The sequence below is a fragment of the Ptychodera flava genome, chromosome 17 (assembly GCF_041260155.1).
Source record: "Ptychodera flava strain L36383 chromosome 17, AS_Pfla_20210202, whole genome shotgun sequence".
NCBI lineage: Eukaryota > Metazoa > Hemichordata > Enteropneusta > Ptychoderidae > Ptychodera > Ptychodera flava.
In genome coordinates, this window is record NC_091944.1 from 32,981,467 (window position 1) to 33,269,824 (window position 288,358).

The window sequence follows — 288,358 nt, forward strand, 5'->3', positions numbered from 1 at the left end:
AAACACTCACTGCACGATCTCATATTATTATAACTTCAACATTTCCTTTTTATTTATAAGGAATATGACTTCAATAGTACTTCAATGAAAATGATTTAGGTATTTTCCACATCTTGGCTTGATGCCTTCTGTTCAACGTCTCTCAGTCTCTCCAATCTTGCTTGGTATTTCTCAGGTTTCACCAAAAGACATGAAGACTACTAAAATCGAATTTGACTTCTTTCAGTTCTCTGCACCTCTTTTGCAAAAGTTGAGGGCTCCGAGTGAGCACGGCTGGTTTGCCGATGATGTCTTTGGCAGTGAAACCTTCACTGTACAGAAAGCTGATGTTCTTTTCAAGCTTTTCAGTGGAAAAGTACAGTAGTTGTGGGTAAAAGATGATCAAGTTGATTAACTCTTGTTGGCTGAGGTTGAGTTGTGCTTGATGAAATCCATTACTTTCAGTTTATAATCATTGCTGGTGCGCAGAGCGTTGGGACAGTTGCAAATGACCCGAATCTGGTCCTTGCCATGGATACCTAAACGGAGAGGAAATCCAACTTTTCCTGGATAACCTGCAGTGACTGAATAAATATCAAAGGATCCTGGACAAGCAGGTATTTGATTCTTTGTGGGAATTCCTCTTCGCATCCGTGTTTCTGGAAAAGGTCTCTAAAGTGCTGAACAATCCCCTGGATGTGTTTCACTCTATTCAGGAGCAATGGACTTCTCTGAATGATACGCATGATGTGCATGTTGGGAAGGCCCGCTTCTTGAAGGAACTCTATGAAATCTTGAAAGTGAGTACTTGTCTTGAATCTAGAAAAGACTGATGGTGCCCTTATGAAGAGCTTGTTCACATCGTCCGTGTGCATACCTACATCGTAAAGCATTTGAAATCTGTCCTGGAGCTCCAGTGGCCGGACAAAAGCAATGCGTGGATATTTTGAATGACAGCCGCAATGTCATGGTCAGGTATTTCATTGTCTTGCAAGAACTGAACCAGTTTTTTGACACTTGATAAAGCGCTCTCATTGACCGAAATAGACGGTACCTTGTGTAAATTGACGCCGATTGACTGGAGGAAATCACGGTCACTGGGGTTGAGAAGAAACTGTTGTTTAGTAAACAGGCAGTTTAGAGAGTTTGAAAAGTGACATTTATGATGGTAGACTGTCTTTGACTGAATGTTACCATGAAACACTGCAGCATGAATTGTAGACAAGTGTCTGACACTCATTACTGTCTGTTGTTTAGTCCTTAACCTTACTAATTCCCATGGACAGACAGCGATTGCCATTGATTGCAGCTTGTGTCCATGACTTTGAAACAGTAGTTGCTTCACAACTGTCTTCATCATTTTGGTTGACAAAAAATGGACTGCAACAAAAAAAAAAAGTGAAACTGCTGTCAGAAAGGAGATCATAGCAATTTTAAAAGCCAATATACAGGTTTCAGTTTAACTTCATTTCAATGCCAGGAGCTCAATATCAAATCAAGGGATTTTACAAGCAATTTTACAACAGCCTGTTGTGAAGGGTATTAGTCCATTGGCTTATCAGCATAGGTAGCTCACTAGTCTCTGGCAACGGTCTAAAAGTTTCTGTGGTAGCTTCTTTGTATAATAACATCCTGATTGAATAATATTACCTTTCTGAAAACAGATATAAAGTTTTATTGTCTTTCATTATTGTTGTTTCACAAGTCCCACTTTCTTATTTTCTCTGCACTGTTCACAATGTGTGCAATCATGTCCTACACTGAGATAGGACATCACATACACAGAGGCTGTGTTGATATGTGGAATACTAGGGTTGGCACTTTGATATGTTTTGGCGAATTTGAACAAGAAACTGTACTTTATACACCATGTATAAAGATACTGGAAAATCAGTTGGCTTACCAGTATAGTAGCAACTCATTAATTTGACAGTATCTACAAGTTAGTAAGTAGCTTACCAGGTTGGTGAAATATTACAGTTTTTTGGTTACCTAGATTCAGTGATACTTATGCTGTTCAGCTTACTATGCTCTTACCATTCCCTGTGGCTGTGTGTCCTATTCTGCAATACAACACAACCAAAGGGAGCGGTATGGCCATGGAGGTTGAAGCTCTCACAAATACACCTCCATGGTAGGCTAAACATGCAGCTAAGTTGATCAAGGTAAAAGAGAATTACAAAATTTATGACAAAGTAACAGTCTGGAAAAGAAAGTAAATTTGAGCATGTACAATTTGTACACACTGAACTTATATGCGGGCATGGAGTAGCTCCATAGTGTTATAATGGGTTGCTTTTGGTCCAATTTGACTCTGCTTGGTCCAGACACTGTGGACCTATACTACTATATTACTAGTAAAATGCCCAAGGTGTTCTAGAGGCCTATGATGATTTTTTGACCCTGTCGTGGTACATGGTCTTCTGATTTCGCTAAAAGTTGTACGAATAATTGTGATTTTTGATAGATCACTTACAGCAAAATTGAGATGAAGGAGCAAGCACTTTGAGATGAGAAGGCACAAGGATGAGGGGATTTTTGAACCATAGACAGTAGTAGCAAGACTTGCTTCTATGAATGTAAATTTAGTGTCATTCTCATCTTCAGAACTGGGATCACCTTTGCCTTTCAAGCAGACACTGAAAATTATGCCACTCAGTGTCACATCAGCATCAGATCTGAACGGTGCCAAAGTATGAAAGTGACTCAACCTGATGAGATATAAATGGTAAAAGTCGCCCTAAACTTTTAAAAATTAAAGTGCACACTATCGGAACTTTCTTTTGAATTGTAAAATTGGTCAGCAAGTAATTTTCATCAGTAGAATATCTCAAAAAGACGTCTTTTCCAGTAGTTCTTGTAATTTCTGATCCATAATCCAGTGGCAGTGTTTGTTGTCTTGGTATCTCATGCATTAGGAAGTGTTGAACGTCCGAAATGTGTTAAATTTGCCCTCATTCAATTGGATACAAAGGTGCTAATTATACAGAAGACGTAAGAAATCATATACTCTGATAAATGTGACCTACGACCTGCATACGCAATGTAATTGGATTGTTATGTTGTACCACATTGCCATAAATAGACATTAGATGTCAGAAGTTACCATATGTTGTAGAAGACAGAGGCCGCAGTGTTTCAGTCGGGAATAGTCGGATTTTACACCAATGAAACCATGGATGTACCAAATAGACCTATTTTTGTACAGCCATGATGAAACTGACACAGTAGTGTCGTACTCAGAGTCATTTCTGCCTGAGCCCTCTGAAGCTGAGGAGTAGGATAATGAAGCCAACTTTACGCTCGTCTAACTTCTACATACGATACTGTCTCAGATGAGATTTGCTGCAAAAAACGAGCCCTGCCACTCCTTGACATGTTCTAGCCACTCCAATGACCAAGCTACCCGAGTGGCAAAGGCTACGGATTCGCAGCAAAGATGCGATAACTGTAGACTGTAACGGTCTATCGGGCTAACATTATTGTAGCTACTACTGTTTATGTATGAACTATGACTTTGAAATAAAGGAAATGAAATAGCTGACAGAAGGATCTAGAGACCTGAAGTTCCTGTTTCACTTTATGATCACCCACAGTCCGTATTATCATGGAGGTAGGAAGAGTCTCTTCCTACCTCCATGGACTTATATAGGTCATTTCAGGTCACATTATTTCCCGAGAAATTGGAGATTTCTGCCTCGGGTTTGGATCTCCTTACGTGCAAGAACATCTTTGACCGCGACAACTTGCAACTATGGTTTCTCATTACACCGGTATATTCGGAGTACCACGAGTTCAACGCAAGGACATGGGCATGGATTACCACAGAGGTAGTAGTAGTAATACCTCGGTATTACATTTACAATTACAAAGCTTGTCGATTGCAGCATGATCTGCAACAATAGGATTGCAGAATACCTTCAATTAAAGCGACTTTCACGTGCATTGGTGCAGCCGTTTAGTAACTAAAGGGAGACTGTTATCACAAGTACCTCTCTGATTCACGGAATCGAACTCTGTGCGATAAAAACTATGATGTTTACCTGACACGCTCAGTTGCAAGGGCGCAGACATCTTGGATGTTTATCAGCTGTCAGTCACCGTAATTGTTGCCCGTTCCATTTTTATTAAGGTAAGGGTGGAAGTTCGACATCGTACACGCCCTGGGATTAACAATGCTGCCATGATATTCCCACACCACTGAACTTCACAGAGTTTCCTCACTGATTTGCTTTTTTGCTTGTGTATGTGAGCTTATTCACTGTGCTTGCAATGTGATTTGACTACGACTAGAACCTTTATTGCTAGTCCCTCAAAAAAAGCCACGCACCCGTATGACAGTAGCATGTCTCGGAGCGACGACCAGCAGACGCTGTACAACATGCAGTAATCACCATGAGAGCTGGCTGAGTAGAATAAGAAGAGAACCTATACAACACGCGTACGGAGAAAGCTAGCTTGTTATCCTTATCGCATATTTGCTGTAGTAAACCTGTGAGAAATATTCTTCAAGTTTTGACACTGCCGTGCGATCGGGTGGAAAAGATGATAACTATTTGACAGATAAGGATCCCGTTATCAGTTTCACGGTGTTGGAGATTTAACTGTGTTCAGGCCAGGGAGTGATTTACACCTTACGGACATCGGATCTGTCTTCCGTTTGGTGATATCCATCGAAGTTGAGGTACGTCTATTCGCAGGCAAGTATATATTGCAACAACTTTGCTCATCTTTGTAAATAAGTATATTCAAATGTTGAAATTTCCTTCATAAATATATTTCTACTAAGTTCCCAAATGTTTGTTCTGTATAAGTACATTTTCTGATAGACGGACCAAAGTCTTTTAATTTTTCCAATGAATTCGTAGAAATTCGAATCGTCGCTGCACCAGACTTGTCAGTTTGTTGGCGGGAGAAATGCAAGCAGGCTAGGCTGCTACTGGGTTCAGTTCAACGTGATCCATCTGTGGTCTAGCTCCTTATCTCTCGAAATATTTGAGAGAGAGAGAGAGAGAGAGAGAGAAGAGAGAGAGAGGAGAGAGAAGAGAGAGAGAGAGAGAGAGAGAAATTTCACCTTTACTTCACCCTCGCGGCCTCTAAAACACTGAGTGAAAGGGTCCATAGCAAGCACCGCTCCCATGAAGTCAGAAACCAATAATCCGCCGTCTTTCATTCAACCCACGTCTTGAGCCGCGTCTTTGATTTCTGACTGTTGATTGTCAGTCCGGGGTTACTCCTGAAGATCTCTGGGTCTCCTTAACGCCACCAGCAGAAACGATGTCTCTCTCAGTTGAGAGCATATTCTCCGAGTGGCTTTTGATAATGCCAAGGTTTCAGATAAGCTTGAGTGCTCACACCTAGTGAAAATTTAAGGCATATGGGATGTCCCTTGGATGTGGCCCTGCAAAGAAGCAGCAATGGTTCTGGCCTGTGAAGCTGTCTTCTAATCACTTAAATGTGTTTAGTGGCATTGACATTGTAAGAGCTGAGCTTTCTTGTGGCTTCACCAAGTACTTGAGCTTCCCATTTTTAATACGTTTTGTCATTTGCTACACAGACGGGGCAGGAATGTTGTTTTCAGTATAACGCTTCTCCAAATCAAACATGCATGAAATTACATCTTAAATTGCTAGACTATAAATTGCTGCTATCGGTTATTTTTTTCCAATGGTGATACTTTATCTGACTTATTGCTACACTTTGTAATCATAAAACTTAACAGACTGTGGAATAGATATCATATCACAGTTCGATTGAATGCCACAGCTTTCACCTCAAAGTGCTGGTTATTCCCAATTGTTTTATCGGGAAGCCAAATCAATATAGGCTGGATGGGAGCAAAAGACAACTCCAATATTCTTGAAAAGTTTTAAATCACAAGAATATTTGAAGGAATTTTTTTTTCCAAAACTCTTCGTAAAGTTGTTAATGAACCAACCTGTGATGGGGACAGTGCATAAATCCCACAATGATTTGGTTTGAATTTGATAATAACCCACCGTGTCTCCGCTTACTGACTTAGTCATTGTTTGGAAAGCATATTATGACGTTTGCCCTGACTGGTGTAAATATATTTGTATTTGCCAATCCATTAGGGTGCATTTTGCGGAAGAGTTCAGAATTAATTTCACTGAGTGCAATCATTCAGTGACCCCAAACACAGTCTGCACGAGATACATACATCATGAAGTTAATATAAGATTGTTTAAATAATTATACTGAGGCCCAGGTATGATGTAGCTAACTTTGAGAACAGCACATGCACTTTGAATCCCTTCACCACCTCTGGTAAAATGGAGTGGTCCACAGTCAGTGGAGCTCTTCTCTGTTCAGTTTATTTTGGTCTTCGACTGGCCATAGATAAATTAGCTACCTGTGAGTAGAATAGCCCTATCGTATTTCATGTGAAACTAGACCATTATTCCCTCTGGCCTTTGTGAACGCAGACCAGCTTCACTGAGCAGACACTGTTAGATTTAACAGAATTGTTGCTCGGAACGGTGGATCAGACGTTACAAGGTGTGATTGTGCTGTACAGGAACCTTCAAATATTGTCATCAGGTAACATTTTTACAGTTGAATAACTTGAAAGTTTATAGAAAATTTATCAACTGGTATATGTGTATACTTGTCATGGTGAAGTATATCTTGTGTTCGATGCTTGTTTTGCCCGCAGGCATTGTCACACTGCCCGCACTCATTGTTGATTCTTTTCACTATGGTGGATAACAGACATTGAAGCCAAACATTCCGCATGGCCAGATCATCTCAGTGACATTACACTGTGTCCGGATTGAAGCCGTGTTTTTGCCCTTCTGGGACAAATGACTTGAAGGGGACGGAGAGGCCTTGGAAACCTGAGGGAAGGACGTCTGCAGACAAAAACAGTTGATTGGATTTGTTGAAATTGTACCACCATAGTGAATTCTAAGAATTCTGTATGTCTGTCGAACCAATGAGAGGAAATGTCATCATGGTATGTGTATAATGTGTACAGTGGCGTTGCAGGTTTTATTTATGTATTTCATGCCTTGCAATGGAAAGTTTGAAACATCTGCTCAACTTGAAAACACTCTGTCATAATCCAGAAGAAAATCAGAGGTCACCGGAGACTAGGATTAATTAGCGAAACAAATATCTACAATTACAAATATTTAATGCAAAATGGCTCTTATACTCTATGTTTTACTCTGTGGGCAAAATCGAATTTTTAAATCTTTCACAAAAGCAAATTAAAAAAGTGAAAACTTCAGTTCACCTCAGGTTTCAAAATTGAGGACGGTCATGAGGTAGTACATTCTATCTGAAATTGAATAATTTTTGAACAATTTTAATAAAGCCGCCCAGGGCTGCTGAATGTATCAGATACATAGTGTTTGCGATGTTTGTAGGATTCTAAACATAGAAGCTGTACTATTGGTATTAGTTGTGTTGCAGACAGGTTGAGTGATGAAGCTGTACTATTGGTATTAGTTGTGTTGCAGACAGGTTGAGTGATGTACCATATTGACATTGATAGACTTTTCCCTTCGTGTTGTAAACACAAAACAAACAAAACACCCTGCAAACAGCCCCCCTCACCACCACCACCAAAAACCTCAAATGGATGTAATAGGCTAAGTACAATTCCTTTTTCGCAAATGTGCCGGACGAATATGGTGTTTCCTATCGTCATATTACACTATTAGCACTAGTGATTCCTAAATATATCATAGGTTTGTCATCTATTTGTGAAAACAAATATTGCTCGAAATTTTTACAAGGGTTTTGGAAACTATGAGTAAAAATAAAAGAAGAACGGTACTTATTAGTAGCAGTGTTTTGGGTACAAACTATTGAAAAAATCTGTTAATGTCAAGGGCTTGGAACATACATTGCTAGAAGTGAATGTAAACATATAAAATGGAAAAAATTTGTTGAACATACTGTCAGTAGAGCTAATGTCGTAAACGTGTTTCTATATTTAGTAACAAGCCTAGGGTTGCAATCAGCGCTATCATGCTTCAGTATTTTGTTTAAAAAAACACGTCACCATCCAAAGAAAAGTAATAAGAACCTACACGACATGAATATGAAATAGGGTGATGTCCAATCCCTGGCTATAAAAATAATGAACTAGACACAAAGAAACTAGCATTAGATATTACTGTTGTCAACTAGAATTGATTCACCGTAATCACAAGAACATATGAATTCCGTATATCACGTAATCTTGTCCCTAGCAACTCTGAAATGGCAGTTAATTATTTTCTTTCACAATTAAGTCTCTTGAAGTCGTCTGTTGACAGAATGCTTGCTGTATTTAGTGTTTTTTTTCCAGGGAAATTGGATTTATTGCATTTTATTGATCTCTTAGAAAATGAGAAGAATCTCATCACTTTTAACATTGCGAGCATTTATCTGTATAAGTCCTATGAGTTATGCCATACGAAAAGATGTCTGTAACTTTACATTCAAACACAATGATGAGACAGCACATGATATTGATTGAATTTTATTGAGAGTTAGTCTTGTAATCGTACATTTGTCAGGAGGACTTTGGTCGGTTGATTTTGCTTGCAATATACTACCGCATATTTACGTCTAAGTCTGTCTGAGTCGTTGTCGATCATATGATGAGACCAGTGTAATTTTGTGGGATAAAGCGAGCAGAATCTGTTTGCTGTCTTCAGCTTTTATTATCAAGTTTTTTTATGTGACTTTCAACAAGTTACAGGACTTCCGCCCCCGTATGACATCATGAGCTCATTGTGAGGAGAACCATTTCAGGTTTTTTTTATGGTCTGACTTTATGGTTGTATTGCATCATATTTGTGTGTAGAAAGTTTATTGAACAGTTTTACCTAAGATATGCTACAGAACTGGTAATGTATGATACATGGTATTAAATTGACCACAGCAAAAAAGTTTGTCTATAAATGATAATGACATTGGTGTACTGACAATTCAGTTTGTTGGCTGATCTTACATTTTTCGAAGAAGTAACCGTAGATAAGAAGTATTAAAGATATGATCATTAGAGCAATTTAAATTGTTATTAAAATTATTAAAACAGAAAATTACTCCAGATTTATAGACATAATCAGTATTCTGGTGAGTTGGCTTAGGTTTTATACAATGACCCCTGAATCAAAGGTCAGCCAGGGGTCAAAGGGTTAGATTGCTCTTGTCACAATACACAGGACAATAAACTACCACAATGTTTATAATATACTTCTACTTTAACCTGTTCACCCCCTATTCCCTGTGAACAAGTCCACAATTACCTTTGATAACAATGGTTTTGGGCCAAACCACGGTAGTGAAAGGGGTTAAAGTAGGTAATCAGACCATGTGTTATTTCCAGCAATTACTTTCAAGTTAATTAATGGAAAGCAGATTTGAATTATGAAATACTTGGAGTGCTGTTTATAATTCTCAATATCAGAGTTTTTCCAAAATTGTTTAATTATCATTCATATTAGTGAACATGAAAAATTAAAAAATGCTTGCAAACTTTTATAATTTACTATAATTGTGTAATTGAAAGAGATAGTCACAATATTTATACATTGGGTAAAAAATTTAAAGTATAATTCTGAGAAGACATACATATTATTTGGGAGCTTTAGAGTGACTCTGACAGTTAATTTCAATAGCAAGGCCTGTTACAAAATGAGGTTCACAATGACTGATGACAGTAAATACTTGAATTCTCATCACAGACTTTGTGTACAGTGTATTTTCATTACAGTAATTGTTGGGTAATTATTTTAAATGTAATTCAAGGAAAATAGATATGAAGCAAACTGTAAAAAGACAAAATCCCGTACATTTCTGTCAAAATGAGCAAAGTGACCAAAATGAACAAATCCCGTACATTCTGTCATGTTTTTTGAGGCTGAATTCTGTAGTGTATTTCAGCTGTTTACCGTCTGCACTGTGTCATGACACTCAAACGAAAGAGTAAAAGTTGCACACGCGGAACTCATGCTGTGTCTCCATTTAAAGAATACGCTTTCTATAAATAACTTCTAGTTGTCGAAAATAGAACGTTTCATCTTGCCGCGATACACTTTCAAGTGGCCTGATGTAGTTATGCTGAAAAAACACCTTAATTGAGAGGAAAAAGTCTGACAGTCTTACGTGCTGAGAATCCCGTCTGACCTTTCCACAAATTTAATCTTAAATTTAGGTGAAAAAAAATATGCAAGCTTCGTAGTTTCATATTTATTCAGCTAAAAACAAAATGCAAGGACAAATATCTTGTATGTGTATAATGAAATAGATAAAAATAGATCTTGTCCCATTCAGAATGATTGAATTATGCGTTGATTTTAACCAGATACATTAACTGAGTCAATATGTTGCAGTATCCTTGAATTTATTTTTGTATGTTTGTTGTATATATTACAAAACTTAATGAAACTTTGATATCCTTTTTGTGATTTCATTTAACTTTATTGCATGAGTCATGATGTTTACATAATACTTTTTTCTGTAATAGTCGCTGCACACCCTACATTGCGATTGATCAGCAATGCATTCATGGCAGATTTTTTATTGTTTCCTTGAAACCAATTTCTTTAGGCCATGAGTACTGACCAATCAACATTTAACAGTCATTTACTCAGTTCCATTGTTTGAGAATAAAATATAATGGTGCATTTATAACTATGATATTGATATGATTTGTAAATATTTTTTTAACAACAGCTGTTAAGCAACTAAAGTATACTTTGTCATCAAACTGGGATGTTTTATGCACATTTTTTTAGTTTTTGTACAAAATGGTATAATGCCAATCTTCTTAACCCCCCCAAAGAATTTAAAAAACTCTTTGTAAAGTCAATATTATCACATGCTGATTATTTATCTTGCTTGCTCTGTCAAACCTCAGGTACAAACATGACTTAGTGTTCTGCTGTTGACTGTACAATGGAGATCTTGCTTCTTAGTCATGTCACGTTATCATTGTATTGTTTCCGTAGACTGTGGACAAAACGTCATGCCAGACGAGTAAAGAACAGGAAGATAACAATGATAGGTACATTGAGAGTCTGGTTTTTTTGGAGTGCGTGCCTGATAATATAATTTATGGATACAACCTTCCGTGTGTCTGACCCTTCTCACATACCAGCAAAAATATCCGTCAATTTTACCTTTCACCTTTCATTCACATCGAGAGAGTAAATTTATCAACATATGTGAGCTGTGTTCTTATGTGTGTGTACACAAACAATGCCTTGGGGATAAAGAAAGCTAGATTGAACCTTGGAATGGCTGCGTTACTAACACTGTATTTTCGTTACGGGGGTCATGTTGTAATACTTGGGCTTGTAATAAGATTTCAGGTGATAGTTTATAATATTGATAATAAGTCAAATATTTGCTGTCCTACAAATGAATTGAGTTGCTTGTTATCAATGACTGCATGGGTACACCAGTCTAAATTCTTGATAAGTTTTATCATAAACACATAAACATGGTGTACACCTCACTTACAGTAAAAGCCTCAGAAAAGTCTTCTTTTAATTGCCTGGAAATATTTGGTGTAAAGAAATAGTTTAAAGCTCATCTTCAATTATATTTTGGTGAATTTTAACCTCTGTGAATGTCTTGAAAATTCATAAATAATACATTATTTGTTTACATCAAGGGACAAAGTCTCTGTCCTCGGTGTTGTTTTCGTATTCAAGAATCTGTTGTATTGTTTAAGAACCTTGAAAGATACTGAGAGAAAGACAGATTCAAGTACACCTTATCGTGTAGCCATCTCTCCTCTCCCCCATTGCACGTACAGATAGAACATGTATAAAAAGTGACAACTACCAGCATACTGTAAACTTAAGCATACTGTAAACGCAAATTTACTGTTCTTATGCATATAAGAACAAAAATATATTTTGTGTTCATCATAGCATGTATCAGGATGTAGGAAGACAACGTATTTGTTTCAGCTCATCTGGTGATTTGTATTTCCTCACAGCCCACATCACTGTATTCCAAACATATGGATGCTACTAATCCCCAATCTATAGCTGATTTAATGATAGTCATCTCTCTAAACTAAGATTTGATGCGTGGACCAGTGCTTAGGGGTGGACCATTTGATATCCTGGGGGGGGGGGGGGGGGCTTGGAAGATTGGTGGAGAGCCATTATTTTTTTTCCCACGTGCTTCACCATGAATTATTTTTTTTTCTACAGGGCATATGCTGGCAACTTTTTTTTTCACTTTCCTTCTTCGAGATATATTTTTTTTTTACCAAATTTCGGTGCAATGTTTGTTTGCTTGGTTTTTCACACCCAGTAACAAGATGCTGTTCTATCGCACACAGACTATATTCAAGAAACTAAATAAAGATATGTAAATACATGTACATTTTTGATTCACTTTACAAAAACATATTTGTAAAATCATGTACATTTATGGCATTTACTTGTCAGTGTTGTCCTTACATTGAAAGTAGCCGGTAATTTAAGAAAGTAGACGGGTGGACTGCGAGGGAGCGAGCGACTGAGTGGCGAGTGAGCATAGCGAACGGAGGGGGGAGAGCGCGAGAGGGGGGTGTCCCCCCTCTCGCAAGGCGAAAAATGAAATTTTGGAGTGGAAATGGTTTTCTCTGGTGGCATCTGAGGTGACATTTACAGACTGAAACAGTACTTTTGTTGTGTGTCTTAGACGTGGCTCACATACAACAAAACAAACAAACATGATTTTGTTTTGTTTGTATTATTTATGACACATTTATGGTTTTATTTGCAGTGAAGATGTAACATTTAATCTTAAATAACCTGCTGTCTGCTCATTTCATTGCCCATTTCCCATTCTTCATTACCACATAGTAGTTTCCCCAAAACCATCAAACTCATTCAATTCTAATCAAAACACATTCGCTTTTGTTAAGAAAAACATTGGTAAGATAATTCACTACAACAGTGTTCGCATTTACGAATAAAACATGCGTATATAGAAAACTCATAACAATGAAAAAATGTGTAGAGAGTCGATCCAATGCGTAATAACATTACGCATTGGATTGAGTCTCTACGCATTTTTTCATTGTTATGAGTTTTCTTTACGCAAACGATAATAGTAAAATGTTTGCAGGCTGTCTCTCTTCTTGTGGTATTTTGACAAAATCCATACATTCAGATTTACACATTTCTGGAAAACACTGGTGAGCAATTTCAATTTCAGCATACTTCCTCTAATCAGAAGGTCATGTATACTGTACAATTGTTCATATTCAGTTATTGTTCCTCAAGCTTGAAATGGTTTATGCTTTATAAAACTCCAGAGCTACTGCTTGATTTTTATTGATGCTGCAGTGTGCATCGAACAATTGCCAAGATTTTTTTTTTCCGAGTCGCAATGGTCCATAATTGTTTTTTCCATCAGCCACTTAAAGCCAGATTTTTTTGTTCGAGCAACTCCACCTGGCATCTTTCTTTTTCCCAAATCTTCCAAGCCCCCCCCCCAGGATATCAAATGGTCCACCCCTTAGTAACTACCATCAAATCACTATATGCCAAAGGAAAGAGAGAGTATCTTGGAGTCAGTGACCTTGCAAAAGAGAAAAATAAGGGTTTGGAAAATGGTGAGGAAAAGAAATAGAAACAAATTTACTTGGTACAACTATTTCTTCTGGTGAAGCTGCATGCCCTTGGTGTTGAAAGAGTACGTTGCATGGAGAGGAGAACCCATGAAATGACAAAGTGGATCTGACAACAGCCTTCAGGGATTCTTTCATCAGAGCCAGTGGGCCATCAGACGCTGACGGACAGACGGAACGTGCTTGCTCAAGTGGAGCACTTAGGCTACCCGCTGACTACTGCGTTATTATCTTACAAATTCAGACTTTTGGTTTGGAAACATGGGCAAACGTTTCATTATTGAGATTGTTGACTGCAGCAGAGGGACATACAGGCGCCACATTTTTTTGAATATGACAGCTTTGCTTTCTGCTCTCTGCATGTATGCAATTTCACCAGAAATAATAGTAATAATAATACAGAAATTACATCCCTGAATGTTTTCCTTTTGAAGATGTTTGACGGATTTCTTTCTGAATCATCAATATGACATGAACTGCTGATGTACATGTATTTGCTGCATTTCTTATTTATCGTCATAAATCTTTACTTCATTGTGACAAAATTCCAGATTTTAGAATCAGTGTTGCACTCAATAATGAGAACTTTGAGGTCAAAAAATTTGTAATAAAAATTTTGGAATTTTTCTGACAAGCAGCATATTTAATTCACCAATTTAGGTAGCTTTAAAGCAATAATTTTTGCAGTGTGATTTATTTCTGAAAAGCGAACCATCACTGGAAAAGGATTTGATTCAGTGTGGAGCTAGCTTTCCTGTATCGTTGCTGTTCATGCGGACGTGCAATTTGAGGCTTTTGTTAGCCGATGAGACGTTGCCATGACATGACATAATTGCTCTTATTATCTGCTGATATTTATAGTCTTTTTCAAGTGACTTTAGACTGTTAGTGATACCTGTCAACGATAATCAGTGTCGACCACAGAGATAGATTTGATAACAGAGAGAGGGGAGAGAGAGGAGAGATGGGGGAGTTAGAGAGGCTCATAAAAGGGACAGAACAGAGATGGATTTGATGACAGAGAGGTATAGGGAGAGAGAGAGAGAGAGAGAGAGAGAGAGAGAGAGAGAGAGAGAGAGAGAGAGAGAGAGAGAGAGAGAGAGAGAGAGAGAGAGGGGGGGGGTTACAGGGCCGGGAAGAGGGAGGGGGGAGAGGTTCAGATTGAGGGAACTGCTTAGAGAGAAGGGATTGAAGGAGGAGGTAGCTAGAAGAAAGTTTTGGGTTGGTGTATCTGAAGACTATCCACAGTGCATTTTATTTATACCATAAACCAAAACTAATTGTGGAAATAAAATGGTGTACCAGTGAATCCCTGTACAGAACAATTTTATTTTTTGAGAGATTGACAACTACTAAAGAGATCTTTCCACCAGGTTTGTAAGCTGTGGTCAATATTGACTTTCAATGAAATGTGCTTCTGGTGAAATTCTGTTGCTATGGTTAATGTGTGTTGGTGCTGTAAAATTTCAAGAGATGAGTGTACATGCTTACCGAACGTTGTGTTTACAGCTGCCAGGGCTGGATCTTTCAATCACTGACTATGAGAATTTGGATGAATTGCCCAATAATTAAAGTTAAATTTCACTGAATGGAAAAAATGGTAAACCTAGAAGAGTTTTGAAACTCTTCTTGGTTGGCCATTTCATTCTTTGGCTTCTTGCAGATTGACTTAATTCTTTCACAGGATGTGAACAGTTTCTGCTCTCAGAGGATCTGACAATTTCTGGGCTGTCGTGTAGAGAAACTTCAAGTTACCAGCAAAATTATCCAAGGATATGCTTGATTTTATTTGAGCTCAGATAGAGTCAATGAGAACCTGGGTGATGAAATAACGCTTGCTGTATGAAGGCATCAACTTCTATGCATGGCAGAACAATATCATTGGACTTAATCCTGGGAATAAAAGATTTTCATAATCAAGATAGATTTATATCCTGACGTGTCAGATGTATCAACTTAATGCTTTCTCTGTAAGATGACACGTATAGATACTTAATAAGATCCAAATTTATCCCTCAGTATGTCAGCAATTCTGATTGTGTCACTCTTTTCAGTCATAATTCATAACGGAATCTGCGAGGGTTGCCCACTGGGTCAGCCGTGTCAATCTCTGTGGCAAATTTAATAATTTACTCATCACAGAAACATGTTTGGTGAGACTTAAATTTATAATATCTCCCCTGCCACACTGACAGATGCTGTTTCAATTTGTGATCTGACAATAGCATGGTATGTGGATGTCAATTCTAGTGACATGTTGTCTGGTTTTCAATTAGATTATCATCAAATGAATTGAAAATTTTGGGTCATTGGAAAATCAACTGTATGACAAGTTCACAAAGTTACACGTTTCATTTGTTAAAATACCAACATCCATGAAACGAGACAGTTCTTACTCCCATAATCAACAAAAATTATATGATTTGTGTAAGGAATATTGGACAACTCTATTGTGTTAACAACTATTCCGGCGACTAGACCTCTTTACATTTTCAGCCCCAGATTGTCAGCAACACCTGGGGGGCAGCTTGACATAGGGCTGTTGTTCTCAGCAGTTGGATTTGACATGTAAGTGCAAAATTATTTATAAATGCAGTAATCAGATGAAAAGTCATTCAGTTTAAGGTAGAACGCACCTCGGGGACAGACATTCGGACTCTCAAACTTTTACAATTCTCTACTGATATACCACATGTAAGGGTTCATTTTAAAGCTCTTGGTGAAAGAAAGCTTTTCAGCTGATTATTTTTTCGAAATTCGAAAATTTTTATTTTTCTCCATAGAGTTAACACAAGGGATGGCGGCCATTTGAGTTTCTAATATCGGTAAATCTTGGGTAATTTGTTTCTCTAGTACCAAAATTTGCATGGTGACCCCCTGTTTTTATTCTTGATTTTGAAAGAGAATGATTGAAAGATTCCTTTAGGAAAGTTAGAGCAAAAGTTTAAGTCTTTCACTTTTGAGGTGCATACTACTTAATTTGTCCCTGTTGTGTAGTTTATCTTTTCCAATGATCGCAGTATCATATCAAAAAAATCATTAACAATTTTAGAATGCATTGTTTTCTCAAGTTTAAAGTGGATTACAAAAGTAAACCATGCAATTTTGGAAAAAAAATCTCCATGTCAGCAAATTTTTATCACTGAATGTTTATTGGATGTCCAAGTTTGAGTCAGTTGATCAAAGAAGGGCACTCAATGCAGCAGCTATCAAAGCTACTTGAACATGAAGAAAGGTCACTGTTGAGAACATATCTACTTTATTTTACCATTCAACCTATCACAAGAGATCACAAAAAGCAAAAAAAAAAGATGTCTGAGAAAAAGAGGACACTAAATAGGTTTGTTAAATCAATACTTAGCTGGGTTTGAAGTGGTACTTTTTAGTGCTTTTAAGACTGTGAAAGCCAGAGTTGTGCCAAGTATTGATTAAATCGATGGCAGCTGAGCCTTTGCGGATTCAGTGTGTGAATTCTTTGTCTGTTGGTGTTGTCAGCTCTTTTGTAAGGCTTGGTGTGGGCCAATAACCAGTCTACTTTTGTTCTTGTTAAAAACCCCCAAAACCAGACTTAAAAAATTTGAATGCACCGTCCTGTAATATCACAACAGGTAGGACATCATGCTTGAAATTGGCACACTGACTGTCAATGACCTTGAAGACATTAGTATGCAAATGAATTCACCTTTGGAAGGTCACCTTCTGGTCGTAACAGAAGGTGATCAGAAATTAAAATAGATAGGCTGGGAAAAAAGTCAACCCGCTTTCAAATGTCCTTGAATTCCCAGTGTTTTTATGAATGTTTATCGCAGCAATTTGGTCATTTTGGTGTTGGTACCCAGGACTACATGACCTTAACCCTTTCACCCCCAGTTCCCTGTATACAGGTCCAACTTTACCATAGAAAACAATGGATTTGGGACAAACCATGGTGGTGAAAGGGTTAAACTTTGAAGGGTGTCAACTGGCGTCATTGAAGACAGCCGTGAAATTGACTTTGAATGGGATGGATTTACCTTTGCTGTTGCTTTGTAACAATCCAGATATATTCTTGCGGGACAGAGATTCCGATTTTCTTGTGAGTACAAAAATGCTTGAAATAATGAAGAAAAACTTATATATTTTAAGTGTTTTTCTTCAAACCTTGTCAACCGTGAAGGTTCAAAGTGGCTTTTCTACAAAAATTACCTTGAGTTTTGCAACCAGTTCAGACAAAACCTTTAGGTGTACAGTAATATAGATTAAGACAACTGAGTTGTCTGTTTTCATTCAAACTTTCTTCAATTTATGAGAATCTACTGCATCGATTTCAAAGTGGATTTGCGTTGCTGATAATCTAATTGCTATTTTTTTTCGAATCTTTTTCTTCTACCATTTTGCTAATTTCATATGCTGATGATTAGTGCTGTGTCCTGATCAATTTTATTGGAGAATTTTTTGTGCTTTCGATTTTTTTCAATTATTGAGAGTGACTATATTTATGCATGCTTGACAGGAAATTGGAATGCTTGAATGCAATTTTGTGTGTTTATAAGAAAGTTTGAATGTACACGCATAATTCACGAAGTAATTCAATGAATTTGATTTACTCAGCGGATATTAATGGATGAAAATCTGAAACTCAAATTACAAATAGAGTAACTTTGTTCTGCAGTGTTGGTTGGTATTTGGCAGCATTCTGTTGGACCCTGGCTGAGTTAAGAGCCATATTATATTCCTGATAAGATTAAATAGAAAGCAAATTGTTTCAACTGATTTAAAATCTAATGGAAAACAAAGGTTTGCAAAATAAGATAGGTATACAGGCATAGAAGGATAAGTGAATTCTGTCAAGAAATATGTCCTGTATGTAGTTAGTACTGTTCTGTTAATCCTGTTCTATTTGACCTGATGACCTGATGATTGAATCATGATTGTTATATGATAGGTTTTTATTTTGAATATCTGCATTTACAGTTCAGCTATTAAGCCATCAATGTGTGATGTACTTGCCCCACTTACCGATGTATCTTAATTAAAGCGCAGTGGTCGTCGCGCTGCGCGTGCGTGATTTTTTTGTTGATAAACATAAATTTTTGTAAACATAAGTCTTCTCAACTTCAATAGGAGTGAGATGGGAGCAGTCCCCCACTTTGTTAAGGCCTTTGCAAGACTCAACATCATGCAATAGTAAAATATTAAGATCGGAAACGAACTTCAGTGGTGTATTTCTATCTATAAACTCGTGTAGAGCTACGAACATCGGGACACTACACTCAGTACATTATGTCGCTGGGTTTACTGCACGCAGACACAGTGAACTAAAAGGTTTGATCGCGCGCGATCACGTTGGTTGTACACAATGCTATGTACAGTACAGTGAAAATACATAACTAAAATGATCAACGTTGCCTATATATGTAGACCAGCAACAAGCACAATGCCTAACACAAAAATTACACTCAAGACCATGATCGGCAAGCCAGAGCAGCACACGAGAGATGTTGTTGGGAGACGGTCACCGCGTGCGGCGTGACGTACGCGGATATAGAGAATCCGGTCCCACAACGTACTGGCCCGCGACGACTTGGCCCACAACCAACTGTTGATCACCTAGTATTACGTGGTAAGAAATAGTAAAATGACAGGAAACAATAGACAAAACGAGCGGGTTTTCGCGGCATTTGGCAGGAAAATTGCACGGCTACACCGTGCATAGACGTATCGAGAGATCCTGTGCCCCGGTCCTGTGCACGGTCATGGCAGTGATCCAACCGCTAGCTGGTGTAGGCCTACCGGTGATGGGCAAACGTCGTTGTTGTACCTCCTGATTGCTGGGTAGGTCTGAATCCTCTTTCAAGTGAGATAACCCCCACATACCAAGAAGACCTATGAAAGGTCCTTCGCTTGACTTGATACCTGTACTCGGAATTTCTCGTTTGCACCCCCAAACGGGGTAAACAGTCTGAAAGGAGCCTATGAAATTTGCATAAAAGTTCGTGTTGTAGAGCCTCGTTTTCGTTACACTGACCGCCACTGCAGTGAGGGATAAAATACGGCGAAAGGGTGGTCTTTAAATATCGACGTGCAGCAAAACGTACAATAGCTAGAACTATAATTTTTGCTTTCAGTTGTAGCATACATACTAATGATCTGTTTTCCTAGGGTAAACTCACAAAAGTTGAGAAGATTTTATTTAAATCGCTACAAAGTGGGTGGCGAGGTCGACCCGCCAAATGCGGAAGTAAACTTCACCTTTTTCGTAAAACAGCTCGATAATGACCTTAGAGGTCTTAAGCCAAGCCGAAAATTTCAGAAAATATTCATTTAACTATTATCAACATTTGGTGAAATTTTCATGACCGTGCGACCATGGACATGTATTTGCGGCAGTGTTGAATGTTGGCATGCAGTTACCATATCGCTGTATACGTAGATCTCGAGGGTCTATGAGTATACGAACACCCGTTACGCTACGTACACTCCACGCTGTTTACTGCGACCAAACCACTTGTCGTTCACACGGCACGGGTGTTACACGATTAATCTTTCATTTTTTTCAAAGTTTACTCCAATAATCGGGTCACTGATGTTATATATAAATAAAGTATTTAATTAATGTCACATTATGACCATCAATACTTTACAAAAAAAACCAAAATTTTTGCTAGTTACATGAGTTATAAAATGTGCCAGTCTCAAGCACGCACGGTAATGCTAGCAGGTATTGCCGCAGCGCGCAGCTGTTTACCGGCTATCATTCTAGCCACATCTATATTGACGTACTCGTGTGCGGGATACAGGGTAGCCGTATTTATCCACGGATATTTTTTGCGGTCGATGTTTATTTCCTACAGTTTTTGTATGCTTGCTAGCTACTAGAATGCGAAAACGGAAAAAATCACTCATAAACGAAACAGCGCTGCTAGTCTGTACGACGAGTGTCTACCACTATACTACGTGTACGGCCGCAGACACAGTATAAACGTAGCCCTTCTGTCACCGTAGTGTTTTTTTTCCATTTGCGCTGTCCACGACTTTACCGAGAAGCCAGCCAGGCAGATTGTGTTGGCCAGTGAGGTAACACAAGCTTGCAGTCTTGCTTCCTCGTCACAATCATTGAAAACATAAATAGAACCGAAAAAATCTGCCAAGTTAGCCGGTGAGGACCGAGAAAGAGCCGAAAGAGTCTATACGTGTACACTCACGCTGCGCTGTAGGTCGCCATGTTAGATTTAACACATGACCGTCGCTGCATAGTCAACTTCAACGAGACTTTTCAAAACGGAGGCTTAAGCCACTGAGATTTTTTCAGATCGTATAGACCTACTCAAGATACGTCCCCTCCCTACTTCTCATGGAAATTTGACTTTGGATATGCTTTTGCGGCAGTGTTTAGTGAACGGCATTTTCGGTCGCTCGAAAACCATGAAAATAAGGCTAACGCAAAAAACGAATCGATAAAACCCCACAAAAAATCATCGGCGAACACTAACTAAGAGTACAATTCAGCCGCTAACTGGAAACTGGACGGATGCTAAACGAAGGTTGAGATATCTGCGGATAAAATTCTGGCGAAAAATGCCATAACCGTCACTCACTTGCTAGAGGGCGTTGTTCGAATTTGAACTAAATCCCTAATTATGCATGCAAATGAAGTACCCTCCTTTCAGACTGAAACTTTGTAGTTGAGTTGGATTCTCCACAGCCGAGTGAAGCGCGCCATATACCCGGTTTGACACGGACGTTCATACAGACCACGGAACGGAACAGATGCAGAGATGCTTCTTGCTGCAGCGGGCATTGCTCTGCGAGCTGTAGATTTCTGTAGTTTGGGTTGTTGTCTTTGTACTCCTGTCGGGCCTCTTGAAATGAAAGCTCTCGTCCTTGCTAGCTGTCGGGACGCAAAAATACCTCAGACTGAGTTGAGACAATGTTGCAAGTTGTTCAGGTTGATTGACAGGTTGAGGTGACTTTCGCGCCTCTTTTCACGCAATAAAGTTAGTTCGTTGTTATACATCAAAGGAGAGACAGTGTCGTTCTCATTCTCTGCACCGTAACTTTCTCATCACGCAATATAGAACCTGCTTCTAAATGTGCCCAGCCACACTAGCGATGTCGAAAACTAGAGCCCGGTCGTTGATAGTCTGTTGGCGTATACATGCGTACATGTGTACGTCTAGTTCTATGGCTCGAGCGATAACAGTAGCCGAGCCCCATTCAACTGATTCAAGAAAATCATGAGCAAATGTGATCTCAATCCAGCGTGCAATTATTGTTCAATATTCAGCAGATATTTAACTTAGATTAATTGACCTTTTATCGCGTGTTACATTTGGTTAGTTGGTATACTTGACACTGTGATCTGTCAGTAATCATTTTTGCAATGTCACAGTGAGCCTGTGTTTTGCACTGACACTGTGATCTGTCAGTAATCATTTTTGCAATGTCACAGTATCTGTACCCTGAAATCAGATGCAATAAAATATTCAGCAGATATTTAACTTAGATTAATTGACCTTTTATCGCGTGTTACATTTGGTTAGTTGGTATACTTGTGACAGATCAGCCGCCATTTTAACAAGCGGCAATATCGCAAACATTACAATCAACCCGTAACATGTGCGGCGTTCTTGGATTTGTTTACAACAGAGGGGGACCCCCTCAGGAGGATGCGCAGCGCGACGACCACTGCGCTTTAACACTGACTGACAACATGTTACACTGCATCACACACCTACAGGGAAGATTATCCACTCAACAGGAACTTAACTGTCACTTAATTCTCAGGCAAATGTAAATTTGCATTCTTGTTGTGCTTTTGTACTCATTGTTTATTTGACCAGTGATTGCTAATTAATTCAGACCATATTCAGTGCTTTTCAAACCTATGGTGACCTAGAAATATGAAATCACATCTAATGCAGATGTTAAAGATATACAGTCACCTGTAATCTAAATATGCCCATATATGGTAAAAAGGACATTCCTTGGTATTCAAAGTGCCCATGCGAGGTCGCTGTTATTAAAAAGTGGCCACCCGCTTAAAATCTGTGATTGGTTAATTTTCTCTTTGTGTGGCAAAATTGGAACAGGTGACACTATACCTTAGAACTGAATAATCTTATCGTTGGTACGTTGGGCAGAAATAAAACCGTCAATCAGAAATCAAAGAGAATATACAAGATAATTTGCAATGTATAGGATTTGTTATAAGTAGTTATTCCCACATAGTTGAATCTAAGATGAGCACAAAATGTGTAATGGCAGCATGTTTTCTAGTGAATAAATTTTATGATTTTTTCCTGCATGCCTCAAAACAGCAAGATATTAGCTTTTGCTCAAACATTTCCATGGACTTAAAATTTTACTGTAAACCATTTTCTTTCACAATCAAGAACAAGAGTCCAGGGTCATCATGCAAACGTTAAGAAACAAATCACCTAAATTACCATATTTGGAATTCAAAATGGCTGCTATATATAATTCTACTAGGAAAACTTTAATTTTTAATTTTGTGAAAGCATAATGATTAAAATTTCATTTGCTTCTATGGCTTCAAAATATATCTACATGAGCAAAAGACCTGCTGTACCGGTATACCTTGAAAAACTGAAAAACATATAGACAAGTTAATAAACTCAACGTGTCTTCTCATTTATTGATCGTGGCGGGACATATATTTTGCCGCTGATCCGTTTACCATAAATTTTGATGTACTATCCATTTATTTTGTTCTTTCCTTGGGTCTTCTGAGAAAGCATGTTGAAATGCTTATGGCATTCATCTTGTCAACACAATGCATGTACACGTATGTATATTGTCCAGTGTGGGCAAACGAGTGTTGGTCCAAACTAACAGTACAGTTCATTTGTCAATTAATTTCTTATTGTAGTCATTGGCAATAACTATAGCTGTTTTATTCCAATTTTACTTGAGGGAAATCCCGCAATATGAGAAAGTGTGTGTGTTTTATTGAACGAAACTAATGAAATATTGTTGAAAAATAACCCAGCTATTGTTTCTTTGAAGCAGCACTAGCAGATGACTGTTTGTCAAATTGCCCTCAGAAGAGGAGAAAGTGGTTTTAGGAGTCAGTTTTATGATTGCCTACTGTGTATTATGTAATTTCTCTGTAATGACACACAGCAGGCATTAACAAGTGTGCTGTAAACAACATTAATCTCTTTGTTGGTTGCTGTGTCCTTAGAGATAAAAGAAAACCAGCGTGATATTCTTGCAAGTGTAGCTTTAATATTGCTGCAGCGTTGTTCTAATGATTGACATCCTATTCTGAATGCAGCAAGTGCCCACCCACCATCTGTCCGTGTAGGAAATTTCTTAAAATATACTGGGCCCACTGTCAGCTGTAGTACAATTCAACATTGTCTCAGGGGTTTTATTACGTTCTTGTAGCCATAACACTGTAGAGCTGCATCAGATGCATATTAGCTTTCTGCCTATAATAAAGTGACTATGATTTCATTCAGTCTGATAGTGGACAAGTGGTATCACTGAAGGTTTGGACAGTGCTGTGGTTATAAATTTGTCAATGTCCTTCAGATTGAGAACTTTGTGCAGTATTGGAGATTCATGCTGATGACGTTCTATGCCTTTTAATGATAAATATCTGTCGTGTAGCAATTGTTGGAGATAACAGTTGTAAGTCATTGATAATGAACATCTGCCACTGTCATAGACTGAACAAGTGTCATTCAAGAAGAACACACATTGTGTCATTGGCAATCAATGTTGAACTACAAGCTGATTTAGAATATACTCAACTATTGCATTCCATGCCAGCCTCCTACATGAAAATGCAGATGTACATGTGTACTAGTATTTTTCTTGTCATTTTCTCACCCTTATGGGATGCAAGGAATGGACGACAGCTTGTGAGTGGGTGGTCTTACCGTGTTTGAAGGGATGGAAGGGGTAGCATTTTCCTCCCAGAGTTCCACACTTGTTCAACTTTCAGTTGACATGCACATTTTTCTTTATAAACAACAAGGCAGTGAACAATTTTGCAATATTTGTGCTGCATTGTTCCATCTTTGACTGCTCCCCTAAGATCTAATGGTTTGTCCTAATCACCTGATATCGGTTGCTCATAGTGATGCTTCCAGATTAATTCCTAGAGAATTCAAATTAGTATTACAATCAGAGTTATATATGAAAATATACTGTACAACTAATTTTGAACAAACCAACTTACTTAATTATTTATATATGATATTTTATGTCTTTTTACCATCCTTTACACTTAAGTTCCTGACAAAAGTGTCCATTATATGTGACCCTTAAATGCACCTGATCTTATTTGTGATCTTTCAATCACCGTCAAATATTTTTTGATGGTGAGGCCTTTTGACGCATTTGCAAGTTGACAGCAAAAGTCCATTCCTAATCTAATAAGGAAATCGCTTTAAGTCAAAATTTCACTTTGAATTTGAGAGATAAAGTGATGTAAGTTGGTTTTGACATTTTTCTATATTTTGAGATGTAATGCATTTCCTCCTGGGTGCATTATGACTTAACCTTCTGTTTCCATGACAGTTGTGCCTTTTTAGAAGTTGAATGGATGGCCATACTAATCAAAATTTATGTTTGAAGCATAAGGAATAAAGCAAAAGTTTATTCGGCCCTCAGAGCATTGCGTTTTGTAAAAAGATTAAAGTAATGATCTCATCATATTTTTATTGCTTGTACAGAAGTTTAATGGGGCTTGTTTTACCATTGTACATCTCAATTTGCTGTATACTTTTCTGTCACAGTATGTCTCTTTTTATGTACACGCATCAAGAGTTCTTCCTACTTTTAGCATTTAGGAGTATTTCTCCATTTTGATAAGCGCAAAGAATATACGTGACTGACTTGTTGCTTATTCTTGTTGAATCCATAAAAGCCAGCATTATTGCTAAACACATGTGTGAGTGGGAGACATTCTTTCAGAGCTTGTGTACTGTAAGGTAGTGAAACATTCATGTGCCCTTGGTCAGAGGTAGAGAGGCCCACGACTTTTGCACCAAAATTCAAGAGTTACTTCAAGATTTTGTGTGAAATTCTGTTCAATATCCAGTTTGCACTTACCTTGAAACCCGGCCATCCCATCAGCTTTCAGTCAAACTTTGAAGTGAGTGATGAGGCTTTGTATGGCGCCCTCTATGGTCACAATGTGTAGACCGCCAGTTTTGCTAAAAAGACTCATATATTCTACAGGCTTTACTTTATGGCATACAGAAATAGGACATTACCGTAGTAATCCTATGTAATCTGCATTTTTCAACCGGACAGAATTAATTCAGTATCATATGTATTTTTAGATTGTCTGTTATTAAGGCCATGTGAGAAATATTGACCTCTGGAATATATTTATCATTTTCATTTTGCAAATGAATTTGAATTTTGTGTTACATCCAACTTACCACATCCATTTATTACACTTGTAGTTAAATTATTTTAATCACTCAATGAAAGACAAAGATTTTGACATAAACCTCCACTGCAATGATTATATAACATATTTCAATCATTACTGCTGCCAAAAGTGTGATGGGAATCAAAAGTTACCATAAATACTCAATCAAATGTGATCAATATATATGCATTTTCTTCAGTTAGTTAAGTTAGGCTCTTTTAAGAGGAAAGATTAAGATCAGCTGTAGTAAAATATTGTATAATGTGTTTCATTTATTAGTTTTCCTGTGCACATTTACATACCGGTATATTAAAAAAAGCAGAATTGTCGTCTTTACACTGAGAAACACACTATGTATATTTGAAGCCTTTAAAACCCCCAAAGTAACAAAGTTATCACAATAAAATTCAAAATTTCATATTAGTCGAGTATACTTGCTGAAATGGTGTGCGGTAGAGCAGTATCACCCCCTTAAAAAATTTCCAGTGACCCAGATGTGCTTTTGTGTACTCTAGCTATACTGTTTATCCCCCCTGCAAAAATGGAATTATCTGATTGAACAACCTTTTCGCTCAGGGAATTTATTGTGTTGCTAAAAATAGCCACACGGTACGCGATGTCATGGTGTTATTGGCAGTATATCGTGTAGGGACCTGCTAGCTGTGTGCTCTTCTATCCAGTCTGGGTCTCTGACGCTCTCAGTCAGGTTATCGGGTTGCCAGGAGTATAAATGCTCGGTGATGCGAGTACAATTGGATATAAACAACGCTAAGGTAAAATAATAGCCTTCCACCCTTTATTTTTCTCATTCTTTTATATCTTTCAGTCGAGTAGATTCATAGCTAGGTAGTGCCCAATATGTGGAGGCATTCACGCTTTTCATTTCGTACATTGATGCATATGTGTATGTTTTAACCCACGATCGTACAAGCCATTTGAAAACGGCTGTTTGTAATCAGGTTTTTTTTTCCAGCGGCTGATCAAATCAGCAGGAAGTCGATTACTTTATTCCGTTCAACACTTTCTGTTTGACATTAGTGACAATGAATGCATTTTTTGAAAGGAATTAGGATAGCGTACACTCCAGTAGCGTCAATGAACTCATTCAAGAAAATATGTAGGAAAAAATTTTGACTCGTGACAGCTCGGAGTCAAAATGTGATGATTAATATGATTTGGATACAATTGTATCAAGTCTGTCAAATAATGATTTTCAATAGTGTTATATTTAGTAGCAGTATTAGCATTACGGCGCATTGGTTGGAAGTGGATACATAACATATGCTATATGTATTGCAATGGCATTCCCAGTGCAGAAATGATATTGAAATTTAAAGTTCCTAGACAATGCTGATATATTCATGGAGGCATTTTCTGAATTATTGTGTGGAAAGGTTATAATTTATACCATGATTTGAAAAATTCAATGTGAATATTGGTGAAGTCGTACATCTGGTTCAACAATGGACATGGCTTCCAGTTGTGTAGTAATTTTGACTGTCTTCACAATTTCTATCAGTTTCAATACAGTGTGTGTACACCGTGAGCGCAATGTGAAACCTTTTAACTAAAGTCAGCTAGCTCAGATATTGAACCGTAATATCAGCTCTGAAGGTGACATAGATGAATTCCAATGAGGCATGGACATACAACATGTACTCATTGTCTCGTTTATCAGAAATTAATATAAACTTATGATCAAATACAAAACTAAAGAAATTCTCTTTGATGTAAATTGTATCGGATGGGGCACTGAAAGGTCATCTAGGTTCACTGTGAGGGATTTCTTTTATATCAATAATGCAGATCATGATAGCCATAAATGCAATATTAAAATTTCATAATCTAATTCTGCAAATGGTCATATCAAAATTTGCTAAACAATGTGTTCAAGTGAATATCTTCATTTTAGCAATATATCATTCACCTATTGTGAACTTTTCCCTCCCCCATACCTAAAATAGACGCCAGACATTGAGCAGGGGCAAAGTCCTGTTAAAATTTACATCCACACAAATTCCAAATCTTGCCCGAGAATACAACTCCCCTGCAAGTCAGATTACATACTGCATTTGCGCTGGATCAGATGTTCATTTGGATTTGCCTGCAAGTTCTTTTTCTCTTTCCCCTGTACATGTAAGTGAGCTGAAGCTGTTCTTATCTGACAAAAATCCCCTCGATAAAGATTCTCAAGTATTCTTCAAATTTCCACATGAAACCGGCCCGACTCGCCATAAAAGGTGGATCTTTCTTCAAGCAGCCATTGTTGTGTTTACATACACTCACTTCCAGGAAAAATTTGTGCAGCCTTTTCAATGTAGTGTATTTTTTGGTGTCATGCGTAAAATGTGAAAGAATTACTTTAGTGCAGTTCTTCTCAAAAATCTGCAGCATTAATTCAGCAAATTCTATACATATATCAGTGAGATATATCGTATTGGGAGTTAGCTTTCGTAAAGGCAAGCGCAATTAATACCATACATGTGGCATATTGTATCAATTAGTGGAAGAGATATACACTGTACACGGCTTAAAGTACTTTTGATGGAGAAGATACATGATTATTATGCTATTTATAGACTCATTTCCTTCTTCCTGAAAATGTATTTTCTCATATGAGCTTTTTTCAGTAATATAGCGCTCACGATCAAATATGACATCGCTTTTCTGAAGCAAACTAAATGCCGTCTTAGTATTATGGCAATGGGAATACTGGTGATAAAAGGGAGAACAGCAATTACACAAATATTTCACATAATATCATTGACCCTTTGAGCACCGTAATTTTTGCCCCCAAAATATCATGGCAACATTTTACCAATTTTTATGAATTTTTCTGTAATTTTTTCCATGATTTTTGACCAAATGGACAAAAATTTTCACGGGCTACACTTTTTGACCAAAATTTTGGGAAAATCTTAAAAAATTGTCTAAACCTGAAAGAAATTGTCGCGTTATCATTGTATAAAATGCAACAAAAATCGCTTTGGCACTCAGAAGGCTTAAGCATCACAAAAATAATATCAGTAGAGCTGATTTTTACGTCTTGGACAAGGATTTGAAAACCAATACGCCCCTTACTTTCTACACACCTTAGTCTATCAACTGTCAAAGCAGCAATGTACAGTGCATTGTTCAAAATTCAAGGTATTAAGGTCATATCACGTAACAAAAAAAAGTTGAACAACCTGTAGGGATTATAGTCTGCGGTATGTCTGTTTCTTATAATTAGGTGCTGGAATTTTTTAAGGAGCCCCGTTTAAAATTTTCATATTTATCATCAGGGATTGTTGTAATTACATCATTTAAAATTGGTTGCAACACTAAAGAAGTTCATAATTGTCTGGACATTGTATTGCCTTAGAATAATAGCTAACAAAAACCTGTCTGTAGACATGTGCGCAAGCATGATGTCATTTATTTTATAGAAAGAATGTCAAAATAATTATGACGTGAAGATTAATAATTGGTTAATTTGGGTGAAAGTAAATTCTTGATAAAAATATTAATTAACTTGAATGATTGCCAACTTTTACTTTCAATGGCTGCCATCTTGCCAATGAAAAAATGAGAAAATCCTACTTATTACTCAGTTAATGAATTTTACTGCTCAAAAGAAAAATTAAACAAGTGTTCAGACTCCAAACCCTTGACACTGAGAAAGACAATCAAATAAACAAAAAATATCAGGACTGGCATTGCTGAAGAAAAGTGGGCCCCTTCCCTGAACAATTTTGCTTATGATCATAATACTAGGGGGATCAAGTTGGTTCAAAAAGCTAGGAAGGCCCTCTAAGAAACTTGTTTGTTTTCATAAAGCCAGAGTGATTAAATTCTTTGTTTTGCACCTGCTTAAAATTTTGAAAGTTAAGCAATTCAGCAGTCAGGAAACATACTCAGAAAATGTTACACACACAAGGTAAATATTCACTTGGATTTTTCCATTTAACCTGGTAATATGAGTACTCATTGAAGAATCAAAGCAGAAACATCATGTTTTAACTCCATAATTTACACGACAATGTGACCTTCTGCAGAATGAAGGGGTTTTAGGTACATTTACAAAACTTCTTATTTTAACAAAGATTTGTAGACAGAAAAGCTATGTATGAAGTCATATTCAAATACACTGGATACATGTTTTTTAATATTGAAAACTCCAAAAACCTACACACATTGGACGCAAAACAAAGAATTGAATTTCTTTGGCCTAATGAAAATGGGACCCTGTGTTCCCGGTATGCCAAATAAACAAATTTAAATGATTGTTATCACACTCTCCCAGCTGCTGTTGGTTTAGTGACAGTATAATACCCTGTCTGAGTGTCATACAGTGTTCTTATGATGGTGAATAATTGCTAACAAGTTAAACTGAAAGGGTTCAGTCCAGATATTTCTGTAAACAAAGATTGCCACTATGACAGCTTATGTAAATTTTATTTATTAATATGGCATTAAAATCAAGAATTTTGCTGCTGCAAAGGTACCTTTTATGATTATTGGTACATGCTTGCTTCACACATCTCCTTGACGGCTTTCAAGATAGAGGCATTTGTACATTTTACTTCCATGTATGTACTCTTTATCTGTACAGCTTTGCTCTTATATCTTGCACAAACAATACTTACGATATATCACATGTGTTCCATTGTGATGTCAGTCAGCTGAAATATATGAGGTATATATTTTATGTAACTTCCTGTAAATATCCCAATAAAATGTACTTTACCATGGCCTATGCACCAAAAGTTTTGCAATCTCAGGAAAAATAAAATCAAAATTGTTGGGCTAATGTGCAGTATCTCAGAAGCTGTTATCCAATTGGTTGGCTGAATCTGACTGTTATTAGTGAATAATACAAATAGACTCCCCAAGGTACTGTGATTAGTGACAATCAGATATTACCTTCTGAGCATGCTGCACACCTCAGCAGAAATGTTTTGGTGGTCAACTTGACCAGGGTTACCATAATCTGTTCACCCCCAATTTCCTGTAAATAGGTCCATATTTGCTATTGATAACAATAGATTTGGGCCAAACCATGATGATGAAAGGTAAAAATGTTAATGCAATTTCAAAAATAGCATGTTTAGTTCTCAAATCATCCTGCTCTATTTGTGGACACATTATATTACAGGAAGTATTTTCTATTTTGGTCTGATTGCAATGGATTGATAACGAGAGTATCATATAAACACTTTGACAATGCCATGGTGAAAATACATCAGTGTTTGGTGTAAATGTTAATGCAATTTCAAAAATAATATGTTCGGTTCTCAAATCATCCTGCTCTATTTGTGGACAAATGTACAGGAAATATTTTCTATTTTGGTCTTATTGCAATGGATTGATAACAAGAATATCATATAAACACTTTGACAATGCCATGGTGAAAATACATCAGTGTTTGGTATGTACTATGTGACGTGTGTGTGACATCAGTCTTGATAGTTTTAAGTTCAATACATAATAGTAATGCTAAATGTTTATTATCCACTTCTGAACAATCTGAATTTTCAAAGTTGATAAGCTCCTTTGTCCTGAGATGTGAAAAAAAGCCAAAGATAGGAAATATCATTGCTAGTAATGATGAAAGTGCTGTTCATGTTAACCTAATTAAGTGTTTCTGGAATTGAAGATTCTCTGTTCATCATTAAAATGATCAAATTAGTCTCTGTAGAAATATGGCTTATTTCATTACATCATTATAGTCATTTGTTTCGTTTTCTCAAATGCAGCCATTACTGTGTAGCATCAATTTTGTCATACTCAAACTGTCATGTACAGTGCATGCATATGTTTTGCAATCATTTTTTGATGTGATAACTAATTTTTTAAAATTTATGATTCAAATGCATCTTTTGACATGGCTGCTTTATCATTTGCAAATGCTGTCACAGTTCCATTTTCTGAGTCAATTGTTTGTTGGAAATTTTTGACAAGGCTTTCAGGAGTAAATGTAGTTAATTTGAAAACAGTGCTATTTCAATGCTAATATTACTATAAAAATTGTAAAAATCAGATCTCAATGACTTTGCCACAAGCTGCTGCAATATTAATACATAGGTGCACAGTTGATAATTATTTTCTCAAATCCATTGCTGTATAGCAGGCCAGTCAATGTCATGAATGAGATTCTATATTTAGTAACAAACCTGTAATTTGTGTCAGCATGATATTTTGGTGATATAACAAATGACGTATTTGATGATAATGTGACGATCACATGATCAAATGGATAGTTCAAAAAATATTCCTTTTAGGGTGTAGTTAAGTAGATGCTGAAAAATTTGAATTTATGACAACAGTATATGCCCAGTAATATGAAGACTTATCAGTCAATGTGGATATCGTATTTCTTTGGATGTTTTATTTTTAGATTTTGAAAGTAGTGGATATTGAAAGAGCTTCCTTTTATAAAATATAGCCATTACATGTCCTCAATAGTGAAAGGGTAGTCTGGCACAAAGGGATGTTTGAAGCATTCACATCCCTGATATGCTGACAGTACTCAATGGTTTCAATACAACAATCAAGCCAAATGAATATCACTTCCACATGGGGGAATCAATTTGACAATGTCTTAACATAAGCTGTAACTTGTGGCAAGTTTTTCAGTATGCTACTTCTGTATATCAACTACCGTGTCTGACCCTAATCCGATTTGTCATGCTGAAATTTCGAGTATTCTTTTTGTCAACACAGCTTGTTTGTGTGTAGTGATCATTGTTATTGTTTACAAATGAATTCTAGTCCGGACTTGAATACAATTATCAACAATAACAATGTAGATTACACTCATGTACCGTAGGTTGTGTTGATATGTTTGATACTTGGCATTAAATTACTGTTTAGGGATTCAGTGCAGAAAGTGTAGGGAACCACAAAACAAATGTTCTGAAAAAATAGCCAAAAGATACAGCTTATGGAGCTTTAAAAAAAAGTCAGGTGAATTAGATGAAATGTGTAAATTTTAGTAAAATTAATTTCTATTTTTTTTGCTAAAAAACAAAGGCATAGATAGACAAACCAATATGCATCGCAGTAAATAAAATTATCATGCAAACTTACCAACGTGCATCTGAATTTTCCTTCGTGAATTTTTATGATTATGGTAATATGATTAAACAGAAACAATATTGCAGTGAGAATCCTGATGGGATTGCGGTCATTGAATTCAATTAACACTTAATTATCAAAATTATGACCAATAATTGTCATTGTAATTCATGAATTCCACTTTTAACATGTTCATAATAATAATAATTTAATCATAATTACTCATTCTGCTTCTAGCATTTATGTGTCAAGATAATTTCTACATCATTTTAATGACAATAACTTGCTTTTGCTGTTACTGTTGCAAGTGAGAATGTATAATATTCATAACAATATGTATTCTTTGTTTAATATTTGTGAGGAAATACTGGGTATTTTACTTGTCATGGTAGGGACATACAGTACCAGGCACTGACAATGTGCTTATGTATAGTAGAAATGCTTTTGGAAGCAAGTTTATAGAAAACATGGTTCAGTAACTCTAAATTTTGTCAAATTTTAGGAGTTTATTCACAAGACGACTTTTCATGTCCTTGAGCACTGATAATCTTCAGCTGCCATGCACTCATGTAGCAAATCAATTTCTAAATGGCTTTTATTCGCACCAAAATAATTATGATAAATTTGCTCAATTCTAATTCATCTAAAGTTCTGCTGAGAATTATAAACAGTCGTCGTCAAATTTTGGCAAACATTTTTTATGTTCCACCATAAAACTGAGATGTGATGGGTGAAAGAATAATTTTCCAGTGCAGTGTTTATCCAGGGAACCAACAAAAGACAGCAGGAACATCAGTATTCTTTCTTGCCATCGGTGTCAGGATGAGGAGTGGGGAATAAGCACCACTGGACATATACGTATGCCACAGTGCAACTGTAGTGGCCAGATGGGTTGTCCAGGTGGAATTGTTGCTCTCACAGCATGCCCCACCACATGCAGGTACCCAAGCAGGCACGGATCACAGCCCAAAGACATGAGGACAACTGTTAGCCATTGTTTTTTATTGCAAACAAAGACGCAGCGTCTGAAATGACAATTATGAGCCCCCAAATTGAGGCTGGATTGTGCACTGTACTCACATTTTTGCAAGCAAGCCCCCGCAATATTTGATGGTAAGGTTGACTCACAGTTGTATTGTATATCCAGGGATGAGTACAGCATACTGTACATGTCCAGGGAATTGTGAGCAGGAAAATTATTTCTTTCTTATACTCTTGATAAGCCAAATAGCTAAAAATACTGCTTTCTTCATCACTTGGGTTGGCAGCTACCCAAGTTTTTCATGAATGAAAGGAGATACATTTTGAAAGACACAATTCTCCTCTTACAGAATGAAATACCATCAAATATATTAATAAGTGTCTTGCCACAATTTGAAGACGATATTTGATTTACAGTCGTTGGCGTTGATGTTTCCATGGTTACTAAGATCTAATAGCCAGAAAATCAAAATGCGGGCATGTTAAAAGTATTGGACACACACTCCTACAGAGAGCAACGGTGACGATAGAGAGCATTATTGAAAGGAAATCCATTTAGACAGAATTGTAACCCAGCCCTAGAGTTTTGATCACAATCGTTTTACAACTAAATATAGATTCATGCCCAGGGCCACCAAGACGCTCAGATAAATTTTTGTCTGTTTCTATAAATGTCTAAAAGTTTGTATAGATAGCTGCATCTCAACTCTCTGTTTCCAAGTTACCATGGTAACCACTTTAACTGATCTGATCATTTCTGTATCATATCGCACATAATACATTAATTTGCTTGACTGTCCGTTCTGTCAAACAGTAACTAGCTCCTGTCGCATTAAAAAAGAAGTTTTGGATATTGTTACAATTTTCTGTTGAAATTTCTCCTCCATGACTTCTATTTAGTTTGATATTTGACCTACCGAATCAAATTAGTTAATTGTGTTTGTTGTATTGTTTGCAAGAATTTCTGATGATGATGATGATAATGACAATGACCATTATGATATAGGAGGAAGACAATGATAATGATGATGATGATGATGATGACGACGACGATGACGACCATAACCATGACAACAATAAGAATGATGATAACACTGATTATGATAATGATACATTATTTAGCAGTTGCTCAAAGATAAATATAATGCCCATCACAGAAACTCATTAAAGTTATACTGCCTCTGGCTATTTTAACTATTGCTACTTTCTGAAGATATTATGCAAAGTAAGTGCCATACTCATGAATATTCATGTGAACAAAGCTATGCAGAAATGCAGATGCTTGTTTCCAGAAATACATGTACCATTCAGTTTCCACTAACCGTCTGCTACGGCAACTTCATCAAGTCATCTACCCACTGGACATGTAATAAAGTTTTACTTTCATGAAGTTCAGGCTTGTAATAATACACTTTGCAGTCCTTATGCAACATTTAGTGTGTCTGGCTTAATAGCAACCTGCTTATAGGTACATAGTGGTAGTTACTTTTGCGCCATCCAGGTACCATATAATATTTTGCCGTCGTAAAAAAATATTGAAAGAGAGGTGTAGACCTAGTTTCATTGAAACATGAATCATACTGATTTACAAAGATATTTACCACAATGGTTCAGTATTCCTTTCACTATTTCATCTCATTTTCCTTTGAATCGTCTTAAAGATAATGTAGGATGGAAAAAAGGGTGATCGTCAAATGTGTTGTGAAATGAATCTGATACTGCTTAGGTTTACTGTATGAATGTCGCATACAATGGAAATTAATGCGCTTACAGAGTATAAAAAATTCAAAGGTTCGAACATATCACGGCGGTGTAATGGAAAAGAATGTTGTTAAGCGTGCATGTATTTGGTGTGTTTATGACTGCTGATATGGCAAACCAGCGGAACAGAGAAATCTTGTCCCAATTATTGCGACAGATTATCTATCTTGAATGGATTAAAAACATAATCAAGAAATCTTACAAATCTCCAAGTGCATTTCACGTTAGATGAAACTTTCTCTTGATGGGTCAGAACACCTTTGATCTGTTTTGATTTTATCTACCATCATTTGTATTTTAAAATAACAAAAAAGTCTTTTCACTTAACAGAGTAGCAATGCATCTCCTTGACATCCATGTCCAAAATAATCAGCCAATTTGAATAGCCAACCATTGGATCTTAGGATGGGGATTACAATACTTGTTAAAAATCTGTGTTGCAAAATTTGCAGTCTCGGGATTTTGTGAAAAATTTTCACATTAACATAGGTTGAAAAATTGTGGAATTCTGGAAAAGACAATTTTCATACATTGCAAAATCCCCTCAAAATGTGAATGTTATAAAGAATAGGACAGTTTGCAAATGATGTCATTGTTCCCTCATTAATTTTCAAAAATAAATAAATACCACAAATTGAGATTATATTTTTGGGAAAAAGGCGCGCAAGAATGACAAAAACACAACTTAATAGGTGACTGCCAATATTACGATATACATTAGAAAAGACATATTGATGGCTCAGACAACAAACTGCAACAACAGCCATACACCAGTATGCAACACTGACAGAATTTGTCAGAATTTCTAGTGCCAGTGTCACATGCATGGAGCTATATCAAGTAACAAATCTACAATGGAAAGGAGACCTATTAGGCATTTTCAAATTCTGTTCAGCTCTTCTCAAGATTCACTGGTCCATGTCCATGAATTATAATGATTGAGTACTTACATGTACCGTAGTTGCAAGGCTGGTCTAGAGTAGCCGCATTTCAAAATGCTGTGTAAATCACTTTCCTGTTCCGATATCATGCCATTTACTGATTTGAAAAAACAGGGAAATGGATTACGAGTTGAATGTGACAGAACTCCAGCTGTTATAATGATCTCTGTTACCTGAATCTGTAATGATTTGTATGGTATATGTGGGTTAGCGGTACATTACTGGCAGTACATCATGGCTAACCAAGAATCAATAACACTGCAAGGGAGTTTACCTTCTGTTTTTAAAGCTTTTAACAGTCGATGTTTAAATATGGGTAGTGATCTACCCCTGCTTGAGTTCTCTGACATGCAAGCTTATTTCTTTTCCAGTACTATGAAATTGATAAAAAACTTCCTTGTCAGAAGCTCTGATGGCAGATTGTCGTCAGACATGATTTTAATAATGCCTCCGCAAAAACATTCCTGCTGCTTACTTGACACTGGTTTGTGAATTGGACATTCCTTTCAAAAAAGATTTAAATCTAAAGTGAGAGTGTAATTTTACAAGGTGAGTTTCACTTCTCTTTGCTTTAGAGGCAAAAACAGACTTTCCAGCTAAATATAGAATTGAAAAAATAGCAGAAGTCCCCCAAAGGTAACAAAAGCTGTAACAGTCAGCTAGGTGTTGACTTCAAATATTGTATTGTAGTGTTATTCTATGTGTCTGAATGGACACTATCAATACCATAGTACTAGTAGCAAGTTTCAACAAAAACGCAAACACTCTGAGCACCAAAGTCAATTTTGATCACCTTTATAAAATATACTCTTGTCAAATTTTTTCAAGTTTTTGCCAAAATTTTGATGAAAAACTGTACCCAGTGAAATGTAATGTTCACTTGGTCCAAAATTATCAAAAAAATTCACAAAAGTTCGTAAATATTGGCGAAATGTTGCATTTAAATTTTGGTGGGAAAAACTACAGCATTCAAAGGGTTAAAATCTAAAAGTAAACTGCATAAATTTATCGTGACCATTTTTAGCTCCGCTTTCAAATAAGAGCAGCTCCTCTACATCAAGGAATATTTATTGAAAAACTACCACCGTAGAATTATTTGATGATTGAATTGCCAGATAGGGGTAGCCTCACATAATAAATTTTGTTTTGTTATCTTTTATTGTGTAATGTTGGCACAGGTCCCTGGACTACCATTAAGTGATAACTTCCCATGATGCAGTTTGATATGTTTGAATTCATTTTCTAGGTGAATTACCAGTACACTTAAATAGCTGTTTTTACCCTTTTCACAATAAGAGGGAACATTGTGAGAGAAGAGGTTTAAAATATATGTTGTATTAGCATAAATCTTTAGTATTTATTCAATTTATCATGTGACTCTTTCTTTATAGTATGTCTAGTTTTTTTTGTGCAGCAGAATTAATGTTTTTTCACATAGCATCAAAAGTGGTAATACAAAAATTCTGTTTAGCAATTGCAAGAACTGATTAGTTTTTTGTGGGTGTGGCTTGCATAACTAATGCAACTTTGCATAATAAATTATCTAGAAGTGTGGTATTCTCACAATGAATTACTAATTTGCATATTTGATGATACTGTTATCTGAAGAAATATATCAATGTAGAGTGCGCCAAGTTTGATGAAACTTTGCCACAGATGGATTGCTCATCAGAACATATCAGTATGAGTGAATTGAAAGATTTATATCAAATGATCAGTAATTTGCATATGAATGAACTTTTTGAACTTTGAGAATGGCTGATCCAAATCATAAAGTATTGCCAGTCATGTTGATCATGATAAGATGTTAGCATATAGTCTGAAAAATGAAAGTGTCAATTTACAAACAACTTTGTGGACTACTAAATTTGTAAATACCTGGTACCAAAAACACAGAAACATTTTCAGTTCTCATCTTTTCTACAAAAACATTGTCTCACTAAAATTTACAGATTTGTGTTGCTTGTTTAGAAAAGCAATAAAAAAAATCCAGTGATTTGCTGCCGTAAAGCGTGTGTGCACTTTTTGTGTATGTTTAGTCTAGGGAGCATGGATCTCTTCCTACCTCCATGCGAGGATATACAATTATCCTTTCTGTCGGCAGTGTAAATTGTCTGTATATGTGTATACTATATACTGACAGATTTACAGAAGTGTCAAAAGTTATATCCCTGCTGCAGGGGTATACAGTATGAAAGGAATACGATAATAGCAGGGTGTAGATAATTTTGGCCTTTTCTAATGACAGCTCTATGTTCCATACCTTTAGGCATGGTGCCATGATTCAATGCCCGATATTACAGTACATTTACCTACATCAGCTACCCAACTGTGATGTAAGTGTTTGCAAAAGAATGAGATGTGGGTCTGGAGAGTCTTTTGGAGAGGTGTTTGTGGACACTGCATATATAAGAATGATGGAAAAATTGAATAATAATCATAGCAGCATCAAAATTTTTGCTAACTTGATTAATTATGCCTTTTCTCCATTAATATCGAAATGTTAGGGCGTTGACTTGACTGAATTTGTTGAGTAAGCTGCAGATGGATTAGCAATAATGTCATTTTTAGAAAGAGTGGAATAAAAACACATTCTGAAAGAGGTCCCTTTTAGAAACTTATGCTACAGACAGCAAATGAAATTTTCAACACCTGGCATGGAATGATAAGCCCACATGTTCATTTCCAGCTTGCAAAAACATAGCAATATTCAAACCTGTCAACCTTCGTTGTCACTGACTTTACACTTGGATTTTGAACATTACTTTATCTACATTTTGAGAAGGCTGTTAAACTGATGATAAATTTTAGGTCAAAATTCTGACTCTGTAAAGTATCGGTTGACCTTGTTATTTGCATCATATGCTGGTACAAAGCAAGAAAAAGTGCAAGTATTAATCTAATACTGTGCACCTGCTTGGGATCACACATGTGGTTGTATCTACAGTTATTATCCAACAATGCTCTTTCACATGTTTTGCTAGCTGCTTCAGATACAGAGACTGTTCGTCTCGCTGATTGGAAAGTACATCAGTGGAAGCTGTTACCTTGGGCTTGTCTCTCAGAAATCATTATGCTGTACATCACTTGCTGTCTTACTGTTTTAATGCACCTGGGTTAGTGCCATTACCTTGAAGTTCACTTATAACGGAGGCAACTTATTGATTTTATTAGACGTCTTTGCATCGCTCAGACACTCAGGTAGAAGGTTTTCTTGATGTAAATCGAACACAGTAAGTTTCCTGTCTCCTTTGTTTCAATCACTTTCATACACACAATAATTAGTGAAGATGACAGTACTGTTGGAGACCGGCCTGTAGAAAAATTACTGTCAGTTCTTTACTTTAAAATTTTGCTATGCTAACATCTTGTCCAACTCTATCCATAAAACTAAATTGGAAAAAAGAAAATATTTTTAATGGTATCTGTCGAGAAATGTAGGATGGAAAGCTAATTTTGCTACATTTGTAAGTAGATTGTTAAAATCATCCACTGAGCTGTACATTTACATTTTGGTTTATCTTACCAATTAAAAATAGGAAGGAGTTTGGCATTGACCCTTAGATATCAATGACCCTGAACTTATGTCATAACTTCATGCTTCAGTTTCCCTGAATAAAAATATGACTGTCACAGTTATGTACCACTGATTGTTAATGATCATTGTATTCCTGGTGTATATTTCTGTCGACGGGACAGTGTTTGTGAAAATTTACATGATAACTTTGTAATTTGCATTTGACAGCTGATGTTGGCCATGTAAACGATCAAATTACAACTTTCATGTGCAAATAATTTTCAATGATAACATCTTTCTCCTCATGACTGTGTTTCATAAAACTCATCACCTCGTAGAGAAACTGTGGGGATTTTGTCAAAGTCGCCTGCATTTCCATGTACGTTAGCCAGCTGTGATTCAAAGGTTTGTACAGCGACTTAATAGTGCCCATTGTGATGTGATGTTATGCCATTAATAGGCTTGTGACCAAGCATGTACTACAGACCGCTATATGCAAATGATGTCAGATGCCATCAATAACATTTGTGTGTGGGCACTTCCTTAAATAACTTAAACATGGAGGTACATCAGATGGCACAGGGGGAAGTGGGCAGGATGTGCTCACTCCTTTCATAACACCTGACAGCATATCTTTATTTAACTACTCAGGTGGGTGAAATTCTGTGTAAGTAATATTGGGTTTCACTAAACTTGTGTGGATAAATATGTTAATAGATGTTTATTTTGAATATCTTTGTCATAATCCATAGTATACAATGTAGCACTATACAGGGGCTCCAAGTAATAATCTTCTGCCTGTCCTTGGATACCTAATACCTTGGACAGGTAGTTTGTAAAGTGCTTGTCCATGTTGATAGATTGGTCACCATCTATAATCAGTATGAAAGTCTCATTCTGAAACCATACAATTTCAGAATATTTTCTTGCACATCAACCAATCCAAATATATTTTGAAAGAGAATATTTTAGAAATAATAGTATAGTGTTAACTGAATAAAATCACATCAAGTATGTTTGTAAGGACAGATAATTTCTGGTCTGTACAAAATTGATTGTGACTCGTCCAATGGACAGCTGAGCTCAGCTGTGATAGACAAACACGTTTTATTGGTATTTCAGTTTTGAATTTTTGACGAGTACATTGTTATCTAACCATTGTGATCATTACTACAGCCATGTTTTAATTTTTTGAAAAACGTCAGATTTCTAAAGTTTTTATGGCTACTTCCTTGTGTTGTCTGTTAATATTACACACATGCAGGTATCAACTAAGGATGGAGATAATACGGAAATTTGATGGTGTACGGATGAATTGTTTTCTCATCCATTTATTCAGTACTCAGGAACACTTGTATGTGAAAGCTGTATCCTGTTCAGCCCAATTTCCGTGACTCTGGGTTTGAACCAAACCATACTTAGTCTAGTGAAAGGTTTCAAACCAAGGCATATTGTAAACATAAACTATTATGTCTGGCTTAGCCACACAAAATTGTTTCCTGTCGACACTTACCAATAGCTGTATACCGGTAGTAACAGGAAAATAGGAAATGTATTGGAATCACCGGTATGTATTATGCTGTCACTATGTAACGAGGTGAACAGGACTAAAAACACTCACCATGCATCAATAAAATACAATTCAATCAGAGACTGCATTGTTGCTCTCTTTTTATCGCTGATGTATTGATTAATAAAGTTAAAGACAGTTGTTGAAGAAAACTAGGGCAGTTGGCTCTCGGTTATTGTATTCTGTGGGTATGTGTCTCTGACTATTGAGTCAAGGTTTTCTGATATTTATTGATTTTAATACCCAAGATACCGGTAATAGTGAATTCTGTCTGGGTACTGAACAGTTTGACTGCAACTGAGTTTTTAGCTCCTCTTTGACGATTGAGATGATTTAACTTGAAGTCTCCAAAGCGTTACCGGTAAATCAGGATCAAAAATTGGACCGAGAATTTCCAAGGTACTGAGCTGAGATAGTATCTAGATGAGAAAACAAAACAATTCAGCACCATTGAGAAATCTCCAAGGAAACATCTATAAATAGAATCACAGACGTAGGTTTCAAGATGCTTTTGCTTACTTCGATTCAAATCTCAAAAGCTGTTTTTTACACTTGTGTTTGAATTGACTCTCACATTGCACTCCAAGGATTTTGTTGTATTCTAATGATTGTTTTTAACACTTGCATCGGCATTAACATACTTGTTTCTTTCTGTTACAATTTCACAGATGATCATCGGTTGTTAGTGTTGTGTATCTACAACAGCGACATTTGCCTGCCTTTCTAGTCCCAGATAGATGGTTTCCATGGTGAAACCTTACTTAACAGATTCATTTTGTCTGCAAGGTAAAGGTATGTATCTAAATCAGTGTGTGTGGTTTCTCAACAAACAGAAAATATCACCGTGAATGAGATTTCACTCAGTCAATATAATTTAGCTTTACAATATATATTGTATTCTTGAATGCAATTAAACTGGTACTTAAGTCACAGGATTCATCGATTTCTGACTATTTAAAAAATCTATTTTTTTTTTTTGGAAAAGTGCATTTCTTTGATTATTTGTAGAGCTATTTTCACATGTGTGTCGTTATTCTAAATGTGTAAGAAATTTCTGGTTTTGAAAGTTGAATCTGATATGCATTGACTGATACCTTCAGCACACTTCAAATTCATCACTGATTAAATATGCTAAGGCACCGAAGTTGTGCAATGTTCTTTACCAGGGGGATGTCTGGCATCATAAGTAGGCAAACTGTTTAAATAAGGTTATTTTCTGTTTGTGCACTACATTTTTTTCTCTTTCAAAGTTTGTACAATGCCTTGATTTCCTGAGAAGGTGACCTGAATTGCTTAACACTCATGTACAGGTATAAATGGTGGCGACCTGATTTAATTCAACTCTTTCATACCGTACTGTATGTAGGTCTACTCAACCTTTTGAAAACTAAGGGAATTGTACCAGAGTCTGATGGTCCTAGTCTATCTATAACAATGGAAGGGCATGTTATTTGTGTCAAAACTTGATGGTGAATCTTACATATCCATGAAATATTTGCATATAACAGTTGTTGGACTATTGTTGATTTTGACATTGGGCAGCAGTTTATTTGATATTTTTCCTCTGTGTATCGGAATAGACTTCGGTAAATTTTGAATCCTGTTATATATACGTTTATTTCCTGTTATTTGTGTTGCTCAGTAACAATTAGCATCCTTCATAGCACTTTGAAATATTGTCTCAAAGAAGAAATAAAGTGAGACTTAAGGCATCTGGCAACTGAGAGTGGCCATTGCAAATTCCAGTTTTCTTGTGTTTGGTAGGTTATACATTGAAAAATGTCTCACTGATTAATCATTTTCAGCAGAATATATGGGTAGTGTTGGCCAATACAGGCATTAAGAATAAATCATATTTAAGATGATTCACTGGTAGTTTCATTACGCGTATCTTGTGTATCATGATTTTTTACCCATTTCTGTTCTGGCCTGTGCTGATGTGTTTACAGATACCAGCTCTTAAACATTTTTTCAAAAATAAGACTTTATATGGCACAATTTTTCTCGCCTGTAATGTTGCCTGGCTTTCTTCTGAGCAGTGCTGTGTTCAGTCTTCAGGGCAGTCATATACTGTAACAAGAGAATAATGGTAAACGGCATATTCCCAACAATTTGATTAGCTTGGAGTCCCTTAAGGTATTGAGATGATAAATTGTGCCAGTTTGATTCAGGACCAGCAGTATGGGCATATCGGAGAAGCAGATTTAATATTGATTATATGTCTGTAGTAAAGCTACTGAAGGTAATAGATTTTTATTAGGGCCTCTCACTGAAGGAATGCCAATTAAGGTACATACTGTACCAGTACATCAGTAATTCATGCTTCAGCCAAGCCACGTACGTTTGTGTATGCCAGGTATAATGTGCCAAGCTGACCTGAAGATATATCGTTTGTACTGAGCCTCAAATTCAGAGTTAGATCATTTACACGTTCACAAAGCGAGCACAGGATTCCAAGTTTTCGATTCCCATAGGATTCTAGGAATGATTCCATTTAACAGCTCTACTCAAAGGCATTTATAATAATTATAATATGTATGAGCACATGTCTACTGCCAAATGTTTCTTTGTCAAATGCTCTGGAATTTATCTTTAGAATTGTTTGCATCTAATCTATTCATCACAATGGTTTGGCCCAAACCTATTGTTATCAGTGGTGATTGCTAATTGTTTACTGGAAATTGGGGGTTATCAGGTTAAGGATTTCTAGAAGTTCAGACACATTTATTGTCTCAGCTCTGTTGTCCACCGGAGGTACATGTTTGTACACATATTATAATTATAGGTAGGCACTGTACATTGTGATACCAGTACATCCGTTTTCAAGCCCAGCCCACACATGATTTTGTGTACATAAATTATTATGAAGGTAAGGCTCAAAAAAATTGATTTGTTTCTGGTCACCGCCTGCATCATTTCAAAGTGAAGGCGTCAACTCTCTTTTTTCCTGTTTTTCATATGCCCTTATGGAAAAAAAGGGAAAAATGTATCAAATTCCACCAAAATTTTTAAAAAATTGAAAAAAGATTGTGTCGCCGCATCATTTTTGCCACACGTCAATGACCAGAAACAAAGTCCTATAATTTCTTGTTTGCCTACTTGCATTGTTACTTACAGTGTGTTTCAGCATGCCCATCACCGAAAATGGCTAAAATTGTAAAATAGGCATTTTAGAATATTGTAATCCCATTGAAGAAATGCATTTAACCAGCATATGTTGTTATTTTATTCAAATTATTCATGATTAACAGTAGGTATACTATGCGTCATTTTAAATCTAGCTAATTAATGTAATGCAGACAAATACGTCTAGACTGCAACGATCATGCCCAGACACGATTCACATAAAAAGACTCAGTTCTTTGGTACGTAATGGTTTAGGGCATATGCTTTTAAATTATTTAATTTTATTTCAGTAATTGCTCCCACCGTAGAGCAATGTAAACCCAAGTGGTACACACCCTTCACTCCAAAACACATATTGCATGGCTGTTAGTATGTAATACAGCACATCAGTACTGCATTAAATTTTTCACCTCCAAATACCGTATGCTGTGGGTCTCCTATGCGTACTTATGACTGAAAATGTATATAAGAAGTCAGACCCTGTGACTCCACTCAAATTCTACAATCTGTTAGTAATTGATTCAGAATTGCCTTGCCTCCGTGTATTTAGTAAGTTGGGCTCAAAACTGAAGATTTTTTATTTGTCAAATATACCAATGTATTGATCTTTGAAAAAAAGCAATTTTTGATAGCTTTATTGAATATAAAGCAATATTAATAATTCCAAAATCATAATGCTCACTCCTCACCATTTTTGCTGGTGAAGTATCTTTCACCTTTCACCCCTGACCCAGAATATCATGGCGCATCAATACACTTTTATCCAAGCATATGTTTACCCTGTGACCTTTGACACTATCCAAAGCATACGGTGTAAACATACTTGTGATTGACATGTCTGATCACCGACCTGCAGCAGTAGACTGATGAAAAAGATCTTCATTTCCTGTGAAGGAAACAATTTGCAACTTTTGATCTGTGACGAGGTTGATGAAATCACTTTGTGTTCCATAAAGGCAGTACTCCGGACATATCAGATTTTTCCAAAAAATACCTGCTACGATGTACCGTATCCCACCGCAATTATTGGCAACCTGACGCTATGCAATGATAGGTCAGCTGTGGCGGTATTTTTAGTATTATATCATCTTAGCTCATCTGATGTGGAGAGGTTCACAGATGAGCTGTCAGGTACACAGAATATTGCCTTGGTTGTCATACTTTATAGTGTTGTCACATCCAACAGAAGGCTAATATGCTGGCCATTAGGCTTCCAAAACCATCTTTAGCACCTGAGTGATCATCTCACAGTAATTGCTTTGTCTTCTCACTTTTGCATCACTGATACAACTTCTCAAAGGTTTTTTCCATTCTGATGGACTTAAAGGCTTATATTTTGTGGAAGTTATGGCGACACTAATATTTATTTGAAGCTTCGCTTGAACTAATTGACACATACAGTCCTATTCTTAGCATTTTTTGTTTGCATTGCCGATATCTCACCGGCCTGCAAAGTTGACATTTTCCGTAGCCAAGCGTGACATATTTGCAGACAGTGCCATGGGCCTAGACCTGGATGTCATTGAAGCCTGCTGGTGGCAGACAGTGGGCCTATAGACCTTTATGTCATTGAAAGACTGCTGATGGAGCTAATAATGAAGGACAAGTGAACTGAATGAGCAATGATTTAAATGAGGAGTGAAAAATACACGGTACTAGTGAAAGCAAAGTAAAGTAAAGATTCTCATGACGTTATCCCTTTCTGCCCAAAATGTTCAAAAATACTACAAAATTCCTGTCACTCACATGCCATCATTATACAAACTGTGTACAAACACCAGGTGTCTTGACTGTGACTCAGGTGCATTTTCAGTATTTTTGTTGCCCTGGTGGATGCACTCTTACAGTAGAACTTTGATCTTGGTCACATGAATTCCCTGACTTAATTTGTATGAAGGTCAGGGGTCACATGTACTGCTCCAGTGGTGTCCATGGTGACACTGCTTTGGGTGCAGAGGAATGAAAGAGGCTTGATTTCCAAAACATTATAGATAGATTATACCTAGTCAGCTAGGTATCTGAGCAAAATACTTATAAGAACATATAGTTTGCAACAGTAGGACTAATTACAGCGTTGGAATGGTTGAAATCATACGGTATTTACCCTGTGAGGACACATTTCGCGTCTTAATGTTACCAATCTATGAATGCACCGCTTAATTTTAAAGAAAATATGTGGTTATCAGTAACGTTTCTAAATGTTTTAATATTTGACAACATGGATTTTGCCTAACTTTCGTGAACAACACTGTAACCTACTGGTTGACAGAATAATCTGTCTACTTGAATTGTTAATTTAATTAATTAATTAATTAGTTAACTGATAAGTTATAAGTTAATTGATATTAAATCTAATTAAATTTAATTATTGTTAATGTGCAAACTTGAAGGTACACTGTATAGTCTTTTTGTCTGGTAAGCCAGCTGATATTTTTGTCTGATTTATATAATTTGTTTTGTAAATTTGTTATCAAACAGTATTTTACAAAGAAATTATTGCTCAAGGATTTTGTAGAAAGAAGATTTTGTACAAAAGTTGTTGGATTATCCCCATCCGTTACCAATTTATGTCATAAAAGCTAATCTAAGCAAGAATATGGGTCCCGGATGCATTTGTTAGAAATTACTTCTGATTGGCTAAAATGACTTTTAATAATTAAATTGTGTTATTACAAAAAACACACTAGACCACCCACTCCACCGTGATTTTCCATCATTCAGCCTGCATGCATGGATGCTGGAATGAGAACTGTACAGCAGATTAAATTCACCTCGTGCTGGTAACACTACAATTATGTCTATTAGTTTGTAAATGTCAATGAGGGTATGAGAATTCTGAAGTATCCCGTAGAAAACTGAACGACTTATCAAGTAGTTACTGTGTAGTGATTAGGTCTGTACCGACCCAAAACGACCTATTTTTGGGAAAATAAGTGGTTGGAACTTCATACATACTTATTTTGTGATCGTACATACCTAATTGTTTTACGTCCGGAGAGCATAACAACTTATTTTGTTATCTACTTGGTCAAAATAACAATTACGTTTAATTTCCTACAGACTTATGTTGTTTTGGGCCGGTGTCGGTCGCGTATTTTAAGTCTGCACAATAAATACGCTGCATATTCGGAAATGTGTGATAGTTGATTTTGATTTTGAAGTTCAACAAATTGTGTGAAAAAAACTACCATTTGACTTTGATCGGTACAGAAAATCAATCACTGACTTTTTATGTACGTTTTGCGAATGATCAGTTCTCATTGAAAGCGTAACTGTTTCTACAGAAAAAAGACAAAAAACGATCAGACAGTTCGTGTCCGTGTCGGCTACATGGACGATCTGCCAAAAAACGCTTTGCGAAAAATGAACGTTGAGCTCGACGTAAAATATGGTTGAACTTATTTCACGTGCATATCTCCCTTTAAAAGCCTAGTCTTTCAAAGAACTGCAACTCAAAAATAACGTATATCTGGTTCTTTTGTGTTTTCTTACTGGGCCCTTGTTTAACATGAACTACGAGTCCGACACAGAGTAGATTGAAGAAAGCTTACGACTACATATGATGCCAGGCAGCTATCCCAGCGTAATAAGCATAGTTTTCAACATCGACTCACACCGGACGTGCGCGATGAAAGTCGTCATCATCGAGCCAAGTTTGTAAGGGACGGACCATTAGATCTTGGGAGGGGGGGTGGTCAAAAACAGAAAAAAAAAATTTTCAGAGCAGAAAGTTAGGAAAAAAAAAATTTTCAAACTAGTTTGCAAATTAAAAAAAAAATTAATAAGAAGACAAAGGCGTAAAAAAAAAAAATCTGCAAAAGTCTTTAAAATTTTGAATTTTTTTTAGATTTTACCGACAGAAAGCAACTTTCTGTATTTTTAGTACTGTCATCCTCCAGGCACATTTTTAATTTTAATTTATACATTTAGAGTGACTGTATCCCTTATACTGGAAGTTGTACTTATCTTATCTTTTCAGGACTTTTGTATTCTGATCACTTGAAAATTATGAAATTATAGAGCCTGTTTTCTACTTGTTTCCTGCGTACAAACCAAGCAGGTACACTAGGTAAAACATTGAAACTATGGTATGGTTGTCAAGACAGAAAGTTGTATTTGCCTTTTAAGATCAAGGTAAACAGATGCAGGCCACATCAGTTTCATTTTTTTCACAGCATTTTATTGCAATGATGAATGCAAGAATGGGTGAACAAGAAACACGTCAATAATGATAAAACAACATATCAAGTCATTATGTATTATTTTGCTTTTAAAAAGGCTTTTTCAATTCTTTTTTCTCAAAAAACAGCCTCAAAAAACAACAGCAACACATGTTTTAACATTCAACAATACACTACGTAGAATGCCATCTATCCAACAAATCCCAACACAAAAACACACAAAAGGGTTGAACTTTGAAAGTTTCTCGATAGCAAATACTGAATAAATCTGCATGAATAATCGTTTTTGTGTAGCAAATTTCAAAGAAATTGGACAACCCCTTTCAGAGAATACAGATTTTTTGACCATGAATGGCATAAATTGCCCTAAAAAGACAAATATTGAAATTTCAACATATCTATACACATCCAATCAATTTGGACATGCTGCTACAGAGAAATAGATGTTTTGATCAAAAAAGGGCAACAATTGCTCTAAAAACACAAATATGCAAATTTAACTATATTATTTAGCTTATTTTAGCTTCTCAGCTTGTCAAAATCAATTGTAAATCATGAGATATGCATGATGTTTGGTGGGGTGAATGTAGGCATTTCACCATGCAGTAGAAAGGGAAGCCAGGAAACCAAAATAGTCAATTTTCAAAACTATAGGAAGCTACTGAGGAGCAAGAAGACCATGTTTCAGAGGAAGATGTGTAATCCAAAAAAAAAGCTCCCAAAGTGCCACCAAATAACACCATTTTTATCTCTATTTTTCAAAAGCTCTAACTGCAGGAGGGGGACACCCCCTCCTGACCTCCCCCCGCAAAAATACTCCCCAGGTGCCACCAAATAACACCATTTTAATCTCTATTTTTCAAAAGCTCCAACGGCAGGAGGGGGACACCCCCTCCTTACCTCCCCCCCTGCAAAAATACTCCCCAAGTGCCACCAATAACACCATTTTAATCTCTATATTTTCAAAAGCTCCAACAGCAGGAGGGGGACACTCCCTTCTTACCTCCCCCCCCAAAATACTCCCCACGTGCCACCAAATAACACCATTTTAATCTCTATTTTTCAAAAGCTCCAACGGCAGGAGGGGGACCCCCCCTCCTGACCTCCCCCCGCAAAAATACTCCCCAAGTGCCACCAAATAACACCATTTTAATCTCTATTTTTCAAAAGCTCCAACAGCAGCAGGGGGACACCCCTCTCCTGACCTCCCCCCCCCCCCCCCCCCCCCCCCCCCGTGATCGCTTGCGTGGCCACTTGTGGTGCTTGGCACCACATCTTTGCCCTCTTTATCTTCAGACAGCGACGAACTAAAAAAAAATTATAAATCTGAAAATTACTCTGAAAAAAAAATTTGCACAGCTAATCTCAATTGGAAAAAAAAAATTTCAGAAATTTACAATAGTAAAAAAACAATTTTCACAATTTCTTTGTGACCACCCCCCCTCCCAAGTTCTAATGGTCCATCCCTAAGTCACGAGACTTGTATGTCGGAGACGTTTTTGCAGAGCGTTGTGATGATCTGGTAAAGGTTTACATGTAATGGATTTTCTGTCGTTTTAGCTTTTCAAACGCGAGCTCGCATACAGCTGTGTTCGATCACATTGCTAGCTGGCTGAGTGCGTGGGTCACATGGGTCATCAGACTTTGAACCCAGGACTTTAGAATCACGCCTGATGATGCCATAGATCATGTGAAGACTTCTTTATGATTGGTCAGATTATTGTAGATCATGTGAAGATTTCTTTATGATTGGTCAAGTTGCCAAAAGGTCACGGGTCAAATCCTAAGCGGCAAATTAAATCTGATATGCACTGGTGGGACGTTAGGACGTTTTGAGTGAGAGAGAAAATCGTCACCTCTTTCCGCTCTGATTTTGACACAGTTTCGCGTAAAATTACCGTAGGACATAATCATTCAGGGTATGTACAGGTTAGCTATGAATTTAAAACCAACAAACAGCGTTTACGATGCGTTGATGGCCCTTGGATGACCGATTCTGAGATCGACCGCGATATCGTCCCGTAGAACACGAACACAACCCATATGCATGCATAGTTCGATCGAAGCATGGAGGCAGGAGAGACCGAAGAGATTGTTAAAAATTCGGTAAGTAATTTCCAATACGCCTTATCCACGAGTTGTCTCTGTAATTTTCGCAGTTTTCACTTCTTTAGTCACGCTATATTGATGTCATTCTTGGCGAACCCTGTTCAAGTATACGAAACGAACGGACGGTGTTGGCAAAATTAAACCATGATGGAGGGCTAGGTTGGTACCTCAATAGATGCTTTTCAATTGACGTCACGAGGTCAGGTCACGAGGTCATCCGCCATCTTGTGGGGCAACCCGCACCGCTCAGTGAATCAACAACGTGTACACGTGTGTGTGGGTCTTTTGTTTACCTTCTCGTAATCGATGCCGAACGCGAACATTTTGTGCAGTGGTAGGCAGCTATAATCGATCTGTCGGCCTGAGGCCCAACTATCCTATCATACAGTTTAAAATTATCGATTACCCAGATGAAAGAACAAAATTTTTGTCCATGAAAAGGCGGAAAAGTTGGATCTGTGCTATCGGTCGGAAGGACTGGACGCCATCGAAGTATTCCAAACAAAGTCGGCTCGGACCATTTTCTAACAGGTATTATTGCTGTTCCTATTTTATATCAACAATTAACCTGCACAATGTGAACATTTTTAATGGTGACTCGATTATTTGACCGATCGCTCAGCAAATAATACTGCTTTGCATCAGTGCATACATTCCCGCTAGCATGATACGAATGTTCAACTTTCCTGCCATTTTGTTTTGCATTTGCCGTTCAGCATTCTTTGATGTGACGTACTCCGTCGGGACACCAGCGACGTGCACACATTTCTCTCTGTCGTTTTGCTTTAATTCTACACGAAAGCTTGCTTGCAGCTTACCATTGACTCAGTTAATGATATAGGATAATACCAGTTGGCTTGGAATATCATACTCCGATAAACGTCCATGGCCTGGCTTTGAGAAGTATACTGCTTTGCAAAATAAATCGTCTTATCAATTCACTGATTCTCATATATGGCTAAAAGTCCTGAACTGTAACTTACAGAAGTTCCTATTGCATTTCATTAAGTTTTGTAATCTAAAAATTGGTCAGTACATAGAATTGAATGAAATGTTTTCATTTTCGTGACTGAACAGTGTACCAGGTGAACACTAAGTGTACCTTCCTTTCTTTCCTAATAAGAGAAACCATTTATGTTGTATGATGAAAGACACCCAAACTGGCCACCCTCTTTATACCTTTGGAAACCATCTGGACTTAAAACCATGTTTGGTCTATCATTTGGGCAAAAGAAAAAGCGAATCGATAGGAATGCTTTGCCATTTGATGAAGTACACAGTGATGGCATGATAAAATTGCATTCCCCCTTTGTTTATTCTTTCTACCTAAGGGGAGAACCATTTGATTTCTGGGGGGGGGGGTATGGAGGATTTTGAGAAAAAAAAATTTGTCACCAGGTGAGAGAGAAGAAAAAAAAATTGATCCTGTCATGGCCTGAGAAAAAAAAATTGTCATAACAGACAGAAGAGAAAAAAAATTGTCACAATGCACCAGAAATAAGCAAATTTGGAAACCTTATTGTCATGTATTCTTTGCCAGCGCGCCGCCATAGGCGGCGCAAATGTTTTACCACAAGCAATTCTTATGTTTCTTTTCCCAGCACTTATGATATAAGCATGCACTACATAGGTCTACTTTACACCTCAGTACACTCAATGTTTTCCTTCCATTTTCTGACCCAAGAAATCATATTTCAGGATTTCTGTTGCAATATCTCAATAGCATAGGCACTATCTAAAGGGGACTATTTGACTTCTGTAAATTGTGAAAATTTAAAACACAAGACAGGAGTCAATAAACTAGTGTTAAAACCAATATTATTTCTCAATATGAATTTGTTAGAAAGATGTACCTTGACAATGAAAAATTGAGGAACAACAAATATGATGAAATACAATGTGTGAGCCTTGTTTTTCTGACCACAAACACCAGATCGCAAACATACCATATTCAGGCTTTTCATTAGAAGCCGGCAGCTGGAGAAATGACACAAGAAGGTCACAGATTTTCCGTTCCTGTATATTCATTTGTCTTCAGTCTCTGGCAAACAGAACTGTTTTTCACAAATTGTATTGTCATTGTTTGGTTGTTGAATATTGTGACTCAAAAACTGATCATGCAAAAAATGTAAAAATATCAGTGTTCAATGTCATTTTCAAACAGTTTTACCGAGTGCAAAATAAACTGAAACTCCTCTCAGATTGCACCATTAAACACATCAATTTCTCAAAATTTCCAATACGAGAGGGGAACCCCCCTCTCGTGCTCTCCCCCCCTTTGGGTATTCTAATAGTTTCACTTAGTAAACAAATTAAAAAAACTCTCAGATTACACCAGACTGCACCATTGCACACATCAATATCTTAAAAAATTCCATGTAAGATAGGGGAAAGCCCCTGTGACACTTCCCCCTAAGCCTCTCTCATGTTCTCCCCCTGTACTTTCAAATTCTGCCCCGTCAGATATCCTAGTGAAAACCCTGTCATAATATCCATCCAAATTAAACAATATACTATATGGTTAGATACTGCGTGATCTTTTATATTTTTTTTTATTGTGACTTGAATTTCATTTTGATGTGTTCACCTTTTTTGAACCATCATGAGATAACTGATGATAGTCTAGCAGGGTACATCAAGATTTGAAAGGTCTTTACTGTTGCTGTAATTACATGTATTGGTATTTAACTTTTCTAAATGGGGAATGGTCAAAATTTCAGAGTTAGAGAGGGAGGTTACTTAAATTCATCATGGTTGGTGAAGGGGGGAGGGTCACTCGAAATTTCGGAGTTCTAGGCCGTCAATAATGACGGCTCCCTTATATACAACACATTACAAACTTGATGACCAATAAAAAAAATTCGCACTGCTACTCCATTTGGAAAAAAAAAATTGATGCAGGTCTGACAGTAGAAAAAAAAAATTGCTGTCACTCTGACAGGAAAAAAAAATTTGCTCCCATACCCTCTTCCTCCATACCCCTCCCCCCCGAAATCAAATGGTTCTCCCCTAATGTCTGTTTGTCATTGTCAAGATTGTAATATATTACATGTAGTATTATGTCCTGTTAAAGTTTATTGACTTATTATACTGCAAGAAAATGTCCAGAAGAGTGAATCTATTTAATTGCAGGTTGTGTTTTGAATACAGTAGTACTTCATATCAGAATGGATTTATATAAATTACCATGTAAAAGTCAAGTATGGGTGTGATGTTTGTTATCACATGCGATATGTCTGCCACAGCAATAGTATACTATTTCATGTTCTGTTAAAGAAAGTGTTCACTTTGTTTTCATCTTTTTGAATAGCTATCAGACCTATTCAACACCAATTTCCTCTAAACAAGTGTGAAATCACCATTGGTGATTTGGTTTTGATTTATTCATAAAGCATCTTCACCAGCAAAGGGTGTTCCTTAACCCTTTCACCCCAGTTCCCTGTATACAGGTCCAAGATCACCATTGATAACAATGGGTTTGGGTGGAACCATGGTGGTGAAAGGGTTAAGGCAGAGTCTCTCCCTCAAAACGGTCATTGGTGGAACATGTACAATAGTTTACATAATTGGTTTTGTGTTTTTCTGTTTCCTTTCAGATATGACAGAGCGATGAACAGACAAAATAAGAAGACTGAACTGGAAGAATGTTCATTTGAAATAGAAACCTCTCTCTGTTTTCTATTGCTAATCATACACCAGAATTGTTTGAGATAGAGGAAGCCTGTCTCTATTTTCTATTTCTAATCACATACCAGAATTGTTTGAGATAGAAAAAGCCTGTCTCTACTTCTTTTTCTAATCACATACCAGAATTGTTTGAGATAGAGGAAGCCTGTCTCTATTTTCAATTTCTAATCATACACCAGAATTGTTTGAGATAGAGGAAGCCTGTCTCTATTTTCAATTTCTAATCATACACCAGAATTGTTTGAGATAGAAAAAGCCTGTCTCTACTTCTTTTTCTAATCATACACCAGAATTGTTTGAGATAGAGGAAGCCTGTCTCTATTTTCAGTTTCAAATCACATACCAAATTTGAAGTGGTATATGTCCGACTCTGTGCGCCGACTCTGTGCTGCAGGTAAAATTTTAGTCATACAATGTTGGAGAAGACTGTCTCTGTTTTGCATTTCAAATCTCATAGTATACCTTAATTGTTGTGGTTCGGATTAGGCTGTCTGATTTACACTCTTATCAGAAGTAAGTGAAAGTTAGAATTAAGAGATTACCACTGGCTCAGGACACATGAAGACATAAATTCTGTATTACTTATCACATTCAATACAATTCTGAAAGGAAAAACACATCCAAATTTTACATTGTCAGAAACATTGGTAATTTATTTCACAGTGACATTCAAGTTTCAGACTGCCAAACAAGACTGTCAATTTTAAAGGTTACAACTTTTTTAATGTAGGCAGTGACTACAACAAATTGGAAGTTACTGTTCACTGACCATGAGAAATATTTACAAATTGACCTTAGTACTCTGAAATATTTATATTGACATAATTCAAGAAATAGTCTTCATAGAAAGAAAATCATAATGTTTCAGAAAAACAACATATTTTTCAGGGGTACATGTATGCATTGAACATTACCAAAATCAAACTGTATTGCACTTTGTTTTAAAGCTAAATCAGTGCAAAGTGTATGTCTTCCAAGCTTTCAAGCTGAAGTACAATAAAGAAAAGCTTTTACCAATTACATTATTACAGTTGCATTGTATGACATCTATATTGCAATATAAAGTTTGAATATGACATACAGTATTGCTCATCTTGTGAACTGTTGATGACGATAGAAAAGTGTACTATTCCATTGTTAACAAGAAAAAGATACTTGTGCTGACCCATACATGTGACAGAACTGAATGATTGTCACTGCTTGCAACAACAATATTGAAGCGTTCACATTGTAACCAAGACCCATATCAGCTGGACTCGGAGACATAGATTTTCCTGTGCAATGTGGCAATGATTTGACACACATATTGTTTCCAGCCATAATAATGTGGCTGAATTATGAAAGACCACCAAATGCAAAAAGTGTGATAATGATTTGACACCAAGCCATAAGAATATGGCTGAATATGAAAGACCACTTCATTGCAAAGCTGTGATAATGATTTGACACCAAGCCATAATAATATATGAAAGACCACTTCATTGCAAAGCTGTGATAATGATTTGACACCAAGCCATAATAATATGGCTGAATATGAGAGACCACTTCAATGCAAAGAATGTTGTAAAGATCTGACCTACGGAAGCAATTTTATTACACGGCTATATATGAAAGACCATCTCAATACAAAGAGTGTGGCAATTTATGTGACCTGCAGAAGTATATTTCATGAGAATGAATGTGAAAGACCATTGCAATGCAAGGAGTGTGAAATATTGTGAAAACATGAAGGAAAGTCATAAAAACACACAGGAAATGCAGTGTCAGAAACAATTTTTATGATAAGTTTCTGGTGTGATTAGAAAAGTCCATTCTAAGTATTATGGAGTCTACGTCATGTGATTGTACGTGAGGCAGTTTATATGCATAGAATGTGGAAGGTATATCTTCAGTCATGTTGAAGTATAAAATATGAAAGACCATCCACATGCAAGGAATATGAAAAAATTATGTTAATTTTAAGATCGGAGAGGAGAAGCAAGACATAGTGTCTATGTTTTGAAAGACTGTTGTATGCAAAAAGTATGGAAAGATGTTATGGAAAGTCATCACACCCATCCACAAGTATATGTACATGAACTAAAATTTGGTTTGATAAAAATCATGAAACTAACGCAAAATGGTAAAGCTAAAAATTAGACTATTTCTTTGACGGCTTGAACAAAGGAAGTTTTCGACAGTTTGGGCAAAAAAAGTTACCGTTTGATGCTCTCATATCTTTAACACATCTGAAGTGCAAACACTCGTACGGACAATTCTGGTTATCACAGCCTATCACAGCACCATCATCTGGTCTGTACGGAGTTTGACAATTCTATTTTCATCGTCATCATTACAGAATTAATGGATTATGATGTTCCCCCTCCATTACTGGGCCCACACTGAAATTCTGAATCAACCAATGTAACATTCTTAGATGGCTCAACAACTGAGAATCGCCGAGAATATAGTTTTCCCACTAATTCAGGTAAAATGGAATTTTGAAAGAAAATTGTGATGACTGAACTATATTCTGACAAAATTAATGATCTATACTGATTCTCTCAATATGAAAATCAACTTTTGTCCACACAATAAAATCACAAATTCTCTTTCACATACAAGTAGCTGACACTGTACTTGATAGTAATAATTATCGGTGACGCTTCTTGATCTCTGTAGTTTCACAGTGGCTTCGATGGCAAACATAAGGGCACCGACACGACTACAAGTCTCACCACGACAAGCCATACAAGTACAGTGTCCGGCGAGAATTTCTCCCCTCTTCTCAGCAATAATCCAGGCTGCAGCTGTGCTTCGTTCATACGTTGTGAGTGACGTACCTTGGATGTTGTTTCCGTTAACATTTGCAAACCTGATGTTGCTCACCCAGCCGCTAACAAAATAGCTATAGGACTGGAGAGATTTGTACGCCTTGAGGTCTTCCAAGGTGTAGGCACTCTGTGAGTAGACAAAATAGTTTACGATGTCGGGATATGTAATATCTGGCCGCTCACCAACGTCGTCTGACGACCAATAACTTTTCTGGAGCTGGTACGGGTCTGGTTACCAATTACTCTGATTTTCTCGAGATATCTTGCTCTTGAAACACTATCGAGACTATCTAGGTAGTCAGTGAAACACCGCTCGGCCTTATGTTAACTAATTATGGCTTCTGGGTTCACTCAAACGGGTAAATGATTGTTTTGAATGCAGCTCTCTCGAACGCAAATCTCCAGGTCAGCAGATTTGAATGCGCTATGAATATGCAAACAGTTGCCCTACAAGATGGCGCCGGGGTCAAATCTATGACGTCATTGCAAAGCATCTATATAGTATTCTCGACCGCGGAGTGACGTCACTAGGTGAAAAACATACGAGCGCGGTGAATGAGAGATCAGACGATACAGAAGAGCAATGATACAGAAATTGTGTGAAGGAAATCAGAACTAAAAGTTATGTCACTAATGTATATTGAAACTTTGAATATTGTTTGGTGGTTGAAAAATCCGAACCCCTTCACGGCGCTGTGACGCAAAAATTACGTAAAAAACCGCAAGTACCCGGATGACCCGCGGTCGAGAATAGACAGTGAAGTGTTACTCCACACTGTCACTGTCTATCTCTGTGCGTTAATTACAAGGAGAGTTGTAGTAACGAATAGAGCCAGGCTATTATCTGTTATTTTTACTCATTGATTAAAAATTTTGACCGGATTGATGATATACAACAGATACTCATATATTTTTATTATTTAAACTTTGACCTGGTTTTAATATTATAAAGGGATACTTTTTGATTTACATTTCTTCTGTTTGAGATTTGCTGAACCCCAATCACCACCGTCAGTAGTTGTAGTTTGGAATGGCGTGTCACTAATCAATGGGGAAAATGAGGCTGAAAAGCAAAGATTTGGTAATCACAACGAACATTATTTATAGATATGTCATGAGTGTTTTTATCAGAAGGTAAATTATTTTATATCAATTATAATTTCATTTAACCACGTGAATGCTCTTTCCATGAATTTTTATATTAAGGATAGTCGACGAAGTACAAGCAATTTCACTCTCCACATGATGTAATGACATCCTTGTCTGTTATTATCATATTTTATTCTCAGTGTATCTATGGGCAAAGGCCAAGAAGCTGAACAGACCAATGTGAAGTTTCAGAACAAGATCGGAAAGAATATGGATGGCATCAAAAACAACTTTTGATAATGTGAACAATCAAATGCAGACTTTAAGACTTGTTCTGTTGGGTTTTTCACATGAATCTCCCCTTCCACTATGAAATAAAGAGCTTGCAAACTTGACATCAGAGAACTGCTTCTTGTGTTGTCTTGTTGCTTCTTGTGCTGTCTTGTTCCCTATGTTGAGGTAAGACTAATTTTTAGCTACTATAGACTATAGTCTATAGAAGCTATTGGGATGGGTATCCGTCCGGCGTCCGTCGTCAGTCTGTATGTATGTATGTATGTATGTCCGTTTGTGAGGCGTCCGTCCACTCAAATATCTTGAGAACCGCTGTACTTACTGATTTGATATTTGTTGTGTAGATGAAAAATATGATTTTGAGAAACTATTTTTTTTAATTTTTTGATATTGTTGAAAATAGGCAAATTAATGCCAAAAAAGGTGTTTTTGGTAAAAAATCTTCTTCTTCATAACCGCTGGTCAGACAGCTTTGTTATTTGATATACAGGTCCCTAGGGGTACCCAACTTATTTGTTCAAATTGTGATGAAATATGCAAATGTGTATTTTTAAGGAATTTTTTTGTCATTTTTGGTCAAAATTTGACTTACATTGTATGTAATTCTTGTACTGTGTAAACCCTATCAATTCACCCAGAAAAAAATAATTAATATGATTTTAAATAATTGAATTTATTAGGAAATCATCAAAGCCAAAATAATTTTAGTGTAGAATTATCAGAAAGTTCAACTTTTTTTGACAGTTCATTGTGAAATGCTTACCATCTTGGAGGATTAAAACATGTAAAGGCAACTTTCCTGAATCCCAACTTTGACATATTCTGAACCGTCATTTATTGTACCCTGTATGTTATCTAAAAGAAAATGCTCAAAATAGTCAATAGAGATAGAGATAGAGAAAGTTCTAATTTCCATTTATGGTTGACTTGGTAAGGATAAAATAAAATTACTTTTTGAGGAAAAAAATAGAGTGGTCAATTAAAAGAGTGGTCAAAGTGATAGGGTTTTTATGGTAAAGCTGGGCTGTAAGATTCCTCATGTGCTATTTATAGCAATTATGCAATCTGTGTAAACAGTGCAATGAAAGTGTTACATGATGCTTTTGATGACCTTGAACTTCTTAAGTTTCAAACATTTGTCTCTTCAGTGTGCTTTCTCTGAGTATGTACAGTCTCAACTTATTCAACAGAACTCACTTACATAAGTTACAATGTTAATCAAAGATATCCACCTTCTTCATCAGTACATATGTCACAAAAGGTTCTTCTCTACATAACACAGCAGAGCTCTGTCAACTGTTGAGTTGCTTGTTCTTTCAAAACTGCTGGTCAGACAGCTTTAATATTTGGTTTACAAGTCCCTAGGATGACCTAAGTGAGATAATTTCATACAGTCAGGAAATACTTAATTTTGTATCCATGTCTATAGTAGCTTCAGGGACTTTGGCCCTATGTTTAGTTTCTTACATGGCAAGTCTATCCACTACAGTTCATTACAAAATGATTCTGAACCGAGTAAATTTGTAATGGATGGAAGTATTGGGAAGGCTACTATGTACACTGTCCCATGAACTCTGCTGGAAGCTGCCCTCTGTCCTGGGTATCACTGTCCATTTTTCAGTTGTTACCTGGTATATCAAGTGTAGAAGCATGATAATTATGATCATACATAAAATGTTGGATGTGGCTGCATCACTGTTGTCAATTCCTGGTTTTGCAATTTTTTCATGCATCGAGACTTGAATATATAGGCATCATGTATGCTAATTTTTAAGAACATACATACTTATTGTCAAGAAGTATGTATATATGCTAATATATGTAAATTTTACATACCAATTTTACCTGCTTATATATGCTAATTAATATATGTAAATTTTACATACCAATTTTACCTGCTCCAATTTTACCGCGCTTTAAGTATGTATTGTTAAGTGGTTATGCTAATTTTTAGGTCTGTATGGCCGATGCCTACCTAGCTAATTTACATTTTTCGGCCTATACACATACTTAGTAGTATGTACAGACCTAACTTTGGCCATAGACAAAAGGAACAAGTCTGTAACGAAACAAGTAGGTATCTGCCACAAAAACAACTTATATACAGACTTATTTACAGACTTATGGATAACTTAAATAAGTATGTGAGTTTTATAAGGGATGCCAACAAGTTGTCACCCTTAGCTGCTGCTCTGTGTGATGTACTAGCTATCATTCTACCACGGTATATTCATCCAGTAAATTGCCATTGCGTGTCTGGTGATGTATGTCAGATCTTTGCATACCAATACTCCACGGTTACTAAAAATTCCTGCACACATGCAGCTCATATTTTGCCGTCTTTCATCGTAGGCGTGAACACTCATCGTACAAAGGGAGATGAATATGAAATGACAATTTATGTATTACCAGTGTCTTTGATAAGAATGGCCACGGGGTGCTTCAGTTTGATGTAATTATAGTACTTATAGTACATTGAGTATTCTTCATTGAATCAAGTCTTTATCATCAAATTTGCATATTGAAGCTCTATGCAGTGATGAAGGCAACCGTACTCCACTTCAAGTGTTAAGATATCTTTCATATGTAGATCTACACACTGTGGTATACATGAACCTGGAGCTGCAGTGATTCATTATGTGCTTTTTGAACTGTCACCATGTCAACACATCTCAGATCAGGTCTACATTCTACTCCATCCACTGAGTACCTCATTCTGTGCAGTGTGATTACACCTACAATAGACCAATTTAGGCTATACATGAGGTAACTAGCGTGCATTGCCAGTATTCCACACTTACTGAATGCATGCTTTGTCAACCTGTTATTTCTGTACCCGAGTTGCATGAAGGTAACTGGATATTGAATCTCATGCAGGGAAGGGTACATGTAGTTTTGAAGCTTTTAAATCGATAAGACGGTATGGTGATTCCAGTAAGTGTTCATGATCAGACGGTGTGAGAAAGAATACAAATTTGTAAATTCGGACACAATTTCCTGAATCTGTTTTGATAATAAATACAGCCATGTGGCTTAATTAATAATGTGTGGACATCAAAAGTATAAATTAACCACACTGATGATTCCATTTTTCATCTGTTACATCGCATCACTTTAGCCACTTTTTAATGTGCTGGTAATTAATAAGTTGAAAAAGATATGGCAGTTACTATTACAAGACAAACTGCCCGTGGATGTTACAAGTAAATTAAGACTTGGACCGAATTTCACGCTGTTCAGCATATACTGTATTTGCTTAAAAATAAGCACATACGGTCAACATTTTGGTGCCTGGGCATTATGACTTTTACAGTCATCTCTGAGTTAGTTAAACCTTTGAGTGCCATACACCAGGTACGTGACAATAGTTTTATAGATACACAATGTACATACATCTCATACAAGCCATATTGCAAAGTTGAGACCTTGCTAAAAGGCAATTTTAAGAGCTATAGGTCATTGACTCAGACCTTGCTTCTGCTTATCAGTAAATTGATGCAGTGCACCACAGAACCTGAAGTGATTTCTCGGATGTCACAAAAGTTGCATTCTACTGTCCACAGAGGACTTTGTAGCAATTGTGATAATGAGTACTAGTATCTTCCAATTTCTAAACACCGATACAATTGCACCTGCAATGCGAACTATACCAAAGATTATCGGTCATTTTGTCATAGATATAACTCCTCTAGGATAACCCATGTCATGATTATCCATGGGATCATGGGTTAATCCCTAGGATAATCTTTATCTTCTGAAATTCTTTGTCAAGAAATTAAAAAAGGGTGATTAACAGCCATTTGCTAAAACAAACTCTAAATTGTTTCAGAGGATTTGTAAAGGTTTTGGTACATTAAATATTCATGATTTTAGATCAGGCAGTATGGTTTTATTCAATAAAGATAATTCACTGATTTTATTCAGATATATGGTATTTTGTTTGATGATTTCATGAACATGGTTTCACAGATACACTGGTATCCACAGGTAACAATTTTAGGTTCTTGTGAAGGGTCCTCTACAAGCTATTGCTGTTTCAACAACTTTTTTATTTGGATTATCACTGTAGTTTCACTGACTATGCTGTGCTTTAAAGGGCCAGCAGACACATTTTCATGATTAATTTCACTATTTTAGATTTGTATATTAATGGCAAGTTCTTGTTCTACTCCCAAAAGCATGTGAAGACACAAGTTCACTTTTCCACACAGTGCCTACACATGTAAAATGTGCTGTTATTGTTTAACGTTTGAATTCTAGTCTCCAGCCTCATCAACTATGACAATACTTTGTAGACGTGTATAGGCTGGGTTGACAAGCTTAATACTGTGTATCTCAACATGCTTTGGGGAATAGAACAAGAAACTAAACTTGACATTAAAACAAAAATGGGGAACAAATCTTCTAAAGTTATAGCTTCTGGCCCTTCAATTGGAATTTTCATTTCTTCTGGTAGTGTTTCTTCATATTTCATCACTTTGACTCTACTCAACTCATCCATTGCAAAAGTAATTTAGCCAACGTCGCTTTTGTTTGAGTGTTCCAGAATTTTGTAATAGTCATCATTTTGATCCGAGTTTTATTCAGTCAGACCCTACAGGACATTGACTGATAGCACTGATGGGGATCTTTCACATGTGACCGTGAAATGAAATGAAACAACCGGAAATAAAACAAAAAGGTTGTAGAGACAGTCTTCTGATTTTTTGCCCATTCTTGATGATTCTGATCTGGTGATAGCTAAATACATTCTCAGTGTGATATCCTGACGATTGATCACAAATGTAGCCTAACAGCTGTTATTTCCTGTTAAGATACATTGCCTAACACCTTGAATCAAAGTAGTTGTACTGTATACCATTATCTTGCTGTACAAATAACCCTTCTGATAGAATATACAATATTGAATGGTGACTTTCACTTTTTCACTTTCTATCAAATCCATAATTTCTGAGATACGGTACCTATAATTTGTCAAAATATTTTAAATTTGCAGTAATTGTTATTGTGACTGTAATTGTCATGTGCACTATTTCCAAAATAATTCCACTTTCTAACACGTACTGGTCGGTTTGATGATAGATGGGTTTAAGAATTCAACCAGACAACAATGTCTGCATGCACATGTGCATAATTCATGAATTGTCTTGGTTGATTTATAACCGGAAGTCTGACTGGGAAAAGTATTATTTATCATTTGTTGGTACACACATCTATCATGGGCTCATGAACGGTGAAAATTATTCAAACATCGGGGGATAATCGCAGTATGTGCGGACTGCGTAATTATTCATATTCTTTGGTTCATGCAGGTATCCGATGATGTGTTCAGGTGTGGGGTTATATTGAAATCCCCAAAATTAAGTTTACACTGTCTTTTGTCTGTAAAAATTGGAAATTAATGTACTTTTCCTCTGAGTCAATGGCAGCCATTTTGAATATGAATATTGGTAATTTGAAGGTTATTAGCTTTTCATATCTCAATTGTTCATCGTGACCTTTGATATTATTTCCTTGATCACAATATGAACAAAAATTTGAAACTTTCATGTTAACATGTTACTTTTTAAATGCGCTTCAGAAATGTCAGAGAGAAAATATCAAAAGTCACATGCAACTGTCGCTTTACCTTTGTTGTCTTCAGATAGATAATCAACATTTTGAAAATCATCTGTGCCCAGTTATAGAAATTCAATATCCAAAGTTCATTGATTAATGAAATGCAATAATGGCAAATACTGAACAGACAATAAGATGCTTGCTTTTCATGAAGAGAATGTAAATATTTGAATATCTGATACAATATCATATAAAATTTTACTCATTAGATGGATGAGATGAACTGTCATTGTTTTAATGCAATGCAGCAAATTAATGATTTTGACAATTTTTTGCTCTTCAGTAGCCTTACCACATTTTATCCAGATCTTTTTTTTTTTTAGAGGAAAGCCAGGAGTACGGTACACCATCTTATAAGTAAATTGTACAGGTTTATAAATAGAAACGAGATATGTATGTTTTATGACACTGTCTTAACATTTTTACCATCTGTCTTAATTTGTGTTAGGTTTGCCATTAGCCAATGATATTGTCAAAATGAATGTTTTGTCAAGATCAGGAAAAAGTGTGAAAAGTTGGCACAAAAATTTAAATTTATGTTGTAAAGTTAATAACGTAAGGGAGTCTTCATGTGGGCTTTATTCCTTATCTCTTACTTTGTCTTGATTTGCAGTTCTTGGCACACAAACACTGGGTTTATATAGTAGTCATTATTCACTGCATATCAGGGTTTATCAAATATTTATCATGTATTCCCAGTATTGCATTACATGATACTAACTCAGTAACTGCTTTCAAGGAGTGTGTTAGCATCTGGTCACTTAACTTCATTGTAGTGGACAGCAAAATTTACGCTTTTTAATCTGTTGAACCACGTTGACTAAGTTCCTATCCTACACTATAGATAGATTTTGTGTGATAGTTATGTCTATTTTTGTTGGTTTTTGAGCCATTATAAGAATGCACACACAAAATATTCTGATCACAGGATTCACAAAAGTGATATGTTACTGAAAGTATACTTTACTGTGTCACAAGGGAATGTCTTTCATTCATCCCTGTCATTTCCTATATATAGGACCATCCACACTATTTGAAATGATGGCATTTGTAATTAAGATGTATTGAATGTCTATATCTTTTATTGCTGTTCTTTGTCTGTCTGGTTTATGTCGACTCTATTACAGTCAGAAAAATTAACTTTCTAACATTCTGAGGTGTATTTGTTCCAGAAAGCAGAACTCAATTTTGAAAGCTGCATTCCATTACACTTCCTGAATTCCCTGTAGAGTAGTCCCTATGGATTTTATTGTTTACGTATATGCATCTTGAAATCTGACAATATGCCAGGGCACCGAATCAATATTCTCTCATTTGACAAATTTGATAATAATCTTTGGATTCTGATTTTGTCAGTAAAAAAAGGCAGGTCTTGTTGTAATTCTAAGCAAACATCTCTACATGAAATAAGCTCTTCATATGATGATAAAATTATCTGAATCAGTTTTCATCAAAGTTTGTCTGTGATATGTGAGTTAGGGTATCTGATTTTTCCCCTCAGTTACCGTATACTGAACACACTTCAGTCAGTTTAACTAGGAATTATAGCAAGCTATTTTATTGGAAACTTGAAGCATGGCCATGATATAGTATAATTCAAATGGATATGCATGCCAAGCTAAGTTTTAAAGATAATATTGAATACAAAATGATATGAAGCAGATTCTCACTACATTAAATAGCTTTTCTCTTGTGCTAGGGGGTCAAATTACATGTTATGATATTTTTGAAATGCGTTGTGGGTAAAAAGTTGACTTTTTACCACAACAAGAGTTTCGGATAGTGCTCTGATAAATACCTCTAACGTAAATGTAATAGCTGTCACAGTAAAAAATTCTGTTTGTTTTTCAAAGAAGATTAAGGTAGAACCAGCCTCAGAGACAGATATTCAGACTCTCAAATTTCTACAATTCTTTTCTGATCTGCCACTTGTGGGGTATCATTTTAAAGCTCTTGGTGAAAGAAAAACTTACACTGGCTTATTTTTTTTTAAATATCCAAAATTTAATTTTTCCCCATAGAGTTAACACAGGAATGGTGGCCATTTTGAATTTAAAATATCGCAAAATGTTGGGTAATTTGTTTTGCTTGTTCCAAACTTTGCAAAGTGACCCCTGATTGTAATTGTTGATTTTGTAAGAGAATGGTTGAAAGTTTCATTCAGGAAAGTTTGAGTAAAAGTTTAAGTCTTTCACTTTTGAGGTGCATACTACCTTAACTCATTCACCATTTCTGGCATGAAATTCCTGTATAACCAAAACTTTACTGTCACTCCTGTAATCTTATGTGTTTTACCTGTAGAAATCTGCCATGTTAAAAATATGGTTGCCCACCTGAGACTCTTTTAACTTAATTAGGTGGCAAAGTCGTATTTACGGTACCAAAAATTGGCAAGTAACCGATTGAAGCTGTTACTATCAAATATGGAAGGTATACTGCACTTTGTTTCTATAGCTGAATGCGCATGTGTGACATCACACTACATCTTGAAATGTAGACAAATTTTGTCAGTGTTGCATATGTGGCTGTTGTTGCAGTTTTCAGTCTGAGCTCTTACCATATCTTTTAGTGTTCATTGTAACACTGGCTGTCACCTATTAAGATGTACGGTACATTTGTTGTTCCTGTAGGCGTATTTTCCAAAAGTGCAATCTAAAATTGTGGATGAATGTTTATTTTTGCATATTAGTGAGAGAACAATAACGCTATTTATGGATAGCCATATTGCCTACGATAATCAGTGAAGTATTAAGTACCATTAGATTTTAGGGATTTTAGTCATTGTAGTGTGCAAATTAAATGCCAACTAACATCATTATCTTCATCCATTCATCTGTTTTTAAAGTCATAAAACTTTTCTATAGATGAGTTATATAATATTATGTCATCATAAATTTGCAAACATTTTATAATTTGTGATCTTTAATTTTTTCAAGAATTATTGTTCAAAAGGGACAGTTTTAATTTCCCTTCAATGATTGTGAATATTTTGAGATTCATGGTGTCAGTTAAATTCATACAACCTCTGTCCCTTCCATACACACCCAGTCCTTGCCTTTCCACTTTGACCAGTTTAAAATGAGACTCTCACTGAAATATTCTTAGAAATCCTTGACCGATTGAATTCCCCCAACCCAGCCAATGCTTTGTGAAGTACCACTGACATCACGCCTGGCTGATAAGTGCAGTGTCTGAATATTGAATTGAAAATTGAGATCTCAGCAGTTTTCAGATCTAAAAATAGATTGACATTGCTTTTTATGATATCAGCTGTCAAGGAAAGACATTAATATTTCATTCATGGAAATAGACTTAATAGTCTGAGTCTGCACATACCCTGAGTGTTTCATCTGGAGATATCTGGAGATAAATATTATCTCCAATTTTGCCTGCAAATTTATCCTCCCCTAGAGATTTGTTTTTTAAGAGTTTGGTCATTTTCATGATATGTTGTGATGTCAACTAATGTAAAAATTTTCATTCTGATATTAGTTACATAAATGTGAATTAGGTGAGGAGTCATTGTGCAATACTAAAGATACAGAAATATCAGCCATAAGTTGTGGGGTTGACAAATAAATATATAAATAAATAAATAAATAAATAAATAAATAAATAAATAAATAAATAATTGAATGAATGAATGAATGAATGAATGAATTGCTGTTCCATCAGCGATTTTACCATGTGAGGCCCACTATACAGGTTCCCATTTTCATGTTATTAGTTTCAGTTATGCAAAGCAAATGCTGCTTGATCAGAGATTGATTGGTCATGAATATTCATAATATGAATGTGTTAAAATGCATCCTTAGTTGACAGGATCTGATTTTCTTTTTATTCGGCTGCATGTGCAAAATAACCGCAACGCTAATACCGATACATGCATACCTCTTGAATCTTGGCTAAATGGTCCGTTTCATTTTCTCATTTATCTGGGTACTTCAAACTCGAGAAATATTAATTTGAGGTGCTATAACTACAACTGTTGATGAAATTTTAGTGCTTGAACTATGAAATGCCTAATCAGATTAGAAAATTTCTCTATGGATATAATTTTGTGTAAATCTCTTTCAGTTTTTTGGCTTGTCCGTTAATTAAACATAGATGGGAGACTTTTGTTCAGTGCTGTTATATCTGGCTTGATTGATGGAAAGGCTGAGGAAGTTCAGGTAATATTTTTGATAAAGGGGAGATAGATCTTGTCAAGTTTCATCAATTTCATATTAAGGTACTTCAAATTTTGTTAGATACCAAACATGGCAACATCTCATCAGGAATGTCAGCAGAGTGATTACCATAAAAGGAGACAGCTAATGGTTGACCTGAGTGAAAAATTAAAAGGAAGAAAATGTAACAAAGCTTAAATAGAACATATACGATACATACTTCCCTTCACTTTGAACAAATTTCCTTTCTAGACAATTTTTTCCTAGTAAAATTGCACTCAATTCAGTTTCAGATTTGTAAAGACTTGCTGTCAGCTGTGAGAGTTGGTTTGTTGATGCATATTCATGAATTTCATGAATTCCGACCAGCGAGTTTGTTATTTCTGTCCTGTATTCATAGTACCCTTTAGATTACGGAAAACATGTCAAACTCTGTGCTTTCTTCATGATCAACAGTGACGAATCCAGACAGGATTAACAAACCCAAATGAAAGGACCCCCTGGAAGGAGAAAATGAAGGGATTAGAAAGTTAGCAAGCTTTGCAATGCCTGAAATTGAATGTAGAATGATATGTGAATGAATTGGTATGTCTGCCAAAACGCCAATGAAACAAACACCCGTGTAGAAGCATTCGTTTTCAGTTTTTAGGCACACTGAGCTTGTAGCGGTACATCATCTGTAAGGATTCTTTTTCTGTTCTTTCCGCTTTGATGGTTTCGAGAAATCCAGTACGTGTCAGGTATATTTTGACCGAAAATATACGGAAACACTTCTCTTTTTGGCATACAGTGGTATACAGCAACGAACTGATGACATCACACCTGCAATTAACGGCCAACAACACGTGGCCCAGAATGGTGGTGCTCACTGCACACAGAGCGTGTTGCTGTACCACTTGAATGTTGCAGCCTTTCAACTTAATGTTTCGGCCAATGAGAGTAGAGATAATACAGAAGGAAATACTTTTAATGAATAGGTAAGATTATGGGTCAGTAAATGACAGTACAGAGGTAATTCTCTTCACATGAGCAAAGAGTTCCTCCTGGAGGTGGTTAGTGGTTTTGAACACAGTCACTTGATTGATACAAAGCAGTCCAGGTGACTACCACAAGGTATGTGTCTCAGCTTCCTTTTATCTTTTTCATAATGTAACGGTGAAAGTTATTTACTCTCTTGGTAAAAGTTTATACTGTGAATGCATACACAGCATATGCAACGACTAAAGATCTTGCTAAAAACTTTGATGGGAAGGTAAATCATCACAACAGATTATGAGTTCAGATATTGGCATTTAAAATCTCAATAGCTATTAGTGTGTAATAAGCCGATCTCACAATATCCTCGGTTTTCGAAGAGTTTTATTTGAATGAGACCCATTTAAAGCTGAAAAAGTATATAAAAATGTCACTAGTGTTGAAACGTTTCAACATCATTTTATATTTCCTGCCATTTTCAAAAACTAATCATATGACAGAGAAAATAATGATTACAACAACAAAATGCTGGCCATGTTGTGTGTTGTGCATTCATGTAAATGGCATCATGCTTGTTTCCATTATGATCACGATCTTTATGTGCAGGAAATACTGCATTTTTTGTATTTTCCGTCAGGGCGCCATTTTATGAGTGTGGCACCCGTTTATTATTTAACCTGTTAAAACGTGTAGGCATGGTCCAAATCAGCAAGCAGTGATACTTATATACATGTCCTTCAGTTAGCACATTTACACGAACCAACTTTGGTTTGAAAATAAAATCATGAAAATAATGTATAAAATTCGCAGCTATTGGGGCTTTAAATAACATGCCTATAGAACTGACTTTCATAACAAGTTGGGTTCTGTAATAGACAATGTCAACATATTGTGAAATTATTTTTACTCAAAAAGTCCCATATTCAGAGACATTTTTATGTAAATGTTCCACTGTCTGACATATTATTCAAATAATGATTCAATGGTTGAAACAAAGTAGATCTGGACAGGATACTGTCAGATTGAGTAAAGTTAGTTTAATTTCATTCATATTTCTGAAAAAGTTTGGTTTGTTTCTCAGACTTGAATGCTACAATTTAGGCTGAATTTGATGTGCTTGATGAAAAAAAGCGAGGGTAAAAGTGAATTTTAGTAATGTGAACCATGTATATAATTCATTTTAAGCTGGTGGAGTTGCATTCAAACAACCTAAAAAAACTAAACTTCAATCTTTAAAGTATAATGGTGATGGATTAGCAGAACAATTTTTTTTGATGTCAAGTTACAGATGAAGTAAGTTTGCTGATCCTAAAATTCCCGTAGAGAAGTATGTGGTAGTGTAATACTTCTGTTTTATCAACTCTTGCCTACACTCAATATTTTAATTAAATCACAGATTTTTATTAAAAAAGGAGGCCATAAAATCGCTGGATCCGGCAACGTCATTTTGTAATTTTATATCACTTCCTATAAACACCAGAGAGGTTTAAACTGCAATGCTATTAGTACGGTTTGTGTAATCCAAATAAGAAAAGGGGAAAAACAGGAAGTCCTAAGTACCTGGCTTGATAAACCGTGGGTTTGCTATTATTAGCTACAATTATATTGATGAATACCAGATAAATCAAGCACATTCATATTTACTTGGCTGCCAGTCGTGTTTATTTTATGGCTTAAATGACAAAATTGAGTATGGTACATATGTTTTCTCAGTTTAAGTACGGTACAGTTGAATAAATAACCGCTGCGTACATTGTACCTTTTATTCCAAATGGCAATTGACTGTCATTCAGTATTGTCCACAACGTTGTATTCACAGATTGAATATGCACTCACTAGCTAGGTTAGAACTAAAATTACTTTCAGTCAAACATCTAAAGATGATCAGTTGTTTATCAGATTTTACAAGTTTTTTCTCATTTCCCTCATTATCAGTGTGGCCCATCTTGCTTGAATTGAAAAGCTCTACTGTTATAATCATGTTGCCATGGGATTTCAGTGGTTACATCTTTATAATGCACTGCAATATTATAGGCAGATATTGACTTCTGTCAGCATGCATGTTCTGGTACAGTATAAAATTAAATTGTATTTAATTATCTTCAATGCTACTACAGTTGAATTTTACGACTACAACAAAATTAGCCTCACATCTGAATATCTTTGTATTACAAGTATTTACTTTTTGTCATCCCTTCACCGATGCATTGATCTTTTGCCACCAACCTTGCATGGCGAAAAAGCTTTGCATTTCAATCTTATTACTGACACGTAAGATAAGGCCTTTAGCTATCCTTAAGTCCATGTTAAATCTTTATTGTTTGCAGCCTTTACCTTGGAGAGCAGGGCATGATGGGAAAACTTGTGGCTGCTCTACTTGTATACTCTGTAGAATCTATAGCCTTCATTTTTTCAAACCGAAACTTAATGTACTTTTGAGTTCAAAATATACAAAGTCTACATCCCAGGAGTTGCTGCTGCAAAGCACAGACTACATGAAATGCTCTTATTGAAAAGCTATCCTTTCATATTTAAGTTTGTCTGTGAGGCATTTTACTGCACAGGTGTGAAATTGCATGATTTATCTCGAAACCTGCATCCTGCAACCTAGGGCGAAAAACAGCAGGTGTATCACTCCTGTCAAATGCCTGGTATCTTCTTTTAATGAATAATGTATTCTGTCTTCCATGTACCTTTAGTTCAACCACGGCTGATTCATTTCCTGGTTGCCGTAATGTATCAATTTGAAATCAGATTAAACTAAAAACACATTGAACTTTTAAATACACCTGGAAAAATGTCAGACAGCTCATTTGCATAAGAGGAGAGTATCTTTGAGGTACTTATCGTCGACACCAGATCTCTCCTTAAATGTAGACAATCCTACAGGGATGGGTTTCCAGACTTAATTCCCTGTATCGTTTTTGAGTTGAAATCTGTTGTCACTGTGTAAAGTGATGGAAATAACTCTTAAATGTGTTAATAACTGTCTACTTCCGATGAATGTGAGTCATTCCAGATATATGTCAGATATGGATTTCATAATCTTCTGTCACATTCTCCATTTTTTTGATGCTGTAGTCAATAAATCCAAAAGTGATACTTGAAGATTCTGACAATTTATTATCAGACATGCATAGGAAAAGCAGAGAAATATCTACAAGAGATTAGAAAATGGTTCCTCAAGGCAGCAGATATCAATCTTGTAAGCAGATTATAAATCTGTAATTTGATCAGTGTTTCATCTGATAGTATACATTAAGATTGTGCAACAAATGGATAATAATTTAAAATTTGAAATTGAGAAAAAAAGCTTGTTTGCTATACTGTTATCATTTTGTCAAAACAGTTTGAAGTTTATCCATGATATGATGTCAGCCAAGTTTTTCACCTCTTCAGTGGACAAAGCAGTGTTCTGTTAACATCTGTTAATTAATTTGTTTTTTTCTCAAAGACTACTCATCTGAAGTTTTAATATTTGTTTTCCAGACTCCTTTAACCCATTGAGCGGCAAAGTCAATTTATGTCACCTTCACAAAATGTAACATAGTCAATTTTTTTTCAGATTTTGCCAAAATTTTAATAAAAAACTGTAGCCATTGAATGTGATGTCCATTTGGTCCAAAATTATCAAAAGATTACAGAAAAATTCATAAAATTGGTAAAGTTTGGCACAAAAAATTTGATGGGGAAAAAATTACAGCACTCAAAGGGTTAATGACCTCATTCAGATTTCTTCAAATTGTTAAGAGATAACCTGATAACCATTTCTTATACTTCAAGAATGATTACTGGTAATGTGTCATTTTCGAATAATCTCGAAATATTTTAATAATCTAAACAGAAAAACATTTATCAGGATATCATTATAAAACCAAAATGACCACAATTATTGTTCTTACGGTCACAAATGTTACAAATACTGTTCAGTAACAATTTGTACTGATCATAAAACTAATAATGGATAATACTATACATCTACCAACGAAAACAATAGAATTCTAAGTGCACTAAAAAGCTGTACAGAGCACCCTCTCCAGAACATTTACTGTTTCCAGGTGCCCCCACCTCTGCAGCTGTATATACCGGTACGTGTTTACTGTTGAATGGTTTCAAAGGACCCATATGACAAGTGCTACGTCTGCCGCTCAGTACGTGTAGTACACAGGCTATACAGAAGCACGTTGACGTCCAAGACTAAGCATTCTACACTGCATGAACTTGCGCTGTAAATCAGAAGAAAAATTGTTGACATTATATACACGAAAATGCTCAATACTTGGCCCATTTGATGACCAAGTCATGAATTTAAAATGTATCATGAAAATACTGCAAAGGATGCAGCAGGACAAAATGGCACCGCACGACGCCCCTGTGAACCTGCGCCCAGTGTCCTTGTGCATGCTTTCCGGTATTTTCATGATAACTTCATAATATTATTTATCATATAATCTTCTCAGTTAGTTTAAAAATAGCCTGGCCATTTAATCTTCTCCATTACTTCAGTTATACAGAAAATATGTAACGATCGCAGAGGAAACACAAACTGTGGGCATTGATTCAGACTTCATTTGCCTTTTACGTTCTAAATTGGACATCCCAGTGTGCAGTTGAATAAATCCTATGGCGCTGTAGTGAGTTTTTATTTCCTTCATCCAAAATCAATGATCTCCTGATGTAGAAAGGAAATGTTTGATCATAACATACTATTGTTACTACATATGTGCTGCTTTATGGAACACCTTCAATAGCTGTTTATTTTACTTTATTAGACTTTTATCAATCTGTGGTGCGCTGTGAAGTGAAATTAACACAAAATACACAGACAACACTTGCTGTATTGTTCTTATTACTGTAAATAACTCATTTTTCAAATCTGTGGATAGACGGTCAATTGTAACGAACTTGACCTTGTTACATTCTAGTCTTAAGTACTGCAACAATGTATCTTTTCTGTTCATCAATGATGATATAAATGTTTATTTTCAAATGAGCAGTGTGTCCAATGAAGTTTGTCATTTGATGACAAAAGACACTCATAATAGTAGATACTATTGATATTCCATTTTGCAATGACTTTGTTTGTCCTATGGGGAAAAATAAATTTTCTATTGTCACAAAAATAAGCTGGTGAAAACTTTTGTCTACTTAGTTTTGAAATGAAGCCTCGAAGTGGTAGATTAAAAAATATTGTAAAAGTGAGAGTGTCTGAATATCTGTCCCTCGAGGCGCATTCTACCTTTTTACAAGCAATTTTTTTTTCACCCACATTGCCAAGTTTACATACTAGCTCACCAACGATTTATACACTCAGCAATAATCAATACCACCTCAGCATTGGGAACCATGGACAATACAATGCATTATGAGCTAATAACCATATCACAGAAAGTAACAATGCCAATGACTTATTGCAAGAAATCATTAATATTTGGCTTCATTTACCACTCAAAATTGATAGTCTTTCTGTGAGAATGGCATTAATGACTTTCACAGCCATTGATTTTGTCTCAAAGCATCGATTTGAAGGCAATAATTTACCCTTGTGTGAAAAAATACCAATAGTTGCCAGGAACTGTACTGCATGTGTAACTGTACAGACTCATTTACAACATACGTATGTCCATGATGGAAACAGGAAATTGGATGCAGGTGAATTTTATTCCAGTGTGAATTATGTTTGAATTTCTCCTGATGTGTGGCATCATTTTTGTGACCTTCTAAGAAATCAGTTATCATGTATACATGGTTAAGTGACCGCTCATTTAAAGGTATTCCCATAGTGCATTGTAATTGTTGGCATGGTTCCAAGGTAATTTACAGTCACTTTGTATGAATGGAGACTGATGAACTAGACAAATGCAAGATAATTATCTTCGTTATCCGTTGATGATATTTAAAAATAGACAATGCTGTTTCGTTATTGAGGAAAAGCTAATAAATGTAATTTACGTGGACTTTGTGGTGAGGTCGTCTAGCTTTAATGTAGAAAGGGCATTGGGTGACTGGTAGGTGAGACATTCTCCCAGTAACCAAGGGTAACACCGTCCATTACAGCAAAAAACAGGATGGTTGGACAGTCTCATATACATTACGTTTACTTTTTTGTACGTCTCACACAAGTTTGTAGATACATTGTAGATAAAAAGAACCGACTCATTTGAGTGAAATACTAATCATGTAACTCTCCACTCCACTGTTTATCTTTGTGTGTCTAGACAGATTGGCATCAGTACGTATACGCTGTATTATGGTTTGTTTACCAGAGTGCAGTCCTAATTAACTTCGGTCTCTACTATCAACTCGATAACTAATTTAGCTATTCCCTTGTGTGTTCTATCCAGACACTCAAATGAGTCAGTTCTTTTTATCTACAATGTTATCTACAAAACTTGTGTGCCACGTACAAAAAAGTAAACGTAATGTATATGAGACTGTTCAACCATCCTGTTTTTTGCTGTAAGTGCTCCCTGTGGATTTATATGTGTGTAAAATATGCACAAGGTGTGAAAGTCATTTTCATAGCTAAAGAGGCCCTTCATTTACAATCCACACGTATTCTCAATAGTTTAGATCGCAACAGATCACTGGCTGTAGCTGAACTGTAACCACACAGAGTGTCAGAAAAAATATTAAACACGTATTGTCAACTTTCCTATGACCATATGCTCTTTGATGTTTGATCCAGAACAGTAAAGTGGCCATGTGTAGGACAGATAGTTCATTAATGGAAGCTCCTGTCATCACCCGAACACAGTATACTGTCACACACTAGTGACTAACGGTAATCCTAGTGCCTGGATGTGAAATATCAGGTGAAGATAAAAGTGGCATTGTTGATGGGGACTTACCAACAAAGTTGAAGTGCTATAAAATGTTATTCTTCTTCGCCATAATCCATACATGCCTAATGATACTCGCACATAAATTTCTGTTTTAATAAAAATCAGCTAATTTTTGCACATGAATTAAATGCAATCTCGTCAGTGAGATTGACAAACTATGTACAGTTTATACTTTACTTGGTATTATTGAATGACCGAAGCTCTTTTCAAGCAGAGTACTGTGAAATCTGGCCTCCCAGGTACCTCTCTAATCAGGACACCTCTTTAGTATGGACAGATTTTCCTCAAGCTCCAAGTTAGAAGTCGAATACAATTTGCCTATTTATTAAGAACAATTTTGTAATTCCCAAGATTGTCGATAGATTTCACCGTATGGCGGAAATATTATTCAAAATATCAAATTATACGGCACAAAATTCATTAACTTTTTAAGCCTGACAAAGAAGCGTGTGACTTGTAAACTGTCCAAATCATGTAATCCCTTCCTCCCGCAAACTTTTATCGGCATGCAGTTGTTATGAAAGTTGCATCAAGAGGAGAAATCTGCCATTGACTGCTACGGATGTGGCAGATTTTCTAATCATTTGACTTTTTGTTTACTATTTGCTGTACAATAGTAGCTCTTCTTCCTGATTTTGAGAGATTTGTCAGTACAATATCCATATTTTCAGAGATTTGTCAGTACAATATCCATATTTTGAGAGATTTGTCAGTACAATATCCATATTTTCAGTTGGATACAGTTCAGAGACAGATAAATTTTAACAGTGTACTTCAAATTTTATGCAGGGATCAATGTAATCCCCTGGGTACCCCCCACCTGGTGGATTAGACCGTGTTTGCCATGAAACTGCCAAAGAGGTAAGGCAGTTGCCTCATATTGATCCCCCAGTTCCCTGTATACAGGTCCAACTTTACCATAGAAAACAATGGATTTGGGACAAACCATGGTGGTGAAAGGGTTAATGGACAAGTGCACAATTTACGAATAGCCCACCCATTGGGGTGTGGGAAATGTGGCGGATTTACTTGTTTTAGGGGGATTATCCAGATTGTCTTGCCCTAGGAGGTGGGGCATTTGACAAATTTCATAAGACTGATTTCCATATCTCCCACTTTGCGCCAAGGTGGGAGGTGGGGGCTGACAATGACAGGTGCATTATGGTCTACTGCATGGGTTGACTTGTTTTGAAGCTTGCAGAAAAATTCTCCTGATTTTTTTGAAAATCAATTAATTTAGTTTTTTTCCCATAGAGTCAGAATATAGGGATCATAGCAGACATTTGAATTTCAAATTATTGGCAAAATTTGTCATTAGTTTTCAAAAATGTATCGTAACCACTGATTTTCATTCTTGATTTCAAAAGAGGAAAGTTTTTAGCAATCATTTTAAATCTTTTGAGTGTTAAATTTACTTTGATGTGTAATACCTACCTCAAACGTGAAAGAGTAAACTTTTGCTAAGACTTTCCTCAATGAAACTTTCAACCATTCTTTCACCAAACCATGAATAAAAATCAGGGGTAACCATGCAAATTAGTTTTGTACTAGTAAATTGCCTAGTAACACAATATCAATATTTGAAATTCGAAATGACCACCATCTCTGTTATAACTCTGTAAAGAAAACTAAAACTTTCAAGTTTAAAAAAAACTAAGACTGAAAATTTGTCTGACAGTCTCTAAGAGCTTTAAAATGAGCCCCAGCAAGCAATCGACCATGAAAGTATTGACAAAATAAATAATCTGTTTCAATGGTGCACTCTACAGTATACTTGGTAAACTTGAATATCTTCTCCATCACATTTATTCATACCGGTGATGGTTTGCAGTAGGCGACTCAAATTTCATTTCCTGCGAAGTTGTTTATTTTTAACATTGTACAAGCATTATAAATGGCAGAACGCGATATCAAATCCAATGCGGAGATCAGAGACTGTGGTAGAATTTCTCTTTATTGGCAAGTTGAATGTAGCTGCACAGATTGTATTTCTATCCTGCAGATCAACATGTCAGTTAATTTGCAATGTGATATCAGAGTAATAGCCTCTGATCTACATTGTATCCTATCATACTGGAATATCCTTTACATATTTTGACATGAATGGTAACCAGCTTGCTTCAGTTTTCTGTGTACAAGTAGAATAATTCCATCCTGGGAGTGACTTAGACTTGAGATAAGTCAGCTAGAACATAGTTTTCTTTCTGCTGGCAAGGCAAAGAGTATAATCCAAATTGTGTAAGACAATGGCTGGAGATATCTTTGATTGGTAATTTTCTCATTCTTTTTATTTTTATATACCTTATTCTCCTGCCTTAAGTGTGTAGTAGTCGTTGACATTGATTTTCTATGTGATTTTACTCCTTTGTTTTCCTTGGAAAATTGTGCAAGGTGAGTCAATTTGCTCAGAGGTAAAGCTGTTAAAAAAACTTGCCCTTTTAAATTTGGGCTTCGATAGTAACATAACAGTGTGGCAACACATATACATTGTAACATTGTGTGTGTGTGTGTGTGTGTGTGTGTGTATTATACGGTATGTACAGTTGTGTGTGTGTGTGTATATATATATAATATTATATATATATATATATATATATATATATATATATATATATATATATATATATATATATATATATATATATATATATATATATATATATATATATATATACAGGGCTCCCCCTAAGTCACCAAAATGATTAGCCAACTGATTAGCCAAATCAAAAATCTTGTAGCCACTTTGAGCAACTTTTAGCCAGTTTATGATCTCAATTAAGCGTGGCAATTACAGCTTTCTCCGCATTCAGGAGTTCCTAATTTTACAAATCGAGATGTTTTGTATGATGTTCCTGATAGTTTTTACATTAATTAAAGAATATTTGTTCAGTTTGTATTGAACAATCTGTGTTTTTATGGCATTTCCAGGATAGAAATACTTTTTCATTTCAGATGGTAAACTTTTACCACCAGAAATAAAATAAGGTATCGATCGAATTCTAAAAATCTGGTAGCAAAGTGAAGTGTATATTACAACAGGTAGAGAATATTTGTGCGGCATTCATTTAGTGTTCACAGTATGATAGCTTGTCATAAGCTACAAGCCTCTCACATGCGGCAAATTTATGCAGTCTAGCTTCCATAACCAAAATGTTTTAGCCACAAGAATAAAAAAATGGTGCAGGAGAAAGCATTTAGTAGCACACTGGCAGTGTAGATACAATTGGCCCCGGTGTTACTTGTATGTCATAGTTGTGATCAAGCAGGCTGAATAGTATTTTGAGTATGAGTATTTTTCTTGAGACCAAAGGGTTTTGCCAAACACAACTCTTGTAAAACAAGACACAATGATATATGTTCATTTAAATTACTCACTGTTTGAGAGTATATTACATTGTTTTAATGATTATGATATCATTGTAACACAGATATATTTTCACTTGATATTTTGATATCATAAAGAAATGTCTGGTGATGTTTACTTCTACATCATTAAACTGGTCGAATCTGCAAAAATATTAAAATAATTCAGAATCACATAATTTCTTGTATAAGTTATAGCAGTTTGAAATAGACCGAATTAACAATTTTAATGAATTGTTGCTTTAATGTTTACATGCAAAATTGCAATTCACAAATGTGATGATTTGACAATGGATATGCTTACTGCAATTACTGTTGACAATATCCATTTCCAACGACTCTTAATAAATTTAATTTAAAACTGACAGTCAAGCTGAATGCCATTTAAATTGGACGACACCAAAATTACCTTTTACCTATTGGACCCTAGGTGGCTCTGTTGAACCATAATTGCATGACATCACATGATGAGATGACCTAGACTTGACCTTTCAGAAAACCTCAGTTTTTCTCCTCTTCCTTTGTATTATTGCTCCGTTTGTGAAATTTCCCTTTTAAAATACGGTTTTCAATATCAAACTGAGTAGTTGCAGGCCAAATTTTGATTCTAGCAAAGTAGGTAAAACTTCTAGACAGACGAACGGGACTCACGGAGGCAAAACAAGGCCTCTATGTACCCCAGACGGAACAGCAACAATGTCTGCTCCACGTACCAGGGAATTTGTAACTTTGTAGGAAGGAGAGTAAACTGTTTCAATACATTGCAACTTTGTAGGAAGGAGAGTAAACTGTTTCAATACATTGCAACTTTGTAGGAAGGAGAGTAAACTGTTTCAATACATTGCAACTTTGTAGGAAGGAGAGTAAACTGTTTCAATACATTGCAACTTTGTAGGAAGGAGAGTAAACTGTTTCAATACATTGCAACTTTGTAGGAAGGAGAGTAAACTGTTTCAACATCTCACAACTTTTTTATTGTTAGCTGTAGTTTTTGTTGAGGTGGCACCTGGGCAGGAAATATTCATTAGCCACTTTGTTCGCCAAACTGGAATTTTTGTAGCCATTTTTAACTTTCTTTCGCATTTGGCTAATTGGCGATCGGGTAGCGGGAGCCCTGTATATATATATATATATATATATATATATATATATATATATATATATATATATATATATATATATATATATATATATATATATATATATATATTGTGTGTGTGTGTGTGTGTGGTGTGTGTGTGTGTGTGCACATATAACATTGATATCGTGAACAACCAGTCACTGTTTTTTGTAGCCGGAACAAAAGTATTGAAAAATTCAAGCAGCGTACCTGAAAGTTTGTCAGTCACACAAACTGTATGTGTCCTAATGTTGTTTAAGTTTTTGAGCTTTAATTTGGTCACTAATTATAGCCATGAATACAGGGAAGTCAGAGTATTTACATGTAGCCACATAAAACTCATGATAATCACCATCATATTGTAATTACATGTGTTTGTGGGAGAGCAATGTCAATACCGGTATAAAGAGATCAGCTTCTCAAATAGTCATGGGAACTTGCCAATTAAAAAGGATATGAAAATGGTACTTTAGCCAAGTGGTATTAATAAGTGACATGGTGAGTAATTTAGAGTTATTGGCATGGCAGAAACTTGGCTTAGAGCAGTGAGTTGTGTATCGAGCAGTCGTCAGGCAGTATATAGGATGGTATAATGAAATCTGACATAGTTGAATATGATATTGATTGGATCAGTTTGTGACGATGTGATTTTAGTTAGCGTGTAGTTTTGGATTTCAATTAGTATATCTTGACATGTACTGTTGTAGAAAATCATATGATACGTTGAGTTTCATAAAAAATTCAAATAAGCGTGGCCCCCCTCAACTCCTACGCATGTTGTTGGAGATAATATGAATTCAGTTAGCTGGTTGGAGTAGTATAGTTTAGTATACATAGATGTTTAAAATGCTATCTGAGTGATATCATAAAATTATTAATACAGTATGAAAAGCAAAAAATACGTCTCCTTCAACTCCTATGCTTATGACACTTTGAAATTCATCATGAATGTGAAATTCAAATATGTCATGCAGACACATTCAAATAAGTAAAAACCAAAGGCTTTCAAACTGAATTTTGTTGTTATTTTATCAGCTTAACTCACTTAGACCTGCTAAGGGATCCAGTGTTATGTCTTTTGGGAATGGAAAGGGAATTTACAGTATAGCTTTTTAAGTAGTAAACACCTGGAACTGACTATTTTCAAGTTTTGCTCAAACTTTCTGTAAGGAAACTTTACACTTCAAGGATCACTGTACAATTTTGCTGTAGAGAAGGAAATGACGTAAATTTACTGATGGTTTGACTTCAAATAGCTGTGCTACCCTGTGATAACTTGGTATACGCAAAGGTACAGTCTTGCCAGAGCAAAGGTCATCTAGAATGTCAAGATTTTGCTGAATTTCCCCAAAAGGTTACTTTGTCGATGGATCAACAAAACACATTTCCTCTTCATTACAATTACTATCAAGGAATATCTCCCACACATCCTTCAATTAACTCTCCAAATATCCCCTCTCACGACAGCAATTTGTGAAAATGCACCGCTGCCCTTAGTCTAGTAAACGGGTTTGCCTTTTAATTGGCATGATTCTCTATTGTCAGACCATACTCTGATACTCCATGGAATGGCCTGCGCTATTTTTAAGCTCACGTACTGCATCTTGATCTTTAAGGATCCCTCCAAGGTATCAATCGAGTCTAGGCCTCGACGTCTCGCGTAAAGAATCCAGTGAGATTACACTCCCTGGAAGCATGCACTGCAAGTTCCCCCTCGGAAACATCGATGTCCTTGGCCCAGGGAAGATGATGCATGATCTTGCAGTTTATATGGATCAATTTATTGCTTTGCTAACATAAACACAGTAATTCGTCTAAAATGGATTAATCTTATACTATTGATTGTATCCCGCCTCATGAAACATACTGATATGAATTATGCATTACAAGTTTATAATGTGTTATCTATCATGATGTTGGATTATTTATAGTGAAAATAATGATGTACACAATATGCATCTGAAATACATTATCACATGCATAATCTCGTTTCCATTTTAAAGCAACATCAGCTGTATCTTTTTGCGATGCTTACCAAAAAATATCATCCAATCTCTGAAGATGTATCTTTTTGATTTTTGTTACCATTGTGCTCATCCTAGTACCCTGGTTCTGCAAGGGTTTTAATCAATTGATCAAAAGGCAGTATTCGGGTTACTGTGAATAGTATGTACAACACCTCTACCTGAGGATCAGCACCTCCTAATGTAGTCACCTTGTACTCAGGCGCATAAACCGTCGCTACGCGAAGTCGGGCCTAGCGATGGTTTATGCGCCTGTGACCTTGTACAACTTATGTCCATGTATAAACAGCATCTGAAAGTCACAAAGGTCTATAGCAATGAATTAAGTGACAGTTCATGTCAGTAGAAATACAGTGTATTTGCCCATACTATTCTAATCAGGAAGTCCTGCACGTTTAATTAGAATCAAAGTTTGCAGAGTATGTCAAAAGTTTTACAAATATTGATGTATCATAACATCAGAATAATCACGAGTTCTATGGTAGGGAGTGACAAGCCCATCTAAAATTCGTTCTGTCTACTGTAAAATGTGTATAATCTGGATGTTACCCAAACTCAACATGCTTTGTGTTTGGTGTTAATGGTCTGTGGCACTGTTTTAATATTGTTCGTCTCTCAAGAGTATCATATTTGCACCAGGGAGCATTAAGATCTCCAATGAGCTAATCACTAAGATGTGCTAGCATTGTTTTAACTCTTCTATTAACTCAAATTATCTCAAAACATGCATGAAGAGGTTTCAATAAGATCAGTGACCCATTCACAGATAAGATGCATGTTTCACAGTTTCACTAAAAACCATCATAATCTGTATTCCAGTGAGATTTGAAACTCATCCAATGGCAAGTCTCTTCTGAAGTTTCCGGGAAAATTATCATCATTATCTAGTTTTGTATACGTGAAAACATTTACCCTGGCTATGCACATATGTATCTCATCTCTTAAGATGAATTACTCAGAACTAGACTTTGCAATATGCAATGATGGATGTCTTCATCAGTGTTGCCTTGGAAACCATCCCAATTAGATGAAAGACATTGCTTGCCTGGATGCACAAATTCATTATTTTTGTAAATGCATGCAAGCCGTGGATGAAGTATGTAAACAAAACTGACTTAGTGGTGGATGATTGACGGAATCCTCTCTGTTTGATTAGTGACCTTTTGATATCCTTTGAAAGAGTAGATCTTGGAATTACCCATCTCAAGTATGCATGACCTTTTTAATGTCGCGTATAGGAAACAGATTACAGTAATTGAGTCTGGTTAATTTTACTATATATACAGTTGATACTCTGTTTGTTTGTATTTGTAGCCTGACAATTATTTCAGCAAGAGTGCAGCTTGTCAAACACACGATATCCTTTGTCCTTGCTATTATGCTACACCACAACTGAGGAAGTTCTACCCTCAGTGGTATCAACTACAGTAAAGAAGACACTTTGTAGATTGAAATTTAAACAGCCTAGACAATCTGATCACAGATTATTGGATACCATTATTGACCCTTATTCTCCTAGTAAGTGCTTATTTCCTTTCAAAATTACAAGTGAATGTAAAAGTTTAAAGGGACAAAGTCAGCCAGTTTTCATGAATTTTGTTTACTTTTATTGTTTGACATGTTGAAAGATACTGAATGAATGGGTGACCATGCATATATCCGACCCGGTTTTTGACACGATACATATGAAAACATCGCGAAAATGAATTAATGGTCATGGCGTCAAACAAAATTCATGAAAAATGGCCGACTTTGTCCCTTTAAGGTGATACAAACCAGAGAAGGGCACAGTCAATACAGTTTATTCATGTTTCTATGCTGTAGTTTTCAAATTTTGTATTGCTCAACCATGTAGTGGCAAAAAATTTCTTCCGTAATATGTATGGCCACACCTTTTTTCTAAGGATGAAAAATATTTTTTACATGTGGTGTATGGATGAGTTTACTGCATGATGATTATACTGGTACTCATTGTGGCAATCTGCAGATCTCAAACTTAATTTCATTGCCCTTTCAAAATTTCGCTGCTTTATTATAACCATAGGGTTTTTGTGCATCCAAGTTGTTTTTATTATGGCTTTAGACACCTTAAGGTAGAACGCACCTCGGGGACAGACATTGGGACTCTCAAACTTTTACAGTTCTCTTCTGATATACCACATGTGGGGGTTCATTTTAAAGCTCTTGGTGAAAGAAAACTTTTTACCGGCTTAGTTTTTTGAAATTCAAAAATTTTTATTTTTCTCCATAGAGTTAACACAGGGATGGCGGCCATTTTGAATTTCTAATATCAGTAAATCTTGGGTAATTTGTTTCTCTAGTACAAAAATTTGCACGGTGACCCCCTATTTTTATTCTTGATTTTGAAAGAGAATGATTGAAAGATTCCTTGAGGAAAGTTAGAGCAAAAGTTTAAGTCTTTCACTTTCGAGGTGCATATTACCTTAATATGGAATTAGAGGCAAAAAACAATTAAGGCTAATCTCTTCAAATTCCCTTACTCCCTCCAAATGCACATCAGAGTGGAATACCTAGAAGTCAAAAGATGCACAAGCCTACTGAAACCAAACTACAGACCTCTCATGTTGAAAAGAGCAGTAGTTCAGCCTCAGAAAGATATATATTTTGACTGAACCTGAAACTGTTTATACGCAGGAAAGAGATTTGGACCTACATGACTTAAAAATAAATATGTAAAGAGATGCACCATGGATGAGTTCTGTTAGGTTATTTGATATTCAATCAGTGGTGCAGAACGCCCTGTGATTTGACCCCAGGCATGACCTTAGGTGACCTTGTAACACTGCAACTGATTCTAACATGACTTGTGCTTGCCTACTGTGCAAAAGTTGAGAGCACCGCGGTGTGGAACTTTGCTGTTTGACTGTGAGTATCTGAACTTCTCTTTCTTTCTTCAATATTGGTTCATACTTGCCATGTTGTGATCCCCTGCTGTGGGTTTTTGTGTCTCCAACAGTTCGCAAGTGGGAAAAGTAAATGATTTCAACCGTACGCAGATGTCTGTGATGTTGTATGTATGTACAGACTTGTACCATTGTTTTGATAGTGAATTGAATGTTATATACAGATCCTGTCAGGATGAATCTTCCTCCATTCAATACAACAGTGCATGCTGTTTGATTTTGTACACATTCTCAAAAAATCATACAATTTTTCAAGACACCTTTAAGCCTGTGCGTGTGTTCAGTAATAATTGCAGTATTTATTGGTGAAGCACTGATGTTATCAGTCAAACATTCACCATGAATGTGTTTTCAAGAGTTTGGTATTAATTATCAGGAAGTTTATTGACATCAAGTGAATAAAGTCAGTGAAATCTATGTCAAACTTTGTTGCATAGTTTGACGTACACACAATTTTTAACTATATGGTCTTTGTATTCTTCATGTCAAAGTAATTTCACATTCACTGTGTAAGGGCAATGAATTCTGCACCAGGTGTAATAAAGCATAAATGCAGAGTTAATGGGTTACTTTCAGTATGCTGGTCCGTTTGATGTGCTGAGCATCATAGCAGGTTGGATTGTCTGGCACAGATTGCATCTCAGATGAATTTGCAAATCACAAGGCAGAGAAAAACAGAATTTTTTTCCTCATCATCACCTGTATCACCTGTGTATCATGCCATTTTTTTCCTTCTGTGGCATTTAAACACAAAAATCATCACTGCAATATTTCTAAACAAGAGGCTGACACACACCTAAATGATTTACGATACCATATCAGTAAAATTATAAGTTGCAAGTAGGTTTTATATAGAGTACTGCCTTATCTTCATATCCAGAAAATGCTAAACAAGATGACAAATTATTCAGCAGCCAGTGAAAAAAAAATATTAGTGGAAAGAAATCTCTTACCAAAGTGTTTAGATGGGAAAAAAAGGAGAAACCATGACATGCTTCACAAATGTAAGGGACCAGAAAGAATCTATTTTTTTATGCCTAAAGGTTATCATATTATGTTGTTACAATGCACAAATTGAAAGAATTACTGATATAAGAAGGAAGGAATTTGTAATGTTACTGGAATTTTCAACATGCAGTCAAATGTGTCCGCTAAACTATAAACAGTTTCCAATAAATTAATTTTAACTTCCCCATGATAACCAGAAGGATATCAATTTCCTCTCTTGGTGATCCATCACTTGACAAAACATATTGGTGACCTACGACACCAAGATAGAGCAAATACCGGTGTCAATGTTCATACGGCTGTAGGACATGCCATTGGAGTGACTGTCTGGAATACTATAAACTCTGCAGGAAGTCTTATCAGACAGGTCTGTGTGTCCATTATTCATATGCAGAAATACATCTACAGAATCTCTGACCCATTTATCATTGGGGTATGAGATTGTCTGATAGTATTATTTTGTCAAGTTAGATATTTGAGCTCAATATTTTATGATTTGAGAAGACAGTTAAGTAATATAATATATTTGAGAAGACGGTATATATTGGTCATAAGAAGCATAAGTGAAAGAGGGAAGATAGCAGCAGTGCAAATTTAGCAATGTCTGATTTGCATACGCAAACATTATGTTCATATACTGTTGTAATAGGTTTTCTATAAACAGACGCATTTATTTAGGAAATTGAGTATTATTAGATGTGAAAATGGAGCATTAGATGTGAAGATGTAAGTGAACAAAAAATACCATCAGTGTACCGGTACATCACTTGCAGACGGAAGAGAGAAATACATACCGTGATGGCAGATTTTGCTATCCATAAGAAATGTATGACAATGAATCAATGATTTCCTGTAGCACTCTAAGAAACTTAAAACTTATTAAGTGTACTTAAATACCAATATTTATAATTAGTTTTTTTACCCCAGATATGTACCCCTTTGTCCTTTTGGTAAACTATTTTATCATATCAAACTTAAGATTTTCTTCTTTTTGAAAAGATATAGTATGAAGAGGTTTCCATGTTATCTTTGATAAGAAATACTGGCAAGGCTGAAGATTAGTGGATGCAAAGAAATTTTGTTTGAATTGTTAGTAACCTAGGGAGTCCACACATAGCATCACTTGATGGTTTGCAACCAAAGGTGTGTCCGCTAATCTTCAATTGTGCTGAAATATTTGGTAAGTGCAATGCTTGATGATCAATATTATAATAGTTCAGAATAGTTTAGAAAAACGTCTGAAACAGTGACTTTTTCAAGTTCATAAAAGAAAAAAATGGTTTCAGGCTGAGGTTAGTCTATTTAGATCATTCCTGATAGGAAATCACTTATAGTACAATTAATTACCATGAGGATCAAACAGTGCTTATTTTTATAAGTGACTTGGGACATTGAGATTGACAATTAAACTTGCTGGAAATTTTTCATCCTACCGGTTTAATGGCGTAATCTGGGAAAATTCAAAGATCAGACAAGCTGACCATATGAAATAAAAGTACAGTATATTAAAATACAAAGTACAATTCACCCGGATTTTGCAGAGAGTCATTTATTCTGACTCGTATCTGTGATTTCATCCTTCCATAAATATTACAACCATTGGCAATGGATGGTCAGCCATCGGTGGATCTGTTATGGCAGGCTGGGCATGATATTGAATTTCTACCAGGTTACGCACCAATGGCATTTGATTAGGTTTCTGAGCTGTATGAGCTATTTGTTAGATTTTGTTGCCTGAAAGTTTTGTATGTGCATAAAAAATTGGTGCAGTATGTGATAAAGTCATTCTGTGTTGCAACAGCAATTAGAGATCTCACCAGAAACTGAATCCAATATTAATTCATCATCATCATCATCATCATCATCATCATCTTCATCATCATCATCATCATCATCATCATCATCATCATCATCATCTTCTTCATCACCTCAATCATCTGATTTGCATATTGCCACTATTATTACACGCCTCATATATCAAATATCACACACCCCATAGGATTCAATGGTAATTTGTTGATGACGTTTAGGGTCACATAGTCATCATTTGACTGCAAGTCAACCAGAACTATTTATATCTTGGCAGCTTTGGGATTTTAAAAAATAATCAAATTACATGATTCACATAGCCTTTTTATAGGCATTTGGGTTTTTTACAAAATTATGCAAACAAACCCCAATAAGCTGCTTAGCAGTTGTTTTAACGTATTCATGCATCCCAAAATTTGAAGTGAAAAACTATGTGAGACATGCATGTAATGAAAACATTATGTCCCAAACAACGGACTGTGTACCCTTGACGCTGGAGACCATTTGCTGTCTTGACAGCTGTCAAATGTTCACCTGACCTCTAGCACATCTTTCCTTTTCTGAGATATGTAATATCACACGTTTGAGTGCAAGCACTGAAATCAGGAAATTACTTATATTTTCTTAAGACATACGCATCATAGAAATTACCCACTAAATTTAATAATTTGACCAACATAAATTTTCACTACAGTATAAGTAAAATTAATTTTTTATAGGCTATGAAATTTTTGTTGATCAAGATCACATTGTAGGGATGTAATACTGTCTGTTTGAAATGCTGCAGCTGTGTGGTATGGCGCCGAGTGTTACGTTAGTGTAGAAATATATGGACCAATTTATCATGTCCAAGGTTAGAGTTCAAATTCTGTGCCAAGGTATGGCACCCAGCCATGTCTAATCAGCATATTGCATCTTGCCTTTATGGCCTTTGGCAACATCCAGCCCAGGCCGTAAAATTACTTCTGCTTGTTTGTTTTTGCAAGTGTATAGTAAAAATCAAGAGAGTTTAGTAGCCGCTAGGCATAAACAAGCTAGAAATAAACAAAATTCCCTGTTGCACAGAATATGTAAAGTTCTGACCTCTGTAGATTGGTATTGACTAAAAAAGAACCACTCCTTATATCAGAAAGTGATGTGCCATCATTGCTTGAACAGTTAATTTGATGAGACTGTTAGATCAGCCGCTGTAATAATCAACTTTATCCCGGCCCCTTCCTAGAATTAGACGTCAACGTAATGAAACAGCCTTGTATCAACAGAATTAGTCTAGCTTTTACAGCTATATATCATCGAAACCTTATAATAGGCAAGCTCTATACGGTACATGACTCCCCCAGACTTTAGAATTAAAATTTATAAAAGCCCCAAAACAGGAAGCCATTTGTGGCATATCGTACTTCTGTGCTTTCATCTGTTGGCTATGTAAATATATCAGTAGTCTCTGCTTTTGTGGAAAACTTGTCCATTGCCCACTCATTGTGGCATATAGGCTGCAATCGTCAGAGGGGAAGTTGCACAATAATTAGGATGTAATTTATGGGAAATGTAAGGTGGAAACCTAACCAATGCTTATCAATGGTAATGTACTTACAATTGCTTTCAGAATGATACAGGATACATAAAAATAAATCTAAATCTCTCAAAAAAAAGATTCTGGTATTTGGCACTTGTCTGAAAAGTTTTTTAATCAGCTTTTAATTTATATCTAAAAACATTGTTAATTACTAAACATAACTTTCAAAGGAAAGCAAATGGTGATGGGAGTCTGTTAATTCTGTGTAAAGCAAATTTGGATGAATTGGTGCAATGGCGACAGACTACCAGTAAAATTGCCAAGTCAGCATTCACTATCGGTGGCAGATGACTAAAAATGTAATATCTTAATACTGTTATTCAGCCTATGACAACTGGCAAGATACTTCTTTGCATAATTGTGTAAATCATAGAATTATGCAGCCTACTATTGATGACACACATTGATGATACTTAGCTTGTCTAAGCGTCCGATAAGGTATCAAGTTGCTGTTTTTTGACAACTTATTAATCCATTCACAAGTCTTCATTGTGTTTATGATGCATGCATCTCCAACAAAAGTGCCAAAGGATCTGTTACAATATTGGTTTGACATAGTGTGGATGATAGTTTCAATGATGACAGCATACAGACAATTGCCTCGTTCATAATGCCATTCATGTACAGATAGGGTTGGTAATTGTTCATTCTGTACTTGAACTTTGTTCAAATCAAGTATGAACATTTACACATTAACCCTTTGAGTGCTGTAATTTTTCCCATCAAAATTTTAGTGCAGCAACATTTTACCAATTTATATGAATTTTTCTGTAATTTATTTGATAATTTTGAACAAAATGGACATTGCATTTCATCAGCTACATTTTTTTATTAGCTCCGCTGTCAGCGACGCAGATCTTATCAAATAGGTTGATTTTCCGTCGTCCGTCGTCGTCGTCCGTCGTCGTCCGTCAACAATTGCCTTCTCCTCTGAAACCGCAAGTTGAATTGCTTTGAAATTTTATATGCAGTTCACTTGGGGTGACCTCACTTAAGTTTGTTCAAATCGTGGTGAAATTTGCATATTTGTATTTTTTGGCATTTTTTGCTGTTTTTGGTAAAAAAATCTTCTTCTCTGAAACTGCTTGTCCGATTGCTTTGAAATTTGATATGCAGTTTACTTAGGGTGACTTCAGTCAGATTTCTTCAAATTGTGGTGAAATTTGCATATTTGTATTTTTAAGGCAATTTTTGTCATTTTTGGTAAAAAATTTTTTAAAAATCTTCTTCTTCAAAACTACCAGTCAGATAGCTTTGATATTTGGTACATATGTCCCTAGGGATGATCCATTTCAGATTTGTTCAAATTGTGCAGAAATATGCAAATTTGCATTTTTAAGGCAATTTTTGCCATTTTTGGTCAAAAAATGTATTTCTCAAAAAGTACTGGTCTGATAGTTTTGAAATTTAGTTTACAGGTTTCTATAGATGAACTTAGTAATATATTCTGAATTCCTGATGAAATCTATAATTTTGTATTTTTGGGGCAATTTTTGCCATTTTTAGTCAAAAAATGTGTATTTCCAAAACTGCTCATCTGATAGCTTTGAAATTTGGTATACAGGTTTCTACAGATGAACTAAATGATATTTATTGAAATTATGATGAAATCTGCAATTTTGTATTTTTGGGCAATTTTTGCCATTTTTGGTCAAAAAATGTTTATTTCCAAAACTACTCATCTGATAGCTTTGAAATTTGGTATACAGGTTCCTACAGATCACCATAATGATATTTATTGAAATTATGATGAAATCTGCAATTTTGTAATTTTGGGGCAATTTTTGCCATTTTTGGTCAAAAAATGTTTTTCTCAAAAAGTACTGGTCTGATAGCTTTGAAATTTGGTATACAGGTTTCTACAGATGAGCTAAGTAATATATTGAATTTCTGATGAAATCTGTAATTTTGTATTTTTGGGGCAATTTTTGCCATTTTGGTCAAAAAATGTGTATTCCAAAACTACTCATCTGATAGCTTTAAATTTGGTATACAGGTTTCTATAGATGAACTAAATGATATTTATTGAAATTATGATGAAATCTGCAATTTTTATTTTTGGGGGCAATTGTTGCCATTTTTGGTCGGAAAATTTTATTCTCAAAAAACTACTCATCAGATAGCTTTCGTTGACATTTTCTTAGGGATGATCCCATGTGAACATTCAAAGTATGATGAAATCTTCAATTTTGTATTTTTGCAGCTTATTTTAGCCACTTTTTCCTGGCCACTGCATTGAGCTATCAAAGATTTCCACCTTCTTCATCAACATGTGTCAAAAATAGTTATTCTCTACATAAACACAGCGGAGCTATATCGGCCGCTAGGTCGCTTGTCAAAATTTTAGCAAAATTTGAAAGATTGAGAGAGGATGTTTTTAGAGGCAACAAAAATTGACTTTGGCACTCAAAGGGTTAATTATGCAGCCTGAAAACACAAGAATTAAAAGACATCTGAATTTTGATTTGTACTTCAACTTTTCTAGTAAAAAGTCTGCCATAATTCACAAAGTACTTCTCAAAATTTTCATTTTAAACAGAGAACATTTTGTGTGTATACATACCGTGTATTTAACTTCTCATAAATGCAAGATGGGTTTTGTGAAAGTGCATTACAGGGCATTATTTATGGTCTGGTTTTATAATTGAAGTAAGACCGCGAAGAGATAATACTGCATATGAACTTTTATGCAAACAAATGTTTCCTGGAACTCAGTTTAATGTGCAGCAATTACTTAATATAGATACATTAATTCAAAATTATCAGTAATACCAGCTGTGTAAAAAGAGCAGCTGTGTATTTCTGCCACAATTTGATTGATGCTGAAAAGGATAATTATGTAAGCCCTGGGGCTAAACCAATGATGAATTATGCAAGTCTTAATGCAACAGAACACTTTTAAACTGACAAATATCATACGTTTTCAACTTTGACACATCACCAGTAGTGCAAGCTTCAACTTCTAAAAGTTTGGTCTTTAATTTTAAACGATTTCAGGTCACAATATACGTACGGTACATGTAGTGTACCTATGGTATGGTACATGTATATTCAGTACCAGGTGGTATATGATTCAATGTGTTTTCTGCGAACACATTGTAGCGGTACAATGTGTTCAATGTTTTGGCATTGGGATCAATCATAAACAATTGGAGTACCCAAGTATGTAAACATAATCATACCTCAAAATTACCTTATTTGTAGCAATAACCCAATTGGATGGTTACGATTTGAGCAAAGTGAAGTAAGTAACATTTAGCTGCTTTCCATCTACCTCATTACCCAGTAACTTACTGTAATACAAATGAACAGAATTGAAAAACAACTGTGAATGTCCATGCCGAAAATGAGATTCTGTACAGGTGAATGTCCAGCACAGATACAGAAATCTTAGTTTCTTTAAAGACGGAGCATTTGTGATTTTGTGCCCTTTGAAATTGGCCAGTATTGAAACAACTGATATGAATGTATACCTTATGTAATATATTTACGTCATTATGTATGACATAAAAGTTCAAAAGATTAGTCTGTCAGAAGATTGTATATTCATATACTACATCTTCACATTACATAACGTAAGAAATATCCAGTTATATTTATTGTTAATTATTTTATCTTGTATGAGAAAATTTATCTTATTTCAATGTAAAAGTTTTATTGCTATAAATGTGAAGTAAACCTTTATTGTCAAGCAAGCAAGCAAGCAATGATAGCTATCATTATTATTATCCAAAACATGCAAACAAAATTATCCAATGATGCAAATTTTTTTCAGTTGTTTAAATTTTTGAGGGTATTGAGGGGGGGGGACTTGAAAATTTTTGAGGGTATTGAGGGGGGATCTGAAAAAAATAAGATTTCAATCGCGATTCCTCCAGCCCCCCCCCCCCCCCCCCCCCCCCCCCCCCCCCCCCCCCCCCCCCCCACCCCCCCCCCCCCCCCCCCCCCCCCCCCCTCACCATTTTTTTTTTGAACGCGGCCTTATTCAATCCCAGTGATCTCTAGTGCAATGAATGACAGTTGATTTACATTCTCCAGAGTCCAGGGTAGCCACAATTGAATGATGGAAAAATTGAATTTGGACATTTTACAGTGATATTCAGTTACTGAAGATATCGCTGCAAATCAAATTAAGCTAATGTTTTGGTTCCTGTGGATGCTTATGTCATGTGGCATTGGATGTGATCTTGTCAACGGAGCTATAGGTCATTACATGTAACTTCATGATATATATGTTATCAGTTCTTGCCGTTAGGCCTTTGTATGTTTGTGTGGCTCGATCATGTACGGTATTACTGACAGATTTGACTCACAAAATGCACATTGCCTAGGCTATCTCCTTCAGATGTGACAAGAGATACTTTCATTTTCAAATACTCCAATTCAAACAGCGATCTGTCCCCAAGGGTAATTCTTAATTGAAATTTGGCCGTATCATCATTTCTGATCTAATCAGGCTTCCATGGCAAATGTGTGAGTTGTTTACCATTGAGAGTGTTTGCCAGTAGACACTGTCGATTTCCCCAGGAGTATTTACTCCCTTAGTTATTCCGCATTGTTCCCATGTGGTCACCTGCAGGGCAAAGCTGTGACAGATTTTATCTCTATGACAGACTGCATCATTCCAACCCCGTTTTTTAGGTTTGTTTAAAAGCCACATTGCTTTTGATATGTGAAGAACTACAAGAACTAATTAACACAAGCTGGAAATATGGCAATTTGATATTGTTTCCAAAAAATTAGGCCCATAAATACTTTATAAAATATTAAAGAGAATTGAAAACGGCAAGAATAAAAATTAATCAAACAGCTCTGATACAAGTAATATTTAATTAGCTTTGTAGTATTTTTGTCGTGTTTACTGTTTTTCTCTTGTACGTTTTCTGGTATGTTGTTGTTTGTTTTGATAATTTAATTGTACTTTTTAACTTAAAAATTTTATCGTTGACCTTGTGGAAGATCGGTCTTATTGGCAGAACAAGTTATTGACAGTAAATAAAGTTTTAATGATAACAATGATAAATAACACTTTTCAAAAAATATTGTTGAAATTTGAACATTTTGAAAAATGAGTCTCACAATACTTAATTCCTCTCTTTTTCCTAAAATAGCTCACATATAATTGACACTTGCCTCAAGTCTTTGTGTGTGTATCAAATATCCAAGCACTATACTCTGGCAGACTAGCGTAAATCGTGGGATAAACGTGATACCAGCCAGTGACTGCTGCATACACCTGAGAAAAGCCAAGCCATCATGCAGTCAAAGTTAACACCAGCCTGGAACAGTTTTGAATAAAAGATAATACACTTTGTATGGCCATAGAGGATGCTATTTATATTTTCCTTTCCCTGCGAAGGTATAATCATAATAAGTCGTGAAATATGAGAAGCTCAAGAATTTGGTTCACTTTAAAAATGGTGAACCAAGGAGGGATAGGTCTCAAATGCTGTCAGCTGAAATTTCCATTTTAAGATCATTCCTATGACATCAACTCTGTACTCAAGCCTTAACCTACATGTACCGGTAGGTATCCTGGACTCCCTCTCTGAACAATCTTTGTCAATAAATACTGGTGCTTCCAGCTGGGTCCACTGTTCTACCGTATTTGTCTGCCTGAAATTCATGATGAAGTACCTGTGCCTATCTTCTCATGCAACACGTCTGATCTGTATTTTGTTTGGGTCAATGAAGCCTAGATAACATTGTGAGATTTCCCATCAGAGCCTCAGAGTCTGCAGAGATTTGAGAAAACTTTCAAGTGACATGATATTAACCTACAACGTTAGGTTCTGTGACTTTTGAGTCACCAATGATAATATTGAATCGTTTGTGTGTGTAAGGCGCACAGTCTATTTGTTTGATTTACTAGCTGCAATATATTAGAGTTACAGATTGTCATAATGTCAATGATGGCTCTGCTTAACCCTTCAAACCACCATGGTTTGGTCTAAAACCACTGTATTCAGGGTTATTTTGACCTGTTTACCTTGAATTGGGGGTGCACATGTGTCAATCAGATGGTGCTTCTTGATAATTGCAGATAATATTTTGTATTGACACTGTTAGCCATAGGCTCAACAGTTTATTTAGTTTAGATAAAGGCTTATAATAGTAATGATAATAATATAAAGTAATTCACAAAATTGGGTGATTATGGCTTTGCTATAATCATTGTTAACGTCTGGGAGGACACGGGGAAAAGGGTTTAGACCTTGACATATGTGGGTCACCATGTGCCACCTACTACCACTGGCTGGATGCACTTATGACGTAACCTTATCTACCACTGCCCCCTTTACCGTTATCTAAACAATTTGCGTCACCCTCTCCACGTCACTATCCATGCGCATATCAGTGTGAGCAAAGCTGTAGCTCGTCCATTTCAACTTCTGCCACGCTCAAGTTCACACCACAAAATCCCCGCCCACCCTCCGCAAAGAAAAAATAAATAAATAAATAAATAAAGCCTCGCTGCAGGCTAGCAGCTCACAATAAAAGATATTGTACGTCTCTATACTGCTTACTTTATACAATAAAGTCCCAGGGGGGTACTGTCATGGGTCTGCTGTGGGCGGCCGGTAAACACGTTGCCCGAATGCACGGTAGCCAGAGCCCGGTACCCGCGCCATCCAGGCCGCTATGACGCCTCGTCGCCCCTGCCATGGCAGTGCATGCATAACCCCGGATTTCGGCCAAACACTTGTCTCCGTGTCATTCCTTAGCGTTAAACCGGGATTTATGTCTTAGTACATCATGCAGCAGACGCAAAGCGTCAAGGACAATACTGAAGTGTACTATGAACGAGGACATAAATCTCGGTATTTTGTGAATGATCTTATTATTATACACCTTTTACGTCTAATATCCCACAAGAAAGTGGAAATTAAGGCATTTTCAAATGTCTGTCATGCAATGCACTGAGCGATTGTGAGCTGACTGGGAACGCGTTCAGCATGTCCGCTATTAAAGTCCCATAGAACGAAATTTCAACCCACGCAGCATAGTACACGAGGTAGAAATTGTAGGCCAGCCCTATAATTTCATTGTAATTCACAGGTTTCGGAATGACCGCCATTCGCTGCGTGAAGTACTGAATGTTTCGAAGTAGGCCTATACTTTTTGTAAAAAGAGTAAAATCTTCTCTTGTTTTCCCCGTGTTGACGTTAAGGTGTTATGAGGTCAAAGGTGAACTAGCATCCAATAATACCTAAAGTTATTGTACTCCGCATCAAAGTTATTGGACTTCACGTCCTCTGATACCGAAGTTAACTGTACGAAGAAACTCCATAGGTTAGAGACTCAGGTATATAATAATATATTAATTTAATAATAATTATAATACTAATTCATGCAGATTGAACCAACTTTGTGTGACTTCTGACAATTAATCTCATACTATCAAAATTTCTTCAGGCTTAAGAAAAACACATGACAAGTGCATTTGAAGTCCATACACCTAGGTTAGATGTATATACTGCCCCGGAAATAACAAAATTATGGTGTGAAAAGCACATACTGTAATGCTGCTGATGAAAGACCACACAAACACTTTCATTTCATCAAATCAGGTCACCCCAGTGTTCAAGGCCGGCCAGTTTTGATAACATACCCTAAACATTCTGTGATGACAAGTAAACTTGTTTTCCAATAATCTCATGGGGATATGCAATTATTGAAGTAGAAATATGGTGTGGAAATGCCGTGTACTGGTATGCAATATGACATTACACACTTGAGAGTTTATCCGCTCTTAGTTCAACATGGATGGGCAATATGTGACTTTCAGAAAATAAGTTATGACAGAGTGAGACTTGATATCCAGTTTGGACTGTGTGATATATACAATTATCCCATATCTATGTCATCCATTTCTACGTCTTTTGTTGCTTGATATTGTTACCGACTGACTTTCCTTTTTGATTTCTTCACTTTCTACTGATCAGTCCTTTAAGACTCAGCCATTTAGAATCTATGAAACAGAACTATAGTAGGCAGTGTACATTCTTGTTTTTAATTAAATATCCACATGTAATTTTTTACATAGGGATAAACCATTCAATGTAGGGGTTGAAGAGATTTAGCCCTTCAGTAAGTCATTTTGGAATTAACTTTTCAAGTACCGGTATGAATAGCAAATATTTGTCCCTTTGTCCTACTCAGAGACAATCACAGTATTTTTTTCCAAAATTCTGCTGGCACTATTGATTTGATTTTTAACAGTCCTCTGATCCCCTCATCCAAGTATCAAATAATTTTCCCCATTTGGAGTAAGTATGGTCACAGGGCAGCTGATTCAAAGCACATAATCCCCAGGAAAATCATGTACATGTAGGATAACCTACATACATGTATTAACACTGACTTTAGACAGCATGAAATATTGATAGATATGCCTCGGGGACGCATTGGATTATGAATGTAATTGGATTTTACATTCATCAGTGGTGTGCTTCTGTTAGCAGACACACACACTGCAGCTGAGTCCGTATCTTGCAGGTGTTCTTTATGGCATGAGGGCGCTGTTTATAGGTAGACCTGGGTTTTCATGCTCTCTGCATTTAGAAGTTCTATTTTTACTTCTACAATTCCAGCACAATGGTAATATTTAGCAAGTTTTCGTTGTACAGGTGTGCCACTGATCACCAATATGGTTTCAAAGCCCTGTAGCTGAATATGTAAGCCCTCAATAAAACTTCCATAATATTATCACTCCTTAATAAAATTATTGAATCACTTTATCATATAGTTCACTCATACATGTATACCGGTAGTTTGTCAATATAATAATAACAGTTTCGAAACAAAAGCAATAAATTGTAATGATGATAATAATTCTTCTTGCATTTGGAAAAACCATTCGTAATTGTTATACTGTGACATTGCACAAAATGACAAAAAATGTAGCAAAAATGTTGTGTATCATTAAATTAATTGTTATATTCATGCATTGGTAATATGTATTGTCATTATCATGATAGCAAAGTGACAAAACAGAGTGATTACTGGCCATACAGACTGGAATGTGTGCATGTATAACATTGTATAAGATTTACAATATCCTAGATGCATGTGTTTGATGAAGTTGAATAATTTGATATTTCAATATTTTTGCCTGGTCCAAATAATACAATTTTTACGTTACTTTCTTTACACATGCAGACTGTTTTCCCAGCATTGGTGTGGGATGCGTGCCAGGCTGGAAATGAGGGCCACCCAGGGACTAAGTCTTGTGGCACTGAGCATGCTTAATGTAGCCTTTCAACAGTCCCATTTGTATATCATTGCACACACAGGCATTCAATGGATATGTGACTGTTGCTTTGCAGCAGACTATAAAATAAAACCAGATTGCAACTTTCTGCTTGGAAATTACACACATGCATTACAACTGGTTCAAAACTCTCCTGACCAAAAAGCTTATAATCATAAACCTGGCCATGATCTGAGACTACTTAATATCTCCACCAGTGCAGAAAATACACGATATTTGACAATGTTCTGTGAAGAAAGGTTGTGTTCAGTTGGTGAGCCTGCAGACTGTAAATTCAACTGTCATCCAGCTGGCTTAATATCTCTTGGACGGTAATTATATTTCCGCTTCTATTTATTCTTCGGCTAATGTATGAAAGCTGTCATTCCCGTTAGAGCAGTGATTGATGTTATGCGACGCCTGGATCTGATAACAAGAATTCCATTAGGGGCGTGTATGCACAGGTGAAGGGATTGCTGGATATTCCATGCCCACAACGATGGATATGAAATGACAAGTGCTTGACAAACTAGTATGGCAGATTCAGCAAGAGACGAAGGTAAAAACTAGACGTGCAATTATTAAATACAGTTTGCTTTGTTGTGAAGGTTGTTTGACTGGCATGAAGTATTAACACTCACTTCAGGTTTGTTGTTATTGTTTTTTCTAATTGCAAAATCCAACTAGTATTTGTTTGGTCAGGAATAATTTCTACATGATGTAAAAGAGTCTTAGATATCGGCAGATAGTGAAATTATTCCAAATATGAGAGCTGTAGCATTAAGGGACTTCCTAAAGGAAATAATTGACTAACGCTGAATTCCCTGTGGTTAAGCTGGATGCATGGATGTCAAGGGGTAGGGACACCCAGCAGCTTTAAGCTGCTAGAAATTGTCAGGCGCAAGTAATTAAATTGCTTTTCCTCTGTAGTTCGAGCATTATCAAATCCACAATCATGGAAAATCCTCTTTACTAAGAGGAGATAGCTTTAATTCAGAAGTTCACTGAGGGATAAATTGAATTCACAATGTTAGCTTACAGGCAAACTTTGATAAAGGGCCAAGTGTTCTCTTCTGTGCGTTGTAGTCTACAAGATATCAAATGCATTGCCTTCATACACAGTCAGCCTGCCAGAGAAATTCCCAGCTGACATTTTCCATGTGTTTTTTTTGACCTGCACATTGCATAAAATTTTGTGTATAGCAGTTTCACTGAGTTTCCTGATTGTGCTTGCTGAGATTTCATAAATTTTATTTGTAGTCCTCTTGTGAAATTTAAATAATTTGTGCAAGTTTCTAAGCTCTATATTCTTCTAATGAAATCAGGGTAATCCTGTAGTAATTTTTATGGGTTTTAAACTAGTTGCCAGATTTTGTTTAATTTTGTTTTGTGTAAAATTGTTGAAGAAGGACAATGTTTTCTTTTAATTGTTAATTGTGAAGATATAGATGTGCATTGTACTGGCAAGTTGTTGACACTTGGAAGGATTCTGAATTCAGAAAGGCATACGAGGTACAGACAGGTTATCATTCTGTTCGTGAGCAATAATAAATCATTGCTATCAAATGCTACAGTACATTGCCGTTAATACCACCCGTTGGAGATGTATAAAAGCTGTTTTCCCTTTTAACAGACCATTGGAGAGTCGGTAATACAGGTAGTTCTCTTTAACAGCCACGGTGCATTTTGCCTAAAAGGGGTTTAGGTAATATATGTTTCCATTGAAGAGCACAATTACCATGCGTAACAGTTGTACCATGTAATGCTTGTAAAACTACTGCAGTATGGGGAATAATTTGTTCTACCTCGTAATTTTGTTTCCCAAGCTTAGTTTTTGTATGGTGTTATTGAAATCTTCTCCAACTTCCAAGTCTGGATAGTGGAGCCCAAGATGTACAGTTTATTTTGTCATTTCATTGAAGTGATGCTGGTACAGTTATTTCATAAACAATAAAATCAAGGTCTATATGTTCTATATTTAGCCATTGTTAACAAATTCTGTTGTAAGATTATTATAGAATGTATTGTTGGTTTGACTTAGTTTCAGAATAGTGTGACTCAGTCTTCATTAACTCCTTTCAAAAGACAAATACCCACAATTAATTTTCTTGTTAAATATACTTAATTCATGGCTCTATGTGCATCAGAACAGGATGTCACTGCTGGCATGCTATACTGTCATTGCTGCAATATTCTGCCATATTCATACCCATCCATGGCACCCAGTTGGGCATGCAACAATTTGTTGTGGGTGGAACAGGCCATCAGAATGGGGACATGCATTTTTTTCAAATCAAAGACTCAATTTAAGACACATATTTTTCAGGAGTGAGCAGGGTACCCATATTTTTTTAAAAGAATTCTGTCACTTTTTTGCAAAAGCAAGAAGGCTGTAGATGTATTTTTTAGAATAATTATTGATTTTTGTTTATAGCCCTCTGAACCAAAATCCCTGTAGAGATTTACTGGTTGATACCTAATACCTTGGGTCAATATGAATTACCTTGTACTTTTCTGGAAAGCACTACAATGGTTTATTAACAGCTGTATGACTTATTTGTCATTTTACATGCCCTAGAGATTTTCCCATTAGATATTTCTCATCCTTGAAGGTTGAATACAGCTTCTTTGAACTTATTTAGCCACTGTACCATCTATCAATGACAAAATGTTGTTCACTTAAAAAATTTTTAACAACCTGACTGGGCTCATGCCTTGGAGCTAGCATTTCCTTTAACATCATGTTATTTGGGTGTACTACTTTTGATTATGAAAGGCCTCTTACATATGGACCTGAAAGCTTTGCCTAACAACTGTGATGGAATGTGTGCACTTTGTGTATACATACATACTTATGGAACACTCTGTAAACGTGATGTGAATTATACGGCCTTGTAAATTCTGTACAAGCCCTAAAGTGATACTAGCTCTGATTTTAATTTTTTTTCTGAATATTTTACATATTGTGCATCGTATTTATTATTATATTATTCATATCAACCACAGCTACTCTAACCTTTGACCTCATGTGCTGGAAGGCATCATACAGTCATGGTGTTTGGTGATATAGTACGTTTCTCCATTAGATTCTGCACTGCCTAGAAAGGTACCATTGCCATGCTATAGTTACAGTGTAAACTCTAACATTGACCTCATTAATTCTTCGATAGAAATTCTTGCTACCTTATATAGCTTTACCTTGTGCTAAGGGGTCAAACTGCATGGTATTTAAAAGCATTGTGGGTAAAAGTCACCGCAGCAATAGTTTGAGATGGTGATCTCGTAAGTTCTTTCAATGCAAGTGCAATAGTTTTCATGACAAAAAGTTGGGGTTTTTTTTGTGAAACTATAAATAGTTTTAGTCTTGCACTTTGACTTTGAATGTTTGATGAGCATATCATGCTAGTTTAGGATGGAATTCTCTGGATTCAAAGTGAAACCATGCTAAAACAAACAAATGTATGAAGAAAAAGTTGTACTGATATGACTCAGATGCAAAGTTGTACGTTAATCATGTAATTTAAACGTGCGTACACTGCCTGCCAGTAAATTGTGAAAAGTTCACAGGAAGCGTGATCAGTCATGCATCAGCTGGGCAGTTCCAATTTTAGAATGGTGATATTGCAAGTGTTTGAATGTATTCCGGGCATTCAGGTCAAAGAATATCATAAATCATAAGTTCTAACACGCCATACAATGTACTGGCTGCAGGTGTTAAGTTAGCCGTACTTCAGGATTTTCATGTGGAGTTTTCTACCCTTCAAAGGATACGACTTCCGAACCCTGAGCATTAATCACAAATTGATTAAAAATTTAATAACTTTGCCTAGATACAGTGCCTGGATACCTTTCAAGACTGCATGTAGTTGTTTGAAGGGAAATTTATATCAGGTGCCATGGTTACCATATTCGGCTGTTGAGAAATTGTCATGGAAGCATACAGGTATAAATTGTGAATTTCTTTTCTTCGTCACTTGTAATCTCAGCTGGCGTGTACCTGTACTCATCACACTCCTTTAATGATGAACAAGATTTATTCACAAAAATGACAATAATTCAGGATTCTGTAAGTATGAATGCTGTTCAATATGCCAGCTCAGCTTTTCATTTCTGAAGTATTTTCTTTAAAATTTCCTGAGTTCACCTGAAATGAACTTTCCACCTGTTCATGTACATGTTGCAGCAAAGTTGTCGTATACTGCAGATATCTTAAATTGTATGATTACTTTCAAATTACTCACAATAATGATAATGGAACTACCAGCCATGGGAAGTTCGTACATTTTACCATATTAGGGATATGAGAAATAGTTAGGATTTCTTGGAGGTAAGTGAACTTGGTGGTTTAAAAAAATCAGCGCTCTTGTCACAGCACAGCAGATTACTTGTTGGTTGGTAAGGAAGGAAAATTGAGCAAGGAACACAAATTCTGAACGCAAAAGTTATTTTCTCAAATCTTCCGGTTCTGCTGCATATCGCTATTCTATTTCAGACCCTTCCAGAATCGGGCAGAGTAACTGTCCGATACTTTAATAGAAGTGACACTGTTGTACTGGAGTATAAAATCTGACAGAGAGAAGAATTCGCTGGGAAAAGAATATAAAGTGGCAGGCTGACCTGATACACAATATTGAGATTTTGAGGTAGATTCGTCGGCCATTTGTATGTATAAAGTTTGTATAAATATTATAGAACTGAACACGGTAGCGTAAATTGCTGTGAGTTGTTCAAAAAGTTGCAAATGTTTAATCTACATAATCTGGCTTTAACAAAGTCATAGAAAGGTCAAGGGATAAGTAGTTCTGTGCAGATGATCTGAGATCTTTATTTAGTCAGATAGATGTAGAGATTGTGTTATTGTCATCGGTAATTAAAAAAGCCTAAGCCAAACAGATGTCTTCAGAAAAGAAGATTTGACTTGTTCTCACTATTGGCTGACAGTGAGACATTAGCTCTGAACTCCCTATGTCACTAATATATTGAAAAAAACTCCCTAGCTAAGAAAACTGTGCACTACCTTGTAGAACTGCCAGCTTTACAGAAACTATGCATGAATATGTGCATGACATGTTGTAAAGGGAAGCATTTATTGGATCAGTGCAGTACTTGTCCATTCACAGCAATCAACTAATTGAATTCCCTGGCTTTTTTTGGTTTTAGTAGAATTGAACTTGCCAGCTATCATTTCACTAATCGATTGCAATTGAATTTGCTCGTCTGCGTACCAATTGAGTGAAGTTTAGACACCTGCTTCACTTGGTGCATTTCAATTGCTCTCTGTCTCCTGATGTGTATCGAATTGAATTGAACTTTGTAGCCGTCATGTGATCAAATTAACGTTATCAGCTGTGATTGTTTCAAGTGGATTGCTCTCACACACTTCAATTTCATGCTAACAAAACTAATTTACTTGTCTGAGCCATAACCTAAGTGTTATACGTCATCTTCTGGGTCATCGTAATGGCGAACTGAACTCTGCCACTCTTTCATATAATTGTTCAAGTATTTGCCTCACGCTTTACCAGTACTGACATGAAATGTGATAAATTTATTCCTCCAAATAATGTCCAGCATGATCAAAATGACCTGTACTAAATTTTTAATCATGTGTAATAGAATTCCATTACAATGTATTGGTGGAAAAATTTCATGAATACATTTAATTTTATGATCTGTTTTCAAAAACGCTGCCCACAAAAGAATACATACATTGACTTTACTCTTAAAACTCTATTTAGATGTAACTAAATACTGTAAAGAAGCATTTCCCTTTTACCCATAATGCAACTTCTCTTTTTTACCCACAATGCAACTACAGAAACAATACAAAGGTAATGCCAATGTGTGTGTCTCTGTACTGTCCTCATATTTCACTTCTACATGTCTTTCTTTAGGGGAAGACAATACTCTTGGTGCATAGGAATTTTACCTCTCATTGAATCCAGGCTAGTGTACATGTAACATCTTTACCATGAATTTACTACGTACGAGATTTACCCTAGAAAATCTGCCCTTCGAATTTAATAGAGCTCTGACAGTCACATCCTATTTCATTCACCAGGCTGCACGTCTTTATCAGTAATGTACGATTTGCATCATAGTGGTGAAGAAATACACATTTTTATGTAAAGTGAAGCAATCAACAATATATTGTCTATTTTCCTTTACTGGTTTATGCCTGCACTCACTGGAGATATATTATCTCTTCCTTCAGAGTTGCATGTATGTTTCTTGTGTGTTACAAGTAAATTTGTCAACAATATTTATTGTCTATTTCCCTTTACTGGTTATGCCTGCACTCACTGGAGATATATTATCTCTTCCTTCAGAGTTGCATGTATGTTTCTTGTGTGTTACAAGTAAATTTGTCAACTGGTACAGGTATAGGGGTAGCTGAGATACCCAAAGCTGGGTTTGATGTAAAATTATTATGTGGTGATCAATGCAGACCACCAGAAAAATACTTTCAAATTAGTACGTGGTCCAAATGGAAAAGATGAAGCCGTTACAACATGAATTGAAGTTCACATTAATCTGTTCATAAGTCTTCCTTTTTAAACTGGATGTTCTCTGTTGTTGTTCAGAGAACTTTATTTCACACAATGTTGGGTGTGTACAACCAGTTAGAGGGTTGGATGGCAATAATTGACCTTATAATGTTACAGACTGAACTGTTCTCTAAAATATTATAAAAATTTCTATTTACTTAGGCTAGTCACAGTTATTGATGCACTAGGTGGCCAAATCTATTTCAAAATTGATGTTTCCAAGGTCCAAAGGAGCCCCCTCCCACATTTTCGCTTGGATGTGCAAATTTAAGTGAAAAAAATAACTGGTGAAAAATTGGTGAAAATTCGTTTTGAACCCGGTAATATAAGAGGCTCTTTTCAGTTCTACCATACTGCATACTAAAATATTTAGGTGTTGGTTCAGCAGTCTAAAATGTCTCCAGGGCCAGTACTGTAACTTTTATGATTTTTTCACACTGTTTGTTTGATATGCCAATCCACAGTTCTTGTTCGACTCCCCAAAGCATGTCCAAACGCAAGATACTATTTAGCTTTCAACGCCACGTCTACAAGTGTAGAATGCATTACTGTTGTTGACATTTGAATTCTAGTCCAGACCAGAATTCGCTTTTCAACAATAACACGTACTGCACCGTCTACACATAATATAGGCTGAGTCGACAAGCTGAATACTGAGTGTTGCAAATTGGGGAGTAGAACAAGAAACTGTAGTTGACATACTCATTAAAGCAAAAATAGTGAAAAAAGGTACAGCTAATGGATCTTTAAGGAAGGAAATGAAAATATTTAAAATTTTGTTGAGGGTCGTTTTCTTCTTGATGGAAATATCTGTCAAGTACCAGATGACATGGTTTTCCATAGGGTTAATGGGACTTGAAGAAAATAGTGTAGACAATCAACATAAGTGTCATGTCTCAGGATAATTGATGACACTGTAATAGGGACCTATTCTTACAAGAAGCCACAGTACTTAGTGTAATTGTCCAAATTGATAGTCTGAGTGACAGCCAATTATCATAGGAAGCTCCTCATAATTTCTCAGTGTCTCATTAAAGGATGAAGTTACCATGGTGATGAAAGGAAGCTGCCAATTTAGCATCATATTCTGATGATAAAATCATCAGTGTTGGAAACTTTTACAAGCATTTCAGGTGTTACTAACATCTGTTTCTGTTGAGTATACTGCCAATCAATTCTATCTCACATGAAAATTTGAAAACACCACAATTAGAAAGTTAGAAGGTTGTTGCATTCATTTGGATCTTTCATACTGACTTTTTTAAAGATTGCACATTAGTTAACTCAATATTCAAACTGATTTAACATCGTGACCATTTCATCTCCGAGTAATCTTATACCGTACCTTTGCCTGTACATGCTGTTATGTTTTTTCTCTACTGTGCAATTTCCCCATTGATCAGAGATTGTATCAACCCTATTGAATGGTAAAAGGAGTGATAATGTACCAAATTCTAATATTGCATAGATAGTGATTAGGATTAGCTCATTTCTAGGATAAAAATGCTGCAATAGATCTCTGCAGGACAATAATAGCTATATAGTGCTCACTGAATGGCCACCCCTAAGGTAGGCATCTTTAAGATAAAGGTTTTCTTATACTTTCCTGATAGAGACATTCAATAACTCCTTTTAAAGTCAAGAAGAAAAATATGCCACCACTGGCTTATTTTTGAATTTAATAGAGAAGCAAATTATCCAAAATTTGGTTTCTGAAATTCAAAACGACAGGTATCCTCAATTTAAACTAATGAAGAAAATTGGAAACTCTTGACGTGTTTGAAAATAGAACAGGAAACAGCCAAATCCTCAAGCTTACGCTAGCAAAGATTGATGAGATTTTGAGAGATATCCCTGAGGAACATGCTCCCTTAGCCAGTTGTAGCTGTTCACGTAATGACTATCCAAACTTATCAGCAGAATGATTATCTGCTGCCAGAACTAGCTACTTTCCTCAGATAACTTGAAGAATGGTCAATAACAGTCAGCCATATACTAATTTTGGAAAAGTTCTGCAGGACAGGTATAACAGTAAGTTTAAGTGGTCTGCTTTAACTTGCAATGAAACCAAAAAGACTACTTCTGGTGCATCTCAGTGGAGTTGGAGATTTCACTTTTAATTTCCATGATAACAGGGTACATCTGTTTTTCAAAGTACATAAGACAATATGATACAGTCACTAGATCTGTATGAATATTAGCTGCTTGATCTCCTTCTCCATCAACCATTTGGACAACCTGACCACAGTGCAATCACAATGACTCTGTTTAGTTTATTGTTTGGACTCATGCAGGTATATTTACAGCTAATTTATTACTGTTACTGGGCAGGAGGCATGCAACAATCAGTGTGAGTCTCTGAATGCAGCCTCTGAATTTAATAACTTGTTTATTCCACCAAGGTCCATGCAACCCAGTCAAACTGTTCTCTCAGACAAAGCCATATTAACAGTGAATATGTTGACATCTCACCTTCTAGGTAATCTGTGATGATTTTGTCAACCTCTCATGCAATTGTGTAATATTTTGTGTTAGATTCAAGGTAGAGTAACAAAGTTTGTCTTTGCTTGGCAGCTTAAAGCAAAGAAATGACTAGTAGATGATTCAATGCCTTCCAGTCATATTATACAATGCGCCACATTTGAGAAAACTATGTCACTGCCTCAAGATGTATGGTAATCTTGTTATATTGTCTATACTGCTGTCTGGGATGTGCCTATAGATATTATGTTTGATATTATCAAGATTGATTTGTACAGTGGACTAGAAAGATGTTGGATTAGTTTTTAGTTGAGATGAAGATTCAACAGGCAGTACTGATGTATCTGTTGTGTTTTGTTGAAAAACAGCCGCATTTTGTCAAATCACTAATGAAATTTTCGGTCAGCAACCAATCAAGCAATTATCATGAAATTATTGTACCAATATTGGACACTGTTGCCTTGGGTACACAATTGTCATCAACAGCATGTCGTCACCGTAGCTTCTCATGTGTGCCATATTTAATGACTACCTAATCTGCCCATCCTAGACATTAGCAGACATAAATGGATATGTGATTGCAGAGGAACCCAATCCGATTAGACTAATCTGTCAGCTTTTGTCATCTCTCCAAAGTTGTGTAAAATTTGTGATTGCAATTCGTTGGTATATTTTGACAAGTGATAAGCAAGGACATGTATAATAACATGTGTTCCAAAATTGTAAAAATAGAAATATTTTTTGTAAGAATTTTTCATCCAATATAGTTATGTACACACCGTGTGTCATCTAAGCATCACTGATTTTGTAATTTCCCTTGAGTTGCCAGCATGAATAAATCATGAAGTTGGCAATTGATAAGTCAAGAAAGGACAATTTAAGTTTTCCAACAGGGACTTCCATAAATAGAGAAAATCTTCAGTGGAAGCAGTACATTCCATGTTCAGTAAGCAAATCCATAGCTACACTAGTTCCTTGTCAAACTGAGTTACAGGTAACTGATCTCCTATTCCATCTGGCAAAACAATTAATATTCCGAGTCCTTAGGTTGGCTTCAACTTTTTTGTAGGTGGATGTGGAAATATTGCAGGGAAATAATGAGTGACAGCATATCTAATTATGACTTGATTTAAAAGCAACTCTTGCAAATTTGCCGACTTTGGACCAATCTTTTTGGGTGTGTTTGGAACACCTAGTACTACCTCTTACCATTAGAGGTTAGTGGATGAATGTCTCATGGACATGATAAAGTTTTATCATGAATGGATATGATTGGACAAATTTTAAAGTCACATTATTCTGAAGGAGATGATTGCATCATGCATTACTTGTCTATTCCATCACGTACTGGTGTTTGCCATACTTGATTACTTCTGTAAGAGTCACGTATTTCATCAATCGCATCATTTCAAGTATTAAACTTGCTGTCAACTCATAATTAATATTTTGAAGGCTGCTTGTAAAATAATTGATCGATGAATTCTTGGTTTCTCGATGAAATTAAAATATTTCAAATGCTGGTAACAAAAAAAACAAGGTTGCATTTGCCACGAATTGTAAGCTTCTTTGGTCTAAATTGTGATGATATCATCAGCAGTGTGTTTCTAGTTCCTCTTGAACTCATGGTTTCATGGTTTAAGAAAATAATATACCACTGCATATTACACATGCTCAATAAAATACAATCTATGTACCAGTGCATTTCATTGGTGCACTCATAGTATCCATGTTCCTTTGAATTTGGGTCTTACATGAAATCCCTGGTGTCAAAGATGAGTGCAAATTCAAGTACAGCAAAACGTAATGATCATGCCAAGTTCCAGCTGGCATATCAGTGTTTGCTTTGTAATATGCAAAGCTGTCAAGCTTTAGAGGTACTATGTGCCTCGAAAGTGAAAGGCTGTTGCTTAAACTTTCCTCAATGAAACTTTCAACCATTCTCATACCAAATCGAGAATAAAATTCAGGGATTTATACTTTGCAAAATTTAGTACTCGAGAAATAAATTACCTAACATTTACCAAAAGTTGATAGTCAAAATGGCTGCCATATCCCTCTGTTAATTCCATGGGGAAAAACTGAAATGTTTGATTTTTGAAAAGCTAAGATGCTGAAAGTTTTTGTTACTCTGAGAGCTTTAAATGAACACTCACAAGTGGTAGATCAGAAAAGAATTGTAGAATTTTGAGAGTCAGAGTATCTGTCTTCAAAGCACATTTTTAGTCCAGTCAATCTACGAGACTTTGGTACCTAACCCACCACAAATTGCAACAGAATTTTTTCTTCAGAATGCATTTTAGAGAGGTACCCAGAACAACATATTAAAAGTTTACTCGAATCCACCTTGGGGAAATATACCTAATTTGCATAAATCAAATATGGCGGCCAACCATCGGACAAAATAACATAATTGGCCATATATCACATGTTGAACAAGCTATTTCAGTGATTTCAAAGTCTGAAACTAGTTATTTGGCTCAGGGAATCATTTTGGAGGTATAATGTTTTATATAGGCACTTCATTAATTTGCATAATTCCAATATGGCTGCCAACATTCCTACAAAAGACATTTTCGGTCATAAACAACGTATTAAACCAGCTATTTCATTGATTTTTAAGTCAAAAGTATGTTTCTTTGGCATGGACAAACGATTTTCGAGATGCAATGATTTGCATAGGTACTTCGTTAATTTGCATAAATCCAATATGGTGGCCAATAAACCTGCAAAAGACATTTTCTGTCATATACTACGTATTAACCCTTTGAGCGCCAAAGTCTATTTTTTATCAACTTTATAAAATGTAGCAGAGTCAATTTTTGTGCTATTTGCCAAAATTTTGACAAAAAACTGTAGCTGATGAAAAATGTATCCATTTTGTCCAAAATTATGAAAAAAGTACAGAAAAGTTGACAGAAATTGGTAAAATGTTGCATTATAATTTTGGTGTAAAAATTACTCAGTCAAAGGGTTAAATAAGCTATTTCTCTGATTTCAAAACTAAAAGTATATTTCTTTGGCATGAACAAACGATTTTCGAGATGCAATGATTTGCATTGTTACTTCGTTAATTTGCATAAATCCAATCTGGTGGCCAATATACCTACAAAGGACATTTTCTGTCATATACCACGTATTAATCGTTTGAGCGCCGAAGTCTATTTTTATCAACTTTGTAAAATGTTCCACAGTCAATTTTTCTGCTTTTTGCCAAAGTTTTGATAAAAAACTGTTGCTGATGGAATATGATATCAATTTTGTCCAAAATTATGAAAAAAAAGTACAGAAAAGTTCACAGAAATTGGTAAAATATTGCATTAAAATTTTGGTGTAAAAATTACAGCAGTCGAAGGGTTAAACAAGCTATTTCAATGATATTAAAGTTAAAAGTATATTACTTTTGCATGGACATACGATTTTGAGGTGCAATGATTTGCGGTGGCACTTTGTTTATTTGCATAAATCCAATAGGGCGGCCAATATACCTACATTTATTGTCCTATATCATGTATTAAACAATCTGTTTCAGCCATTTTGAAGTTTAAATATATTTCTTGAGCATGAAGAAACACCTTTGGCGGTTCAGTTTTTTTAAAAGACACTTTGATAATTTTCATAAATTAAATATGGCTGCCATATAATGTCCGAATAGCTTCTAATATAAATAAGGTTCTGGTAGAGTTTTAAGAGCTAGGAATATCAAGAAGAAACTTTTAAGATGACACTGCACCCAACACACCGTATTTTGACCAAAATAATTTTTTTTGCAAATATTTATCCAATTGTGATTAATTTGTTAAGCCAAGATTAAAAATTGGTTAAGTTCACTTTTAGCTTGGCAAGCAGTCGTAAGTTGCATGATATAGTGTTAATGTATGCAAATGTATGCTAATCACCCGATTTCCTGCTTCCTTTTTTTCCAATTTTAAGGTTTCCAAAGAATTTAACTCCAGTACAGTCTGGCTAGGTCAAATATTCTGAAATTTTCACATTATGTTCTTTAAATGCGATATAACAAAACAATTATTTTATTTGCAATAAAATGCCTACGTTTTGAATAAGGTTTATTTTGCTTGTCATGATTTTAAGCACAGTTTCGATTGTCATTCTTTAAGCCCATGGCATTTTAGAATGAAGATAGATAATGAAATAAATATATTGTATTTTGAAAAGAGTGTTAAAGTGAATATGAAGGACTTACATATGACTTCCGAATGGATTAAAATACATATATGTTTATGTGCGTTTACTAATGAGATGTAAGAAAGCCATGCAATTTTAATTATTTTGTTATTTTGTACATATGACAACCGTTAATGATTGTTAGTTGTCTAATAATAATCTCTTTCTGAATATAACATTGGATTCATATGTTTACGGCATTACTTATGCTTTTTATAAACACGATAAGAACTCATTCGGGATAATTGGATTTTCATATCTTTCAATTTCTCAAAATGTTAGGTGCCGTATAGCTGAATGTTGCAATATTGCAAATTACTCATAAAAACAAGTGTGTAACGTAAAACGAAAAGCAGATGAGATTAAATTTGTAGATGAAATTGCCATTACTTCGCCATCCAATTATCCAAAATTAGTTCCAATCGTCTTTATATGTGTTTTATACTGTAAAGTGTCAAAACATGTAATCATCAATGTTTACCTGTTTAAAAAATGTGGCGTACAAAATATTTAGTTTTTGCTTTAGACTGAATCCCCTTCTTAGTGACAGAGTGCATCTTAGAATTTGGTACATCCCCTATTTGGTAGGCAAAAAGTCATCACATATAACAGCAAAAATACAATAAACACAACAAAGATAATAACAACGCAGAAACAAAAATAATGCGACCAAAAATAACGAATGCCACAATACAGATAAATTTTGTCAGACTCTTAAAAACTTGATCAACACACAAACTCACAAAACTTGAAAACTGCATGCTTAGCAAAAGCTAAAAATTAATTCAAACAACTCATCAGCCTAACAGAATTCAACTGCTACACGATACAAACATGTACATCTGGAAAAATGACACTTGGAAAAATGACTCAAGATGTACTTGTTTGTATTGTGTAATAGTTGGATTCTGTGTTTGGATTAATTGTAAGACTTTGTTAAAGCATGCAGTATTCAGTTTTTTGTAAGTTTGTGTGTCCTAAAAGTTTTTATGAATCTGGCATTGTTTGCAATAGATCAAAATTTTATTAGTCCCCACGGACACCGTCCGGGGGGACTTATAGGTTTGGTCATGTCCGTGCGTGCGTGCGTGCGTCCGTCCGTGCGTGCGTGCGTGCGTCCGTCCGTCCGTTCACGCAGATATCTCTGAGATGCCTGGAGCGATTTCATTCAAACTTGATAGAAGGATTACTTCATATGGCATACAGATGCACGTCAATTTGTTTTGTGATACGATCCAATATGGCCGCCAGGCGGCCATTTTATTACGATTTTTTCATGTACAGAGCCATAACTCAGGCATGTTCCAACCGATTTTATTCAAAGTTGGTACAAGGACATTGACCAATGTCATACAGATGCACGTCAATTGTTTTGTGATACAATCCAATATGGCCGCCAGGCGGCCATTTTATTACGATTTTTTCATGTACAGAGCCATTACTCAGGAATGTTTCGACGGATTTTATTCAGAGTTGGTACAAGGACATTGACCAATGTCATAGATATGCACATCAATTTGTTTTGTGATACGATCCAATATGGCCGCCAGGCGGCCATTTTATTACGATTTTTTTCATGTACAGAGCCATTACTCAGGCATGTTTTGACCGATTTTATTCAGAGGTGGTACAAGGACATTGACCAATGTCATAGATATGCACATCAATTTGTTTTGTGATACAATTCAATATGGCCGCCAGGTGGCCATTTTATTACTATTTTTTCATGTACAGAGCCATAACTCAGGCACGTTTCAACCGATTTTATTCAAAGTTGGTACAAGCTTATTGACAAATGTCATAGCTGTGCACGGCAATTTGTTTTGTGATACGATCCAATATGGCCGCTGTGCGGCCATTTTATTACGATTTTTCATGTACAGAGCCATAACTCAGGCATATCTCAACCGATTTTATTCAAAGTTGGTACAAGGACATTGACCTATGTCATACATATGCACGTCAATCTGTTTTGTGATACGATCCAATATGGCCGCCAGGCGGCCATTTTATTACGATTTTTTCATGTACAGAGCCATTTCTCAGGCATATCCGCATGTTTTGACCAATTTTATTCAAAGTTGGTACAAGGACATCGACCAATGTCATAGCTATGCACATCAATTTGTTTTGTGATGCGATCCAATATGGCCGCTGTGCGACCATTTTGTTACGATTTTTTTCATGTCCTGAACCATAACTCAGACATGTATCAAGCGAATTCATTCAAAAGTATTTTTCTCACAGACCTAATGAAGAGGACTCTATCCTCTTTGAGGACCTGTAATCAAAGTACCGATTAACAAGTGGGGACTGTGTCATCAACGATGACTTGTTTTTTGTGTATTATGGCATTTTTTATTTCGGTCATATCATTTTTTCTGTTTTTTTAGCTTTGTTGTATTTATTGTATTTTGCTGATATGTGTGATGTCTTCTTGCCTATCATCTAGGGGATCTTATAAAGATGCAATCATAAATAAGGGGGTTCAGCCTAAATTAAAAACTGAAGATTCTGAACACGTCTGCTTTCGACATTAAACATTACAGATTACATGTTTTGACACTGTACAGTGTTAAACACTCACACAAATTACAAAAATGCCGTACACAGATGAATCTGATGTTATGTTCATAAAGAGAATATATTATTCAGAAGACTAAAAATCATTAACAGTCGTCATGTATAGAAAAATCAAAATTTTTAAATGTCCAAGGACTTTCTTCTTGATAGATTCCTTAAAACTATACTAAACCCGTATTTATATCAGAAGCTATTAAGCAACGGGCCATTTATATGGCAGCCATATTTAATTTATGCAAATTATCAAAGGGCCTTTGTACAAATTGACCACTAAAAGTGTTTCTTTATACCCAAGAAAAATATTAAATCTTTAAAATCACTGAAATTGCTTGTTCCATGCCTGGTATATGACCGGAAATGTCCTTTGTAAAAATGTTGGACACCATATTGGATTTATGCAAATTAAAAAAGTGCCAATGCAAATCATAGCATCTCGCCAAATATTTGTCCATGCCAAAGAAATATACCTTTAACTTATAAATCACTGAAATAACTTGTTTAATACGTGGTATATGACCGAAAATGTCTTTTATAGAAATGTTGGCAGCCATATTGGAATTATGCAAATTAATGAAGTGCCTATATAAAACATTATACCTCCAAAATGATTCCCTGAGCCAAATAATTAGTTTCAGACTTTGAAATCACTGAAATAGCTTGTTTAACATGTGATATATGACCAATTATGTTATTTTGTTGGATGGTTGGCCGCCATATTTGATTTATGCAAATTAGGCATATTTCCCCAAGGTGGATTCGAGTAAACTTTTAATATGTTGTTCTGGGTACCTCTCTAAAATGCATTCTGAAGAAAAAAATTCTGTTGCAATTTGTGGTGGGTCTAACCCTATTTTGACTGGACTATTTACCGTAAGATGGAGCATCTACAATCCCTACAGCTGAGAGGTGAACCAGTTGGGCAGACTAGGCATCTGGGCAGGATGATTGCATGGAGAAAGTGATGCTGAATTTCACTATTACCAGGCAACAACACTATGTGCATGATACCATCTTGTTAAAGGCTGGCAATGCCACAATGCAGACACAAGTACATATTTATTTGATACCTGTATATTTGTGTTACCATTTAGATATCTAGTAACTTTAAAAGTAAAAATATATATTTTTATAGCCGCTTTCAGTGTATCCCTCGAACAAGTATAATTTACTGGTTGCAGTAAATGGACCGATAAACTCACCTCTAAAAAGGGGAAATTAATTGTTTTGATTCTCACAGACTATCCAGTTGGATACGTACAATTGGATACATACCGGTTGGATATATACAGTTAGATACATACCGGTACCCCTTGGTACGTGTAGATGAGAAAAATTCGATCAAAAAACGTATACATGATGCAAATTAGTGAACTACTCAGGAAATGAACAGAGGAAATAAACTGAAAGCCTGATTATGGTAATTTATTTGCATTGAATGACATAATGCACTTGATTTGGAGTTTAGAAGGAACCTTGCTTTGCAGTATAACCAAAGTACACCTAATACGGTTTGTGTACGATTGTCCCTTGGTTGACATATTGTGTCTTGAGGTATGTGTAGCATTTTATGCATAGCCAAACAAAAATAATAAGTACCTAATACCAGACAGAAATCAAGAATTGTTCCTTTGTTCATGTAGAACTTTTGTTTGACAAGAAAAAAACATCTCCTGTACTATTTCAATAATATAATTTTTCTCATTGCACAATCAGTGGCTCTATTCTCCTTTTCTCAATATACAGTCATGGTAGTTAATAAATCACTGACAAAGTATTTTCATTGACAATTTAATGGAAGGGAAAGATAATGGTTCATATCGGAATAAAAGTGTGCTCCCTTCCTGTTGTTTCATGACAAAATCCGATATCTCTGTGGATCATTAAACTCCGTTCATTAGCTTCAAATCCCCAAACTCTGTAATGTTCAGTTGAAATTGACTTCGAACTTTTAAATTAACTTTCGGATGTTTATTTCAAAACTCTGTGCCAATATACTCAGTGATATATTTTGTGAATAATTAATGACTGTTCCGTGGTCTGGATCGCGATAAAAGAAATGAACACATTGAAATGTGTTATTCATCTACCAAATCATTAATGTATTGAGAATCATTTCAATTGGTCAAGTTGATGGAGACTTGCCAGTATTCAAATTTATTCCGCAGCTTTAAACAAGTGCATTTGCAATATGAAATATCACTCCACTGGGAGAGAAATTTGACGTAATTACAGCAGAATAGGATCAACATGGGAATGTGACTGATATATGTATGGTATGATTAGTGCCATATTAATGCCTACGGTAACTGCTGCAATATCATTGATATGCATGTTGATAGCCTCACATAATGTTACATTTACGCTACCTGTACATCTACCTTAGTAGAAGAAATTGACAGCATGACAATGTTTGGGGTCATTTCACATATCAGTACCAGGTAAATAACCAGCAGAAATTAGCGAATCATATTATAAAGGGATAGAAAAAACTTAAAATGGTTTCACTTTACCTGCGATTTACAATGGCATCATATTTAATAGTAATAATCAATGAAGAATTTTAAACAAGTTTTATTTCCTTACAAACTTTGCATGGAAATGCAAGTGATTTTTTTCCCAGTTTTTACCTTTATTTTTGCACTTCTACAGGGTTAATAAATATCCTGTTACACATCTATGCTGGTACAATTGTGCACAAAACGTATACAACTGAAAGAGATTTTTGATCATTACATCCTTCAACTATTAAGGCATGGCAAAACTTGAATTATCTGTCAAACTATTTGAAACACAACTTAACTAATTTCATGTTTTTCATGCTTTTATTTGTAACTCTCCGGTGGACGCATGTGTGTTGATACTTTTCATTATTTTGCATATGGAAGAAAATATGTTCCCATTGATGAACTATACTACCAATATTTTATCATTTAAAGAAAATTCTGACAGTCTCTTTTCATGTCAACTGTACAGCTTGTATCTCAGAATAACATTATCAACATGACTTAATTTAAAGCCGTAAGCATATTCAGGGCTGTTTGCTAATGTCATCAGTCCATGGCTGGATGCATCAGACTCAATGAAGTGACAATTGTTGTACAATTGTTGACTGAAGTGGAATGATTCTGTCAGTGTGAGTAATTTGGTCCTGACCACAGTAAATGGCATTAAACTGTACATAATTTTGATGTACATTTTCACTGCGCATTTAAAATTTCAATGTTAGGGTCTAAAAAACTAAATTTTGCTCAAAATTGTATATCTGTCATTATTTAGTATATAGTGCGATGGTTATTTTGAAAGCCACACCCTTTTTGATCACTGGAACTTGCTAGTCAAAGCATTTGCAACACATATTTTGGTAGTTGTACCAAAGCATTTCTTTCTTATTTATTACTTTTCCCTATCTCAGACAGTATGCCTTAGACTGGTAGCACAGGCAATTATGTATGCCAATGAAACTTTCACTTATTCATCACTTCATGTAACAATTTCAACGTAAACTGTGTGATGTCTTTGCCGTGTGAATAGATGCCATGCGTTGTTGGTTTGTATACAATGAAGAAGAGACTGAATTCACCACGGAGAAATCAGGATTACTACCATATTTGCATATGCATGTTTTTGTCATAGATTACATCATGAGACACTGCTCTGGAACATATCATTCCCGTTAGACAGAACTAACTATTTCAATCTGCTTCTCAGAGGAATTGCACAATACTCATATTGACTATCTGCTATAATGTCGTAGAGCATTAAAGAAAGTAGGGCATTCTGTAGACTGAACATGAATCATTTAACAGTAGTAAAAGTGTGGAGAAAGAAATTATTTGTATCAATATTATGACTTACCTTTAAGAGAGAAAGGGAGAAAACTGTAAGCTGTGACAGTGTTAATATCACAATTTAACATTTTTTACAAAAATTGATGTGGAGGAGGTACGGTAATACAGTTGTTTTAAGTGTGGATCAGACAATGTAAATAAGTGACAAAATTAAGTCACACCATAGAGTACCCTGGGACATGTGGGCAGAAGTTTAATGCATTATCATGTCCTTGTTATTAATAATAATTAATAGATTAGGTCTGCCTGAAACTTTATTATTTTGAGGAAGAGTTTTCGTATATGAGATAAAAATGCAATTTAACAAGTGCAAGCCATCCTGGCCCTCATTAAAATAGTATGCCATAAAAGGAAATGTATCATCAATGTTTATCTATTGTAGCCAAATATATCAGACTTATTCCCTATAGAATGGCTTCCCATGAAAATAGTACTTAAAGTTTGAAAAGTGGTTAATCTTTTGCACCATACGTAATATAATTCGAAAATTGATTAGTTTAGTGGTGCTATATGTCTTTTCAATAGTACATATGATGTTTTTCGCAAATGTCAAAAGAAAATATTGAAGACAAAAAGGAAGTGATTTTGAAGAATTTATGCACTAAACTTGAACAGAATAGTCATGCTTCATTCAGTGGATTGGTTATATTTGGATACCGGTACTGTATGATGTTATGTAAATGCCTATAAATCTGTTCAAATACATGACGAGTGAAAAGGCAAACCTGAGTGGCAAACACATGCACAAAATCAGGATGTGAGAGTGTACTCAAACAGAAATTAACATAGCTTGATCTGTGTGTTCATAGTGAATCAGAACAGGAGAAATTTACAAAATATTTACAAACTTTAATCAATAGTACTCCAATGTTGCTGTCCATGCAGAGTTATGCACACCTTTGTGAACCCCCGTCCCTGGTTGTCTACTGATGATAATTTGCCACCTACTTCAAAAAGATTGAACACCCACGGTAATTGAAATGGCCCCATCTCAAGCATTTCAAGTGTTGCTTGTCCCTGTGGCTAATCTCATTTCCTTGCTTAATTACTGACAATTTCACAGCTCCTTGATAAATTACCTCTACTGTTCGAAGAGCGTGTTCTCAAAGGATAGGAAGAGTGAGTGAAAGTACATTTTCCTTTTATTTTTTTCATATTTCATTTTTGAACTGAAAAGCAACTCTAAATGATGTTGAATATTTCACCATAAAAGTGATAAAAAACAGGAAATCAAGGAAATATATAGTAAATTTGATATACATTTTATACAGCAGAATATATGCTGCAGCAATATCATGTAAGAAAAAAAAAAGATTTTTTGCAAAGGTGTTTTATATCCTTATGTAAATGTTACCGCTTTGTGATTTAAAAATGTAAATTCAAAAGATTTGAAGTGCATCCAATACACTGGCACGGAAATGAATGCTGTAATTCAATAATAATCTACTTAAAAAGCTTACGCTATTACTAGCACCATTTCTACTGATTAGAGTAACTTGATAATGGCAACATTGTTCATAATTGATCAGCCGCCAGAGAATGAATATTTCAATACTGACTATAGCATTGTGAAAAATCAACAGTATCCCCACCACCAATCCCTGAAGAGGAAGTGTGTGTTTTACTTTAAAAATGCATGATTCCTGACCAGGAACAGTACTGTGGTAGTATACTGTATGTTCCTTATCTATCAGAGATACTACAGGTACAGGTAGTCTTGTCCATCAGACCACAATCCAACACAATGTACTGTACATGATATGTGCAGCAAGCAATGAAGCCACGGGAAGTGAGTAACTGCAGGTATGGCGAGGTCTAGCTTGAAACACCTGAAGAGCAATAAGTATAGGAAATTACCGGGTGTGTGCTGTTGAATTTAAAGATTGTCCCAATAGGCTGCCTATTGCTATTAACTATAAAATTGTCCATTTTCAGTGAAATCACTTGTATTCCTCACCATGTTCTATTTTTTTGTCACAGCATTGGAATTGTTCTCAAATGCATTAGCAGAGCGCTTGAGAGCAAAATACTTTGAGGTCTTGGCTACTTAAACTTTCAAGTTTACCTGATAACACTGTTGTTATTGATGTAAATGACTCTTAAAGTACTAGTCAAGTTTTTATTTTATTTTAATGACTGTGGCTTGGCATATAATAATCGACAGGGCTTATCTTCTTTGATTAGATAGTGAATTCAAGCATCCAATCGGACAGTGTATAAATCTTACCTTCCAAACTTGGTCACATGTAACTAGACAATCTATGCTGTGACTGTTCCTTCTAGCATGCTAAAGTTTATGGTAATGCCAAATGTGACTTTGGAAACAAGATGTTGATTTTCTTGTCAAATTGCAACTAACCCAGCTAGTATCTCATGGTGATACACTATTGAAATGAAAATCTTCATTTTTGGTAGATCCCTGATCGACCGGTACTTGTCTTTTTTAATACCTGCATCACAGAACCGTAAGGAGGCGTCTCTCAGGACACTCACAATCACATCATAGGTGTGCTGGCCATGTTGATAGGACCATCACTACAGCTTGCATACATGTAAACACGGTATCATGCATTCCAAAGTAATACCATTACCTAATAGTATACAATTGTTTTTCCTTCAGCTTGTTCTAATTTATGACAGCAGTAATGTGTCATTACCAATCATACTATATTTGAGAATGGATTTCCCCCACTATAAACAGCTTTGTTCTGTGTTTAATGATGAAATTTATTATCGTTGTGACATATAGAGGGCATGTGCTCATTCTTTTCAAAAAACGGCGTAGCATATGAAACATTTTCTTGTTCTATTGTCAGATGGCAATTCATCTTCCATTGTCATATTTCTCTTTATCTCATGTGTAATTTATATTACACATAATACAATTGTGACAAGGGCTAATTTTAGAATTTAGGATGGGTATGATTGATTCATCAGTGCAGCTATCATTAATAATGCTCAGAATAAGATTTTAACTGAAGCGATCTGGTATAATAATAACAGTCTGTGGCAGTATGTTTCAGTTACTGTACTTGATAAATAGTTGATCAATAATATATGATTATTGGACCAGTTTTATGAAATAGAAAGAAAAAGAAATATATTTTTAAATAATCATCAATGAACAGAAATCTAATAAAAATGGTTTAAGTTACAGTGTACCTCAGGGACAGATATTGGTCACTCAGGCTTGTTTTGTGAAAACAGAAAATTTTATTTTCCCCCAGGAGTAAACACAGGGATGGCGGCCATTTTGAATTTCAAACAGCAGTAAATGTTGTATAATTTGTTTCTCTAGTGCCAAAGTTTGGAAAGTGACCTCTGATCTTTATTTTTGATTGTGGAAGGGAATGGTTGAAAGTTTGCTTGAGGAAAGTTTCTGAAAGTTCTACCAAAGTTTAAATCTTTCACTTTCCAGGCATGAACTACCTCCTACAGAAGTGATCGTCAATCACACAACCCCCAGTGAAGCAATGAGGTGCAAAGTGCACTGCTAAAGGCACAACACAATCTTTGAGTCTCAAAATCTTCATCCTTTGACAGTGAGTCAATACGCTGTCCATACCAAAGTTCTGCAAGCCTATCAACTGTACCATGATGGCTTATCATAAGTATGATTTGAAGTTACTGTCTAAGTTTATAAACAAACTATATTCAGAAACTTACGAATTAACCGAATGTTTTGTTTTGGTAATGAGATACAAGCAGAAGTGTATATCTTTGAGAAAATGTTATGATTTGCGCAAACTTCTCTAGAAGCCGTAAGCAACAATACAGTATTATAATGAGTGTAGAAACTAAAGTTATCACTTCTTAAGGAAAAGACCTTTCTGTGAAATTTACAGAAAGTTTCACCATTTTGGTTTAAAGTTTATTACTTCAGTAGACTGTTCAAAAGTACAAAAACTTTGAAAAAATGAATAGCAAAAGAAATGTTTAAAGTAAGTACCAGTGCATGTGCAGATGGTGAACATCCTGAATAATATTGAAAAGCAAATCTGTGGGGGCGTTACTGCTACCCACGGACTGTGTGGACAATGTGAATGACAACTGCTGGTGTCCTTGTTTCAAAAAGGCAAAAGAGACACATGTCACTGAAAATCACATACTGAATATAGCTGGTGGATATATCTATTATTAATGTACTTTCTGACAACGGAGAATCCAAGTCAATGCTTCAGGGAAGGAATAGTTTCTCGTTCGTTAGTCAAATTTGATGAATAGATTCAGCCAAATGATCACCCAGCTCAAGAAAACAGGAAGCATATTCATGCATTTATAATCAACAGCATAATATGCAGAACTTGGTGTTTCTCGTAACATGCCTCTTAAAATTAGGGTAAGTAGGTCGCAGGGATTTTCTATATTTTCTGTGTGTTGGCTGAGATCAGTAAAGTTTGACAAAATTTAGATTATTTACTCAAAATATTTTTAAAATGTGAAAATGTTTAGGGTTGGCAGGTTGATCGGGTCATTGGAAACACACATATTTTTTATTTGGCCTTAGCAGCCATTAAACCAATCCATGTCCATGTCCGTACCTTTGATTATAAAAATTTGTGATTTATTAAATAACCAACTGCACCGAAACTGCTGATGATAGATCATCCAACTGTTTTTTTCACCGTTACATTTTCTTCCATATATTGTGTTGTCTTATGAAGAATTTCTAGTAACAGAATCAGTGAATTCAGTGTGGAAACTTTCATTCCATTTATTTAATTATCTTACCAAGAAGGAAGCTAAATTAAATATGATTAATCAACAGTTATCACGGTAACCTTTCTGTTACATAATCATAGAGCAAAAGGAAATTTCCAGCTCGTGTTAGGTGTATGGGGCGGAATACATAACCATCCATTATTAGCTCAGGCTTGTTCTATCACTTCACAAATATGAATTTATTCATAGATAATAAAGAGGAATGGCTGTTTTTACAATCCATGTGTTTAAAAGATTTGATTAAACACGTCAGTATGTGTCAATTTACATTCATTCCTAAACTGTTTGCCAATGCAGACATTACTGTAAGATGTGAGTTTTGACACCAACACGGAAAATGTTCTTAAAATTATAAGGCTTTCTTGTTTCATAGCTGTTTGTGAAAAGTGAAATCTTGTGCTCAGAATGACAACATGAGGTGTACGGCATGACATTGAACATGACAATAATTTCAGATGGCATTACTTCAAGTTGCAGTGTATTTTGGCAATGCTGTATGCCAACCCAATTTTTCCAATAATACATGGGAGAAAATCTGCCCGGCTACACATTTTGTTTCCACAAGCTTTGACATTCTATCATTATAGTGACACGTATTTCACAAATCAAATGTCAAACTTGCTGTCCAGTTTACACAGTAATGTTTACAATACATACATTTGAAGTGAAGTTGCTATTTTTTCAGTTGCATGGGAATAGACCAGCTGATAACATAAAGGGCTCTGGAATCAGGCCTTCCCATAGTCTCCGTTTCCCAACCTTGTCACTTGAATAACACATTAATGCAAAGTGCGCTTTCAGTAGGGATAGACATGGCAATGAGCAAAGCCAGTCTCTTTGCTCAGTGATGCTAAGTTCTCCAATTCATTTCCACTTTTACCGAAGCGAAGAGGTCTGGACAGCAAGACTCTCACACCCGGTCTGCCAGTTGAAGTGACAGTGACGATAACCAGATTTGTATATCCTCATTTTAGCGTTGTCTTTTATTTACATTTTAAGTGTACAGAAAACTTTTTACGCTGGTTTGCTGTGTGGTGTACATGGCAATGTATCAGGAATAGAATAGAATCCACTTACAAAATATTACGGTATCAGAATGAATGATGGATGTGCATTGGGTGCTGCAAATGAGTATAAAGTGTAAAATGTGGGTAGGTGATGAGAATTATATGTATATCATAGTGATGAAAATAACATCTAAGGTTCCATTTCAGATGTACAAGCAGGTATAATATCCAGCACCAACTGAAATTCATCTAGAGCAAAGACTTAGCTACTGGACACAATATAAAATATCAATCAAGCGTTGTACTGTAGTTGCATTGAGTGATAATCTTAAATAATGTCTATGTATAGTGTGTAAGCCATTAATGATCATACCAGAAGACAATTCTTTTTAATTGATAGCTTAAGAGATCATAATTACATACACTGGCCTTAATTCAACAAAATTAGGGATCGTTAATATCTCACCATGAAGTAAAACAGACAGTCAAATATTTCAGTCTTTTTCATATCTCAATAAATACATTTACATCCAGTGGGAAAGAATCAGTGTTCACTGACAAAGTGTTTTACAAACAATTGAACCACATTTGATTCTTTGACCTGTAAATTCAAATCATTATCTAGTCTCGCATGCCAGACCTCGAACCTGCATGCGACGCGAGCGGCGAAGCCGCGAGCAGCGAGTAACCGCAGGTTACGAGGTCTGGCAAGAACAACTGCTCAGGAATGTGATGACGTCAAAAGTGGGCTGTCTTTCCTATGCTAATAAGTATAACTTTGGACCACCGCGTACAGACGGCCATAACGCATTTTCACTGTACTTGTCCACCACGTTTCACATATCTGTGCCGAAAAAAACACTCAAGCAAAAATCTACGGCGAGAATTTATTTGTGAGGCCATTTACCACCAGCTCATCGGCAGTTGAATGGGGCCAAAATCTGAGCTTCGTTTGAACGGAGCAAAATGAAAAAGCAAACTCCATAGAGGATGTCGACGATCAACAAAATGCAATCGCAAGCATTGAAGCAAGGCCGGAGCAATCTTAAAATTAGAGATTGGCCATATTTTGTCGGCAAATTCACGGAAACGTCGTCTCCTTCCAGATAATCTGGCATGGCTACCTCCTGCTTCGGTTTCAGACTGTCCATCACCACTTTCTTCAACGGCATAGATCATTTTTGCAGATTTTTTTCATCATGGTCACTGGGTATAGCGTAACCGTGATTTCATGAAGCCGTACTGTCTGAGGTCAACGTACGGCAGTTTACTTCGAATGAAACATTTCTGGATGAATGACACGATCATTCAGTCAAATTCAAAAGGCTATTTTTAGACGCTCCACCTACATTTATGAATAAACAACAGATGTACTCTTTCATCCAGCCGATTTTCGAAGCATTCTATTGGACAGTATATATAGCACGTCGGTTCTAGCCAGACCTTGTAACCTGCGGATACTCGCTGCTCGCGGCTTCGCCGCTCGCGCCGCACGCCGGTTTCGAGGTCTGGCATGCGAGACTAATCATGATCCTGAGAGAAAGAGAAACTGATCTCAGAGCCCCCAAGCAGAGTGTTTAAACCCAGAACTGTACAGCTAAATGGATCCAACATTACTCATAATCCTGTTTTGTCAATGATTTAACTCAATTTGTAAAATTTACCCAGGTCTGATTTTTAGTATTATGTTGAAGGATGGTTTTGACACAATGTAATTACAGTTTTATGAGTAAATGTTGTAGAGTTTATGGGTATATTTGTTTTTTTTCATGCATTGGTCACCCTTTATCTGACCCTGAATGTCTTTCTAACTCAACAGTTTCATAATCAGAGTTGTTTAATTAATTGATAATATTATCAACAGAGGTATCACCACCTTAATTGAAAGTGATCACCTGACATTACAGACTAAAATCATCAGTATCTCACCATTTCCTTTAACCCTTTGAGTGCTGTATTTTCCCCGCCAAAATTTTAGTGCAACATTTTACCATTTTAATGAACTTTTCTGTCAGTTTTCTGATAACTTTGGACCAAATGAACACAATATTTTATCAGCCAAAGTTTTTTATCAAAGTTTTGGCAAAAATCTGAAAAAATTGACTGAGGTATATTTCATAAGGGTGACAAAAATTGACTTTGACGCCCAAAGGATTAAGTACATTTACAAGCGGCCAGTTGGTTGTACCAGCTAGTACGTAGAATTCTCAAAAAATCCTATAAATCTACAGAGTTTGAAAAGATGGTTGCTCTGCTATACTTTTCTGGTTAGAAATGCAATCAGGGAACTGAAATCAGGCAGTGGTATCCAACATTAATTTTTTGAAGGCAATATTTAGGACTCCGACTTGTGAAAGGTATTTAAAGGTATTGTGTACAGTGCATGTTGTCATATTGGTGAGTAGAAAGATAGAAAACCCCTACTAGCAGCAGAATTAAATGAGGTTCATACAATGTAAGTATATTAGGTACTATTTTTAGCGCTGATGTAGTGTAGAATAGGAAAATTTTGATTCTCTATGAAAGTTTCCCTGAGTTGGGCCTCACCTATATCCTTAGTGTTCTGATGTCTGTGCATATGTTATCAGCTAAATTGTAAATTACAGCTTAAATGAATAGATTTATCCATATAGATACAGGCGTGTCTCTTGCGCGTCTCAGAGATAATCTTTGAATAGGAATAGTCATTGACCATACAGTGCCTGTACAGTACATTGTTTCACTATTCTGAATGCAGAACAATCAACATAATAGACTATCAAAACACAGACATTCATTAGGATGCATTGCAGTAATGCTTTGATTGATGAGATATGTAAAAAAGTACCTGGTACATAAAGGCAGGAGTATTACAGTAAATTGCAGGCTGTAATGCCCACTTCACTGAACACCATAAAAATATGAATACAAACAAAATAATTCACTTACCGGTACTATTGTATAGCACAAAGATTGAGAAGCCACAGTTTTCTTCCACTTGTTCTTGTCTTGAATTTTATAGGATATTGTTTTGTTTTCTGATGTTTTAATTGATGGAGTACCTCATCGATATAGTGTACTGATAGGATATACCATTGATGGATAAACAGTTGGTGCAGAATGAATTCACTTGGGTTAGGTCACGACAGAATTTTACCCTGAGAAAATTTAACCATTGAAAAGTTCAAAGAGTCACGTAACATGTTTCATGTTGGCATCAGGTATTCAGGGAGTGCATAATGCTGATTTAAAATGCTTGATTTGAAATGACTAAATATGGAACTTCTTGAAAGAGTGTGTGGGCAGGACTGGACGCTTATCCCGCTCAGATTGCAGTGATTCACATCACTGATGCTGACCTTTGGATGAATTTCATCTTCAATTGTCATGATCCTGTGATGCCAAATGTTAGCGGTTTCTGTGTTCCAATATTTCACCATTCTTATCACCAGAAAACAGACACTCTGTTAACACTTGATATTGACACTGAGGTGATCAGCACAGGGTGTGTTCCTACGCAACACCTGGAGTCACTTTCGGCCCTTCTGTAAGGCTTAAATACTTAGCTGTGTTACCACTGTTCAGGATATAACAGTCAGCTCACATAGACAATAGATAAAAAAAAGCTTTTGTCCTTCAAGCTATTCAGGAATCACACAAGTACAGTACCTGGCACTTTGTGTCATGCACACTGTGCGGAGGTTGATTTCCAAGTGGGATAAAAAGACATCTAATTCAAAAAATTTGTCTCAGACTGATACCATTTTAAATTCTTGCCATCTGTCACACTTATTAGACTTTCTACAAAGGCTTTCCTCATGATTTTGATAAGTTGTACACTGAAAAATGAAATAAACAGTAACTACGAAAAAAACATTCATGTTTTTCTCAGGGCATATATATATTTGCGTGGGTTTGTAGACTTGATTAGCATTCAGAAGTGAAAAACATTAGATCACTGTAATGAATCATGCCCGATGAGAATTAAGTAATAAAACGCTTCTGTGAATATTAATGACAGGTAATATGTGAAATGAAAAATTGAACTGCAGTTTCATAATAGGCATTTTGTCTTGCCGCTGTTTGATTTGCAAAGAATTCTCATTCCATTCTGCATATTCAAGATTAACAGTATTGTTGTTTCCGTGTTCACAATGTGCATGACCATCAAACGAATATGCTACAGCGTGAATTTCTTGTTCTCCAGTACATGTAGGCATGACAGATGGTACCACTGAGGGCAGTAATTGCAATTTTACAGTTCAATTTTTCTTAATTCTCTCTATCACAACTCTAGAGGGCATGATCTCGTAACACTCTATCCTCTTCACCTCCAGAGAATGTGTGCGTTCTATTCTGACACTTTTAAGGTCAATCTTTGTATTATGTTTATGTCATTAAATCTAGGATTTAAAATGTAGGTGCAGTACCTTGCATATACCCATGCTGGTTCTGAAACTGCACACTCTAATATTATTTTGTACTGTACAAAAAATAACAAAAATAGTTTTATACTTTACCACAAAGTCTGTGCTCTGTTTTGACAATACTTGGTAACACTATTTGTAAGTCTTTTGTTACACAACAATAAACTTTCACTGCAAAAAGTTTAAACATATCCAATAACATTGCAATTTTTGCAAAACTCCAGTTTTGTTATCTGTTTCATGACTGGAGTTCTTGATGTTTTAATAACTGCATTTGTGTGTGTAAAGTGTATTGTTATGATTGATACCATCAACAGTGATGATGTAGTGTGCACATGTACTAACTGAGCTGACAACACTGTTCATCTGATCATGCTTTTGGGAGTAGAACGAGAAACTGTTGTTGACTTATAACACAAAGTACTGAAAAAAATGACCAAACATTAACCAGCTGTCGGCTCTTTAAAAGTTATACTGACGTCAAAAGGACAGTATGCTGGGTCTCTTCAGGTGGTATGCGCCTCGAAAATGAGACTTAAACTTTTGCCCAGACTTTCCTAAATGAAACTTTCAACCATTCTCTTACCAAATCAACAATAAAAATTTGGGGTCATCTTGCAAAGTTTGGAACTAGTGAAACAAATTACCCAACATTTTGCGATATTTTGAATTCAAAATGGCCGCTATCCCTGTGTTAAATCGATGGGGGAAATTAAATTTTGGATTGTGAAATACTTAGATGGTGAAAACCTTACTTTCTCCCAGAGCTTTAAAATGAGCCCCCAACAAGTGGTAGATCAGAAGAGCATTGTAGAATTTTCAGAGTCCAAGTATCTGTATTTGTGGGCAGTCTCGTGGTATAAAACTGTCTACCTTAAACTCACAAAAAAATTTACCAGTTAGTTACATGCACATGTAATTATAATGAGGTTTTTGTTATTTTCTCTTTTCAGATCAATTAATGGCTGAAGTTGCTCAAACACTAACAGACTTTGAAACGTCAGCCAGGGCCGGTCGTCGCAATGCACTTCCGGACATCCTTGACGTACCAGCCAATGAGGGTAAGGAACTCACACTGAAAATTGCAGCACTGTCAATAGGTAAGGCACTGTTTATATTTATGAAATAACAGTGCTGCAATGTTTGTGATATACATTTACTTTTGTCACGTGAATAATCGGCCATTTTTACAATCCCTGTATAATTATCATCCTGATATTATTGGTAGACTATATCGTACATTTCTGGTGAGAAAATGTGAATGTTTGCACAAAATATCAAAGTTACAGTAGTATGGAAATGAGCAATAACCAATCTATATCATTTATAATTCAATTAGAGACAAACAATATAGAAATAATGGGTGACGCGCTGACCATTAACGTTTATTTATGGGCAAAGCAAGAGGAAAGCCAAAAATTACGGGCGAGGCTTACCGAGCCCATTAATTTGGCTTAAAATTTCCTCCCGCCCGCGCCCATAAATAAACGTTAATGGTCAGCATGGAGTCTGTTATTTCAATTATATTATCAACAAACCCCCCAAAACTGTCAAAATTTACGAAAATTTCCCGTGCGAACGACAACGGGGCCCCAGAACCTGTCAGTGAGTAGTGCGCGCGGTGCAAAAATTTTGCAAATCCGGAGATTTGTTTGAAAAAAGCATCTAAACTTGGCCCACAAATGCTCCATTTTATTTTGTTTTGTAGTTGATCATGATCTTGGTACAAATCACAATTTTCGTTTTAGCTGTAAAGTTACTATGTTTACGATATTATTCATATTCACGGGCATGAAAACAAACCGTTACTGTGTATTTGTGGGCAGTCTCGTGGTTCAGCTCGACCAATTAAAACATAATGTATGCAGAGTTGGTTACCATACTTGGTAGACATTGAAAAAGGGTATCAAGTAATTTATGACATACAGGTGAAAATATAAGCAGCTATTGGTGACGTGTGCTTTGATTGTGAGGTTGACATAGCTAATTTGATTTTTACATCCACAGACGATGCAAGGAAATCTGATTCTGCCTGTGCAAGTCCCAACGAGGAAGAAGCGGGCGCTGCGGAGAACAAAGACTCAGATAAAAAACACAATCCCGACTCAGGATCATAGCACACAACAATTGCCATCCTCTGAAAATATCAGATTTTAACTTTATGATTTTAACTGTAATGATTGCTAGCCCAGAGTCATGGCAAAGAGCAGTTTGAGTTTGGTCAGAAGACTGTACGTGTGATCTTCAAGCAAACTAAGGAGTCTGTGCTAGCTACGGTGAACTAAGGAGTCTTTCTGCTCTACCAAAGTATGGAAATATGTGGAGTCAATCAGAGTATCTGTATGCATGCGTGATGATCACATCAGACAAGCAACTATGAACCAGGGATTCGTTTCTTGGAGAGTCTAGAGTCATGTTTCTTCCACACTGCTAAAATATACACTTCAAACCAAAAGTAACTGTGATTGGCTCAAATACTGTACATTTTGGTATTTTTGTCATCATTACAGTTACAGATACAATGAAATGCAGAATTTTGAATGAATTTTATTTTAAATGTTTTCAAGTTACATATTGTGTTCTCAGTTTCAATGTTCCAAGAACAGTGCTTTCCTCACTCAACCATTGCAATCTTCATCAGAGCATAGAAATCACACATCAAAATTGGAAGTCTATATGACTGCTACGCTTTTTGGTCTACAAGTTGTTAGGACCCATTTTTAAGCTCTTAGAGTAGAAAACATTTTAATTGCCTTTTTGTGAAAATCAAAAATTGTATGTTTCCCCATTGACTTAATACAGGGATGGCGGCCATTTTGAATTTTAATTGTAGGTAAGCATAGGCAGCAGTTTGTTTCTCAAGTACTAAATTTTGCACGGTGACCCCAGCTTTTTATCCTTGATTTCAAAGGGGAATGCAATGAAGTTTCCTTGTGGAAAGTTTCAGCAAAAGGGTAAGTTTTTCAGTTTCAAGGAGTATACTACCTTAAGGGATAGCTGATAAGCTCTGTTGGACAGGATCTCCAAAAATTCTGCACAAGGTGGTATAAATTCATTTTATCAAAATTCTGATAAAGTCAGTGCTTGGATAGTTTTTGTGTGGCAACCATTACTGTCTTGCCTGCATAGCTGATCATCAGCTTGCGTAAGATTTGGTCACTTTATTGTCTTATTCAAAGTTCTCCAGCATTAAACACTTCTGTTTAGAATTAAAAAGCACAAGGTCAGAGAAACATACACTCTCTATTCTCTAGGCACACTCAAGGTTAAGTGTTTAGTCTAATTGTCATGACAAGAAGAAGAAAGGCATTTCTGTAGAGTGTCCACAACTCTGAGTGCCTCTGTTTACAATTTCAAAGTCAAATGTTGTATATTTCACATACATTCACCCTTTTTCAGGAGTATAGTTCTGCACATCTTTTTGAATAAAATGAGTGAGATATTAAAAGGATATTGATTTCAAACTTGTTAAAGACAAAGACACAAAGTCTTGATTTTATTGAAATTATGTTTTTTTGCAAAGGAATCGTCATACAAGTGATTCCCATCATAGTTACAGACAGATGTCACACATATTCCAGATAGCTTAAAAAGTAGTTCCAGATTTCATCAATCTACCCCTTTCTTTGTAAATTTTGAATATGATTGTGTGAAACCATCCTTAAATGAAGCACTTTTTGTACGTACCAGACTTCCATAATTGACAATATTCTTTATTGAAATACTGCATTTGAAAACGAATTGTAATTCATCTTTTCCTCAATCGAGACATGAAACAAAAAAGATTGTTTTCTACATACCCAGTGATGATGTTGAAGTTTTATACATTTGCAATAGATGGGAAAAAATGCCAGAGTTCAATATTTCTCTCTTACAATCATCTTGATGCATTGCAGAGTGTTGTATTGTATGGCTTTACTGCAGTGAAAAGGTATTAGGTAGTGAGTTTTAATGTTGTATTTAAATTTGCATTTAAGTTGAAATTTTCACCAAAATGTTTAGTGCTCAGTATTGTTGAGCAGTCTATGCTGAGTGAGATAATATGGAATGAATTTTTAATACTGTTGCAAATGCTAGGACTCATGGAGATTTGTATGCACTTGTTATAAAATTTTGGCTGGAGCCCAGTTCTTGATACAGCGCCCTCTTGCAGATTGATGATGTAATCTTGTGTTTTCAGAAGTACCAGTCTTTGTGTACTTTACATTATCTTTCTGCTTTCTCCTGCATTTACGTCATGGCCCGTGAAGTGTTACTTTTTTTTCTTCTCAGATGTACATATGAATTTGAATTTGTATCCTGAGACAGACCAAATGAGGTAATATACAGTACGTCTGTATGTCTATCTCATTTCCACTGAGTTATTTTGGTCCAAATGACAGTGCCATATTACATTGTTGTCAATCTTCATCACTGCATCGGAAACTATCCTTGCAATGAAGTGTTCATGAGGTCCACAAAAATTGTCAACATCATGTATAGTTTATGTTTTCCATGTTGGTTCAGGTTATTTTTGTTAGTGATCTGAACTCTTGTCAGATTACAATTGTCACAAATTCCCACTTTAATAATACTCAGATGCCAATAAGTGTTATTAAATGCAAAATATATACGTAAGATCAGAGATGTTATTCTTCTTAAAGTAGATAGTGATGACTTTCCTAAAAGTTAAACCATTTCTGTAGGCTTAACTCACACTTTTATTTTGCATGTTTGATGTTGTACATACTGGTGGGTTTAAGTTGGATTACTGTCTGGTTTGTTGTAACTTCGATGTTGAAGCTACTGTCTTGTTAGGTGGTATGACTGCTACTTTGGCTGCAAAAGCAAATAATTTAACCACCAATGGGACAGCTGTCCGTAGATAAGAAATGAGGCCAAATATCACAATATTGTTTTTACTTTTTTAAACCTTCTTGTAACCGTGTAATGGAGAAATCCAGAGTTATTGAACGCTATACTGACCATCATCCACTGACTTCCATGCTGTCATTTGTACTTCAAATATCGCACAAATTTTTTTTCACTCTTCTGTATAAGATAAAATCAAAATTTTAAAAGCAGAAAGCTACAAAACAACAAAAAAGGAGGAGTTTTCTTTGGTTCTACTTTTATGAGCAACCCATTGATTGATGGTAAAATTACAGTGACAAAAAATGTTTGCATTAAAAACTGGAGTGTGAAGACCTTGCGTTTGAGAATATTTTGTTCATTGCTCTCATTTGTAACACAGCACATCAAATGCTGTGGATTTATTTTAAGTCTTTCTGATGTCATATTGCTTTTTAGAAAAACCACTGGCATTGTGCACTTGCACATCGCATAATCTGTTAAATCTAAGTGGATGGTATATCATCTAAACATCTTGATGAATAATTGTCCGAAAACATTGAAACATGAATAATATTGAAGAGATAGAATAAGCTAATAAATAGAATGATGAAAAAAGTCAGAAATAACAGGGATGCAGAAAATTTTGGTTACAGTTGACAAAAATAAAAGTACAGGTGGTTACAAGTAGTGTATGTGCACATTAAGTTTGTGCAAAATGTCCTAATTTTTTTACTAAAAGTAAATTTTCATAGCCAGCCAATTTTAGCTTACAGCCGGTTGTTTGTGCCAGCTGCCGGCTATTTTCTACTTCCCTGCAGTCAGACAGAAAAGATGGAAAGTTTTCCTTGTACATGAACATGGAACCTACAACCCTGATTGCTGAACTAGGAATTGCACCAGTACATTAGTCAAGCTTCATTAAGAAGATTTTGTGAGCTCACTTGAAAGCAAGCAATTTTACATAATAAGAATGATCTTTTTGTATGGTCTGCGAAATATCAAAATGATTCCGTTAGTGAACTTGATCGAGTAGATTTTTTCCCATGTAAGGTGAAAACAAGTACAGTATAGGTGTAATTGTCTAGGCTCTGCTTTCTCCCCAATTATCGTTTTTTTTCATGTGCAATCCAAATCACAAAAAAGTTTACCTAGGCTTTGTGCCATCAGCTATTTTGAACCAAAGTTTGGTTCAACAGCATTACTTTATGGCCTAAAACTGAGAAGTGTTTGTACTATTCTGCACATTCCATTTGCATCTAACACACTTTACAAGTTTGATTCCCCACCAAGCAAAGCTTCCCTGTACATGGTTGAATACTGCCCTCACAGTCTGGTAGGCAGGCAAGCGGTTATTATTAATCATTTGTTTACAGTTAAAGTAATCCAAAAATGGCAAGACCAAGAATGCAAAAGAAATGAAAACTAGATAACTTTTCATAACTGTTACTGCTCTTACAGGTACAAAAGCCTCGTTTTGGTTCGTGCAAGAGATGTGAATAAAAAAAATAAGTTCTGACTCGCAACTTTGATAGTTCACCTTAGTCTGTATATTTTGGTGATATTGTATAGGGCTGGTACTGTTAACAACATGCTAAATATAAAACATAGATGTATTTGATTTCTGGAATTTTATTGCCAGAAATATTTCATAAATTATCCAATGATGGAAAGCATTTCTTTTGTTTTTTGAATAAAGAGCACAAATTTTGTATAAAAAATTTTGAAATGTGGCATTATTTTTTTCAGTCATTGCACTAATTATCTGACAACTATATACTGTCTACCCTGCCCCCTTGATTGGTAGGAAAATTGTATTCATTATGATAAACAAAATGGTGTTCCTGCAAGTATCTGTACTGGACTGTGATGCACAAAGGGACAATGCTGTTGCCGCTGTTGTAAGTTGTAATGCCCGCACAATATAGCTGCTCAATAGAAAATAAAGTTCAACATATACTCAGTTCAAGATAAGCTTACTTGTTCACATCGGGACCCTAAGGAAGGGCACTATGAATGAAAATGACAATAATGAAAAAATACTACAAAGCCTAACAAATTAATATTAATCACGCTGGAAATTCTCCTCACATTTACAAGTCCATTGGTGAAAACCAGGACTTGAAATACCATTATGCACACAGCACTATGCATGTCCATATTACCTTGAGCAAATTAATGAAGGAGATTAGGGAGGGCAATTAACAGATATGGACTGTTTTCTTTGAAATACTATACTGAGATAGCTAGGGTAAAGTAATAGGCACACACCTGACACAATAAGGCTTGTATAATGAAAAAAGTTTAATATATGACATTTTATTGATCGTATTCATAACTACTAAATAAATAATGCCTGCAGTACCCTGTGGGTGAAGCTAGCTTACCAGACCCAGCTGCACTCTGTGTATGTCGAGAATAATATAGCATGTATTCTGATCTTAACCAGAAACTGTTCAATCATGTCGTAAATTTGGTCATTTTAGCAGGCAAAATTTAGTTTTACATGTAATATGTTTATTTCAAATCAGAATAGCTTGACTGAAGAACTATGAAATCTGAAAAAAGTCCCAAAGTATACAGGGTGAATAAACATGAAGCCACAGGTCAACCGGATGAAGAACTCTTGTGATACCCAATACTCTGTAAGCATACCTAGTCTACCTAGCCTCAGAGTAGTTTTACCCTATATTTCATCGGCTATACTCAGAGAATCCGAAAAAACACCATCCATAGGATGATGGAGAGGGTGACTTGGATTATCCCTTTGGATAAACTGCTGGTGGAACACTGCTATTGTACAGGTACTGAGAAGCTGATGCATACTGGTGTAAAACCTAACAAGCACAGTGCGCATGTTGGCTAAGAAATCTATTCGACTCCTTGACAGTAACTTTAATATGATTTCTTGACTTTCACTGCTTTGTAACCTGCAATATTTTCATCGATTTAACTATTTAATATTTTTCTTAATATTCACTTTTAAACTGTATTTTAGTCAGTCTAGCTTTTGCTTGAATTTTATTGATTTTGATACGTAAAACCCACTAAAACGTGCATGTGTTGTCAACTCTTTGAAGAATTAAATAAACCACTAAAAAATTTTGCATTTTCGAGGCGCATGCAACGTTAAATAGGGTTCGGCATTACCTTTGTTCGCAGGGGAATTGATACAAATATGGTTACTTTTGTTATGCCAGAAAATGTGATTTTACTACACCTTCGATAAGCATAACACAATTGGTATTCTCTAATACAAGTCAATCGTTCGTACATTCTGATGGGTATGCATGTAGGGAAAACAGTACACGGGTTAAGTATTTCAACAATAATGTTACCCCCTCCGGCCCATACTGGACGAAAGCAAACTTTGTTCGACATAATGTACGAGGCTAGGCGCAGCCTCGTACATTCGCCTCGTACATTATGGAGTGCAAAGTTTGCTTGAGTCCATTATGGGCCGTGAAGGGTACATGATTGCTATTATTTAGTTTTTCGACGCAAGTGTATTTGTAGATGTAGAAAACACCATGTGGCGACAATGCGGATAATTGTATACATTATTAATAATAGTCTGGGGGATGACGTCACAAAAATCACTGGTATTGACAAAGCTGTAACATTGTACAGCATAATAGGTTAGTTTGACGTATTGCGTGAAAGATAATTCCGTATTTCATGGGTACAATACTTTTTTGTTGATTGCTGTATCATACATTTGGTTTGCATTACATAGTCAGTTAAAATGTGTGTTTTTTCATATCTGCTCATGAAGCCTATCACATACTGATGACCGAGTCCATTGCTTGGAGGAATGTCCTTCTTAAGAAATAGGTCTTTGATGTCAAGAAAAAAGGTATATTTTCAAGAATGTGTCTGAAAACATTCAAATGCCTGACACATGACCTTTCATATATTGTTTTCGCTCCGTTTCTCCTAGAAACGATTCTTTTCCGAAACGACAACATCAGTGTATAAAACACTGCTATTGGTTTCAGGGTGTTAGAAAACAAATTAGAACCGTATTCGTTTCTAAATCCGCAAGTACAAGTACACCAACAAAAGTCCGTTAAACGGGAGAGAATATAAACAGATGTAGCACATATACTTTGTACATTTGTCTTGTACGACCAAGCGTACTATACTTACTCATCATTGTCGCAGTTATCCACTATACTGGTTTTTATTTACTGACCCTCCATTAAATTTAACAATTCGGAGGAAAAACCTACCAGCACATCTAGAACATATTACAACTGCTGTAGCTATAGTTTCGAAGCGGTAGAAAGCGCTAGCGACGTCAACTTCTACCATACAAAGAAACATGTTTACCGTCTACGCAGGCCCAAAAATTCTGAATAACGCAACAATTTGTTAACTTGGCCACTTATGGATATCGACGATAACAGCAATATATTCAGAACAGTGTAGGAAACTCATGAAAAATAACCATCAAATATTAGAACAGGTCACTTTTGAAAATTGCCAGCACCGATCTTGCAGAAATATTGTATTGATTTTGTCTTGCATCTCCCGAAAACCCGGAACAAGTATCTCTGATCACAATAAAGAAAAAATGGGCAGTGACTTAACTTGTCCATTGAACAGTAACTGTAGGACTAACCTGCACGGCAAACTTTAATAATAATAATAATGATAATAACAACAACAACAACAATAACAATAACAATAATAATAATAATAATAATAATAATAATAATAATAATAATAATAAATTCTTTAAAAAAACGCATTTAACAAACGTCTCAGTCCGCTGTACACAACATTTTAAAAAGATACAAAAAGGAAGCTAAAAACTGAAACACCACAATTACGAGTAAAATTTCGTAAAAAGGTTGGTCATTTCTGGCCCAACGAATTTCTGAAGACAGTGCATTCCACAGCAAAGGAAAACATACCGAAAAAGCTCTCTGAACGTAAGACTTATTAACATAACCGCAGGAGGAGTTACACTCAATTTCTCAGAAGATCCCAGATTGTCGGTACACACAGGTCAATTAAATCGGTCAGATAAAGAGTTGCATCACCTCTGATAATCTTAAAAGCAGTCAATAAAATTTTGAAATGAATACGAGCTTTCACAGGTAGCTAGTGTAGATTAATGAAAACAAAAATAATGTGGTCATATCTGCGTGTACCTGTGACTTGACGGACTGCGGTGTTTTACAATGTAAAAGACTGCAGACGATTTAGTTGGTCATTGTAATACCATCAGACTGTTACAATAATCAAGTCGGGAAGTAACGAATGCTTGGAAGAATTTCTCAGTAGTGGGCTGGTCGAGTTGTTTATGAATTTTACCTATTCTTGACAAAGAGAAATATGCATTCCTACATAGCTGACTTTACCTGCCCCTAGCAGGCGAGCAGGCTTTTTCTACCCTAGCCATAATGCTAACGGATTAAGGTTACCATAGATATGCATCAATATTTTATTATTTCAGTATCTTTCAAACAACATTACTTTTGACAGTTTGTCGTTAACCATAAATAACACTGTGTGCACAATTTGCCCTAAAAACGCCACAAAATATTAGTCAAAGTATGAAGACGACCACAAGATGCTATAAATCCTTAACTAAGATTGTTACAAAATACAACCACATTGTTGAATGTTTATCAAATCATCTTTAAAGTGGTAAGTAAAAATAATAGCACAAAGAGTCATTTAAATTGATTATGAGAAGAGCCATCTTTGTCAACTATAAAGTTTGATCAAAACTATTTACGTATTTGATGAAAGTTTGTACCAAAATAATTTTATTTACTAACCACGTTTAGAGTTGAGTTCTCAAGCTCATGGTAGCCAAGTATATTATTATTATTATTATTATTATTATTATTATTATTATTATTATTATTATTATTTTATTATAAAGCCTTCAAAAGAAGAGAAATACAAAAACTAATACAATGACAATTTAAAAATCAGGTATTAAATGAAAACACTCTGTACAAGACAAAAAAAATCCCAAGTTTAAAATGGTCTTAATAACATATTAAGAAGATGACGACTGTGTAAATCTTTTGCAAGTAACAACTGGCGAATGCTGTCAGTCAGCCCATCTGGCCTTGAACATGTCTTCATATTTTTAAGGATCGATTGAGAATATCGCTTGTCAAAAATATACCGCAAAAGTGAAATACCATTTCTGACACAAATTCTATTAACACGTGATACTAAATCAGTGTGACCCTGCAATCTACCACATAAATGCATATTCAAAAGATGCAGGTAAAAACAACGTGCACGAGATTTATTACTGAAGATGGATTTCATCAAATCAAGAGAACTGATTTCAAGTGACGTATCAATTTTCATAACATTAATTGCCTTCAGGAAAGAAGTACTTCTACAATATTTATGAATGCCAAACCCAGCTTTTAGTAATTTTGACTGGATTTTTTCGGCCTCACTAATGGATGATTTAGACATATGTACACAGTTAATACCATACAATAAAACTGGTCTTATGACACCATTCCATACATAAGCTAGTACATTACAGTCAATATGGCCATTACTGAATCCAGCGCCTTGAAGTCCATAAAAAGCTTTCCTACATGCATTTATTCTATTTCCGATGTGTTCATTAGGATTAGACGATAAAAGTGTAACACCTAAATAGTTCACACTTTAACATTCATCCAGTCTTATAACCAATATGGATGCGGTGTAAGTGTACACTTACCGAAAACGACACAGCTTGTCTTTTTAGGATTGAAACACAAGCCATGATTGCATCATCAAATTATAGTTAATAATAATATAGCTTTTCTCTTTTATATTTTTCTAATATTCTAGTTTGAATAAAACAAACTAAATAGCTTTATTTTATTTTCAAACTATTGAACAAATATCATCAAAGTGAAGTCCTTGGCATTGCATTTCATCTGAAGACGTTCACCAGTAACGCTCGAAGGCAGGGCATAGCAGTAACCAGACAAGGCTTGCTACAGACACGGCTAAATAGATGATGAACAGAATTCGGTCCAACGTCTTCACAAGTCTGTCCCATTCTTCTTGGTGATCTGTAGCCTGTTAAAGAGAACGTCTAATTATTGTACATAGCTGGAAATGATTTTCATGGCCTTTTCGTTTGACATCATACAAATACTTGACACAATCAATAATGATGTACAGATGAAGATGTATGGTGAATTCCTCAGCCGTCATCACCTGGTTGAGAGGAATACAAAACAAAATATATATATGTATATATATATATATATATATATATATATATATATATATATATATATATATATATATATATATATATATATTATATATCATATATAGAAGAATTATATATTGACGATTTCAGTAGATATCAATTTGTCCAATAATGATATACGTTTTGCTGTTGATACACCTTTCTAAACTCACCATGAACAGAGAGCACCGGAAATTTCTATTGAGATTTAAAATTCTAGGCTTTATAGTCAGCACGCAATACAGTGACAAAGACAGGTCTTCTTTAGGAAATGTTGGCATGAGGTTTCAGCTATGCATTGACAGAAGTTTTACATTTTTGACAAAGTAATTACGCCCAAATATCTTGTAACCTTTAGTTTTATTAGATCGTACTAGTAGTAAGAAAGCGCCGTTTCTGCAGAATTTTTCCGGAATTTTCCCAAGCAATTCTGTGATCCAAATCCAGCATACTTGCATTGCCTTGGACAGTCATCCATGACCAGTGCCTGATTCCTTCATATAGCCTACAATACTACGCAGAGGAAAACTCTGGTAAAATATGCCGAAACGATGTTTTATTTCTCTTGCACTTACCAATTCTGATATATGAATATTTAAAAGGACATTTTAGCGTGTCATCACCCATGCATACTGAGCTCAAAACTTCGTGGCCCTAAACAGGAAGCATAAAACATACCTTGTTTCCATACTCAGGACGCATGCTCAATTCATTTGATGTATTTCCTTGACGAGAAGCATCGCTTGTTGACCCTTCAACAATATCTGAATGCATCTGGGGTGTTGAGACTTGACCGTTTCCAGCGTTGAACAGTTCCTTCTTTCCCGTGTAATCCTTACCATCCATATCAACTACAACACAATTCTCATGACCTCGGCTACATGTGGTGACGTTTCCAAGTTCGATGTCCTTATTGTTGGAATTCCGTTTGTGCCGCCGCCAAGGTGCGCAGTCCTTGCTCAAGAATATTCTTCGAATCCATGGACTTGGGAAATTCTTCGCTGTCGCTCCCTTTCGTTGAACATTTATCAAAATGGTTGACATGACAACAGTAGACGCCACCATACCCATGTCAAACAACAACATTACTCCCAACAGAGAACCGTAGTTGGAGTTTGTTGGAAGGGCATCTCCCACAAGAAGCTGAAACACGCTCAGTGCCACCAGCAGTGTTACCGCAAAACTCAGCCGTTCGCCACAGTCGGGAGGAAGCCAGAACACACAGAACGACAGTAGAAACATCATGCTACTCGGAAAGACAATATTCATCAAATAATAAAGAGGGACTCTTTCCATTTCCAATCTATAAATAGCCAAAGATTCGAAAGCCAAATCGACTTTGTTTTTATGAACTTCAACCTCACTGGATATACCAGTTATTTTCCATTCGAAGTTTTCGTATTGTACCACCTCTTCCACAGTCAAGTTTTCCTGGACGTTCAGGCGCACTTCGTCACTATAGTACATGGTCGATGCAAATCGTAAATAACATGTTTGACGATCCCATGGAAAGTACTGCATGTCAAGATAGCAATGACTGTCAAACTGTGATATGGACATTAAAATGACGGTTCCATTCGAAAACAGGTGGCATATTGGAGCAGGTGGAGGGGCTACCTTGCCATCAAACCTGTTGAATAAATGGCTTTGTTACTTCAACAGATATGTGGGCATTTTCTGGTAAAATTTTGTTTGTTTTCGTCGAGCTAGCTTACAGCTTGTTTCGACCACTTCTTCATTTCAGGAGAAAATTAAGTGTCAGTATCTTATACATTGAATGTTGACAGTTTACTTTTCCTTACGATAGAATTACAGGTAAAAGTGAATGTTTGCAATTTCGCAGTTTGAAAGCTCGTCAAAAAATTATGCAACGTGCTTCGAAACTTCGCGAAATCGTCCAAAACGTTTGGCCCCCGTTTCACTTTTCCATGAGAATGACCAAATGCATAATACTACCTACGTGTTTCTGAGAAAGACCCTTGGAATCCATACCAAATCAGACGGTACCAATAGCTTTTTAATATCACTGTGACTAGACGGGTTCCAACTCAATCGTTTGTCAAGCCATGTCTGCAAAATTAAAACAGGTAAATCGCCACCGTTATACTGCCACATCATGACATCGGCAAGGTACACAAAGTGGCTCGTTGATTTTTAAAATGTCTCTGCCATTATTCATTTCGTTAATAAAGCTATGTTCTTTGAAGAACACCCAACGACTGGTTAAAATTCATTCCTTGGCGGTATCTCCTCCGAGACGTATATAGTACTAGAAGTATAACAAGGGTATGTAAAATCCTAACACCAGCTGTATAACTGTGTTCTTACCTACTTTATTTTGTTTGTACTTGTTTTGTTTCTACTTACATTGTATCCCTCTTCCTTCTGTATTCCCGATTGTAGATACATAACCCTCGTTATCTGTGTTAAATATTGAAATTTTGGGATACCTTTTCCCGTTTGTTTATTACTCCATTTTACATTCCAGATTTACATGGACTGCATGAATGTTTCGTCTTTCGTTTACTGGTGAACTCACCTGCTTTGTGATACCGTTTATTTTCACGTACTTGTTCTTTTCTTCCTGTAATGAACATGAACATATGACGATTAGGAAACATGACATGAACATGACGATTGGGAAACATGACATGAACACGACGATTGGGAAACATGATATGAACATGACGATTGGGAAATTAATCTTTGGACACTTTCAGCTCGCACTCTGGAGGAATGCAGTGAACATGATTTAAGTGAAGTCTTTTCGGTCTAAGTCGTGCAGACGACCGTCAACTATTTCAATAATCATTGACAATCCGTATTGATCATTAGCTGTGTGATCTGTTAAAGGAAACGCGATTGAAATTGAATCAAATGACTAATTTTTGTATAATATTAAATAAGATATATTTTAAAGATACAAGAAAAAAAACCAAAAATCAAAAACAGATGTACTTACAACGTCAGCAATTTTAATTATCGCAAACTCTAAATATACATCTACGATATCTGATCTGTTGTCAACGGGACGAGATAGGTGATTATAGTCTGTCAGTAGCCGATTCAAGAGTTCTTTCTCTTCATCTCCCTGTACCAAAGATAAAACTGAAAACAACGCACATTATCAGCCTCGTTGATGAAAAGGAGAAATTTGTACTTCTACAGATGCCTAATGTTTTGGTATTTTATTTGTGACGTGCATGTAAGCGAATCGGAGGTACTGTACTACGTATAATTTATATGTGATAATCCATTGTTGACGTTCGTTCTCGCTGTACAGTATTTCTTCTCCAAAAATAGCATTGAAACAAATGGATTAGTGACCAGCAGAATTTATCAATGTCCATGGCACGCTATACTCAGTTGTTAGTAGTGGGACAATTCCTGTCTGTGAGTTACCCAAAACGTTGGATAGTTATGTTTTTTCTTCGATACTGTAACAATCTGACAATAGTCAGAAGAAAACATGCATGAAAAACGTCACTTCTGTATAGTTTTTAAAAAGTATCGTTTTATGAATCAATGGTCATGACCAATATTTGAAATCACAAAGGAGATAATATCCTATGAGACATACTAAAACGAATAAAACGTAGCTGACAAAATCTGTGAATTAAACCGCGTTTCGCGGACGTGGACATGAACCCACCTGAGGTCAGCGCGATGACTAACGCTACTTCTCGTGTTCCGATCATGTCTGCACTCCAAAGACGTTTTAGTGCCAAGAACTCACTCCTATCTCGGCTAAAGCTAAGATGATCAGTGTGTCGTCTTTATGCTGTGCGATGACGTGCTGCATAACATACTGTCACCCTTACAACGGGCTGTTCACTTAAGATGTCACCTCCCACCTCGAGCTCTTCCTTCCAATTCGAAGAACTATCTTAAGAAAGTTTCGAAAAATAATTTTTAGTACAATAAAGGCGTCACAAAACCATCTGATCTGTCACAAAATGCGGCATGCAAGTAATCACGTTTTATTTTGCAAAATCACGAAAGTTAAGAGATAGAAATTGGGCGATAACTAAGCTTTCACTGTCGGTTTCCATGCCAACCAATAGCTTTAATCATATTTACGTTATATTTTGCGCAGGCTATTAGCAAACGTAAATCATTGAATCTTGGTTGGATACATATTAACAATACAGTCAAATATCCATCAATAAAGATTGAAACAGTTCTATTGCTTTCAACTTTGACAGGTTATTTTTTCAGTGAGCGACATAACTGTAAGTGGTTCAATAAGATATCTTTTAAAGTAAACCTCAATGTGTCCTTCTTGAGGAAAAATGCACGGTTTTAATGTGGTTACCCCTTTTGCCTCGAATGTTCGCCACCCATGTCGCTTTTTGAATCACCTGCCTCGTTACACCCCTGTTGACATTCTGAGAAAAATTTCTTTCAAGACTTCGCAATGCAACATCGTTAACAATAAATTCATAATAGTACTGTTGAGAAATACTTTATCAATATTTCAACTGTCTTATACATTTCATGTACAGTGACATTATTATTAACAATTTGACGAATGGCGAATTAAAATTTGGATAAAAGTACATGCGAAAATGACAATGTGTTTAATCCGTTGGGTATTTCGCCCGATATTAGGAAATCTAACTTCATTGTGTTGTAATCGATCTTCGTTCGTGTCATCAAGCTTTTTACATAGGTTCTTCCCGAGGGTATTTTTATTCCTAATTGAAATCTTAATAAACTATGATTATCTGTTGTTTGCTTCTGTGCCTTGCAGTACACTCAATTCACAGAGAGTCACCTTGGTGTAAAAGTACACTACTCTGAGCCATCGATTAGTCAGCCAAAGGTTGTTTTTCTCGGTTTCTATGGATCAGACAACGGAAGGTTGTCTCTGAAATACGAATCAAAGGCAATCAAAAATAAGCAAACATTTTTCTACACTTGAAATTCATAACGCTGAAATTCATAACGGCCGCCATCCCTGTGTTAATCGGGAAAAACTAAAAGTTGCGATTTCACCGTGACAAAATAAGACCGGTGAAAGCTTTGAGCTTGAGCTTTAAACTGAGGCGCCCCTACAAGTGGTAGAATAAAAAAGTATTTAAAAGTTGAGAGTTCGTATATCTATCCTTGAAGCGCATTATTATAAGTAACTGCAATGTAACTTTTGGCACAATGGACACAAAACCGCAAAAGCTATCGATCTGTGTATACCGATTGATTATTGATATTGCTTTGTAACCGCTTTTGATCTACAACAGTACAGTGCGCGACACAGTTTTAGGGTGAACCATTCATATCCGGGGCGGGGGGGGGGTTTGGAAGATTTTCTGGGAAAAAAGATTCCCAGCAAATATTAATTTAAAAAATCAGCCGAAGAAGGCTTGACAAAAAAGGTGGGAGAGTGGGAAAAAAAATAATGTACAATGTCTCAGGTAAAAAATGCTACCTCATCAACCTTCCAGTCCCCAAGGATACCAAATGGTTCACCCCTTACACAAAGGCAAGCCATTCAGTCGAATAAATAAAACGTTTTGATCAAACCTTTTGAAGTTTAAAAATTTAACCTAAAAAGTAATTCTTGAAGCAGTTGCTGATACAATTACATAAGTTTGTAAAAGTCCTTACCTCGGCGTCTTTAAGCTAGTTACAGAAATGGACTGAAACTCTCAATTAGTCATAACTATTTTGTAATTAGTGTAATTTTTCCCCCAAAATAGACTGGGTTGGTAAATAACTCTTTTTTTCTCTGTCACTGAAAGAACACATAGAAATAGGCGATACACATGTTGGTTCGCAAAATTTAACATATGTTGATGGCCTGGGAACAAAACAGGATTGGTTAGGTCACCGTAAACGCAAAAGCAGCTTTTCCTGACCTCAAACCATCTTTAGGGCTTCTGTACGGTTTCCTGAGAGTTATTACTTGACTCTATTCAAGACAAATCTACACTCATAATCGAATGCATCTTCATTCTGCACGTTTTTGGCTGACCAAGTGAGTAATTGTATCAAGTCCACACCAAGTAAAGGTAAAGGTAAATCTGTCTGTACAGCGAGATTTCCTCTGTTCTTAAAGTTCTTAAGACTATTAAAGGCAATGCTTGATCAAACTGCAAGTTGATTTCCACTGACCTATTTCACAAAACCCAGTCTCTACTGTGGTGTTCCCGCTGACCTCCGTACAGATTGAGTACCAAGCATGACTGCAGCAGTATGTTTCTGATGCTACTGGTCCGACGTCACCTAAAGGTTCGATCGAATCGCCGTACTACACAAAGTGCATAGAGTCTACACGCTTACGGGAGTAACCTCAGCTGTAATGGTATGGGAAGAACTTGCTAGCCAGTCAACCATTTTCGACACTTACTTCGGTAAAAACGAGTGTCAGTCGGCCAAAGGAGGTGAACTCACGATGGAGTCGGTCTACTTGTTGCGGTTAGACGTTCGAAGGTTGACTAAAATTACTTCACTGATCCAGGGCACGAAACGATTTTTTATTGATGTAAAATGGTTAAAGATGCTCTCCCAATGCTAAGCAACCATGTCAAGAAGCTTAAAATACTGCAATGTTATTTCATGTATAATCAGTGTACACAAAACTACAGGCTATACTCCTTCCTTTAGTGAGCGGCATGATATATTAGCTCGTCCTAATTCTAACTCGTCGATCGTCCTGCATGGATGGAGTCCATGGGGACGAATACCTGTCTCTCCAATGCAAGTAACATCAGCTTGATATTAAGAGATGTTTTAAGATTGTAAAAGAATGAATGTTATAATCTTGCTGTCGTAAATTTTCTGTTACTGCCGTATGGAAATGCCTCATCCTTCCAACTATCATTTTATTAGCTCACGTGTTCACACACGTGGGACTATGTCGCAGCGATCTGTGTCTGCTGTGTGTCTGTCTGTGTGTGTGTCTGTCTGTCTGTAGGCCCGATATCTCAAAAACGGCTATTCATATCAGAGTCAAATCTGGTACATAGATTAAGTTTGCAAATGGCAAGAACTGATTAGTTTTGGTGGGTGTGGCTTGCTTACTTTTGCTTATTTGCACAATTAATGATTTTAGAAAAAATGGAGATACATTGAGAACGACTGCACACAATTTGATTAGATTTTTACAAATATTGATCACACCAAGATATGTCAGCCATAAAAGGTATCAGGGGTGACATGAAGGATAATTGCTAATTTGCATATTTAATATACTTTCCTAATTAGGGATATATCTGAATGGACTTGATCAACATCGACGATGACACAACATTATTAAAAGTCATCAAACATTTTCTTCAGCAAAATCCTAATTTGCATATATAATGAACTTCCTAATTAAGGTATCTTGATTGACTTGACCAAAGTTGACGAAATTTACTATGTACATTTAAGATACTTCAATACAACATTATTCAAAGTCATCAAGCTTTTTTACTTCAGGCAATTCCTAATTTGCATATTTAATGAACTTTCTAATTAAGGATATATATTTGATTGACTCCAACTAAGTTGACGAAACTTGCTATGTACAGAAAAGATACTATGATACAACATTATTAAAAATCATAAATCATTTTCATGTCAGCTAATTTATAATTTGCAGATCTAATGAGCCTTCACAGTTTGGCATATTTAGCTTGAAGGACTTGACCAAAGGCAATTACACTTGCTATATAAAGTGGTGATACAATGACAGCAGTCAAAGAAATTTAGTATTTTTATTTCAGCTAATTACATATTTGTATAATTAGTGACCTTTATAATTAATCTATGGTGAATATTGTTTATTATGTTGATCATAACACTTATAATGAAGTTGCACACATGTGGTAAAAGTTTAAATTTACACACAACTGCAATATATAATGAAACACGTGAGCATTTTCAGTTCATATCTGGTTGTAGATATTTCTATAGGATGTATTGTCAAATCTCCTCATTTGAAAGGCTTAATTCTTCAAGGAGTATATAAAGTTTATGACAAATTTTGAGGTCAGAACAGATACCATAATTAAACAAACTTAAACTCAAGACTGTGGGACCACTTGAAATAATCGGCCTTGGAAATATTTCTGATTATTTCAAGAAGAAATTACTAGCTATATGCAATAATATGTTCTCATCTAAATGTTTCTTTACCAAACTTGCCGTAATAGAAAATTGATAAAACGCTTACATATCTATCAAGTATAGACCAACTGTAAAGCGCTGGACTGGGTCGGCTTTAATTCTTACCTTGAGACTATGTATAGATTGTCTGGTAAATATTTGTTTCAACAGCTGCATTGTATGTAAACTTGTACAGCGTTAAAAGAAACTTTCGGGCCGAGTGCTTATGCAATAAAGGCATCAAGTGAAGAATCGGGGTTGACATGGTCATCAGTGACTAAATTGCTTTTCTTTTCTTCTTGTATGTTACAAGGCTAACTATGTGACCTTGCCCGCCACACCGTATTTGAAGAGATAGCCATGACTTTGAACAATGTTTTCATTATTTTCATGGTATCACACAGTACAAAATACCAGCATTGGAAACACATCGCGTCGAGTACAACTTATACATTGGTATCATTGATAAATGAATTCTAGTCCGGGCTAGAAGCCAGTTATCACTTGGCATCACACACATTGTCACACAAACTATGCATTGCGACATAATCTCTGGAGTAAAACATTACTAAAACAAATTTAAAACAGAAATAAAATTGAGAAAAACACATCAAAAGTAAAGCTGATTGACTCTGATTTATTCCTGTTTGATCTTTAATCGATCGTTTCAAACCAGCTGCAGGAATACCAAATTTTATTTTTCTGTCTGAAGGAAAGCAAATATGTATTGTACAAACATTGTACAAATTTTATTTTTCTGTCTGAAGGAAAGCAAACATGTATTGCAAACATGTATTGCAAACATGTAATATACATCTATGTTAATTGCCATTAACGTTATTCCTGGTTTTAATCGATCGGTTCCATTAGGAAAAAAGAAGTGTCAATTCTCTGTCCGAAATTTGTAATTATGTAAAGACATGTAATATTAACTATAGCAAAACGAACAATAGAGTATTTATTTTCTCTTTTCAATTCTTTCAGAAGGAATACATTTGAACTAATAGGTCTTCGTTTTAATAATTTATAATTGCAAGTCACAATTGAAAACAATGATGAATTTAAAAAAGAAGTGTCTGCGATCACAGGCTGCAAGGTTTTGAGATTAGTGTAACTAATGCTCACCTCGCTGCCCAGGGTCCCCTTAAGGAATACTAGTACTTGGTCGCTGAGAACCCTGTCAAACAAACAGTAAATGATTGAAAATAAATATTTATCACACTATGTATGCAAAGTACTCCATGAAACATAAGTACATAGTCAAGGTCACTGTCATAGGCAGCTCTTTAAATTTGTGATGTACAATACACAGGCTAAGTGTTTTTGCAAATTTCTGTAGTGAAAAGATAAAGATGCTCATTGATGCCTGACAACAATTCACACGGCCATTTACTTTAAACCCCCTGTAGCTGTAACTCTTGAAATTTGTAGACTTAAAAAAGGCTTTCTATTTTCTCTGTTTTCTTTACATTCTACAAATTTAAAGGATATAGTCTTCTACTACTGAAAAATGGGACAAATTTAAATTTTAACCTTTTTGATTTCTCGTCATTTTTAAAAATAAAAATTTACAAAGAAAACAAAGCAAATTATGTCCCAGTGGAAAACATTTAGCACTATGCATTATATAGACAACTCTGTTGTTTCTGTGAAGATTCCAATGCATATATACACGACGCACTACAATGTTTTTGCTTTATTTGCAGGAGGGCGCCATTTTACGTTTGGGCAAACGTTTATTATTTCTCTTGTTCAAAATTGCACATGCAGTCCCAGTGGACAGTTTATTATTCTGGTATAAACACCCTTCAATGAGTACTTTCCCACAAACTTGTTTAGTTTGGAAGTAAAATCACAAAAATAATGCTAAAAGATACAGCTATTTGGCCTTTAAGCAGTCCACGGCCATGATTTTCGATTTGTCCATGATTTAAGGCACAAGTTTTAGGGGAGAATGTGATAATTTGTAACGTCAAATTCCATTTAATGTATAATACACTGCTTGAAACATAAGCGCTTTACGAATAAGATCTACCTTATAGAAATATCTAAAATGATGTTTCAAAGGAAACGGCCTTTTCCTATGACGGTTATGGAAAAGTTCACGATACCAAGACGACAAAATTTCATTCTGGAAATATCTTGAAAACCTCGTCGCATTTATGTTTCCACTTAAGAAACAACTATTGTCCCGAACTCCCTAACCCTTCCAGGAAGCACGATTGATTAGCTGAAGCTATTCCATGTTTTTGTCGTCATGGTGTTACGAGCGCAAACCAACAATGACATTGTGCCGGTTACCGTTGGAGGGAGAAGGCCTGCCATTAGTGTGCACACTGCTTTTCATGAAATTCCATTTCACTATTTAAATATTTTTCATTCTTATAGAAAGAAGTGGAACATTTTAAGCATTTTACATCGATAACAATTGTCTGATCTGACCCTCTTGACCTGTGAGGTCGTTTGTAAATCCTCCAACCCCTCCCCTCAACAAGTGGTTCAGCTCTACTGTGAGTTCCTTTCGTTGTGCGACTGGCTCTCTTTACATATCCTATTGACACAATCCTCAAGTGTCGAAAATGGTTGTGTAGATACACAACTGTATGTAGACTACACAACTGTTTCCTACATGAGCGTCCGTTGCGTAAGAGTGTAGACTCGGTGCAGTTTTGTACACCGGTGCGGTTTGACCGAGCTTTGTTGGTGACGTACTCTTTCTCGAATCGACTATCTCATCGTTGAATTTCCACTGCTGGGTCGCCAGTACACATCCTTTGGAGGTCAGCTGAACTTGACATTTAAAATCTCGTTTTAAAGAGGCACAAATCATTGGATCTCTGTGGCAGGGGTAAAACAGGTCAGTTAAACTCAAGTCGCTATTCCATCAATCGTTGATAATTTCCGTTGGCTAAATCGCAGGAACTTTTCGAATGGATGGAAATTGGCTATATTTGTGCATTTTCTTTGTATGGACTTCAGATGCTAATTCAGCTGGGCACAAATATAAAGAACGAAACTGAACCTGATTGTAAGTTTGTCCAAGGTCATGAGGTCAGCTACTAATTTAAAGTAGACAGAGTAGTATGCCTGAATAGTATCCAGTGCGACGTGTTAACTCAAAAGATACCCTACTGAATAAAAAGGTCGTCTGAGGTCACGAAAAGCAGTCAGTGGTTTCCGGTTACGAACAAAGAGAGTTGTTTACTAACCTACTCTATTTCTCAGAGCCACAAAACACGAAGCTCAATATTGTCATGGCCCAGTGTGATTTTTAGGCCATTTTTGCAAATAACCTCCAGACGCCGTGATGAAGAGTTTTTAAGGTTGTGTAGGCCTATACCATATATCAGCGGCTTAATAAAGAATTACTTTTTCGGAATCTGTTTACAGATGCATATTGTCACTGGTGTTGATCAAAAGTGAGAGAGCAGTATTAACAATATTATAAAACTAATCGAAGGGCAAAAGTGGATTGCGGTCTCATGTTCAATTACCAATTTATGCTAACACACTACAGCAAAACAATGTTGGGGGCGTAACAGGTCAGTCTTTATTGACAACACAACTCTGCCCCAAGTGGGAGGAATGGAAGCATACTAGAAGAAAATATTCTTACATAACACACTGGCGGGAAGATACGTGTCTGGCAATGACCAAAATTACATTGTTAGGCCAAAAAAAGAAAAAGAAATGTTTCTGGTCAGCGCGCGCGTCACTTGAACAACAGCGCGTCACCCTTTTTTTTCCTGTTTGTGGCCGGCGGCCGTGGCTGACACCAAACCAAAATGGCTGAAGAGAAAGAGAAAATTCTTTGGGGGGCATGATCAGTGACTGCATGAACAGTATATATGTGACTATATTGATAAAAATATAAAACTGACCCTCCTCCCTCCCTTTAGGGAAAAAAAAAGCGTCGCCGCACCATTTTTTAAAGAAAGACCTGACCAGAAACATTTCTTTTTTTTTTTTTGGCCTTAATGCTGCACATGGAGAGCCTCGATCCCAGCACCCAGCCTCGTTCCCGCATAAGATACCAATGGTACCAAAAAACAGGGTCCATTATACACAAAATTACATTTAGTTCCCTGCAGCTTATCATTTTTCCCTCTTGATCTGTCCTTTTAGAGTCTCCTAAAAAGCCTGTGTACACAATCGTTGGCTGACGTAATCATGATTACTGCGTTGAGTAATACATTTTCCCCAACTAGGTGCCTCTATATACTATTGAGATCATTACCAAGAAGCGAAAACAGACAGAAAATAATCATAGTGCATAATTGAGACTTCAATTGGAAAATTAAAATATTCTCTCGGGAAAACCGATATAAAAACCTTGAATGACACAAATTAAGAACGCTTTACGGTATAATGGATAAACACCTCCGTATACCGAGTGAAGTACCACGGGGGTTTGACATATTGTCACTTGCTCATGTGAATTTTAATCCACCATTCGTCAAAAATGTCACATTCACATATCAGTGTATTCGAAATATTCTGGATGAGCAAAGATTGATTAATAGTTAGTGAAACTACGAGCCTATAGGCAAACAATGCTTTGATGTGACCTGGGAAATTGGTTGACATGGAAACCGACAGTGAAAAGCTTGTTCATCAGAGCTGTTATGAAAGTACTTTCTCGTCCTAATGTGTTACAGATCAAATTACTTTTTGACAGCCTCATAAATTGTGTTCAAATAAAACATTAAAGGCATGGGTCAGAGGCGTCAGATTGTCTTGCCAGGAAATGTACTCACTAGACAATGTCAATGAAAAAAAAGGCTTTTGGAAAACATAAGGTTATGACACCTTCATAATCCTCTTACAGAGTAGAACAAACTCGATCCCTGGGATCGAGTCCTCTACCTTTAAAGGTACAAACTTTTCTTAACTACTTCTTTGAATCGAAAGGAGGATCCCAAGGCGGGAGGTGATATCTTATTTAACAGCCCGCTGTTTGGGTCAAAGGATATCAGGTAGCCCGTCATCGCTGAGCTGAGGCACCATACGCTGTTCACCTTAACTACAGCCAAGGCAAGACTGGGACACGAGAACGTCTGTGAAACGCAGATATGATCGGAAGACGAGAAACAGTGATTATCATTGCACTGACCGCAGGTGGGTTCATTTCCGCGTCTGCGAAACGCAGTTTCGTCCATATTTTTGCCAGTTACCTTTTATTTGTTTACATATGTATAAAATTAAAATGATCTGCTTTATCAGTGCGAATATTTTGGAGCATTGATTCATAAAGCGTTACGGTACTTTTCGAAACAATACCAAGATGACATCATCAGCATTCCATGCTTGTTTCCCTGTTAGCACTGGGATTATCACAGTAAGAAAAAAAAACACAACTGTCAGATCTGTCGGTTATCCGAGGACAAGACATGTCCTACAACGTAACTGTGCATTGGTAACAATTGATGGTTTTGAAATGTATGCTTTGGACATAAATACATTCTGCTGGTAATTTTTATCATCTGCGCCGATGCTATTTTTGGGTACACACGAAGGTTATCAACGGGTTCTCATTATAATGCATAGTACTAGGTCGCTTGGCAATCTGCTAGGCTATAGCAGGAAACTGACTTTTCCGATCACATACTCAGCATAAATGTCCTTTGTTTCTAGTGTTATGTATGGTACAGGCAGATGAAGAGAAAGCACTCTTGGATCTGCTACTGACAGACTATAATCGCCTATCTCGTCCTGTCGACAACATATCAGATGTGGTAGATGTATATTTAGAGTTTGCGATAGTTAAAGTTGCCGACGTTGTAAGTACGTCTGTTTTCTGGGCTTTCATCATGGAAATATACCTTGCTCAATATTTCATCAAAATTTCAACACTTAGATTCAGCATTAAGCGTGTTTTTTATTACAGACTACACAGAAAATGATTGTCAAGGATTATTGAATACTAGTAGTTGACAGTCGTCTGCAAGACTAAGACCGAAAAGACTACACTTTCCCTCTATATTGGCATGAAACCATGATCATTAATTCTAAACAAAATCGACTGTGCCATCTTATATGCACGCTTATCGTATATACACTGTCAGTTGAAAGGCAGTGTTCTGTAACCAATCATGAAAAGAAATTTATAGTCAATTCCTCCATAGCGATCTGAAAGTGTCCTGCCGATAATTAGTTGCCTGATCATCATGCCCTCATTGATGTAATTATGCGTACATGGTTAATTACAGGAGAAAAGAACAAGTATGTGAAAATAAACAGTATAATAAAGCAGGTGAGTTTAGGAGTAAACGAAACATAAAATATTGATACAATGCATTAAAAATCTTGAATGAAGACAGGCGTTATATACAGACGACAAAAGGTATCCTCAAGTTCCAACATTTAAAGGGAGCGTCTCAAAACTGCGCTCAAAGGTCGTATGGGACCCATACGACCAATGTAAACACTGCATACCAAGGTACTTGGAGAGTGATGGAAGTTAAAATATGTTGGCCATAATGTACATAAATTTTAAGTGTTGTTGCTATGTTGACATGATGCATCTAGATATAGTTCATGCTTCATATTGTTTGAAAACAGGAAAGTCGCACAGGTGAAGTTCCGACGATTCCCCTTATCTACTTATAATGACGGGAGGGAGTATACTCTGTAATCGGGAATACAGATCTAAGGCAACAACAACTAGGGCGGGCAAGAACGTTATTGAACAACTAGTAGTGGGGGAGGTGGATCCTGCATACACGTTTGCCATACTTCTGGACCCAGGTACTGTCACATCTCAAGAGCAGAAAACTTGTCGTTGAATAAACTCTAAGCAGTTGTCCGGCTTTTTCAGAGAATGTAGCTGTATAAACGAAAATCTAATGATAACGAAATACACGTTTTAAAAATCAACGGGCTGTTTGTCATGACGATTTCGTCAGTTTAACAGTAGTAATTTAAATGTTTTAATTTGCAGACATGGATAGACAAACGATTGAGTTGGAACCCGTTAAGTCACGGTGATATTACTAAGATATTGGTACCGTCTGATTTGGTATGGTTTCCTAGGGTTTTTCTCAGAAACGCGTAGGTATCATTCCGTTTGAATCAACTCTTCAGAAAGTAATATGAGGAATTTACTTTAGGAAATGTTTATCTTATATCATCCATGATTGCGCTGACTTCAGTTAGATGGTGGCAGCTTCGCAAGAGGACAAACATAAAGTGAAATAGTGACAAATGTGGACAGCTCACGTTTGTTTCAACATGTTAATCGTTGATATTTTAAATGGTCGTGAACCAACGCTTATCATTACAGGCGTGTCGCACTGTCTACGTTTGCATGTTCGTTCACTTCAAGGAAACTTCAAATTATGTTCTTTCTCAATCAAGACTGAGAATTCAAGCACGATTCTGCGAATTTCCGGAAGTGAAAAACACGTCACCTTAACCTCTAGATCGAAATTTCAAATGCAAAATGGCGGGTATTCACTTTGTTACCAGTATTTCTGTAGGGAGAAAAAACTATTCAACTTCTATGGCATTATACATCAACACTTAAATTCTCTTGACAATATAAAATGGTCCAAGTAAACTGCAAACCGGTAAAAGAGCACGAAGTTATGAGAAAATATCTAAATAGCTGCTGAAATAACAATATGATTGAAATTTATCCAACAGGTTTGACGGCGAGGTGACCCTCCCCTCCCCATTATACCACGTATTTTCGAATGGAACCGTCATATTAATATCCATATCACAGTTTGACAGTCATTGCTATCTTGACATGCAGTACTTTCCATGGGATCGTCAAACATGTTACCTACGATTCGCATCGACCACGTACTATAGTGACGAAGTGCGCCTGAACGTCCAGGAAAACTTGACTGTGGAAGAGGTGGTACAATACGAAAACTACGAATGGAAAATAACTGGTATATCAAGTGAGATTGAAGTTCATAAAAAACAAGTCGATTTGGCTTTCGAATCTGTGGCTGTTTATGGATTGGAAATGGAAAGAGTCCCTCTTTATTATTTGATGAATATTGTCTTTCCGAGTAGCATGATGTTTCTACTGTCGTTCTGTGTGTTCTGGCTTCCTCCTGATTGTGGTGAACGGCTGAGTTTTGCGGTTTCTCTTCTGGTCGCACTAAGCGTCTTTCAACTCCTCGTGGGGGACACCCTTCCGACAAACTCCAACTACGGTTCTCTATTGGGTATATTGCTGTTGTTTGACATGGGTATGGTGGCGTCCACTGTTGTTATGTCAACCATCTTGTTAAATATTCAACGAAAGGGAACATCGAGCAGATTCCCGAGTCCATGGATTCGGCGAATCTTCTTATGTAGGAATAGTTCATCTGGGGAACGGTACAAACGGAGTACGACCAATAAGGACATCGAACTTGGAAACGTCGCAACATCCAGCCGAAGTTATGAGAACAGCGTTGCGTTGGATATGGATGACAAGGAACACGTAGGCAAGGGGGAACTGTTCAACGATGGAAATGGTCACGTTTCAGCTCCAACAGTGCATCCCAATGGTGTTGAGGGGTCAAAGGATGATGCTCCTCGTCAAGTGAGTACATCCTATGAATCGAATATGCCTTCTGGTTATAATAATAATAAGTATGTCGATCACCTCATCATGTATGACACCAGTTGATGATGATGTCACAAAGAGATTGAAAAGAAAAGAGTATCTTCAATGATGCGTATTGAAAACGAAAACTCCATGAACAGAACAAAATATATAGAGTATCCATCCGATTTAGGTACACTGTTTTGAATTGGCAGGTACGATGATGTCATAGTTACAAGACATCATATTACCATGCCCTGTCCGTTACATTTTAATTGGTCGAGCTGATACCACGTGACTGACCACAAATACACAGTAATGATTTGTTTGTTTACATGCCGTGAATATGAATAATAATATTAAGAGCTCACAGTATCGTATCATCGTAACTTTACAACTAAAACGTAAAGTGTGATTTGTCAAGATCATAACCAATCACAAGATAGAATGAAGCACTTGTTGGCCAATTTTAGGCACTTTTTCAAAAAAATCTCAGGTAACATTTATTTATTGGCGCGGGTGCGAGGAAAGCCCGTTAACTGTTGGCTTTCCTCCGCCCTTGCCATAAACAAACGTTATGGTCAGTGCGTTGCAAATTATTTCATAATTATAGTAAGTGAGTAAGTAAACGTGAGTATAAATTTTACTTTAAAATGTGAAAATTTTACCTTGTCTTGCAAACACCTCATTTCTGCAGTCCGAAAGGAGATAGATCCGACTCCTTCGATAACGGTAACTTATCGTGTCCTGTCAAGGACAGGCATTTCAAATTGCAAATCACATTTCAAGTGCAAGTTGTGCATGCGCAGTTTTGAAAGCTACATCATTCTTCAGCAATACGGTGTCTTCAATCGGGGTTCGAACCCACAACATACGGTATCCAGTCACCTAGCAGAGAAGCAACAGACAGAACCGCTCGGCCAAATCCCCACTCTTGAAAAAAGACGTGGTCCATAATCGGGCTCAAAGTTGTTACATTTTTCTGACAAAATGACATCAGATGAAGGAGGCGATGTAAAATATTTCAGCGTTGACTTTCCTTACTGAAAAACATTCCGCTGTATCCTCGCGATACATGTAGGATGCTTTAGACAATATCGATTTGATATATATTAGGAAAAAGTTAATATAACAGTCATATTTATAGAATTAGCTTTGCAGTGCCAGAAAGCCAAGGCAAGGAAGTCACGTCGGCTCCCAAGGCCACATCTCTATTTCAAAAAGACAATATGTTCTGTTGGTTCGAAGGAAAGGTGTCGTCACATTCCTCCTCTATTGTCGAGAATCAATCAATCAATCAATCAATCAATCAATCAATCAATCAATCAATCAATTGAATAAATAATATTTATAACACGTCAAAATCAGTGAGCAACAAGGAATTGTCAGACACGCTAAATACTAACATCATATGCTTTTGCGAACAAATTTATGCAAGTATAGGGAAATGCAAGTATAGAGAAATTCAAAGTCGAAGAACCACAGATGTACCCTCCATATATTTCAATTTATACTGAATCGGGGCGCACTACATGACCAAGGGAAAGATCTTAAGGTAATGTGGAGCTTGTCCATTTAGAGTTATTAAGTCAATGCATCGACACACTATGCATCGAAACACTATCCATGCACGAAGCGCATGATATCTTAAATACATCACGGTAATTGTACGGATAGTCTACCAACTTCGGAGCTGTAGCCGGACAGAAACGCTGGCACTAAGTCGACTCTTCGAATTAACAGAACATTTTGTATTTATTAGGGCCAAAACTGAACAAAACGGCAATGTGAGACAATTACAATACGCGATTATCATACCCCTTGTCGTTTTTCTTGATAGGTTACAGATTGCCAAGAAGAATGGGACAGACTTGTGAAGACGTTGGACCGAATTCTGTTCATCATCTATTTAGCCGTGCCTGTAGGAAGCCTTGTCTGGTTACTGCTCTCCCCAGCCTTCGAGCGTTACTGGTGAACGTCTTCAGATGAATGTGGAATTGCAGACATCATATTGATGATGTTTGTTTTGTGGACTGTAAAGTAGTTAAAATTATATGGATTATACATGATTGATGAAACTATAAAAAATATAGAAAATGTATTTGAAATGAAGCTACCCTAAGTTTTAGTTAAAGTTTTTGTCAAGTACACGTACATTATTGATTCTAATAAAATTATATATATAACAATTTCATTAGGTGCATGGTTTAAGGTAACAAAAGCTGATGTATGTTTCTAAATGCTTTTACTTACGACTGTTTTTCATGATTTGTTGCATCTCCAAAGCAATGTCGTCCATGCATTGTAAACTTCGTTAAACGTTTTCACGTTGGTACTTATTTCTATCAATGTTCAGTGGCACATTGGGATATTACACATTGGGATATACGCAGTATTTCAAATTTGCACAGTATTAAGAAATTGTAAACCCTAGTCTAACGATTATGTTGCTCGGAAAAAATCTAATGCAAACAGATAATCGCATATTTTACGTAAACACACGTTGCCCGTCTTCCGTAGATTTTTGTCAGGGAAGGAAAATGAAAGCCTACCCACCTACAGGTGGGTAGGGTTCAATTTCAAAGGTGGGTATATAATATAAAATGTTAATACACGCTAATGGTACCATTGTGCCCGTGCAGTAAATATTTCCAAGAGACCCTGGGTTTTTCCGTATATTTCCAACGCATTTCTAATTATAAGTTGCTGTATCGCTTTTATGTGTTAGAAGCAAAATTAAGAAGAATTGCAATCCAGCTAAATAAGAAAAGTAAGATTAATCCCTTACAGCAGAGTACGACATAGACATCTAGACATGAGAATATATTTTGTAAGGAAAAGGGCGACATTAAAAGCACTTGTTCTGAACAATTTGCCGCGTTACTGTGAATATCATTATCACTGAAGAGCGTAAACATCCATCTTTATATATTATATATTATAGCCAAAACATGGGACCATGTGCTCGAGGGTAGGTGACTATTTGCCCGACGTAAGGAGGGCAAATGGTCTCCTGCCCAGAGGGTACATAGTCTCATGTTGGGCTATAATGTTTGCCTCTCTTACTCAGTTTTCACTCAAAGCATTTCGATTTATTGGCCAATGCTTTAAAATCCATTAAAAATAGAACGATTTTCATCATAGAATTTAATCTATTGTTATGCGGTTTATCAATTTTTTCTGCAAAATTTTCCAAAAAGCGCATTTCCTATGCAAACATGAAATTTTGACATTTTTACATCAAATAGTTGTCAAGTTGTAAATAGAAAATATATTGTTCATGGTTCAAGAATCAAAGGAGATAGTAAATATAGTCACTTTGGAACGGTCTTTTTGAAACAGTTGCGACGTTTCGATCCGACTACAACGGAGCTTGATCACGCAATGATGTTATTTATTCAGCGTTATATGTCTCTGTAGCTGGCGGAATGATATGTCCGTAAATTGATATTAACGCTGAATAGTAACATCATTGCGTGATCAAGCTCCGTTGTAGTCGGATCGAAACCGTCGCAACTGTTTCAAAAGACCGTTCCAAAGTGACTATATTTCACTAAGTTGTAAATAGTTCCGGATCACTTTCAGTTCCAGTGATGACTATGCGGCCCGCGACGTCATCGACGAGTAACCATTGAATCCTATGGAGCGCGCGACATTCGATATACGAGGCATGTAATAACAACATCTGTGTTATTAACAAGTTTTAATTTCGTAGAAAAGAAACAGAAAGTTACTGGCTTTATCGCTTTCGCTTGTAACAGCCATTGTCAAACGTTTGAGGTATAGTACAAGCATTTCCTCCAAAATTCAATTGAACATTACGGGATGGCTCTAGTAAAGTAAATACCAACAACAATAGTTAAGACTTTAATCGTGTTTTCATTTCATATAAAGTACAGTACGCTTAATCAATTCTGAGACTCTTTCTTATTAACAAATAAAGGCCAATGGCCATTTCGAAATTTCTGATGCTAGACAAATAAATTACCTTAAGCTTATCTCCCTTACTTCCCTGTATGTCCCTTGTTTACTCTTAGGAGAAAATCAAATTAACTAAAATAGCAGACAAGAAAAGACTTGTAAAAACTTTAGGGTACTAAAAATATCCACGACGCGCCAAACAACCCTCTCTCTTCTCTCTCTCTCTCTCTCTCTCTCTCTCTCTCTCTCTCTCTCTCTCTCTCTCTCTCTCTCCTCTCTAAATATACGATGCTGTGGTGGAGTAAACATCTATCTATCTATCTATCTATCTATCTATCTATCTATCTATCTATCTATCTATCTATCTATCTATCTATCTATCTATCTCTCTCTCTCTCTCTCTCTCTCTCTCTCTCTCTCTCTCTCTCTCTCTCTCTCTCTCTCTCTCTCTCTCTCTCTCTATATATATAATATATGTACCCGATGCTGTGGTGGATGTAGCATATATTTTTTTCAATTGTCTCTAAACTTGGTATAAAATTATCATAAGTTATCTTTTCGCTGTTTCAAAATTACTTCCTTTTCATTTAAGGTATATTGCGTCCCGGGGACAGATCGTTGGACTCTCAAATTTCTACAATTCCTTTTCTGATCTACCACCTGTGGTTGTTCATTTCAGAGCTCTTCAGCTTAATTTTTTGAAAATCAAAAATTTTAATCTGCCATGGAGTTAACATAAGAATGGCAGCCATTTTGAATCTGCAAAACGTTGGCTAATTTATTTCGCTAGTTCCAAACTTTACACGGTGACCACGATTTTTATCGTTGATTTAGTAAGAGAATGGTTGAATGTTTCATTCAGCATAGTTTGAGCAACAGTTTAAGTCTTTCACTTTTGAGACGTACACCACCTTAAGCATTTCTAAATATGAAGCGAGCGGAGCGAGATAAATTGAGTCGTTCTATTAACTCTAATGTAGTTCGTCAGTAATATCTTATGAGAATATTAGATTTGCTTTCATGAGAATTTTGCTTAAAACATTAAAGAAGGGAGAAACTTAAAGACACTCAAATCTCTAAGTGGTCAGGGCGATAACTAGTAATAAATCTAGTTTTGCTTTACATTCGCTTCCACTTGAAAACCATTCGTACACTCTACGTATCCCATTCGCTACAAGAATATAAATTTTAAGCGGCTGCGTCTATATTTAATTCGGTTTTCAAATATGTCGACAGGTGTACAAATACTGTGTATCAAAAATGGTTAAGAAGATTAATTTTAATTTTTTCTAGTCGTCAATATTCAATCATTACCAACCAGCCAGATAGCAACTCGGTTGTCATATTTTTTACTCTTTAAGTTGCTGTAAATAATTAAAATCTGCAAATCAGATACAACCTTCTGATTTCGAATTTTGTATTTCAGTTTCCAATTATTTCGATGATTTTTGTGATAGCAGCAAGACTTCAATTCTTACAGCATGTTTTGCTCTGTCTTTGTTTTCATATTTGATCGATTCCTACACGCACAAATGTAGTGACGTTGATGTTGATAAATCGTTATTGCATTATTAACAGTAGCTTAATAGCCACTTGAGGATACTATGATACGGAGACGACTGTTGAAAGGCGAGATCAATATGTTGTGCCGTTGATTTTTGGATTGCTATCCTGAAAAATAACTCTACGATTATTTAATTTCTATGTTCATAATTAAAATTCCGACTGTTGTCGTCGGTATTTCACCTAATAAGGGTTCCACATGGATGTAACACCTTGGGAGGTGATCGCCCGTCATTACAGTAATACCATATTAGATCAGCCAAGCGGCACCGACAACACATTATCTCCCCTTGATCAAACATACAGCAATGCCATGATAGTCGGATGAAAAAACATGGTATTCGTAATTGCAGTGAGTTTAAATGTTTTTCCCAGTTCATTTTTGCATATATTCATCAAAATGAGTTATGATACATATCGTTTGATTCGCTATAGGTTGTTTTTCAAAACAGCAGTTAAACTGACTTAATCCTGATGTTGTTAAAACACATAGGTTGGCCTAAAAGAAACAGTACCAACAAAAGTGAACTGGTGCTTCTGAGCTTTGCACATAATTTAATTTATGATGTATTCAACTCATGTCAGCGGGTCCATGGTACATCTATCCATTGGCACATTGTGAATTTTGCTGGCCGTTCTATTGCATAACAGGACAGAATTTCAAAATGCAGAGATATCAAAATAGCTACATGTATTAGTAAAATGCAACCGCGAATTCGAATTCAGGCTGGTATAAATCCGATACTGTTTTGATTGTTGAATTCTGAGTATTGCACAGTAGTATCAGACGAAGAAGCAACACTACTGACTCAATTCTTGCACATTATAACCGTGTAGCTCATCATGTTGTGTCCACCTCGAGGTCACGGGCGCTTTTAATGAGAGAGAGAGAGAGAGAGAGAGAGAGAGAGAGAGAGAGAGAGAGAGGTAAGGTTACTTGCGCCTCGTGGATAGTGTTTCGAACCCTAAAATTTTTACAAGTCTCTTCTTGTCTGCTTCTTTAGTTAAATTTGATTTTCTCCTCAGAGTAAACACAGGGACATATAGAGAAGTACGACCATTTTTAACATATCGGTAAGCTTAAGGTTATTTATTTGTCAAGCATCATAAATTTCACAATGGCCATTGGCCTTTATTTGCTAATATGAAAAAGAATGGTTAAAAGATTTCTTTAGGGAAATTGAGGCAAACATGTGAATTTTATGTTTCGAGGAGCGCACTACCTTAAAACGGTAGGATGCACTCTTTTTGTGATGTTTTTCTTGCAAATGAGTTGATAAAGCGTGCTCTATTTAAGCAATAACCCCCGCCGCAGGAATTGCACCAACCTCGAGTGTGTACCCGACTGCGGCGGGGGTTATTGCTATTTTATTATATCAACTTGTGTGTCTTTGTTGTCTCGCTTGGGTATTTTCATCAGTTTAAGGGTTTGTTGCTCCCAACACAGCGAATTTTGCTAAAAAATCATGTTTTCCAAATATTCATTCAATGGAAATTAATTTGTTAACCCGAGATTAAAATATTGGTTAGGTTTACCTTTTGACTTGTTAAGCAATCGTAAGTTGCGTGATATAAAAATATTAATTTATGCAAATGTATGCAAACCACCCGATTTCCTGGCTTCTTTTTCCTCCCAATTTCAAAATTTCGAAAGAATTTAACTCCACTCTAGCTGGGTCAAAGTTTCTGAAATTTTCACATTATGTTCTTTATAGGCTATATAAAAAAACGACTGTTTTCTTTGGCAATAAAGTTCTTACATTTTGAATAAGAGACATTTTAAATATGCTTTTCATGATTTTAATCACTTTTTTGAGTGTCAGTATTTCAACCCTTGCCATTTTAGTTAAGGATATATAACGCAAAATTAAATAGTCGTTTTTTTCTACATATACTCTTCTTTCAATTGAAATATTACATTTCAGACCAGATATGAAATGAATGTGCTCACGTGTTTTATAACAGGTTCATTAATAGTCAGTAAGTAAACAGACTACAAAATTTTAGCATTTACTCAACAGAACAACTTGACTTACTAATGTGCCCCCTGAATGGAAGGAATGACTTTGAGTTTGACAAAATTACAAACTTAGTTATCAGGCATTGAAATTGACTGCTGATGACTCGACATGTATTGACATTTATCAGACACTACTGGACGCATGAAATAATACAGTATGAAATGAATAACTGCACACTTTTTGACTGTTATGAAGTTGTGTAAAAACATTGTACCTCTGACCTGTCTCATATTTTACGAAAGCCGCTGAGGGCCATCGTACTTCCTACTTCAATATTTAAACGCGACTTCTCACTTCAAAATTTCATTTCTAAATTTAGAAACTCCTACACATTTCTCACTTCAAAATTTCGTGCGACTTCTCACTTCAAAATTTCATTTCTAAATTTAGAAACTCTTACACATTTCTCACTTCAAAATTTCGTGTAATGGGGACTTCTCACTTCAAAGTTTTGCTTCTAAAATTAGACACTTCGACAAACTTCTCACTTCATAATGTTGACGACCCACAATTCCTGTAACAAGATGGTGGCAGTCAGGACACATGGTCGAGACGGCTGAGATCGTGTATGTTTCGCGATTTAGCAGGTAAGATTTCCATTGATTTTATCATAAGTCAGTTGATGTGTGCAATAATGCAGCTGCCGCGAACCTAATACCGAGGTACGATTGAAAACGTTTGAACACACGACCGATGAAATAAGATGATCAACGAACTGATCAAGGACGGTGATTCCTCCATAATTAATACATTCCCCCACTATTTATGAGCGAATGTGTGGATAGGCAATATTGACACTCACAGAAATCTCTCATACATGAATTGCGTAAATACTTCTTCGATTTCTGCAGATTTCCTCAACAGAGGTCGACAGGCATTTACTCGAACGAGCTCTTATATTGTTAGAAATTGTAGTGCTGTAACTTAGGCTTTCTGTTTGAAGACTATTTACAACCGAGATATTTTACCTGTAAAAGGTAACATAAAAGCATAAAAAACATCACAAATGAGTTTTAGTTTAGGTATTTTGTAATAAATGACACTAAAACGTTCATACATCTAACAACAAAATCAAGTTTCTGAATTTATAGGCTCTGGTACGTATTTCTCACTTCAACTTTGTAGATTTAGACTTTGGCACGTATTTCTCGCCTAAACTACAGTATTATTTTTTTCTCACTTCAAAGTTTCGCCAGGACTTCTCATTCCAAAAAATGCCCAACTTCTCACTTCAAAAAATGTCCGACTTCTCACTTCAAAATTTCGCTACGACTTCTCACTTCAAAAAAATTCCGACTTCTCACTTCAAAATTTCGCTACGACTTCTCACTTCAAAAAAATTCCGACTTCTCACTTCAAAATTTCGCGAGGACTTCTCACTTCAAAATTTCACTACGACTTCTCACTTCAAAAAAATTCCGACTTCTCACTTCAAAATTTCGCGAGGACTTCTCACTTCAAAATTTCGCTACGACTTCTCACTTCAAAATTTCGCTACGACTTCTCACTTCAAAAAAAATTCCGACTTCTCACTTCAAAATTTCGCTACGACTTCTCACTTCAAAATTTCACTACGACTTCTCACTTCAAAAATTTTCCGACTTCTCACTTCAAAATTGTGTTTCTAAATTTAGACCTATCTACGCATTTCCCACTTCAAAATTTAGCCATCCCATAATTTCTTTCACCACATGACACAGAGACAAGATGGTCGCCAACGCTGGACATTATAATCACCGTAACACGGTAGGACTGTCTCACGCTCATTTATAGTTAAGATTCACTTGATCACGATGGCCAAAATTCGTGTAAGCTTCGCGATTTATAAGTTAATTTCATCGTAAGTCAGCTGATGTGTGCAACAATGCAGCTGGTGCGAGCTTTACCGAGGCAACGTTTAACATGTTTGGACAACTTACTGATCAAAGATGATCAACTTACTGATCAAAGGACAGTGATTCCCTCACAATTAATAAATTACTCTCCCATTTATGAGCGAATGTGTTGATTGATAGTAAGAACACTCATTGAAAGCTGTAACACATCAATTTGTGTAAATACTTCTACGATTTCTGCTGTATCAACAAGCACTGTCCTTAACGGAAGTCGACCGTCATTTACACGATACTTCGAGCTGTAGGCCCTAAATAATCCATATACATCGGGCTGTAACTTAATCCTTATATAATTAAAAATATCGGGGTAATACTGTAACCTAGTCCTTCTGTCTGAAAAACATTTAAAAGCGAGATATTTTAGTCTTCAAAAGCAATACAAAAACATCATGAATGTGTTTTGGTTTTGTTACTTTCTATACAGTAAAACTCCAAAATCTTACAAATCACATTCTAAATGCAGACTTTATCACGTACTTCTCACTTCAAAATTTCGCGAGGACTTCTCACTTCAAAATTTCACTACGACTTCTCACTTCAAAATTTCGCGAGGACTTCTCACTTCAAAATTTCACTACGACTTCTCACTTCAAAATTTCGCTACGACTTCTCACTTCAAAAAAAATTCCGACTTCTCACTTCAAAATTTCGCTACGACTTCTCACTTCAAATTTCACTACGACTTCTCACTTCAAAAATTTCCGACTTCTCACTTCAAAATTGTGTTTCTAAATTTAGACCTATCTACGCATTTCCCACTTCAAAATTTAGCCATCCCATAATTTCTTTCACCACATGACACAGAGACAAGATGGTCGCCAACGCTGGACATTATAATCACCGTAACACGGTAGGACTGTCTCACGATTTATAGTTAAGATTCACTTGATCACGATGGCCGAAATTCGTGTAAGCTTCGCGATTTATAAATTAAATACATCGTAAGTCAGCTGATGTGTGCAACAATGCAGCTGGTGCGAGCTTTACCGAGGCAACGTTTAACATGTTTGGACAACTTACTGATCAAAGATGATCAACTTACTGATCAAAGGACAATGATTCCCTCACAATTAATAAATTACTCAACCATTTATGAGCGAATGTGTGGATTGATAGTATGAACACTCATTGAAAGCTGTAACACATCAATTTGTGTAAATACTTCTACGATTTCTGCTGTATCAACAAGCACTGTCCTTAACGGAAGTCGACCGTCATTTACACGATACTTCGAGCTGTAGGCCCTAAATAATCCATATATATCGGGCTGTAACTTAATCCTTATAAAATTAAAAATATCGGGGTAATACTGTACCTAGTCCTTCTGTCTGAAAAACATTTAAAAGCGAGATATTTTAGTCTTCAAAAGCAATACAAAAACATCATGAATGTGTTTGGTTTTGTTACTTTCTATACAGTAAAACTCCAAGATCTTACAAATCACATTCCTAAATGCAGACTTTATCACGTACTTCTCACTTCAAAATTTCGCGAGGACTTCTCACTTCAAAATTTCACTACGACTTCTCACTTCAAAATTTCGCGAGGACTTCTCACTTCAAAATTTCACTACGACTTCTCACTTCAAAATTTCGCTACGACTTCTCACTTCAAAAAAAATTCCGACTTCTCACTTCAAAATTTCGCTACGACTTCTCACTTCAAAAAAATTCTGACTTCTCACTTCAAAATTTCGCGACGACTTCTCTCTTCCAAAAATTTCCGACTTCTCACTTCAAAATTTCACTACGACTTCTCACTTCAAAAAAAAATCCGACTTCTCACTTCAAAAAATTTCCGACTTCTCACTTCAAAAAAAATCCGACTTCTCACTTCAAAAAATTTCCGACTTCTCACTTCAAAATTTCGCTTCGACTTCTCACTTCAAAAAAATCCGACTTCTCACTTCAAAAAATTTCCGACTTCTCACTTCAAAATTTCGCTTCGACTTCTCACTTCAAAAAAATTCCGACTTCTCACTTCAAAAAATTTCCGACTTCTCACTTCAAAATTTTTCACTTCTCACTTCAAAAAATTTCTGATTTGTCACTTCAAAATTTCGTTTCTACTTTCACACTTTTGACGTACATCTCTCACTTTAAATTTCTGATTCTAAGCTTACACTTGATCGCATATTTCTCACGTCAAACTTTTCCGTTGATGAAATTTAGACCTAGTGTAAGTTTTTCTTTTTCATTTGTTAAAAATTTGCTTGGCAGTCTGAGTGTCAGCATGATGACTGGCTTGTACAGATGTTTTTACTTGTCTCAACTAGAATATATTTCCTATTTTGCCAACAGTGTCGTGGGTATTGAAGTACGATGATGTCTGGTCATTTTAAGAAGGTGGTTTTAAGTTACGTGTCTTTGGGGAATGCTTAATACGGACCTTGTTTGATGTATTCTCGATATCTAAGATGTGGACATTCCATCATGGGTTACCAACCAACCCGCCAAAACCCATCGAAACTTTCGGTTCAGTAAAGGAAGTTAAAAAGACAAATCACAACAAAGACGTCATCCATGAAAGATATATTGATATTTTTTAACATTAATCTTTGAGTTTATGTAAACACGTTCCACGTGTCTATACCTGATTGTATGATCATTTAAAATTTTATTACTGTTAAAAATTTACAACCCTTTCCCCTTTATTTTAGGTGGATGGTAGAAAGATCGTCTTCCTCGTAGGTTTTCTTTGCTCTGGATTGTCGTCAGTAAATTGCATTTTACCTGACTACAACACACCAGCAGTCAATGCTCAAGCCGATGAAAGCGCTTATAGAGAGAGTCTGATTCAGGCTTATTTCAGTGCATGCTATTCAAACGAAGAAATTCTTGCCGCATTGGCCATCTCTCATGGTAAGTATTCATTGTGCAAATGCACATAAAGGCTGTTGTCTTAGATACCTTGGGGCTCTTGGTGATGTTGTTTCATTCCAATCAATGATTGAACACATTTTCAATGTTGCGGTATCTGAATGAAGTAATATACATATTTGCAATGCGTTGAAGCTAAGTCGAACAGTTGTTGGTATCTGTAGTATTGAGTCGTAATACTGATACTCCTCCATCACTTTTTAAATGTTTATAATCAATAAAATATGTATGTTTTGACATTTACCAGCCTGAATCATTTGTAACTTTGCAGGTGTTATTCTCAGTCTACGACATTTGAAGCGACTTCTTCAGAAATATGGCCTGAAACGCAGACAATGTCTAGGAACAGCATCAAACTTGCAACAAGTGGTTGCTACCATACAAAGTGAAATACAAGGTAGTGGGAAGTGCCTTGGATACAGAGCCATGTGGAAGAGGTTAAAAATTAAATACGGTCTGCGGGTGAATCGGGATACTGTTCTAAACCTGCTAAATATCCTTGATCCTGATGGTATCCAGAGGCGTAAAAAGCATCGCCTTTTGAGAAGAAAATATGTTTCACCAGGACCAAATTTATCTGGCATGTGGATGGCTATGACAAGTTGAAACCATTTGGTTTGCAATTCATGGGGCGGTCGATGGTTTCAGTAGGCGTATTTTGTGGTTGGAGGTTGCTACCTGCAATAACAACCCACATATCATAGCAAATTACTTTCTTGACTATGTAAAACAAATTGGTTTGTTCCAAGAGTTTAAGGTGCGACCGAGGTACAGAAAATTCTGCTCTTGAATATTTGCAACCATATTTCAGATGGAATGATTCTGATGATCTTGCTGGAATTAACAGTTTCATGTACGGCAAAAGTACGTCGAACCAGAGGATCGAGGCATGGTGGAGCAATATGCGCAAGCAGGGTGCTGATTGGTGGATTAACTATTTCAAAGATTTAAGAGACAGTGGACTGTTCCATGATCATGATCCTATACATGTAGAGTGTCTACGATTCTGTTATATGGGTGTTTTACAACAAGAGCTTCATGATATTGCTGTTGAATGGAATTTACATTTTATTACAAGCAAGAGAAATGCAGAAAATGTGAGAGGCAAACCAGATGTATTGTATTTCTTACCTAGCATATATAATACTCGTGACTATGGAACCAGAGCAGACAAAAGTGAGATAGATATATTGTCTGATTTGTATTCAGAAATACCTCCATTGTATGGCTGTAGTGATGAGTTTGTTCAATTACTCAATGAAATTAAACCGCAGCAACAGGTGCCAACAACAGTAAATGAAGCAAATGAACTTTATTTGGAAATCGTACATGCTATTGAACAGTACAGTTAACGACCTTGCTGCATGTCAAACTATGTTGACCAAATGAGTGAAATAAAATAAACGTTGACGAGCATGAGCACTTAGTGTTTTTCTTTGTGACCTGTATACACCATAAAAGAAACGTTGACCTCTGAGTCAATCTGCAGCAGTTAAGGTAGAATGCGTCTGGATGACAGATATTCGGACTCTCAAACGTTTACAATTCTTTTCTGATATACTACTTGTTGGGGTTCATTTTAAAGCTCTTGGTGAAAGAAAACTTCACTGGCTTAGTTTTTCTAAATTCGACAATTTATTTTTCTCCATAGAGTCAACATAAGGATGGCTGCCACGTACCAAAATTTGCACTGTGACCCCTGAATTTCATTCCCGACTTTGAAAGAGAATGGTTGAAAGATTTCTCAAAGAAAGTTTGAGCAAAAGTTTAAATCTTTCACTTTCAGGGCACACACTACCTTAAAGAAAGGAACGCGATTTTTAACGTTTGCACTTCTTATACACACACAATGCTTCTCACCTTGTAGAGCTAAAACTGTTAATTATTGGGTGGCTACAGTTCTCATCCTATTAGAAGCAACTGCATTGAAGCTTTTACAATGAATCCTGTAAGCTCATGTAGCCAGCAGAGGGGACATGATGTAGCTTTTCCTGGCATCAAAGTCAATGACCATTGTAATCACGTTTTATTGCTAGGCAAAGCTATTGTAAGGGACGGACCATTAGCACTTGGGAGGGGGTGGTCAAAAACAAAAAAAAAATCAGAGCAGAAAGTTAGGGGGAAAAAATCTTCAAACTAGTTTGCAAAATAAAAAAAAAATAAGAACACAAATGCGTAAAAAAAATCTGCAAAAAGTCTTTAAAATCTTGATTTTTTTTAGATTTTACCGACAGGAAGCAGCTTCCTGTATTTTAGTACATCCTCCAGGCACATTTTTAATTTTATTGTATACATTTAGAGTGACTGTATTCCTTATACTGGAAGTTGTGATCATCTTATCTTTTCAGGAATTTTGTATTCTGATAACTTAAAAAATTATAAAATTAAGGTGTTGTCTCTCTAGTACCAAAGTTTGCACGGTGACCCTGATTTTTATTCTTGCTTTGGTAAGAGAATGGTTGAAAGTTTCACTGAGGAAAGTTTGAGCAAAAGTTTAAGTTTTTCACTTTCGAGGTGCATATTACCTTAAGATCAAGGTGAACAGATGCAGGCCACATCAGGTTCATTTTTCACAGCATTTTATTGCAATGATGCATGCAAGAATGGGTGAACAAGTAGAAGCACGTCAATAATGATAAAACAACATATCAAGTCATATATTATTTTGCTTTTAAAAAGGCATTTTCAGTTCTTTTTCTCAAAAACCAGCCTTAACAAGTCATCGTTGATGACACAGTCCCCACTTGTTAATGGGTATTTTGATTACAAGTCCTCAGAGAGGATAAGGTCCTCTTCATTAATTAGGTCTGTGATAAAAATACTTTGATACACATGGCGCTCAATGGCCAAGAATGAGTTCCATGGTGATGAAAACATAAACCAATCTAGGCCAAAAGGTCATTTAATGAGTCAACTAGGAATTAATCGACAGGATGTTGCACAACATTTTTGCATACTATCCTTACACTAAAAGATTATCACCAGTACCATATTTCATAAAGTTTGATGCAGTATTTACAACACTATGAGATCAACATCTGTATCAAGTTTCATCAAATTTGACACTGTATTTGTGGAATATCACTCTAATTAGGATAGTTCATTACATATGCAATTACAGATTAATTAAAATGACACTGATAAATGTCTTTTTTCACTGTTAAAGCAATGTGAGCTAAAAATCTGTACAAAGTTTCATGAAATTTGATGAAGTATTTCTTGACATATCAGCCTAATTACGAAACTTCAATAATTGATGAGTGTTATCATTCTAATGTAAACAGCACTTAAGGTAGTAACAGATAGTGAAATGCCTTCCACTGTGGGCGGTGATTACAACATCTGGAATTATCCTGGATCCAAATTTCTCATCAGTTCTTGTATGTCTTACATAGAAAAGTTGCAAAAATTGGTTCAAAATGAAAAAATCACCTAAGCTTTGTTTTCTGGATCAAATTTTTCTACAAATTGATACCAAATATGACAAAATTATGCTCACAGCCTTCAAAACTGTCTCACAACATATCCTGGGTTGGTGTAGGTCATTTAAGGTCACAAACTGAGAAAATTACCTGAAATATACAAATTTTGGGGTTTCCCAACACTTTCAGCAGAGTCTTTGAAGCTGATGTCAGCATCCTGCAACAATGCTGTAGTGACTTCCAACGTAAGCATTTGTTTGGATTATGAACCCTTGCAAAGACCAAGTGCATTATCACTTATTGAGTGTTTCCCACGCACAGTCTAAAAGCAAAAGATGGACACAAATCCGGCATACATTATTCTACATTTTTTCATACAGCAGCATAACAGCATTGATCACAACCCTGCAGCAGGATATTGCCATCTTTTTTCCATGTGTAGACAGTGCCAGTTTGTCCATGGCATGATGCCACTACACCAAGTATCAACTGATTACCATCATATCCATAGATTTCTCTTGGACCATGCAGAATGATTTTGGTATTTTCTTCACCATTTGCAGATGGAAAAGTGAACTTTACTTCATCATTGTCGTAGGTATAATCTAAATATAGTTTGCCCTGCTTTGAAATGGCCTGAATTTTAAACCCATGCTGTACAGGGTCAATGTCATGAAGGTTGCATTCACTAATATCAGGGTCGAACATTGACGTATATTGATGACATTCAGATCTGCTCATTGTAGAAAACTTTGTCACCACCTCTGAATAACTTGATTCCTTCTCCATGAAATATGAAATGTCAATCTTACTATACTGAAACTCTGGCAGTTGACCTTCTGTGTGCACCGCTAGGGTTTTCACCGCTGAGTTTTCATCATCTTGACAGACAGAATCTTGTTTTACTTCAATTTCATCAAGTTCATGTAGCATTGGATTGGTCTGTGTGTTAGGTGTACTACATGAGGTAGGGAGTGAGATATTTGGTGTTGATGGTCCATCTTCCGGTATGGATGGCATATCGAACCTCATAGCAGGTGTAGATAGTCCATCTTCTGGTATGGATGGCACATTGGACCTCATAGCAGGTGTAGATCGTCCACCTTCTGGTATGGATGGCACATTGGACCTCATAGCAGGTGTAGATGGTCCACCTTCCAGTATGGATGGCATATCGGACCTCATAGCAGGTGTAGATGGTCCACCTTCTGGTATGGATGGCATATCGGACCCCATAGCAGGTGTACTATGGATGGCATATCTGACAATGTACATGTACATGTAGCAGATGCTTCAGTGACTTTTTTGGTTTGCTCAACCCTTTCATCAGATTCAGTCATTGAGGTATCTTTCCTGTTGTCTAGCAGAGACAGATTAGGCTGTGTCAGTAAGTATAATTTAATCTTACTGGCATACAGTCCATGTGATTTCAAATATTCAGTAAAATCACACGTTTCCCCATCAATGGTTTTGAAGTCATCAATTTCTTCCCGATTAAAGTTACCAACACTAGCAATCACAGAGTCTGCCGACAGAAACTTTGCGATACCTTTGGCAAAGACCTTGAGACTTCTCTGTTTGATGCTGTCAACAGTTACCAGATCACTTGAAGGGAAGTCCAAAATTCTAGTCCCTCCACCATCTTGCAACCTTACTTGCTTGAAAGTTTGACCATTTCAGAATGTAACCATCCAATGTTAACCTTACAATGTTGTTTCTTTGCCACTGGGAGAGTGACCTGTTTGAAATAAAAAGGATATAATGTAAAAATCAGTCTATGACACTTTCAACAGCAAGATAGCAGGTTAAAGGACATCTGTCATGAAAATTGAGAAATATATGAAAAATTGGAGTAGGTGCGAGGGGGTTTGTCACATAGAGTTTGAATAATATATGCCACTTTAATTGATTATTGCTGGATGACTGGTCATGTTATATTTCAGTCAGTTTTTCAATGTCTCCTATGCCAGTTCATCTATCTAATATGTTAAAACTGAAAGTTGGTATTGCTATTGACAGTTGGGAACAGATGTTACAAGAATGTTAGCACATTAATTTACACTATCCCACACAGTACCATGGAGATGTCTTTCTGTTGTTGTTGAAAACTCAGTTAAGTCCTTCTGCTGATGTGCAGCGCCCTGGAAGCTGTTATCCAATTGGGTGGCTGAATCCCTAAGTTCAGTTGCTATGAATAGTGACAATCAACCTATCAGATATAATCTTCTGAGCACGTTGCACATCAGCAGAAGGACTTAACTGAGTTTTCAACAACAATAGAAATACATCTCTATGGTACTGTGTGGGATAGTGTAATGATACATATCAGCCAAGTCCTGTTATTAGATTTGTATGTTTTTCATTGATCAATGTTCAAACATTATGAATGTTAGCTAGATCTCATGTAGACAGTTGATTTGCTAAAAGTATTGGGCTTATAGATTTAAATATACAAATTTTCCTTGCTTTTTAGAAGTAAACACTTTGGTTGGCAAGTATGAAAATCAGGACATACCCTTTGACCTTTGAACTTCCGAGCATTTCCTTTCTTCACATTTTTCAGCCGTATTTGCTCAATCAAATCAACGACCTTCTTTTTCTTTTCATCTGAGGCAGGAGAACCAAAAAAGAACAGAATCATGGTCTGATATACAGTTAGAGGATGTTTCAACTAAAAATTACCAAAAGGCATTACAATGACAGGATTTATAAGATATTAGCTGGAACTTTTGTCTGTGTTTTATCTGTGTCTTTGTTCTGTAATGAATTTCAATGACTTGTTCAACTCCCTGTAACAATGAAATGCAATATTCTGCATGTAACAACAATGTGCATCAAATAACCTTTGTGCTTTTGTTTACCAATGAATTCAAGTCAAGGCTTGCATTCAAATTTGACCTATGTTGATTGGCTAGATACTGAACATCAATCAACCGTGCGGGACGCAAACAAGAAATTATACAGCTGGTGAACAAAACCAATATGTTGACAAAACATAGCTCGTGACACTCAGAAAACATTTTGATTTTGACCAGAAATTGTAGGAATGCATGGCATAACACGCTGCTAACATATATACAGAACAACCTGAGACTATACAAATATCACAGGGATATTTACTTACCTTTTGCCACTCCAACTTTTAACCTTGCAATTTCTCCAGCTTTCAATCCCATAGCCTTCAAGCTTTCATCGGTCATCAGAGAAACAGTTTCTTTATCCAGCACCTAATTATACAACATTTCAATTTTTAATGTATAGGGAAACACATACAATAAGACAGCATTACATTCTACAGAACCTCACATGGTGAACAAAAAAGACAATACTTAGAAACAGGAAAGTTATTTTAGAGGAATTAATAGAGGAATATTCACTGGAGGAAGAAAAATAAGCTTATTTCATCACAGATGATGTCATATTTACTGACCTGTTCCTGTGGAAAGACATGGAAAAGCTCTTCTCCTCTCCTTGTCTCAAACAGGGCTACCAAAAGCTGTGAAGAATTGACAAGAAAAAAAACAAAATTATAGAGATCTATATTGGTTTCACTGAGAGCTATAGCCACTCAATCTTTCCAATAGACAGCCTAGAGCTTCCACAAAAAGCTTGACTGGTATCACTGATGCATATACCTATATCATCAATGAAACTATTAACTAGGGTGTGCTTACAGCTGCAGTCACAAAATGATTATGTAATTTGCCATTACAATACATGTAAGTTTATTTGATGAGAATTCAAACCCACAAACCATCACCCCTGAATGATGGTATCGTATGTGCAACCTTTGCCCCTTCCCTACATATTAACCAACTCATTGAATCCTGGCCCTGTTCGGCCATGGAAAAGAATGAGTAGCAGTACTGTATAATATTTTGGAAGGGTGGGTAGATTCATCTAATATCAGAGGAGGTTAACAGCCAATCCGACGTACATTAACATATATTATACTCCAGTGTCAACGGCTTTGGTGTGAAGAGTCTTGACCCCTCTTCAATTAAAGCATGCACATTTGCCGAAGTAGCTGAAGCGGATAGAAATTTGAGAAAAAACAGCCTTGCCCTTGTCATGGGAGTTGCGGTGATGAAATCGTCCACCGCTGATGCTAAACAGCTGTAATTTGACGCTTCCCTAACCATGAGATGTCTCTCGCTGTTTCCGTAACTTTCACATGAGTGACTCGCTTTATATCGACATTGAACTTAGTTGTTTCAAACCACTCACTCTATCAAGCTCTGCATGCATGGCAACAGCTATATTGGCTACAATATTGTTGTGTGGTTTGGGACACAGTCGGTTGACAACTACCACGTGTACATTCATGTTGCATGCAGGACTCGTGTTTGTGGTGTGCGGCTGTAGCGACTCTCAAACACTCTCATCATCAAATCTCACAATGAAAAACACAACCCTATGCATACAACCCTGTATTGCTATCCCTGAGTCAAGATCACTGAATATCGATTATACGTTGGTTTAACGTACCTGCTGTAATTCTACAGTTCGTATATTAGCCGCCATGTTGGACCATGGATGTAAAGAGGACTAATAGAAGTTCTAGGTCAGCGAAGTTGTGATGGGCAAGACTCCAGAGACTCAGCGGCCGCGGCCTTGATCTGCAATAACCCCGGGGCAATACACGTAAACGTTACATGTAACACAAACTATCAGCTTTCAAAAAGGCTATTTGAACTTGATATGATTAGAGTTATGTCCATTGAATTGTATTGGTCAACAGCAACACGACTAATAAACATAAACAACGATACAAACAACAATTAATTTATAAATTATGGGGGTATCACTCGGGGTATCACTGTCCTTGTCAAAGCACAGGGTCCTCGAGCTCCGGTGATGATGGTGATCAAACATTTAAAAATGAAGGAAAATAAAAATGTATTTGGACTCAGTAAAGTTGTTGTTGTTGTTGTTGTTGTTATTGTTGTTGTTTTTGTAGTTGATAGTATTTTCAGAAAAGGACAAATTATGCGCTGCAAAATTCAATACAGCCTCACTGTACACATGGAGGTAAGCTGCCTCCATGCTATACACATGCGCTGCAAAATTCAATACAGCGATATTGATGATTAAATATTTAAAAATGGAGAAAAATAAAAATATATTGGACTCTGTAAATTTGTTGCTGTTGATGTTTTTATTATTGTTGTTGTTGATAGTATTTGCAGAAAAGAACAAAGTATGCGCTGCGAAATTCGATACAGCCTTACTATACTATGCGCTGCAAATTCATACAGCCTAACTATACATGTGCGTTGCCGCCCAACTATACTATGCATTGTAAATTCAATACAGCCTAACTATACATGTGCGTTGCCGCCTAACTATACTATGCGTTGCAAATTCAATACAGCCTAACATTACCCAAGGGTTGTCACTTCATTGCCACACACTTTTTTTTCAATCGCCAAAAATGCACCTAGCAAGCATCGAAATCGGTAAAATTCGACGTAGGGTCAAAGCACATTGGTCCTTCTCAATCATACTCAAACATGTTTACCTCTAACCGATGAAAAGTCGAGAAATCAGCAGGTTTTTCAGCGCATCTGGTCGTCTCTCACATTCCAGATTTAAAAGACCGCGCGGTACATTAAGTCACGTGGGCGCATTTCAAATCGAACCAATAGCAGAGCTGGATGGGCCCAGCGTGAAAACCTGGCAGTAACGTAAGTTTCTTACGTCTTTTGAAGACTATGGGTGACACTGTCTGCGTATGAAATTCTGGTAACTTTAACAGTTGCAGTTCACCCATAGCAAGAGAACGTTCTTTCCAAAGACGTGAGAAACTTACGTTACTGCCGGGTTTTCACGTCGGGCCCATTCATTCAGTACGGGCTCTGCTATTGGTTCGATTTGAAATGCGCCCACTTGACTTAATGTACCGCGCGGGTCTTTTAAATCTGGAATGTGAGAGACGACAAGATGCGTTGAAAAACCTGCTGATTTCTCGACTTTTCATCGGTAAGAGGTAAAAATGTTTGAGTATGATTGAGAAGGACAATGTGCTTTGACCCTACGTCGAATTTTACCGATTTCGATGCTTGCTAGGTGCATTTTTGCGATTGAAAAAAAAGTGTGTGGCAATGAAGTGACAACCCTTGGGTAATGTTAGGCTGTATTGAATTTGCAACGCACATGTATAGTTAGGCAGCATTGCACATGTATAGTTAGGCTGCATCGCACATGTATAGTTAGGCTGTATTGAATTTTGCAGCGCATAGTATAGTAAGGCTGTATCGAATTTCGCAGCGCATACTTTGTTCTTTTCTGCAAATACTATCAACAACAACAACAACAATAATAATAAAACAACAACAACAACAAATTTACAGAGTCCAATATATTTTTATTTTTCTCCATTTTTAAATATTTAATCATCATCATCATCAATATCGCTGTATTGAATTTTGCAGCGCATGTGTATAGCATGGAGGTAGCTTACCTCCATGTGTACAGTGAGGCTGCATTGAATTTTGCAGCGCATAATTTGTCCTTTCTGCAAATACTATCAACTACAACAACAACAACAACAACAACAACAACAACAACAACAACAACTTTACTGAGTCCAAATATATTTTTATTTTTCTTCATTTTTAAATGTTTAATCACCATCATCATCGGAGCTCAAGGACCCTGTGGTCAAAGGCTTTGATCAGGAGGCCTAAGGTGTTCAAACATGTTAAATGATACCTCAGTAAGGCTCGCCAGCTGCATTATTGCACACATCAGCTGACTTATGATGAAATTAACTTATAAATCGCGAAGCTTACTATAAGCCACCGTGATCATGTGAATCATCACTATAAATCGTGAGATAGTCCTACCGTGTTACGGTGATTATAATGTCCAGCGTTGGCGACCATCTTGTCTCTGTGTCATGTGGTGAAAGAAATTATGGGATGGCTAAATTTTGAAGTGGGAAATGCGTAGATAGGTCTAAATTTAGAAACACAATTTTGAAGTGAGAAGTCGGAAAATTTTTGAAGTGAGAAGTCGTAGTGAAATTTTGAAGTGAGAAGTCGTAGTGAAATTTTGAAGTGAGAAGTCCTCGCGAAATTTTGAAGTGAGAAGTCGTAGGGAAATTTTGAAGTGAGAAGTCGTAGTGAAATTTTGAAGTGAGAAGTCCTCGCGAAATTTTGAAGTGAGAAGTCGTCGGAAATTTTGAAGTGAGAAGTCGTAGTGAAATTTTGAAGTGAGAAGTCCTCGCGAAATTTTGAAGTGAGAAGTCGTAGTGAAATTTTGAAGTGAGAAGTGGTAGCGAAATTTTGAAGTGAGAAGTCCTCGCGAAATTTTTGGAAGAGAGAAGTCGTAGCGAAATTTTGAAGTGAGAAGTGGTAGCGAAATTTTGAAGTGAGAAGTCGTAGCGAAATTTTTGGAAGAGAGAAGTCGTAGCGAAATTTTGAAGTGAGAAGTCGTAGCGAAATTTTGAAGTGAGAAGTGGGAATTTTTTTGAAGCGAGAAGTCGTAGGGACATTTTGAAGTGAGAAGTCGGACATTTTTTGGAATTAGAAGTCCTCGCGAAACTTTGACGTGAGAAAAAAATAATACTGTAGTGTAGGCGAGAAATACGTGCCAAAGCCTAAATCTACAAAGTTGAAGTGAGAAAACGTACCAGAGCCTATAAATTCAGAAACTTGATTTTGTTGTTAGATGTATGAACGTTTTAGTGTCATTTATTACAAAATACCTAAACTAAAACTCATTTGTGATGTTTTTTGATGCTTTTATGTTACCTTTTACAGGTAAAATATCTCGGTTGTAAATAGTCTTCAAACAGAAGGCCTAAGTTACAGCACTACAATTTCTAACAATATAAGAGCTCGTTCGAGTAAATGCCTGTCGACCTCTGTTGAGGAAATCTGCAGAAATCGAAGAAGTATTTACACAATTGATGTATGAGAGATTTCTGTGAGTGTCAATATTGCCTATCCACACATTCGCTCATAAATAGTGGGGGAATGTATTAATTATGGAGGAATCACCGTCCTTGATCAGTTCGTTGATCATCTTATTTCATCGGTCGTGTGTTCAAACGTTTTCAATCGTACCTCGGTATTAGATTCGCGGCAGCTGCATTATTGCACACTTCAACTGACTTATGATAAAATCAATGGAAATCTTACCTGCTAAATCGCGAAACATACACGATCTCAGCCGTCTCGACCATGTGTCCTGACTGCCACCATCTTGTTACAGGAATTGTGGGTCGTCAGCATTATGAAGTGAGAAGTTTGTTGGTGTCTAATTTTAGAAGCAAAACTTTGAAGTGAGAAGTCCCCATTACACGAAATTTTGAAGTGAGAAATGTGTAGGAGTTTCTAAATATAGAAATGAAATTTTGAAGTGAGAAGTCGCACGAAATTTTGAAGTGAGAAATGTGTAGGAATTTCTAAATATAGAAATGAAATTTTGAAGTGAGAAGTCGCGTTGAAATATTGAAGTAGGAAGTACGATGGCCCTCAGCGGCTTTCGTACATATTAAAGTGACAAATCAACGAGCAAGGAGATGTTACGCAACATTTGCAGACCTCAGGATAATCACTAACCAAAACACAAGAACAAAGACAGACATTGTATATTCTGACAGCAGTTCAATTGAGCACACGACGCGGAGTGGAAGACAGACTTCTGATAAGACTAGACGTGTATACGGTCTACTGCCAGAGTAACTATCTCTGACGAGGATTTATTGTATTATGTTTTTCAATATTCCTATCAATAAACCAAATTCATACCAATATAATCGACACCGTGTGAGGCGTGTAACAAGAACAATCAGATATTTATATATCATTATATGTAGCAGGTTTCATCAACTTTCGCACAGTACTCTCAGAGTTAAATCACTAATAACAAAACTTTATTTAATATGTAAATGAACTAATTATTAACTTGACATGCCCAATGCTTCTCAGTACAATTAAATATTTATCAGATCAATATCTGTAGCAAGTTTCATCAAATGTAATGCTGTAATTTTGGAGTAATATCACTAATTACAAAGTTCATTAAATATGCAAATGAACCCTTAATTAACTTCACACTACTAAGTGCTTTACACCACAGTTAGATATCAGTCAGATGAGTATCTGCAGCAGAATTCATCAAATTTGGTGCAGTAATATCGGAGTTATATGACTAATCATAAAACTTCATAATATATGCAAATGGGCTATTTATTAACTTGACACTGCCCAATGCTTCTAAGTATAATTAAATATATATCAGATCAATATTTGTTGCAGGTATCATCGTTTGGTGCAGAGTTTTGTCACTAATAACAAAAGTTCATTAAATATGCAAATGAGTAGATAATTGACATGACACTCATAGTACCATCATAATGTTCTGAGATCGTCATCTGTGACAAGTTTCATGAAATTTTGTGCAGTATTTCTTGATATATGTCTACACTATCATTACCGTCTCCATAGGGAAACCATTGTACGGAAAAAATGATATTGCATACCTTCATTAATATACAAGCCACACTAACCAAAATCTAACCAGTTCTTGCAAGTAGCATATAGTACCTGTGTACCAAATCTGACTTGAATGTGTTCAGGCGTTTTTGAGTGATCGTGTAAACAGACAGACAGACAGACACAGACACACTCTCACACAGACAGACAGACAGATAGACAGACATCGCTATGACATTAGCCCACGTGTTGATCTACCATTTGTGTGGGTTCATTTTAAAGCTCTTGGTGTAATAAAACTTTTCACCGCCTCACTTTTTCGAAAATCGAAAATTTTATTTTTGTCAATAGAGTTAACACAGGGATGGCGACCATTTTGAATTTCAATTGGTTGGTAAATATGTGGTAATTTGTTTCTGCAGACCAAACTTTGCACTGTAATCCCCGATTTTCATTCTTGATTTTGAAAGAGACTGATTGAAATGTTCCATGAGGAAAATTTAAGCAAAAGTTTAAGTCTTTCATTTCGAGGCGCATACTACCTTAAAGTGGCACTCTCATTGGTAACATTTTTAAAACTCATTTTTTTAGTGCCAAAGGTCGATATTTGACGTGGGGACTGCTCGCGGATCGCGAGATATCGATAAAAATATGTCTTCAAAATAGTAAAAGTTTGAATTCCGGTGGCCCAGCTATTCATCCGAACATCGAACGTTCGGCACTGGGCCATTGTCAACTAAGCTATGGAGTACGAGTCTACACTGACGCTGCTGTACGCCACAGTACCACTTGCCTCGGTGATCGGTCATGCCCCGTGGGAGAAAGCTGAGTCTTGCTGACTTGGTGATAAAACGAAAAACAATTTTTGCTGATTCAACCAGAATTCACATAGGTGACTAGCCCAGTTACGTGCGGTTGATACATAGCGGCCACCGCGTGGTATGCATAGACGCATACCACGCGCTCGGCGAACCACACGTACTGTGTGGCAGACGACAAAATGTAGTCATCGGAGGCGGCTAATATTTAACACGTAAAAACTTATGTTTATGTGGTATTGGTTAAAAATATAATACAACTGATTTAGAATAATGAAAACGACAAAAGCTAAGAAGAAGTTTTCAAAAACTGACCTGTGGTAAAGGCATAATGCTGTATGTAAAGTCTTCGCAGTGGGAGGTAAAATTGCTTCGTTCGAACTTATTATGGACTCCCTAGAATATCGTCAATCAGCACAACAACAAACCTTCGGTTTTCGCGTCATAATCAGAAACGATCGTAAAACTTCGGGATGTGAAAAATACGCTCGGGAAATGACATGTTTTTATCGATATCTCGCGATCCGCGCGCTGTCTCCACGTCAAATATCAACCGTTGGCATTAAAAAAATGAGTTTTAAAAATGTTACCAAATGGGAGTGCCTCTTTAATACTCAACTGGAAATAATATATCACATTTACCGTATCACTCAGACTTATGTCAATGATTAGAAACATGGATATATACTTCATGCACCACGTAGATATTTTTTTCAGACCCAGAATTCTTTTCTGACATGCTATTGTGTGGGATCATATGGTTTTCACTACTTTGTACAAATCGGAAATGTATTTATTTCCATTTCAGTTAACACATTTAAGGCGGGCATTGATATTTCAAAATATATCAGTGAATTTGAAAATTTATTTCTCTGGCGCTGTGTATATAGGTGTATAATTTGAAAAGAAAAGCAGATAATATTACATTTGTTGATTGTACAGACATTACTTCACCATCCAATTATCCCATATAGTTCCAATCGTGTTTATTTTTTTTTATTATATCAATATCTTTCAAACAGCAGTACTTTTGACTCTACCGTTACAGTTTGTCATCTAACCATAACATTATATGTGCACTATTTACCCTTAAAACGCCACAAAACATTAGTCAAAGTATGAAGACGACAACAAGATGCTTTAAAACCTTAACTCAGATTGTTACAAAATACAAGAACATTATGGAATATTTCATATCAAATTATCTTTAAAGTGGTAAGTAAAAATAATAGCACGAAGAGCAAAAATTAGTGGTAAAAGGAACAATATTCGTCAACCCCAATAAAGTTACAAATAAAATAAAAAAATGAAGTTTTATCAAAACTATCTACGTATTTGATGGAAGTATGTACCAAAAGAAAGTTATTTAGATGAAAAAAATCACGGCAAGTGTTGAATTCTCAAGCTTACAATATAGCTTTTCTCTCTTTTTATATTTCTAATATTCTAATTTGAAATGAATGAAATTGATAGCTTTGTTTTATTTTCAAACTATTGAACACACATTAGATCTGAAGACATTCACCAGTAACGCTCGAAGGCAGGGGATAGCAGTAACCAGACGAGACTTGCTACAGACACGGCTAAATAGATGATGAACAGAATTCGGTCCAATGTCTTCACAAGTCTGTCCCATTCTTCTTGGCAATCTGTGGCCTGTTAAAGAGAACGTCTAATTATTGTACATAGCTGGAAATAATTTTTATAGCCTTTTTTTCACATCATACAAATACTTGACACAATCACTAATGATGTAGAGAGGAAGATCAATAGTGAATTCCTCAGTCGTCACTGCCTGGTTGTGAGAGGAATTCAAAACAACATGTAAATTCATTTTATTTTCAACTCCTATCCATCTATATCTTTTAGACGCCCGTACTCAAATCGCTTGATTTTGCGAGAAATACACTTCGATTTCTAATCAGGCCATTTAAAGAAAATTCTTTGTTTTCCGTCCTTGGATTTTTGAAAAACCTACCAGCCAGCCAGGGGAAAAAACAAACACAGACAACAACACAAGTGTATTAACATAAGCTCAATTTTTATTTGGTTACTTGTGGAAAAATATTTTTAGTTGTAATAGTGTTAACATGTTTGTTTTCTCTGAGAACCTACCAGCACGCGGACGGCAAACAAAGAATTTTATTTAAAGCGCCTAAAGTGGTTGCCATCATAAAACGATCAACCAATCAACGAGCAGGAGCAATTACAGGCAAAGCAACATTGACATCCCTTCAAGTTAAAACTTGGAAACTAACATCAGCAAGAAGGTAATTGAGTAACATTTGCATGGAGAATATGGCCTGTGTAATCAAATCGCGGAGCCTTGGTAATCGCCGGAAACCAGAACGAAGATCGACCAGCTGTTTGTAATTGCTGGGCCGGGACAAGTCTTCATAACACAATAAATCACTTGCCATTGTTCCGTAACAAAAGTATGAGAGCAGTACTGAACTGTTCAAGTTCATTTGGTCTCTCAAGAACAAGGACCAGGACTTTGTTGTATCATTGACAATTATTGCAAGAGCATCGAGGTACCCTGAGACTAACATACGCAATATTTGTTGTCGCGCGTCAGCAAAGTTACGCATAACCAGTGCTGATAAACACTCTGAGTTGAATTTAAAATATTGCCATCAAACAAGGATTATTTTTAGAATTTCAACATCACCTCATACATAGAAATGATATGTCCCTACCATATCCAATATAATACTTTGTACTTCAAGTAATTTAAGCTTATATATCATCATCATCATCATCATCATCATCATCATCATCTTGTCACATTTACAGGGATGCTCAACGGAAAGTAGACGATGAGATTAAATGATACCTTACTGAATTACTAATTTACATCAGACACTTTATTTCTAAAACTACACTAGTACCTCACAATATTGCTTGCGAGCGGCAAGTTCTCAAAGACAAGAATAACAAATACCAGACCTAAATGATTCCTTAACATAACAGTCGTCTCTTTCCACTGGTTTATTGCCGTAATCTTATACCACGATACTAATTACACAGCGACAAAAAGACAACTGTAGTTCTTGCTATAAATTATGCTGATCCGATTGGGTCAAAGATCAGAGAGCGCCTAGCATTCAAGTCAAGGGTTCAGAAGCTGTTTCACTCAAAATGATCAAAACCAATTTTGCAACATACGTAGCTAGAAAATAAACTTTTTGAAAGGCTAGCCAGGCATGCACGCAAGTTGTTTTTACATGTGACTAATTTGTACTGCGTAAGCTGCACTGTATATAAGCTAGTTAGGGAGTACTGACAATACCCAGTTCGAACAAATTTGTTGCTTTCACTTTCGTATATACTTCACTTTTGGAAGATGCATTCACGAATATATTTGAGATCGCCCTCCTAAATAAAAAATACTATTCCTCTTACAAGGTCTAGGTGCCATCGACAATCGCGTCGATGGTGTTTATTTTTGGTAACCTAAAGGCCTCTTAGTAAAGATTTTTATCATCAAAAAGTTGTACCAAATTGACAAAACACGTGTCACTGCTAATGTCACAGACCGTCAACTGCTATGGCAGAGCTAGATTCCCTGCGAGAAATACTCTTTTATACTTCTTCAGCAAGAACTACAGTTGTCTTTTTGTCGCTGTGTAATTAGTATCTTGGTATAAGATTACGGCAATAAACCAGTGGAAAGAGATAAGGCACTCATGTCGGCAGAGAAGCAGGCAAGCGACTGTTATGTTAAGGAATCATTTAGGTCTGGTATTTGTTATTCTTGTCTTTGAGAACTTGCCGCTCGCAAGCAATATTGTGAGGTACTAGTGTAGTTTTAGAAATAAAGCGTCTGATGTAAATAGTAATTGAGTAAGGTATCATTTAATCTCATCGTCTACTTTCCGTTGAGCATCCCTGTAAGCTTAAGTAACATGATACAATTCGAATTATAATGATATGTCCGAACCATGTCCAATATAATTACTTTATACTTCGAGTGATTTAAGTTTACATAAATTGTATCATCATCATCATCATAATCATCATCATCATCATTTTATTGTCATATTTAAGCTTAATTATTAAGTGGTATAATACAATTCAAATTCCGCAGAATACATTGACAATAAGGAGCTGGGAATTCGCCCTTGCGTTATAGTCGAACCTATACTAGCCCCGTTAACTCGTATGTGCGTTGCATTATCAAAAGCTATTGTGGGCTGCTGACCAATAAATGATACATGTACTTTCGTGAATAGAAAATAGTGACTGTGACTGTAAAAAAATTCTCACAAAGCTAGATTATTACATCTGACCAGTGTCTGATGCCTTTATATGGCTCACTGACTACGTTTTTAGGAAAAATCTTGCAAAATATGAGGCAACGGTGTCTACTTTCGCTCGCACTGACCAGTTCTCACATATAAATATATGAATATAAAAGCACATTGTAGCGTGTCATCACCTGCAGACGCATTCTGAGCTCATAGACTTCGTGGCCCTAAACAGGAAGTATAAACATACCCTGTTTTCATTTGATGTATTCCCTTGACGAGAAGCATCGCTCGTTGACCCTTCAACAATATCTGAATGCATCCGGGGTGTTGAGACTTGACCGTTTCCAGCGTTGAACAGTTCCTTCTTCCCCGTGTAATCCTTACCATCCATATCAACTCCAACACAGTTCTCATAACTCGGCTGGATGTGGTGGACGTTTCCAAGTTCAATGTCCTTATTGTTGTAATTCCGTTTGTGCCGTAGCCAAGGTGCACAGTCCTTGCTCAAGAAGATTCTTCGAATCCATGGACTTGGGAAATTCTTCGCTGCCGCTCCCTTTCGTTGAACACGTATCAAGACGGTTGACATGACAACAGTAGACGCCACCATACCCATGTCAAACAACAGCATTACTCCCAACACAGAACTCGTAGTTGGAGTTTGTTGGAAGGGCATCTCCCACAAGAAGCTGAAACACGCTCAGTGCCACCAGGAGTGTTACCGCAAAACTCAGCCGTTCGCCACAGTCAGGAGGAAGCCAGAATACACAGAACGACAGTAGAAACATCATGCTACTCGGAAAGACAATATTCATCAAATAATAAAGAGGGACTCTTTCCAATTGCAATGCATACCTAGCCACAGGTTCAATCGCAATATCGACACTGTTTTTGTGAAGTTTAACCTCACTGGATATACCCATTAACTTCCGTTCATAGTTTATGTGTTGTACCACGTCTTTCACAGTCAGGTTTTCCCGTACGTTCAGGCGCAATTCGTGACTGTAGTAGGTGGTCGATGCGAATTGTAAGTAACATGTTTGACGATCCCATGGAAAGTACTGCATGTCAAGATAGCAATGACTGTCAAACTGTGATATGGACATTAATATGACGGTTCCATTCGAAAAACAGGTGGCATATTGGAGCAGGCGGAGGTGCGACCTTGCCATCGAACCTGTTGAAAAAATTGCACTGTAAGGGATTGGACATAAATTACAGGGGAGTGGGGGGTGGGCCGGTGTTTTTTAGGGGTGGGTCGCCATTTTTCGCGCAAGCATTTTTGAAGGGTCATAAAATTTTGTGCAAGCCTATGGGGGAGGGTCACCTTTTTTCATGCATCAAAGCTGAAATTGCATGTGCACGTATTGAAGAATATGGAATACTGAAAAAAGAAAAAAAATACCTCCTGGCACTTTCATTTTCTGCCATTACCATTTTCGGCACGCCCTTCGGGTGCAAATTTCAGGTATAATAAACAATGTATTGATGATTGGTGTCAAACATTCATGTCGCTGTATGTACATTTTCAATTTTTTGAGGACATTGACAGAATACAAACTATTCAGAATAGTGCATAGTGTCATCAATAACAACTGGAAGCTTCAGGTCGAACAACTTTTGAATAACAATTTAGGATCAGATAACCTATGAGTTATTTGTAGTTTCCTCATAGCCTACAATGTATAGTGAATCAACATTTTGGTGAAATTCCAAAATCAAATTTCTTGCACAACCATTGACTTGAAACCACTCTAGTCTAACCATGAATATTAATACTAATAATTAGAACATACATGCACAGGTGTACCAGTTTTGTATTGGAAAAAATTATTCATAGTTTCATCATAGACTGCCATGTATAGTGAATCGACATTTAAGTGATATGCCAAAATCAAATTTCTTGCACAACCATTGACTTGAAACCACTCTAGTCTAATCATGAACATTAGTACCAATAATTGAGTGTACATAAATGCACAGATTTTCCTATTTTTGTATTTGAAAAAAATTATTCATAGGGTTTCATCATAGACTGCCATGTATAGTGAATCAACATTTCGGTGAAATTCCAAAATCAAATTTCTTGCACACACATGGACTTGTAACCACTCTAGTCTAATCATGAACATAAATATCAATAATCAAGCATACATAAATACACAGATTTGCCAAGTTTTGTATTTTAAAAAAAATATTCATAGTTTCGTCATAGACTACAATGTATAATGGATCAACATTTTATGCGAAATTCCAAAAACAAAGTTATTGTACACAGATGCACGTGTTACCACCCTCTTCTAATCAAGCACAATTATGTCAATTATTCAGGGTCCATATATGCACAAATAGTGCATATTTTTAATTCTGAAAATTTTTTTTACAGTTTTGTCATAGACTCCCATGTATAGTGGATCAACATTTTGAGTGAAATTCCAAAATTAAATATCTTTTTCACATGTGCACTTGTAAACAACCCATGCTAATCAAGTATATCTATATCAGTTATTAAACATCTATAGATGAACAGATATTGCTAGTTTTATACTGGAAAATACACGTTCGTAGTTTTCTTATAGTCGACTACCATGTATAGTGAATCAACATTATCGATGAAATCTAAAAATTACATTTTTGTACAGGCATGCACTTTTTACCTGCCACTTCAAGCAAAGTACATTTACATGAATTATCACACACATATGATTTGATATTTTTTGGACAACGCGTTATATCGGCCACATTTTGCCTTCCTTTCGGGAGGGCGACTTAAAAAGTATAGCAAGTCAGAAGGGGGTCTTGAACACATTGCGGGTTTGTTGGGGGGGGTATTGAGTAAGAGGGGAGGGTCACTTATTTTCATGCATGGATAAGGGGGAGGGTCACTAATTTTTGTGCATGAACTTTTGAAGGGTCACTATTTTTGACGCAGCGGTGTTTCGAAAAACACCGGCCCACCCCCCTGTAATTCATGTCCAGTCCCTTACTTTTCAACAGATGTGTGGGCATTTTTTGGTAAAATCTTGATTTTTTTTCGTTAGTTAGCTTACAGCTTGTTTGGACCACTTCTTTATTCAAAGAGAAAATTAATTGCTAATGTCTTGGATGTTGACAGTTTACGTTTTTTTACAATAGAATTACAGGTAAAAGTGAATGTTGCCATTTTGCATTTCGAAAATCAGTCCAAAAATTATGCAACGTGCTTAAAAATTAGTGAAGTCGCCCATAACTTTTTCCCCGAATAACCAAGTGCTTTATACTACCTACGTGTTTCTGAGAAAGACCCTTGGAATCCACACCAAATCAGACGGTACCAATAGCTTAGCAATATCACCGTGACTCGATGGGTTCCAACTCAATCGTTTGTCAAGCCATGTCTGCAAAATTAAAAAAAGTTAAATTGCCACATCATGACCTCAGCAAGATACACTAAATTGGATTTTTAAAATGATGACTCTACCATCATCCGTAGCCGTTCCGTTCACAAAGCTACGTTCTCTCAAGAAAACCCAATGACTGGTTAGAGTTCATACCATGAGCGGTATTCTCCTCCGAGACGTATGACACTAGAAGTATAGTAGTAGTAGTGGAAGTAGTAGTAGTAGTAGTAATTGTTTATTATCGTGACTTGCAATTCTATGAGTTAGTTATCCCAATGGGCTTATGAGTTACCATTCAATTTAACTTTCATTACAGATATTCGAAGGCGTGAAAGCAGTATACAAATATACAAATGAGTGAGCACCAAACGAAAGTAAGGGCATTACATGTACAAAACTTCTTTTCGTTTTGAAATAAATAAATTTGGAAACTGCCAAAGGTATTTCAGTGTATCTTTTTTTGGTTTATCCCAAACTGTGTCCAGAATTGTTCCAATGTATATACGTCGTAGCTGCTGACATTGTAGACATTCAAATACAAAATTATCATCACAAAATCTACAGATACGATATCTTGCAGTGGTTCATTTCTAAACCTCCCTGTCTCAAAACAGAGATGTGAAAATATCCATACGAAGTTGAGCCAATCGAGACCGTTGACTACGACAAAATTAAAGTTAAGATTTACACATTTTTTCAACTTATAGAATAGTTTATTTTCACATTCTTTCTATCAAATGATGTCATATCCGGTCATGTGCGTATTCGAATTTCAAGCTGACGGGCAACGTACGCATACAGCATGCACTGTGCAGACGACGACGTGTTTTGCCCGTCACTTGGCATCAACAATATCGTGGAAGACATGTCTAGATCACGTGATTGACATCGATGAATGATTACGTAGTTTAGGTTTATTTTTCAGAAGTGTAACAAGCGTTTGTTAATTCTACTACCAGTCGTGTAATTGTGTTCTTACCTGCTTTTGCGTTGCTTCCACTTACCATTCTCCCTTCTGTATTCCCGATTATACATACATAAGCGTCGTTATCTGTGTTAAATACTGAAATTTTGGGATACCTTTCCGTTTGTGTAGTACTCCATTTTACATTCCAGATTTACATGGACTGCATGAATGTTTTGTCTTTCGTTTACTCGTGAACTCACCTGCTTTGTGATACCGTTTATTTTCACGTACTTGTTCTTTTCTTCCTGTAATGAACCATGAACATATGGTTACCTCACGGGAACATGACGATTGGGAATGTAATCTTTCAGAGCGCACTCTGGAGGAATGCAGTGAACATTATTTTACTAGAACTGGTCACAAAACACTGTGTATTCTAACTTGGTGTACGATAAACGTACATATATGATCACATAGTCGACCTTGCCTGGAATGCTTACTAGTCAATACAGAGGAAAAGTGTCGTCTTTTAGATTTAAGTCTTGCAGACGACAGTCCATTATTTCAATAATCGATGACAATCCGTATTGATCATTATCTGTGTCATTTGTTATAGGAAACGCGTTTAAAACTGAATCAAAGAAATGCTGTTTTATAGAGTATTAAGTAAGATATATTTTCATGACAAGCCAAAAAAAAAAAATATATATACACTTACAACATCAGCAATTTTAATTATTGCAAACTCTAAATATACATCTACCACATCTGATCTGTTGTCAACGGGACGAGATAGGCGATTATAGTCTGTCAGTACAGACCCAAGAGTGCTTTTTCTTCATCTCCCTGGACCATACATAATACTGAAAACAACGGACATTATCAGCCTCGTGGATGAAAAGGATGCATAATGCATAATGCATTTTATTTGTGACGTGCATGTAAGCGAATCGGGGGTGCTGTACTACGTATCATTTACATGTGATAATCCATTGTTGACGTTTGTTCTCGCTGTACACTATTTCTTCTCCAAAAATAGCACTGAAACAAATAGATTAGTGACCAGCAGAATTTATCAACGTCCAAGGCACGCGATACACAGTTGTTATTGTAGTAGGACAATTCCTGTCTGTGAGTTACCCAAAAAGTCGGATAGTTATGTTTTTTCTTCTATACTGTAACAATCTGACAGTATATACTCAGAAAGAAAACATTCATGAAAAAATGACTTCAGTATAGTTTTTAAAAAGTATCGTTTTATGAAACAATTATTGTCATGACCAATATTCGAAATCACAAAGGAGATCATATCCTATGAGACATATGAGAACGAATAAATGGTAGCTGACGATATCTGTAAATGAAAGTGCGTTTCGTGGACGTAGACATGAACCCACCTGAGTTCAGTGCGATGACTAACGCTACTTCTCGTCTGCCGATCATGTCTGCACTCCAAAGACGTTTTAGTGCCAAGAACTCACTCCTATCTCGGCTAAAGCTGAGGTGATCAGTGTATATGGTCTCTTTGCTCTGCGGTTGAATCTTGGTTATCGCCCACTCTCTATCTCTTAACTTGCGTGTTTTTGCCAAATAAAACGGGAGTACTTGCTTGCCGTATTTTGTGACGGATCAGATGGTTTTGTGACGCCTTTATTGTACTAAAATGATATTTTCGAAACTTCCTTAAGATAGCTCTTCGAATTGGAAGGAAGAGCTTGAGGTGGGAAGTGACATCTTAAGTGAACAGCCCGTTGTATGGGTGAAAGTGTGTTATGTGGCACGTCATCGCTGCCGCTCCCTTTCGTTGAACACGTATCAAGACGGTTGACATGACAACAGTAGACGCCACCATACCCATGTCAAACAATAGCATTACTCCCAACACAGAACTCGTAGTTCGAGTTTGTTGGAAGGGCATCTCCCACAAGAAGCTGAAACACGCTCAGTGCCACCAGGAGTGTTACCGCAAAACTCAGCCGTTCGCCACAGTCAGGAGGAAGCCAGAATACACAGAACGACAGTAGAAACATCATACTACTCGGAACGACAATATTCATCAAATAATAAAGAGGGACTCTTTCCAATTGCAATGCATATCTAGCCACAGATTCAATCGCAATATCGACACTTTTTTGTGAAGTTTAACCTCACTGGATATACCCATTATCTTCCATTCATAGTTTATGTGTTGTACCACGTCTTTCACAGTCAGGTTTCCCGTACGTTCAGGCGCAATTCGTTACTGTAGTAGGTGGTCGATGCGAATTGTAAGTAACATGTTTGACGATCCCAAGAAGTAATGCATGTCAAGATAGCAATGACTGTCAAACTGTGATATGGACATTAATATGACGGTTCCATTCGAAAACAGGTGGCATATTGGAGCAGGCGGAGGTGCGACCTGCCATCGAACCTGTTGATAAATTGCACTGTTACTTTGAACAGATGTGTGGGCATTTTCTATTAAAATCTGATTTTTGTTCGTCTAGTTAGCTTACAGCTTGTTTGGACCAACTTCTTTATGCGCCAGTCAATGTAAACCCCACCCCACCTCGGGGTTTAGTGGGGGATTTGGAAATTAGTCCTGTGAAATCTGCCAAATGCCCCACCCCTGGGGCAAGACAATCCGGAAAATCCCCACCTAAACCAAGTAAATCCCCCACATACGGGGGTGGGGAATTTGTAAATTCCTACACACAACCACTCTTTGAATTTTCATGTCGTAAACAACCTGCATCAATATAAAAAGTTCATGTTCAACTTTAGAACAATTTTATTCATTTAAAACAGGGTTTTGTGACATTTATGCTGTTCACAAATGTCTTTCACAATCAACACGAATAGATCCAGGAAAATAACATACTTTTCGCATTTGTTTTCAGCCACTTATACTGTGACCAGATAAAAGTGTTGAGGTGTCACAGTCACGTCACCTATTTTGGAGCAAAAATTTACAATATTTTTCAGTCTAGTTTGCTTGTATGTTGTCAGGCATAAACATATTTCAGGCTAGAACAAATGATTTAATTAGATCAAAACACCAGATGTATCACACAAGACATGTCGCCTCAATAAACTAATTAAAGCTGATAAACAAGATACATGATGTCCAATCTCACAAGTGCAGCTTTTTTGTCTTCTCGCTCTCATGTTACAAGCACAATGACACATTCTACATCAGTCATGCACTGATTTAAAACAAGCAGATGGAAATTCATAATGACCGTGTTTATTCATCATAAAACACGGCAGAAAGATACTGTGTAAAACTCAACAGAACAGATGATCAGAATGATCACACTGATGAAACAGAACTGTTTCCCTAGCTATATGGGTCATCATGAATAAATTTGATAATACATTTAGCGGACATAAAAAGGAATCCCGTCGTGACCGAACATGTTTTCCAAATACACAAGCAATTTAAAGGGACAAAGTCGGCCATTTTTCATGAATTTTGTTTGATGTGAGATACTACTTATATTGTTTGACATGTCGAAAGATACCGATAGAATGGCTGACCATGCTATATTCGACCCCGGTTTTAGACACGATACATGCAAACCATCGCGAAAATGAATTAATGGTCATGACCATTAATTCGTTTTCGCGATGGTTTTACTTAATTTGTATAAAACTGGGGTCGAATATATGTATGGTCACTCATTCATTCAGTATCTTTCAAATGTCAACATGTCAAAAAATAAGTAGTATATCAAAAACAAAATTCATGAAAAATGGCTGACTTTGTCCCTTTAAGCTTTATCAAAAATAGAGTTGACCCGGAGGTCTTTTTAGTGCTGGACCATGTCGATGACGCATCGTGAACATCCGAAATGTCACGCTCACGTGGGAAAATGCGGGAAATTTTGCGTATGGTATGTTCAGTTTTCCAAAAAATAAGAATACACGGCGGATGAAAATCATTTATTTAGTTATCGATATTTAAGCCATCAATCACAAATATACTGTCATACACACCTCTGAATATTGCTGCATCGCGTTCATCAATAGCCTGTTGAAAAGCTGCTTACCGGCCCACATGGCCTTGACAGCCACCTTTCGCCATGCTACCGCTCTGAACAACAACATACCATTACCAGGGCCTGAAAATTTCTGTTTTTTTTCCCACTGGTCCCAGGACCAGTGACCTGGTTTTTTTTTCACTGGTCCAAAGGTAAAATCCACTGGTCCTCAAAAATTTGCATAACAATACAAGAATGATTCATTTCTCATACTCATGTTATATATGCATTTCTATCAGATTTGCTTGGGATTTACATACAGCATAAACTGCCAATCTTTTTAATACAGACACACTGCATAAACATTTACTTGGTAGTTTTCTCAAGTTCTTGTACACACACTTGACATGTTTTTTACTATTGCTATAAAGTTCACTTCATTTTTATAACTGCCAGCGGTTGATTCTTTTCCATTTAAATTGTAAAAAATAGGTTGAAAACACCAATTATCTGAGAGGGACTTCTTTTTCCTTTGATAGCAATAGCAAATTGCCATAACGCTGTTTTGACAAGCTAGGCGGTTCTTGTTAAGGTCAACTACAATCGAGCTAGGGGGTCTTGACTATATAAAGAATTCAGCATGGTGACCTTCTAAATTCAGAAGCTTGCTTGCCACGGACGATCGGAAAGTTGTAATGAGACTCCTTCCAGAGAATTTTTACTGCAAAATACTACTTTAATAGACAGAGATATAATATTTTCACACAATTTTGGGGTTGCTGATATTTTTAGCTGAGGCTATGGTCTGGTTTTTACCACATTAAATTTTACATGTAAAATGAGTACGTGGCCCGTCAGTGGCTAGTGGACGCACATCGCTTGGCTCATATCATGAATCGCAAACTGTAATAGAGTAACTGATTTTCCTTTAGAGTTTATGTTGTGATGAAAGAAATAGACTAAATTTTAAATGTTTGATCGACTGCGATAATTATTGTAATTTTTGTAGCTAAAAGACGTAGTCTCTCAATGGAATGGGCTCTTGGTTTTAGTGTAACTGGCTTTTGTGCGTCTCTGCTACCTCCATGGTTTCAGTAACTTCGGTATTTTGGGGGGACGTAGTTTCTAATTTTTCGTCAAAAGACACTAGAACACAATCTGGAAAAAGCACTGGACATTCCCTTGCAAAATAAATTGCCTCCTTTTTTGTATTGGTCTGCGGACTTTTTAGGGGTAATTAGTACTGGTTCGGGACCTCGGGTAATTTTCAGGCCCTGCATACGTGCGCATGCGTAGTTATTTACGAACATCTTCTGGGCCTGTCCGTCAAAGGAATAGGGGGATCAAAACGAGGCAATTGCCCCACCCCCTCGGGCACAGTTTCATGGCACACACGGTCTAATCCCCCACATTTTTCCCGTATCGCCCGAGGTGGGGGGGGGGGGTGGGGGTTTACATTGACTGGCGCATTATTCAAAGAGAAAATTAATCGCTCGGCTCAACTGCTGAGGGCACCAGTATGGTCGAAGGCGTAGCCGGCGAGGGGCTGTGAGAGAGTCTAGTCAAAGGTCAGTCCATCCCATCTTCTGCCCAGGACCAACGAGACTCCTGACTACAGTGTGCAACATACCTTAGATTTGCGCCGGTTTCGGTACAACCAGGGTATTTACTGAAGTTATGGCATCTGGGTCAGACAGGTTTGAAATATTAATGATTTTGTGTTTATATATTATCGATCCAGTGCTAAAATCATAGGCATTCAACTCAATGCAAGCAAACCGCGTCTCTGTTGCACCAGGCCAGTGCACGCGTAATGCTGGCATTGCATGAGTCCATGAATGCCTGTACGTAGCCGCCAAGGTCACTTATAATAAAGCTGCAGCTAGTACAGTAACTCGAGGTTTGCCTGGGTATTTGGGTTGGACGGCAAAACTAGACAGTCCAACGCAAATACCCAGGCAAAACCTCGAGCTACACTGCAGCTGACCTGTGGAGCGAGTGACCTGGTAATCAAGAGGTCGGCCAGTGTCCGCGCCGACCTTGAATTCGGCCAGTGGGAGAGGCCACCGAGGGACGGTGGAGAGGCAGAGGTCGGCCAACTTGCATATGATTGCGTACGTATTCTCTTCACAGTCAGCATACGTATGCCAATTTTAGTTTTTTTTTTTATTTCATAGTCCATGGTTTATGTTATTCATTCAGAAAACCGCGAAGACATTTCACCCTGAAAACACATTGGTCGGCCTCAGCGTTTCTGCAGATCGCGAGCCATGCGAGCCTACGATCGAGAGATACCTGCAGGCAGTGACAATGTTTATCGTTGGATGATAACGTTTTATGTCATGGTTTGACGGTAGTTAATAAAGTTTTTTAATGGAAAGCAAAACACAATGTACCACACTGTGCGGCCGATGTCATCGTGTAGTTAGCGTTGAAGCAAGGAGGAAGCCAAGTTTGCAAACATCACGCCCACATTGACATCACTTTCGCATTATAACTTTAGCGAGACCTAGAAAATAGAAAACCACTGTAGTCTCGATCATGCATTTTAAGTGGTTGCATACTCCTACTGTCCGAGTTCGCCTACTGGCCGACTTCTCCAGCTGGCCGATCTCGTAACTGGCCGAGTTCTCACACTAGCCTAGCCTCTCTTGTATTCGGCGACCTTGATGAAGTAAAACTCTGTTCACTGAGACGCTGCCAGTTGAAGGGCGCTGCACAGTCACTAGCGACTTGTGGTTCGATACACCTCCTTTTGTGGAGGGACTGTGATACACGGCAAGCGTAGCTGCTGTAAGCATACAGCACGGCCCTCGCCACGTATCGAACCACAAGTGAGCCGTGTGGCGAGGGTCACGCCACTGGCCACTGTAAGCATTTCTTATACATACAGTGGTCATCGCCATGTATCGAACCACAAGCGACAGTGCTACTGCAGTACTTACATGTACGGAGTGAATTGGACTTATACATGTTTTGCAGCAGGCCTCGTAAGGGAGTCAACATTATTTACAACCTGGGGATGGGAGGAATTTCATCGAAAACTCTTAAAATTTCAAGTACCCCCTGCCAACCATGATGAATTTGAGTAACCTCTCTCTAACACAGAAATTTTGACTGACCCCCCCCCCTTCACTTAGAAAAGTTAAATCGGTGTAATATAAGATAATAACTTTATTGCTTTTAAAGGCCATCGGCCCATATACAAGGGGAGAAAAGAGTGAACAATTCTAAGTTCACTTAAACGCTCAGAATCACATAACTATAATATTGAAGACTATAAATGAGTGAAAAGGAAGGAAACGTTGAACACATGTTGGCAAGCTAACGAGTAAATAATATATACGTACGTCTATATACTACATATCTTTGAGATTCGTAGGTGTATTTGTAAAATTTACAAAAATACAGCAATAGTAAAAATCTTTCAAATCCTGGTGTACCCTGCTAGATTATCATTGCAGTTGAGAAAGGCGAAACCAACAAAACAAATTCAAAGTCACAATTAAATTAAAAAGATATAAAAGCTCATGGTAGAACCCAGTGTATCAGACAATAGTATTGTTTACTTTGGATGGGTATCATATTGGAGTTTTCACTAAGATATCGGACAGGTAGACTTGAAAGTTCAGGGGACGAACACGCAAGAGGGTGAGGGAGAAGTGTCAGATGGGGTGTCCCTCTCTTGCATGGAAATTTTGATAAGTTGATGTGTGCAATGGTGCAGTGTTTTTAGTCCCCTCGGACACCGTCCGGGGGGTCTATAGGTTTGGTCATGTCCGTGTGTGCGTGCGTGCGTGCGTGCGTGCGTGCGTGCCGTCCGTCCGTTCACGCAGATATCTCAGAGATGCAAGAAGCGATTTCATTCAAACTTGGTACAAGGATTACTTGATATGTCATACAGATGCACGTCGATTTGTTTTGTGATACGATCCAATATGGCCGCGAGGCGGCCATTTTATTACGATATTTTCATGTACAGAGCCATAACTCAGACATGTTTCAACCATTTTATTCAAAGTTGGTACAAGGACATTGACCAACGTCATAGATATGCACGTCGATTTGTTTTGTGATACGATCCAATATGGCCGCCAGGCGGCCATTTTATTACAATTTTTTCATGTACCGTATAGAGCCAAAACTCAGGCATATCTCAACCGATTTCATTCCAAGTTGGTACAAGGACATTGACCTATGTCATACATATGTACGTCTATTTGTTTTGTGATATCCAATATGGTCGCTAGGCAGCCATTTTATTACGATGTTTTCATGTACAGAGCCATAATACTCAGACATGTATCAAGCGAATTTATTCAAAGTTGGTACAAGGAGATTGACTACTGTCATACATATGCATGTCAATTTGTTATGTGATACGATCCAATATGGCTGCCGTGCGGCCATTTTATTACAATTTTTTCATGTACAGAGCCATAACTCAGACATGTTTCAACCAATTTTATTCAAAGTTGGTACAAGGACATTGACCAATGTCATAGATATGCACGTCGATTTGTTTTGTGATACGATCCAATATGGCCGCCAGGCGGCCATTTTTTACAATTTTTTCATGTATAGAGCATAAAACTCAGGCATATCTCAACCGATTTTCATTCAAAGTTGGTACAAGGACATTAACCTATGTCATACATATGTAGGTCTTTCTTGTATGTAGGTCATTCTTGGCCATTGAGCGCTATCTGTATCAAAGTATTTTATCACAGACCTAATTAATGAAGAGGACTCTATCCTCTCCGAGGACATGTAATCAAAGTACCCATTAACAAGTGGGGACTGTGTCATCAACGATGACTTGTCAATTTTGTTTTGTACTAAGCAAAACTGTTAGAACACCACAAGGGGGAGAGCATGGGAGGGAGGTGTCTCCCTCTTGCATCGAAAATTTTGAGAAATTGATGTGTGAAATGGTGCAATCTGAGAGGAGTTTCAATTTCTTTGCACCAAAAAAAGTCAGTAAACCACCTTCTTTCTCTCTACAGTCTGAGCAACCACCCTTGTAGCTTTCAATTTTTGGAGTGACCCCCCTCAGAAACCTCTTACCCCCCAGGCTGTAAATAATGACAGCTCCTTAATAGGGGTCACTCGTACCAGGGTACCACTCAAGGCGCAGAACATGTTTGTGAAATGCTTTTGTTTGTGTTTTTTTGTTGAAAACACAACAAAAGTGTTTCATGTTGAAAGTGAGAGGCATCCATGGTAGTGATTGAACTAGTGACCTCAAGTACCGAATCGCATCACAGATACCAATACAACTTTATCATCATCAGGGCACCTGAAAATAAAGAAATGGTAAAATGTTTGAAAAAGTACATTTCTAACCAAAGCAAGAGTCCGAGGTCAATATAAGACAACCTTTCACAGTTGTGTGTAATTATTATACATGTAGCAGATTCAGATTCAAATTCCTTTTGGACAAATTTACATGTGGTTCTAAAAACCAAACACACAATACACACAAAGATTATAGAACTAAAACAGAACATACAGTAGTACATAAACAACCAAAAAGTAAAAACAGTATGAAAAACTGGACATTACTCTAATTTAACTTGTTTAAAATTGAAATTCTATTCGGAATAAAACTCACTAAATTCAAAGGTGTTAACATCATTTTAGATTTCCTGCCTTTTTCAAAAACTAATCATATGACATAGAAAATAAAGATTAAAACAACAAAATGTTGGCCATCATGTGTTGTGCATTCAAGTAAATGGCATTATGCTTGTTTCTTGTATGATCACGATGTGTGTGTGCAGGAAATACTCTTTTTTTGTATTTCCCATGGGCGCCATTTTATGGGTGCAGCACCCGTTTATTATTAAGCCTGTTAAAATGTGTAGGCATGGTCCAAATTAGCGAGCAGTGATATTTCAATACACGTCCTTCAGTTAGCACATTTACAAGAACCAACTTTGGATTGAAAATAAAATCATGAATATAATGCATAAAATTAGCAGCTATTTGGGCTTTGGGTTTGAAAATAAATCATGAATATAATGCATAAAATTAGCAGCTATTTGGGCTTTAAAGAAAACCAGAGAAAGTGGAGAGCCTTTTTCAGGTCAACAAATTTCAATAGTTACAGCTACATGGGCTTTAATAGAGTTGTAACAAGATTTTGTAACACTGTAAGACTAAAATATTGTTCAAAATGTATGTTTGCAATGTGCATTAAAATAACTAAATGAAATGTTTGCAGGTTAAGGTGAAGTACTACGAATTACGTCAAAATTAAGTTGTGGTGTCATTTTCTTGAAACTTTGCACAGATATTCTTGGAAGTTGTGCAAGTGCAAAAATGAATAAAAATGGGGGTCACCACGCTTGTTTCCATGGAAACGGACGTTAAAATGGAGTCGTTAGAAATAAATAAAAATGATATAATTCACTTAAACTAAAGAAAGCAATTATAAAACGCTTAGCAAATGAGTTAATTTTAATAAATACCAAGACTTAAGATCCATATTTATTGAATGTATAGTTTTCATGATGTTTGTGAAGAAATTTTAACATAAGTATCGATTACAAAATGACGATATCGAAATTATATCACTATATAATTTTCGAACTTTCTTCCTGTCGTTTTGAATAGTGTCATTTTGACCAAACTTGGCGAATAAACTCCTGACATAATACCATTTAGTTTACACTTTTAATAAAAGGGTGTCACCACGCTACTTTTTACAATATCTCCAGGTGAATGGGTAATTTGCGCCATATAAAATGGAGAGAAATGTTAATTTTTCGCTCATATTGAATAAAAACCAGCTTCCTAGGGGGTCAAAATACGACAAGGTTATAGGTCACATGCATTTCTAAGACACTGGGTCAAAAATTAGGTAAAAGCGCAATTTCAACAATGACAGGTGATGTTAAATACATGCGCTACAAAATAACCCATTTGCGGCAGGCTGGAGTCAAATCTGCGCAGAAACGTTCTAAAGCGTGTGCGCGTCGAATTCGTCGCCCTTCACCTTAAGGGTGATCGAGTCACTTGCTACGTCACCATAGCTGCAAACAATAAATAGTACACGCACTCTACGATGCGCACATCCACTGTATATTGGGACCGTGCTCACTGTAAAAATTACACCTTGGTTTTGATGGAAACCTATCTTCATACAATTTATTGTCAGAGCTTTTAGCATGAAAGCGAACGTTGATGGTGATGATTGAATAATCATTATATTATCTTCAAGTTGTAAGTTTTATATATTTGTATGTTGATATATTCACAGTTTATTTAAAAATCCGATCAAAATAATTCGGAAAGGACATATTTCTCATCGAATTGTAATTTTTCCCATTTCACATATGGGGAGGGGGTGATGTTTAGCGATTTAGCATTGTAAATAGGCTGGTGACCCCATATTCTTATTTGATGCATATAATGTGCAATTTCTGAACAATAATTATTATGTGAAAATAAACAAAATTGTTGGATTGGAAATCTAAACAATTCTACAAAGTATGGATAAGGTGTGGTCATTACTTTTAAGTTTGCAACAGCTTTAACTTTGTTTTGGAAGGCCTGAGAAGTGATCATTTAAATTCTTATGCACATTTTTAGCAGAAAAATAGCTATAACTTTCATCAGTGTAGTTCACATGTAAGTAAAACAAGTGCAGTATTTAAAGAAAGGGAACTGAAAGGAAATGTATCAGGTTGGGCAACGCCTTACGGAAGAGTCATAATTTCTGTCATTCAAATGATATAAGTGTGTGTATTTCAAATCCTTCTAGCTGCCAAATTAATCTGGTGACATTGATTTTTTTGTTGTAATCTCATCCTCATATATAAGTCTTACTGTTAGAGAAAAATAACAAAAAGTTTTGGTAAAAAAATTTAGTGACTTGATCATCCTTAAGATAAAAATAGCTTTATATTGATAGAGAAAATATTTGTCTAACTTTATTGAAAAATTTGCAAACTTTCCTTAGAGTAGAAGTTCTTGTAATCCTACTGTAAATATTAGTTATGCACACTTATACGAGTCACATGTCAAGTATTGAAATTGACAAATCCTTACTGTTATTGCAATTCTAGTTATAAGTTGGTTGAGCTTACTGAAGCAAGATCATTTATAGAGAGATGCATGGATCAGTGGGTACCAAGCCAAAGCATGCCACAGCCTTGGCAGAAGTGTTAGTGATGGCAGATTATAGAGGACATTACAGTCATGGAATGAACAGACTTGGTAAGCAGTAACTTTATTAATCTTAGGCCTTCTTTCTTACCAAATTTATTTTATTTTATTTTATTTTATTAAACCTTGTTTAACAAGGGTAGCCTGGTAAGCTTCAGTAAGATGCTTATCTTCCCCAGGGCCCTCAAATGAACATACAAACTGATACAAAGCAGAACAACATGAAATATGACAAACAAAGCTAGACCAATACAATGCACAGAAAAAAGTGGCCAGGAATGAACCTGCACACAAGAGAAAATAAATGCACAATCACACTAGACGACAAAGACAATTTGACAAGAAAACTAAAACTCAAATACACAAAAAAAATTATTCCCAATATAAGCTTTAAGGTAAGCAGATTTAAAACTGCTCAATGTTTTACTAGATCTTATTAGATCTTATTACATTATTCCACTGATTGGCACTATTTACAGTAAACCTTTTACGATAAAAATCCTTATTTGTTACAGGAACCACTAACAATTTTTGCATCTTAGATCTTGTAACTCTTTTATGATCAATTTTGGTAAAAAGGCTTGTCATATATTGCGGTGCAAGATTATTTAAACATTTAAAAACCATGCAAACATTCTTATAAACTATTCTATCTGGTAATGGCATTATATACATTGTTTTAAATAAATGCTCAGTGGAAGCATTATACCTTGCATCACACATCACTCTGATTGCATGTTTCTGAATGTTATGCAACCCTTTCATAAACGGTGATGCTCCCCAAAAATGACAACAGTAATCCAAGTGTGGTAAAATATAGCTATTATAAAAAAGTTTTCTTATATTCATAGGTAAAAACTGTCTTATTCTCTTGAGCAAAGCAATATTACTATTTACTTTTTTAAAAATCTTGTCACAGTGCTGCTTCCATGACAGATTTTCATCGACAAGCGTATCTTCCGCAGAATTTCGTCAGTGTTCTTGCAAAGTCCAATTCTATTTCACATGCGTTTCAGAAATGTATGTTGATGACATCAAGAGGGGAACTACTGTCAGTGACAAAGAACCAACTGTGGTGAAGGAAACCGTAGCAACAGGGTATGTGGATGGTGCTAATTTACTTGGACCTGTGGTTGGAAAGTTTTGTATGGAATTGGCCATTAAAAAAGCCAAGAAGCTGGTATTGGTTGGGTGGTAGCTAACGGCAAGTATTTATTGTTGTTGCATTGCCTAATTTATTACTGTTGCATTGCCTAATTCAATTGGTTAGTATTAAGGTAGTATGTGTCTCAAAAGTGAAAGACTTAAACTTTTGCCCAAACTTTTCTAAATGAAACTTTCAACCATTCTATTTCAAATCATCAATAAAAATTGGGGTCACTGTGCAAGTTTGGAACTAGCAAAACAAATTATCCAACATCTTGTGATATTTGAAATTCAAAATGGTCACCATCCCTGTGTTAACAATGGGGAAAATTAAATACTGGAAAAAACTAAGGGGTGAAAGTTTTTCTTTCTTCAAGAGCATTAAAATACAACCCTACCAATGGTAGATAAGAAAAGAATTGTAGGAGTTTGAGAGTCTGAATATCTGTCCCCAAAGGCATGTTCTACCTGAAGTAGCGCCATTGATAAAATGTACAGATTTACTTGTAGAGGTAAAGATCTTGATTGGTCAGAGGGTTATTGAGTTCTGAAAAAAAGATACATAGATGACAGAGAGGTTGATGGAGGTATGAATTAATGAATGAATCATGATGACTTAAAAGAGGGATAGATATAGAAATGAAGTGATTCAGAAAGAGAGATTGATAAATGGAGTGGAATAAATAAATAAATGCAGAAATTAACATTGCATTGTGTTAATGTTTGTATCAATCTGATTAAAATAAGATGTAGAGTATGGCGACGTCTATACTTACACAGTATTCTCTTGCTGTCGCCTCTCAGAGGCAACAGCAAGAGAACATGGTTATACTGTGTATTAAAGTATAGACGTTGCCATACTCTACATCTGATTTTAATCAGATTGTGTTTGTCTATGTTTTTAATGGTTTTCACTTTAAGAAAGCATTGTAATTTTGTGTAATATAACATCAAATCAATTCCAGCAATCATTATCATTCAAGGCAAGTAAATCACCAGGTCCGCAAAACATTAAAAAAAGAAATGCTGACAAAATCAATAGTGTAATCTCACCTACTAGCTATTAAGCGGTGGTACCAGGTGACCGGAATATATATCCTATGCATTCTGAGGAGGATAATGTATTTGCAAGACTCAGAGATACCAGTCTTTTCATATATCAGGTAGTAACCATTATAGTATAGCTGGTTGGTACAGCATGATGGCAGTTGAACAAGGTTTACTCGGAATGTCATTCACAAATACATCACCACTAGTTGTACCAACAAGGGCAAAACAGGTAAAGTCCATCAATTACTGCATATTTTGATCACAAAATTAGGTAATAAATTACTCTTAGGGTCTTGACTACTTGGTTATAGTTTCAAATCTTTGGAGTATCATTGACATGTAAATAATAATGGCACATTTAACAGGTGTACTGTTGTAGATTTGAAAATTGAAAGTAAATAGTAGCTGTATCAACAGTCCAAACAAATTAGCAATAAATTGTACAGCTAATTACAAAATTGTGCTGTATTATATTGCTGTATAATATTTTGTCCATGTATGATGACATCGGAAGTTTCTGAACACATAAGGATTTAGACTGCATCATGTTGGAGGACAAGAAAAAAAATTAATCTATTATAAATGACAGTGACATTTATGAAATGTCTCTGTCATAGGTGGGTCAAGTAGGAGCTAAAATTTCAAAATACTTTCAAACTCATCTTAGTGATCCTCACAGAAATGTCACTTCTACATAGTGATCAGTTTCAGGCATTCCTGTGAGATTCCATGTTACAGACCCTCTTTCGAGCAGCCATCTCTCTTATGTGATACTATACTTATGTGATACTTCAGAATACTTTGCTTTGCCAAAATTACCTGTGTATAGGGGTCAGTCTGTTTTGACTGAATTAAAAAATATATGAATATTAAGTGAAAACAACTTTTATTTTGACAAATGACACATCATGACTTTAGCAGAATTATGTCTACATACATCATTTATTAGATATCCTAGTCAAGTAGTAATTATCCTCACGCGCCCCTCTATACCAATTGGCTTCCTTTATGTCTGCTTTGATTGCCACTACACACAGGTTTATCTGTAAATACTATATATTATTGCCTGAATACATGGGTTTATGTGCCGAGAGCAGGTGACAATTTGCCTGACGCCAGGAGTGCAAATTGTCTCCTGCTGCGAGGACACATAAACCCATATATTCAGGCAATAATATTTTTATTACATGCCTCTTCACACAGTTTACGCTGTATGACATTTAGTTAAAGGAAGTGCATTCTCAAACAATTTTACGTTTATCATGCCAGCATCAGATAATTAACAAAAGTTACATACATAGTGTTAAGCGTGTACTTTGACACTGAAAATGTCAAAGGGCTTCACCATACCGGGTAACCTGTAGAAACCGGTCAGTACATCGGTTCACAGGCCCACTATACTCCCAGATGTTCCTATTCAAATCACTGCACTGATTTGCACTCACTTTGAGGCATGTAAGACAATGCTTTTGGTGCTCACTGTACACAGGTTTAACTGTAAATACAATGCTTTGGTGCCCACTATACACAGGTTTAACTGTAAATACAATGCTTTGGTGCCCACTATACACAGGTTTAACTGTAAATACAATGCTTTGGTGCCCACTATACACAGGTTTAACTGTAAATACATTTGCTTTGGTGCCCACTATACACAGGCTTAACTGTAAATACAATGCTTTTGGTGCCCACTATACACAGGTTAACTGTAAATACAATGCTTTGGTGCCCACTATACACAGGTTTAACTGTAAATACATTTGCTTTGGTGCCCACTATACATAGGTTTAACTGTAAATACAATGCTTTGGTGCCCACTATACACAGGTTTTAACTGTAAATATTTGCTTTGGTGCCCACTATACACAGGTTTAACTGTAAATACAATGCTTTGGTGCCCACTATACACAGGTTTAACTGTAAATACAATGCTTTTGGTGCCCACTATACACAGGTTTAACTGTAAATACAATGCTTTGGTGCCCACTATACACAGGTTTAACTGTAAATACAATGCTTTGGTGCCCACTATACACAGGTTTAACTGTAAATACAGTGCTTTTGGTGCCCACTATACACAGGTTTAACTGTAAAACAATGCTTTGGTGCCCACTATACACAGGTTTAACTGTAAATACAATGCTTTGGTGCCCACTATACACAGGTTTAACTGTAAATACAATGCTTTGGTGCCCACTATACACAGGTATAACTGTAAATACAATGATTTGATGCCCACTATACACAGGTTTAACTGTAAATACAATGCTTTGATGCCCACTATATACACTGGTTTCACTGTAAATACGAATATTACTGTAATCACAATATTATGTTTTCCCTTTAGTGTTTACTGGGTACCAATCCAATTTCTTGCGCAGCACCAGCCAAAGATGGAGATAGTTTTGTTCTTGACATGGCAACATCAGCTGTTGCCGTCGGAAAGGTAAGATTATACACACTGCAACATGCATCTCTGTACAGAGACGAATGGTAACATTTTTGCTGTGAGCGGTTTTGACTGTGATGTCTTTGCTGGTGACTTGGTGCCGGATATTGTGAGTTTGAATCCTAACAAAAATCTGCTGAATTTTCTACACTGGCTTGATTAGCTCTGCTGGTGGACAGAATTGTCTCCAAGGCTGTCTTTCGTCCAGTTCAAGCGCATTGCTCTGATAGAGTTTGTGCATGATAAGTGGGTATGTGAGTGCGAGTGCATCATGGACTCTACAGGTTGCGGTAGGGTTGTAGGCAGAAAAATTGCACTAACTTACCATGGATATTGTACCACTCCTTTTTAAGGGTGGGGATTTGGCTAAGTGGTTTTGACTCTGATGTCTTCACTAGGTGGCTGGGTGCCACGTGTTGTGAGTTTGAATCCGATCGAAAATCTGCTAAATTTCCAGTAATGGAATCTGTTGGCATGGTATCATGTCATTTGGCTGATGGCCAATCAGAGGCTTTTTTTCAAAAAGATGTCATTATCAATTTTCATGAATGAAAGTACACGATTTTAGAGTCAGATATACAATCGTATTTCACTTTGTAGGTTGAACTGTGTGACAGAAAGGAAAGTTCAATTCCAAATGGTTGGGGTGTAGATGCTAAAGGAAAGGTTAGTTAAAGCCAATATGAATATGTTTATGTCATCTGATTAGTATGCCTCTAGATGTTTTTACCTATCAAATGAAACTGATGTGTTTTCATAATGGTTGCATTTAATTGATCAATAGTGGAATACTTAATTTTGCAATTTTCATTGTATTAAGGTAGAATATGCCTCAGGGAAAGATATTCAGACTCTCAAAGATTTCCAATTCTTTTTGATCTACCACTTATGGGGGGCTCATTTGAAGCTCTTTGAATAAGAAAAAACTGTCACCATCTTTTTTTTTCTAGTACCAAATTTGCGCAGTGACCCCAATTTTATTCTTGATTTTGAAAGAGAATGGATAAAAGATTTCTTGTGGAAAATTTGAAGTCTTTCATTTTCGAGGTGCATACTACATTAATGTTGCAAGTTACCTATTGTCTCAAAGATGAACATTGACAAATCTCAATGTTTTTCGATGATTTTCATGAGGATACAATTACGTATTGAAGTCTCTATCAAAGCAAGCAGAATATCAAAAAGACTTTATGAGCATATTGAGTTTAAATATTTTGATTGTCAGTATGCAAATAATACAACGTGTGATCCTAGTGGAAGAGTCAAGTATACCAGACTGAGTCTTCTTTTAAGTGTACATATACCTTGAAAGTACTGCTATTTATGATTATGAATAACAAAATATTACCATCTTCAGTATGAGTCATGAATAGCAAGGCTTTGTAAAAAGTATGAAAGACTGTTTGTCGAAATTATAAAAAATTTTCCATTGTAGGTTGCAGAGAACTTGTAGGAACAGAATACGTGAACATGTTTGTAACATTCTATCTAAAACTATCTCAGAAAGTTTGAGAATTGGTTGATGAATTAATTATTTGTTCAAAATGACCATGTTGTACATAATACTGATCTTACAATGGGGATTTTACAATGACTTCACTGCAACTTTCTAGCAAACAAATGATCAAAAGCTGTTCTGAATGGAGGAGGATTGCTTCCCCTTGGAGGTACAGAAGAATCATCTGGGTATAAGGTAAATTATGTTATTCATATCTACTCACATAAAGTACATAAATAATGTACATGTGAAAATAATCTTTATGGCCCTGATACGCTTTTGCAGCCCGAGGTCGTACGGCGGAAGGGCCCAAGCGCAACTACGATCTGAGCGAGCAGAGGTTTTCCTAACTCTTGCTGGCTTTGTGTACGAATGGAACGTTTGCGAGTAGCAACGCGCGTAGTAACCAGAATCGAGGTAGTTCAGAAATGCACGCGATTGCGCTGGGGCGTGATACGTAAAAAAATGCACGATCTGAGGGCGCTTTCTGCCATAGCTTTACAAAGGCACGTGAATGTAGGTATATGATAAAGCCAATAATTATCTCAACAGTGAACCAAACCACACAAACAACTAAAGCAGATAATACATACAAAACTACTTATGCCAATATAAAAAACTGCTATGAATGTATCTGCTGCAGGAAATCATTCTACAGAATCATAATTGTTCAGCACCCCATAAAACAAATTTTGTCATTGTAAGGAAACATAAACAAACAATTTAAGAAAGTCAAGAATGACTCTACAAAAATACAAAATACCGGTACTACAAGTTCTCCAAGTTCAGCCAGTATTTTCTTGGTAGAAAGGGTTCAGAATTTAATTAGCACCTCAATGTAGGGTGTTGCTGTTTTGTCAATTTAGCAGGTGAATTGTAAATTTATCAAGTCATGCGAGGATCATCATTTTTAGCTCACGTGTTCACACACCTGGGCTAATGTTGCAGTGATGTCTGTATGTCTGTCTGTGTGCTCGATATCTCAAAACGGCTTGCCAGAGCAGAGTCAAATCTGGTACATAGATTAAGTTTGCAAACAGCAAGACCTGATTAGTTTTTGGTGGGTGGAGCTTGCTTACTTTTTGCTCATTTGCATAATTAATGATTTTAGAAAATACGGATATACATTGAGAACGACTGCACACAATTTGATGAGAGTTGCTACAACTTTTGATAACACCAAGATATATCAGCCTCGAGAGGCATTAAGGGGTATCATGAAAGATAATTGCTAATTTGCATATTTCAGGAACTTTCCTAATTAGGGATATATATATGAATTGAGTCGATCAAAATTGACGAAACTTGATATGTATATTGAAGATACTATGATACAACATTCTTGAAAGTTATTAAGCATTTTCACTTCATCCAACTCCTAATTTGCATATTTAATGAACTTTTGAAATTAGGGAGATATATTTGAATTGATGATATTTATCTATGTACATTGAAGATGCTATGATATAACATTATTGAAAGTCAGTAAGGAGTTTACTTCAGCCAATTCCTTATTTGTATATTTAATGAACTTTTTGAATTGATGATATTTATCTAAATGGGCTCGACCAAAGTTGACAAAACTTGCTATGTACATTAAAGATACTATGATTGCACATTATTGAAAGTAATTAAGTATTTTTACTTTAGCCAATTCCTTATTTACATATTTAATGAACTTTCCTAATTAAGGATATTTATGTGTATTGACGGTACCAAACCTGATGAAACTCTCTATGTGCATTATAGATACTATGATTCAACATTATTAGAAGTCATTTAACATTTTAACTTTAAACCAATTCCTAATTTGCACATTTAATGACAATATTTAATATTTAGTTGATCAAAGTTGGCAACATTGATGATTATACCAGGTTATAAAAATATTGAAAGTCATTATCGCATTTTTATGTCAGTTGAGCTAATTTGCATATCTACTGAGCTTTCCAGTGTAGCATATATAGCTTGAAGGACTTGACCGAAGGGAATTTCACTTGCTATATTAAGTAGTGATACAATGACAGCAGTAAAAGAAATTAATTTTTAATCCAGCTAATTATATATTTGAATACTTAATGAGCTTTAGAATTAATCTTTGGTGAATATTGTTCAGTATGTTGATCATAACACTTTAAATGAAGTTGCAAACACGTGGCAAAGGTTCAAATTTACAAATTACTGCAATATATAATAAAACATGTGAGCATTTTCAGTTCATATCTGGTAATTTCAAGTGCTTGACCTAGCTAGCTGTGCTGACACTGTAATGTCAGTATCATTATGTAAATGTATTGCCCATTTTGTTTGATGCTTATCTGCTCATTGAGCTTTGCACGGCTTCATTAGTGGAAGTGAGTAATGCCAGGAACCACCTGTACCACTAGGGTTAAGCTCTGGCCACAGAAATGTATTGTATAGGTGTAGTGTACAAGGTCAATCATTTGAACGTGTAAGCACAAGGACATCTTACATTGGCTTTGGATAGGGAGTGTTTTATGCTTGTAAGACCATGCATTCCAAGCAGCTTAATGTCTACAGGTAAAGACCTGTTGACTTTAATGAATGTAAATATTTAAAATACTGGTTCAGAAATACCTGTTTTACTGAATTTTAACTTTCATAGGGGAGAAATCTTATGTTAAAATGATGTGTGGAGGTAATAAAAATTAATCTTGTCAGATGTTGTTCTCTTCCCTAGGGGTATGGTCTTGGAATGATGGTAGAAGTGTTTTGTGGTATCATGGCAAATGGTGAGTTTGGTCCAAATATCAGAAAATGGAGAGATGCTGAAAGAGTGGCTAATTTGGTAAGTTCTTATGTATTACGCTGTCATTGATATGTAATATATTCTCACTTTCAGTATTACTTATCAAACAGTAATAAATAAGAAACTTAACTATTTGTTGATCATATTGGTTCAATGAATTAAATAGGACTATGATAGTACTAGAGTTATTATGAAATCCAGATAATGGACGGTGAAATTGATCTAAATGTTATCACACTTATGTAATTGGTTTGTAAAGTTGTTTCAAAATTTACTTCAGGGTCTGTAATTGTAGCGGCAAACAAGAGACAGATTATAGTTTTGTTTTACAGTAGGCTTTCACTGTAACTGTTGAGATAGAGCAATAAAACGTGTCTGCCTGTAGGAACTGATGACTATCTATGTATGTAGGGTAAAGGTTTCCTGATTTTCCATCCCTGTACATTTTGACAACTATCTCACGTACAGCTTCTGGCGAATGTAGACCTCTTTTCCTGCGGATTATAATTTTTTTGCCAAGGAACTTCCCACAATGCTAAGGCAACACGAGTCTAATGACAACTAGACTCTGACTCTGTTGTGATACAATGTAACTCAGAGCAGCGGTATATTAGGAATGTAATATGAGTCTTTGTATGTTAAGTGCACTGCAAAGTGTACTCCCTGGTGTGTGTTTATTATGGATCCATAAAAGCTCTTGGATTTTCATGGCAGTTACAACAAGTCAGTGCAACTTTTGAGGCAAGTTTTGGAACAACTTTACATACCAATTACACAAGTATGATTACATTTAGATCAATTTGCCAATTGAGAGGGATTATAATATTGATGCTCACAACTTGAAGACTGTTTATAGTTACAGTGACCTAGGCGTGACACTAGACACAAAGTTAACTTTTTCAACTCACGTTGTTTCAATGTCACTGATGCTCGAAGACTACTGGGCATGCTAAAAAGGTTTGGCAAACGGTTGTCAGTGGATGCATTGCTCGTGGTTTACAAAACATTCATTAGAACTAAACTCGAGTATGCATCAGTTGTTTGGAACAGCATTGACAAAGTGTACTCAGACACACTGGAAGCTGTACAGCGTAACTTTGTTAAATATTTGTGTTATCTTGTAAATGTAAGGTTTGATGATTATTCATATGATGATATGTGTGTTATGTTTAATTTACCAATGCATCTGTCTAAACGGCGCATTATTTTGACCTTGTTTTTCTTCACAAATCAATTAATGCCCTTCTTGATTGCCAACCAATTTTTAATTTACACATTCCTGGGCGATCAACTAGACAGAAACGGACATTTCATTAACCTGGTGGTAGAGTTAAATTTACTAGCATTCACTTTTTAATCGCATTCCAAAGCTATATAATAGTTTTTATCAATGTCTACCAATTTTTAACATTTCTGTTTCGAGTTTTAAAAGAAAAGCTAAAAGCAATTGCTTTTGAATTTTTACTTTGTCCTTGTTGTGCATGTCATTTGTTTTTAACTTGCTTTCTTGTCCTGTACATCATGTTATTTGTATTTTCACTAAAATCGTCCTGTAAGTGCGGATGCATTTTATGGTTTTTAACTTTATCATACCTGTGTTGGAGTTCGAATATATAGATAAATAAATTTTACTGTCCATTCTTATCTGGATTTTACCGTAATTCATGTCAGGTGTTGTTTATAACTTAAACCTTTCAAGAGAAGAATTCGAAGCCTGATGTGTGAATTTATAAGTATTAAGAAAACTAATTTATTCCAAGTATGGATAATCAAATGAAAGTGTATAATTGTACTCAAGATTGAACAGCCGATATCAAATCATGTGCTGTGCATCAATGAATATGGTGTGAGATTTTCTAAAGTTTGGTTTGAAGTAAACATGTGATTGACATGTACAGATTTCTTGTATGTGAATATTTTCGCAAGAATTCATCATGCCAACTCTGTGTTGATGGTGACATAGGATTGAATTTTTGTAATTTGTAGGGACAATGTTTTGTGGCCATTGACCCTGGTGCTTTCGCACCAGGTTTTGAAGACAGAATGCAGAGAATGATGGACATCTGTAGAAGTCAGGAACCCGTAAGTACTTTTAGATATGTACAATTCTCATTTACAATGAAACTTATCACATACAATGAAACTTACCATGAAACTTACACTGCATATGTGTATAGATACCAGTAATTGTATCTATATACATCCAATGCCTTTCTTTACATTATTGTCTCTCTTTACAATATCAATAAAACTTCAAAGAACAGTGTATTTTCAAGTGAACTTGATTATAACCAAAAGGTCTGTTGGTGTTATTCAAGTGGTTGGTACTGTTTCGTGAGTAAAAGCTAAGCTGATTCTATCATAGTTTCATTTTGGCGTGATAAAAATCTTATTTTTAGCCCATATAGACTGTAGACTATGGAAGCTATTGGGAGGGTTATCTGTCCAGCATCCGGCGTCAGTCTGTATGTATGTATATATGTATGTATGTATACCCGTTTGTATAGATGTCCGTCCACTCAACTATTTTGAGAACCACAGTACTTACAGACATTATATTTGTTTGTAGATACAGACATTATATTTGTTTGTAGATACAAAATATGATTATGACAAACTATCTGTTTTTCGTTTTTTGATATTGTTGAACTAAAATGAACTAAAAAAAGTGTTTTTGGTAAAGAATCTTCTTCATAACCGCTGGCCAGACATCTTTGATGGCCTATCTTAGATTTGTTCAAATTGAACCACTCTTTATTGGGAGTGGAGATTTAGCCGACTGGTTCTGTCTCTGGCCTCTCAGCTAGGCGACTGATGCCGTATGTTGTGGGTTCGAATCCGATTGAAAACTATCCGTATTGTAATGAAAAATGCAAATTTGTACTTTTAAGGCAATCTGTCATTTTTACCTTCTCGTGTCTATTTATAGACAGAGAAGGTATTAGAGTTGAAAACCAGTATGCTGCTGTCAAGTACTTCCGTCTGTCAAGACTTCCGTCTGTCAAGATCCGTTGACGTCATGCCATTGTCATGGGTCATATCATAAACTGGTGGGGGTGTTCATGGCTCAGGTTGAGGTGTGGGAGAACGATTTTGAGCTATGACAAAAATCAAAAGGGACTTAGCGGCATAGCCACAGTGTTAAGCCTTTCTCCAAGGTTTCTTAGTTGACTACAATCTATTACAGACTACTGAGCTGACGTTAGGGGTACTCACTTTGTGTTTGCTCACTCTGTGAGCGCTTAAGTGTTTGGTACTGAGTTGCGTGGATATCCCCTCATGGCCTCACGTGATCTGGGCCTGTTGCATAATCTGCAGAGATGGTCATATGCCTCCGCGAGTCTAAAAACTGTCATTGTGTAAGCCTGTCGGCATTTTCCTTGCATTTTTTCTCATTTAATTTTGCAAAATATCGGCGAGTACCTCAATATTTCAAGATAACCCTTTCTTCCCAATCGTTTCCTGGAGTTTCAGTCATATGAACGAAAATGAGTGAAAGTTTTAGACAGGAAAATCGGACGTCGGCCATGTTCAATGTTTACAGTACAATCAGAAGTTTACGTGGAGGAATTAACCAACAAACACTATTCATGATGCCCGCCCTCTAGAGGCAGACCCTCCTATATGAAGTACCACATTTGATGCTTGTGGAAAGCTTGACCACACAATGGAGCATTTAAACTTTTAGAAAATGACAAACTGAATAAGAAGGTATTCAAAAAATGTCAAATACTGCGGAAAAATGCGCAAATATTCAATATAAACAGGTTAACTGACTGGTCAGCTATAAAAAACAATGAAAATGTTTATGATCAAAGTTTTTGAGATTCGCACATTTTAACAAATACAGAAATTATTAACATTATAAATATAAGACCAAACTATTTTTTCAGGGATGGGACAGGTTGGAAATGAGGGGTGAGAGACAAAGGCACTCCTATTGCTGCATGTGGATGCAGCCACACCATTTCATTTACAGCATACTTATTCACTGTGTTGTGTTCAAGTTCCATATTGTACTGACTGTCATACAAGGATAACATGAGCAAATCAAATCAAATTAGAAAAGGATCAATGCTGTTGTGTGGATTTTGCTGAACATGGCTGATTTTAATATTTCGCCCTATATATTTGGTATCCAGCAAAGGCATATTTTGATGTAAAGTCAAAATTAACACTACATTGCTGACAATATATTTTACCGTTTCTGCATGAACTTTTCTTTTTTAAATTATAGTATATTAGTACTTCAAACAGATTAACAGTTATCGTGATGTCAACCCATAATTTTACATCACAAAGACTGTAATTCTGCCAATTTTTTTGTTTTTCAGTCATTTTATAAATTTTGCACTGCACAAGATGATTGAACAAATTGCAATGTTTGAATTTGTAAACTCAAAGAATAAAAATCCTTTGGTCACAGATTAAATTATGTTTTAAAAAGAAATTTACTCTTAAACACTTTTAGCATATATTCTTTACACGGTCATGTATTTCAAGGAAAATATGCCTATTAAAAACAGTAATTTCTTCACTTTCAATTTTTTTTCAATACTATGACAATTATCAGCCATGAGGTTATACAAACACAAGACCAGATAAGCGTTTTTCATCATTTCCACAGGACTCTTTGGAAAATCCATTAAAAACAGTTAAAAGTGACTTAAAATGATCACTTGGTATACATTTAATTTACAGATGCCAGGTTGTGTATTTCACATGCACTCAGGTCAGTAAGGAAGTGCGTCATTACTATTTTGGACTGTGAATTCTTATTTCTGAATTATTTTTGGTCAAAAAATCTTTAAAAATTTTCTTCACAACTGCTGGGCAGACAGCTTTGGTATTTGGGATATAGGTCCCTATAGGGATGACCTATTTCAGATTTGTTCAAATTATGTAGAAATATGCAAATTTGTTTTTTTAAGGGAATTTTGTCTATTTTTGGTCAAAATTTTTTTTGCAAAAAAACACTTGTCTTATAGCTATGATATACAGCTTCATAGGGATATGATATGTTCAAATTTGTTTCTCAAAAACTACTCGTCTGATATCTTGGATATTTGGTATACAGATTTCTAGGGGTTACCTTAGTGTGATATATTGAAATTGTGATGAAACCTTCGATTTTGTATTTTTGTGTCAATTTTTACCATTTTTGGACAAAACCTTTGTTTCTCAAAAGTTGTTCATCTGATAGCTTTGATACTTTGATACTTGTTATACAGGTTCCTAGGGTTTATCTTAATGTGATATCATGAAATTATGATAAAATCTTCGATTTCATATTGCAGCTACATGTAATTTTGCCATTTTTGGTTAGGCCATCCTTAAATGAGCCACCTTCTTCATCACCACTTGTCACAAATAGTTATTCTTTACATAACACAGCGGAGCCCTATCGGCTGTTAGGTCGCTTGTTTCTTCAAAACTGCTGGTCAGACAGCTTTAATATTTGGTTTACAGGTCCCCTAGGATGACCTTTAGGGAGATAATTTCATGCAGTCAGGAAATTTTTAGCTCATATTTGTTATGTGTATAAATACCAAAAAGAGCGTATATGGTGAGTCGGTGGCGTCTGTATGCTGTGTATGTATGTATGTATGTATGTATGTATGTATGTATGTATGTATGTATGTATGTATGTATGTATGTATGTATGTACATGTATGTATGTACCGGTATGTGCGGATGTATGTCCATCACACGCAAAAGCTCCCAAACTGCCGCACCTACCATCTTGGTATTTGGTGTACAGGTAGACCCAGGGGTTGAGATGTGAGTTGTTCAAATGAACATGTCAGTGTCAAAAATATGCAAATGTGGTAAGAAAGAGGTGAAATTCCACAAATGCGCATGAGTGGTGGCATTAACTGAAACAGCCTACACATCTAAGTCAGAGGTTTATGACCTTCAACCTATTTGTTAGTCTGGCAGAGACCCTGCGATTCGCGTTCTCCCCTGTTGGAACACGTGCGCACGCCCTTCAGAGACGCGACGTGAATCCCAGGGTCTGGACGTTCTTGCAAGCGACCGGTCGGATTTCTGCCTGATCCGGGTACTTTATAGAACACCACACATCCGTTAATCAAAACAAAAATGACAAGTACCATAGCCAAATAAAATGAAAAATGAAAAATAAAAACATACCACGTATATAGGTTTACCAGCTACTAGTATATATTCTCTCCGCCCAGTTAGATAGGTGTTTCTTTTGAGGTCACTACCCTTATGAATATTCATACCCTTGCAAAAACGGACAGTCGCTGTGTCTGGCAGCGCGTGCTCACAGCTGCACAGCGTAGCCTTCGAATGCAGGCCCATCGTGGGCGCGCATAAAACAAGGCACAGCGACTGTGGAGAGTCTACCTATTTGTACGCAGTGTACCTATTATGTGTAGGAGTGGTGGCAGTGACTGAAACAGGCTACTTCACTAACCCTGAGTCATTTCCTGTCATTGTTCATGAACTGATACATATTGGCAGACCTGCTGAAACCAAGAGGGACTGTGTTGAAACATTCCTCTGCTGTGCCTGTTCCTAAAGTTAACCTCCAGTAATTTAAGTTTCAGACCTTATTTACTTTTGTCATTCTGTCCTTGTACAGTATTTTGTGTCCATGTCTATAGTCCCTCTTCACACATCCTCCAGGAGTCCCTTTCACTTCCTGGATGAGACTGTGTCAGAGCTCAACCGTTACAATTATAAACAGAGAAACCGTTACAATTATAAACCTGGCAAATACATGTACTGTCTGCAGGAGTAGTAGAGGTTGCAAAAGGTTGTGATAAATTGTGTATCAAACGTTAAGGCAAATCAAACACGGTATAAAACTAACCCAGTGTTTTCAGGGAGGAGAACTCCCTAATGCGAGAACCAGGGATTGAAAATTTTACCTTTAAAGAGTAAGAAAGATATTTAATGATTTAGCTTTTTGAAAATCAAAGAAGTTTTATTTTTCCCCCTAGAGTTAACACAGGAAAAGGGCTATTTGAGATATATAGTCAATGTTAAGTCCACCTTACAGTGGTTTGCTTTGAAGCATTTGCATTAGACGAACTAGACATATTGTCTAAATCGAGGTGTTGCCAACACTGTCGGGTGCAATTAACAGTAAAGCAGTAACATGGGTCGATCATAAAGGAATCAACTCTTGAAACATTGTTTAGCAGATGGTCAGAAGTAGTCTAAACACCACCACCACATACCGGTATGTCCAAGCACTTTCCAAGTCTTATCACTTGCTTTAAGGTGTAGTTGTTTTGACTACATCTGACTTGCTGCAAGACAATGTTTCAACTTTGGCAGAATTGAAATCTCTGTGGTTGACTTGAATTACAGCTAGCCGATAATTACACCTGACCGTGTTGGCAACACCTCGATTTAGACAATGCGTCCAATTCGTCTGATGCCAATGCTTCAAAGCAAACCACATGTAAATTGAAAGAGTGTAAGTTTGTTTGCAGGCTGAAGGTGAGATGGAAGTACTTGTACCGGGTGATCCAGAGAGAAAACACATGAAAAAAGTTGAAGACGAAGGAGGACTTCAGTATCATACCAATTTAATCAAAGCTCTGGTAGGTTATCATTGATTCCCTTCACATTTAACATAACGTGTGTGACTCAATTGACAACCACCTCAATTTCTGATTGTCACGTGTCCACACTTACTGTTCCCAAACAAGAAGAGCCACTTGGATTTGTAATCATTTCTGTCTTACATTATTCATGGAAGTGGCTCACACTATTCAAGTTTTTGTTATTGATTTATGTACGTGGTGTTAGTGCAGCTCCTATTAACATTTAAAATACAAACATTGTCATCGTTCAATGTTGTCAAATGTATGACTGCTGCCACACTTAATAAAATTTGAAGTGTCGTTGACACTATTTCTCATGAATTGCAAATGATATGCATAGATTCTTCATTGTACTATTTCAGAGAATTACATGCATCATTCTCATAAAATGACAGACTGATGGAATCCTATGGTCCTGCAGAATAGTGTAAAGCAATCAAACATTCACATATCCTTGAAAACTAACTGATAAAAGGCTACCGGCTTATTTATATCCTTATTTTTCATTTATCAGGATGTGTTGGCATCTGAATTGAAAGTTGAGAAAATCAAGACTAAATCCATTGTTTAAAGCCTTCTGGAAAAAACGTACTGCCCATGTAATGGACGAGTTGAGGCATTTGACTGAAGATAATCGCCAATCTGCAGATAGTATCAATGGATATGTCAGATTTTTTTATAACAGTATGGTGCAGTATGATCACATTCCCTCTGTGGTATGATATAAGAATTTCTCACCTTTAACTAACACATACAATTCTTTGTGCTAGTCAACAATAAAAGATGTCTTAATTTATAATTTCATACAGGGAAATTTTGTATCAGTACTTTAAACTTGTACCGGTACTTAAGTGATTTAAATTCAATGAAATTCAAACCTTGTTGACTAATTCAAATATTATGTGTGGTTACGTACCGGTATGTGACTCAATCGAAATGCTCAATTTTGAATAACTCCTTTGTGGTGCCAGGTATTGTCTTTTGAAATATTAAATAAATAGTGTCAGATAATTAAGTGTTGATGAAATATAGGTAGCTTTCAAAGTTACATGTAAATGTGCTGTCAAAATGTGCCATTTCAAATGACAATAAGATAATGTTGTCATTTGCACTGTATCACCATGATCACAATTCTAGGATTTAAAATTTTTTGTAATATTGTAATATTGTTTAGTGTAATGGGACAGTTTATTTTGTCAATTAACTCAAAATTCCAACATTCAGTGTGAACTCAAACACTGATGCACATGTTTAACATAAGAAATAAGCTTCAACTTTAGTATAATCAATTTTCCACACCTCATAAGTAATATTCCACTCTCACAAGCTTATGGGGTATACATTTCCCAGTTTATTCGATATGCTAGAGCATGCAGTTCATATGGTGATTTTGTAGAGAAACATGGCCATCTCTCTACAAACTGTTAATCAAGGTTACACCAGAGCAAGACTTGTCTCTACATTCAAACGCTTTTTGGCAGGTATCGCAAGCTGGTTGATAAATACAATATCTCTCTTCGACAAATGATTGCTGATGGCATTGGTGACATTTGGCCTTAGTTAGTGACCACTACCTATCTGACTTATAGATTGATATATGGCGGGTGCCACATGTGGGGCAGGATGTGCTTACTATTTTCGAAACACCTGACATCACTTCTTGGTCTTCTGGCCAGAGGTCCATATATCTTTCTTTCATGAATATGACTTTGTTTGTGACCGTCTATTTACTATCTGTTCTGTGAGTGTTTTGTGTCTATGTTTACAACTATTGTCTTACGAATTCTGACCTAATGTCACTGGATTATGGATTGGTATGATTGTGATTATTTTATCTATACCAGAAGTTTCTTTTCTCTTGAAAGGAAATATAGAAAGTGAAATAATTTCAACCAGCTGTCACCATGGCATGCTATTTTCTCTGTCATGTTTCAATATGTTACAGAGAGAAGGAAACTGTGATATCCTTAAACGTATTAAATATCAATTGTACTCTTTAAAGTCTGGTACTATATGTTATAAATTCACAATTAATATGCTTATGGTTTTTTTCAATTTTCTGTATGATAAATGATCACAGTATATTTACAGATGTGTTATCATGGGAGTATATTACCAGGGAATTATGATCTTAAAGACCCATGAGCTGCAATCTGCGAATTTCCTCAGATGTTCATCGCAATCTGCAAATTGGACAGTATAGTCATTAACCATCTGTCTCAACAAGGTTTTTCTTGTGGCAGAATAGGCAAGAAATTGAATTTCCCGCCATTTTCAAAATCTTGCTAAGTTATGTAAAATACAGAGAATTTTTCGTCAAAGAGGAGTGAATCCCTTTCCCATCCTTTCAATGGGTTGCACCATGTTGTATTTGTAAAGATTCAAATGTGTTACTATACACTATTTACGCTGTTTATCATGTTGTTGTACGGAGGTGGCCATATTTGGGTGCAGCACCCGTTATAACTTGTCTTACTGAAACCTTCCCATGCAGTCCCACTCCGTAAACATCTATGAGCAAGAACACCTCTATGAAGTAATTTTAATCTAAATATAAAATCATGAAAATAATGCCAAAAGTTACTACTCATGTGCCTTTATACAATTTCTATCAGTTTTCAAAATGTGACCCATTACTCCTCCATTGGCTACCAATCGAGCAAAGAATTAATTTTAAGATCATTCTTACGACATTTTAAATTGTCTCGGGCAAGTGCCCAGATTGTTTACGTCCACTGATAAACACCCATTTTCCCGTCATAGTACCCTTCATTCACCAGACAAATTAGTTTTATTTAGGCAGGACACAAACATGACAACTAACAACTATGGCCACCGTGCCTTTTCAGTACTTATTTTATGGAATGAACTAGCTCCCTTTTAACGCTCACTAAACTGTACGATCAGTATTTTTAAACATAGTGTTAAGACATACCTTTTAAAAGATTATTGCAAAGTGTAACTTTGTTTTTAATTTTTGACAGACATTTTTATTGTTTATCTCTATCTTTTCAGAAATTAATTTTTAGCCTTGTAAAGAGCACTGAGACTCAGTGTAGTGGGCTTTTAAGAAATAAAATAATAATTCTCAAACTGTTATATTGTGATGGTCAAAAACTCATATAATTACATTGACAACTATTCAAAATCCAAAATGCTGTCTACATTTATTTTTGGGATAGTACTGTAAGTTTTTCATTTATTTCAGAGACTATAATGAAGAAATAAACAATATTTGTAAAATTTGGCTTTCATTTCGAGGTTTGTGCTTCCAAAGGCAAGCTACTTTTTTTTCATATACTGTACATGCACATCTTGTATCACGGACAGATACATGCACAGATATAATTTTCCCAAATTACTTCCAATTGATGTCACTTTGCAGCTGTTCATCAAAGTTCAGCTGGTCTGTGGAGATGACAATTCCCAATTAAAATTATATAATACTTGGCTACTTTGCGTAATCGAGGACAAAATTAAGTCCCCACATTTGGTGTGATTTTCAGTACCTTAGGCTAGAAATTACATCCTTTTTAGCTCACATTTGGTATACTAATGTGAGGTTATCGTATAAGCTTAAGTCTATGGTGTCCGTATGTATGTGTGTATGTATGTATGTGTATGTATAGTATGTTTGTCAACATCAAAAACTCGCGAACTGCTGCTTTTTTCAGCTTGGTATTTGGTATCTTGATGCATCCTGGGCTACAGATCGGGATTTTGTTCAAATGACAATTATATTGCCAAAATTATGCAAATGAGCTTTAAAAATGAGAAAATGGTAAAAAACTAGTAACTCGAGAGCCACAGTTTTGAATGCTTCGAAAATTGGTGTGCAAGTACCTTAGGTGGACCTCATACAGTTATATGTATATCTTGAAGATATCTTGAATTTGTTTGCTGAATTTTTGTTTGTTTTTCTCATTTTAAGTAAAAATCATTCTTCTCTGAAACCGCTGGCCCGATTGCTCTCAAATTTGAGTTGCATATTTGCAAGAATGTTACCCTTCTAATTTGTTGAAATTACAACAGAATTGGCAAAATTACCGTTTTTGGCAATTTAACTAAAAAAATACCGTGGTTAAATAAGATTAGGGGTGAAGATTACAGACACTACTTGTGTGACGGCTGTGGTGTTGACTTAATCAATTAATCTGCTGATACAGCTGATTAGCTAATTAGCAATGTTTGCAAAGCAAATACAATGGTGTATACATAGATTTGAGAGGAGATAATGATGTGTGGGTAATATAGAAAGAAGTCAGACAGTGTTGAGTCGAAATCTTTATTTGACATACCAAAGTTACCAAAGTTGATTAAATTACTTGTAGTAATAAAGAAAGCGGTATGATAGTTTGGAGTTGAATACTTTGAAATATCACTAATAAAAGTAAATAAAGTAAACCGTTGCACAAAAACCCATCCCCTCCGGCCCCTCCCCAACCCCAGGGGACTTATACTGCTGTACCCTGTGTAGGAACCAACACAGTTAATTAACATGTTGGCCTTATTTACCGGCAGTACCACTATTGCGAGTAGTGGTACTGTAGTCATATGTTGAATATGTTGCATTAGCTGTTCAGTCAATCATCTCAATCTTTTTGTCAATATACTGTTGTCTCTTTCACTCACACACACATACATTCCATATATATATATATATATATATATATATATATATATATATATATATATATATATATATATATATATATATATATATATATATATTTATATATAATAACACAAAATTACTTCAAGTACAAAGTAATGGTATCTCTTACTTAAGTTTCATGCATCCTGCAATCATCAGACAGATGAAGTGAAAGTAATACTAGCTCAATACTCTTATATATGTATGATCGGGACGTACCATTCTATTTATAGGTGGTGTTAAAATTTGATAGATAATATTTGTTTTGGTGGCGACATTTTGAAACCAACTCCGAGCGTTTGTTTAACAGCGTAGATTTGTCAGCATTGATAATTTAACTGTACATTTAATTTCGGAAAACATTTTGTAACTTTGATAATTTACATATTGCATTGATAATTTACAGGTTTTTCTGATATACAAAGATTACATCGCTTGCTTATGTTAGAGTAACTTGATGCTTTGTCAATAATTGACCACGAAATGTCAAAGACCTGGTTCCTTTGTTTCAAGGTCCAGATGTACTTGGACAGCTCAGTTGAGTGTTGATATCTTTCGTTACGGAACGATTGCATGTGATTAGCGAAGCGCGTCTTGAAGGTGTTATCAGGGGATCCGATGTAGACCCTCTCCGTGTTGTCCCCCGTTGATACCGTAGCCTTGTAAACCACACTGTTTACTTGACAGTTACCCTTCAGGCCTTTGACATTTCGTGGAAGAAGAGCATTCGAAGCATTTTACATCAATAACAATTGTCTGATCTGATCTACTTGACCAGTGAGGTTGTTTTGTAAATCCTTCAACGTCTCCCCGCAACAAGTGATTCAACTCTTTTGGGAGTTCCTTTCATTTAGTCAACCGACACTCTGTACATATCCAATTGACATACTTCTAAAATGTGTAAAATCGTTGTGTGACTACACAACTCTTTCCGCCATATATAGCAGTACATCTGAGCTACTATCACATCATTGACTTTCCACCGCTGGGTCGCTGGTACTCTCTGTTTGGAGGTCAGCCTGAAATTGTCGTTTCAAGGAGGCAAAAAACATTGGATCTGTGTGGCAGGAGTAAAACAGATCAGTGAAATTCACGTTGCAATTCCATCAATCGTTGATAAATTTCCGTTAGCTAAATCGCAGGAACTTCGAACATATGGAAATTGCTATGTACACAGACGGACTTGTACCTTTTCTTTGTATGAACTTCAAATACTGATTCATCTGGCAACAAATGAAGAACGAGACTGAACCTGATTTTTTGCTCACGTGTTCACACACGTGAGCATATGGTTTAGCAATGTCTGTGTGTGTGTGTGTCTGTGTGTCTGTATCCCCATTATCTCAAAAACGGCTGAACGTATTTCAGTCAAATTTGGTAGACATCTTCAGAATTCAAATGGCTAGAACTGAAAAGGTTTTGGTGGGCGTGGCTTGCATATTAATGAAGTTATCACAGTTTTAATTTTTCTGATACATGGTAGTCTATGGGAAGCCGGTATCTGTGGTTTGAGGGCGCTATCCCCACGTTACACTCTGGCTAGACGATGCTGAAATTAGACTCGGTTTCGGATTCGGTTTCGGATTCTAGAGACTGAAAGAAATTTTATATTTTCAGCCAATTGTTACACTGTGGAATACTGGATTTTCCTTACTTTCCCTGGACCCTTTTTTCAGCTAAAATAATATCTAATCACACTAAACAAAGTGAAAATAAGTATATAGGGATAACTTAGCAATACAATTTTTTTGACAAAATGTCATGTGACCTCGATGACCTTTGACCTTAAATATGAGTATACGTCCATAACTCAGTAACCACAAGTGCTACACCCTTCATATTTGGTATGATGGGAGACCTTATGACATCACATCCTGTACCTCATTAATTATGCGCATATCTAATTCTGAGCCAGCCAATAGAGCTAGAGGTCTGATTTTTGGTATATAGGGATAACTTAGCAATACCATTTTTTTGACAAAATGTCATGTGACCTTGATGACCTTTGACCTCAAATATACATATATGGCCATAACTAAGTAACCACAAGTGCTACACCCTTCTTATTTGGTATGATGGGAGACCTTATGACATCACATCCTGTACCTCATTAATTATGTGCATATCTAATTCTGAGCCAGCAAATAGAGCTAGAGGTCTGATTTTTGGTATATAGGGATAACTTAGCAATACAATTTTTTTGACAAAATGTCATGTGACCCAATGACCTTGACCTCAAATATACATATATGGCCATAACTAAGTAACCCCAAGTGCTACACCCTTCATATTTGGTATGATGGGAGACCTTATGACACCACATCCTGTACCTCATTAATTATGCGCATATCTAATTCTGAGCCAGCCAATAGAGCTAGAGGTCTGATTTTTGGTATATAGGATAATTCTTAGCAATACAATTTTTTTGACAAAATGTCATGTGACCCCGATGACCTTTGACCTCAAATATACATATATGGCCATAACTAAGTAACCACAAGTGCTACACCCTTCATATTTGGTATGATGGGAGACCTTATGACATCACATCCTGTACCTAATTAATTATGCACATATCTAATTCTGATCCAGCCAATAGAGCTAGAGGTCTGATTTTTGGTATATAGGGATAACTTAGCAACACAATTTACTTGATTTTAGTCATGGAAACTTGCTATATACATCAAAGATACTGTGATATAACATTATTGAAAGTCAAAAGACATTTTTACTTCAGCCAATTCCTAATTTGCATATTAAATGAATTTTCATACTTAGGGATATTCATCTGAATTGACTTGATCAAAATTGATGTAACTTGCTATGTACATTTCAGACACTGTAATACAATATTATTGAAAGTCATTAATCATTTTCTCTTCAGCAAATTCCTAATTTGCATGTTTAATGAACTTTCCTAATTAGAGATATATATCTGAATTGACTTGACCAAAGTTGACAAAACTTGCTACATATATTGCAGATACCATGATACAACATTATTGACAATCATTTAGCATTTTTACTTAAGTCAATTCCTAATTTACATATTTAATGAACTTTGCTTATTAGGGATATATATTGGGATTTACTTGATCAAAGTTGGCAAAACATGACAACATTGATGATTATACCTGGTTAAAACAATATCGAAAGACATTTCACATTTTTCATGTCAGCTAATTTACAATTTGCATATCTAATGAGCTTTCACAGCTCGGCATATATGGCTTGAAGGACTTGGCCAATGGTAATTACACTTGCTATATAAAATGGTGATACAATGACAGCAGTCAAAGAACTTTAATATTTTTATTTCAGCTAATTACATATTTGTATACTTCATGACCTTTGAGAATTAATTAGCGGTGATTATTGTTCATTATGTTGATCATAATACTTTCAATGAAGTTGCAAACATGTGGCAAAGGTTCAGATTTACACATAATTGTATGAAACACGTGAGCATTTTCAGTTCATATCTGGTAAGTTTGTTGCAAAGGTCATGAGGTCAGCTGCTGAAGTTACCAGAGTGCTATGCCTGAATAGTATCTAGTTCACGGGTTTTATTACTCTCAAGATACCCTACTGAATGAAAATTGTCCCTTGAAGGTCATCTGAGGTCACGAAGAGCAGTCAGTTTGTTTCCACTTGCGTTTAAAGAGAGTTGTTTACCAGAGCTGTTTTGCAATCCGTTAAAGGGAAGCGGTCGTCGAAACTACGCAAGTGCGACTCTCTTGTTTACAAACAATGTATTTTATGCACTATATATAGAAGCATCATGTCAACATAGCTGCAACATTTAAATTTTACGATGTGCATTATCACAAACATTTTTTAACTTTCATCAATCGCCAACGTACCTTGGATACAGTGTTTACATCGGTCGTAGGTGTCCGGTCGTAGGGGTCCCACGCGACCTTTGAGCGCAGTTCTGACGACTGCCTCCCTTTAAATGTTTCATCATTTCGACCAAATGACCTGGCTTTGTGAAAACTGTGATGCATAATGTAATTGTTGTAGATCAAAAGTGAGAAAGCAGCATTACAATAACGAATCGAAGGAAAGAAGTGGATTAGCTGTCGTTTGCAGTCTCATGTTCTATTGCCAAAAAAACCCACAATTTAGTTCCCTCGAGCTTATCATATTAGCTTTCGGTCTGCCTCTTTAGGGTCTCCTGAAAGAGACCATCTTTAGCTGACGTAGTCATGATTACTGTTGGGAGCAATATATTTTCCTCATCTTGGTGTCTCTCTGTAAATTGGTTCATTGGAGAGAAGCGAAAACAAAGAGAAAATAGTCATAGCGTATAATTAAGACAATTGTAGCGTAAAATTAAGACTTATATTGGAAATAAAAATATTCTCTTGGGAAACTCGATATAAAAGAACCTTTAATGACAAAAATTAAGAATGTTTTATGATATATTACATATACATCTTCGTATATCAAGCGAATCACCGTGGGCATTTGGCGTAAGCTTGGTCATCATCCTGTTTTTTTTTCTATCACTTCATATCAGAGCTGTTTTGAAATAAAACCAAAGTACTTTCTCGTCCTAATGCGTTATAGGTCAAATGGCTGTTTTGACGGCCTTATGAATAGCGTTCAAATAAAAAATTAAATACAAACTTTGGTACTATAATTTCTTAATCTACTTCTTAGAATCGAAAGGATGATCCTAAGGTGGGAGGTGATATCTTACATGAACAGCCCGCTTTAAGGGTCAAATGATGTCATGTAGCCCGTCATTGCAGAACTGGAACGCCATACACCGATCACCTCATTTATAGCCGAGGCAGTACCGGGACAGTAGAACGTCTGTGAAACGTAGATATGATTGGAAGACGAGAAACAATGATTATCATTGCACTGACCGCAGGTGGGTTATCTCCGCCTCTGTACAACGCAGTTTCGTTCACATATTTGTCAGTTATCTTGCATTCCTTCACATACGTATTACTGACATGATCTGCTTTGTCAGTGTGAATAATTTTATTCAGCATGTTGATTTATAAAGCGGTATTTTCCGAAACAATACCGAAGTGATACCATCAGTGTCCCAGTACTGCCTCGACCATAGTCAGCATTGCGTGCTTGTTTCCCTGTTTCCCGGGGATAATCGCAGTATTAAAGAAATATTATTACACAACTGTCAAATCTGTCGGTTATCCGAGGACAAGACATGTCCTACAACTGTGCATTAGTACAAGTGATGGTTTTGAAATGTATGATTTGTACATAAATACATTCTTCTGGTAATTTTTATCACCTGTGTCAATGCTATCTTTGGAGAAGAAGCAGCGAACATAGGGTACATACGCAGGTCATCAACGGATTCCCGTTAATGATGCATAGTACCAGGTCGCTTGGCAATCGCTGTTAATAGGAAAAACGAAATTTTCCGGTTACATACTCAGCGTAAATGTCCTTTGTTTCTAGTGTTATGTATGGTACAGGCAGATGAAGAGAAAGAACTCTTGGAATTGCTACTGACGGAATATAATCGCCTATCTCGTCCCGTTGACAACAGATCGGATGTGGTAGAGGTATATTTAGAGTTTGCGATAGTTAAAGTTGCCGACATTGTAAGTATGTCTTGGCTTGTATCATGAAAATATGCGTAGCTCGACATTCTGTCAAAATGTCAGTTCTTCGATTCAGTTCTAAGTGTGTTTTTCATGACAGACTACACAGAAAATGACTGCCAATGATTATTGAAATAGTTGAATGTTGCCTGCAACACTTAATCGACTGTGTCATCATATATGTACGCTTATCGTACATACAGTTGAAAGGCAGTGTTCTGTAAGCAATTCATGAAAAGAAAGTCACTCCTCTCCTCCACAGCGCGATCTGAAAGTGTCCTGCAGATAATTAGTCCCCTGATCATCATGTCCTCATTGAGGTAATTATGTACACATGGTTAATTACAGGAAGAAAAGAACAAGTACGCGAAAATACCAGTATTTTAAAGCAGGTGAGTTAGGAGTAACGAGAGTTAAAATATACATGTAATACTTTTAAAGTAATATGCGCCTCCAAAGTGAAAGACTTTTGCTCAAACTTTCCTCAATGAGACTTTCGACCGTTCTCTTACCAAAGCAAGAATAAAACTCGGGGTTCACCGTGCAAATTTTGGTACTAGAGAGACAAATTATCTAAGATTTCTGGTATTTGAAATCCAAAATGGCCGCTCTCCTCTGTGTTAACTCTGTTGGGAAAAATAGATATTTTCGATTTTCGAAAAACTAAGACGATGAAAACTTTTCTGTCATCAAGAGCTTTAAAATGAACCCCCACAAGTACTGGGTATAAGAAGAGAACTGATAAAATTTGAAAGCCCGAGGCGCGTTTTACCTTAAAATCTTGAATGAAGACGGGAGTTATAGACAGACGACAAAAGGTATCCACAAGTTCCAACATTTAAAGGGAGTGTTTCTGAACTGCTCTCAAAGGTCGCTTGGGGACCCATACGACCAATGTAATCACTGTATCCAAGCAGACCCTCGAGGGTCTATGATCCACGGTAAAAGTTGCAACATTTTTTCCGAAATGTACAGTTAAAACTTTAAGTGTTGTAGCTATGTCGACATGGTGCATCTAGAAATCGTCCATTAAATAAATTGTTGAATACAAGAAAGTCGCACAGGCGCAGTTCCAACCACCTCGTCCTTATCTGCTGATAATGAGGGCAGGGAGTACCGATATACTCTCCAACTGGTAACACAGATCTGAAGTAAACAATCGGGCTGGCAAGAACGTCATCGAATAACTATAGGGGAGGGGGAATCCTGCATGCACGTTTGTCATATTTCTGGTACTGTCACATCTCAAGAGCAGAATAGTTCTCGTGGAATGAACAGTCGTCCGGGTTTTTTTTTGGTCAGAGAATATAGCTGTATAAACGAAAAGACTAATTATAACGAAAGACACGTTTTAAAAATCGACGGTTGTTTGTCATGCCGAGTTGATCAGTTTAACAGTAGTAATTTAAATGTTTTAATTTGCAGACATGGATTGACAAACGATTGAGTTGGAACCCGTCGAGTCACGATGATATTACAAAGATATTGGTACCATCCGATTTGGTATGGTTTCTAGGGTCTTTCTCAGAAACGAGTAGGTACCATAATATTTGAATCAATTGTACAGAAAGTAAAATAAGCGGGAAAATTACTAAAATTCTTTTATCTCGCATCCTCTATGAGTGCGTTAACTTCACTTTAAATGGTGGCAGCTTCGCAAGAGGACAAACCTAAAGTGAAATAGTGACAAAGGTGTACAGTTTACCGTTTGTTTCAACATGTTTATCGTTGATATTTTAAATGGCGTGAACCAACGTTATCATTACAGGCATGTCGCACTGTCTACGCTTGCATATTTGTTGTCTGATCGGATAGAAATATTATTTACCCATGCATACAGAAGTAAGACGTTCTCAAAGTTAGGCCTAATTTCTTCTTCCAGTGAAATGCTGATACCGTTCATTTCATAAAGACAACACAACTGAACTGGGACAGAGCTGTGAAAATTATAAATCAGCGACAATAAGTGTTTGTTCCCCTATGGCGTGACTGTATTCCTTGTTGGTTATGTGGATAATGTGAAAATGGCACTTCGACTGATGTTTGGCTTTCAATATATAGGAAACATTCAACGCAACAAACTCTAAACATCGACTCTGATATGAACTTTTGAGATGAGATCCTTTTTTAAACGGGACCTTATATACCACCAAATGTCTACAGGGGTCTACACAGTGTCGAAGAAACAGAATGTATGTCAAAAATATGGAAACATATCTTGGCAACGTGTAAATTATTTCTCTAAAGATTATAAACGTCCGTCAAAGTGCAAAGTCATGTGTAACTCTTTGAGATGCATGGGCTTAAACATGGTTTTTAAAATGTTAATTATTATACGTGATAATTGACTTAAAAAGCGGTTTTTGGATATATATATATATATATATATATATATATATATATATATATATATATATATATATATATATATATATATATATATATATATATATATGTGTGTATATATATATACACAACTGAGTTGATCAGGATAATCTAAAATATTACATTTCCACTACAAATTTGTTTCGTATAGGCTGCAGAGCCGCCTACACTCATCGGGTGGCTGTGATCGACTGAAACTTTAGGCGGGAAACGATTTCTTTTGTTTTGTTTTTGTTGGCACCTGTTTGTTGCAAAAGGTTGAATAATTAGTGACTGCACAAGAGAAATTTTCTCCTGTGTCTGCAGGCCCAGTACAACCAACTTTTACAGAACAACATAACAAAATCATACAAGAAAGCCCCGAAAAATACAAAACCTAAGATAGTGAAAGAGGAAAAAAAGATTGCACCCAGTACAACCAACTTTTACAGAACAACTTAACAAAATCATACAAGAAAGCCCCGAAAAATACAAAACCTAAGATAGTGAAAGAGGAAAAAAAGATTGCACCCAGTACAACCAACTTTTGCAGAACAACATAACAAAATCATACAAGAAAGCCCCGAAAAATACAAAACCTAAGATAGTGAAAGAGGAAAAAAAGATTGCATCGACCTGCAGACACAGGAGAAAATTTCTCTTGTGCAGTCACTAATTATTCAACCTTTTGCAACAAACAGGTGCCAACAAAAACAAAACAAAAGAAATCGTTTCCCGCCCAAAAGTTTCAGTCGATCACAGCCACCCGATGAGTGTAGGCGGCTCTGCAGCCTATACGAAACAAATTTGTAGTGGAAATGTAATATTTTAGATTATCCTGATCAACTCAGTTGTGTATTTAGCTCTACTCTAGTATTGAGCACTCTACTCCAGCTGATCTTGAACTAAACAAGTGTATATATATATATATATATATAATATATATATATATATATATATATATATATATATATATATAATCGCAATCATACCAATCCATAATCCGATGACAGTAGGTCAGAATTCGTGAGACAATAGTTGTAAACATAGACACAAAACAGCACAGAACAGACAGTAAATAGACGGTACACAAACAAAGTCATATTCATGAAAGAAAGATATATGGACCTCTGGCCAGAAGACCAAGAAGTGATGTCAGGTGTTTCGAAAATAGTAAGCGCATCCTGCCCCACATGTGGCACCCGCCATATATCAATCTATAAGCCAGATAGGTAGTGGTCACTAACTAAGGCCCAATGTCACCGATGCCATCAGTGATCATTTGTCGAAGAGAGATATTGTATTTATCTACCAGCTTGCGATACCTGCCAAAAAAGCGTTGAATGTAGAGACAAGTCTTGCTCTGGTGTAACCTTGATTTAATAGTTTGTAAGAGAGATGGCCATGTCTCTCTACAAAATCACCATATGAACTGCATGCTCTAGCATATCGAATAAGCTGGGAAATGTATACCCCATAAGCTGGTGAGAGTGGAATATTACTTATGAGGTGTGGAAAATTGATGATACTAAAGTTAAAATCATCTCTCTTGTCATATAGCCTAGTAGAAAGGTGACCATTAGAGTCAAATTCAAGTAAAATGTCCAGATATGAAGCAGAAAAGGCCGTTTCTGTAGTTTCTTTAATCTCTTTATCCTGGAGGATAAATCATAGCGAGATATTTACTGAATTCAGAGTTATTCATAGAAATAACATCGTCTATGTATCTATATGTTAGATTGAAAGTTCGAGCTACAGATATATATATATATATATATATATATATATATATATAATATATATATATATATATATATATATATATATATATATATATATATATGGGACTCACGATCACAGGATGGTGAGTTCGAGCCCGGCATGGCCATGGTGTTGTGTCCTTAAGCAAGGCACTTTATTCCTCATTGCTTCTCCCCACCCAGGAGTGATGGGCACCTGGTAGGACAGTGGTTGTAATGTGTGTGTTTAGCTCTGCTGCTAAACTGCACATGTGAGCTGTAGTTTGCTCAGCGAGTTGAAATGGTATCATATTAGGTCCAGTGACCAGGGGTAATAATAACTGTAAAGCCCCTTGAGCACATGTACTTGTGGATATGTGCGCTATATAAGAATCCAATATTATTAATATTATATATATATATATATATATATATATATATATATATATATATATATATATATATATATATATATATGTATATATTGTATATATGTATATATATCTCTTGATGATTTTAGAATAATCTCTTGATGATTTTAGAATGAAGGAGGCTTACAAAGCAATTTTAATGTGAATTTTTGTCAAATATAATAAATTCAGCATAACGTCACCTGCCAACGGAAAATTGACGCATGCATTGAAAAATGCTTGTCCAATCCACAACCTGTTCTATCCTACTGCTTTCGATTACAGAACTCGGCTATAGAACAATATTGTCGCGTTGGATTTTATTAATATTTAAATTTCAAGAATTAAACTTCAAAATACCATTTCCCCTTGGAAACACATTTGTGTGAATCGCAGGGCTTCTTCAACCGTCTGAAAATAATTAAAATTATCAGGAAAGTTCCCTAATTAGTCAGGTTTACCGACCCTCAGCCTCAATGCTTGTTCATGATAACGTACTATAAGTACACCTAGAAAATGAGCATTCAATACTTACTCAAGGAAACTTCAAATTATATCCTTCACAATCAAGACTGAGAATTCACAGAGGACTCCGCAAATTTCCGGAAGTAAAATACACTTCACCTTAACCTGTAGATCGAAATTTCAAATGCAAAATGGCGGTTATTCGCTTTGTTACAAGTAATTCTGTAGGAAAAAAATTCAACTTTCAGAGCATAATACATTGACATATAAATTTTCTTGATAATAAAAAATGTTCTAATTAAACTGTAAACTTGTGAAGAACAGGAGGTTATGAGAAAGTAACTTAATAGCTGTGAAAGTAACAATGTGATTGACATTTGTCCAACAGGTTTGACGGCGCGGTGACCCCTCCCCCTCCTCCGTTATATCACGTATTTTCGAATGGAACCGTCATATCCATATCCATCTCGCAGTTTGACAGTGATTGCTACCTTGACATGCAGTACTTTCCTTGGGATCGTCAAACATGTTACCTACGATTCGCATCGAATGAGTACTACAATGACGAAGTGCGCCTGAACGTCCAGGAAAACTTGACTGTGAAAGAGGTGGTACAATACAGAAACTACGAATGGAAAATAACTGGTATATCTAGTGAGGTTAAAGTTCATAAAAACAATGTCGATTTGGCTTTCGAATCTTTGGCTATTTATGGATTGGAAATGGAAAGAGTCCCTCTTTATTATTTGATGAATATTGTCTTTCCGAGTAACATGATGTTTCTACTGTCGTTCTGTGTGTTCTGGCTTCCCCCTGATTGTGGTGAACGGTTGAGTTTTGCGGTTTCCCTTCTGGTCGCTCTAAGTGTCTTTCAACTACTCGTTGGGGAAACCCTTCCAACAAATTCCAATAGCGGTTCTCTGTTGGGTATGATACTGTTGTTTGACATGGGTATGGTAGCGTCAACTGTAGTTATGACGACCATCTTGTTAAATATTCAACGAAATGGAGCATCGAAAATATTCCCGAGCCCATGGATTCGGAGAATCTTCTTATGTAAGAGTAGTTCATCCTGGGAACGGTACAGACGGAGTTCGACCAGTAAGGACATCGAACTTGTAAACGTCGCTACATCCAGCCGAGGTTATGAGAACAGTATTGCATTAGCTGTAGATGACAAATATCACGTGGGCAAGGGGGAACTGTTCAACGATGGAAATGGTCACGTTTCAGCTCCAACGGAGCATCCCAATGGTTTTGAGGGGTCAAAGGATGACGCTTCTCGTCAAGTAAGTACAACCTATGAATCGAATATACCTTCTGCTTATAATAGTAACTAGGTATGTTATCGTCGATTTCCACGCCATGTATGACGTCTGTTGATGATGATACCACAGAGAGATTGAAATGAAAACAATGCCTTGGATGATGCGTAAGCTTATTGAAAACGAGAATTCCACGAACAGAAGGAAATATATAGAGTATGCATCCAATTATCGGTAAAATGTTAAGAATTGGCAGGTACGATGCTATCACAGATAACATACATTATATTACCATGCCCTGTCCGTCAAGTCCTGTTATTAAGGTGAAGTACTACGAATTACGTCAAAATTAAGTTGTGGTGTCATTTTCTTGAAACTTTGCACAAATATTCTTGGAAGTTGTGCAAGTGCAAAAATAAAATAAAAAATGGGGGTCACCATGCTCGTTTCCATGGAAACGGATGTTAAAATGGCGTCGTTAGAAATAATAAAAATGATATAATTCACTTAAACTAAAGAAAGCAATTTAAAAAGCTTAGCAAATGAGTTAATTTTATAAATACCAAGACTTGAGATCCATATCTATCGAATGTATAGTTTTCATGATGTTTGTAAAGATATTTTTACATAAGTATCGATTACAAAATGACGATATCGAAATTATATCACTACATATTTTTCGAACTTTCTTCCTGTCGCTTTGAATGGTGTCATTTTGACCAAACTTGGCGAATAAAATCCTGACATAATACCATTTAGTTTACACTTTTAATAAAAGGGTGTCACCACGCTACTTTTTACAATATCTCCAGGTGAATGGGTAATATGCGCCATGTAAATGGGAGGGAAATGTTAATTTTTCGCTCATATTGAATAAAAACCAGCTTCCTAGGGGGTCAAAATATGACAAGGTTATAGGTCACATGTATTTTAAGAGACTTGGTCAGAACATTTTAGGTAAAAGCGCAATTTCAACAATGACAGGTGATGTTAAATACATGCGCTACAAAGTAACCCATTTGCGACAGACTGGAGTTAAATCTGCGCAGAAACGTTCTAAAGCGAGTGCGCGTCCGAATTCGTCGCCCTTTACCTTAACATTGCAACGTAATATTTCAACTGCAAGTCGTGCATGACATGCGCAGTTTGGAAAACTATTTCATTCTACAGCAAAGAATGAATCATCATGCGACAAAATGGTCTCCGATGTAGGCGTCGATTAAAAATATTTTTGCTTTGACTTTCTCTTCTGAAAAGTATCTCACTGTATCCTCGGGATACATGCAGGATGCGTTAGACAAGAACGATTTGATATATATTAGGAAAAAGTGAACAAAACAGTCATATTCATAGAATTAGCTTTGCAGTGCCAAATAACCAAGGCAAGGAAGTCACGTCGGCTCCCAAGGCCACATCTCTATTTCAAAGAGGCAACGTCCTTTTTTAATGTGCCGTCAGATGTCTTCTTTATTGTCGAGAACGTATTAATCAATATATCAGTTGAAAATATTTATAACGAGTCAAAATCAGTGAGCAACAAGTTATTTTCAAGGGCGCGAAACAGTTTACATTATAGGGTTTTGCGAACAATGCTTTAAGCTGTACATAGTGGCTGCTTGTTTTATATTACATTGCAGGAAATTACAAAGTCAAATAGCCGATGCTGTTCCCTCCATATATTTTCAGTCTATACTGAGATACACACAACAAATTGCTGATGTTTAGATATATAGAGCGCAATACATAACCAAATGAAAGTTCTCGAACGTAACCTGGAGCTTGACCATTTAGACTGAGTTTTGCAAGTTGATACATCGACAGACTATTTGCATAGAAACACTATCAACGCACGGTCATCATCTACGATCAGTCTACCAACTTAGGAGTTGATGTAGCCTGACAGAATCACACTAAAACGGCTCTTCGAAGTTACAGAATATTTCGCATTTATCGTGGCCATATAGAGTGAATAAACAGCCATGTGAGACAATTACACGAGGCGATAATCATACTTCATGTCGTTCTTCTTGATAGGTTACAGATTGCCAAGAAGAATGGGACCGACTTGTGAAGACGTTGGATCGAATTCTGTTCATCATCTATTCAGCCGTGTCTGTAGCAATCCTTGTCTGGTTACTGCTGTCCCCTGCCTTCGAGCGTTACTGGTGAACGTCTTCAGATCTAATGTGGAATTGCGGACATCACTTTAATGATGTTTGTTTTGTGCACTGTAAAGTAGTTAAAATGATATGGATTATATCTGAACGATCAAACAGTAAAAACAAAGAAAATATATTTCATATGAATCTAAGTTTTAGTTACGCACATTGTCAAGTACGTACATTATTGATTCTAGTAGAAATATATATCTAACAATTTTATTCAGTGCATCGTTTAAGGTAACAAATGCAGTTGTATGTACCATCCATGCTTTTACTTACCATTATTTTCATGATTTGTCATCTCGAAAGCAATGTTGTCCTACAATATTACACTTTTGTTAAGTATTCTCGAGATAACATTTTATAGTTTTGTAAAAGGAGAATGTTGTTTACCAACATACTCCTTTTTCGGAGTCAGAAAACACGAAACACAACATTTGTTGACCAAACGTGATTTTCAGGCTATTTCTGCAAATGTCCTAAAGACGCCGAGTTAAATAGTTTTTAAAGTTGTGTAACCCGTGTCAGCAACTCCCTCAAGAATTACTTTACGGACTCGAATCTATTTACTTTCCTTTATAGGGTTCAAACGATTCATCGATTCTACTAAGTGACCTGTTTGCGTATAAAGATTGTTGCCTGTTGTCACTGTTGTAGATCAAAAGTGGGAAAGTAGTATTGACATAAATTAGTATTATAGTATTGATATATAGGACAAAAGTACATAATTGTCGTTCGGTGTCTTGTTGAATTTTCCAAACATTTCATTTTAGTTCCCCTCCAGCTTATCATTTTTGCCTTTTAGTCCGTCTTTTTCAGTCTACTATCCGTTTACTGATCAATTACAAAAAGCCTAGTCGTGATTACTGCTTGGAGTAATATAATTTCCAGACATAAGTGCCTCATATATATTCAGTTCAAAATGATACACAAAATAATCATAGTATATGATTAAGATTTCAATCGCAAATTAAAATATTATTTTGGGAAATACGAAAACCTTTAATAACATAAATTAAGCCTGGTCGACATAATAATATACATCTACTTATATCGAGCGAAGTACTGTAGCGATTTGACACTGTAACTTGCGCATGTGTATTTTAACTCGCCATTCGTCAAAAGTGTCACATTCATATGTCAGCGTCTATATCATAGTGAAATATACCTGGTGAACAAAGTATTGACGAAGTATTTCGAAACAGTATTATTATGAACCTAGCAATTCACCATATTGGAACGACAGGTATACAATGAATCATCCCTTGACGAGTATTTAATTTTCCTAGTAGGTGAACAGGCATAGGTATGTACATCATTAGTTTATGATAAACCCTTTTGCCTCGCGCATTGTGATAATTTTCGTAGTATGCAAACAAGTGTATAGATAATACACAAAGTCTTATGGTATCCCCTATTGGCATTGCCAATATCGCACTGTGACTTAACTCTCATGTCTAATGACAACCGAACATTGAACCATACTCCGCTAGTCCTTATAATCCATCCGGTAGGATGCAATGAGGTTCACATTTAACACGATTGGAACTAATTTGAGATAACTGGATGGTGAAGCAATGACAGTCTAATCTGCAAATGTAAGCTCATCTGCTTTTGTTTTTAAGTTGAACACATGTTTTTATGAGTTATTTGTAATATTGCCACATTCAGCTGTAAGGCACCTAACAGTTTTAGATATTTGAAAATATGAAGATCCAATTATCCCCAATTAGTTCCAATCGTGTTATCAAAGTTGAAGGCAACATGATTGAATCAGTGTTTATAAATGACTTAACAGTAATGTTACTGTTAGCCTTTCCCACCGTGCAAAAGAGTAAATAATTAAAGTGAAGTATGAGCCTATAGGCAAATAATGCTCTAATGTGACCAGGGTAATTAGTTGACATTGAAACCGACAGTGGAAAGTTTGGTCACCCCGTTTTTTCTATCACTTCACATCCGAGCTGTTATTGAAATTAAACCAAAGTACTTTATTGCCCAATTTGTTACAGATCAAATGAATTTTTGACGGCCTCATAAATAGTGTTCAAATAAGAAATTAAATAGTAATTTTCTTAACCTACTTCTTTGAATGGAAAAGAGAATCTCAAGGCGGGAGTTGATACTTTTATTTGACCAGCCCGCTGTATTGGTCAAAGGATGTCACGTAGCCCGTCATCGCAGAGCTGGAGCGCCATACACTGATAACCTAGCTATAGCCGAGGCAGTACTTGGACGCTGGAAAGCCTGTGAAACGCAGAAATGATTGGAAGACGAGAAACAGTGATTACCATTGCACTGACCGCAGGTGGGTTCATCTCCGCGTATGTGCAACGCAGTTTCGTTCACAGATTTTACCACTTATTTGTTTACATACGTATTACTGGGCATGATCTGCTTTGTCAGTGTGAATAATTATTTTGGCGCATATTGATTTATAAAGCCGTACTTTTCGAACAATACTGAGGTTAGATCAGCAATGTCCCAGTACTGCCTCGACTATCAGCATTGCGTGCTTGTTAACACGGGGATTATCGCAATAGGCAAAAACATAAGTTTCAGATCTGTCGGTTTACCGAGGTCAACAAATGTACTACAACTGTGCATTTAGTACAAATGATGGTTTTGAAATGTATGCTTTGGACATAAATACACCCCGCTGGTAGTTTTTATCATCTGTGCCGATGCTATTTTTGGAATAAAAGCAGCATGCATAGGGTATATACGCAGGTAATCAACGGATTCCTGTTTGTAATGCATAGTACTAGGTTGCTTGGCAATCTGCTATTAACAGGAAACGAACTTTTCCGATCACATAATAAACGTAAATGTCCTTTGTTTCTAGTGTTATGTACGGTACAGGCAGATGAAGAGAAAGCGCTTTTGGATCTGCTACTGGCAGACTATAATCGCCTATCTCGTCCTGTTGACAGCAGATCAGATGTGGTAGATGTATATTTAGAGTTTGCGATAGTTAAAGTTGCCGACGTTGTAAGTACATCTATTTTCTTGGCTGGTATCATGGATATATACGTCGCTCAATATTATTTCAAAATTTCAGTACTTCGATTCAGTTTTGAGCGTGATTTTCATTACAGACTACAAAGAAAATGACTGCCAATGATTATTGAAATAGTTGACTGTCGTCTGCAAGACATACGAAATGACAATACGTTTCCCGATCATCATGTCCTCATTAAGGTAATTGTTTGTAAATGTTTGATTACAGGAAGAAAAGAATAAGTACGTGAAAATAAACAGTATCATAAAGCAGGTGAGTTTAGGAGTAATGAGAGATAAAAATATTGATGTAACACATTAAACATCTTGAATGAAGACGGGAGGTATATACAGACGACAAAAAGTATCCACAAGTACCAACATTTAAAGGGGGTGTGTCTGAACTGCGCTCAAAGGTCGTATGGGACCCATACGACCAAGGTAAACACTGCATCCAAGGTACTCGGACAGTGATGAAAGTTAAAATATGTTGGCCATAATGTACATAAAATTTTAAGTGTTGTAGCTATGTTGACATGATGCATTAGGATATCTTCATGCAATATATTGTTTGAAAACAGGAAAGTCGCACAGGCGTAGTTCCCACGATTCCCATTATCTGGTTTTAATGATGGGAGGGAGTATACTCTCTAATCGGGAATACAGATCTGGGGCAACAACGACTAGAGCGGGCAAGAACGTCATTCAACAACTAGTAGTGGGGGAGGGGGAATCCTGCATACACATTTGTCATACTTCTGGTACTGTCACATCTTGAGAGGAGAAAACTTCCCGTGGAATGAACTGTAAAACAGTTGTCCTATTGTCAGAGAATGTAGCTGTATAAACGAAAAGACTTATGATAACGAAAGGCACGTTTAAAAAAATTAACGAACTGTTTGTCATGCCGATTGATCAATTTAACAGTTATAATTTAAATGTTTTAATTTACAGACATGGATTGACAAACGATTGAGTTGGAACCCGTCGAGTCACGGTGATATTACAAAGATATTGGTACCATCCGATTTGGTATGGTTTCCTAGGGTTTTTCTCAGAAACGCGTAGGTATCATTCCGTTTGAATCAACTGATCACAAAGTAACATGAGGAATTTACTTTAGGAAATGTTTTATTTTATATCCTATATGATTGCGCTGACTTCACTTTAATGGTGGCAGATTCGCAAGAGGATAAACCTAAAGTGAAAAAGTGACAAATGTGGACAGCTCACCGTTTGTTTAAACAAGGTAATCGTAGATTTTTAAATGGTGTGAACCAAAGTTATCATTACAGACATGTCGTACTGTCTGCGGTTGCATGTTTCTCCACTGACCGGATAGAAAGATTATTTATCCATGCATACAGATGTCTGACGTTCTCAGAGAATTTTGCACTTCGACTGATGTACAGCTTTTAGCATAGGCAATATTCAACGCTACACACTCTAACCGGTTGACTCTGATACTAACTATTCAGATGTTTCTACACAGTGTCAAAGAAACACAAATCTATGCAAAAATAGGAGATCATGCTCTCTAAAGATCATAAACAGACTTTAGATTATAAAGATTTTAAAATCATGTTCTCTAAAGATTATAAACATCCGTCGAAGTACAAAACCAGATGTATTTTGAGATGGTTTTGGGAATGTTAATTATTACACATGATAGCTTGACTTTAACAGAGGTTTTTGGATATATGTGACTCATCTCTTGATGGTGTTCGAACGAAGGAGGCTTACAAAGCAATTTCAATGTGAATTTTTGTCAACTGAATATTAACGCATGCTTCGAAAAATGTTTGTCCACTTCACAGCCTGACTTATCCTATTACCTGATTACTTTCGATTATAGAACAATACTGTTGTGTCGGATTTTATTCAACTTTTAAGGTGAAACTTCAAAAATACCATTGCACTTTGTAAACACATTTGTGTGAATCGTGGGGCTTCTTCAACCATCTGACTAAAATAATTACTATTATCAGTAAAGCTCATTACTTAATTATTATTATCGAAGTTTATTTGCACTATAGGCCTCCCGCCCCATGTGTTTAAGTCATTACAGAAAAAAAATTCAGTCAAAGGAACAAGTGAAATATATATTAAGTTTGTACAGTATCCATTTAAAGTTTCCTTCGTGCTTTGAAAGTTAAAAAAAGAAATTTGCTGACATTGCGAATAATCTCTGTGGTCTCAATTTGTAACAAGCATGTAAATTCAGATAAACTTGGAGGATTGTGATAAACGATGGGTAAATATTTCACTCTTAAATTATGATATAAGGGACAGACCAACAAAAAATGAAATTCTTCCTCAACAGTTCTTTGGTCACATAAACGCACTGTTTGTATTCTTGGGAAATTTCGTGTCTCCCTTGTTCTATAGCTAAGCTAAGACCGGATATACGAAATGAAGTCAGACAGAGCTTAAAAACAGGTTTCATTGAAATACAAAGATAGTTTTCAAGACAAAGAGAAGTTTTATACAATGAATATGAGGCAAGTCTATTATAGTTAATGATTGTGTCGTGCCAGTTCTGCGTATTAACATCTGAACATCGTGGTCTGAATAAGGATAAAAACAATGTCTCATCCCCTACTCCCTGATTGTACCAACTTTCAGCAAAGCCATAAGAAAATAAAACTTGTCTTAAATTTGATGCCCAGCAATCTTTTCATTTTTAGCCATGCTATATTGAACCTGATAAGCATGATGGATAAGTCTGTTCGAGTTTGTGTGTATTAGCTTAAACTAGTATTTTACCATTCTAGGCAATCTAGTGACCTAAGTGTTGGTCTTCCAAGATCGCCTCTGGCTGCTACATCTATGACATGCTTTCTTTGGCGTAATACTGTGGTTTGCTTTGAAACATTGGCATTACGCGAAGTATACATACTGTCTAAATTGAGGTGTTGCCAACACTGCCTCATTATCAGCTGAGCAGTAATTCCAGTCGACAACAGAGAAATCAACTCTGCCAAAATTGAAACATTGCCTTGCAGCAGGTCTGATGTGGTCAAAACAACTACACCTGAAAGCAAGTGATATGACTTGGACAGTGCTTGGACATATGTGGTGGTGTTGTTTAGACTACGTCTGAACTCCTGCTAGACAATGTTTCAACTTTGCAGAGTTGGTACCTTTATGATCGACTCATATTACCGCTTAGCAGTTAATTGCACCCGACAGTGTTGGCAACAACTCGATTTAGACAATATGTCTAGTTCGTCTAATGCCAAAGCTTCAAAGCAAACCACTGTAAATTCTTACAAAACTCTATATGTACTTTTTCTAAATGTTTGCCTTCAATATAACCCCTAATCTCACTGCCATAACTTAGAATAGACAGAATTTTTGTGTCGAATATTTACAACAAATAGTGATTGCACTGTCTCATAAATTACGTAACTTTGAGTTAAGTGACAAAAGGGCTTCACTGGATTGATCTGCCAATACCTCTTGCGCTTTGCTCACAATTAATCAAGTTTAACGACCTTCAGTCTCAATGTTTATTCACAATGACATAGGTACACCTAGAAAATGAACATTCAATACTTGCTCTAGGAAACTTCAAATTATGTTCTTCCACAATCAAGACTGAGAATTCAAGGACGACTCTGCGAATTTCCGGAAGTGAAAACCACATCACCTAAAACTATACATCAAAATTTCAAATGCAAAATGGCGGGTATTCGCTTTGTTACCAGTATTTCTATAGGATAAAAACTTTCAACTTTTATGGCATTATACATCAACACTTAAATTTTCTTGACAAAAAAATGGTCCAAGTAAACTGCAAAGCGGTGAAAAATAGCACGAAGTATGAGAAAATATCTAAATAGGTGTGAAAGTAACAATGTGATTGAAATTTATCCAACAGGTTTGACGGCGCGGTGACCCCTCCCCCTCCTCCATTATACCACGTACTTTCGAATGGAACCGTCATATTGATATCCATCTCACAGTTTGACAGTCATTGCTATCTTGACATGCAGTACTTTCCTTGGGATCGTCAAACATGTTACTTACGATTCGCATCGACCGCGTACTACAGTGACGAAGTGCGCCTGAACGTCCAGGAAAACCTGACTGTGGAAGAGGTGGTACAATACAAAAACTACGAATGGAAACTAACTGGTATATCTAGCGAGGTTGAAGTTCATAAAAACTATGTCGATTTGGCTTTCGAGTCTTTGGCTATTATGGATTGGAAATGGAAAGAGTCCCTCTTATTATTTGATGAACATTGTCTTTCCGAGTAACATGATGTTTCTACTGTCGTTCTGTGTGTTCTGGCTTCCTCCTGACTCTGGCGAACGACTGAGTTTTGCGGTTTCTCTTCTGGTCGCACTAAGCGTTTTTCAACTGCTCATGGGAGAAACCCTTCCAACAAATGCCAACTACGGTTCTCTGTTGGGTATGATGCTGTTGTTTGATATGGGTATGGTGGCGTCAACTGTTGTCATGTCGACCATCTGTTAAATATTCAACGAAAGGGAGCATCAAGGAGATCCCCGAGTCCATGGATTCGGAGAATCTTCTTATGTAGGAGTAGTTCATCCTGGGAACGGTACAGACGAAGTTCGACCAATAAGAACATCGAACTTGGAAACGTCGCGACATCCAGCCGAGGTTATGATAACAGTGTTGTATTGGATATGGATGACAAGGAACACGTGGACAAGGGGGAACTGTTCAACGATGAAAATGGTCATGTGTCAGTTCCAACGGTGCATCCTAATGGTGTTGAGGGGTCAAAGGACGATGCTCCTCGTCAAGTGAGTACATCCTATGAATCAAATATGCCTTCTGGTTATAATAGTAACAAGGTATGTTATCGTCAATTTCCACGCCATGTATGACGTCAGTTGATGATGACGCCACAGAGAAATTTAAAAGAAACAGTTCCTTGGTTGATGAGTATTGAAAACGAGAATTCCATGAACAGAAGGAAATAAATGGAGTATCGATCAAATCATAGGTAAATGTTAAGAATTGGCAGGTATGATGATATCACAGTTGCAAGACATTATATTACCATGCCCTGTTTTAATTGGTCGAGCTGAACCACGTGGCTGGCCACATTTACACAGTAATGGTTTGTTTGTTTACATTCCGTGAATATGAAAATAATATTAACATCTCACAGTATCGTACCATTGTAACTTTACAGCTATAACGTAAATTGTGATTTGTACAAAGACCATGATTAATCATAAAATAAAATGGAGCACTTGTTGGCCAATTTTAAACACCTATTCCAAAAAATCTCGAATAACGTTTATTTATGGGGCGAGGAAAGCCCGTTAATGTTGCCTTTCTTTTGCCCTTGGCCATAAATATACGCCTATGGTCAGGGCGTCGCACATTTTTTTATAATTGTAGAAAGTAGACGTGAGTTATAAACTTTACATTAAAATGTGAAAATTCTACCTTGTGTTGCAAACGCCTCATTTCTGCAGTCCAAAAGGATATCCGACTCTTTCGATAGCGTTTACTATCATGTCCTGTCAATTTCTATCATTTTATATCGCATCATCACATTTCAAGTGCAAGTCGTACATGCACAGTTTGGAAAGCCACATCATTCTACAGCAAAGAATGAATGAATGCGACAAAATGATATCAGATGAAGGAGACGATGTAATACATTTCAGCTTTGATTTTCCCTACTAAATAAATTCCCGCTTTATACTCGGGATATATTTAGGATGACTTAAGCGAGATCGATGTGGTATATATTAGGAAAAAGTAAACAAACAGTCATATTTATAGAATTTAGTCTCTTAGCCTTGCAGTGCCAAATAGCCAATACGACAAGAGCCACATTTCTATTCCAAAAAGACAACATTTTCTGTGGGTACGAAGGAAAGGTATCTTCATATGCCTCCTCTATTGTCGAGAATAAAGGAATGGATAAATGAATCAATCAATCAATCAAATCAAATCAATCAATCAATCGATCAATCAATCAATCAATTAATCAATCAATCGAAAACATTTATAACGCATCAAAATTAGTGAGCAACAATTATAATAGGTTCGAAACAGTTTACATTATATGCTTTTGTGAACAAATTTGTGCTTGGAGCTGTGCATGTAAGGGATACTTGTCGATTATGTAGGGAATTCTTAAGTCGAGGAATTACAGATGCTCCCTCCAGATATTTTCAATCTATGCTGAGATAAGCAAAATTTACTGATGTTTAGATTCGGAGTGCACTACATAACCAAAGGAAAGATCTTGAAGTAACCTGGAACTTATCCATTTAGAGTTTTGTAAGTTAATACATCGATGCATACTATGCATCGAAACACTATCCATGCACAAAGCCCATGCCATCTGAAATACATTACGGACAGTCTACCAACGTCGGAGCTGTAGCCAGACAGAGTCATTCTAAATCGACTCTCCGAAGTTACAGAATATTTCGCATGTATCGTGGCCATGCAGAGTGAGTGAACAGCTATGTGAGACAATTACATGAGGCGATAACCATACTTCTTGTCGTGTTTCTTGATAGGTTACAGATTGCCAAGAAGAATGGGACAGACTTGTGAAGATGTTGGACCGAATTCTGTTCATCATCTATTTAGCCGTGTCTGTAGGAGCCTTGTCTGGTTACTGCTCTCCCTGCCTTCGAGCGTTACTGGTGAATGTCTTCAGATCTAATGTGGAATGCGGACATCATATTGATGATGTTTGTTTTGTGGACTGTAAAGTGGTTAAAATGATATGGATTATGTCTGAATGATCAACTAGAGAAACAGAGAAAATATATTTCATATGAAGCTACTCTAAGTTTTAGTTACGCACATTTTTAAGTATGTACATTATTGATTCTAGTAGAAAGATATGTTTAACATGTTTATTAAGTACATCATTTAAGGTAACAACTACAATTCTATTTATCATCTATTTTTATCATCATCTATCTTACTAAATGCTTTTACTTACCATTATTTCCATGATTTAGCATTCGAAAACAATGTTGTCCTGCGTTGTAACGCTTTGTTAAGTATTCTCGGGATAACGTTTTCTAGTTTTGGAAAAAAGAGAGTTGTTTACCAACATACTCTAATTTTCTGAGTCAGAACACAACGTGATTTTCAGACCATTACTGCAAATGTCCTACAGACGCCGAGTTAAAAGTTTTTAAGGTTGTTTATCGTGTCAGCGGCTCCCACAAGAATAACCTTTTCCAGAATCTGTTTACTTTCGTTTACAGAGTTCAAAATTTTCATTAATTCGACTAAATTACCCGTTTTCGTGTAAAGACTGTTGCATATTGTCACTGTTGTAGATCAAAAGTGTGAAGTAGTGTCGACAATAGGCAAAAATATATAGCTGTCATTTTTGCTGGTTTGCGTTGAATTTTCCAAACATTTCATTTTAGTTCCTCTCCAGCTTATCATTTTTTGCCTTCTAGTCCCTCTTTTTAGTGTCTCCTATTCGTTTACTGATCAATTAAAAAATGCCTCGTCATGATTACTGCTGGGAGACATGTAATTTCTCAACATAAGTGCCTCTATATAGATTGAGTCCATTGCCAGAACAGACAACAAACAAAATAATCATCTAGTGTATGATTTAGATTTCGGTTGGAAATTAAAATATCATCTCTGTAAATACGAAAACCTTTAATGATATAAATTAAGAACGCATTATGACACAATTGATATACATCTGCTTATATCGAGCGAAGTACTTAAGCGATTTGACATATTGTAAATTGCGCATGTGTATTTTAACTCACCATTCGTCAAAAGTGTCACATTTATATGTCAGTGTCTATCTTAGCGAAATATACCTGGTGAAGAGAGTATTGACTAAGTATTTCGAAACAGTATTATTATGATCCTAGCAATTCACCATATTGCAATAACAGGTATACAATGCATTATCCCATGATGAGTAGTTGATTTCTTAGTAAGTGAACAGGTATAGATAATGAACATCATTTGTTCATGATAAACGCTTTTGCCTCGCCTATGTCGCATTGTGATAATTTTCGTAGAATGCAAACAGGTGTATAGATAATGCACAAAGTCTTATGGTATCCCCTTATTATCATTGCCAACATCTCACTGTGACTGAACTCTAATGTCTAATGACAACCTAACATGAAACCGCGCTCCATTTGTCCTTATTATACATTCAGTAGGATGCAATAAGGTTCACATTTAAAGGTGTCTCATTTAACCATATGAATTCAATCATGTTGCTCATTGAAAACAAGTAGCCTGTCATAATTCAATCAAGCCAAGTTAAAAACTTTGCTCTGCTTGAATCAAAGTTTAAGGCGACATGATTATCACAGTCTTGATTAATGGCTTAAAGGGATAGTCCACCAAAATATCAACCTGCCTTTAAAAGTTGAAGAGGATTATTTTTGTAACATTTATGATGAAAAGATGAAAAATGTGCTGTTCATTCTCCTAAAAATAGAAGTTTTATGAACTGATGTGTATGACGCCATTTTTGCGATATGGAAACGCCACCTATCGGAATTCCTCAGAAAGGCTTGACATTTGATGACGTAAAGTTTTCGTGTTTGGTTGAGGAAGTTAGGGGGTATCGCTAGGGGGTCTGATCTACGTACGTTTGTATTGAGCTGCTGCCCCATGGATACACTTTGCCTCCAACCTTATAACTTTGAACCGGAATTCAGCGTTGCCGAACTCTAGATAGGATTTCGAACTTGGTGTTTCCGACGAATACACGGACAATGGAATTGTTAATTTTTTTCCACCGAAGAGTCAGTAATTTAAGTCTACGGCCAAATAAAGCTTTAATCTGACCACTAATTAAATTGGTTGACATGGAATCTGACAGTGGAAAGCTTGGCCATCGCCCCATTGTTCTATCACTTAACATCTGAGCTATTTTGAAATTAAATCGATGTAATTTTTTGACATACAATGTTACAAATCAAATGGCCTTTTAACGTCCTCGTCAATTTTGTTCAATCACAGACAACATTCAGACAGGTTCGCAACGGGTATTGTTTAAGGCGTGAAGCGGTTACGTAACCCATCCATGTTTGCCTCGCCTCAGGTTGCTCTCGCCTCTCTTTTCCGAAGAGTGCCGACCATGCATCCTTCGGTAATTTTCGGATTTTCGCCAATTGTTGAGCGAAAGTATGTTCGGTAAAGTTTGTGTTGTTGTTGTCGTGTGGTGCTGATCGGAATTGATGTGCTGGCGAAAACGGGAGTGTTTTGAGCTTCAGGAAAAAGAGTTTTACCGTTTTAAAAATTCCTCTCATATTTTTATGAATATAATGAGTGTGTTTGAACCGAATTTGAAAGTCTTTTATCGATATTGTCTGGTTTTACTCAATGATTTACGGTCAGTCACACCGTCTTTTACATGTGCGTCAAGGAAGGACATGTTTATGAAACTGCTGGCGTGTTATGTTTTGATTAGCGTGAAGCAGTGTTTCTGGCCTGAGAGCTCACAAAGTAACCATTAAGGTGCGGAATTGTGTTTTATCGTTTTTAGAAAGTTTAGCTTGAAGTTTAGAAAGCTAATTTAGATTTGTCTACATCTACATCTAAATTTTCTAAATTAGCAGAAAGTTTAGAAAGCTAATTTTGGTTCGTCTACATCTACATCTAAATGTACTAAATTAGCCTAACTATCCGATATTTAGCCGAGCTAAAAATCGTTCTAAACTTTCTAAATTAGCTCACATGTAGCCGGAGTTTAGATCGGACTTCCCCAGCCAAACTTTTACTCGGTGATATATCCGATATTTAGCCGAACTGAACTGTACTATCAAAATTGGCCCAAATAGAAAGCTTTTATGGGCTTTCTGGCAGACTAAGAAAAAAATTTTGGGGTGATATATCCGATATTTAGCGCGATAATTATCGTTCTAAACTTTATAAATTTGATGCTATTTAGCTCGGGCTTTCTGGCAGAGCAAGGAAAACATTTTGGGGTGATATATCCGATATTTAGCGCGATAATTATCGTTCTAAACTTTATAAATTTGATGCTATTTAGCTCGGGCTTTCTGGCAGACCAAGAAAAAAATTAGGGTGATATATCCGATATTTAGCGCGATAATTATCGTTCTAAACTTTATAAATTTGATGCTATTTAGCTCGGGTGTTCTGGCAGACCGAGAAATAATTTCGGGTGATATATCCGATATTTAGCGCGATAATTATCGTTCTAAACTTTATAAATTTGATGCTATTTAGCTCGGGCTTTCTGGCCGACCAAGTGACGCGATAAAGATCGGATATATCATCCCAGAACATTTTTCTAGGTCCACTAGAAAGCTCGAGCTGAAGAGCGGCAAATTCACGGAGTTTAGAACGATAATTAAATGCCAGACTTCATCTTTTACTGTGAGCACGCGTCTGGGGGTGGCAGTCTGGCCGGCAACACGTTGATAAGGCTATTAACATTAACATAATCCGCACAAATGGACGTGATCGTCGTGGAACTAAGATTATCTCAACACACCTTGGCCATTTGAAATGTAGCTGTATGGTTACATTGTTTTACATTCGTCTCCACTCCGCGTATCTGGTTTATTTGTCATAAACACTAGCGGCGGCTATTTGACAGTCTTTGTTTTTGACACGCAAATAAAATTCACAATTTTTCGTCAGCTTACTCACTGTCACATTCTTCTGGACCTTCTTAGTGACATTCAACTTCTGGCCTACGTGTGAACTGGATGACGTCGCATTTGCATCCTCAACTTCTGGCTTATTCCAATTGTCAATTATATACGAGGTACTATTCAGTGAGGTCTATGGGACAAGTCGATTTTGAGCTTTGATTTTTCAAACATACCTCTTTGGGAAACAAATAGTACTTTCCTGGTTCTACAAGACTGCTCCTACAAGCTCAAACGTTTTACTCTAAACACGTGGGAAATAAAGATAACAACAAAAATGATGTAACGACGTTCAGTCCGATATTTTCCGGAAAAAAAGTTTTCACTTAAGGCCTGACTTTCTAAACTACAGCTAATTTCTAAATCTACAACGCTATTTTGAAAGCGATAATTATCTTTTTTGATCCTATCACGGTCCCTGATCCTATATATCCTTGGAAAACGTTTTTCACCCAAGGCTCGACTTTCAAAATAATACTGAGAGCACTTGCCGCGGCTCACGCGCACCTTGGAGGTGGCAGCTTGCCGGCAACACGTTTGATAAGGCTATTAGCGTTAATTTGCACCGTTTAATCTGCACCAAATGGACGCGATCGTCCTGGAAATAAGATTATCTCAACACACCTTGGTCATTTGAAATGTGGCAGTATGGTTACATTTATTTATATTCGTCTTCACTTTGCATATCTGGTTTATTTGTCACGGACACCAGCGGTAACTATTTGACAGTCTTTGTTTTAGACGCGCAAAAACAAATTGACAATTTTTCTTCAACAAGATCGTTTCAATGCTTACATACTTACTGCCACTGTTCTCTACTTCCCGACATTCAACTTCTTGCCAGTTGCAATGATCAATCATATAGGAGGTACTATTTACGGAAGTCTGGGGAAAAGTAACAAAAACAAAAAAAACAAAAAAAACATTGAGATTTGGATTCTAAGACTTTCCTCTTATAAATTAACAACGTCAAGCCCATTCCAACTTCTGGCCTATTCAAGTTGTCAATTATATACGAGGTACTGTTCAATGAGATCTATGGGACAAGTCACTTTTGAGCTTTGAATTTTCAAACATGCCTCTTGGGGAAACAAATAGTACTTTCCTGGTTCTACAAGACTGCTCCTACAAGCTCAAACTTTTTTTTTTCGATCAGCCAGAGCCCTATCTAAATAGCGGCAAATTTATAAACTATAGAACGATAATTAGACGCGCTAAATATCGAACACATCACCCCACTCCAAAATTTTTTCTCGGTCCGCCATAAAGCCCGAGCTAAATAGCGGCAAATTTATAAAGTTTAGAACGATAATTATCGCGCTAAATATCGGATATATCACCCAAATTTTTTTTACCTGGTCGGCCAGAATGCCCGAGCTAAATAGCATCAAATTTATAAAGTTTAGAACGATAATTATAGCGCTATAATTAACGTTTTTCACCCAAGGTTCGACATTCGAAATTACTACATCTTACTGTGAGCACTTGCCGCCCTGGAAGATATCCTATAATGCATTGCTGTAAGGCCAACGCCTAAACCGGAAATAGGCTCATTTGGCGTCAAGACACCAAAGCGAGCGGATCGGCTTCGCTCATCCAATCTTGCCGCATATGGCAAGCAATTGCGATAATGACGAATGCCTTATTTCCAAAATTAGTAAATAACATGCTTTATCCATCCCCACTTCGGTGAGACACGTTTCCTAGTCAGTAAATGACAATGGGGCCGTGGTACCCCAGGCCTCCCAAAAGTATCAGATTGTTGTAGCGAATTCGAAGCAAGTAGCTTTTCTCACAGAAACAAGTTGAATATTAATGTACTCAGTAAAACGTTGTCAGGTACATGTAACATGAACAGTGACTGAGGTCGAAGTGACTAAGGCACCGGAATGATTTGACCACAAACAACGGCAAAAGCCCGAGCTAAATAGCATCAAATTTATAAAGTTTAGAACGATAATTATCGCGCTAAATATCGGATATATCACCCCAAAAGTTTTTTCTTGGTCGGCCAGAAAGCCCAGCTACATAGCATCAAATCTATAAAGTTTAGAACGATAATTATCACGCTAAATATCGGATATATCACCCCAAAATTTTTTTTCTTCGTCGGCCAGAAAGCCCCAGCTAACGATAATTATCGCGCTAAATATCGGATATATCACCCCAAAACTTTTTCTTGGTCGGCAAGAAAGCCCCAGCTAAATAGCATCAAATTTATAAAGTTTAGAACGATAATTATCGCGCTAAATATCGGATATATCACCCCAAAATTTTTTCTTGGTCGGCCACAAAGCCCGAGCTAAATAGCATCAAATTTATAAAGTTTAGAACGATAATTATCGCGCTAAATATCGGATATATCACCCCAAAATTTTTTTCCTGGTCGGCCAGAAAACCCTAGCCAGTTAGAATAAAATCTTTAAAGTTTAGAACGATAAATATCGCGCTAAATATCGGATATATCACCCCAAAATTTTTTTCGTTGTCGGCGAGAAAGCCCCAGCTACATAGCATCAAATCTATAAAGTTTAGAACGATAATTATCGCGCTAAATATCGGATATATCACCCCAAATTTTTTTCTTGGTCTGCCAGAAAGCCCCAGCTACATAACATCAAATTTATAAAGTTTAGAACGATAATTATCGCGCTAAATATCGCATATATCACCCAAAATTTTTTCTTGGTTGGCCAGAAAACCCTCGCTAAATAGCATCAAATCTATAAAGTTTAGAACGATAATTATCGCGCTAAATATCGGATATATCACCCAAAATTTTTTTCCTGGTCGGCCAGAAAGCCCCAGCTACATAGCATCAAATCTATAAAGTTTAGAACGATAATTATCGCGCTAAATATCGGATATATCACCCTAAAAATTTTTTTCTGGTCGGCCAGAAAGCCCAGCTAAATAGCATCAAATTTATAAAGTTTAGAACGATAATTATCGCGCTAAATATCGGATATATCACCCCAAAATTTTTTTCCTGGTCGGCCAGAAAGCCCCAGCTAAATAGCATCAAATTTATAAAGTTTAGAACGATAATTATCGCGCTAAATATCGGATATATCACCCGAAAATTTTTTTCTTGGTCGGCCAGAAAACCCTAGCTAAATAGCATCAAATTTATAAAGTTTAGAACGATAATTATCGCGCTAAATATCGGATATATCACCCCAAAATTTTTTTCTTGGTCGGCCAGAAAGCCCCAGCTAAATAGCATCAAATCTATAAAGTTTAGAACGATAATTATCGCGCTAAATATCGGATATATCACCCCCAATTTTTTTTTTCTTGGTCGGCCAGAAAGCCCCAGCTAAATAGCATCAAATTTATAAAGTTTAGAACGATAATTATGGCGCTAAATATCGGATATATCACCCCAAAATTTTTTTCTTGGTCGGCCAGAAAGCCCGAGCTAAATAGCATCAAATTTATAAGTTTAGAACGATAATTATCGCGCTAAATATCGGATATATCACCCCAAAATTTTTTTCCTGGTCGGCCAGAAAACCCTAGCTAAATAGCATCAAATTATAAAGTTTAGAACGATAATTATCGCGCTTAATATCGATCGATATATCACCCCAAAATTTTTCCCTGGTCGGCCAGAAAGCCCCAGCTGAATAGCATCAAATCTATAAAGTTTAGAACGATAATTATCTCGCTAAATATCGGATATATCACCCCAAATTTTTTTTCTTGGTCGGCCAGAAAGCCCCAGCTAAATAGCATCAAATTTATAAAGTTTGGAACGATAATTATCGCGCTAAATATCGGATATATCACCCCAAAATTTTTTTCTTGGTCGGCCAGAAAGCCCGAGCTAAATAGCATCAAATTTATAAAGTTTAGAACGATAATTATCGCGCTAAATATCGGATATATCACTCCAAAATTTTTTCTTGGTCGGCGAGAAAACCCTAGCTAAATAGCATCAAATTTATAAAGTTTAGAACGATAATTATCGCGCTAAATATCGGATATATCACCCCAAATTTTTTTTTCTGGTCGGCCAGAAAGCCCCAGCTACATAGCATCAAATCTATAAAGTTTAAAACGATAATTATCGCGCTAAATATCGGATATATCACCCAAAATCTTTTTCCTGGTCGGCCAGAAAGCCCAGCTAAATAGCATCAAATCTATAAAGTTTAGAACGATAATTATCGCGCTAAATATCGGATATATCACCCCAAAATTTTTTTCCTGGTCGGCCAGAAAGCCCCAGCTACATAGCATCAAATCTATAAAGTTTAGAACGATAATTATCGCGCTAAATATCGGATATATCACCCTAAAAATTTTTTTCTGGTCGGCCAGAAAGCCCCAGCTAAATAGCATCAAATTTATAAAGTTTAGAACGATAATTATCGCGCTAAATATCGGATATATCACCCCAAAATTTTTTTCCTGGTCGGCCAGAAAGCCCCAGCTAAATAGCATCAAATTTATAAAGTTTAGAACGATAATTATCGCGCTAAATATCGGATATATCACCCCAAAATTTTTTCTTGGTCGGCCAGAAAACCCTAGCTAAATAGCATCAAATTTATAAAGTTTAGAACGATAATTATCGCGCTAAATATCGGATATATCACCCCAAAATTTTTTTCTGGTCGGCCAGAAAGCCCCAGCTAAATAGCATCAAATCTATAAAGTTTAGAACGATAATTATCGCGCTAAATATCGGATATATCGCCCCCAATTTTTTTTTTTCTTGGTCGGCCAGAAAGCCCCAGCTAAATAGCATCAAATTTATAAAGTTTAGAACGATAATTATCGCGCTAAATATAGGATATATCACCCCAAAATTTTTTTCTTGGTCGGCCAGAAAGCCCGAGCTAAATAGCATCAAATTTATAAAGTTTAGAACGATAATTATCGCGCTAAATATCGGATATATCACCCCAAAATTTTTTCCTGGTCGGCCAGAAAACCCTAGCTAAATAGCATCAAATTTATAAAGTTTAGAACGATAATTATCGCGCTTAATATCGGATATATCACCCCAAAATTTTTCCCTGGTCGGCCAGAAAGCCCCAGCTAAATAGCATCAAATCTATAAAGTTTAGAACGATAATTATCTCGCTAAATATCGGATATATCACCCCAAATTTTTTTTCTTGGTCGGCCAGAAAGCCCCAGCTAAATAGCATCAAATTTATAAAGTTTAGAACGATAATTATCGCGCTAAATATCGGATATATCACCCCAAATTTTTTTTCTTGGTCGGCCAGAAAGCCCGAGCTAAATAGCATCAAATTTATAAAGTTTAGAACGATAATTATCGCGCTAAATATCGGATATATCACTCCAAAATTTTTTTCTTGGTCGGCCAGAAAACCCTAGCTAAATAGCATCAAATTTATAAAGTTTAGAACGATAATTATCGCGCTAAATATCGGATATATCACCCCAAATTTTTTTTTCCTGGTCGGCCAGAAAGCCCCAGCTACATAGCATCAAATCTATAAAGTTTAGAACGATAATTATCGCGCTAAATATCGGATATATCACCCCAAAATCTTTTTCCTGGTCGGCCAGAAAGCCCCAGCTAAATAGCATCAAATTTATAAAGTTTAGAACGATAATTATCGCGCTAAATATCGGATATATCACCCCAAAAGTTTTTTCCTGGTCGGCCAGAAAGCCCCAGCTAAATAGCATCAAATCTATAAAGTTTAGAACGACAATTATCGCGCTAAATATCGGATATATCACCCCAAAATTTTTTTTCTTGGTCGGCCAGAAAACCCTAGCTAAATAGCATCAAATTTATAAAGTTTAGAACGATAATTATCGCGCTAAATATCGGATATATCACCCCAAATTTTTTTTTCCTGGTCGGCCAGAAAGCCCCAGCTACATAGCATCAAATCTATAAAGTTTAGAACGATAATTATCGCGCTAAATATCGGATATATCACCCCAAAATTTTTTTTCTTGGTCGGCCAGAAAGCCCCAGCTAAATAGCATCAAATTTATAAAGTTTAGAACGACTATTATCGCGCTAAATATCGGATATATCACCCCAAATTTATTTTTCTGGTCGGCCCGGAAGCCCCAGCTAAATAGCATCAAATTTATAAAGTTTAGAACGATAATTATCGCGCTAAATATCGGATATATCACCCCAAAATTTTTTTCTTGGTCGGCCAGAAAGCCCCGCTAAATAGCATCAAATTTATAAAGTTTAGAACGATAATTATAGCGCTATAATTAACGTTTTTCACCCAAGGTTCGACATTCGAAATTACTACATCTTACTGTGAGCACTTGCCGCCCTGGAAGATATCCTATAATGCATTGCTGTAAGGCCAACGCCTAAACCGGAAATAGGCTCATTTGGAGTCAAGACACTAAAGCGAGCGGATCGGCTTCGCTCATCCAATCTTGCCGCATATGGCAAGCAATTGCGATAATGAAGAATGCCTTATTTCCAAAATTAGTAAATAACATGCTTTATCCATCCCCACTTCGGTGAGACACGTTTCCTAGTCAGTAAATGACAATGGGGCCGTGGTACCCCAGGCCTCCCAAAAGTATCAGATTGTTGTAGCGAATTCGAAGCAAGTAGCTTTTCTCACAGAAACAAGTTGAATATTAATGTACTCAGTAAAACGTTGTCAGGTACATGTAACATGAACAGTGACTGAGGTCGAAGTGACTAAGGCACCGGAATTGATTTGACCACAAACAACGGCAAAAGCCCGAGCTAAATAGCATCAAATTTATAAAGTTTAGAACGATAATTATCGCGCTAAATATCGGATATATCACCCCAAAATTTTTTCTTGGTCGGCCAGAAAGCCCCAGCTAAATAGCATCAAATTTATAAAGTTTAGAACGATAATTATCGCGCTAAATATCGGATATATCACCCCAAAAGTTTTTTCTTGGTCGGCCAGAAAGCCCCAGCTACATAGCATCAAATCTATAAAGTTTAGAACGATAATTATCGCGCTAAATATCGGATATATCACCCCAAAATTTTTTTTTCTTGGTCGACCAGAAAGCCCCAGCTAACGATAATTATCGCGCTAAATATCGGATATATCACCCCAAAACTTTTTCCTGGTCGGCCAGAAAGACCGAGCTAAATAGCATCAAATTTATAAAGTTTAGAACGATAATTATCGCGCTAAATATCGGATATATCACCCCCAAATTTTTTCTTGGTCGGCCACAAAGCCCGAGCTAAATAGCATCAAATTTATAAAGTTTAGAACGATAATTATCGCGCTAAATATCGGATATATCACCCCAAAATTTTTTTCCTGGTCGGCCAGAAACCCTAGCTAATTAGCATAAAATCTTTAAAGTTTAGAACGATAATTATTGCGCTAAATATCGGATATATCACCCCAAAATTTTTTTCGTTGTCGGCGAGAAAGCCCCAGCTACATAGCATCAAATCTATAAAGTTTAGAACGATAATTATCGCGCTAAATATCGGATATATCACCCCAAATTTTTTTCTTGGTCTGCCAGAAAGCGCCAGCTACATAACATCAAATTTATAAAGTTTAGAACGATAATTATCGCGCTGAATATCGGATATATCACCCCAAAATTTTTTTCTTGTTGGCCAGAAAACCCTAGCTAAATAGCATCAAATCTATAAAGTTTAGAACGATAATTATCGCGCTAAATATCGGATATATCACCCAAAATTTTTTTTCCTGGTCGGCCAGAAAGCCCCAGCTACATAGCATCAAATCTATAAAGTTTAGAACGATAACAATCGCGCTAAATATCGGATATATCACCCTAAATTTTTTTTTTCTGGTCGGCCAGAAAGCCCCAGCTAAATAGCATCAAATCTATAAAGTTTAGAACGATAATTATCGCAATAAATATCGGATATATCGCCCCAAATTTTTTTTTCTTGGTCGGCCAGAAAGCCCAGCTAAATAGCATCAAATCTATGAAGTTTAGAACGATAATTATCGCGCTAAATATCGGATATATCACCCCAAAGTTTTTCCTGGTCGGCCAGAAAAACCTAGCTAAATAGCATCAAATTTATAAAGTTTAGAACGATAATTATCGCGCTAAATATCGGATATATCACCCCAAAATTTTTTTCTTGGTTGGCCAGAAAAGCCTAGCTAAATAGCATCAAATCTATAAAGTTTAGAACGATAATTATCGCGCTAAATATCGGATATATCACCCAAAAATTTTTTCCTGGTCGGCAAGAAAGCCCCAGCTACATAGCATCAAATCTATAAAGTTTAGAACGATAATTATCGCGCTAAATATCGGATATATCGCCCCAAATTTTTTTTCTTGGTCGGCCAGAAAGCCCCAGCTAAATAGCATCAAATCTATGAAGTTTAGAACGATAATTATCGCGCTAAATATCGGATATATCACCCCAAAGTTTTTCCTGGTCGGCCAGAAAACCTAGCTAAATAGCATCAAATTTATAAAGTTTAGAACGATAATTATCGCGCTAAATATCGGATATATCACCCCAAAATTTTTTTTCTTGGTCGGCCAGAAAGCCCCAGCTAAATAGCATCAAATTTATAAAGTTTAGAACGATAATTATCGCGCTAAATATGGGATATATCACCCCAAAATTTTCCTGGTCGGCGAGAAAACCCTAGCTAAATAGCATTAAATTTATAAAGTTTAGAACGATAATTATCGCGCTAAATATCGGATATATCACCCCAAAATTTTTTTCCTGGTCGGCCAGAAAGCCCCAGCTAAATAGCATCAAATTATAAAGTTTAGAACGATAATTATCGCGCTAAATATCGGATATATCACCCCAAAATTTTTTTCTTGGTCGGCCAAAAACCCGAGCTAAATAGCATCAAATTTTAAAATTTAGAACGATAATTATCGCGCTAAATATCGGATATATCACCCCAAAATTTTTTTCTGGTCGGCCAGAAAGCTCCAGCTAAATAGCATCAAATCTATAAAGTTTAGAACGATAATTATCGCGCTAAATATCGGATATATCACCCCAAAATTTTTTTCCTGGTCGGCCAGAAAGCCCCAGCTAAATAGCATCAAATTTATAAAGTTTAGAACGATAATTATCGCGCTAAATATCGGATATATCACCCCAAAATTTTTTTTCTTGGTCGGCCAGAAAGCCCCAGCTAAATAGCATCAAATTTATAAAGTTTAGAACGATAATTATAGCGCTATAATTAACGTTTTTCACCCAAGGTTCGACATTCGAAATTACTACATCTTACTGTGAGCACTTGCCGCCCTGGAAGATATCCTATAATGCATTGCTGTAAGGCCAACGCCTAAACCGGAAATAGGCTCATTTGGCGTCAAGACACTAAAGCGAGCGGATCGGCTTCGCTCATCCAATCTTGCCGCATATGGCAAGCAATTGCGATAATGACGAATGCCTTATTTCCAAATTAGTAAATAACATGCTTTATCCATCCCCACTTCTGTGAGCACGTTTCCTAGTCAGTAAATGACAATGGGGCCGTGGTACCCCAGGCCTCCCAAAAGTATCAGATTGTTGTAGCGAATTCGAAGCAAGTAGCTTTTCTCACAGAAACAAGTTGAATATTAATGTACTCAGTAAAACGTTGTCAGGTACATGTAACATGAACAGTGACTGAGGTCGAAGTGACTAAGGCACCGGAATTGATTTGACCACAAACAACGGCAAAAGCCCGAGCTAAATAGCATCAAATTTATAAAGTTTAGAACGATAATTATCGCGCTAAATATCGGATATATCACCCCAAAAGTTTTTTCTTGGTCGGCCAGAAAGCCCCAGCTACATAGCATCAAATCTATAAAGTTTAGAACGATAATTATCGCGCTAAATATCGGATATATCACCCCAAATTTTTTTTCTTGGTCGGCCAGAAAGCCCGAGCTAAATAGCATCAAATTTATAAAGTTTAGAACGATAATTATCGCGCTAAATATCGGATATATCACCCCAAAAATTTTCTTTCGTGGTCGGCCAAAAGACCGAGCTAAATAGCATCAAATTTATAAAGTTTAGAACGATAATTATCGCGCTAAATATCGGATATATCACCCCCAAATTTTTTCTTGGTCGGCCACAAAGCCCGAGCTAAATAGCATCAAATTTATAAAGTTTAGAACGATAATTATCGCGCTAAATATCGGATATATCACCCAAAATTTTTTCCTGGTCGGCCAGAAAACCCTAGCTAATTAGCATAAAATCTTTAAAGTTTAGAACGATAATTATCGCGCTAAATATCGGATATATCACCCCAAAATTTTTTTCGTTGTCGGCGAGAAAGCCCCAGCTACATAGTATCAATCTATAAAGTTTAGAACGATAATTATCGCGCTAAATATCGGATATATCACCCCAAATTTTTTTCTTGGTCTGCCAGAAAGCCCCAGCTACATAACATCAAATTTATAAAGTTTAGAACGATAATTATCGCGCTAAATATCGGATATATCACCCCAAAATTTTTTTCTGGTTGGCCAGAAAACCCTAGCTAAATAGCATCAAATCTATAAAGTTTAGAACGATAATTATCGCGCTAAATATCGGATATATCACCCAAAATTTTTTTCCTGGTCGGCAAGAAAGCCCCAGCTACATAGCATCAAATCTATAAAGTTTAGAACGATAATTATTGCGCTAAATATCGGATATATCACCCCAAATTTTTTTTCTTGGTCGGCCAGAAAGCCCCAGCTAAATAGCATCAAATCTATGAAGTTTAGAACGATAATTATCGCGCTAAATATCGGATATATCACCCCAAAGTTTTTCCTGGTCGGCCAGAAAACCCTAGCTAAATAGCATCAAATTTATAAAGTTTAGAACGATAATTATCGCGCTAAATATCGGATATATCACCCAAAATTTTTTTCTTGGTCGGCCAGAAAGCCCCAGCTAAATAGCATCAAATTTATAAAGTTTAGAACGATAATTATCGCGCTAAATATCGGATATATCACCCCAAAATTTTTCCTGGTCGGCGAAAAAACCCTAGCTAAATAGCATTAAATTTATAAAGTTTAGAACGATAATTATCGCGCTAAATATCGGATATATCACCCCAAAATTTTTTTCCTGGTCGGCCAGAAAGCCCCAGCTAAATAGCATCAAATTTATAAAGTTTAGAACGATAATTATCGCGCTAAATATCGGATATATCACCCCAAAATTTTTTTCTTGGTCGGCCAGAAAACCCTAGCTAAATAGCATCAAATTTATAAAGTTTAGAACGATAATTATCGCGCTAAATATCGGATATATCACCCCAAAATTTTTTTCTTGGTCGGCCAGAAAGCTCCAGCTAAATAGCATCAAATCTATAAAGTTTAGAACGATAATTATCGCGCTAAATATCGGATATATCGCCCCCAATTTTTTTTTCTTGGTCGGCCAGAAAGCCCCAGCTAAATAGCATCAAATTTATAAAGTTTAGAACGATAATTATCGCGCTAAATATCGGATATATCACCCCAAATTTTTTTTTCTTGGTCGGCCCGGAAGCCCCAGCTAAATAGCATCAAATTATAAAGTTTAGAACGATAATTATCGCGCTAATATCGGATATATCACCCCAAAATGTATTTCTTGGTCGGCCAGAAAGCCCGAGCTAAATAGCATCAAATTTATAAAGTTTAGAACGATAATTATCGCGCTAAATATCGGATATATCACCCCAAAATCTTTTTCCTAGTCGGCCAGAAAGCCCCAGCTAAATAGCATCAAATCTATAAAGTTTAGAACGATAATTATCGCACTAAATATCGGATATATCACCCAAAATTTATTTCCTGGTCGTCCAGAAAGCCCCAGCTAAATAGCATCAAATTTATAAAGTTTAGAACGATAATTATCGCGCTAAATATCGGATATATCACCCCAAAATTTTTTTTCTTGGTCGGCCAGAAAACCCAAGCTAAATAGCATCAAATTTATAAAGTTTAGAACGATAATTATCGCGCTAAATATCGGATATATCACCCCAAAATCTTTTCTTGGTCGGCCAGAAAGCCCTAGCTAAATAGCATCAAATTTATAAAGTTTAGAACGATAATTATCGCGCTAAATATCGGATATATCACCCCAATTTTTTTTTTCCTGGTCGGCCAGAAAGCCCCAGCTAAATAGCATCAAATCTATAAAGTTTAGAACGATAATTATCGCGCTAAATATCGGATATATCACCCAAATTTTTTTTTCTTGGTCGGCCAGAAAGCCCCAGCTAAATAGCATCAAATTTATAAAGTTTAGAACGATAATTATCGCGCTAAATATCGGATATATCACCCCAAATTTTTTTTCTTGGTCGGCCCGGAAGCCCCAGCTAAATAGCATCAAATTTATAAAGTTTAGAACGATAATTATCGCGCTAAATATCGGATATATCACCCCAAAATTTTTTTCTTGGTCGGCCAGAAAGCCCCTGCTACATAGCATCAAATCTATAAAGTTTAGAACGATAATTATAACGTTAAATATCGGATATATCACCCCAAATTTTTTTTCCTGGTCGGCCAGAAAGCCCCAGCTACATAGCATCAAATCTATAAAGTTTAGAACGATAATTATCGCGCTAAATATCGGATATATCACCCCAAATTTTTTTTCTTGGTCTGCCAGAAAGCCCCAGCTAAATAGCATCAAATTTATAAAGTTTAGAACGATAATTATCGCGCTAAATATCGGATATATCACCCCAAAATTTTTTTCTTGGTCGGCCAGAAAGCCCGAGCTAAATAGCATCAAATTTATAAAGTTTAGAACGATAATTATCGCGCTAAATATCGGATATATCACCCCAAAATTTTTTTCCTGGTCGGCCAGAAAACCCTAGCTAAATAGCATCAAATTTATAAAGTTTAGAACGATAATTATCGCGCTTAATATCGGATATATCACCCCAAAATTTTTCTCTGGTCGGCCAGAAAGCCCCAGCTAAATAGCATCAAATCTATAAAGTTTAGAACGATAATTATCGCGCTAAATATCGGATATATCACCCCAAAATTTTTTTCCTGGTCGGCCAGAAAGCCCAGCTAAATAGCATCAAATCTATAAAGTTTAGAACGACAATTATCGCGCTAAATATCGGATATATCACCCCCAAATTTTTTTTCTGGTCGGCCAGAAAACCCTAGCTAAGTAGCATCAAATTTATAAAGTTTAGAACGATAATTATCGCGCTAAATATCGGATATATCACCCCAAAATCTTTTTCTTGGTCGGCCAGAAAACCCGAGCTAAATAGCATCAAATTTATAAAGTTTAGAACGATAATTATCGCGCTAAATATCGGATATATCACCCCAAATTTTTTTTCCTGGTCGGCCAGAAAGCCCCAGCTACATAGCATCAAATCTATAAAGTTTAGAACGATAATTATCGTGCTAAATATCGGATATATCACCCCAAAATTTTTTTCTTGGTCGTCCAGAAAGCCCCTGCTAAATAGCATCAATTTATAAAGTTTAGAACGATAATTATAACGTTAAATATCGGATATATCACCCAAATTTTTTTTCCTGGTCTGCCAGAAAGCCCCAGCTACATAGCATCAAATCTATAAAGTTTAGAACGATAATTATCGCGCTAAATATCGGATATATCACCCCAAATTTTTTTTTCTTGGTCGGCCAGAAAGCCCCAGCTAAATAGCATCAAATTTATAAAGATAATTTAGAACGATAATTATCGCGCTTAATATCGGATATATCACCCCAAAATTTTTTTCTGGTCGGCCAGAAAGCCCCAGCTAAATAGCATCAAATCTATAAAGTTTAGAACGACAATTATCGCGCTAAATATCGGATATATCACCCCAAATTTTTTTTCTTGGTCGGCCAGAAAGCCCCAGCTAAATAGCATCAAATTTATAAAGTTTAGAACGATAATTATCGCGCTAAATATCGGATATATCACCCCAAAATTTTTTCTTGGTCGGCCAGAAAGCCCGAGCTAAATAGCATCAAATTTATAAAGTTTAGAACGATAATTATCGCGCTAAATATCGGATATATCACTCCAAAATTTTTTTCTTGGTCGGCCAGAAAACCCTAGCTAAATAGCATCAAATTATAAAGTTTAGAACGATAATTGTCGCGCTAAATATCGGATATATCACCCCAAAATTTTTTTCCTGGTCGGCCAGAAAACCCTATCTAATTAGCATAAAATCTTTAAAGTTTAGAACGATAATTATCGCGCTAAATATCGGATATATCACCCCAAAATTTTTTTCGTTGTCGGCGAGAAAGCCCCAGCTACATGGCATCAAATCTATAAAGTTTAGAACGATAATTACCGCGCTAAATATCGGATATATCACCCCAAATTTTTTTCTTGGTCTGCCAGAAAGCCCCAGCTACATAACATCAAATTTATAAAGTTTAGAACGATAATTATCGCGCTAAATATCGGATATATCACCCCAAAATTTTTTTCTTGGTCGGCCAGAAAACCCTAGCTAAATAGCATCAAATCTATAAAGTTTAGAACGATAATTATCGCGCTAAATATCGGATATATCACCCCAAAATTTTTTTCCTGGTCGGCCAGAAAGCCCCAGCTACATAGCATCAAATCTATAAAGTTTAGAACGATAATTATCGCGCTAAATATCGGATATATCACCCCAAAATTTTTTTTCTGGTCGGCCAGAAAGCCCCAGCTAAATAGCATCAAATCTATAAAGTTTAGAACGATAATTATCGCAATAAATATCGGATATATCGCCCCAAATTTTTTTTTCTTGGTCGGCCAGAAAGCCCCAGCTAAATAGCATCAAATCTATAAAGTTTAGAACGATAATTATCGCGCTAAATATCGGATATATCACCCCAAAATTTTTTCCTGGTCGGCCAGAAAACCCTATCTGATTAGCATAAAATCTTTAAAGTTTAGAACGATAATTATCGCGCTAAATATCGGATATATCACCCCAAAATTTTTTTCGTTGTCGGCGAGAAAGCCCCAGCTACATAGCATCAAATCTATAAAGTTTAGAACGATAATTACCGCGCTAAATATCGGATATATCACCCCAAATTTTTTTCTTGGTCTGCCAGAAAGCCCCAGCTACATAACATCAAATTTATAAAGTTTAGAACGATAATTATCGCGCTAAATATCGGATATATCACCCCAAAATTTTTTTCTTGGTTGGCCAGAAAACCCTAGCTAAATAGCATCAAATCTATAAAGTTTAGAACGATAATTATCGCGCTAAATATCGGATATATCACCCCAAATTTTTTTTTTCTTGGTCGGCCAGAAAGCCCCAGCTAAACAGTGGCTAATTTATAAGTTTAGAACGATAATTATCGCGCTAAATATCGGATATATCACCCCAAAGTTTTTCCTGGTCGGCCAGAAAACCCTAGCTAAATAGCATCAAATTTATAAATTTAGAACGATAATTATCGCGCTAAATATCGAATATATCACCCCAAAATTTTTTCCTGGTCGGCCAGAAAGCCCCAGCTAAATAGCATCAAATCTATAAAGTTTAGAACGATAATTATCGCGCTAAATATCGGATATATCACCCCAATTTTTTTTGTCTTGTCAGCCAGAAAGCCCCAGCTAAATAGCATCAAATTTATAAAGTTTAGAACGATAATTATCGCGCTAAATATGGGATATATCACCCTAAAATTTTTCCTGGTCGGCGAGAAAACCCTAGCTAAATAGCATTAAATTTATAAAGTTTAGAACGATAATTATCGCGCTAAATATCGGATATATCACCCCAAAATTTTTTTCCTGGTCGGCCAGAAAGCCCTAGCTAAATAGCATCAAATTTATAAAGTTTAGAACGATAATTATCGCGCTAAATATCGGATATATCACCCCAAAGGTTTTCCTGGTCGGCCAGAAAACCCTAGCTAAATAGCATCAAATCTATAAAGTTTAGAACGATAATTATCGCGCTAAATATCGGATATATCACCCCAAAATTTTTTTCCTGGTCGGCCAGAAAGCCCAGCTAAATAGCATCAAATCTATAAAGTTTAGAACGATAATTATCGCGCTAAATATCGGATATATCACCCCAATTTTTTTTTCCTTGTCAGCCAGAAAGCCCCAGCTAAATAGCATCAAATTTATAAAGTTTAGAACGATAATTATCGCGCTAAATATGGGATATATCACCCTAAAATTTTTCCTGGTCGGCGAGAAAACCCTAGCTAAATAGCATTAAATTTATAAAGTTTAGAACGATAATTATCGCGCTAAATATCGGATATATCACCCCAAAATTTTTTTCCTGGTCGGCCAGAAAGCCCCAGCTAAATAGCATCAAATTTATAAAGTTTAGAACGATAATTATCGCGCTAAATATCGGATATATCACCCCAAAATTTTTTTCTTGGTCGGCCAGAAAACCCTAGCTAAATAGCATCAAATTTATAAAGTTTAGAACGATAATTATCGCGCTAAATATCGGATATATCACCCCAAAATTTTTTTCTTGGTCGGCCAGAAAGCCCGAGCTAAATAGCATCAAATTTATAAAGTTTAGAACGATAATTATCGCGCTAAATATCGGATATATCACCCCAAAATTTTTTTCCTGGTCGGCCAGAAAACCCTAGCTAAATAGCATCAAATTTATAAAGTTTAGAACGATAATTATCGCGCTAAATATCGGATATATCACCCCAAAATTTTTTCCCTGGTCGGCCAGAAAGCCCCAGCTAAATAGCATCAAATCTATAAAGTTTAGAACGATAATTATCGCGCTAAATATCGGATATATCACCCCAAATTTTTTTTTCTTGGTCGGCCAGAAAGCCCCAGCTAAATAGCATCAAATTTATAAAGTTTAGAACGATAATTATCGCGCTAAATATCGGATATATCACCCCAAAATTTTTTTTTTGGTCGGCCAGAAAGCCCGAGCTAAATAGCATCAAATTTATAAAGTTTAGAACGATAATTATCGCGCTAAATATCGGATATATCACTCCAAAATTTTTTCCTGGTCGGCCAGAAAACCCTAGCTAAATAGCATCAAATTTATAAAGTTTAGAACGATAATTATCGCGCTTAATATCGGATATATCACCCCAAAATTTTTCCTGGTCGGCCAGAAAGCCCAGCTAAATAGCATCAAATCTATAAAGTTTAGAACGATAATTATCGCGCTAAATATCGGATATATCACCCCAAATTTTTTTTTCTTGGTCTGCCAGAAAGCCCCAGCTAAATAGCATCAAATTTATAAAGTTTAGAACGATAATTATCGCGCTAAATATCGGATATATCACCCCCAAATTTTTTTTCTTGGTCGGCCAGAAAGCCCGAGCTAAATAGCATCAAATTTATAAAGTTTAGAACGATAATTATCGCGCTAAATATCGGATATATCACTCCAAAATTTTTTTTTGGTCGGCCACAAAACCCCAGCTAAATAGCATCAAATTTATAAAGTTTAGAACGATAATTATCGCGCTAAATATCGGATATATCACCCCAAATTTTTTTTCTTGGTCGGCCACAAAGCCCCAGCTACATAGCATCAAATTTATAAAGTTTAGAACGATAATTATCGCGCTAAATATCGGATATATCACCCCAAAATTTTTTTTTCTTGGTCGGCCAGAAAGCCCCAGCTAAACAGTGGCTAATTTATAAAGTTTAGAACCATAATTAGACGCGCTTAATATCGGATATAACAACCCAAATTTTTTTCTCCGACTGCCAGAACGCCTTAGCTAAATAGCGGCAAATTTATAAAGTTTAGAACGATAGTTTGGTAGTTGTTTAGCTGTGTTTAGCCACTTTAGCTACATTAGCTCCCATAGTCAATACATGGAGTTTAGAAACGCATCAGTGTAAAAGACACAATTCCGCACCTTACTCAAAGTAACTATGGTTGCTACGTGACTGGCAGTAAGATGCCATCTCGTCGTATTTTTCGCATTATCTCGTGCAATTATCAACCACAAACACAGCCTCCAAAAAGTTTAACACCTTTGAAGCTCATTTTAATATGAAAAGCCAATAGTCTACCGAGGCGACCATGGAACAAAAGGCATGCCGCGTTTCCAGTCTGACTATATTTGTCTGTGGTTCAATCAAAAATTCCAATACAAACTTTTCTTAGGGTTCCAAGACAAGTACTGAACCTCCTAGGGTTCGGTCGGCACTCTTCGGAAAAGAGAGCCGATTTCCGGTCGAAATTAGCATAATCAAAAGGTGTCGTAAATCTTCTAATGTGTGTCTTGGATTTTATTTTTAGGCTGTAGAAGTTTATTATTATGCAACAATTTTCTGGGCGGTAACTGATCCGTAGTCTAACACCTTTCACAATACGTAACATAAAAAGCTTTTTGAGTTTAATGTGTTGTCGATCGCTGATGTAAATTTCAAGGGCTTCTGTGAACGCACGTCAGTTCACGCTTTTCCCTAGAGAAGGAATCTGTTAACACTCAATTGTTGGAACAAAATAAATTGAAACACCTCTCAGATTGCACCATTGCACACATCAATTTCTCAAAATTTTCGTAGCGAAAGGTGGGACACCCCCTCTCGTGCTCTCGCCTCTTTGGGTATTTAAACAGTTTTACTTAAAAACATAAATTGAAAACACCTCTCAGATTGCATTAGAGTGCACCATTGCACACATCAATTTCTCAAAATTTCCCACGCAACAGAGGGGAACCTCCTCTGAAACTTTACCCCTCAGTCTCTCATGTGTTTTCCCCTGCACTTTTAAATCCTGCTATGTCAGGTATCCTAGTGAAAACTCTGTCATGATACCCATCCCATTTAAACCATACTATGTCGTTGGATACTGGTTATGGTATGAGCATTTATATCTACATTTTGTTGTGACTTTCAATTTCATTTTGTTGGTTTCACCTTTTTCAACCATCATGAGATAACCGATGTAATCTAGCAGGATACAAAAGGATTTGAAAGGTCGTTACTATTGCTTTATTTTTGTAAATTTTAATACATGTATTGATATTCAACTTTTCCAAGTTTGGGGTGTCAGTCAAAACTTCTATATTAGAAGGGGGGATACTCAAATTCATCAGAGTTTCCGATGGAATTCCTCCGACCCCCTCTCAGCCGTAAATAATGACGGCTTCCTCAGTTGGTCTAGTTCAATAAACAGGAGTGATTCGGCTGACACCGAACTTGCTTCTTCACCGTCGCGAATAGAGAGGAGGATCCAAAGGCGGGAGGTGATATCTTATTTGAACAGCCCGCTGTTTGGGTCAAAGGATATCAGGTAGCCGGTCATCGCAGAGCTGAGGCACCATACACTGTTCACCTTAGCTACAGACGAGGCAATACTGGGACACTAGAACGTCTGTGAAACGCAGATATGATCGGAAGACGAGAAACGGTGATTATCATAGCACTGACCGCAGGTGGGTTCATCTCTGCATCTGCACAAGTTGCCACCGCAGTTTCGTTCACAGATTTTGCCAGTTACCTATTGTTTGTTTACATATGTATTTAGTGCAATTGTTCTGCTATGTCAGTGTGAATATTTCTTGCATTGATTCATAAAGCGGTTACGGAACTTTTCGTACCAATACCAAGATGGCATCATCAGCATTCCATGCTTGTTGCATTGTTAACACGGGGATTGTCATAACAAGGAAAAACACAACTGCCAGATCTGTCGGTTATACGAGTACACGAAATGTCCTACAACGGTGCATTAGTACAATTGGTAGTTTTGAATACATTCGGCTGGTATTTTTTTTCCATCTGCGTCATTGCTATATTTGGAAAACATACAGCATACGTAAGGGATATACGCAGGTCATCAATAGATTCTCGTCTATAATACATATTATTGTTATCTTGTTAACAGTCTGCTGTTAACAAGAAACGAACTTTTCGATTACATACTCACCGTTTTAATGTCCTTTGTTTCTAGTGTTATGTATGGCACAGGCGGATGTAGAGAAAGCACTTGTGGATCTGCTACTGACAGACTATAATCGCTTATCTCGTCCCGTTGACAACAGATCAGATGTCGTAGATGTATATTTAGACTTTGCGATAGTTACAGTGGTTGATGTTGTAAGTACAGCTGTTCTTTGGGCTTGTATAATGAAAACATACGTAACGGTTGCTCAATATTTTATCAAAATGTCAGCACTGATTCAGTTTTAAGCGTGCTCTTCGTAACAGACTACACAGAAAATGATCAATACTGGTTGTCAACGATTAATGAAATACAGTACATCACGATTAATGAAATACAGTACTTGACTGACGTCTACAAGAATTTGACTGACGTCTACAAAACTTAACAAGCGACCTAGCGGCCGACATAGCTCCGCTGTGTTTATGTAGAGAATAATTTTGACACATGTTGATGAAGAAGGTGGAAATCTTTGATAGCTCATTTTAGGGGCCGGAAAAAAGTAGCTAAAATAGCTGCAAAAATACACAATTGAAGATTTCATTATAATTTGAATATATCACATCGGATCATCCCTAGGAACATGTTAACCAAAGCTATCTGATGAGCAGTTTGTGAGAATAAAATTTTGTGACCAAAATGCCAACAATTGCCCCAAAAATAAAAATTGCAGATTTTATCATAAATTCAACGATCAAATTTAGTTCATCTGTAGGAACCTGCATATCGAATTTCAAAGCTATCAGACCATTACTTTTTGTGAAACACTTTGGCCAAAATGGCAAAAATTGACCCAAAATTTCAAAATTGCAGATTTTATTATAATTTCAATAAATATCATTTAGTATAGTTCATCTATAGAAACCTGTATACCAAATTTCAAAGCTATCAGATGAGTAGTTTTGGAAATACACATTTTTTGACCAAAAATGGCAAAAATTGCCCCAAAAATACAAAATTACAGATTTCATCATAATTTCAATATATTACTCAGTTCATCTATAGGAACCTGTATACCAAATTTCAAAGCTATCAGACCAGTACTTTTGAGAAACACATTTTTTGACCAAAAATTGCAAAAAATTGGCCTAAAATTACAAAATTGCAGATTTCACCGTAATTTCAATAAATATCATGAAGGTGATCTGTAGGAACCTTTATACCAAATTGTAAAGCTATTAGATGAGTAGTTTTGGAAATACACATTTTTGACTAAAAATGGCAAAAATTGACCCAAAAATACAAAATTACAGATTTCATCATCATTTCAATAAATATCATTTAGTTCATCTGCAGGAACCTGTATACCAAATTTCAAAGCTATCAGTTGAGTAGTTTAGGAAAAACACATTTTTGACTAAAAATTGCAAAAGTTGCCCCAAAATACAAAATTATAGATTTTATCAGAAATTCAATATATATAACTTAGTTCAATTTCAAAGCTATCAGACCAGTACTGTTTGAGAAATACATTTTTTGCCTAAAAAAATGCAAATTTGCATATCTCTGCACAATTTAAACAATCTGAAATAGATCATCCCTAGGGACATATGTACCAAATACCAAAGCTATCTGACAGGTAGTTTTGAAGAAGAAGATTTTTAAAGATGTTTTTACCAAAAATGACAAAAATTACCTTAAAAATACAAATATGCAAATTTCACCACGATTTGAACAAATCTGACTGAAGTCACCCTAAGTAAACTGCATATCACATTTCAAAGCAATCGGACAAGCGGTTTCAGAGAAGAAGATTTTTTTACCAAAAACACCAAAAAATGCCCCAAAAATACAAATATGCAAATTTCACCACGATTTGAACAAACTTAAGTGAGGTTACCCTAAGTGAACTGCATATAAAATTTCAAAGCAATTGGACTTGCGGTTTCAGAGGAGAAGGCAATTGTTGATGGACGACGGACGACGACGGACGACGACGGAAAATCAACCTATTTGATAAGCTCCGTATCGCTGACAGCGGAGCTTAAAAACAAGACTTTTCCTCTATGTTGGCAAGTAACCATGATCAATAATTCCAGGCAGAGTTGACCGTGTCATCATATATATACGTTTACCATACGTAAAGTTGAAAGGCAATGTTCTGTAACCAGTGCAAGAAAATAAAGCCACTCCATTCCTAAATCTGAAAGTGTCCGAAATTAATTTCCTAGTCTTCACGTTCTCCTTGAAGTAACCATGTCTACATGATTAATTACAGGAAGAAAAGAACAAGTACGTGAAAATAAACAGTCTATTAAAGCAGGTGAGCTTAGGAACAAACGAGAGATAAAATACTGATTTGATACATTTAAATCTTGAATGAAGATGGAAGCGGGATCCACAAGTTTCAACATTGACAGGGAGCGTCTCTGAACTGCGCTCAAAGGTCATGTTGAACAGATACGACTGTAAACACCGTATCCAAGGTTCACTGGCGACTGATGAAAGTTAAACATGTCGGCCATAATGTAAATTTTCAGTTTTTAGCTATGTTAATGTGATACAATTCTTTCAGCTTGGCTGTAAACAATTGCATGTTCATCACACATGTTTTCTTCTAAAGTACGCACAGAATGTGTTAATAAGCCAGACATTACACCGTAAAGTAGCCGACTCATTTAATCATTGGCTAGAAAAACACGAAAGTCTAAGGAAAGACATATCCCTAATTTGTAAGAAAAACGTACCTAGGGGTTCTGGTCTGGCAGAGACGGATCACTGTTGCCAGAACAAAGGCTGCCTCTTTCCAAGTAAACAGAAAGACAATTGACAGCTGACACAAACAGCGTTTCCTACGACTACAGAGACTTTCGTCATTTTCTAACCAATGATAAATGAGTCGGCAACTTTAAGGTTTGGCTTATCAACACATTCTGTGTGTACTTTAGAAGAAAAAGTGTGTGATTGAACATTCAATTGTCCACAACCAAGCCGGAAGACTTGTATCGTTCATCGAATACACTGTGTGGAAACAGAAAAGTCGCACAGGCGAAGCTCCGACGACCCCCATGAACTGATAATGAGGGGGGACGGAGTATACTCTCTAATTGGGATCACAGATCTGAAGCAACAACAACTAGGGTGGGCAAGAACGTCATATAACAACTAGTAGTGTGGGAGGGGGAATCCTTCATACACGTTTGCCATACTTCTGATACTGTTTCATGTCCAGAGAAGATTACTTCTCTTGGAATGAGCAGACGTCCTGTTTTGTTAGAGAACGTAGCTGTCCAAACGAAAAGACTACGGGTAACCGAAGACACGCGTACGTTTAAAAATCAACGTGCCATTTTAGCTGTTTGTCATACCGATGTCATGATGCGGCAGTTTAACAGTAGTGATTTAAATGTTTTAATTTTGCAGACATGGACCGACAAACGATTGAGTTGGAACCCATCGAGTCACAATGATATTACGAAGATATTGATACAGTCCGATGTGGTATGGTTTCCAAGGGTCTTTCTCAGAAACGCGTGGGTAATATTAAAGTTGAATCAAAGAAAGTAAAGTAATTGGGGAAACTACTTTAAATGCTTTATCTCATATCCTCTGTGATCGCGTTAACTTCAATTTAATGGCAGCAGCTGCGCAAGAGGACAAACATAAAGTGAAATAGAAACAAATGTGTCCAGATCATCGTTTGTTTCAATATGTTTATCGTAGATATTTCAAATTGCGTGAACCAACGTTATCATTCTAGGTGTGTAGCACTTTCTAAGTTTGCTTGTTCGTTCACTGACGGGATAGAAATACTATTTAACCCATGCATACAGAAGTCTGGCGTTCCCACAGTTAACTTCTTCCAGTGAAATGCTGATACCGTTATTCATAAAGAAAACACAACTTAACTAAACGGAGCTGTGGAAAATTATAAATCAGCGACAGTAACTTTTGTTCCTTATGTCGTGACTGTATTCCTTGTCGGTTACGTGTATAGTGTGAAAATGCACCTCGACTGGTGTACAGCTTCAACGCCACAAACGACCGACTCTGATCTTAGCTATTGAGATACTCCTTGAACAGGAATTCAAATAGCACCGATGTCTACACAGTATCAAAGAAACACAAATGTATGCAGAAAATACGGAAATATGTTCTTGCAATGTTTACATCATGTTCTCTAAAGATTTAAAACATCCGTGGGTGTGCACAGCCATGTGCAACTCTTTGTGATGTAGAAGCGTAAAGTATAGTTTTTGGATTACACATCAAGGTAGATAAATTTTATCAGGGTTTTTTAAATATATGGGACTTATCTCTTGATAGTGTTAGAAGGGGTTAAGGAGGATTGCAAAGCAATTTTGATGTGAGTTTTCGTTAAATATAAGACATTTTACTTAACGATACATGGCTAATGAAAATTGGCTCATGCTTTGAAAAATGCTTGTCTTCGCCACAGCCTGTCCTATCCTATTACTTTCGATTATAGAACTCGGTTATAGAACAATACTGTTGTGTCGGATTTTATTCAACTTTTAAGAGTGAAACTTCGAAGTAAGATTGCCCGTTGGAATCACATTTGTGTAAATAGTGGAGCGTTTTCAACCGTCTGACTAAAATAATTACTATTATCAGTAAAGCTCACTAAATAGGTTTACCGACCCTCAGTCCCAATAATTGTTCACAATGACATAGGTACTCTAGAGTAAAATGAACTGTCGATACTTGCTCAAGGAAACTTCAAATTATGTTTTTTCACAATCAAGACTGAGAATTCAAGGACGACTCTGCGAATTTCCGGAAGTGAAAAACACGTCACCTAAAACTCTAGATCGAAATTTCAAATGCATATTGGCTGGTATTCGCTTTGTTTCCAGTAATTCTGTTGGAAAAGAACACTTTCACCTTTCATGGCATGTTACATTAACATTTTAAATTTCTTGATTAATCATCAAAAATGGTCCAAGTAAACTGTAAATCACTGAAATATTAGCTAAACGACTTTATGAGAAACTATCCACATAGCTGCGAAAATAATAATGTGATTGAAATTTATCAACAGGTTTGATGGCGTGGTGACACCTCCCCCTCCTCCATTATTCCACGTATTTTCGAATGGAACCGTCATATTAATATCCATCTCACAGTTTGACAGTCATTGCTATCTTGACATGCAGTACTTCCCATGGGATCGTCAAACATGTCACTTGCTATTCGCATCGACCGTGTACTACAGTGACGAAGTGCGCCTGAACGTCCAGGAAAATCTGACTGTGGAAGAGGTGGTACAATACAAAAACTACGAATGGAAAATAACTGGTATATCTAGTGAGGTTATATTTCACAAAAACAATGTCGACATTGCTTTCGAATCTTTGGCTATTTATGGATTGGAAATGGAAAGAGTCCCTCTTTATTATTTGATGAACATTGTCTTTCCGAGTAGCATGATGTTTCTACTGTCGTTCTGTGTGTTCTGGCTTCCTCCTGACTCTGGCGAACGGTTGAGTTTTGCGGTAACACTTCTGGTGGCACTGAGCGTGTTTCAGCTTCTTGTGGGAGATGCCCTTCCAACAAACTCCAACTACAGTTCTTTGTTGGGTATGATGCTGTTGTTTTACATGGGTATGGTGGCGTCCACTGTTGTCATGTCAACCATCTTGATATATGTTCAACGAAAGGGAGCATCGAGGAGTGCCCCGAGTCCATGGATTCGGAGAATCTTCTTATGTAGGAATAGCTCATCAGGGGAACGGTATAAATGGAGTTCGACCAATAAGGATATTGAACTTGGAAACGTCGCCACATCCAGCCGAGGTTCTGAGAACAGTGTTGCATTGGATATGGATGACAAGGAACACGTGGACAAGGGGGAACTGTTCAACAATGGCAATGGTCAAGGTTCATCTCCAACAGTGCATCCCAATGGTGTTGAGGGGTCAAAGGATGATGTTCCTCGTCAAGTGAGTACATCCTATGAATCGAATATGCCTTCTGGTTATAATAGTAACTAGGTATGTTATCGTCGATTACAACGTCATGTATGACGTCAGTTGCTGAAGATGCCACAGAGAGATTAAAAAGAAAACAATACTTTGGATGATGCGTATTGAAAACGAGAATTCCATTAACAGAAGGAAATAAATATAGTATCCATCCGATTATAGGTACAATGTTAAGAATTGGCTGGTACGATGATATCACAGTTGCAAACCATTTTATCACCATGCTCTGTCCGTCGCATTTTAATTGGTCGAGCTGAACCACGTGATAGACCACAAGTGTACAGTAATGGTTTGTTTACATGCCCATGAATATGAATAATAATATTCTCGGCTCACAGTAACGTATCATCGTAACTTTACAGGTAAAACGTAAATTGTGATTTGTACAAAGATCATAATCAATCACAAAAAACAGCACTTGTGGGCCAATTTTATACACTGTTTTAAAAAAAACTCCGGATTTGCAAAACCTTTATAGTGTGACGGTGCGTCGCGTATTGCACTACCGACTTACAAAAACACTGAGCTCCACATGCAGACACAGCACGTCACTCTGTGAATACAATATTTGTGTAATATAAAATCTGGGGCCCCGTTGAGACTTTCGCGTCGGAAATGTTGACGGTCTTTTGGGTTCGTTGATAACATAATGGAAATAGAAATAACAAAGTTTATTTATGGACGCGGGCGAGAGGAAAGTCCGTTATTTTTTGGCTTTCCTCTCGCCCTTGCCCTTAATAAACATTGGCCAGGGCGTCGCACATTATTTCTATAATAGTAAGTAACCCTGAGTTAAAGGTTTTACATAAAATGTGAAAATTCTACCCTGTGTTGCAAACACCTCATTTCTTCTGTCCAAAAGGAGATCCGACTCCTTCGATAGCGTTAACTTATTGTGTCCTGTCTTGTCCTGGCATTTAACATTGCAACATAATATTTCAAGTGCAATTTGTGTGCGACAAAATCATGGTCTCAGATGAAGGCGTCGATAAAAAATATTTTGACTTTCTCTACTGTAAAAATTCCGTCTATATCCTTGGGATACATGTAGAATGCTTCAGACGAGATCGATGTGATATATATATGGTAGGATAATATAATGGAAATAGAAATAACAAAACAGTCATATTTATAGAATTTTGTCTCTTAGCCTTGCAGTGCCAAGAAGCCTAGGCAAGGAAGTCATGTCGGCTCCTAAGGCCACATCTCTATTTAAAAAAGACAATATGTTCTGTTGGTTCGAAGGAAAAGTGTCGTCACATGCCTCCTCTATTGTTAAGAGTCAATCAATCAATCAATTGAAAATACTTATAACACTTCAAAATCAGTGAGCAACAAGTAATTGTTAGAGGCGCAAAATAGTTTACATTATATGCTTTTGCGAACAGATTTATGCAAGAGCTGTGCATAATGGATGCGTGTCGAATATGTAGGGCAATTCAAAGACGAGGAATCACAGATACACCCTCCATATGTTTTCAATTTATATTAAGATACACACAGATTTACTGATGTTAGGATTCGGAGCCCACTACATGACCAAGGGAAAGATCTTGAAGTAATCTGCAGCTTGTCCATTTAGAGTTTTATAAGTCAATACATCGACACACTATGCATCGAAACACCATCAATGCACGAAGTGTATGCTATCTTAAAGGGACATAAGCTATAACTTGTTGCAAGTTTTTCAGTATTCTGCTTCTGTATATCAACTACCGTGTCTGACCCTAATCCGTTTGTCATGCTGAAATTTCGAGTATTATTTCTGTCGACACAGCTTGTATCTGTGTAGTGATCATTGTTTATTGTTTACGAATTAATTCTATTTAGACCTTGAATACAATTTTCAACAATAACAATGTAGATTATACTCATATAGGTTGTGTTGATATGCTAAATACTTGGCTTTAAATTACAGTTTGGGGATTCAGTACAGAAAGTGTGGGGACACCACAAAATAAAAGTTATGAAAAAATAGCCAAAAGATACAGCTGGTGGAGCTTTAAATACATTACGGTCATTCTACGGTCATTCTACCAACTTTGGCGCTGTAGCCGGACAGAAACACTGGCACTAAATCGACTCTTCGAATGGACAGAACATTATTTAGCCAGAGTGAGCAAATCGGCAACGTTAGACAATTGCAATACGCGATAACCACACTTCTTGTCGTTCTTCTCGATAGGTTACAGATTGCCAAGAAAAATGGGACAGACTTGTGAAGACGTTGGACCGAATTCTGTCCATCATCTGTTTAGCCGTGTCTGTGGCAAGCCTCGTCTGGTTACTGCTCTCCCCTGCCTACGAGCGGTACTGGTGAACGTCTTCAGATCTAATGTGGAATTGCGGACATCACTTTGATGATGTTTGTTTTGTGCTCTTTAAAGTAGTTAAAATGATATGGATTGTATCTGATTGATCAAACAGTAAAAACATAGAAAATATATTTCATATAAAGCACATTATCAAGTACCTACATTATTCATTTAGTTGACAAATTTATCTAGGCGGGCGCTGCACCCAACAGTGCGTATTTTGTTCAAAAATCACTTTTTCGCAAATATTAATTCAATTTTAATTAATTTGTCAACCAAATAAAATATTGGTTGAGTTCACCTTTGGGTTGTCAAACAGTTGTAAGTTGCGTGGCACATAAGTGTTAATTTATGCAATACTATGCAAATCACCCGATTCCTGGCTTCTTTTGCTCTGAATTGCAAAATTTCCAAAAGAATTTAACTCCACTCTGGCAGGGTCAAACTTTCTGAAATTTTCACATTATGTTCTTTAAAGGCTACATAAGAAATGACTATTTTGTTTGGGAATAAAATTCTTACATTTTGAATAACAGGCATTTTAATTTTGCTAATCATGATTTTAATCACTTTTTTGATTGTCAGTTTTTCAACCCTTGCTATTTAGAATGTGGATAGATAATATAAAATAAAATAGTCTTTTTTTCTACATATACTCTTCCTTCAAGTGAAATATTACATTTCAGAAAATAGCGTCAAGTTTTTGACTTAAATTAATTTTTATCATCAATACCAAAATTGAGGTTTTTTACCCCAAATATGCATCAACTTCATCTTTCGAGTAAACTACTGCTATCATACTGAACTTTAGAGTCTCTGCTTTTGGGAAATATATAGTATGGGAAGGGGGGGGGGCAACCAATAAACCAATTTGCATTTTCAGAAAAGAAAATCGAAATGGAGCTAATTTTCAATTTTCAAATGGTATTATCATCTTGATTATTAACTTTAAGGCCTATTTCTAAATTTAAAATCTTTGGGCTGAGATTGAAAAATAGGAAACAGGTGTATACTGCTGTGAGGATGACACTTTACGGCCATTCAAATTTCCCTCTGACAAACTCTATTTCCCACAATACGTATTTCCGTTTTTTCAATTTCCAATATAGCAAATGTCCGATTTTCCCATTTCATTTGGGGCGTGGCTCAGTATCTTTTCATACTATGGCGGAAATAACTGTATCGAATTGGAATTAAGGTGCAACATTTATCTCAGTGTGACTTAATGTACTTGGGCGGGGCTTGGTTACGATAATTGCGGCATAAAATACTTTTAAAAATTAGCGGGAATGAGGGACTGGTCAGTTTCTTCGGCCTTGGAGGCCGGTGGATTCATGGGGGTCACCCTGTTTTTCACTTTGGTGATGGTGTCACCTATTTTGAAATGCCCAATTAGGGGGTCAGTGTGTTTTAAGTTTCGACACGGGCTCATACTTGCCTAAAATGCATCAAATGTATCGTGCTAGCCATGAATTTCATCATTCAGTTTCATTTTTCGGCGCGCCCTTTGGGCGCGTAACTTTACTAATATGAGGTTATTACGAAAATACCGCAAAGGATATGCACGAGGACATTGGCGCAGCGTATAACTCGGTGCGAAGCTGAGGGTGATGCACGGCGCCAATGTCCTAGTGCATCGTTTGCGGTATTTTCGTGATAACCTTATTATTATACATCTTACATTCTTCACCGGGACATCAAATTGTCTAGCCGTGGAAACGCAGCTATCTGTTGGCGGGTAAGGTGCGCGGCTATGCAGGTCATCAAAAGGTCAACCCCGCCTTTTGATGACCCGCATAGCGGCCACGCTACCCCGCCAACAATAGCTGCGTTTCCACAGCTACAAATTGTCAGAGTAGTGACCGTTTTAGTGCAATGTCAACATTTTTTCTTCCGATTTATAGTGCAAATGTAGAACGCTATCTCAGACGGCTTCTGCAAACTCTGGAGTGTGTGTACTTCACACGTACGTACAGAGCGCGCGAGGCTGAACAAACTGGCCAGTCCCTAACATCGTCTCACATACTGGAAGACAAGATAAAAAACTGTTCTTTGGTTGGTAGAGTGCGCGTACACTTCAGGCAATAAGGTCCCGCGAAATAGGTGTTCATCTCCAAAATGTTTTGCCCAGGGCAAGTGGTATCTCTGAACGAACTGTTAGACGATGATATCTCAAACATGATATCAAACGCCTTCAAGGTCAAGATTTGGATCGGGTTGTAACGGGTGCAATTTATAAAGTGAGCCGGAATACGGATTAAAACTATGATGGGGTACTTTATAGATCATTATGAGGAGAACGTCATTGCGTACAAAGATTGACAGCTGAATAAGTTGATCAGATAAAATTAAATGTGGATGCCGCACTCTGATTGGGCTGATGGCTGTCACAATTTTACACAACGTTCCAGTTTGCGACATTGACGGGAAGCGCGCAAAACTTCAGCAGGTCAGGTCAAACTGATTATATCGGACTTTCCTTTCCGGCGGCCGCAACACTATTGTTCTTTGTATGTTCGTTACTTGATCCATTGAACGAGTTACCCGCGCAAATAACTGTCACAATTTGATGCATTCCTAGGCCAAAGATAGATACTATCAGCTGCCACGCCCAAAATAAAATAGAAGAATAAGATATTTGGTGAATTGAAAATTGGAAAAACGGAAATACGTATTGTGGGAAATAGCGTTTGGTATAGAACAGGAAAATTTAAATGGCCGCAAAGTGCCATCCTCGCGGGGGGTGTTTGTAAATGTAGTAACTAGCCATAACGATCAGTAACGACCAGAAACGAGCAGTAACGAGCAATAACGACCTAGAACTAGACAGAACGAGCCAATAACGATCCGTAACGAGCCAAAAAAATTTGATCTGTCCCTAAATTAAACTAAAAGCGCAGTTCCCGCCAAGCTTAGAAATCACGCCCTCTATGACGTTTGGTATTGCCAAAAACTTCTGCAACAGTGCTCTTAGAGTAAGCAATAACGCGCTAGAAATAGAAAGTACGAGCCAATAACGAGCGATTAAAGAGCAAAATAAATATGATCTGTCCATAAAGTGAACTACAACCGCACTTCCCGCCTGTCCTTGAAATCCTGCCCTCTACGACATGCTTTGTACAACAGTAAACACGTGGCGTACGAGTGAAGCCTGATAAACATTTTTCGAATAAAAAGAAAAATTCACATTCATTTATGTATTGTTGATATAAAAAAGACAGAAGAGTCAATTCCCAGAGAGCTTATAAACTTGAGCGCGCGTAGTATCCGTTTTGCATTCATGAAACCACATTTGCCTGAACTCTGACCCTTGCCGGCAATCATGGTAAGGGACTGGAGAAAGATTATGAGGGGAGGGCCCCATTTTAAAAATTAAATCCAGAGTCTGTTGGGCAAACCATTGATAAATTCCCCAACAAAACAAGCGATATCCCTACATTTGTATATGTTTGATAATGTACTTTATATAGAAATTTGGAGGTAAGAAGTGCATGTGTGTGCACGCAAGTGAGTTAAGGCAGGGGTCCAGCAGGGGTCCAGACTGAATTTCGAGCTGAATTTTATTTCTCAAAAACTACTGGTCATATTTTGATGAAATTTGGTACACATACGTAGTTTTGATAGCTCTTTCAGTTTATGTCACTTAAATTTGCATAAAAGGTGTCACGTGATTTTTATATTGACATTTTCGCGCCAAAATCGCGTATATTATTTATCGGCATATTCCAACTTGTAAACCACATTTAAACTATGTTTTTGGGCGTTGATAATAGAATGGGTTCAGGACAATCGATCAACATCCTTTACAAAGAGAAATTGCTGAGTTAATCGCCTCAAATTTGCGCCAAATACGTACGATTTGTAGGAAAAGTCAATTCTTGGTTGAGTTTCGGTGATTTTTAAAGAAACGCTACCAAATCATACATGTTTAAGGTATTGTTGTAAAGATATTTTAAGCCTTAGTTTGGGATAGCAAAAGTTCAGGAAAAAATTGCGATCTACAAGTTGGAATTTTCGAAAGAAATCTGGTCGCTTTGTGCGCGATCGGGCCATCTCGCAAGCAATCAAAAAGGTCATGACCCGTCGCCTGTTACTGAAACATTTGTAATTTTAAGCTGAAAGTGGCTGCACACATCATCCCTCTTGTCTTGCTTGTGCTTTTCTGTGTTTCTGTCTGTATCCGGTAAGGTTGTTAGTGAGAAAATTAACAAATTGGTTGTTATAGTCAAGGTGAGACGTGGAAGTTTGTCTCAGACCATCGTGACCTTTTGACCCCCACGTTTCCTACAAGTTCGTTCCTTAGTGGCTTATATAAACATGGAGGTACCAAATGTATCTCCATGACATAAGCACATCTCTTCCTTAATTTTATATTGTATCTATGTTGTTGATCTCTGCATTCTTCTTGCAGGGAAGCAAGAATACTGATGTTTGGATCGTTTTGTGTCCGACTCTGTTCATTAACCCTTTTCACCCCGTTCCTCATGCCGTGGACTTTGGCCTCAGGATGGCTGATGTATGGATTTCGTTTGTACGCGATGATCGGCCTATTCTATGTGTTCGAAGTTCCACACAGTGCTTATGGGCTATCTTTTGTTGTGAACACTAGTGTGTCCTTTGTCACTTCGTTGGCTCGATGATGTTCAAGTTAGGAACTTTGTGATATGATTTTAGAGATTTTCTGTTGTTATCTCATGTGTGGGCAATGTTGTTTTATTAATATTCATGAGCCCTAATGCATATTCATGATAACGTTTGACGCCCATGCCTTAACCCACTTGCGCATGAAATATGATTTTTCTCTAATTTTACACTACTATATGGCAATCTATGAGAAAAGCATGGACTCTTTTTGCGATACAATACTGACTATGTCTTTGCATTTGTAAATGTTTGTCAATTACAATGTGGTGTTTGGAAGTGAATATGTGGGATTTAAAATTGACATGTGAATTTCGGGCCAAAACTACAACCTCACTTCACTTGGTAATCCAGGGATAAACTATAAACAATTTTTCCCTTACAAAACCACAGGGAAAAGAAATCAGTCCCTTGGGGTGGGAAGGGAGGGTTTTTGTGCAACTGTTTACTTTATTTGATTTTATTTTGATTATTTTCAAAGGATAAAGCTATTCTTTAAAAGTTTCACAGTATGGGTTTTTGAGCACGTAAATTGATGTACGTTACTATTTTTCATGGAAACACGTTTGAAGTTCACAATTCACTATTTTGTCCTCAGCGTCAGGTTGAAAAACATCAGCCCTCCCGTCTTATAATTTCTTTTCTGTCCCTTAGCATGAGTAATCCATTGGGGAAAAGATCATATTTTGGGGGCTCTTTATTGCCCCTTATTGGCTCGCTCTATCTTGTTCTGGCCCCTTATTGCTCGTTATTGCTCATTACTGCTTGTTTCTGGTCGTTATTGACCGTAATTGCTACGCTGCAGCTCGTTACTGGTAACGGGCCGCACCATGTCCAAACATGCCGTAGAGGGCGGGATTTCCAGGATTGGCGGGAACTGCGCTTGTAGATTAATGTATGGACAGATCATATTTTTTTGGCTCGTTATTGGCTCGTTCTGTCTAGTTCTAGGTCGTTATTGCTCGTTACTGCTCGTTTCTGGTCGTTACTAGTCGTTATGGCTAGTTACTACATTTACAGACACCCATCCTCGCTGCAGTATACACCTGTTCCTATATATCAATCTCAGACCAAAGATTTTAAATTTAAAAATAGGTCTAAAAGTTAATAATCAAGATGGTGAAACCATTTGAAATTGAAAATTAGCTCCATTTCGATTTTCTTTTTTGAAGGTGCAAATTGGTTTATTGGATGGCCGAAATGTGCCACGGATTAATGCCACTCTAAGAGTCACCCACGCCATAACCGAAAGTGACGTAAACTATGTTCCATTGTAAATATTAAACTCGTGCCTGTTTTTTTTTTGAAGACAAAAATATCAAAGTGTAATTTTGTATAAATCTATTGAAAGACAAGATGATGTTCCAATGGGTTCAACATTCCCTGTACGCATGAATATGGAAACAGATACTCGGTATCCGTCCAAGTATGAAATCCTTCTAATGTAACAAGAAAGTTAGGAACATTTGAAGTGTTTTCACACAAATGTTTGAGAATACGAATCTTCTTGTTAGAAGCTAGAATGAATGAATTAATGAATGTATTGATACTTTGATGAAGCTGGGCTATCTTTGGCTATTTTTAAAGAAAATGAATTTTGTGTGGTTGCGTATCTGTTTTAATACTTTCACGGAAGTCTTTTTGATTTTTGGTAGTTGTAATGTTTTTAGTATTCTCTCTCTCTTGATAACGTTGTCTTTATCATCTGTGAGAACTTGTCCACTTAATAAACATTCAACATTGGCACTGTTATGCAGCTCGATGGGAATTTTATGGAACATTAAATGTAAATTAACTGACAAAGCCTCGTCATATAACCTGCGGTAGGTGGGAACTGAACGACCTGTATTCTTGCCACGGCCCTGGCCCTATTAGATTCTTGCTAT

The 288,358-nt window shown here is 36.4% G+C and overlaps 7 protein-coding genes and 3 long non-coding RNA genes across 19 annotated transcripts; 7 read left to right on the plus strand and 3 right to left on the minus strand.

The window, feature by feature from the left end:
* The first annotated feature begins 4,278 nt into the window (after nt 1-4,278).
* LOC139116105 (cAMP-dependent protein kinase inhibitor beta-like) lies at nt 4,279-134,655 on the plus strand. 8 transcript variants are annotated; one of them, XM_070678651.1, is made up of 4 exons: nt 4,279-4,663; nt 42,468-42,590; nt 130,512-130,660; nt 131,568-134,655. In XM_070678651.1, exons 3-4 carry the CDS (start codon nt 130,522-130,524, stop codon nt 131,675-131,677), a joined length of 249 nt encoding a protein of 82 aa, XP_070534752.1. In that variant the 5' UTR covers nt 4,279-4,663; nt 42,468-42,590; nt 130,512-130,521; the 3' UTR covers nt 131,678-134,655. The 8 variants fall into 8 exon arrangements, with proteins under 8 accessions (XP_070534752.1, XP_070534748.1, XP_070534751.1 ...); XM_070678647.1 differs by lacking the exon at nt 4,279-4,663 and adding an exon at nt 6,308-6,540; XM_070678650.1 differs by lacking the exon at nt 4,279-4,663 and adding an exon at nt 17,421-17,651.
* Nucleotides 51,208-59,209, plus strand: LOC139116104 (uncharacterized). 3 transcript variants are annotated; one of them, XR_011548241.1, is made up of 3 exons: nt 51,208-51,746; nt 54,812-57,844; nt 59,005-59,209. It is a non-coding gene; the product is annotated as an uncharacterized lncRNA (long non-coding RNA). The 3 variants fall into 3 exon arrangements; XR_011548240.1 differs by having other exon boundaries at nt 54,812-57,711; XR_011548239.1 differs by lacking the exon at nt 59,005-59,209 and having other exon boundaries at nt 54,812-58,079.
* Nucleotides 134,656-140,947: 6,292 nt separating the features above from the next.
* On the minus strand, nt 140,948-145,524 carry LOC139116542 (neuronal acetylcholine receptor subunit beta-3-like). The gene is made up of 6 exons (XM_070679146.1): nt 145,280-145,524; nt 144,590-144,735; nt 144,167-144,211; nt 143,588-143,697; nt 142,306-143,257; nt 140,948-141,449 (listed from the first exon to the last, which is right to left on the minus strand). The coding sequence occupies exons 1-6, from the start codon at nt 145,323-145,325 to the stop codon at nt 141,315-141,317; spliced, it is 1,434 nt and encodes a 477-aa protein (XP_070535247.1). The 5' UTR covers nt 145,326-145,524; the 3' UTR covers nt 140,948-141,314.
* Nucleotides 145,525-152,444: 6,920 nt separating this feature from the next.
* On the plus strand, nt 152,445-240,078 carry LOC139116546 (neuronal acetylcholine receptor subunit alpha-2-like). The gene is made up of 7 exons (XM_070679147.1): nt 152,445-152,575; nt 154,630-154,836; nt 155,353-155,502; nt 155,931-155,971; nt 156,659-156,768; nt 237,010-237,910; nt 239,921-240,078. Exons 2-7 carry the CDS (start codon nt 154,791-154,793, stop codon nt 240,053-240,055), a joined length of 1,383 nt encoding a protein of 460 aa, XP_070535248.1. The 5' UTR covers nt 152,445-152,575; nt 154,630-154,790; the 3' UTR covers nt 240,056-240,078.
* On the plus strand, nt 166,056-170,401 carry LOC139116544 (uncharacterized). Its single transcript, XR_011548338.1, has 3 exons — nt 166,056-166,355; nt 169,964-170,008; nt 170,323-170,401. It is a non-coding gene; the product is annotated as an uncharacterized lncRNA (long non-coding RNA).
* On the minus strand, nt 175,594-178,527 carry LOC139116107 (uncharacterized). The gene is made up of 5 exons (XM_070678655.1): nt 178,453-178,527; nt 177,395-177,460; nt 177,089-177,191; nt 176,480-176,571; nt 175,594-175,702 (listed from the first exon to the last, which is right to left on the minus strand). Exons 1-5 carry the CDS (start codon nt 178,486-178,488, stop codon nt 175,616-175,618), a joined length of 384 nt encoding a protein of 127 aa, XP_070534756.1. The 5' UTR covers nt 178,489-178,527; the 3' UTR covers nt 175,594-175,615.
* LOC139116545 (uncharacterized) lies at nt 188,737-194,292 on the minus strand. The gene is made up of 5 exons (XR_011548339.1): nt 194,166-194,292; nt 193,487-193,631; nt 193,029-193,073; nt 191,749-191,858; nt 188,737-189,658 (listed from the first exon to the last, which is right to left on the minus strand). It is a non-coding gene; the product is annotated as an uncharacterized lncRNA (long non-coding RNA).
* LOC139116108 (uncharacterized oxidoreductase YjmC-like) lies at nt 198,228-222,811 on the plus strand. The gene is given in 12 exon segments (XM_070678656.1): nt 198,228-198,430; nt 204,806-204,956; nt 205,922-206,077; nt 206,080-206,113; nt 207,219-207,330; nt 209,449-209,547; nt 210,151-210,216; nt 211,164-211,243; nt 213,750-213,857; nt 215,805-215,900; nt 221,288-221,398; nt 221,916-222,811. Coding segments are annotated over 7 exon segments (600 nt in total). The 5' UTR covers nt 198,228-198,430; nt 204,806-204,850; the 3' UTR covers nt 211,191-211,243; nt 213,750-213,857; nt 215,805-215,900; nt 221,288-221,398; nt 221,916-222,811.
* A 2,161-nt stretch (nt 240,079-242,239) lies between the features above and the next one.
* LOC139116397 (neuronal acetylcholine receptor subunit alpha-2-like) lies at nt 242,240-247,313 on the plus strand. The gene is made up of 5 exons (XM_070679033.1): nt 242,240-242,356; nt 242,894-243,039; nt 243,278-243,322; nt 244,003-244,112; nt 246,932-247,313. The coding sequence occupies exons 1-5, from the start codon at nt 242,311-242,313 to the stop codon at nt 247,311-247,313; spliced, it is 729 nt and encodes a 242-aa protein (XP_070535134.1). The 5' UTR covers nt 242,240-242,310.
* A 26,289-nt stretch (nt 247,314-273,602) lies between these two features.
* Nucleotides 273,603-281,836, plus strand: LOC139116398 (neuronal acetylcholine receptor subunit beta-3-like). The gene is made up of 5 exons (XM_070679034.1): nt 273,603-273,726; nt 275,790-275,834; nt 276,935-277,044; nt 278,574-279,474; nt 281,702-281,836. The coding sequence occupies exons 4-5, from the start codon at nt 278,683-278,685 to the stop codon at nt 281,834-281,836; spliced, it is 927 nt and encodes a 308-aa protein (XP_070535135.1). The 5' UTR covers nt 273,603-273,726; nt 275,790-275,834; nt 276,935-277,044; nt 278,574-278,682.
* The last annotated feature ends 6,522 nt before the right edge of the window (nt 281,837-288,358 follow it).

Bases quoted from the DNA above. Each gene is read 5' to 3' on its own strand.
- LOC139116105 (XM_070678646.1), top strand. From the start codon at position 100,318: ATGGCAGATTCAGCAAGAGACGAAG. The intron at 100,343-130,513 runs GTAAAAACTAGA...TTCTCTTTTCAG, and splicing joins AGATTCAGCAAGAGACGAAG to ATCAATTAATGGCTGAAGTT. The intron at 130,661-131,567 runs GTAAGGCACTGT...TTACATCCACAG, and splicing joins AATTGCAGCACTGTCAATAG to ACGATGCAAGGAAATCTGAT.
- LOC139116542 (XM_070679146.1), bottom strand. From the start codon at position 145,325: ATGATCGGAACACGAGAAGTAGCGTTAGTCATCGCGCTGACCTCAG. The intron at 143,258-143,587 runs GTAGGTAGTATT...TTTATTCAACAG, and splicing joins AGGGTCTTTCTCAGAAACAC to GTTTGATGGCAAGGTAGCCC. The intron at 141,450-142,305 runs GTATGTTTTATG...TCTCTTTAACAG, and splicing joins GTCCTGAGTATGGAAACAAG to GCTACAGATCACCAAGAAGA.
- LOC139116546 (XM_070679147.1), top strand. From the start codon at position 154,791: ATGATCGGAAGACGAGAAACAGTGATTATCATTGCACTGACCGCAG. The intron at 154,837-155,352 runs GTGGGTTCATTT...CTTTGTTTCTAG, and splicing joins TATCATTGCACTGACCGCAG to TGTTATGTATGGTACAGGCA. The intron at 237,911-239,920 runs GTAAGTACAACC...TCTTCTTGATAG, and splicing joins AGGATGACGCTTCTCGTCAA to GTTACAGATTGCCAAGAAGA.
- LOC139116107 (XM_070678655.1), bottom strand. From the start codon at position 178,488: ATGGCGGCTAATATACGAACTGTAGAATTACAGCAG. The intron at 177,192-177,394 runs GTCAGTAAATAT...TTGTATAATTAG, and splicing joins ATGTCTTTCCACAGGAACAG to GTGCTGGATAAAGAAACTGT. The intron at 175,703-176,479 runs GTATGTCCTGAT...TATTTCAAACAG, and splicing joins GGAAGTTCAAAGGTCAAAGG to GTCACTCTCCCAGTGGCAAA.
- LOC139116397 (XM_070679033.1), top strand. From the start codon at position 242,311: ATGATTGGAAGACGAGAAACAGTGATTACCATTGCACTGACCGCAG. The intron at 242,357-242,893 runs GTGGGTTCATCT...CTTTGTTTCTAG, and splicing joins TACCATTGCACTGACCGCAG to TGTTATGTACGGTACAGGCA. The intron at 243,040-243,277 runs GTAAGTACATCT...GTTTGATTACAG, and splicing joins TAGTTAAAGTTGCCGACGTT to GAAGAAAAGAATAAGTACGT.
- LOC139116398 (XM_070679034.1), top strand. From the start codon at position 278,683: ATGCAGTACTTCCCATGGGATCGTCAAACATGTCACTTGCTATTCGCA. The intron at 279,475-281,701 runs GTGAGTACATCC...TCTTCTCGATAG, and splicing joins AGGATGATGTTCCTCGTCAA to GTTACAGATTGCCAAGAAAA.